Source organism: Leucopleurus acutus (assembly GCF_964270905.1).
Source record: "Leucopleurus acutus genome assembly, chromosome: 3".
NCBI classification, from domain to species: domain Eukaryota; kingdom Metazoa; phylum Chordata; class Mammalia; order Artiodactyla; family Delphinidae; genus Leucopleurus; species Leucopleurus acutus.
Window position 1 is genome coordinate 143,704,245 of NC_139145.1, and position 246,532 is coordinate 143,950,776.

A 246,532-nucleotide genomic window follows, 5' to 3' on the forward strand; every position below is an offset into this window, starting at 1 on the left:
GACTCTTTTTGATATGCAGTGTGCCCCACAGGTCCTTCTGGGACACAAGGGGGGTGAAAGTCCTTCAAAAATAATTTACTTATTGACGTCAGTTAGTCTGAAGGAGAACAATTAAGTGCTTTCAATTCATTTTATCTCAAACAATTGTGCATTGAGAGTCAGTTGTACGTCTGCCATTGTCCTAGGTGATGTGTAAGGGCAAGAAGTTTAAGAGTCAGTTCCTAGGCCCAATAAGTATATGACTGATTTGTCAGAAAAGTCACCCACACATGAACAGCAGCAATGCGCAGGGTGCCATGTGACTGATTATCAAAGTGGCATTCACAGGAGGTACCAAAGGAGGATAGAGACGGGAATGATTGGGATTTACGGAGAATAGCGTCTGAGGAATTTGATTTGGACCTTAGAGAGTGACAGGATTTGGATAAATCTAGAAGTCGGATAGCCATTCCTGGCCAAAGCAATAAGAACAAGCCTGGCTGCACGTGGCGGTGGAGGACTTGGCATCACTTTGGGCCTGCAGAAAATAATGGCAAATTGTAAACTAATATCCGTTCAGTATAGTGGGGCAGGACCGTGGAAGGAGTTTGACAATCAGCTGAAGAGACTGGAATGAGAGAGGGCAGTGCACTGGAGGAATAAGAGTGTGAATACATGTATGGTTATAGATGTGTACGTACATGTGTATTTAGTTAACAGCTGGGGAAACTGTTGAAACTTCCATTTCCAACATAACATCAGGTGATAATGTTAACATATAGATTATGTACCTGTAGCACGTAGCACTTAAATCTTGTCGACAATGAAAGAATTCTGGTGTCAGAGTGTGCGTTCATCCTACTCTTCCAACCAGGAACTCATATCTAGCAATATATAGAAGGACCCTTTGACTTGAAACTTTTGTAAGATGATGAAAGAATTTACCTAAAATGATTACATCCTCACTCTCAAATAAGAATTTTATGCACTTTAATTTTCTAATTATAAACAATGATGTAAAGAAGACCATCAACATGTTCTACTAAGCAACTAGTCATAAGACTTGTCTACATGACTAGGGGCTATGGAAACAGATCTGATCTTGTCTGATGCTCTTCTGTGTGTACACAGTTATCTGCGCAATGTGTTGTCTGGTTTGGGTTGTCTGACTGGAATGTCCATTTCTTTCTTCAGGATCCTTATTCCTAAGTCTAGGTCATTATTCATGCCACGGTTACTCTTTATTGATGAAATTCTTCATAAAGTTCTGCTTCCCTTAAATGCTGACTATACTTTGCTGCACTCTACTCTGTGTCTGTAAGTGCCTTCTCTCTGGCAGCTGTGTTTCCTCTGGGAGAACAGTGGTCTTCTGTCTGCTGTCGCAAGCAACAGTCACTTCTTCTTGTAGTGAGAACTGAAACCAGAGCCACCATATGCCATTTCCTGGACACTTTCTATTAAAGTCCCCTTCCCCTCACCCAGAGAAGCTGTAGTTTAGTGGTTAGGAGCATGGGTTCTTGGATTTGAATGTCAGCACTGCCACTTATCAACTGCATGCTCTTGGACATTTAACATTTTTCTGTACATCAGCTTTCCTTTTTTTTTTTTTTTTTTTTTAGAATGGGATAATAGTGCCAACCCATAGAGTTATTGTGAAGATTAACTAAGTTAATATGTGTAAAAGGATTTAGAAGAGTGTTTGGCACATAACAAGTACTCAAAAAAGGTTGGATTCTTTTTCTTCTTCTTCTATCTCCTTATGCCCCAATATCATGTGGATATCACTCAATCACTAACTTTCTCCACTCAAAATAGATTCTAACACTACAACCCATCAGCTAGTTGACATATCCCTGAACCTGTACTCTGGGGCAAACTGAAACAGTGTAAAGCAATGTAATTCCTATTGATGATGTTGTTATAGAGATGAGATTTTTGTGTATGAAAAAATTAAAAAGCAATACAAAATTGAGCACATTATGGGAGGTCAGGAAAGAGTGAGATAAAACAGGCTGAAACTGTAGTGTGAAGAATGGAGAATAAATACCAGGAAACATTTATGAACAGTCAATGCTATTAAAATGGGGTCATTACAATCTCCTTCCCCAAGAGCCTTAACAAATGAGGATTTAGATATAATCCTGTTTTAGCTCAATAATTCAATGCATACTTTGGAGGCAAAGGGAGTGGATTTGATTATCTCGTTAAGGGTCCTTTGGTGCTGTGATGCTATAATGCTGAAAGAAACTGCTTGGTACCTAAATCTCATGTTTCTCAGCTAAAAACAGAAGAATAGTAACTTTGTGTCTACAGCGCTCCGAGATCTTTGAGCTGAAGGTGTTATAAGCAGCAAGGACACATGTATTTATTACTAACTGGGGGAACTGAAGAAAAAGGAGGCCCTCAGAAATTTTTACATACTTACGTCTTTCTTAGCATTTCTTGATTTTAGAAACATTCATCTGTAACCAAAAGCATTCTACAATATTTTTAAAGCGTGTTATATTTCAGTAAAGTTTTTCTTAAAAAAGAAAGTTACTAAAAGCTAAACTCTAAGACTGAATCAAGAGGTATTTATTTTAAAAGCATTATAATTGTCTCTTCAGAACATATAGCACCACTCTCCCCTGCTAAGGTAGAGAATCCGTAAGGAATGTGCACCTACTACTGATTTAATCAATAACCCAGCTTGGAGTTCTAGTTACACTGTGTACAAACTTGGAAGATTATTAAAGGACTTCTTTACGTATCTTTCCTACTGTGACCTTACAGAGAAAAATTTCTCCTCTTTGTATTCATTTTGGAGCACATAAAATATGCCAGATGCTGTGTTGGATGTGAACTAGAGAAAGACAGATAAAAAATAAACAAATAAGAAACTTTCAAGAATGATATGTGCTGTGATGAAAAAACGAGTTAGGATGTGTCTGGGTAAAGGTGGCTACTTTAAGTTGGGTGATATACCTATCCTTTTTTTAAAAAAATTAATTAATTAATTTTTGGCTGCGTTGGGTCTTCGTTGCTGCACACAGGCTTTCTCTAGTTGCGGCGAGCAGGGCCTACTCTTCGCTGTGGTGCGCGGGCTTCTCATTGCGGTGGCTTCCTGTGTTGCGGAGCACGGGATCTAAGCGTACAGGCTTCAGTAGTTGTGGCGCACAGGTTCAGTAGTTGTGGCGCACAGGCTTAGTTGCTCTGTGGCATGTGGGATCTTCCCAGACCAGGGCTCGAACCTGTGTCCCCTGCATTGGCAGGTGGATTCTTAACCACTGTGTCACCAGGGACATCCCGATATACCCATCCTTGATCTGATTCCACTCAGATTAATTTCTCCTCCATGTCCTGCTCTGCTCTGTACCAGAGTGGGGCTGACCTTGCAGGTTACATTCTATAGGCTCCTATTAACATAGCTAACCTATGGCTGGGTTTAACAAATGGAATCACTGAGATTGGAGCACTGCAAGAAGGGAGAAATTAACGTGCTTTTCCCCTCTCTCCCTGCCTTGGGTAACGTCTTCAGCAGAGGCTACGTCCCTTCCCTGACTCTTGTCAGTCATGCCTGATGTGCTTCTAGCTTCTGCTGTGGTCCTGGACTTCAGTAAACCTACCTCCTCTTTTTGTCTCTCCAACCCAGAATTGGTAGTAGCTTTCTGTTGTTTTCAAGCTCTGGGTTATTTTTCCATCTCCTTTTTGGCTTCTCAGCTCTCCCACCACATGTGTAACAACACTGTGTGTTAAAATTCCTGTTTTAAATACTTAAGAGTGGTTTCATTTTCCTGGATAGACTCTGACTGTGACAGAGTATCGGGAAAGACTAAACGGAAGAAGCAAGATTTAAGAAAAGAACTAGGAAACTAAAAGGATCCAGACGTATGATGCTCTAGAAGGAGGACAGTCCAGGTTGATAAACATGAAAGCCCATAAAGAATGAATAGCCTTGGACTTTCTAAGAAGCATAACGCAATCCAGTGCAGCTGTACCATCGTGTGAGAATGGACAGCGATTAGTTAAAGCCGGAGAGGCAGATGGATGCAGGATCACATAGGTTTTCATTCTAAGTGTGAGAGAGATGGACAGACATGCTTTGATTTGAACTTTTTGAAGATTTCTCTGGCTACCTTGTCTATAATGGATTCAATGTTGGAAGGAAAGATAGTCCAAAGTAGCAGCTAAGGAGATGAAGAAAAGTGGGAAATTCACAAAGAGCTTTTTGAGATAGCATAAACCCAATTTATTAGCAGTGTCGATGTTGAGTGTGAGAGCAAAAAAAGAAGAACGAAGGATGACTTTGTAAATTTTTATTGGAGCAACCAGGTGGATCCTGGCACCATCAATTGAGAAAAATGAGGAAGAAGCAGGTTGAAGAATGAGAAACGGAGAGAATTAAGAGTTCTGGTCCTGTTAGGTTGAAATGCCTCTTAGACCTCCCAGTAGAGATGTATAAAAGGCAGCAGGTATTTGAGTCTGGAGTTTAGGAGAGAGGTCAGAGCTGGAAAATAACTTTAGGAGCTCTTGGTATATAAATGGTTTTTTAAACCACAGATTTGGATAACATTGCCTGAGAAGGGAGTGAAATTGGAAATGATTTATTGCAAGCCATCTGTGATTGTTCTAAACACAGGATTTTGAAGGGAAAAATGTCATTAGACATAACCATGTTTTAATAAATAGACTTTTTACGGAACAAGTAGAAACTTTTTGTATGTATGTTTAAAAATAGCCTGAGAACCCAAAGGCTAGCCCTACACAATTAATTTAATTAATGTAGACAGCTTTTCAAATAATTTAGAACACATGACAGATTGCCTGAATGGTCTTTGCCATGTATACGGTCTCAGTGAAACAGATCCTAATTAGAAACTCTTTTCCTTCGGATACATAAATTTTCCCAGGAAATCAGTCATATGTGATGCACTTGAAATGAGTGTAGAAATATCAACTGACCCCGAATATTACAAAGCTTTAACAATTTATCCTCCATTTCCTGTATCTCTATCAGAGCAAGTCATGAATCATCTTTCAAATATTCTGAGTATGGACACTGAGAAATCTTCAGCTTCTTACTGTCTTTGGCATTCTGTGTTCAGTCAGTTAACCAAACACGACATGTACTTTCTGTAGCTCATATCTCTTCTTCTTTAATCCAACTGCTCCACTTCTAACCCTGTGGCTCTCATCTTCTCTCATCTGGATCACCTTCCTCCTTCTGGGCAACCCCTTCCCAACACCATCCCCTTCATATGTTCTCTCACTGCCATTCCCAGAGCAGCATCTTATCCTGTTACCTGGAAATCCTAGAAGGGCTTTCTAATTCATTCCTGATTACATCTTCTGTGTCTCTAGTCCTCCAAAAGAGCATCCACATGGCCTTACCTGAAATCCCAACCTCTCGGACATCTCCAAAACATCACTAGCTGCTTATATCAGTGGAATACCAGGCGATTCAGTGTAAAATGTTTGCTATGCTTTGTTCAACATGTGTTTTTAAACAGTCAGAGAATAAAAGATGTAGTCCCTAAATAAGAGTAAAGTTTATTTTAAAGATTTAGAATTATAAAAGAGGCTGCATTGCAAACTGAGTATTGATAGTGTAGGGAGAGGAAAAGTAAATGGAATGAGTCAGTCGTGTGTTTATTGGCTGTTTTCTCTTAATTGAAAAGCATCTCGGGGTTGGAGGATAGTTTTAGCAATGTAGAGAGTGGGATTCTCCCCCATACTTTTCTCACCATGCTAAGAAAAAGGAAAAAAATAAAGGCACTGTAAGTGTAGAGAAGAGATAAATATAAGCCTTCCCAAAGATTTTGAGACAACCCTATTTCTCACAAAAAAATATAAATTTTGAGAACTGAGGAAGAGGAAGCCTTCAAGGGTTCTCAAAATCGAGCATTAGATGAAAGCAAGGAAACGTTGACACCCCATGCAGTACAGCTGGATACACACCAGGTGAGAAGAAATAAGAGATTCCTGGTCATAAAGAGGAAAGTTAAGGGTAGCATGATGGGAAAAAAAATGAAAATAGTTTTATTATTTATTTTATTTCTTCTTAAAATTATATATACAAATGTAATTTTAATAGTAGGTCACTTAAAGAGATCAACCATCTTCATCTAGGAAAATACCTTGAAAGTTTGCTTTGGGTAGAAAAAATGAGACCTCTCCCAAAACATGGTGTGTAAAATGACAGGATTTTTAGAGATTAGATAAGCTGCTCTTCACAAACAGCTAACAGTTAATCAGTGATTGGGGTAAGAAAAAAGAGAAAAGAGGGATGAAAAGTAAGAGAAGGATAAAGGAGCTAAGAAACACAGCAGGCTGCAAAGCCTGTAGAAGCAGGGCTCCATGAGAAAGCCCAGTGGCGGGGGACTGGGGGTCACTTGTGAACAGCAGTGTGAATGCTCAGTTTAAAGTTATCTGTAGCGCTGTGATGGAAATCCCCTGCATTGCCCTAAAGCGTCAGCAAAATCTGTTACACACGTGTGCACCAAGGCTTTTCGAAAATTACAAAGTAATAGGCTTTGTTCAACCTTAGAATGGCCTGGAGCAGAGAGAAAAGAGGAGCTTCAGTTGATGAGACAGGAAGGGAAACACAGCTTTCCCCCCGCCGCACCACCAATTCCTGGATATATTAGAGGAACAGTAAGAATAGAAAATGAAGTATAGGACCTCATTTGTATTTAAATCCGAAAGAGAAGACGTCCCCCTTGACATGTGGATTACATAAGCATTAGCAATAGGTAAATTCATTGGGAGAAATTATTTAATTTCCAATGCAGCTGTTTTCACGTCTCGTATTATGTCATATTGGCATGTTTTTAGCTTGTAAAAATAGTAATTTATAATTATCTTTGTTGAAATCCTTACTTTTTATGAAAATGTTACAATCTCTATAGGAAAAAAATTAAGCATTGAGTGGCTCGTGGACTAAATGTTACACCCGAGAAGGGGTTACCTCTTGCTTGCATTTTCTTTGCCAAGCAGAGAATTTTAGTCACAGTGCCTAGGAGGTAATTATTACTGATGCCTAGCTGTTTCTAGTTCCATGGAACTTTGAGAATCTTGTTTAAACTGTGGATCTTCCATCCAGACGAAGAACACTCACTTAAATGCAAAAGTTTGCATAACATTTCAGGGCTTTATTTACTGCCCTGTATCTAAAAGCCCAGCTATATTGTGTGTGTGTTTAAAGGGGCTGGCGGGGGGGAAAAATTGGGAGATTGGGATTCACATATACACACTACTATATATAAAATAGGTAACAAATAAGGACCTACCGTATAGCACAGGGAACTCTACTCAATACTCTGTAATGACCTATATGGGAACGGAATCTAAAAAAGAGTGGATATGTGTATATGTATAACTGATTCACTGTGCTGTACAGCAGAAACGAACATAACATTGTAAATCAACTAGACTCCGATAAAAATTAATTAAGAAGGGCTTCCCAGGTGGCGCAGTGGTTGAGAGTCCACCTGCCGATGCAGGGGACACGGGTTCGTGCCCCGGTCCGAGAAGCTCCCACATGCCATGGAGTGGCTGGGCCCGTGAGCCATGGCTGCTGAGCCTGCGCGTCCGGAGCCTGTGCTCCGCAACGGGAGAGGCCACAGCAGTGAGAGGCCCGCGTACCGCAAAAAAAAAAAAAAAAAAAAAATTAATAAAATAAAAAAAGTTGGGAAATGTGCCTCCCTGGCCTGCCTGCCCCAAACCAATACAACCAATCCCTGTTCTCAGCAGTTGACTCCTGACCCCCTACCTCATCCAAACCAACTTCCCAAAGTGATAAGAAAAAAAAAAAAAAAGAAATGTGTTGCTTTTCTTTGTCTTTTTGCTAGAGGTTCTAGAATTTTTTTCAAATATCCCTGTTTGGAATTCATGAAAGTCAGTATTGGTTGGATTCTGACCTATAGTTCAGAGAAAAATGGACTTTACCTTCATCCTCAGTCTGAGCGTGGCATAATAATGAATGAAGGGACTATTCTTTACCCAGCTTCCATGGTTCTTGGATCCCAGCACTAAGAGTTCTACCCTCACTGATAGAACATGGAGAACATCATTTAGGCTCTCTGGGCTCTACCCTATTTATGCAAAGAGGAAGTTTACAATTTCTTCCGGCTCTAACATTTTATTCATCATAATATAAAATTTTATCAGAATAGATAAATATTCCTCCTTCTGATCATAAATTTCTGAAAGCAAAGCTGTGCCTAGTGCCTCAATAGTCCCTGTTTTTAAAATATATACACAGAAAACCAGACTCTCGTGATTATAGTCCTAGAACATTACCCATTGTGGGGAAAGGATGTTCAAATCTACTACTTTCCAAATACTGTATATTCTTTCATCACAAACATCACACTAAGGAAAAGTAGATCAGATGAATATACCGGTAATGGTGCCCTGAATTATCAAGATGACTATTTCCATCCAAATACAGCCCTTATTTCTCTGTACTATGGCATCAGCAGTTCAGATTGTTTTCCTGCATCCAAGAATCATGGAGTCAGGAGTCAGGAGGGTTTGGTGCTGAGCTTGCCAGAAACTAAAGCATTGAAGCCAAATAATATGTCATCTGCAGTCCTGAAATGTGCAGAAAAATTCTAAGTGCCTTTTAATAGGTTATGTAACCTATCCTCTATTAATGGGCCTTTGGATTGATTCCAATTTTTTTCATATAAACAATGCTGCCATAGACATTTTTGGATAAATGCCTTTGTGGATACATTTGAATATGTGTATATGTTACGTATATGACCTTCATTTGGTAACCATATTATCAAGATGTATGAGGTCTTTCAATCAAATCACAAGCGATTAAACAAAGGTAGTTGAGATTCAGATGGATCGAAACCAATGCCCCGCTTTCTTCTTGTCAGTAGAATATCCTTTGAGGTTGCAACTGAATAGCAAGGGAATGCCATGGGACAATATACAGGTTCAGTTGATATTATTTTAATATATAAAAGAGTTACATTTGAAAGTATATATAAAGAATGCAGGCTCCCACCAAGTTTTACAAACTGTAGAGTTAGATATGAAAATCAGTTCCTATCTTAAAACTCAAAAAAGCAGCTAAGCTTCTCAGGTAATCAATTAGATGAGAGATAAGCGATCCTTTCAACAGACCATGGATCTCTGCTAACACGAGGTAGGACTAAAATACCAGACTTCAAATTATGAAGTCCCTGTTATGAACTCTTAAACAGGCCTCAGTATGTTCTATCAGAATTCAGTGAATGTCCTGACCTAAATTTCTGGTTGTTAAGTAACCTCAAGCAAGCTGAGACGTCAACTCCAAAAATGATATTAGATGACATAATTCCTTTCGTAGCTAAGCATCCTTCAACCCTCGAGAAACTTAGAATTAAGTATAGAAACGTTTAAGAAGATCAAAACAATCTTATTAATGTTTTTGGTTAAGTGATATATCCATGTTTGGAAGGAACTTGGCATATTAAAATGAGAAATGAGGTCAGTAATTGCAATTTAAAATGCATAATGAAATAATTGATATAGACTTGCAATTTTAACTCATACAATATATATATAAAAGCTTTGGAATATGAAAGAAGATTAACCTTCACTATTTTTATGTGCTTGGTTTTTTTTTAAAGATTTTTTAAAATATTAAGTATTTGGGAAGGTTTTTCAGATAGATGATCGACATACTTGGAAAGGGAGTCAAGCAGATGAAATTTACAAAATGAGTTTTAAAATACATGGAGGGTGACTTCCCTAGCAGCGCAGTGATTAAGAATCCGCCTGCCAATGCAGGGAACACGGGTTCGATCCCTGGTCCGGGAAGACCCCACATGCTGCGGAGCAGCTAAGCCCGCGCACCACAACTGAAGCGCATGCGCCTTAGAGCCCGTGCGCCACAACTACTGAGCCCATGTGCCACAACTACTGAAGCCCGCGTGTTCTAGGGCCTGCGTGCCACGACTACTGAGCCCGTGCGCTGCAATTACTGAAGCCTGTGCGCCTAGAGCCCGTGATCTGCAACAAGAGAAGCCACCGCAATAAGAAGCCCGCGCACAGCAACGAAGAGTAGCCCCTGCTGGACACGACTAAAAGAAAGCCTGCACGCAGCAACAGACCCAACGCAGCCATATATGGAGGAGTTTAGTTAACTAAGTGCATAAATGTGATTACACACACTCAAAATTTCCCTAAAAATGGTTACTAAAATCATCCAGATTTATAAATAGAATAATAAATCTGTAAACTGAATTTAAAAGCTTAAGTAAGAAGTATGGCTTTGGATTTTTAATTTAATCAATTAAATGCTAAGTTTTTAAGCAAAAGCAAATCCCTGAATAGTCTTTTCTACATACAGAAACTACTTTTAAGACAAAAATATTCATACTTAATAGTTGTCACCTACACTATATCCCTCATAACAATGTAATAGGGCTAAGAAATAAATTTTTAAAAAGGAACTCCTACACATAAATAAGAATAGCCCATTATAAAAATTGGCTAATTTTAAAAGAAACGAAATACAAACAGCCAAAATATATGAAAACATACTTAACCTCACTCATCGTTAAAGACAGGGAAAAAATCAAAAGTGTGGTCCCATACAGATTCAGTGAGACACAGTAACTGTCATATGTGGATAAACATGTTAACTAGAACTACTTTTTTGGAAGACAATTTGCCAAAAACTGTCATGTTTGAAAATGCACCTATCTTTGGATGTGACATTTCTACTTCCAGGAATTTATCATGTATACATATTTGAATGTGTTCACAAAGGCATTTATCCAAGAATGTCCACTGCAACATTGTTTGTAATTAAAGAGTTGGAAGGACCATCAGTAAAGGACAAGTCAAATATATTATTAAATCCATGCAGTGGCTTAGCACACAGCCATTCAAAAGAACAGAGTAGCTTTTCATATATTGATATAGAAAAATCTTCAATTATGTTAATATAAAAATAGATAATAAAGCCAAATATAGAGTAGATATGATATATTTCCAATGTATACTGGAAGGAAAAAAGATATCTATGTAAAGGTATTTACATAGAAATTTTCTGGAAAAATATAAATACATAGATGTCTGTTATAGGTGATTGACTATAAGGAAGATGTATCAGCTTCTTAGAGCTGCTATAACAAAGTACCACAAACTGGGCAACTTAAAACAACAGAAATTTATTCTCTCACAGTTCTGGAGTCCAGAAGCCAGAAATGAAGGTGCTGGCCAAATTGATTCCTTCTGAGGTCTGTGAAGGGGAATCTGTTCCATGCCCTTCTCCTAGCTTCTGGTGAAAGCTGGCAATCCTTGATGTTCCTTGGCCTGTAGTTGCATCACTCCCATCTCTGCCTCTATCTTCACATGACTTTCTCCCCATGTCTTTATGTCTTCACATGGTCTTCTTTTATAAGAACAATAATTGTATTAGGCTAGGGACCAATGCTTTTCCAGTACGCCTTCATTTTAACTTAATATCTGCAGTAACCCTATTTCCAAATAAGGTCACCTTCTGAGATACTGGGGATTAGGGCTTCAACGTATTTTGCCAAGGGGGTGGGGGGCAGAATTCAACCCATAACAGAAGGATATGGCCATCTGGGCTTAGAGTAAAACTGGTTAATAAGAAAGGACTACTAGTTAAGTGATACAGGCATGATTAAGTGTTATTTGTGGTCCTGATCTGTTCTGAGATAAACATTTGGACAGCAAATACCATGCTGTATAAACTGATCTTCCAAATCTCAACATTTGGCATTCAATTAATTTTAACAGTGTTTCTCTCCCCCACTCAGAAGACTTCCTTTTGGTCCAAAAGAACAAGTAATTAAAACTCAATTTCCCTCAAATGATATTTTTAGTTCATGGAATCTCAGAGGTAAAAGGGCCTTTAGAGACCATTTTGTATATGCCTGCAGTGCTTGACAGTATCTTCAGCAAAAGGCCCAGTCTCTGTGTGAACACTTCTAGGAATGAAAAACCTACTGCTCCCAAAGCAGCCCTTTCTGTGCCAGGACAGCCCTGATGGTTAGAAAGCAGATACTGAAATTCTGCCTCCCTAAAATTTTCACCATTCTGCCTGTAGTCAGCCATCTGAGCTTTGCAAAATCACATGTATATTTAATATTTAAAATTTTATATATACGTGTATGTAAATATATATTTTATAGAATGTATTAAAATATATTAAAAATACATTTACACTACTACTACTAAAATATTGTGGGACATCTTTGGGCTCTATCACATGTCTTACTTGAGTGGCAATTACAACCACTTCTTAGAGGTAAATATCAAAAAAATCAAAATCACAGAAGTAACAACCAGATAAAGGAAAAATGCCAGAATGAAAGTATTGGATAATACAAGCAATCAGCTATCTAAAAAACAGTACGTGGCCACATTCTCATTGACATTGATCCTTTCAAATACATGCGTAGCAAATGCTCATCACACAATTTGATTAACATTTTTATAAGAAAATATCCAGTATAAATGTAAGTTCTACAACTTTTCTTTGAAGACTCAAGTCTTATTTCCAAGATGTTCCTAAAGAGACATATTCTCTTGGGGAGAATGTTAAGAACCGGAAAGTTATCTCATGTATATAAGGAAGAGCTGAAAGCCTTGAAAATAATAGGGGAAATTTTGTGGGAATTTTGCCCAAGAATCTTTTAAAAAACTTAAATACTTTAGGCAGCTTGAACAAAGGCATGAATTCTGTATGTGAAAGGATTCCATAAAATTGTGACAAATTGTTGCATTCACAGTTACTCTGCCAGATTTTGTCACACAGTTTGAGAGACATTAATAAGTATATGTCAGCTTGTCTTTCCTTGACAAAATACTCCCTTCACCCAAATAAATGGACTTGTTGGAGGCTACAGTAGCTGTCTTTGTCTAAGAAACACTCACTCAGTTTGTAGATGCATGCTCTTTGCTTGCAGCACCAATTCACACAAAACTCTTTACACCTGGGCAAAAACAACAATGATGCTTCTTTGGAAATATGAAATATATCTAGAGCTCTCAGAAGTGCTGTGGGAAAGTGCAATCATGAATCACTTGGACTTTTCAGAAATCAAACCTAATGTGTTACAAAAATGAAGCTCTGTATCAAAGTAAGTTTGCCACCCAGTTGTACAATGAAGTAGCTCAGAAAATTGACGATCTAAATTTACCCTCTTTCTTTAATCAATTGTAAAGGATAACATTTCTTTCATTTCATTAAAGAAAACAATAAAATGTCCCCTGATAATTAAGGCCTGAGAATCACAACTTCACAGCAGGAAAAAAAAAAGAAAAATTATCACTTAAAAGATAAAAATTCTACCTTTACAATAATACCTATGACTGACTTGTGATAAAAACTAATGGTTGTACAATCTGTGAGCACTTTAATGATATATCCCACTGGCTAAGCAACACCCAATCATGGGCTTTTTCTGCTGTACTTAAACAGAATTTTCTTACCAGGAAACAGTTGATTCGGTTCTTAGAGGTGAGCTGTTTATTCCCAAAGATCAGTTTACTCAGCATTAAAAAGAGATACCACTATTATTTAGTCCTTTTAGGATTCATGTTTTAAAAATGGTTTGTTGGTTACTTCTTTGTTTTCCCTTTAACAATGATTTTTGTAGAACTACTCATGACTGTACATTTAGAACTAAATAAAATCTAGACAAAATGTAAAAGAATAGAAACCTTAATAAAGTGATGGCGAAAGGAGGGAGTATATGCAGTCAGGATATCTATTAAATTCTGTTTCAGGTTAAGTTAATCTGTATGTCCTACATCATACACTGCCAAAAGCCACTGATGGAAGTGCTGCTTATCTGGAAATATATACTATTAAGTTGCTCACAAATTGCCAAAATAAATATTTTTTAGCACAATCAAGTCTCTAATATTATTGTAACCTGCCGTCACTAAATTTCAGTAGTGGTTCAATGGTAGGGTTTGTTCCTTGTGGAGTGAACGTTCTGCTATTCTTCTGAAAAATACTTTCTAAATATTGTCTGTCACTTGACTGTACTCAGCCAGAGTTGGTTTGGGACTAGGTTTTGCAAAATCAGGGGTTTTGTCCAACAATGGCTAATTTGGGTTTTGGTTTGGCGTCGTGGCCTATAAGAACATGGAGGGTTTCCACTTTCCAAGTTTTCTTCACTGCTGACGTAACCTGAAACAAGAATCCCTGTTTTTCTTTTCAATAATTTGTTCCCCCTTCTGGCAGGGTGGCCTGTGAAACTCAGTTAAAACATGTTATTTCAACACTACCAAACAATAAGTGAAACTAAGCTTTACAACTTACTTTGTCATAGACCTGGATAAGTGTATTGCGGTAAGGAGTTTTATCAACCTGCAGCCTATCTTGTTTATTTAGGAGAAACCCCACAACTTCCCTACACTGCCCCCATTCTTCTTCCATGACTCTGTTTCCTCTTTTCTCTCTGAGCCAGGAAACTTTGATAGCTCCATGGTCTTACAGCCCTTATTCCTCGTGCTCTAGAAGTTCAACTCAGGACTCCCATTCTATTCCTTCACAAACTTGGCATACATATTATACATATACTTAACTTATATGCGCCACAATTCATGAACTCTACCACTCCTTTGATTGCAAGATGCGCCATTATGTTATCTACCACTAAAAAGGTTGGTAATGCTGCCGCTTAAAAAATCTAGGCAAGCCATCAAACGTATGACATATTCCAACTTCAGAAATATTAAAATGTGAAAAAAATTTTATCGTAGAATTGATGAACTATGGTAATTTAAGGCAAGAAGAAAAGAGAATACCTTTAAATATCTGTAGAAAGGCATTAACAGAACCACTGACTTTCTTCCATTTTTATTTACCGATTGTCTACAGCCCTGACTATCTCATCCTTCACTCACTTTCTGCATTACAAAAAAAAAAAAAAAGCCTACCATGTGCAGGTCCTGTGGTAGGTGCTGAGGACATGCAATAAACAAGAGACAGTCTTTGTGCTCGAGATGTTTTCGCTTGGGGAATGGATACCTAAAGCAGCTAGAGAATTATGATAGAGTGACTATCACTATACTAGCCAGAAGCAAGAATTCTATGGGAGCACAGTGAAAGGTGACCTAACTCAGCCTTACAGAAGTTATGGAGAGCACTCCATAAAGAAAGGCAGCGTCCTTGTTCAAAAGGACAAGGCAGATGAAGAAAGGATACTCAGGTAAAGGAAATAGCATTGTGTTCTGGCAAATGCAAGAATCTCCATAAGACTCTGCTGGACTGGAAGAAGTGAGGTGAGCTAGGACCAGCTGGTGAATGGCCTTGCCTACTGTGCAGAGGAGATGAAAATTGATTCTGAAGAAATTGGTGAACCAGTGAAGGTCTTAAGGATAAAGTGACAAGATTAGTTTAACCCTTTATTTTAATTTGTCTTACTTTTACTTTGTAAGGATCAAATTAATCATGAATAATTGGGTCATCTCTGTCTCCTTGGCTTCTGAAGTTTCACTGTGTTTGTACTGAATACTCAGCTTTGTTTTTTCCTTCTGCAGATGCCTATCTATCCATTTTGAAAATTTCCTTTAATCCTTTAGAATTTTCTTCCTCTAATATCTCTTTCTGAAATTCCTACAAGTCAGATAGTTGACTCTCTAAATTGATCTTCTATGATTCTTACTCAAATTTTCCACCTCCTCATCTTATGGTTCTACTTCAGGGAGCATTCCTAGAATTTATCTTCCAACCCTACTACTCATTTTTTATGGAAGGAATAGCACTATTGTATTTTTAATTTCTACGAGCTCTATAGGGTTTATTTTACAACAATCTGTTATTGTTTATGAATTTAATAGCTTTTCACATCTCCCTAAGAATATTATTATAGAGTTTTAGCATATGTATTATCCCTGCATTATCTCCATTTTCTTCTCTTGCCCTGTTTTCACCTCATTTACTTTGGCCCCCCTCTCCGTAGTGAGAGCATCCCTTTACATTTGGTGATCCAAGGCTTTTCATTCATATTTAAGAGTGGAGCTTCAAGACCTGAGTGGAAACTCAGTGTACACGGACAGGGTTAGCTGACTACCCTTCAAGTAGATCTTGTAGGCAGCTGGCCATTCCATTAGGGCTTCCCAATGACTAGTCTATAGGGGGTCTTTCTTCTACATGATTCAGTTTTTCTAGAGACCTTCTAACCTCTTGTCTTGGGGACAGCTTCCTGGTTGTGGTGTTGTGTGCATAGGAAGGAAAAAGGGGCTGGAAGAATCAAACTATTCTAGAAGTTTCCAATGAAAGCAGATTTTATTTGTTTCCTTGTATTGAACTATGACTCTCACCTTCACACCCTCCACCATGTCTGGTGTCTATGAATCATCAGCCACTCTCATCTAATTTCTCCAGTTAATAAATAAAACTCTGGTTTCTTATGGTAATGACGGGCAAAGTCAGGGATATGGTAGGCATTGATGTTCTGTTCATGGTGGGCATTGGGGAGTTGAAAGGACCTGGTTGTTAGTTTTCTATTACTTGAGGAAAGGATCGATTTATATAACCTTACCATCTACTCCCTGGTCCAGCCCCATGCCTCAATCCTCCATCTACCTTACCAGCTACTGCCGTGAGTTAAGCCTCTCCAGGGTTCTGCAGTGCCAACTGCTTCTTTATAGTTATTGTGCTACCTGCATGTACATGAGGTCTGGATTTTTCTGCCTTAATAAACCAACGTCTACACCTTCATCCACTCTCCATTATTCAATGATTTGTTCAAACAGCTTGCCTGCTGATGCCCTCTTCTGTTCTCTTTGTCCTTTTGGGTTTATAGCCTTGTACTCATTTAATAATAGTTTAATGGGGGCTTGGGAGAGAGACAGGGTAACACATGAGTTCAGTCTGCCTTCTTTAACTGAATACTATATTTGCAATTTAGGTTTGCAATATTTTAACTCAAATAATTTCTTATGCTCATATATGGAATAAACATATTTTATGAATCATAAATAAGCATGATATGAACGTTATGAGAGACAATAACCACAGAACATTTGCAATCGGAGCTACCATGAAAAATTAAGAGTGTACAATCATATTTCCTAACTGACACCTATTCTCTGCTTCATTTTCATACTTTTTATAGCCTTAATTAAATTTTCTAGTCATAAGCCAAAATGAAATAGTAATATGTCAGAAAAACTTGAACCCAGGCAACTCTCACCCCCAATCCCAGCTTTCTCACTCTCTTCCCCCAGAGTACTTTCACCAATACTACAAGGAATTTATACATCCAATTTCAGACTTAGACATATTTTTAATCTGGATAACGGCCAACTTTTCCACTCTTGGCTCAGAAGGATATCTATTTTTACTTTTTCACATGTGGCACAGCACAACTGAACCAACAACTAAGGCTTAAAAATCTGTACTTTGTGGTAGTCAGTGAATTTATCCAGAACTCACTATTCTCTTGCTCAGTTGTTTGAATTCTTCCGTTATCCTTGTAACCTTCTCAACAAAGGCAATGTAAATGGAGCAAAACCTGGAAAGATTCTCAGACACCAAAAACTTTTAAATATATACATATGTATTCCCCCCAAGGAGGGAATAGTTTAATTTAAAATGTCTTGGTAAACCTTTGGGGTGGGTGATAAGAACTTGAGAGCATGAAAATGCTTCAAGTAAAAGAGATAAACATATATCAGCATGTCACCAACAAGAATTTAGAAGTTTGCATAATACCCTCCAAGTCTTTCCATGTTTTGCAAGTGGCAAAATTTCATTCTTCATTATGGCTGAGTAGTATTCCACCTTCTTTATCCTTTCATCTGTTGATGAACACTTAGGTTGCTTCCATGTCTTGGCTACTGTAAATAATGCTATGAACATTGGGGTGCATGTATCTTTCTGAATTAGTGCTTTCATTTTCTTCAGATATACACCCTGGAATGGAATTACTGAGTCATATGGTAGCTCTATTTTTAGTTTTGTGAGGCAACTCCATACTCTTTTCCACAGGGGCTGCACCAGTTTATATTCCCACTGACAGTGTACAAGGGTTCCCTTTTCTCCACAACCTCACCAATGTTTGTTATGTGTGGTCTTTTTGGTGATTGCCACCCTGACAGGTGTGAGTTGATACCTCAACGTGGTTTTGATTAGCATTTCTCTGATGATTAAAAATGTTGAGCATCTTTTCCTGTGCTGTTGGCCATCTGTATGTCTTCTTTGGAGAAATGTCCATTTGGGTCTTCTGCCCATTTTTTTTAATCGGGTTGTTTGGTTTTTCGATGTTGAGTTGTATGAGCTATTTGTATATTTTGGATATTATCTCCTTATCGGTCACATCACTTGCAAATACTTTCTCCCATTCAGTAGTTTTTTTGTTTTGTCAATGGTTTCCTTTGCTGTGCAAAAGCTTTTAAGTTTAATTTGTTCCAGTTTGTTTATTTTTGCTTTTGTTTCCTTTGCCTTAGGAGATAGATCCAAAAAAATATCGCTACAGTTTATGTCAAAGATTGTTCTGCCTCTGTTCTCTTCTAGGACTTTTATGGTTGCAGAGACACTAGGGAGCAAACAAAAGGGATTTCTAAACACTCTGTGTATGAAAAGAACAGGAATTTGGGCTTGGGAGAAGAGTTTGGCTCTATAAAGGAGCAAAGAATCAGACTTTTAACAATAGGGATTCTAAGCTTCAAATATATATTGTGTTGTATATATGTCCAAATGAATATATATGAATTTTAATATCTATTAAAATATATATTTAATTAATATATGTACATCAAATAAAATGTGTATATTCAACACAAGTCAAACAGAGAAAGATACATTTTGTATGATTTCACTTATATGTAGAATCTAAAAAGAAAACAAAACAACTGACAAACATAACAAAACAGAAACAGAGTTATAGATACAGAGAATAAACAAGTGCTTGCCAGAGGGGAGGGGGGTGGGAGGAAAGAAATAAGTGAGGGAGATGAAGAGGTACAAATTTCCAGCTGCAAAGTAAATGAGTCACAGATATGAAATGTACAGTGTGAAGAATATAGTCAATAACTATGTAATACCTTTGTATGGTGACAGATCAAAACTAGACTTATTGTGATGATCATTTTGAAATGTATAGAAATATTGAATCTCTATGTTGTGTAACAGGAACTAACAGTGTTGTAGGTCAATTATACTTCAAAAACAAACAAACGAAAGAACTCATAGAAAAAGATATCCAAATTTGTGGTGACCAGAGGCAGGGGGTAGGGGGAAGGGAAATTGGATGAAGGCAGTAAAAAGGTACAAATTTCCAGTTATCAGTGCTAGGGATGTCATGTACAACATGATAAATACAATTAACACTGCTGTATGTTATATATGAAAGTTGTTCAGAGAGTAAATCCTAAGAGTTCTCATCACAAGGAAAACGCATTTTTTTTCTATTTCTTTAATTTTGTATCTATATGAGATGATGGATGTTCATTCAACTTACTGTGATAATCATTTCATAATGTAGATAAAATCATTCTGCTGTACAGCTCAAACTTATACAGTCCCGTATGTCAATTATACCTCAATACAACTAGAAAGAAAAAAAGAACACCTTAAACAATAAATAAATAGGGGCTTCCCTGGTGGCGCAGTGGTTGAGAGTCCGCCTGCCGATGCAGGGGACACGGGTTCGTGCCCCGGTCCGGGAAGATCCCACATGCCGCAGAGCGCCTGGGACCGTGAGCCATGGCCGCTGAGCCTGCGTCTGGAGCCTGTGCTCCGCAACGGGAGAGGCCACAACAGTGAGAGGCCCGCGTACCGCAAAATAAATAAATAAAAATAAATAATAAATAAATAAATCCCATTTCAATTCCATACACCTTCAGAAAAGACTGCTGTATCACAAACGTCTTTATTTACGTGGGTTTCATATGCCGTACAGTGATATGATCAAGGAAGGATGTTGAGTTTGACATGGTGCAAAACAGACAAGGCAGACAAGGAGCAGCAGGGTGAACAATGAACTGAAAAAAAAGTAGCAGAAACATGAGCTCCAAGCCAGCCAAGAAAACTGTAAATCATCTCCCCTCCAGAGTCCACAGAGAGATAGGAAGGAACTCAAGGTTCCCACTCTAAGTTCATAATACATCAGCTGACATCTGGGTTAGTTTTATGCAATGTCTCTGAGCCTTAAAAAAAAAGATGCAAGCAAAACCTGTAGCTTGCAAAAGGAGGCTGAATCTTCTCCTGTATCTGCTTTTGATGAGAATCAAACAGAAAAGGTATTTAAGCTAAGTAAAGACACAACAGAATGCCTCAGGACATCCCCTTTGCTGAGAGTGTTCTAGGGTAAGGTGAATAACTTCTTAGGGCAGGGAGGGTACTGTAGAAGAAATGTAAGGGCTGGCTGGGAGACTGGACTGGATGGGGTTCTTTAAGATCCTGAAAGTCTATGGTTCTAGGTGATATGCATACCATTTCAATTTTCCCCAAATGCAGCTAAAGTTAAACAGATGTTATGTATAATGCCTCAAAGCTCTCTTAGCAAAATTCAACACCACCACATGGTAGTCCTTATTCTTGCTCAAGCCAGTGGTGGAGAAATGGAGGTCTTGCAAAAACTATTCCAGTATTTCCTGTTGGATAAACTCTATCATTCTCTAAAACACCAAAAGGAAAAGTGAACAGAGTCAGAAGTAGAAAAGCTTCCAAAACCAGGAGGGCTGGGCCAGGTTGAAAGAGCAGGGCCAGTGGCTTACACAGAGGTCTCCTGGTCGGAACTGGGTTTTTGTTCCTCTGAAAAAGGTTGGCATGCTAAATTATTATTTGTATTTATGATGCTTTCTCATAAGCACCCTCTGGGGACTTGCATTTTAATTCAAGCTGTGGTCTTTATTTTAGGGATAAATCAGTAAAAAGGGTCTGTGCTAACCTGTCATTTTCCTCTTCTATTTTGAAGCTCTCTGTATGGGAGTTAACATCTCCCAAAAAAAGCATTTGGAAAATTCCTGGTTAGGCCACTTGCTTGTTTTGTGAATGACGTTTGTGGTCAGCTATATCATATATAGCATGCCTTCTTCTTATTGCTGCCTTTTTCATGCATGTTTTTCTTATTTTGGCATTTTTATGGAAGTGATTAAATATTATTGGGTTTTAAGCTGGTGTAGAAATTGTGGAGATGTAGAAAATACTCTCTAGTTGAAATCCAACATACACATACCCACACAATCATAAACACACACACATATGCATGCAACATTCCTAAAATATGTCCCAACAGCTTTTGTTTGATTCAGCTTGTCTTTCTTTCTTTGCTTTTTTTCCCTTTCTTTCTCTTTTGAGAGAGAGAGAGAGAAAGAGAGTGGAGGGAGGGCAATGAAAGGAAATATGATTTCCATTTCATTTTAGGCCTGCTTTCTAATAGAAGCAGCATTCCTTGGATGTCCAAGCCTTCTGCTTTCTTCCAGAGTTAAATGTTGTTTCAAGTCTTATTCAGAATAACTGAAATGTTTTTGCAAGGTGTCACCTTCCAAGCTTTCATTAATGTTTACAGTTTCAAATGCAAAATTGTATTGCTATAGTAACTCTTAAAGGAATATTCATTCTCTACCTCAACTTTAAGCTGAAGAGAAAGTAAATTCTGGTATTTAGACCAAGAATTCCGGACACATTGATTAATATTTAGTAACTTCCAAAACATATCCCCAAGAAGCAGAATGTTTCTTATTCTATTAAATCAGTTTCATATCATGTTGTATGATAAAATCTAACTATTTTAAGAGAAACTCTGGTTTTGGTTATTACAAGCATCAACCTCTAATTGATACAAAGAGGGAAGCATGAAAGAGTACAATTGGGAACTGTGCCAGGATAAAATTTTTTGTGAGGAATCCTACAGCTATCAGAAGAGTTAAAAAGTCTACTCAATATTTCATAGCTGCCTGTAGACATAATAAGAGAAAAAAAACCTATTTCATTGGATTACTTCCTAGAAGGTTGAATTGGAATATTTTGGCTTCATCACTGTATAATCCACTAGTTGGGTCTGCATAATGTTTATAACTGAAAGGAGATTATATATTTGGATACATTTTTAAACACTCTGTTTATATATATTATAATAATAGTAGTGATTAAAGTCAGATTCAGAATTTTTCTTTACCTATCCATAGTATTTAGTTGCTAGGAGATAAATATGAATCATCTAATATCATTATTGATAAATGAGTCATAATCCACTTTCAATTTCCAATGCCAGCTGCTTTGGGACATGTATTTATTTAGACTCTGTAGACATATTGTATCCTCAAGGCAATAAGAACATCTTTCTCTGCCTGATCTTTCATTTGTAATTTGGAGAAAGGTTAATAAACATAAATCTTGCTAACTAAGCATGTTGAGGGTCCCCTAAAAAGTAAAATGATCTCTAACTCAGAGCATTGTCAAATTATCTGCAATTTAAAATTTTGATGATTTAGGTAAACCAGTTGAAAGCAGAAACATCTGTTTCATTCTCCTTTCACACCAAAAATATGTAATGAGAGGTCTTCCAACAGTAGAAGTGTTCTATATAACATTTCTCTCATGATTGATTTTATCTCTTTTATCACAATATGCAGGACAGGTATTTTTCAAATTGAAGAATGCCACATGTAGAGATCAGTCATTTGCCACAGGACACAAAGTAGTGACTGGGACAGTATTAATCACCATGTCAACTCTACCTCAGCCCAGTGTACCCTCTATTGGATTGAAAAAGAGTATCTTTTCTACTGAGAAATCTCAAACTTCAACCTTCTTTGTTAAGTAAATTATCCTATGATTTTGCGTCCTCATTAGCTTTTGTGTTCTTTACAGTGTCTTCTATTATATTTTAAGAAGATCCATTCAGATAAATAACAAGTATATTTACTTACTTCTTTACTTAACATAATACTTCTATTGCTTCAAAAAAAAAGTCTTGAATTTTTGTTGTGTCTGGACTTACATGGTAGTTCAACTTGGAGACTATTCAATAATAATAAAGAGTACAAATTCTTCGGGCTTCCCTGGTGGCGCGGTGATTAAGAATCCGCCTGCCAATGCAGGGGACACGGGTTCGATCCCTGGTCTGGGAAGATCCCACATGCTGCGGAGCAACTTCAGCACAACTACTGAAGCCCATACGCCTAGAGCCCATGCTCCACAACAAGAGAAGCCACCGCAATGAGAAGCCCACGCACCACAGTAAAGAGTAGCCCCCTCTCTCCACCACTAGAGAAAAGCCCATGCGCAGCAATGAAGACTCAATGCAGCCAAAAATAAATAAATTTATAAAATAAAAAGAACTGCCTGACAAATTCTGGGTTACTACCTATGCGACCTCAGGCAAATTCCTAAGCCCGTGCGCCACAACTACTGAGCCTGTACTCTAGAGCCCGCGAGCCACAACTACTGAGCCCACGTGCTGCAACTACTGAAGCCCGCATGCCCAGAGCCCGCGCTCTCCAACAAAAGAAGCCACCACAATGGGAAGCCCACTCACCGCGACAAACAGTAGCCCCCCAAATGCCGCAACTAGAGAAACCCTGTGCACAGCACCCAAAGCAGCGAAAAATAAAAAGAGTACAAATTCTTAAAAAAGATAACTTCAACCCCAAAGTTTTCCCAATCCAAAGAGTAAGTTTTCCACCTGATTCATCTCAGACTTTACTTTTTTGTGTGAATAAACACTTCTTTGCCAACCCTACCTCTATTTCCTCACATTGCTTTTCTTGCTTGGATCGAAGGCTATATCTCTTTTATGGGCTTTGCTTAGGAGTGCCATAATCAGTGAGCATTCCTCAGCTAAGAAGAACCAGATGGCCATGAAGAGATGTTAATATTCCCCTCACATCTCCGGGCAGTCCTCATTCATAAGGGACAAGTGTGCTGACTTACCACTACTCTGAGACTTACGTTAATCCAAATAACCAAGGACAGTTTTCCTATTTTGATGGCAGGCATAAGCCAGAGGATCCTACCTTTGTCTAGCAATTAATCAACTTGTTTGGAGACAGCCCTGAATTGTGCCGTATATTATATACAGTACCAAAATAATATTCTGATCCAATGAAAATATTTTAGGCAAAATAAAAGACTCTATGATTTTACATTATAATGCCCAGAGATTCTCGGAGATTAAAAAGAGAATGTGTCTAGCACTAATAATAATAATAGTAATAAAACATAGCTAAGTTCACAGCATCTGTGCTAATGAAGACATGGATAATTTTAAAACTCTAATATCTGTACGCTTCTTCCTTGCTTTTCATCAAATGTTTAAGAGGTCATACAGAGTAGTTGAAAGGTCCCTGGGTGGGGTAATAAGACTTAGAAGAATTGGTTTGAATCTTGGCACCTTCACAAGCAATCTAAGTGCACTTGAAGGAGTTCCCTGACTTTTCTGAGCTATAATTGTATCATCCTTAAAATGGAGATGGTTATACTGGTTTAACTTGCAAGATGAATATTAGGATCAAATAAGAATATATTTGAAAGTCTATTAAACTATAAAATTGCATGCAAAGAATGCATAACCAGCATCGTCTTCATCGAGGTCAAACAATTTCTGAGTTCTATCCATCCCTCTTCTGCCCTTGACAGAGGTGCCACAACTCTTGAGCAACAGGAGAAAAAGGAAGAGAAGTGAAATCCCTCACACCTCTCCCTCCCGCAATATCAGCAGTAACTTTACAATGTAGAATTGCCTTTGGTAGCCATATCCTGACTACCAAAGACACCCCTGAAAAAAAAATCTACTTGAAGCACTGTGGTTGATTTCCTGACTTTATGAAGCCAGAAAAAAGAAAAAACAAACTCTGGAACATCTCATCAGACAAGCACATGACAGCACTATGGGCCTCTGTCTAGGGCTCAGAAGCCAGACTTTGCACCTATTTGTTCTCACCCGCGTGGTGTGAAGCAGACAGGAGAGACAAGGTCATTCTGCAAGTCATCTGACTCCAGCCTGAAGTCAGTAACCCAGAGGAAAAAAATCTTGGGACCATAGGGGCATCAAAGAAGGGGCCAGGCCTGGGCTTGCTGATAAGGCCTAATGCTGAGTGGAGGGTGGTGGGTATGACTCAGTTGATCATTCATCCCAGAAGGTACTCCTCCAGCAAACACAGATGTCCAGATCCCCTCTGGAGAGGAATTAGGGGAAAACAAAATCACCCTCTCAGACACGGGGCACTATTATATCCGGAGTCTGATTCCTGAGCTTCTCAACACCGACAGAATATTGGTTTTCCTATAAAATGGCTCCATGTGGAAAGTTCTCTGAGCTAAATCATGGAACTCCTAGGGTAAGTTAAGGCTTGTTTATCTACAGCACTCACTGGTAGCCCAACAGTAACTAGCCCATGGAAAAATGGAATGAACGAACTCCACGGAACACCTAATGGTAGCAGTGATCTTTAACTTTTCATATTACGGAAATTTTCAAATATAAACCAAAATAGAGAGAATTGTATACAGAACCCCCATATACCCATCACTCTGCTTCAACAATCTTGTTTTGTCTATTCTCCCTCATTTTGGGGGATGGAGTAGGTTATCATTTTACCCATAAACACTTTACATCTCTAACTCATAAGGACAATGCATTCACACACCTGCAAAATTAATAATTCCTTAGTATCGTCTAAAATTCCAATTTTTCTGCCTCAGAAATATTTTTAAATGTTTGTTTGCTAGAATCAGAATCCATACAAGACTCACAAAATTGCATAGTTTTTTCCTTGTCTTCATAAATCTATAGAGGTCTTTCCCACCCACCCCACTCCATTTTGTTAATACCATTGACTTGTTGAAGAAAGCAGGCTTTTTCTGTAGAATGTGCCGCATTCTGGATTTGGCTTACATGCCTGGTGGTGTCATCTAATTTGATTCACTATATGTGTATCTCCCCTAAACTGGTAGATGTATCTAGAGGCTTTCTCAGGTTCAGTCTGCTTCAAATACACTTCATAGTTAGCTGGGTACTTCCTACAGTATCTCACAGAAGTGATCTTTGAAAAAGCATCAAATGGCAAGAAATCAATTTGGTCTGTCTATATGCCATATATAGGTTATAGCAGGCGCATATTCCAGACATACTAGAAATTCAGTCCTCACATTAAATAACATATACTCTCTCTTTTTGGTCTTATTTGTTTTAATGGATCTGTATTGGTGCAGTAACTACACACAGCTATTTTCTTGAACCTGAGACAGGAGGAACAGTAGAAGTTAGATGAGTTTAGCAGGTATTCCCCTTACTAAGGAAGCAATGTCACACATGTAGGGATAAACATTTCCAGTTGGAAGAGAAGGTGAGAAGGGAAAGTTAAGTCACCTTTGGAGACTACAGTGATTTGCTAATCGCCACAGTCATGAACCATATTGCTTAAGGGAAACTTAGAAACCATCAGGCTCTTGTCAGTTAGTGAGAGGTGCTATGGAGAAATGTAAATCAGAAGCTATGTAGGAGGTAGAAGGTAGAGGGGCAGTAATTTGAAATCAAATGATTTTATTTGCTTTCCGGGGCTGCTGTAACAAACTACCAAAATCTAGGTGGTTTAAAACAAGAGAATTTGATTCTCTCATAGTTCTGGGGGTTAGAAGTTTGAAATCAAGGAGGCATTGGGGGCCCTGCTCCTTCCGAAGGCTCTAGGGAAGAATCACTTTCATGTTTCTCCCTTGGCTTCTGTTAACAGCCTCAGTCTGTGGTTACCTAGGCTTGCGGCAGCCTCATTCCAACCTCTGCCACCATCTTCACTTCGCCTTCCTCCCTATGTGTCTTGTGTCTAAACTTCCCTTTTGTTTCTGTTTCTTTCCAGTTTTACTGAGATATGATTGACATACAGCTCTATAATTTTAAGGTAAACAACAGAATTATTTGACTTATGAAATGATTATCACAATAAGTTGAATGAACGTCCATCATCTCATATAGATATAAGATTAAAGAAATAGAAAAAAAATTTTTTTCCTTGAGATGAGAAGGCTTAGGATTTACCCTCTTAACAGCTTTCACATATAACATGCAGCCATGCTAATTATCTTTATCATGTTGTACATTACATCCCTAGCACTTATAACTGGAAGCCTGTACCTTTTGATTGCTTTCATCCAATTCTCCCTCCCCCACCTTCCACATCTGGTCACCACAAATCTGATCTCTTCTTCTGAGTTCCTTTGCTTGTTTGTTTTTGAAGTATAATTGACCCATAGCACTATGTTATCTCCTGTTACCCAACATATACACGCACACACACATAGAAATGTATATTTCCATACATTTCAAAATGGTCACAGTAAGTCTAATTACAATACAGCACCATGCAAAGATATTACATAGTTATTCACACTGTACATTTCATATCCATGACTCATTTATTTTGCTGCCAGAAGTTTGTACTTCTCGGGAATTCCCTCATGGTCCAGTGATTAGGGCTCTATGCTTCCACTGCAGGGGGCACGGGTCGATCCCTGATCCCTGGTTCGGGAACTAAGATCCCACAAGCCATGCAGAGTGGCCAAAATTTTAAAAAGAAGAAGAAGAAGAAGTTGTTTGTACTTCTCAATCTCCCCCACTTATTTCTTTTCTCTCCCAACCCCTGTCCCCTCTGGCAACTACCTGTTTTGTTCTTTGTATCTATAACTCCGTTTTGTTGTTTGTTCATTTTTTGTTTGTTTGTTTTTTAGATTCCATAAATTTCCTTTTCCTTATAAGGACACCAGTTGTTGGATTTAGGGTCCATCCCAATTCAGTATGACCTTATCTTAATTTGATTACATCTGCAAAAACCTTATTTCCAAATAAGGTCACATTCACAAGTTCCAGGCTGGACATGAATTTTTGGAGGACGCTATTCAACCCAGTACAATGGTCAAAAGTACTCTCCGTGAGAAGGTGACGATTGAGCCACTACCTAAAGTAGTTAGAGAGCTAACTGGTCATGAATCGGAAGAAAGACAGTCCAGGCAGAGAGTAACAAGTGTGAAGGTCTGAGATGTGAACAGGCCTGGTGAGTGAAGCAAGTGAGGGGAAGGTCAGTAAGAGTGGCAGTTACATAGCATGGGGGTGGAGGGCGGTCAATACAGCCGTGGAGGCCATTTCTAAAGACTCTGGCTTTGACTTTGATGGAGAAGGAGTTTTGAAAGGTTCTAAACAAATGTGTGATATTATTGGACCTTTCTCGTGAGAATCACTCTCTCCTCTGATGACAGTAGACTGTGGGAGGGATAAGAGCATAAGTAGTGAGAAGTTATTTCAATAATCCATGTGAGGAATGAAGATAGTTTGGACCACAGTGGAGGCAGTTAGAGGCTATCAGATAATAAGAACTATAAATTAAAAAGTTCCAATTTGTTTCCATCAATACCTATCTACTACATTATCGAGTGTTTTGTCACCTGTTAGTACTCACCCCCAGACAGTGGAGGCAGCACCAAAAGTTTAAGAATTCTTTTCATAAGAAAATCTTCAAATGAGAAGAATATGAGTTATTTGCCAAGATTCATTATCTCACATCCATTATTATATCATTTAATCCTGAAAATAAACCTGTACCACAAGCATTGTTTCCCGTTTTACACACAAGAAGTTTAAGGTTCAGAGAAGTTAAGCAATTCATCCAGTCATATGAACAGCTAATGACAGAGCCAGAGTTTGAATTTATACACACTTAATCTCAATCCCATGTGATTTTCATTGTACTACAGTGTGAATTAGGAAAAGTCATTATTCTGTTTCCGTATCTAATCATTATGGCCCAGATCTTGTTCCAGAGAAACATTCTTCATTTATAGGTAGTTGATTCATCAATTTAACCGATGGTTATTGACCAGGAATACTGTGAAAATAGACCCTTCAGTAATGAAGGTATTGGGAGAGAAAGAGCCTAGTACATGCCTTATACCAGGGCTGTGCTACAGCCAGCACCCATGCTCACAAGAGCAGATCTTTCCATCTCTACATTCAGTGATGTGACGTCACATCATACATTGAAATAAGCCCTGGTGGGTGTAGTTACCTCGTGGAAATCAGCTAACACACTAAAGCAGAGCTTTCTTTTTCAGAGACCTGGTTTACCAACATACTATTGCCTATAACTCAATCACAACTAAATATAAAGGTGTGGGGTGGAGGACAGAGATGGGGGAGGGGCAGAGATGGGGGAGGGGCGGAGATGGGGGAGGGGCAAAGTGTTACCAAATTACTAAGTACAGTTAATGTTTAACAGTAGTTTAAGGACTGCCTCAATATAAAACGAAATAATAGAAAGTGTCCGCTTGACAGATAAACACATTTAAAGTTTATGATTACACGTTTCCTGGTTGGCCTCAGCAAAATGACTATAGGACTTAAGCACATTCACCTGCAACTGCAGAGTTCTAGACTGGTTTTCCCTAAACACCAACACACCTAGCCTAGCTTTGGCAGGTGGTGTTTCTTCAGCAAGTACACCTTTGGTGAGCTCGGTTCCTCCACGGAAGATCAAAGCCTCAGCAATCCTGGCAGAGGCAGGCCAATTGCCTGGCTGGCCTGGAGGAATGCTCTTTCACCAAGGAGAGACTAGGAGAGGAAACAGCCTGAATATTAACCAAAGTAAGTATGCTTTCCTTGCCATGGGGAAAAATCAGGATACCTTCATCTAGGTGGAGTGATGACCTCTGAAAGCCAAGGAGAAATTGTTTGAGGGTTATGGGTTATTTTGAATCATCCCCACACCTTGTATCTTCCACCAGGATTTCTTTTTTTTGCCACTTTAAAATTATTTCATTTGCCGTAAAACACATATAGCATAAATATGTAATTTAACCATTGTTAAGTATACAATTAAGAAGCGTTCATTACTCTCACAATGCTGGGCAACCATTACCATTATCTATTTCCAGAGCTTTTTTTTAATCACCCCAAACATAAAATATGTACCCATTAAGCAGTAACGCCCCATTCCACATCCTCTCCACCTAGCTCCTGGCAAGCTCCAATCTACTCTCTGTTTCCATGAATTTGCCATTCTAGATATTTCATATAAGTGAAATAACACAATATCTATCCCCCTGTGTCAGGCTCACTTCAGTTAGTACAATGCTTCCAAGGTTCATCCACGTGTATCAGAGTAGCATGTATCACAACTCTGTTCCTTTTTATGGCTGAATAACATTCCATTATATGGATATATCACATTTTGTTTATCCATTTATTTGTTGATGGACACTTGGGTTGTTCATTGCAGTATTTACAACAGCCAAGATATAGAAACACCCCAAGTGTTCATTGACAGATAAATTGAATATTATTCAGCCATAAAAAAGAATGAAATCCTGCCATTGTGACACCATGGATGGACCTTAAGGGCATCATGCCAAGTGAAACAAGTCAGACAGAGAAAGCCAAATACTGTATGATCCCACTTACACATTTCATCTATTAAAACCAAACTCATAGAAACAGAGAACAGACCGGCAGTCGCCAGAGGCAGGGGGTGAGGGGTGAGGGAAATGGGTGAAGGTGGTCACAAGGTAAAATATTCCAGTCATAAGATAAATAACCTCTGGGGATATAAATGTACAGCATGGTAGCTACAGTCCCAGCACTGTATTGTATATTTGAAAGTCGCTAAGAGAGTACATCTTAAAAGTTCTCATCACAAGAAAAAATTTTTGTTAACTATGTGAGTGATTGATATTAACTAAACTTGTGCCAATCACTTCACAGTGTATACATATATCAAATATTATGTTTTGTACCTTGGACTAATACAATGTTTTATGTCAATTATAGCTCAATAAACTAGAAAAAATATAATATGAAAAAGAAGTAAAAGAAAAAAAGGCAGATTCCTGGGCCTCTCCAAAGACCCACTGAATCAGAACCTCTGAGGTAGGACCTGGGAATGTGCATTTATTCCACCTTCTTGGAGACTCTGAAATGGGCCAACATTGGAGAATCCATGTCCTACGCTGTACTGCCTACCCCTGCACTGGACCAGGGGAAGGGAGTGGGGAGGCCACTCTAGCAGAGGCTATTCTGCTGAGACCTATTGATGTGGAAGACTGTGGAGCTTTCAGGGATTGCAGGAACAATGGGCGTGCCTGAGGATCCACTATCCCAGACGTGCTGGAGGCCTGTTGACCCCCACGTTCTTTTCATACTCACATCTCTAACTTCCTTCACCAGGTGCAAGACGAGACAAATCCCTGGTGTTCTTCAGGGGCACTTGCTTTCACAGAACCCAGAAGGTGGCATCAGCACTGACCCACTGGACACTCTTAGGCTGCCGACCCTGATCTAAAGGCTGAGCATCCCTGGAGGCCTTCGGTACCACACCCCCTACTCCCATTGTAGCCCGCTCTGAACTTGGGGCTAATGGCTGCTAATGTGGCAGCCATCCTTAGCAGGGAGGGGACCAAAGGAGTTAGAAACATCCTTTTGGGGATGTCATGACACTTTACTGGTGTCATCTCATTTTGTCCTTCAACAGCAGGTGAGAGAGTGTTGATTATCCCCATTTTACAGATGAGGAAGATGAGGCCTGAGACAGGGAACGGGGAGGCAGAATTCCCTGATTGGTCCTGAGATAGACAGGGGAGAACTGGTGGCTGTCACGTAAGTGGTCACTGCGTGGATATAGAGCGGGGCCCAGATCCCCAACAGTATTTCTTTTAAAAAACAGCAGCTTATATCCTGAACCAAACAGCAGCTTATATCCTGAACCAACACACACACACACACACACACACACACACACACACACACACACGCACACCTGCTACCACCTCTACTCCTACCCAATCTCTCTTAAAACGTTTCTCAAAGAAACACTCCTTTGCAGGGCCTCATCACTGCTGTCCTCAGCTGGAGTGTACAACTTCCCATTTTCTCTTCTCCTTCTCATGACCACTGTCCAAAAGGGCCAGACCCAAGGCTTCTCCTTGGGCTCAACATCTAGACACCAGAGATGGCCTGGAACGATGCTGAAGTCATGATCAGAGACAGACAAATGAATCCGAATGAGGTCATAGATCCAGGGAGGGGAGAAGAGCAAGGAGAGATGAGGTGTGAAGCCCGAGTGTGTGGGGGGCAGTGGAGGGGCAGAGCAGCCGCCGGAACCAGCAAGCGGAAGTGACTGGCGTGCCTTCCAGAGCTGTGCTGGAGAGACCGTGTCACTTACAGCCTTCTCATTTCTTCATAACCTCTAACAGAGTCAGGATCGCATAGGGGTTAATTCACAGACCTTGGAACCACACTACCTGGCTTTAAAACCTGGCTTTGGCATTTTTTTAGCCTGTTATGTTCATCAGTTTCCTCAGTTTCTTAATCTGTAACATGGAGAAAATAATACAGGTTTTACCTCACAGGATTGTTATAAGGATTAAGTAAGGTAATATCTATAATGTGCTTAGAAGAGAGTCTATATAAAAAAGCCATAAAGGGGCTTCCCTGGTGGCGCAGTGGTTGAGGGTCCGCCTGCCGATGCAGGGGACACGGGTTCGTGCCCTGGTCCGAGAGGATCCCATGTGCCGCGGAGCGGCTGGGCCCGTGGGCCGTGGCCGCTGAGCCTGCGCGTCCGGAGCCTGTGCTCCGCAGCGGGAGGGGCCGCAGCAGTGAGAGGCCCGCGTACCACAAAAAAAAAAAGCCATAAAAGTAAAACAGTACATATCCATGCACCCTGCGGCAAGTCTTAGAAAAAAAATTATCAGCATGATTGGACCTCTCTTTTATTTCTCTCTCTTCCTTCTCTCAAAGGAAAGCACCATCTTGAAATTGTGATTTATCATCCCCATGCATCTTTGTATTCATTTATATGAGTATTCTGTCTCTAATGCACAATTTTATTTTTGTATTTTAAACCGTCTATAAAGTATTTACGTATTCATCTATACCTTGCTCTGCTTACACAGTTCATCTGTGTTGATGCAAGCAGATCTGGGTCATACATCCATGTCATTGCTATTATTGTTAGGGTATTCCCAATGGATGCCTGCACCACAATTTGTTTATCTGCTGTCCAAATGATGGACACTTAAGTGGCTTCTACTTTTTGCTATTCTAAGCATTCTTAGACATATTTCTTCGCAAATGAGTTAGAGTTCTTCTAAGCTTATTTAGAAGAGAAATTTCTGAGGTTTAGGGTAAGCTTATTTTCAAAATTACTTAATATTTTAGAAATTATTCTTTTAAGATATTCAGACAAAAAACACGTTTTCATCAGCACTCTACTTTTTCTAACTACGACTACAAGTCTTTTAGACAAATTGACTTGTTTAATCCTCATAACAACACTATGAAGGAAGTTCTATTATTTCCCTCGCTTTACTGTAGAGAAGTTCAGCAATTCTCAGATCTCACATTTGGTAAGCTGTGGGGCTGGGATTCACACCTAGATACACTGGTTCCAGAGTTATGCTAAATGAAAATAGGATATAACAAAAAGCCAAGAAATTCTGACCAAAAAGTATCACAAGGCAGATAAAAAGGTTTCACTGAAGGAGATGAGACTTCATATAATCCAATTGAACTCATCTTAACTAATTACATTTACATAGACCTTTCCAAATAAGGCCCATTCTGAAGTTCCAGGGTAGACATGAATCTTGGGGGGAACACTATTTAACCCAGCAAAGGATCCCCTTCTATCTTCTGTGGCCAAAGAGAAGAGTTTAATCTACTTTCTACAGGGCAGGCCTTCGGATACTCGGAAAGAGCTCTACTACCCATAGATCTCCACTCCCAGCCCCTGGCAAAACGCGCCCGATTCAGTCAGGCCATGCTGGCAGCCATCCAGTAGTTCTCAGTCCCCAAGAAAATTCCCTTACTGTCCAAGTGGCCCTGCTCTGGACACTCTTCCATTTGCCAGTGTCTTTTGCATGAAGGGGTATCTACAGCAGATATTGGACAGACCGATACAGGAAACAGTAAACCCTAAGTGGTTGGGTCATGACTACGTAAGCCATACATTCTAGGTCATTCAGGAAAGTTGAGTAATAGTTCTAGCTCTGTCTCTAACTTTGTAAACAGAAGTAAATCAAGGTTTCTGTGCTTATATTTCTTAACCTTTAGAAAAAGGAATGCTTGCCCTAACCTGTTTGACAATGATGTTGTGAGGACACAAATCAGATTGGTACAAAACACTCAGATAAAAATCGTCAGATAAAAATGAATAGGAGGAATGTGACTAGACAACCAAAATGCAGTGGAATTTAATCTTCTTTTACGCCATGGGGTCCTTTGATTATCCAGTGAAATCTGTGGTGCACCTCTTCAGAAAATGCACATGAGCGTGGGCACACACATATACCTAAGCTTCCAAGTAATTGGGGAGGGAATTCCCTGGTAGTCCAGTGGTTAGGACTTCATGCTTCCACTGCAGGGGGCCCGGGTTCCATCCCTGGTCAGGCAACTAAGATCCCACAAGCCATGCCGCCAAAAAAATAATAATAATTGGGGAGTTAAATTACCCTGGAGTCCAGACGTGGTTTCCCTGCATTCTTTAATTAAGAAGTGATTTTGAGCCTGAGGATTAAATGAGTGCAGCAAATAGTATTCCCCCTTGATTCCAGTTTAGAACTGAGATTATTAAGCCAACCCAGCAACCCCAGCACAGCAGGTGGCCATAGTTGGAGCCCAGTGGAATCTGTTTCGGATCGAATTGAGTGTCCAGATTTTGAGAACTCTTTCTCAGTAGTAGCAACAGATCTCCGAAGTAAAAGAGGTTGGTGCTCATTTTCTGATTTTCTGCCTTTCCCCTGCTTTTAATATCCCCATTTCAGCAGAAATTCACTCATCTCTCTTTGACAGGATGAAACTGATCCATTAAAGTAATCCTCACTAATATGTTAGAAAATCAGGGTCTGGGATTAGCCCAAGGGATCAGCCTTAGGAAAGTTCACTGCAGCCAGAGGAGCATCATTATCTAAACACATGATTTACTAGTGATAGAATTTCTGATGTTGGTGGCGGAAATCATTTGGGACAAAGCACCTTTCTTGTCCCCCTCCCCCGCAATAATGTATTTTTTGAATAATTTTTGCATAATTTATGGTATTTATGTAATGTCAAACTTTCTAAAGTCCTCCCAGGTATATAACTTCTTTTTCTTCCCACCAGAAGCCAAAATGGGAGGGGAAGACAGGGCATGCCCATTTTATAGATAAGAAAATTGAGTCCTTGAGAAGTTAGGAAACTTGCAGAAATCTTGTAGTTTGGTAAGAGATGGAGCCTGAATTTTAACCCAGATCTGATCTTAAATCTCACTTTCCTTTGCTGTATCAGAAAAACAATTATGTACATAATATACAGCTTCAATTTTCGAAATGGCCCCTTTGAAGCCAAGATGTAAAATGATGTCAGGGATAGCAGGGGGCCATTCCAGGAGTTGGAGGTCCTATAATCTTCTCTTTCTAGGTAACCTTACGCTGGATACAGAGTGGAGTTGACAATCACCTCCGCCTGCTCAAAAATAGGAAAAAAGTCGGTCCCTGCTCTTACTGATGTCTGAGATCCTTTTAACACTGGGCAGTGCCTTTCATACCAAGTAAGGGTCATGGTTGGAAATGCAAATATCTCGGTACAGGTCCACGCAAATGACTGGTATCAGATCCTTCTCTGAAAACAAGTCTTGACAGGGGAGGGGGCAGGGAGAGAAGTCACCACCAGAGCCAGGACACTGTCTGAGGCTGCAGAGAATCAGGGGAGAGAGAAGGGGCAGTATCTAAAGACCAGTGGCACCTGCTTCCTCTCAACCTTGCTGTTTTCCCTCTCCACACAGTTCTCAGGGCTCAGAGAGGAACAAAATGAGTGTCTTCTTGACCACAGGAGAAACTCAGTGTTTCTCAAAGAGGGTCCCCCAAAACACAGCATCCAAATCACCCGGAAGGTCTGGTTAAACCTGCAGATTCCCATGCACTGCATGCCTCTCCTCCCACACCAACCCCCCCACCACACACACACACACACACACACACACACACACACACCTTTCCAGGCTCTGGGGCTGGACCCAGGAATTTTCCCGGAAGCAAGTTCCCAGGAGGCCTGAGGTGAACAGTAAAGTTTGAGAACTGTGCTCTAGAGGCCAAATTAGATCAGGAGGACACATGAACACTCACTTCTGAAAGACCTTGAGGAAAACTCCTCAGGGAAAAGCCATTTTATAGCTTTTACAACTCTTCTCTCTCCTTGTCTTAAAATCACTTGGTGTATTTTTTTTTAATTATACAAACCTATGGATATATCATTTCACTTAAATGCACAATGAGATCTGTAGCGATATCTGCGTACAGGCTCTTTTAATTTCTTTCCCCTTTTTGCAGGGCTCTCGCCCTTCTCCTCCCCCTGTCTACCCTCATCTCCATTGGGTCCCCAGTAACCTGTATTGTCACTAGTCTCTAGTGTCCCTGATAACCATGCACACACACACACACACACTCAAACCTACATAGCTAAGTGTTGCTTTTTGTATTACTAAAATAGAAACATATTTTACATTTTTTTCTATATCTTGTTTTTCTCACTCAACACTACCTAATAGAAATCCTTCCATATTACAAGGTTCAACTCCAATTTTATTCTTTTAAATGATTGCATATGATTTCATAGTGCAGATGAATTGTAATTTATTCAATCATCCCCTTACTGACAGACATAATTTTTTCCCAGGTTCCTGCTGTTGTGGACAATGCAGCAAGTAACATCTTTGTATTTTTTAATGTATATTTTATTTCTAGGGGATAGATTCTTGTTCATAGGATAGAGAACTGTATAAGCATTTGCTACAATAATAATTAATATTAGCATTTTGTAGTATTACATGTATTTTTATTTTTAATAACTCTTTCCAACTTACCTTCCAAATAAGATAATATTTTAACGAGTAATTCATTATGAGGACTCTTTTTCCCCTTTACAACTTCTTATTATAAAAATTTTTATTATAGCAAAATGTAACTAGTTATGTAAACCTATCATATTGAATTTTTCCTTCACTTTACAACATTCCAGCTTTTCAGGTAACATCTGAGTTTCACTAATGTTTCACATCAGAAGCAAATAATAAATATTGAGTTCTGAGGTGCGATACAGGTGTAACCAAGAAACCAAACAAAAGCAACCAACAAAAGAAAAAACAAAAACAAACAAACCAATAAAACAGGCTGCCTTTAGTAGACCACGCTCCAAATATCTTAGATTTTAGATAGATAGATAGATAGATGAAAGGGAAAACCCTCCAATGTTTGCCCTGCCTTGCCAACAGCCAAATCTGATAGGGCCAGTTTTTCTGCATCTATGAATGTGCAGAATGAGTGAAGGTCAAAGAACATTTTCTGGGAACAATAGCTATTCTCTTCTTTTTTTTTTTTTTTTTAACAACATCGAGGAGGGGAAAAAAAAAAAAAGATGTGACCTTGCTAGATCCACAGACTTCAAGCAGTCCTTGTTTGATTAGAACATCTGGAAGCACCCAGCAAGGAATCAAGGTGCACAGACAGTCTACCTATGGCTAAGTCTAAAGGAACATTTACAGTTCATGGGAAATGGCAGGATTCAAAATGGGATGTTTAAGGGAAACAAGAACAGTAGGGAAGGAGATAGGAGAAAACCTGGAGAAGGGAGAGAGAAAGCCTTTCGTCTGTGAGCTATAGGGGGAAAAAAAAACAGCTTAATTATGGAAGAAAAGACACACATATAGGATAGCTCGCACAGGCAGAGTTGCTGTGGAAGCACATTCCAGGAAAATCTTAAGAGATTACTTTAATAATAAACCATGCATTCTTCAGCAAGCCATCACGGGATTAACTACCCCTTTCCTAGGCTGGGAACAGTCGTCAGTTTTTTTTGGGGGGGTTTCTTCCTTTTCCCTCACAAGCAGGTTTTGTGCAAAGAAAGAGTCATGCAAGGACCACAGTTTTTCAAACATTGCACTCAATTTTCCTCACCTTAATTGTCTAAACATTCATTTCAGAAGTAATAAGAAAAGACTGTGGTTTAGGCAGGGTTAATGTCTGGGTGGGTTTGGGTGTGATTCTCCAGGAGCAAGGATGTTCATTTTAGATTTACTGAAAAGCCAACAACTTCCATGGGACAGGAGACTATGCTCTATCAGGGATAGAAAGGGTTACATTTATTTTCATTCTTCTCTCTGTCTTTTTCTTTCTTTCTTTCTTAATGTGAGCAGGATACTGAATTACTGCCAGAGTAATATCAGAGCCCTAGAGATATAAAAACACACTTCAAGTTAAATCAGAGTTCTCCACTGTTGACTCTTAAGATATCTGTGTGAAATGACAGAGCTGTCCACTTCAAGCTGTATGTGTGAGCCCACTGCTCACAAATGCACTGTTTTCATCCAAAACCTTCTCTTGAAACTACAGGTTATGGCAGATGAAATCATTTTCTTCCTCTGGCTTCTTAGACAAATCCCTTCCATTTGGTGGGGTAGAGCAAACATAAGTCAACATTTCTTGATAAGAGTCTTTCGATTAAAAAAAAAAAGATGTGGGTGGTCATTTCTGAGAAAGTGTTACATAGTGAGGTTAAAAGAGAGACCCATTTTTTTTTTCTGCAAATTGTCAAAGCCTCTGTTTGCCTGAAATCTGCTGTCATTTTTCCAGCTACTTAGCTTTTGGAAGGGAAACCAACCCTCTGTACTTCTGGATCTTAAAAATAAAGCACTATGTCCTAAAATGTACCAAAATTAAAGTTCTCTGCACAGAAACTAACACACCACTGTAAAGCAGTTATACTCCAATAAAGATGTTAAAAAAATAATAAAACAAAACACAGAATGTGGTATAAAATAAATAAATTTCTCTGCACAAATGTTATAAATACAGTCCCAAGACTAAATTTTATATACCTCTTGTCATTCACACAAAGTCATTTTTTTTAAATAATAGCAAATTACCTCAGAGGAATATTGAAAACTGTCAGCACCACCCTCCTCACCTCTACCTCCCCAGGTATGAGGGGATGAGACAGGTGGCAGAAAGAGTAAAGGTCAAAAGAGGTAGTATTCTCATCGTTGACAGGTTTTGCTGCTCTGCACGCCTGGCTCCAGGGCTGTCCCAAGCCTGACCTACTTGAGAGCAGGGACTGTCACACTGAGCTGTCCCAAATTACGTGGTTTTGCAGTCGGATCTAGGCTGGGACCACAAAATACATATCTGGTGTCCCATGAGCCTGATTTGAACCCCCAATTTCCAGAGGTAAAATGCAAATCCACTGTGTGTTACTTACTCAATAAAATCAATAACCCCTTCCCATCCAAGTCACAATTTAGTTGTTTTCACATTTAGTACACACTGTCTCAGACTTAAAAAAAAAAAAAAAAGAAGGAAACATAGACATACTTTTCACAAGAATAATTTCATAACTCTTAGAAATCAACAAAGCTTCTGGGGATGTTTTACAAGTGTTCATGATTTTAAAATACGGAGAAGATGAATCCCCAGCTTGTTAAGGTCCACTAAGATACGCCATGGAGTGCCTTCTACTGCTGAGTACTGTATGTCACTATTTTCATACATTTTATTTCTCATATTTCAGATTTTTCTTAGAAGTATAGGAAACACTATAGAAATCACTGCAGATAAAGTCATGTTATGTGTCTACACAGGGATGCCCATACTGTGGGAGAAGCCAGTATATAATCTCTCTGTTTATATCAAGTATATAGCTTAATTAGTTAGGTTATATAGGCGTGCATGTTTTTGTTTATATCAATTTCATAGAGAGTATTGTCTTTATATCTGTATATACAGGATTATATTTCATACATAAATACATTATGTTTTACATATACACACAGATTATCCACCAATTTAAATTGGTGCACTTAAGTGCACCCACATCTGCCGTGAAAGAGACACGAATTCCTTTAAAGGGGGCAATCACACGTGCAACTGTAGCGACAGCAGATCTGAGCTAGCATCCACTGCTTCTTGCCAGGAAAGTCAGGAGTAGAGACAGCCCTTTGTTCAAAGGGCCCTACCGGGTTAGGATGACTTGGGACGCCACATCACTGGAAGCGGCAACGCAGAGAAGGAATTTGTGAGATGAAGGTCGCTGGGTCCCACCCCTTTCCTGCGGAGTTTCCCTTTCCTGTCCTTAAGCGCACCCTCCCCTGTCCCTTGTCCCCAGCCCCGCGAGTCTGGGCTCCGGACGGCGCCCTGACTCCTTCCTCCTCCCCTTCGCTGGGCTCCGGGCGATCGCCGCGCGCTGGTGGGGCTCCCAGTCCACGGGAGCCGGCTTCTCTGCGCGGCCCCAGCTCGAGTTAATAAACAGTTAAGTTTGGAAGACTCAGCAGACACGTTGAGGGGGAGTTACCCAGCCCAGGCAGCAAAAACATCCCGGCGCATTCCTGGGGAGTCCTCAGCTGCCAGCATCTGATTAGAACCATATCTCGCCGGGAGTGGCCCGCGGCTCCGAGGCTCCCGGGCCGGCGGCTATTTAAGCGCGGCCGCCGTGTCGGCTGCGCGGTAGCCAGGAGGCTCAGGCACCACCGGGAAGTCATGCTCGCATCGCGGAGGCGCTAGCTAGCCTGTGAGTAGCTTTCCGATCCTTCCTCCCTTTGGCTCCATTTTTGGCGACCTCTTTCCCTCCTTTGCTTCCCTCCCGCTCCGCCTTGGGATGCAGACCTGGGACTGCTGGGGCATCTTAGAAAGGAGACGGTGTGCTTGGGCAAACAGGCGGTTTTGTGGCCTGACATCCGAGGAATGCTCCCACGAAATGCGTTTATCTTTGGGGTCGGAATCCAGATGTCCAACTAGTGACATTTAACAAGCGCCTCGTGTGTGTGTGTGTGTGTGTGTGTGTGTGTGTGTGTGTGTGTGTGTGCTTGTTTAAAAGCTCTGTGGGCAGCCAGGATCGGACGCTGGTGTGGCTGCTGACCGCCTAATTAACTCCTCCAAGGGGGGTTATTTTTGCCGTGTGACAAAGGCTGGGGACCTGGTTTGTGCCCGCGAGAAGCTTTTTTCCGGTGACTGACAACGTATGGCATCAAAATGTGAACTTTGTCTTACACCCGATTCTTAAGAAAGTATCTGCCCAAGAGACTGAACAAACTTGTTTGAAATACTCTGAGGGTTTAAGTGGTGTCTGCCTGCTTGTTGTAATCTGGAAAGATTAAGTAAGAATTTTGGAAAAGGGGGAAAAAAAAAGAATGGTTGACTGGAGCCCCAGTCAACATAGCGGGTTTCATAAGCCTAGAGCTGACTCTGTTATTTGTTTCTGTCGTCCTTTCCTCTTGACTTAATTCTTAGCCTGGAATTCAGGTCCGCAGTCAATTTTAGAAGGGAGCCCTCTGAGTCCAAAGGGAAATCGAACTGGATTAAAAACACTTAAAGAATCTGGATGTTATCTGCACCCCATCCTTTCCCCTCCTCCCCCCACCTTATCCTCTTTCTTTTTAGTTTGTGTTTGGAAGGAAGAGAGGCACTCTGTAAAACGAGAAGAGCCGAAATAAGCTTCCAGACACATGGAAAGACTTAACAATTACGGAGGGGCGACTTCATGAATAGTAAATGTTGTTATTGCACTATAAAGTGACTTAATGAAAAAATTTCTGGCCCTAATCAGGCAAAGCAGGGGAAGGGGGGAGAGGGAGGTAAGACAGAGCTAACTCAAACAGAAGGAATGGCTGAGGAAAGAAGGCAGCTGCAGAAATGCCCTCAAGAGGTCCGATAAGGCTCTTGGAATGGCTTTGATGGGGTATGTCATTGATCTTCCTGCAGGCTTGAGGTTTGCTCCCCACACAGGAGCATCTACTGGCTGTTGGGGCAGGAGGGACTAGCTGGGAATGGGGGAGCCTGACAGCTACCAAATGGCTTGCCTCCACGCTCTGCGACACCTCCACCTGGCTTCTGAAACCAGCAGCCAGACCTTGATGAGGCTACTCTTCTCTGGGTGTGGTGCCTGCCCCCTACGCCCCAGGTTCTGTCTCTCCCTCCTTGAGGGGAGATAGGCCTCTATGATACTGCAAGAAGGTTTATTGCCATGAGAATTCAGAAGTATTTGAGATTGAGCTGTCCTTCATCTTTGGGGAAGGATCCTTTTGGTTGAAGTGCTACGTATGTGCTAATAAACAATGGTACACCTAATGCAATGTGCAATCTTGTTGAGAAAGCACAAAGGAGGCCTAGTGGTTTTTTCCAATGTGTATTTCTAGAAGAGATTACTTCTAAATCCCTAGCCAGTATCCTCCTAAGGCAGACTGGATTCTTTTTCTTGTTGGTGATGACTAACTTCACTTCCCCTTCCCTTCCCACTCCCAACTCTCTCCCTTCTTATCCAAATGGATGTCCTAGCAACCAGTTCTTCTTAAGCTATACCCTCCTCCGTTTTAAAGTAGATGGTAGGAGAACGTCTTCCAACTTTGAGCTGTGACACATAGGTAGTCGCCATTCTGGTGATCTTGGACACAGCTGATCTTCTCCTGAGGATGTGAGAGAGGAAGGCAGCCACAGCGCTTGTTCAAAGCCTTGCCTCACTGTTAAGGACAGAATCCAGGGTCTGCATTTCCACTCAAGACTTTTTATAGTTGGAGATTCAACTAAAAGTCCAAATTCCTGTGCAATCAGCCTTATGTCTTGCCTTGCCCAAAAGGTTGAATGGATTTCAGCCACCTTGTTTGGGTTGAAGGGAATTGCTTTCAAGACACTTGTTGGCATGAAGGAAGGTGGTACAGGGACCCCTGGAAGCTGCTGACCAGCTGGTTGGGGTGATATTATTGGCCTGCTCGGCCATGCCTCCCATTACCTGAAGACTTAGAGAGCAGGAAGACGGAAGCCTTGGTCACCGCTCCTGGTCAGCAGGAGGCTTTGTGGAGACATGGGCTCTTGGTGGTACAGCCAGTATGGGCTGCTTCACTTCTCTTTCTACCCTCATATGTCTGTAAGCCTACACTTGCTACCATGATACTTTTCACCTGGGTAGTTTTGAAGTTTCCATGTGTTTCCCTTCCTCAGTCTCTAGTGACTTGAGGATTTAATTAATGCTTTTCTTAAAGACAAACCTAGGATGCTGAAATACTTGAGAAGGCTGCCAAAGACAGAGCTCCAGGGTGTTAAGTTGCCCTAAGGGGAAGCAGAAGATGCCTCCCCAGGTGGAAAGCCTTGAAACTGGACCAGTTAGGGAGGTTTTGGTATTTGACCAAACGCATAAGGCTGTCTACACTCCAAGCAGAACCAGAATGAGAACTCGACTCGAAATATGAAACACCTGAGGAACAGGATGTGGTATTTGAAAATTCTCTGGCGCTGCTGTGTAATTCTAAAGTTGAAGCCATGCCACTGGATTGCACAGAGGTTGACCAAAATCACATTTAGCCGAAATAGCTGTAACCTCAGATCTATGTATTTAAGGGTAACCTAACTCATGGTAATGTTTCCTGACTGGATTAATCCTGTGACTCAGAAGGAAAGCAGGCCATCGAGCCCCCTCCTATGAAGAGTACGCTGATTTCTGGTGAGGGGAACACTTGACGCTGCGTGTGGACACCAAGGGCTGGCACACAGGCCATTTCCACCTCACACCTTGCTTGGCTGCGAGGGTGGGTTCGGGGGCCCCATGGCCTGAGTTCAAATCCCAGGGACAGCACTGCTGCTCATGTGACCTTGAGCAAATTGCATCATTTCTCTGACCTTAAGCTTCCTTATCTGGAGAGAATAATAATACCTACCCCCAGGTTTGTTGGGAAGACTGTTAATCCGGTATGCTTAGAATAGTTTACTCCGATGTTCTGTTTTCATGTTGCCCCCTGAACCACTGAATTATGTATCTTTGTGAAAACTAAATGCAGAACGGGGAATGTCTTTGTCAAAGTTGGACACCGCCTGTCTACCTGAAAAATGTTAATCACTTAAGCACTTAGTATTAACAAAGCCAGGGAGTTTGCTGTGCTTAACACTAAACCGCCTGGGAGTTACTCTCTGTTCTCTGCCTGGAGCCTGCAGTTTGCTTTGGTCAAGCTGACCTCCTCTGGTCTCATTTAAGTCTTTCCCCCCACCCCCTACTCCCCAGACCCCCTACAGAGAAGGAGCAATCCTTCTGCCTGAAGTCAGCATTATAGCAGAAGGAAGTGGGAAGGGAGAGGACCACGGGAACTAAACTGAGGGACTAGGCTAGAAATAAAAAGTCTTCTGAGTACACAGGGCCCCATGCTGTCCTTGCCCACGTAGCTGGGCAGGTTGCCACCGTTACTCCCCTTCCCGAATCTTTCTCCTACCTTGGAAGGAAGCCTGTCACTCTAGGGTAAGCAGAATCTGAACAAACTGCTTCCTGGTCTAAAAATGGAAGTTACTTTTTTTTTTATTAAGTGAGGTAGAATCTCCTCTCTACCTACCTCATCCTTCTCTTCTCAAGTTATTTTCATCCAAAACTATCATCCAAATTGTCCAGCTCTTGCTAATTCTTACATCATCACGACACAAACATTATGGCTTATGAAATTTCAGGAACATAAAAGCTGTTGGCTCAATACAGAGCAAGCCAGTTAATGTTTTTCCGCTGCTGTAACTTATAACTTAGCCCCTAAGCTAGCTAGAGGCAAGTGACCTTTAACTCCTTTAAACTAGTAAGAGTTCTTTCTGAGTGAACAGAGCAGGCTGGGTGAGCGTTCAGGGCAGGGGAGCTACGGTGAGGCAGAATGCGTTAGGGCTGTCACTTATATTTTTAGGTAACCATGGAGACGGTAGGTTAGGAAGTAAGAATACTGGAAAAGCTGGGTTTGAAATGTTCTCCAACCTGGAAGAGATTTGGGTGAGGAATTTACGGTTTAATGTTTTCTCTGGGTAAAAAGCTACCCTATTTCTCCCTAGCAATGTGACGCAAAGTGTTATTCTGAAACAGACTTAGAACTTTATGTAACCGATGAGCTGTCTAAGTTCTCATTTAACAGTCAGATTCATTCAAGAACTTTATGTAACCGATGAGCTGTGTAAGTTCTCATTTAACAGTCAGATTCATTCATTCTTTCAAGATTGGACACGTAGTTAGCTAGAGTGTATCGTTCACAGCTAGAAAGAACTCATCTCAGACTAGCTTTCAGAGTGCGGTCTCCGGACCAGCTACATCAGCATCCTTGGGAACTTGTTTGAAATGCAGATTCTGGGTTCCCATGCCACATCCACTAAAGCAGATGTGAACAGTAGGGCCCGTCCAGCTGTATCTCAGCAAGCCCTTCACGTGATCTAAGACTAACTTTCAGATTTCACTTGTTCAGTGGAAAGCATAACAAAGTAACTGAATTCCTACAGTCATGGAAATAATAAAGCATTTAAACATCGCTCAGTTTAACTGAATCTGAGAAAGATGAAAAAGCACATACCTTGACATTCTTCCTGCTATCTCACATAACTGCTTTCTTGATTCTAGGAAAACCGATCTACTCCTTAGTTTTATATTGTCAGTTCGTTTCCAAATCCTTTTCCCTTTGGGGTTTTTAAAAAACATAATTAATCTCCGTTTATTAGAAGACTGTCCCAGTTGCTTCTTTTTAAAAAGATTTCCGTAAACTACATCATTACTCTTGAACCAGATGGTTCTCTCTAACCTATAAAACTTTTTATTTTGTTTTTTCATGCCTTGCCCAGAGTGCAGATGTAGGCCTTGCCATCATGGTAAATGAATCTGCTGCACTTAGTTTTTATAGCTCTTTATGGTTTATGAAGTACTATGCCATTCTCCCATTTGACTTTCACTTTAAATCACTTAAGGTAGAAAAGATATCTCCATTTCTTAACTCCAGTATGATCAATAGATATCAGCCTGCCCAAGGTCATACCATTAAGTGGGAGAGCCAGGATTCAAGCGTGAATCTTTATGATTCAAATCTTGATGGTTGTCAAAATATTTAGTAAACACCTGTCACATGAAGTATGTTGCTAGGCTAGCAATGGAAGAACTCCCAGTGAACAGAAGTCTAGAAGAAATTCTATTTTACATGAAGTAAAGAATGTAGGCTCTACTCCTGCAGTGGAATGACAGCACGGCCATTTCTTAGTCCCTGACCCTTAGTCACCTCACCCTCCTTGCAAAACAGTCCTAAGAATGACCAGTGTTCATCAGAGACGGGTGTTTAGCAGAGATCGCGCCTTAGACTGAAAGATACAAGGGTGTGATCTAGAAGGAGAGAATTGGAGCTCTGGCTTTGAAGAGGCAGCATAGGTTAGTAGTTAAGAGCTTGGGCTTTGAACTACAAATGACGGTGTCCACAACCCAGCTTTGCTATTGAAGGCGAGGGATATAACGAGCTGCCTCCAAACTAAAATTAAAGGAGGAGCCATGAAAAAAAAAAACAAAAACAACTTCCTCAGAGCTGCTGCCTCAGAAGTGCACCTGCTCTAGGACTATAATTCTCAATGAAATAACTAAATTGATATTGGAAAATGGGCTTGTTCTCATTGTTTGTGGTCTTTTGGCAAGCTAAAATCTAGAGATGAACACCTTCAGGCTGAAAATGAGACCATCTTTCTTACCTACCGTGAAACTATTAAATGTGAAGTTTGAGCAGGAAAGTGTGGCAATGCTTCCTAAACAAGTACAGGCACACAGATGTTAATTCTTAAGGTACCACTTAAACCTCCTCTGGGCAGGACAGTTGAGTCCTCCTGAGGTCTAGAATTAATCCATGCCCAAGTAACTGGAAAGTTAAAAATATCTTCACTTATGTATCCGTGTTGGGTACAGCTGCCTTCCTGTTCTAAACATTTCACCCAAAGGATCTCACTTACTTTTCATATTTGAAGTTTCCCACTAAGGGACCAAGAGCTGTTCTAATCCTCTATAATATGTAACGCAGATGCTAACGTGTTTTTTTTGCTACCATTTAGGGCAGCAGAAATAAGCCAAATATGTCCGGCTATTAGTCAGAGGGCTCTCGTAGTCCTATGAAGAATGCCAAACCAGTCTGGCTTTGGGCACAATGTTAACCCAGATGAGAAACATGTAACTTACTTGTAGATCAGAAGTTGGAATGGTACACACAGTAGGCACTCAAACCTCCCTAAAAGGAAAATGCCAGCTGTGCTTCACTACATCAGCATTGGGTGGTGGTCGTGTTTTTTGTTTTTGTTTTGGGATTTCTTTTTTTACCCTTTGCTTCTGAAGTCAGATATCTTAAATAAAATCCCAGTTCTGAAGTAGAAAACAAATAGAACAGGCTCTTCCATCCATCACTGGTTGACGATAAGGAGATTTAATATGGATTTCTGCCTGGACCAAGGTTCAACTATAGCTAAGGCTTTTCAGAAGAATTCGTGTACTTGAATTGAAATGATAGTTTTATTCAATGTCCAGCCTGTCTTCTGAAGGATATCTTGATGCATAGATGTTTGCTCTGCTGCCTGATAACTTGTTCTTGGGGTTTCTGATTTGTCCAGGTGATCTAAAGTTTTCATTGGTTATAATTGAAAGTTGTCTGAAAGCATTTACCTAACACCTGCTAGGGAACACGTAAGTGTGAACAGTTGCTGCCTACCTGAAATTCAGAGAAAATGACAGCCGCTCAACTAACATATGGTTTTATTATAATTAAGTGGTACAGAGTGGTACAGAAAGAAAAGGACGCAGGTGTGATGATGGATTTGGCTTTCAAAGGAATGGTGGAAGTCAAATCAGCAAAGGTAGGAAGAAAAATGCATTCTAGGCAGAAGCTCATAAGTACATCATGCAGATGTATGCCCAAAGAATACTGATTGACCAGTTTGGCCAAGAGAAAGTACAGGTGGCAGAGAAGTAAGGGGTGATATCATTTGGAAAGGAGAGATGGACTGCACTGAGCTTTGGATGTCAGGGCAATGACTTAGATCTTTATCTGCTAAGCGGTAGATCTCTTTATTAAATCCGGAAAACAAAATGCTGACTCAGATCAATTAACCTGGCGGTATTGGCAGGATGAGTTTGAGTAGTGATTGCTTAGCAGTTGAAGAAAGACCTGTTCTTTCATGGAAACAGCAAGGTAAAGAAAAGATTTCAATATTAAGGAACAAATTGCAACTGTGTATTACCTCTAATGTTTTAAGTGCACTCCTTCTACCAGACTGCATGGGGGCTAGAAAAGTAGGGTAAATGATTCCCTGACTTCAGAATTTCATTGAGTTAAGGGAAGAGTTCCACAGGAATCAGAGGACAACAATAGGTCAAGTGTGGAGAAATGGTAGGGCCGGTGAGAGGTAAGTGAAGACCTAAGACAACACATCTTGAGTGAACTTTGAATGACAGGTAGGAATTTAAGTAGGTGAAGGCAGTAAGTATTATAGGCTAGGGAGGTAACAAGAGAAGGTACTGTGTACTTGTGTGTGCACGCACATGTGTGTGTGTGTGTGTGTGTGTGTGTGTGTGCAGGGTAAATGGAAGAGATCAGCTTCTCCAGGGAACAGGTGGCTATGTATATATCTACTGTGCATTCTAAATATACAAGGCTTTGCATCTCAGATTGACTGTAAATAGAGGAATTGAACACTGATGCCTGATTAATACAAAATCAGGAAGACCCTGAGGTCTGAGAGGGCGCCACTACAAGAATTCAGCCATGAAAGTGAGTCAGAGACAACTAGAGGCTCTTACAACTTAGATTCTCATTGGATCCTTTTGAGAAGAAGGAAGGGAGAATTAATCCCACAAAGAGCTTTTTTTACTTCAAGTATTCTAAATATGAAATACCTGTGCTGTGTGTATAAAAAATATCACACTGTACTAAGAGTTGGCTAATTGTCAGGAACAAGGTACGTGACACAAGATAGTATAGCTTTTTTGGAAGCAGGAACTCGTCGGAATGGCAATGAAGCAAGACTGGGGAGGAATCCCGGAACAAAGTAAAAAAAATTTTTTTTGGTGGAAAGGGAGGAGATGTATGGAAATAAAGGGTAATTATGGAAAATAGGGGGTCGAAAGTTTGCCAGATTCAGTAGATATGTGAACAGTCTAAGATAAAATCTTAGCTTCATTCTAAGCTACGGACAATACTGTTGTGGATCTTTTAGGTATATCCATGAACAAAAGAAATCTGTACTTCAGTTTCCAGACAGTGTATAGAGATAGAAATCTTCAGCTTTGTATACAAGAAGTCTTTAACAGAAACAATGGATGCAACTGTGCTCTGTTTTAGGATCCAAATTCTTATATTTCATGCAGCCAACACTTGTTGAGCGCCTTAATATTTGGGGTGATAATAAAGTCCATGTTCTTGATGAAGGCTAACCTTAACCAATTGTTACCTAATATTCTCTTGCTGACCCTCTCGTAAACTAGGTAGTGCTCCTTAAATAACTAAAGCCACTAGTAGGGACCCATGGTTACGTTTTCAAAATATTGCTTCATTTAAATCCACAGTTCAGTAGTTTGGCCTGATCTGAAAGTGACCCGGTTGTACTCTTAGAAAAATCTGGTAATTAAGAGTGCCACAGAACATGTTTGGTTCTAGAATATAGAGGTTTGTGTCATCTCTGAATTGCTTGTACTCCTGAAGTGGCAAAACTGATGCCAAGTGAGCATATGTTTCTTTCCTGTGTTTATGAAAAGAGTGTTGATTCAGAACTCTGGATTTTAAGATAACTTTGCAGGAAACATCACTGACATTCCTTCATAACCTAGCATATCACAAGATTTTTTCCTCCCACTGGCTCTGTCACAGATGGTCTTCCAGATTGCCATATTATTATAGGAGATTCCCAAATATTTAATGTAAATATCTCCCATCTAATTAATGTTTTAAGTAAATGTCATCATTTTAAAACTGTCTATTGAAGAGGGTAATTAAACCCTTAAGACAAAATTTTCATCTTTCCGTGGTTGATATTAATAAGAAAAAAATATATAGAATTCCTTGAAGTAGTCTAATTTTGCCTTCTCTTCTAAACGTTATTAATGGCAGTGAAACTTTCTACCCCAATCAGAAACATTTCCTCTGAAATACTTAGTAGCAGTTGTAACTATTACTTGCTTATTCTCTCTCCCCTGTTTATACTGTAAGCCCCTTGAGAGTAGAGACCATATCTATTTTTGTCACTGTATATACAGCATAATACAGTGCTTGGAACACAGTAGGTATTTGGTAAACACTAACCAGATCGCCAGGTTAATGAGTGACTCAAGCGACTCTCATCTGCAACATTAATTGGAATTTATTGTAAAGGGAGCAAAACAGAGAACTTCAGCTTGCCTTATCTGTTGGTATAAGCAAAATAGTTTTGAGTCTTTTTTTGACTTTAAGGTTATTTATAATGAGCAATACCCCTAGGTTCCTCTAGTTTATCTGCTCAGGGCCTGAGAAAAGCCAACAAGCTGTTACTGAAATTCTCCACATGGTGTGGTCAAGCCTTTGGTTTAACTTCTGCCACTGGAGTATTCATCATGGCTCATACCTCTATCTAACCCAATAGATATTATCACAAGGGCCAATAATAATCATAGTGGCGAATAGTTTTCAACCTGATGTTTCATCAGGTTGTCCAAGGACAACTTCTTATTCTCCTCCTGTTTTCTCCTTTTAAGAGCATCTACCAAACTATTTACTAAAGAACTAATAAAAATTGAGAAAATAGATGAAACCTTTGGCTCAGTACTGAATAATTAAGGTTATCCCTTTGACTTAACACAATTTCTGCTCAGATCAAAGAAAGCTGCTTTTTTAAATTTGTATGTGCAGCCGTACTGAACATACAAATTAAGTTCTTTAATTCTTAACTTAGGTTGCCAACTTGTTCCTATCTACACAGACCCCATTGGATCCAAGAAAACCAGTCTGGAAATAGGCAATAGACCGTACTCTGATCAACTTTGAAAATGCTAGCATAAGAGTTTTTTCAAACCCCAGTGAGCAATTGATTCAAAACGTACTGTTCGTTTGTTTTAATATATCAGGAGCTTTTCTCAACAATTTTGGACAAGTAAACATTTAACGAAGTCTAAGATGACAGTGTGGAAAGCTTTCTGTGAGCAGCGTTCTGCACGCTTGCAGAGATGTTCAAGTTCAATTTGTAGGTTCTCTTAGCTTTTGAGTTTAATCTCATGTGACTGATACTAGAGTAGCTTTATGATTCTGTCTTTAGCCCAAGTAAGACTACAGATTTGCCTACATTTTAAATATTGCTATCTGACAAATTAGTACATCTCTAAGGAATTTAATTTTAAAAATGCGGAAAGGCACACGTCACCCGAATATCACTATTCTAAATGTATGAGAAGCAGAAATCTGTCTCTCACCCTACTGCCACCCTTCTTGACCAGCATTTCCTTGCGACTCTTCCTTCTAGTCTTTCAATAGTTATACGGAGAAACATATATACAATGGGAAAATGCTATCTGTTCTGCTTTAAGCAAGGAGCTACAATGACATGACTACTTTAGTCAATAGCTCCCTTTTACAAGTTCCTTTAGTCGCTCACATTTCAAATATCATTATACTTATGTAAGGTTTTATAAAACTGACATTATGGGAATTCTTTTTCTAGGGTCTTAGAATGAAAGTTATAAGACATAATGGCCTTTGATTTTTTTTTTTTAAGCCACCTTTAGGACATGTTGTTTATTTGAAGTTTGAGGGTCACCAAGCATCATAGCTCGGCAAGATGGGATAACCTTGAATCTGACATTTGAGATTTGTTAGACCTTAACCTTTCAGTTAAAAGGCTTTGTTTCCAAAAGATTAACCAAGTAATTAAATGAAAGAAACCGGCAGTTTTGAATCACTCAAAATGGCAAGTTCATGCAACTATCATACTACAAAGCTATCTGACTCTTTGATACCACGGCTCCATACACAGATTTGTCACCACCTCGACCTCTACACCATTGCTCAAAACCTCAAAGTCTTCTCAGCACCGTCTAGACAAAATAGAGTTCTGTTAACCCACCCTAATCCAGTCTGACCTACTTTTCAACCTTTTCCCATCATACAACCCAGCACGGGTTTGGTATTCTAGTCAAGATTACATAAATATCCTTTTCCCATTGCTATCAATTCCTCTTTCCCAAAAGTATTTTCTGGCTAACACCCATTCCACCTATCTGAAGAACTAGATTAATTCTCTCTTTTGCCTGTATTGTTCCAAAACAAAGACATTAAAAGCATAGATATTAGACTCATGTGACTTTCAGGGGGTTGATTAACTTCTGTACTTCAGCTTCTACTCTTGTCAGAAAGGGATGAAGATAAATTTAACTTTTAAAACGTTGGTATTCCTTCTGTGTTTCTTAAAAAACTATTTTTTTGAATTTAATTTAATTAATTTTTTTATACAGCAGGTTCTTATTAGTTATCCATTTTATATGTATTTGTGTATATATGTCAACCCCAATCTCCCAATTCATCCCACCACCCCCCTAAAAAAACTATTAAAGCCATCCCCAACCCTGAACTCCCAACCCGCTTTACTCTGCTCTTTTTCCAGAGCATCTGTCACCTTCTGAAAGACTATAATCCCTTTAAGGCTTTCCCCTGCTAGAGTGTAAGCCCTATAAGGGAATAGATCTTTATTTTGCTCACTGACATATCCCAAGCGCTAGAAGAGTGCCTGGCACAGAGTAGGGATGTAGATTTATTACATGAATTGACTTGTTGGCACCGACCCCTGGCGTTCAGGAGCTAACTTTGTTTCCAGTCTCTAAATCGTAATGGCTTTGAGCAGGGATCCGTCACCAAACCCCATATGCTCTCAACAACATATGAAACAAAGCTGCCTGTATTTGAAGGCCTTTCTGATTTTCTATTAGCATGGCTTCAGAGCAAACTCTGGGGTAGCCAATGATTTACCATCTGTAGAGTCACACTGACTGAGCACAGTGTGAGACAGATGACATGCTCTTAAAAGTCAACAGGGGTGGGGACTTCCCTGGCGGCGCAGTGGTTAAGAATCCACCTGCCAGTGCAGGGGACATGGGTTCGAGCTCTGGTCCGGGAAGATCCCACATGCCGCGGAGCAACTAAGCCCGTGCGCCACAACCACTGAGCCTGCGCTCTAGAGCCCGTGAACCACAACTGCTGAGCCTGCATGCCACAACTACTGAAGCCCGTGTGCCTAGAGCCCGTGCTCCACAACAACAGAAGCCACCCCAAAAAGAAGCCCGTGCACCGCAACTAAGAGCAGACCCAGCTCTCCGCAACTAGAGAAAGCCCACGCACAGCAATGAAGACCCCATGCAGCCAATAAATAAATAAATAAATAAATTTATTTAAAAAAAAAGGAGAGTCAACCGAGGTGGCATTTGACTCTTAAGGGATTTCTTAGGTGGAGGTGCAAATGTAGAATGAAATTTCAGTTAGAGAACCTCAACGCTGGAGAGAATGACCCTGAGAAAGAAATTTTATTCACATCCTACTTGCGATAATTAGTCCTGAAAGTAAAACTTTGCTTACCTTAGAGAGACTGAGAAAGCATGTTAGTGTTGTTTCTCTCACTGTTTTCTTTGGTGGAACTCATTGTCTACACACATCTATAGTTTAAGGATCACATTCTGTTTTTTAAAGACATTACAACTATGTTACAAACCACTATATAAAATAGATAAACAACAAGGTCCTACTGTAGAGCACAGGGAACTATATTCAATATCCTGTAATAATCCACACTGGAAAAGAAGAACAAAACATTAAAACTATAGACATATTCCTAACTTCAAGTTTTACTGCAGTAGAAGGCATCGTTGGGTTATAGCAAAGCTTGATCATTACTTTTTTAAGGATTTGTCTTAACCTCCTGGTCCATAATATTGAGTCTTTTTAATAAAGATTGGATTAGGAACTTAATAGTGGCTTTCAAAGACTTGTCTTTGCACAGGACTATAGAGTTCAGCTAAGGAAACAAATGATCTAATTGCATTCTCTGATGCTAAAAATGCCTACATAATAAAACCAGAAAATAGCAGATGCCACTGTGGAGTGAATCTAAATCTTCAAGGACCTACTGAAGTTCCTTTTATTTAATGACCATATATAACAGGGATCGTAAAGAGAAGCTACAAATGAAGGCCTTATCTAATCACTTATATCCATTCATGTTTTCCTCAAGTATTTAAATGTCAATTACTTAGCAGACACAGAATTTTGCAACAGGTCATTAATGGTTCAGAGAACAGATGAGATTGCTCTAAAAGCTAATGAAACCACTTGCTTAAATATTACATTTTTTATGAATCAAGTAAATTTCCTTCACAGTGAATCATTGATGTTGACATTGCTGTGTAGACTAATCAGAAACCTTTTTGTAGTTGAATATAAATATGACATCTCATAATTGGCCAGGAGGTCTCAGTGCAAGCCCAGCAAAGGGGCCGGCAATAAGGAACCATGCCTACTAGTTCATCTCACGCTAAAACTATAGACCCATGTGGCACCCCCATGATTTGTCATCTTAAGAAGGCAATGAAACCCAACAGGGATGGTGTACATGCAGCAGGCCTGGGAGAAGGAAGAATTCTCATCTCATCTGCTTATTCTGGGAAAGTCTCCTCATAGTAAGTCACATTTTTGACCAATCGCTTGCCCTAAAGCCAAGCCTTGACCATTGGGTGATACTTGTGACTGTGAGTGCTAGGCAGGTTATAAATAATAACAATACAAAGGGCAAATACTCGACACAATTTCTTTTTTTTTTTTAATTTTGTTGAAGTATAGTTGATTTACAATGTTGTGTTAATTTCTTACAGTTTCTAGCCAAAGCTCTGAGAGCTAGAAAACAGACACACTTCACAGGTTTTTAGTGCAACTGTTAGACAATACAGTATTCTCACTATTAACTTAAGTCAAATTCATTTGACGGGGAAGGAGTAGAGGGTTAACCAGCATTAGACTCACACTAACAACATCTGCAGCTGGAGATGATTTTGAATAACACATTTTAAAAGACACAGACATAGATCTAATAAATGAATCTTTACAGTCCCAAAAGCCAGAGAAACTAGATTGTCTTAGTGTATAAATTTATCATTTCAAATCTGTTAAGCTCTTTGGGAAGCAGCAATTCTTTTGTCTCTATATGAATTGATGGTTTATTTAGTTAAGGCGTTTATTGCCTTTTAAAATACCCAAACTGAGTTGTTTATCAGGCTACCAGTGTAGGTTTATAGGAAACAGCATACTGCATTGAACATTACTTCATGTAAGTATAAAGTTAAGACACTGATTACTTCTTCAATCTTGCAAAATAATATCTAGGTCAAAAGTAAAAAAAAAAAAATTATGCTGGACCTGGGGAAGAAAAATCTCATTTTCCTAGGCTCCTCCAAGCCATTGGTTAGCGCCACCCAAGGAACTTATCTTTAAAAAAAGAGAAAAACAGTAAATGAAATATTCAAGACTTGAGGCTTTGAAAATGGTGTATAATGACATAACCAGGGCAATTTTCTTAGATACCTTGTTTTTATGCAGCTGGTACAAATTTGATTTTTTCCCCCTTTCTCCCAGCTCTGGAATGATTTTAATATTAGAAGAAATGACTTAAGAAAACAATCCAGTGGAATATATATGTTAGAAAACCTTCAAAGTCACTCTTTAAATCCCAGAATAAACTTTTCGAAATCTGTACAGATTAAGGTGATACTTGAGATCTTTCCTTGTGTTCTTTGATTATTGCAACCAAGAAAGAAAATCAGTAAGCTGTATCTTCATTTCCTAAGAACTCTTAACTTGGTGCTCTGAAACACCACCTCCATTATTTTAACTTTATTTGTAGAATCACTTAAATGATTGCCAAAGGTGGAATAGAAATTGACTTCCTGAAAGCTTCTTTAGATTAATAATGGTTAATGTTTGGAATCATACAGGGGTGGCTTTTTCCCGAAAGCTTTAGTAGATACAAGGTTCCCCGAATTACTCTTCCAGACTTGCCAATTGTACACCATGATCCCTAAGGTAGATGTCTAGACATGTTTGTGGAAGGGAGGACCAGTTAATGGTGATGACTTACATGATTGTAACAGGTAAAATTTTGGTTGCATTCTCATGAATTTATGCATAGAATTCATGAAACAAAACCTGTCTCACCTACTTAGACTTTATAAGCGAAAGTCTGATATTAAGTGGTAGGATTTTTTCTTGTAATTGGAACTTCCTTTGCTCATCTATCTCTGCAGTGAATGAACCATATACAGATATTTCGATAAACTAGAACACTTTGTTACATACATTGTTCAATGTAGTTGCTTCAACTGTGAAGCAATTAAAATCCCAAATCTGTTTCATTTAGCATGAGTTAATGTGCTGCCATATAGAATTTTTCCATCCCTCAGTTTAAAAATGCACTGACTTATCCCCATGTGCTTATTTGGTCCAATTCAGGGGTTCCCAACCCCCAGCCGCGGACTCGTACCAGTTTGCAGCCTGTTAGGAACCGGGCCACACAGCAGGAGGTGAGTGGCTGGCAGGCGAGCCATGCTTCATTTGCCACTGCCCACCGCTCATTACCACCTGAAACGTCTCCCATCCCCCATCCCCCCATCCCCCCAACTCCGTGGAAAAATTGTCTTCCACAAATCCAGTCCCCGGTGCCAAAAAGGTCAGGGACCGCTGCAATACCATTTCCCAAAAACTGAGAGAATAATGATGGCGTGTGAACCTTAGTTCAAGTTCAAGGATGCTTGTGCATTTCCACCACTTTGTCCATCTCACTCTGCAGTAGCTTTTTTTTTTTTTTTTGGCTGCATGGCATGCAGGATTTTAGTTCTCCAACCAGGGATGGAACCCGTGCCCCCTGCAGTTGGAAGCATGGAGTCTTATCCACTGGACTGCCAGGAAAGTCCCATGCAACAGCTTCTTAGAGTATTTGTGTGCACACAAGTTCAAAGCAGGTGGGCTAGCTATTTCAGACCATTTTTGGAACCTGTCTCCTAAATTTTTAGTACTTGAGTAGAATTAATATATCACCACAAGAAGCAAGAAAACAAGTTGGCAGACTCACCCTTCTCCTTGTCTAACAGAATCTGCAATTACCTGGGGATTTCTTATCTGTTAACTTATCTAATTTGGCCGGCAACCAAGAAGTAAGCAAATGAGCCTATATGCTTATTTCTTCTGGATGAGTTCCCCTGACCTTTTAGATAGCATTCTGGAGACTTCCTAACCTTCGGCATGGTAGAGCACTGGTGTCGGGTGGGGGGAGAGGGCTGGTTATCAGGTTCCTGGTTCTCTGTAAACCTGAAATTCAACAAATAAATAGAAAGTCCCTTTTTATTTTTATTATTTTTTATTATTATTTTTTTTATTTTTTATTTTTTTATTTTTTGTGGTATGCAGGCCTCTCACTGCTGTGGCCTCTCCCATTGCAGAGCACAGGCTCCGGATGCGCAGGCTCAGCGGCCATGGCTCACGGGCCCATCCGCTCCGCAGCATGTGGGATCTTCCCGGACCGGGGCGCGAACCTGTGTCCCCTGCATCTGCAGGCGGACTCTCAACCACTGCGCCACCTGGGAAGCCCTATTTTTATTATTTTTTAAAATATTTACTTATTTATTTGTTTGGCTGCATTGGGTCTTAGTTGCGGCACACAGGATCTTTGTTGTGGCGCACAGGCTTCTCTCTAGTTTTGGTGCTCTGGGCTCCAGAGGGTGTGGGCTCAGTAGTTGCGGCACGCTGGCTTAGTTGCCTCACGGCATGTGGGATCTTAGTTCCCCGACCAGGGGTCAAACCTGTGTCCCTTGCATTGGAAGGTAAATTCTCAACCACTGGGCCACCAGGGAAGTCCCCCTTTTTATTTTTAAATGACTCCTTTTTCCTTCATCTTGTTTGAAAACAACCAAATCTTCTCTAAGGGAAATCAGCTAAATCATGAAGATATCCTTTGACTCGTATATTGAATTATGTTTTGGCTTCTGTTTTTCTCTGTGGATTTCACTGTAGTAACTACTAAATTAACCAGGTGATTCAATCTATGGTTTTTATTAGTGGGCTTTTCTCAGAGATTTGCATTTTTTCCTGTTTCTCCTCCTTAGGGCAGTTTACACTAATCACTTTGCAGTAGCATCTTTCTCAGGCTACAATAAAAGTTCATTTTTAAACGGTTAAAAAAAAAATCCTTAAAGTGATAGTTAATATACTCAGCACACAGGTAACAGTAAGTGTTTAAAAAAAACCCAACCTATTCTTATCTGTGGGGTTAGCAGGGCCATTGTCATTCTTGAAGATGAAGCCCAAATGCCCTGTTGGCTGTAGATATCTTGCCCAACTAGAAGAGATTGTGTCAGACGTGGAAACAGGAGCCAGTGGCAAAGTCTCTCATGGAAGGTTAATACCAACTCTAAGGGTAGATTGAACACGAAAACAAAGGGCATATTCTACTGAAAAGGCCACTCAGAACCAGAGATAACATATTAGAATCAAACAACTTAAACTCATCTTATGTTGGGTCTACATAGGTATAATAAATTTTTTCATGGTTTGGTCTATGTACAGAAATGTAACAAAAAAGAAGTCCTGACTGTCTACACACACTTACTACATACACCTCAGTTTGACTACTCTGTACAGGTGTTACAAGGCAGCTGGATTCTTCTTCCTTTAAACTCTCCAAAATACAGCACATCTCTGAAATGTGAGTTACAGAAAGATACAGAAACACTCAAGCCATGGCTTTGAAGATTACATGAACGTGGGGCTCTGCCTAGGAACGGAAACCACGTTGGAATTTAACATAATTCAGCCAGGTTATTAAAGAAGAAACTAAATATCAAGCAGTGTTTCTTGCACTGGTTTTGGAAAGTTTAAGATGACTTGCCTGCTTTTAAAATGGCCTGATATGGTATATCATAAAATAATCCTACTAGTGTATGTTTGTTTATAGCTTAATGTTTAAAATACAAGTGTCTTATTGTATAGTACAGGAAACTATACTCAGTAATTTGTAATAACCTATAGGGGAAAAGAATCTGAAAGACCATATATATATATATATATATATATATATATATGAACTGAATCACTGTGCTATATACACCTGAAACTAACACCACATTGTAAATCAACTATACTTCAATAAAAAATAAAGTAAAATAAAAAGAAATGCACACATACATGCATCAGAAGATACGTAGTAGAATATTCATAGAAGCACTGTTCATCACAGCTCCAAAGTGGATAAAATTTGTGGTGTATTCATACAATGAGATATATGGCAATGATAATGAACAAGATACAACATGGCTGGAACTTCATAAATATTATGTTGAATCAAATAAACCAGACACAGAAGCAAAACAAATTTTTTAAGTAAATAAGTAAGATGCAGGTGCTTCTAAATAACGTGCTTTCTTGAGCTCTTCTAATATCCACGTGGACTTTCAAGATGACTATTGTAATGGCACTCAAGTAGAAAGTGCAACATGTTTAACAGTTAAGATTTACATATGCAAGCATCATAGGTGAAATCACAGAGGGGCTCAAATGAATAAACTGTGTATCCTGAAGTCCATGTGCTAGGTGTTGCTACATGGCTGGGCTGACGTCATTCAGATTATTTCATTTGGGAACGAGAAAGCACAACTTGATACTGTGCATGCTAGGAAACAAACTGCTAAGATTCATTTGTATGATTTATTTAAAAACTAGCTTGGAATTAGGAAGAGGGGTGAGTTTTGGTAGAAGTATGTTAAAGTAACCTGGGAAGGATAGACGTGAAAACGATGAAGTATTTGCTGGTCAGCTGGGTAAGTACACGTAGATATGAGGGAAGATTATTGAAGGTAGGAATAGTGTCAGTGTATTGGCCTAGAAATCAAATGTGCAATGACAATCCTTTTCCCTCATTCTGATTCATTGGTATTTTGACTACATTTTCCTGTAAGGGACAAGCATAATATCCACTGTACATTTAGATGCCAAATTCAAAGTAAAAATCATGTGTTTTTGTGTTTTTGTATCATAATGCTTCTCAAATTATTGCCCCAGAGGCCCTGCGATAGAAAAATTCCAGAGGCTTCCATGTTAGTAGTTTTGGCTTTTTTTTTTTTTTAATTTCAAACCCTAAAATATTTCATATAAATTGTTCAATCCTTAGAATACTCTCTTCCCTTGCCTTTAGGATGGGAGGGAAGCAGAATGAAGTATAGTGTTCTACTTTACCATCTAATAGTACAAAATAGAGTTCTTCTAAACTCAGATTTTAAAACTGGTTTATTCCATCCACCCATTCTGGTTATCTATGAACGTTTAGCTTTTCAGAATCTTATTCCTTCCACTTGCTTTTTTGGTATACTTTCTGGTTACTATCGCTTCATAACTAGACCAGACTCGGTGAGGACCCCCTTCTGTCACTGTCAGCATGGTGTTCCCAGCGTTATGGCAGCACCAGTGTGAGCTACTGTGCTACCACTAAACCATGATGGGTTTGGCCACTAAAGCAAGTGCTCTGGTGACTGAAGCAGGTGCTACTCTCTCAGGTCCTGCAGTGGTGACTCAGGGTGGGGGGAGAAGTGCTCTGCAGAGTTCCACCATGTCCCCACAGGCCCTCTAGTCACACAGCTTGTTCAATGTGCTCATACATATCACCCACCAGCCAGGGTGCTGAGGCCTGCCCAAAGTGCCAACAAACCTTCTTGGCTGGGTTCGATGGGAACCCTGATATTTGAGCCCAGGTCTTGGGTCTAGACGTTTTGTCTTCTACCCATTCCTCAGACATAAGGAGTTTTTCCACCGCTCCCTCCCATCTCTGCCCACACACACCACCCCATGTTGGACCACTTCAATCCACTGGCCATTTCCCAGAAATGTCTTGGCTTGGTATACATATTTACCCACTAGATCGTCAGCCTTTGTCAAGCCTCTCCTACCCCCTCAAAAGCCACACTATCCTTTCCCCCAGAACAATGGATTCCTAATAGCCTTTCCTAGAATTGAAGAGAATCACTCCTAGCTCCTTCCATAGGTGACTTGATATCTCACTAATAGAAAGAGAAGCAGCTAATAAGGTAGTTCAAGATGATACTTAATATTATAAACTTCACTCAAGGATGCAGTCATTACCTTACCAATCTCTCTTCCCCACATAGCTCCTGAGGGACAAGTGAAAAAAGGACAATAGCAACAGATAAGGAACAAATACCACATCATTAGGGGGATCAGGGCCCAATAACCACCAAATGCAGAGCTCTGGTAAATCTAGGTTGAAGCACACTGCACACTAGACCAGAAATCCCCCATTCTCTTTTCCATGTCAAGTTGCACCCACTACATCACCCTGCCCAACTCACTCGAGATATAGAGCACATGTACCATAGACTATTTGAGCCAGTCCAAATGGTCCCTGGTGTCAGGGTTACCACAGCCTACCCCAAATGATCCAATGCTAGCAATGTAAAGCAGTGGCACAAACATGATTTTCAAATCTCCAAAGTATCAATGTCACTTCCTTCCCTTTGTAGAAGGGAGCTAAAGGATAAAGTTGGATTTCAGTTTTCCTATTCTGTTCAGTCTAAGCTAGAAGAAGTCATACTCAAAAACTGGGGTAGAATGATTAGTTGAGATGTTAAAGTTGAGATGGGTATACTCTCTCATGTCGATTAATCCAACCCCAAGCTTCATGTGTCTGTATTCACAAAAATTCCACACGGCCCAACGACCGCAGAGATATTCCAACAGTACTTTCTCTCTTAGAGTTTGATTAGGTGTAAGGAGGGATTCTAGAATCAGTCTGCTATGCCTTTGTTCATACAAGCATGTTAACTTGTGCCCAGCTTGCCACGAGGCTAGAGCATACTCTAATTGTGAATCTGCACATTCTACTTTTCCTAACCCTAGTAAAGTGTTCAAAATAACAGTCATTGCACTGAAACAACTAAGTAAGGTGATTGCAAAATTGATTGTAAATAATACTTCAGTTAGACTAGTGAGCTATTTTTAGACATTTCTAGTGAATCTGCTACATTGCCCAGTGTAGAGAATGGGCCTTCATTCAGATAACATTAAGCTCCTTCTTAAAGCCTTAAACTCTCCCAAACACTTTTATTATGATGACTATTCTTTAGGCCCTGTTAGGAGATACTCCTAATAAAAAGTTGTTTTAAAAACAAAATGGGTGGAGGTGAATACAAAATTAGGAGAGGTCATAATGAGTCAAGAATAGTGGAAAGGGCTTCCCTGGTGGCGCAGTGGTTGAGAGTCCGCCTGCCGTTGCAGGGGACGCGGGTTCGTGCCCGGGTCCGGGAGGATCCCACATGCCGTGGAGCGGCTGGGCCCGTGAGCCATGGCCGCTGATCCTGCGCATCCGGAGCCTGTGCTCCGCAATGGGAGAGGCCACGACAGTGAGAGGCCCGTGTACCACACACACAAACAAAAGAATATTGGAAGTTGGAAGTTGCCAACTCAAGAACTCAAACTTCCTATCGTGCTTTAAAAACAACAATAACAACAACAACAAAAACCCACTAAAAGGCCAAGCTCTGAATAGTAGAGAATGTACTGAAATAATGTGAATTCTTTGATCTGTGGGTTGCATCTCAAACCTAGCCAAATACTTTCTTCCAAGCAGCCAAATTAACATTAATGAGCCAGTTTGACCAAGCAGGACTCCAGCTACATAGGCAAAAGAGAATCCAGTGACAATGTATCATTAGACCACATAAAATCCTTTTTCTGTTTTGGTTCAGAAAACATCTATGAAAGTCCATGCTCAAACTATTCTGCTAAATTATCTTCTTGTTGTTGGCTTGGTATATCTACTAAATGGGAGGTGTTCTTGGTTCAGTCTCTATATCATGGGCCTTGTACAGCCTTCTTAAAAAACAGCTTTAAAAAAAAGCTGACTCAGGCTTCCCTGGTGGCGCAGTGGTTGATAGTCCACCTGCCGATGCAGGGGACACGGGTTTGTGCCCCGGTCCAGGAAGATCCCACATGCCCCGGAGCGGCTGGGCCCGTGAGCCATGGCCGCTGAGCCTGTGCGTCCGGAGCCTGTGCTCCACAACGGGAGAGGCCACAACGGTGAGAGGCCCGCGTACCGCAAAAAACAAAACAAAACAAAACAAAAAGCTGACTCGTACAATCTCTAGAAAAAAGACACTAGAGTCTCATTTTAGGATCTAGATTTCTCCTGGTACCAACTCTTATCCACAACCAGCTGTTTAACAGTTAGACAAGTTATATACTCTTTCTTGCCCTCAGTTCCCTAATCTTTATAATGAAAGGGTATGACCAAATTATTCCCTAGGTCTCTTCCAGCTCAGTAGTCTAACCGACTTGGTATTTCTTTAAGGGGACAAAGGATTATGGAAGTTAGACTACTGTACCTCAAAGTTGTCGGTACATTAGAATCATCTGTGAATCTTGAAAATATATTGGTGCCTGCATCTCTTCCTTCATGGATTCTGAACTAATGGATCTGGGTGTGACATGGACTTCAGCGTCTTAAGAGCTCCACATAAAATTCCCCAGGGGGTGTGAGGTAGACCTTCTAAACTGCCAGTGGTAATGATGTAGGCTTAGATTTGACTCCGGATTCACTAGAACAGGCCTCTCTGCGTAACTTAGAGTAGTTTTTATTCCCACAGTCCTGTTCCTGTCAGAACCTACCTTCTAGAGTCACAGAAGCCAGAGTTGGACAGGATGTGGCTCTAACAGTGTTTCTACTTACTAGCTGTTCACCTATTGGCCCTGCTTGTTCTAAAATCGTTTAAACACTTGCTGTGGAAGAGCAGTGTTGGTTACAACACAAGACTGCCTACACGACACAGTGTCCATGAAACCTAGCTGTGATTTAATCATAGCTGCCATTTGTTGAGCGCTTTCTGTATGCGAGGCACTGAGGTCTCTACATCAGTTCTTACTGATTTTTATAACAACTCTGCAAGCTATGTTCCCATTTTACAGGTGGAGAAATGAATATTAGATAAGTTGCCTCAAGCCACTGTGCTAGAAAGTAGTGAAAGTATGTAAGATTTCTAAGCCTGAACTCTGAGCTGCTATACTATCTCACCTCTACCCAGAATTAAGTGTCTGAGGAACTCTTAACTCTGGTCTGACTTGATTCCAAAAATAGGGGAAAATTTTCTGGTTCAGAGCTTTATAGGTCCTATCAGTCCTGCAGCATCCTTCCTAGGGGTTAACAGCAATGATACGTGCTCTCTGTAAATGCGTAACTAGTGTATACCTCCTTGACTCAGGCATGTTTTGTTCTTGAGGCCCCTACAGCAGTGTCAGCATTTACAAGAAAATCTCGTAAGGACTCCTTTTCAGTGTGTGTTAACATAATCTTATTTCCCCAGTTAAATAGGCTGCAAAAATCTTACTGTCTACTGTCAACTTGGCCTTTGCGGAGAAGAATAAACCTTCCTAAAAGCATAGAAATTCAAGCAGTTAAAGGAGAATAGCTTTACATCAAATACCAGAAACTTGGCTGCATCATTTCTGGCAAGGTCCCTTATTCTCAAAAGGCTACTTTGAAGATAGTGGTGAAGGCTGTTTGCTGCCCTCTTGGACCTCGAGATCTGCCCTAGAGGTTAATATTTCACATGTCCTAGTTCATTAGCTCAGCTGAGACAGGCATAAAGTTCCAAAGGACAAGAAAGCACATTTCTGACCTGTACAAAGTGCTGGACACTAGCAAAGACATTTATGTTGCTTTGTTCTTGATTCTCCTTAACTCGCTTTCCTGTGTCTATTTTACGTGGCTCTGTCCGGAAAGTTAATTGATATGTTAAAGTCAATGGGCTTATGACTTTGAGACCAGCTGAAAAAATACAGGTTAAAATCAGTGGAATTAAAAAAAAAAAAAAGTTAAGTGCAGCAGCATATATAGTAGGAAAGGGAACACAGATCATGTTCAGTTTGAGCCCAGAGACTTATTAGTGATTGAGCTTGTGTTACCGAGTCCATTTCAGTATTCATAAAATAGATACACAGTCTATTCCATAGAGCTGCCAGGGTAAGTGTTTTAAGGGCTTGGTAGGTTAGGTGTTTGTACCATCCCCCTTAACATTAAAAACAAGTCCTCTACCATTTGTGGAATGGGGCTACCGTTAAATAAGTTCTTAACTCAAGTTATTCCTTTTACCAGCATTGAAACTGACCAAGAAAATATCTCTCTGCTCAGGATAATAGGTGAAAAGATAGACTGGGAGGGAGGTGGCAAACATGTGTCATGATATTGCTTTAGAACGCTGTAATCATTAATTAGAATCATTGCTGATACCAATATACTCCTATTGGTGGAAAAGGTAAGGAGGAATAAGGAGGCACCAGCCAAATTTGTCCCTACACAAATTTGTCCCTTCTGAGTATTCCAAGGTTCTAAATACTTGCATGAATCACTTTAAGTGCTAAATAAACTATAGCAGATTGTTTTCTAGTGCAAAGGACATAGTCATCTGAAGATGACTCACACAGTCTTCTGGTATACATTTCTCAGAGCCTTCTCAGAAACCAAAAAAAAAACGTGTTGCAGAATCTCTCCCGGTCATCTGATTCTTGTGCCATGGAAAGGGCAAGTCCCCACATGGTTTGTATTAAGTCCAAAATCCAAGTTAGATATCTTCACTCAAATGAAGCTAATTTTATTGACTCAGCATAGTTTCATTTACAACTTTCTATTCTATACTAGGCCTTAAAAAGGAGTCAAAAATTATGGGGAGCTCTTCGTGTGACCTTTTGTATATGTTTTTGAACTTTAATTAGTAATCCCTTTTTTATGATAACATCCCTTGTGTGTCTGTTTCCTGATTAGTTTTTGGTCCTTGATCAGAAGAGTCCCTGGGACTAAACCCAGTGAATGAGAAGGACTAGACCTGCTGGTTGTCCTACACCCACTTGTTCCCCGTTATTAAAAAATCCCTTAGCTTAATGCAATCTAGACATTTTCTTCAGCAATGCCTAGGTTTGGGAAAGCAGTCACGGGAAATTGTAGGGCATCTTTTGGCCCCCAGGTCCCTTTTTCACGCTCAAAGCCTTTCCAAAAATCATTTCATTATAAAATCTGCTAAAAGTTTTATGAGCACAGCTGACAATTCTGTAACATTGTTGGAAGGATTATGCATTTGAATTTTAAACATTGGATTTAAGTTGATGATTCCTACGGAGGGACCTAAGTCTGGAAGCAAGACTTCTGTCTACCACATGTCAAATGGTAACTTGGACATTTGGGAAATCTGTTCTCTTTAAACCTGTGGAGAAAGAATGTTTATCACTCTGGTATACACATAACTGGATGTACACTTCTGTTAAAATTTTTCGAGAAACTTTAATGGTTCTTTGTAAGGGGATTTATCTTTGAGTCTTGGAGCCTATGGGCAGAATCTACCTTCCAATCATTTCAGGGAGCATGGATACATTTTAAATTGTATGGCCTCCAACGGAGACCTGCCCTTGGCTATTACAACCCACCATACACATCCATTTTCTTCAAGGAATAAGCTAAGATGCTAAAGAAACCTTTTCTCCCTACTTTTTTCTCCCTTGCCCCTTGTAACTGCTCATCCCCAACAGTGAAAGGATATAGTCAAAAGATACCAAGTACCTTAAAATAATCCCAGTGCTGTGAAAAGTTGTAGTTCAGTATCTAACAAGAGAAAATTTTTGCTGTAAAACCAAGGTAGCACCACTCACTTTAGAGCTCTTCCATTTTGGTCCTGTCTGCCAACACCAGATTTGATGCTGGTTTTGAGTTATAAGGTTGTTACGTCTTGTATCACCTTTATGACTAAACCGCACACCATTCCCTCTCTCAAGCCCCCTCAAAGTGCTCTGTGGCGCTTCTCAAATTCCATTAAAATACTCTCACTATAGGACAAAACTTCCCATGTTTAATGAGCTAATAAGTCTTTTCTTCTCAGAAATAATATGTATGCTACAGAAAAGTATGGTATCAGCTTCAAAGGTGGGTGACAAACGCTTATGCCAGGTTACTTTCCAGCCAGAATTGGAGGGGAGGAAGGGAAAGTCTTCAGGGACAAATAGGTAACTGGGATGGGCAGGAAAATGGGGGAAAAGGGAGCTATGCTAATTTGAAAAGGGAAGGAGTCAAAACCAAAATGTTTTCTAAAAGAAATGAGAAGTATTGGGGTTTCTATCCAAGAATGAAAGAAAAGGATGTTGAAGATAAGTAGGGATAAAATATTGGAGTCTCATATATAAAGTGAAAAAGTCTCAATCTTTGTCCTAAATGCAAGGGGAGCCCCAAGATTAAGTAGGAAATCTTTCAATGTTACTCTAAAATTTAGGGGGCTTCATCATTTAACAACAAAAATCCGGATTATCCCAATTCAATAAACACAAGCCATGGACTGGAGTTTCAGGGTTCTCATGGGAGCAAAAAATGGTGGGAAAAGGGCTCTCAAAGAGGTGTAGGTATCTGATGCATGCAGTCGGATACCCCCAAAAGGATGAAAGCGAAGTAATTGGATTTGGTCAAGAGAGCCATTAGCCGCTGAAGTTGACTTCCTGCGACTAATGTTAAGATGAACAGTCCTATGAGGGGAAGGGGGTATGAAAAGGTGGAGGGTAAGTGCCCATCAATTTTAGATGTTTAGATCATAAGATGATAACTGGAGGACTACAGGGTCACACAGAAGTGTTTTCCTTATTTCTAAGATGAGATGAGCCACTGATAAAAGAAAGGGCCCACTGGGGAGAAGGTGAGGATGCAGGAGGATGAACGTTGATGTGTCTCCTTAGATCAGAGCTTATCTCACCTCCTGACATTGTTAATGTGGGCAAATATCCTCTTGATTTGGGATTTGTTTTCTGAAATTAAGAAAATGATTATTGGCTTCCTGAAATTAGAAGAGTATGGATACGACTAAGAGATTTATCATGTCATCAGGAAATAAATCTTGGAACCATGAAGCCAACCAAGGCACACAAAATCGAGCTGTTGTGTTCGTTTCCAAGGGCTGCCATAACAAATTACAAAAACTGGCTCACTTGAGACAACGGAAATATATTCTCGCACAGTCTTGGAGGCCAGAAGCCCCCAAATCAAAGTGTCATTGGAGTTCATTCCTTCTGGAGGCTCTGAGGGAGAGCGCATTCCATGCCTCGCCCTTAGCACCTGGTGGACGTTGGCAGTCCTTGGCGTTCCTGATTTGTAGGTGTAGCAATCCCATCTCTACCTCTGTCTTCATATCACTTCCTCCATGTGTCTCTGTGTCTCAAACTTCCCTTTGCCTTTCTTTTATAGTGACATTTGTTACAGAATTTAGGACACTCCCTAAATCTAGGATGATCCCATCTCAAGAGCCTTAACTTAAAGACAATTGCAAATACCCTTTTCTCAGATAAGGTCACATACAAAGGTTCATGGGTTAGGACTTGGATGTATCTTTTTGGGGGGGAGGTGAGGGGCACTATAAGTATATAATAGAGCATCTCTGTAGCGAACATGAGGCTTCCCATGTGAGACTCATCAGTGTAGTGTTTAAGGAACTCTGGCTTGGGGCCAGACAGCCTGGGTTGGAGACCTGGTTTCAACTTAGCAGCTGCGTTGTTTAAAACCTCTGTGCCTTGGCTTTCCCTCTGGAAAAGTGAAATAATACTGTATCATAATACTCATAGGGTTACCATGAACGTTCTGCAGTTAATACAGTTAAAGGGCTAATAGTGCCTGGCCCCCAACTAAATCTTGAGTAAATAAGGCTTTGAGTCCCCTATAGTCTTCACCTGTAAATAGACTGCCTCCCCAGCCACCTACCAGTCAGGTGTCTTTGGGCAAAATTAACTACTAATAGGACTTCCCTGGTGGTCCAGTGGGTAAGACTCTATGCTCCCAATTCAGGTAGCCCGGGTTCGATCCCTGGTCGGGAAACTAGATCCTGCATGTTTACCAAAACTAAGAATCTGCATGCCACAACTAAGAAGCCCGCATGCCACAACGAAGATCTCACATGCTGCAACGAAGACCCGGCACAGCCAAAATGAATAAATAAATATTAAAAAAAAATTTTTAATTTTTAATAAAAAAAATTAATGACTAAATCTTCAAATGAAATAATTCAGATAACATTAATCATATACAGATTTGTGTAATTGTGTATGTATGTATTTTAAAAGACTATTAAGATTATAAAAAATGAAGAGAGCTTTTGGGGGTAAGATAAATGTACCAGCCCATTTATGGTCTTCACAGGATTACAACACCATGAGTGGCTTTTCTTTGCTTTAGTCTTCAGTTCACGTCAAAAGTTAACCTTTCCTAGCGCTCTCAGGAGCTGTGTAGAAATTTTCACTCCTGGGAGGTGAAAGAACCTTTTGAAATGTTAGTTTTGACTTCTGTGTGCTAGCAATGACGACTTTTTTTTTGTTTTACCTACAGTGATACATAGGGGAGCTTTGTGGAGCACATACCAAAGGGTTCTGAGGATAGTAATACTAAATAATAGCACAAGATATGTACAATGAGACACCCCCAAAATCCATTCTTTCCCTGATATGTGCGTTAGTGTCAAAAATGGATGGCTTTTAAAATATGGTGCTTAGCTCTGGAGATCATGTGCAGAATCTTAATACTTAAAAAATATTTATCTATGAATAAGATAAAATTCATAACTCTCCTTATCACTCTCTATATAGTTACATGATTTTTTGAGGAACCAGAATTTTTTTTTTTTTTTTTTTTTTTTTTTGGCGGTACGCGGGCCTCTCACTGCTGTGGCCTCTCCCGTTGCGGAGCACAGGCTCCGGACGCGCAGGCTCAGCGGCCATGGCTCACGGGCCCAGCCGCTCCGCGGCATGTGGGATCTTCCCGGACCGCGGCACGAACCCGTGTCCCCTGCATCGGCAGGCAGACTATCAACCACTGCGCCACCAGGGAAGCCCAGGAACCAGACTTTTTAATGCCCAATTTCAGATGCCAGTTGCAATCTTCTCAGCTCAGCATTCAATTTATTTAAACTTTGCTATGAAAACTTATTCATCTACGTGTGACACGTTTTGATCCCTATCTTTAACACTACATTTTTATGCCAAAGTTCCAATATGAATTTCTGAGCTAGATAATAACATTATTTTTAAATTTTAATGAGATATAGTTGACTTACAATATTATATGTTTCAGATGTACAACAGAGTGATTCAGTTTTTAAAGATTATACTCCATTTATAGTTATTATAAAATATTGGCTATATTCCCCATGCTGTACAATATATCCTTGTAGCTTTTTTATTTTATACATAGTATCAATAGTTTGTACCTATAATCACATTAAATGTTATCAGATATCAACTACTTAAAGAAACATCTGGTAAATACCCTCTTGGTATTTTGGAAACTACAAAGGAAACAGTCCTACCCACTCCCCTGCTGTCAGAGTTCAGTCTAACAGAGAAGAAAGAACAAAATGAGTCTGAAGAACTACGCTCCCAAATCACGGGTTGTGGGCCTATTAGGACATAAAGTCTGGGTTTGCTATGTTATGATCTCATTATGCCTCTAAACTCTGCCCACAGGTGTCTGCAGCAGGTTATGTTTGTTTGAGACGTCTCCATCGGGGATCGCTGGGTGTCACTAAGTGTCTGCTGGTGCTGGAGTTGGCTGTCTGCCTCCTTGCCATGTCTAACGAAGCAGAAACGAGTGCAACTAATGGTCAGCCTGACCAACAGGCCGCACCAAAGGCACCGTCAAAGAAGGAAAAGAAGAAAGGTATGGAGAGGTCCTCTTGAGGCCAATGAGGGGAGCTAGTGGTGGTTACCAGTGACGAAGTGTGACGTTCAAGGCAAAGTAAGAGCTGGCCCTTGCCTTAATTCAATTTCAGCCAAGTGTCAACTTTTCCTAAACAAGAAAGTAAGACTTTGGCAGAGGAGATTGGTCCAATCCATATACAATAAGACGTATCTCTGAACTCTGTGGTTGCACCAATTTGGGTCCTGCTGGGAAGCTTTCATACATCTTGTTCAGTTGGGAAATGCAACTATCAAGTATTACATGGTTATCTTTCAGTAACCTATATACCACTTTGCTTTACTGAAGTAGCTGTTTTATAAAAAATCAAGATCTTTATTTTATGACACCCTCTTCTTTTGACCTGAAGTACCACTAGAAAGTGTCAGCATCCTTAATCATTCATAGTTTGAGAATATGCTGTAATTTCCTTGCCTTTCATGTCCACACTTTAGAAATGGGAATGAGAAGCAGAAGAAGTTATAAAGATGGATAATTGTCTTAGTTATTTCCAAGGGAATTTACCCACAATTCTCTTTCACTTTATTGACAGTTCAAAGATGCTAGTAAATTGTGCAGTGGCTTATTTTCCTTTCATTAAAAAAAAAAGTATTATCCTCCTTATATTCTTTTTAAAAAATATTTTTAAAACTATGCTGAAGAATATCCCCCAATCCCATCTCACATATTCCCGTAAGTTTCCCATAACTCAGCCCAGTCTGCATCTTTAAGAGTTTATTTTCTCTCCGCCCCAATGCCATACACAGTTTTACACAGTGTGATTTTTTTTACTCAAAGGAAGTAAGGATAAGGGTAGAATATTGCGTACTTGATCAATTGTAGAATAATCAAGATATTTACTTCTCAGATTTTTAGATCCTGGGTCATATTTGGTCATACCTGGGGCTGATATTTCAATACATTTATAAACTTTATCCTCTGTTTCGTTCTTTTCTCAGGCACTGAAAAGACAGATGAATATCTTTTGGCCAGATTCAAAGGGGATGGTGTGAAATACAAGGCCAAGCTAATCGGCATTGATGATGTGCCCGATGCAAGAGGGGATAAAATGAGCCAAGATTCTATGATGAAACTAAAGGTAAAGGGGAAAAGCATACTTTGTCTCTATCTTAAGCAAATATGCAGCAGAGGAAATGATATTAGAAGTTTGTATTTACCTATATCTCAATTATTTGAAAGAAAAACTTTTCTAATCACGTAATTGATCCAGCGGTGCTGTATTTTATGAGAAGCCATGAGTTTGTTTGCATATATTGAGCGCTGTCTAGAGACCTGATTTAATCAAGTGTAGCAGGACCCTAGATGCCTTTTCCTTTGAGAAGACCAACTGTCTGAGCCTGGAAGCATTCAGGTAAAATTCAGGAGTCGGCTTCGAAACTGGTGTTCTTTAGTGTTAGCCCTTTGGTTTTTCAAAAATTTTAAATTCTAATATTGCCATGCTGTGAAACTAATGAAGGAAGTAATACTCATTAAATAAGACAAGGCCTAGAAGGAACATCTTTGAATGTGTTTGAAGATCTCTTGTCCAGTCTTCTTGTCTTTGCCAATGACCATTCGGAGGCCAAGGGAATGAGGACTTGTCCAAGTTCACAGAGCTGACTAGTAATTGCCTGGCTCAATGCCTTCTATTTCATCCTGCTGTCTCTTATGAAAGATGCCTAATCCTTTCATAGATGGTAAACCAAGCTGAAAACAAAGCTGATTGCCTTTTAAAATTTTAGAGTCAGAAGCATCATAGCGTTCTTTTAACTAGATTTTTCTTGTTTTCCCAATTTCATCAGGGAATGGCGGCAGCTGCTCGGTCTCAGGGACAACACAAACAAAGGATCTGGGTCAACATTTCTCTTTCTGGAATAAAAATCATTGATGAGAAAACTGGGGTAAGAATTCACTTTCACTGACACCTTTCTGACCACCTGAGTCTGACAAATAATTTGTGACATAAATTTCTGCTCCCCTTTTCCCTTTTCAAAATTCTGCAGGGGAAAAAAAAAAATTACATATTACTGCACTCCTCCAGAAGTAACAGGCAAAAAACAGATAGGGTAGGAGGTGAGGGGTCAAGATACTTTATTTTGAAACTTTTTTCCTATAATAGATGCGGACCTCAAGTCTATAAGTCTAACCTAAACACTGGTATGCCATAGATATCAGTTAGGTATTTTTTGGACCAAGATATATAGCACGAGATCAACTCTAACCACTGGTTTGTGATGCTATCATAGATCTCTGTATGGGTCTCATTTTAATATAAGGTCACGGGTGAACTTACTGGCTAACCAAACAGAGAATACTATCTGAAACACATCTTCTTTTTTCTCTCCTTCTCTCTTTTCCCTTCCTCTTTTCCCCATAGATGTAAGCTTGCTCATTTTTTGGGGTTACTCTTATTCTATCACATGAACAGTCCTGCTTATTTTTTGTTTGTTTGTTTGGGCCTTATCAAAAGCTATCATACTTCGAGTCTTCTGGGACTCTTTTCCCTCTACTCAATATAACATCATCAGATTCAGCTGCTTAAAATGTTTTTCATTGCTGCACAATAGTTTATTGTATCAGGATACTGTGGGAAGACCTCAAGTTACTATTCAACCCTTCCTAGAGATTCCCATTATCTAATATGCAAAATCCATTGGTCAGACTTAGGGCTCTGGAACCCTGGTACACGCTCACCCACCCTGCTGTCCTCATGCACTGCTGTCTCCACTGTCCCTTATCTTTTGACTCTTGTTTTCACAAGCCTGCCAGAGAATGGTGGCACTTTTCCCACACAAGCATTCTCTCACTCCCAAACCTCCTAAGATGCCCAATCTAAACTTTTCAGTGGTCTTAGGTGCTTGGAAACAAAAGTCAAGACACATTCTGAGCATCTACAGATATGCATGAAGAGTTGAGCCCTACCATCTACTTGAAAGGGTCAAGAGAAACGGGGGAGGGGAATAGCGGGGAAAGCACTGCTAAACCAATAAGCCCTGCCACATGAAACTCCTGTATAATGACGTGGACATCTGCGTGATGTTGACAAATACTTGATGACAGAATCTGGTGACTTCCAGAATGTATTGGGGGTAACTGTACCAATAATACTTAGGAGGGTTCTCTGGCCAGTCTGAGGCAGTCAGAGGATCCTTGTGAACACTCCTCTAGCTTAATTGTGCTATTCACTTGAGTTTGTTGAGTTGAGAAAGCAGACCTCCCTGGAATGCTTTAGAGGTGATATGTTCCATCTTCGCTTTAGAAATTCTTGGTCTCCTAATCCTCAGTCCTTCCTTGCGATGTGGCATCACGTCTTTGGGATAGAGAGAATCAAATATAGATAGTTTAAGAAGGATCATTCTTTCTATTTCTGTTTTCTACTCTTTGTCGTTAGGTTTTTTGTTTTTTGTTTTCCCCTTTTGAGCCCTTCCTAGCAACGATAAATGTAGCAGTAGCCTTCAACCAGGAGTGAAAAAATCTTCAAATGTTTTAGCCTTCTCATATATGCCTTGGTATCTGATGCTTAGTTGTGCTCCAGAGAGAATCTACAGATAGATTCTAGTTTTCTCAATACACCATTTTTGATGTCCCTTTTTTAGGTAATAGAGCATGAACACCCAGTAAATAAGATTTCTTTCATTGCCCGTGATGTGACAGACAACCGAGCATTTGGTTATGTGTGTGGAGGGGAAGGCCAACACCAGTTTTTTGCCATAAAAACAGGGCAACAGGTAAGCTCTAAGCTTTGAGGTATACCTGGAGGGGGACTTGAACATGAGAGTGTGTGTCTCTCAACTAGAGAGCTTACTGGAAACAACTGGATGTAGGAGGACTAAACAGTACCTCAGAGGATGACTATCTTTAATTAGTCTAAGGAATCTTCTTTAAATGTCATTGATACCCATGTAGTGTGTGGCACAAGCATTGTTAGAACGGACCTTCTCATAAGATCATTGCTGATTTTAGAACGATAGTCAATTATTCCCAGAAATCTTGAAAGGACTTGGAAAATTATCATTGTGCTTCTTGTTTTATCTAAGTATTTTATGTATCTGAGGGTTGGGGTGGGAGTGGTGGTGATCTTCCACAAACCAGGGGAGGGTAGGAAGGAGCTTTAAGAGAAAGGAAGGAAACGTTACTAATCAGAACTGATGGGGGACAAAGGGAAGAAAATAGTAAGATTAAAATTCTGATAAAGATGCTTTCTCTTGCTTCAGGCTGAGCCACTAGTTGTTGATCTTAAAGACCTTTTCCAAGTTATCTATAATGTAAAGAAAAAGGAAGAAGAAAAGAAAAAGGTAAGTACTATCTAATACAGGCTCTATTAGACTTAATACAACGTTCAAGACCATGTCTGAACATTATGTGAACGCATGGCCTGCCTGGAGTGTTGGCGTCTATGTGGCTCTTCAAAGTATAGAAAGTGATATATTTTTTGTTCTTCCCAATAGGGCAATGTTTGGATGTTATAGTTAGGCCCTTCTGATTTCTAGTGCCTGACTCTTGTATTTTCTCCCTATAAACTTCACATTGATTCCAGGACTACCAAGTCCAATAATGCTCTTCAAATCCAGTATTGATATGAAAAGGGGAGGAGAATGGAGGGCAGAAATAATGTGCAAGACTCTCTCTTGCTTTCTCTTTGTGAACCCATAGGTATATTTATTCCTTTATTTAATTCTCTTTAACTACAATTTACTAAGATCACTGAATTTGTGTCTTTCTTTTTAGATGGAAGAAGCCAGCAAAGCAGTAGAGGTAAAACCGCATCTTTACTTCTCGTGAATTGCACGTGTGATGTGTATAAGCCCTTGTTTGCCACCTGCCCAAGCAGGCTTCCCTCCTAGTTTTATTACTATGTGTTCATGACCCTTCTGGTCATAGAAGATGTACAGTTGAATGACTAGTGCCAAAATCTAAACTTCTTAGCAAGCCAATACACTAGGAAATTAAACCGTGTAGGGAAGACTCACCAACTAAACCTTTAATATTTGCCATCTTTTCAGAATGGGAGTGAGGCCCTAATGAATCTTGATGACCAAGCTTGCAAACTGAAATTGGTACGTATGTGATTTTTTATGATTCTTACTTACCTGAACACGGGATTTGCTTCCTAAAGATGTTGTTAATAAAATCCAGTTGCGACAACTCTTTCCCTAACTGTTAGTATAACATTTATGTCAATATACAAAGTGATCTTTTTAGCAAACACTTCTGAATCTAATCCAAATACTTTTTTAAAAGTGTACATCAGGTGGATTTGTTTGGGGACTTGTCTACACTTCCTGACCTAAATAACCTAATATCAAATCTGTATTAGTTAAGTGAAAATCCAGTTGTGACAACTATTTTCCTAAACTTTAGTTTAGGAAACAATTACAACAATATACAAAATCATCTTTTTTAATAGACACATCTGAATCTAATCAAAATACTTTTTTAAGGGTGTTGACCAGATGGATTTGTTTGGGGACATGTCTACACCTCCTGACCTAAGTAGTCCAACAGTAAGTGTCTGTTTTTAAATTTGCAATGTAATGGAAATGACATCTATAACTCAAACTGGCAATTAACCAGAAATCTTGAGCATCTCATTGAAACTTGGAAGGTGACTGCTGATTTTTCTGCATAAAGTGTAAATGGCTACTAGAACAAATTTGCATCTTAAGTCACCACGGGAGCCTATCAGCACAACTTCAGATACATTAATATTGCTTAGAAGTTAAATCTGAGCAATAGGTCAGGCAATGTAGTCCATCTGGGTATTACTTAGGATCAGAAGGAGGGGCTGAATATTAGTCCTTGGTGTAAGCCTACTTGAAGGAAACATGTTTGTTAGATGACTAATTGTATAGACTCCTGGCCTCTTCATTTTTTTTTTTTTTTCTATTCTTTCTGTTGTGAGTTAGCAGCATAAGCTTGGTGTAAAATAAGACTTAAAACAAGAGGCTCAGTTATATTTAACCAAAGCTTGTCTTTGTTAAAAAAGTTGCTCCTCCTTTACAGGATATTGTAGTATATCAAGTCTTATTATTGATTGATCTGTAACAACTCTGTGAGAATGGAGCAGTAGTTTTCTTTCCAAATAAGGAAGTGGTGATTCAAAAAAACTCTCGTTTACCCAAGCAGAGGTCCAGTTTCAAGGCTTAAGCCTAAGTCTCAGACCTTCCAAAACAGTCCTCAAGTGAAATTGCCTGTAATTTTGAATGATTTCTTACAACTTATTTTATTTATTTAACAGTTTCTTGAGTACCTGCTGTTTGCAGGGCACAATGTCAGTGACATCATGGAGTTTACTGTCTAGCAGGGAGACCAACATTAAAACTAATCACAAAGCCTAACAGTTGATGTTACTTACAAGGTATTTATCCAGTTTAGAGGTTCAGGTAATGCCTCTGAGTAAGTGAGTTTCTGGACTTGAACATAAAAGATGAGAAGGCAATAACTAGACAAAAAGGGTATCAGTCTAGAACGTTGGGGAGAATGTTTATCTAGGGGTCACTTATATCAGGGAATTATCAAGCAAGCCTCTGTGACCAAGAGGGTCATAGGAACTAAAGCAGCAGCAGATTGAGGACTAAAAGTCTCACTTGCTGGAGTACTGCAGAGAATGGCATGCCTATGCGATTTCACACAAATGCCCAGGCCCAGTGAGACGGGTAGGAGCAGGGACTGCAGACCCTCTTCTCTACCCCTCCTTTTATGAGAATCACAATGCATAATATAGCGTTTAGAGATCCTAAAAAGCCCGCATTAGAGAAGCCCATTTAATGTTCTTTCAAGTAGTGAGTCCTAACTCGTTTGTCTGTAAAACTTTTTGTAAAACCTTATGTTTGTCTGTAAAACATAAAATGTTTTTCGTAACATTTGTTACCATTGTAAGGATAAACTTTTTGAAATACCAGATTTGATAATCCTGACAGGTCCATCGTAGATCTGAGGTTTTTTGATTCCTAGGCAACTTTGCCCCTCCTCCGTGAGTAGCTCCCTTCCCAAATTAAATTGACATCTGAATGACCTTCATTCCAAGTATTACTGACATTGAAACCAGTAGTATATTAAAAGAGATCAAAACACTCAAGCTATGCTGTAGAATTCCAGTGGGATAGGCAAGGAGGCACTGACTGTTTAATCTGCTTCTGTAGACTTCTAGAAAGTTCTAAAAAAGGAAATGAAAAACAACACGAGTAATCTTGAGTCTCATTATTATGAGACCTTACGCATTCTAAGAATTTTTGGCTTGTTGAAATAAAAGGCAAGTTTTAGCTAAACTAACAATAAATTAAAATGATAAATACCACCAAAGTGATGGTATCTGATAAGTAAAAGAATGCTAATGGCGCTAATTATGTGCTAGTTAGACTTTGCCAGTGTGTTCTTACATACTGACTCCATATTCATAGGTCACGAAATAGATTTATCTCTACTTGATAAAACCAGCATGTTTAAAAATTTTGAAATCTCACATCAGTTGCTCTGGAAGAGATGAAGAAAGGCAGAAATCTAAATTAGCTAGACCTTATTAGTGGTTCCCTAACCCAGCTACCCTTCCCCCAACATTTATACAAAATAGTTTTCTGCATTTCAAGTAAAGCTCATGTTGCAAACTAAGTAACATACCTTAGAATGTAATTTTTTTCGCCAAACCACTTGAACAATATTCTTCCATACTGTATCTCAAAAAAAAAAGGAAAGAAAAAAAGACCAAAAAGACATGATCTCTAACTTTAAAAACTTGACCGTTTGAAAGCATAGTTATTATGAAAAGAACATAAAGTGTGGTTTCCCCATTAAATCTGGTATGGGGATGGGTATCAGGGCACAAAGCACAGTGTCATATATACGTAAGATGCCATGGGTGGGCACAGGTGAAGTTGAAATAGAAGGATCAATGGGAAAAAGCTTTGTAAAGAACCTGAACTTGAGTTGGGTCTTTGAAGTATGTAGGAAAATAGAGTAGTAGTTAGGCTAAAAGTAAACGAGGTCTCCTGGTGGGTCATTTTGAAAGTCTGGCTAATGGAGATTATTTTAATACTGGGGAGTAGCAGGAAGTCACTGAAGGCTTTGAGTAGGGAGGTCCAGGATTTGGTAGGCTGGAATGGTTAGGCAAGATGAGCTACCTGCAGAAGAGCTAGTCTAGAACTTAGTATTTTAAACCTTGTCTGTGCAGACACATCTTCTTTGTTGCCTGCTTGACCCTCTTACTGGAGCCCCTTAACAGCAGGGACTATATTTCATGCTCAGTTCTTGTCTCTCAGGCGCTTACATGACGGCCAAGTGGATGCAGTGTTTACAGTACAGCAGAGAATTAAAGAAATGCTGACCAAGGGGGTGGACGAGAAGTCTTACATCTTTCAGTTGTAGTCTACGAATCAGACTCTTAATCTTGGATTAACAACGACCTCAACCTGAGGAGAGCCTTATACATTTTACTTATAGGGTGACTATTCAGAAGTCTAACATTGTGGTTCCTGTTTGGTGTCCTAAGGACTTCTTCTGAAGTAAATGAAGGAGAACTCTACCAGCTGTGAACACCCAACTGTTCTAACCCAGAGGTGGCTCATAATAAATGAATAAATATTACAATCACAAGCTTTCGTGACACATTTTGTCCTACCTTTTGATTGTTAAAGACCCCTGCATTAAGAAGCCTTCCAATCAATTTCTTTTATTTTTTTTTAAGTTTTTTGCTTTGTTCTGTTTTTTAATTACAAGTTCTCTCTTCTGACAAGTTCTTCTGGTTATAAAGAGAAAAGCTGGCTTTTAAAAATTGTGCCTTTATACCTAACAGTGAAGGAAGCCAAAATATAGAATACCAATTAGGTCTGATTTAGGACCTAAACTTTTAAAAATTTTGTTCTTTTCTCTTAAAGCTGAGGAGACCTATTCAGTCTCCCTTTTTATTTACTAATTTGAGAATTTTATATTCCCTTGAGATCGTCTTGATCATTGTCCCAATGACCAAAATATTTAATAATCTGCCCAGGATAATACTAGAAAACTAACTTCCATTTCAGCTCGACAGTTTTTATTGTTTATATTCTTCTGTGGCTAGCATAGTTAAGTATTTAATTGATCAAAGTCAATCAGAAGGAAGGTCTGTCAGTATGATAGCTATATCCCAGGGTGAATCCTAACTAGTTGTGTCATTGCCCTGAATAAAGACATGTCAGATTTATCAAATTTGCTGCTTTTATGCTGAGAAGAATGTCATATCTGACAATTGAGAATCCAAATAATTAACATAACTGAAAAAATGATAGGGAAGGAATAGAATTTGTAGAGTTATTCATTTAGTATGTCTTTCAAATTAACTCTTAAACCCATATCTCCACCTTATACATAAATTAAAGATTAGATTATACGTAAATTAAAGGTGACTTAAACATTAGTTGAATTTATCCACTAAGTAGAGGAGACTCCTGTCATGACACAGGCAACACTAAACTATATTATGAAAAAAGGTACAACTATGAGAGGTTAATGTGATATATTATGTTAGATTATATCAGTATTTTGAGTATCATGTTCTTAGAAGGACATAGACAAAAGAGTACGTCCAGAGGAGAGACTAGGATGATGAGAATGAGAGATCCAACTTGGCTACACCTTCAAAAAGATCCTTAAGTATTTAAAGAGGCATACCTGGCAGGCTGTGATGTGAGGGGAAAATCTTCTTTGCCCTCCTAGAGGAAAGACCATTGTAGGGAAATATATGTGACCTTAAACTTTATTATAACTAGAATTATAAGATATGACTATATTAGGCAATGAATTCACTCATTTAGAGAGGTGATATTAGGTGACTCTGGGGGTACAATAGGAATGTACATCATGTAGGAAGAGGGGCTAGGCCATTTCCTTCAAGCTCAATGTGCTTAGATAGTCACTTAGAGGGACTCAAAATCAATTCCCTTTAAGACTGTCAAAGGCATGAATTGAAACAATGATGATTATGAACTCAGCCAGTCTGAAAGGGTGAGGGGAGACATGTGAAGTAAACAACAGTAAGATTTCACTGAATGAAGGGCCAATGAAGTTGAGACTTAAAAGGGCCTGGGAGGGGCAGGGAGGACCTATTCTACAACTAGTAAATGCACTCAGGGACACGATGGGAGGAGGTAATGGTCAACCAGTAAGACTGAAATCGAATGGAAATTTTGATAATCTTAGTCATCTTATGTAGCTTTCTCATTTGAAGTCACAACATGGACTAACATTTTCTTTTTTTTTTCTTTCCAAATGTGATAGGAAGGCAAAGATATCCTGTTAGTGGATCTAAACTCTGAAATCGACACCAATCAGAATTCTTTACGAGAAAATCTATTCTTAACAAATGGCATCGCCTCCTGCTCTCTTCCTCGACCAAAGCCTCAGGCATCTTTCTTGCCTGAAAATGCCTTTTCTGCCAATCTCAACTTCTTTCCCACCCCTAATCCTGATCCTTTCCGTGACGATCCTTTTGCACAGCCAGACCAATCGGCACCCTCTTCGTCTGATTCTCTCAAATCTCCAGATCAGAAGAAAGAGAATTTGACTAGCTCGTCTACCCCTCTGAGTAACGGGCCCCTGAATGGGGATGTTGATTACTTTGGTCAGCAATTTGACCAAATCTCTAACCGGACTGGCAAACAGGAAGCTCAGGCAGGCCTGTGGCCCTTATCAAGTACGCAAACACAGCCAGCAGTGAGAACTCACAATGGGGTATCTGAAAGAGAACAGAACGGCTTCCATATCAAATCCTCCCCGAACCCTTTTGTGGGAAGCCCTCCCAAAGGACTGCCCGTACCGAATGGCGTAAAGCAGGACTTGGAAAGCTCTGTCCAGTCCTTACCACATGACTCCATAGCCATTATCCCACCTCCACAAAGTACCAAACCAGGAAGAGGCAGAAGGACTGCTAAGGTGAATTGTCTCCACATATCCATTGGCAGAATGCATGTTCGGTACCAAAGGGTGGTGTGATGCAAGCTCTCTTTCCTGCTGCTATTGTAGTTTCCTGTGTGGCTGTAACATAGGAGGTGGGATAAGGCGCATCGTTCTCCAGGAATACTTTCCTCTAACTGTCACCCTTTTTAAGCTTCTCACTCGGCAGTGTTTGTCACACCCTGCTTTCCGTTTGCATGTCGTCACATATTATTAACTAAACACAAGTTTTTCCGTTTTTAATGCTGCTATGCTTCTGTACCTCCGGTAAGTTTGATCATCATGTTCTGGGAGGGGAGGGGAAGGGTTCCTGTGATTCCCTTTGTACCTTCCCCGTACTAACACACGCCTCCACACACCCCGGCATATGGCATTCATGTCCAAGGTGGTGGTCTAAAATTCTCGAGTTTGTCTCCTCTGATTAATGACTGAACAATCCATTGTCTTAAAAGAAACTTATATATTTACTATTACCACTTCCTTCAAAAGCAATTTAAAATGGGGTTTATATAAGTTTCATTTTACAAATCGCATTGGAATATGCTGGCCTAATGATTAAACTACTGTATCATCTTTATGCAGAATGATTTAAATCCAGAAGGAGGATCAGAATATTTAGGCTACTTACTTACAGTTGCCCTTTCTCTCCCAGCTTCAAGCTTTTAGCTGATAAGGAGACCAGACAGAATCAAATGTGTAAATCAGCAAAGTAGATTTCACTTTGTAGGTCCTCCATTGCGTCAGTCACCAGGACCCAATATTCTGTCCATTGCCAGGATCCGTGTCTTTTTTTTGTCTTTTGGAGTTTGTTATAATAATTTATCAATAATGGGGAAAAGTTTCTCTTTTTGTGTTCGCAAATTCGAGGTACAGAGTAGGAAACAGAATAGAGCTGGATTTCACTGTTCCTGAGTAACTGCTCTGTGTCCCTCTCTGCCCTGTCAGTCTCCAGCAAAAGACTTACTTGCATCAGACATCTTTGCTCCTCTCGTCTCAGAACCTCCAGGCCAGACATCTCCAGGACAACCTGCAACCATACAGACCAAGCCCCTGGACCTCTTCAAAACAAGTGCTGCTGCCCCAGTAGGGCCCCTTGGGGGTCTAGGTAGGTGTGTAGAGATGGAGTTAGGTTTGGCTCTGTTACTTTCACTCCTAAGATGGTAATTCATAGGAGGGAGCACTTCATATCCATAGGGGTTCCTGGGGCATAAGATTTGAGCATCCTAGGGAGCCTTTCTCCCACTTTTACTTCTCTACAACCCACCCCTATTAGGTACTCTTGACCTGTAACTGGAATTTGACTCCTTGAATTGGCATGTGAGAAGAGATCCATTTTTAGTGTTGCACTTACCTGAACCAACCGGTCATGGCTTACTGAAGACAGTTGGAAGGGATTCTGAAGCCCAGACCAGCTTCATTGGAGAAACAGGGTTGAGATGAGAGAGCCTTGTCTATCATCTCTATTTGAAGAAGTAGCAACATGCATGTCTTCCGTGCAATTTGCCATTACTAAATTGAAGTGCTATCCCCTATTTAACCTCTTGGTTAAAGCAAGGGATATACACCCCAAGAGGGCTATAAGTTAAATCTGAAGCAAGTGTGAGTAATTGAATGAAAGTGCCGGGTTCTGAGCCCAGCTCTGTTTCTAGGCGTATGGTGGGTGTGAGACAGGCATCTATCCTGATCAGTCTCTGAATAGTTAAGCTTAGCAGCTCCTTGCTGGTATTTTGGCTAGTTGGATGCCTCAGTAGAGTTAGTAAGTCCACAGTATAGAAGCCTGAAGTTGAAAAGAACACAGAAATAAGGGAAGAGATGGAATTTTATCAGATACCTGAGAGGTGATGCTGCTGTCATTCAAAAATGTGTCACCAGCTCTGCAAGCCACCGGGCCACTCTGTGGCAGGACGTTGGGGAAGGCCACTCGGCCGAGGGCTGGCCCTGCTACTCGTTGCCTGAAGCCTCCAGTTCTTTCCTGCCTCCATGGAACAGTCTTCAGAAACCCCGACAATGGTCTTTGCTCTCCTGCTGGGGCTTCTCTTTGTTTCTCTACTTCTTATCTCCTCTACAAGCTCCAAATAGACTCTGTCTTGGGAGGGGGCTGGGGGGGGAGCTATGGGTGAAGAGAGACTCTCCCCTATTTTGTAAAATCTGACCAGGGATCTTGGCTTTCTCTGCCTCCTGCTGAGTCAATCATCAGGACTCTTTTTTTTCCTGCTGTTTTCCGCCAAAGGAAAATATTTTGGTTCTGTCATCTTAAATCCACTCCATTCTATCTGGAGTGTGGTAGCAACAGGAGGGTTGGTTCCCACCTGCTGAGTGGCTGAAATCCCTGCAGGTGTGAGAAGCCCACTTGTTCCAGGTCTCTGCTTGGCGTTTACACCATCAGGAGACTCTCCCCAAGCACTTCATATCTCTTGGGGTCTTCCCCTTTCTGCATCCCTTTCTCCTCCACCCACAAGTGGAGCTGGTTGGTGGTTTCCCTGCAGAAGGATAGAGAGCTTGTATGCAGTGCCTGCGACTAGGTCACATCGCAGAGCTTTGTAGTTTCATATCAATGCCCCGAAGCATTTTTACAGCCGATATTTAACAAGTCAGCCTGAAAATACAGCTGGACCCTATAACTGTTAATTTATTCAGACGAAGTGAAGCTTTTTGGCTAGGTGCCCCTGTTGAGGCCTTGGGGTATACAACTGCAGAATACTGATGATTCTTCCCAGTTTGGACATGGGACTCAAACTGAGCCCTACAGTATAGCCCCTGTCCACTAGCAGGGACCCTCCGCCAAGCCATGGAAGGTTGTAGGTCTGGCTTCCGCTGGACCCAGCTGGGGGACCGTTTCCTCTGGAGAACTGGGGGTGGGGAAAGGGCAGTGTAGAAAGCTGAGCCTTTGGCTTTGACTAGCTGCCCTGTGCTTTAATCTAGAATCTAAAGGTTAATAAAACTAACTTTTTATACCCACACTTTCTTTTCCCTTACCTTTCTCCAGCAGGGCCTTAAATATCTTGGAAACGTGATGCATGGGACCTGGTAGACGGGAATGAAGGCTGGCCTAAGTATACACTGGGAAAGCCTTTAATTCCTCGCAAATGTATTTTTCTCTTTTACCACCACTCCCACTAATACCATCTAGGACTAAAGCCACACATTTTCCTAAGGGAAGGCAAGTCATCCAACATGAAAGATGGTAAAATTCTATCCAATTTTTGCACATCCAATTGGTGTAAATTATTAGTGAGGGACTCTAGCTTCAGTTAATAAAATGTAAGTAATTTGTTTTAAAATGCCAGCAATAACTTTGTTCAAACTCAAGCCACTTCTAGAAGCCTGTATTATAGGATCTAAGAGAACTGTTCCCTTGATTGGTTGTGAAAGGAATACAGGCATACCTCGTTTTATTGCACTTCGTTTTATTGTACCTTGGAGATATTGAGTTTTTTACAAATTGATGGTCTGTGGCAACCTGAGTCGAGCAAGTCTATCAGCGCCATTTCTCCAACAGCATTTGTTCACGTCGTGTCTCTGTATCACATTTTGGTAATTCCTGCAATATTTCAAACGTTTTTACTATTATTATATTGCTATGGTGATCTGTGATTGATGATCTTTGATGTTACTATTGCAAAAAGATTACAACTTGCTGAAGGCTCAGGTGATGGTTAGCATTTTTTAACAATAAAGTATTTTTAAATTAAGGTATGTACATTGTTTTTTTAGACATAATGCTACTGCACATTTACTAGACTACAGTATAGTGTAAACATAACTTTTATATGGGCTGGGAAACCAAAAAATTTGTGTGACTCACTTTATTGCCATATTCCTTTTTATGGCAGTGGTCTGGAACCAAACCTGCAATATCTCTGAGGTCTGCCTGTATGTATACTCTTGAGTGTACATGAAGTCTCATTTCGGTATATGTCAAATAAGTATTTGGATTAACATTCTAATAAAAAATACAGTTCTGTTCCTTGATGCCAAGGAGATGGAACAGGAGGATAGGGTGCTGGATTTGGAGGTGGTATGCCTGAGTTTTAGTCTCTTTCACAGACTGTGACCCTCTCAATTGTAATAATATTCTTGTGCCCAGTTTCCTCACCCCAAAAATAAGCATGTTGATTTAGTAAGATGACCCACCTCTGAAACCCAGCAGCCTTCGTGAGCGCACCTTGTGTTCACGGCCAGATGGCTGTTGTTCCTGATGACGGTTGAGTCAAGTAACACCAGGCTCCAGTCCCAAGAACATTCAAGATACAACATCTTACCATATCAGCCCCTGAACGTTGTTTTAAAAATATTTCTCACTCTGGAAACAAAAACATTCCTAGCCCAAGTTTGAAGGCCTTCTCCTACTTTGGTTAGAAAACTTTCATAACTAAAGAATGCTCTGCTCCGAAGCTCAAAGCAAGTAGGTTTTGAGAGCAGAGTGTCGTTTGTGAATGGGTATGAGGCTGAATTTAGGTTTTCTGTTAGTGGTGACAGTTTAACTGGGTCATTAATACACTTGGGAAGAGGCCGAAGAGAAAATGTGCTACGTATTAGAACAAGATGCAGGGAATGAGCTTCTCAAGAAGAGGAGGGCACACATTGGCGAGACCCAGATTTTAGTGATTTAATGAATTACAGATCAACGATGGCAAGGGTGCAGGTGATAGAGCCGTTTCCCCACAAAGAGCAGATGCCTGCAGACGGGCAGTTAGTCACATTGCAAGGGTTGTTTTTTTTTTGTTTGTGTTTTTGCTTCACTTTATCTCGTCTCCCTCTCTTCCTCTTCCTCTTTTAAATACTCTGTTCTAACTTCTGGCAAAGTTTAGTGAGTGACACATGGCAGGAAGCACTTTTATTTGAAACAGCTCTCCTAGGAAAACTAGCCTTTTCTCCATTTTTGTATATAAAAGTCTAAAGCTATCTTAGCATCAACCAAATTTTATCATCCTTTTATGTAGCTGTGTCCACCTTGGCAGCATTTAAAAGCAAGGAAGCTTTGAAATGGTTTCTTCGGGATGTAAACACGTTAAAGCCTAATGCACATGCCTGATAGCTAGTCTCCATTAAGACCTCAGACATGAGCCAGTTGCCCAATGAAAACATTAAATCAGTTTCTCAAGAGTATCTGATGGATTATATATATATATATCTTTTCGGTACGTGGAAAAAATAATGTTGTGGCCTCTCCCGTTGCGGAGCACAGGCTCCGGACGCGCAGGCTCAGCGGCCATGGCTCACGGGCCCAGCCGCTCTGCGGCATGTGGGATTTTCCCGGACCGGGGCACGAACCCGTGTTCCCTGCATCGGCAGGCGGACTTTCAACCACTGCGCCACCAGGGAAGCCCTGATGGATTATATTAATTTACTTTATAACAAGCATGGTTTCTATATGTAAATGTATTTACTCAACACGTAGGTTCATGCTATTGACAGGCTCTGTTCTAGCTGTTTGAATGACATCAGTGTACGTACGAGAAGGGCTCATTTTCTTTTTTATGACTGGGTACTTATGGACTGTATTATCTATCTAATGAGGAAAGTGAAAAAGGTGTGGAAGAAAGAAAGGGCTTCGAAATGCAACCAGCATTTAAATGCTTGCTACAGCTCCTTCGTCTTTGGAGTGAAATAATCTAATAAAAGCCATGTCAGCCTCAAGGCTTAATGAAGGTTTGGCATGTACATGCTCTCTAAAAATGCTCTCCGGAGAGTTGACTCTCTGAAACTCAAGGATCCTCTTCAGGCTAGTTTCCTGATAAGTCCTTTATCCCATTTCCCTCCTTCAGGTGGTGTGCCAGTTATATCTGCTCAGACAGGACCATGGAACCCAGCGCCCTTAGTCTTTAGTCAATCCACTACAATGGTCCCGGGCACTATGATGGCTGGTCAGCCTTCAGGATTCAGTCAGCCAATCGTCTTTACCACAAGCCCAGCTGTTCCAGGTTGGAACCAGCCTTCATCCTTTGCAGCCTCAGCTTCACCTCCAGCCCCTGTAGTCTGGGGCCCGTCAGCATCCGTGACACCCAATACTTGGTCATCAACCAGCCCGCTGGGGAATCCTTTTCAGAGCAATGTTTTTCCAGCTCCTACTGTGTCAGCCCAGCCCCCTTCTATGCTCTCCTCTCTCCTGGTCACTCCTCCTCAGCCACCTCCCAGAACTGGCCCTCCGAAGGACGTCTCCAGCGATGCCTTCGTTGCCTTGGACCCACTTGGGGACAAAGAAGTGAAGGAAGTGAAAGAAATGTTTAAGGACTTCCAACTGCGGCAGCCACCTACTCTGCCAGCAAGGAAAGGAGAGCAGAATTCCGCTGGGACTTCAAGTGCCTTCTCCAACTACTTCAACAACAAAGTTGGCATTCCTCAGGAGAATGCAGACCATGATGACTTTGACGCTAATCAACTGTTGAGAAAAATCAATGGTAAGCTACCTACTTCTCTGTCAGCTGTACCAACAAGTATTCCACTGCCATATGGGCCCACAGAGTCCCTCAGAAGAACCCTCTCCCGACCCACCAATAGCTTTACTCTTGCTTTTTTTGCCTAGCAGGGGTTATGGAGACAACTTAACCATTTACCTTACGGAGTTAACTTTACCTTAGTTAGCTGTTTCTAAGGGCTGGCCCAATGCTGCCCTCTTGTGACAATTCTTAAAAGGGCTGCCAGGAGTTATTGAAATTCAATGGGTCATGGCACCTGGAGGCTGTATGTGTGATAAGGACTCATTTTTTCATGAGTAGGTTTGTGTGGACTGTACTACCCATCTAATGAGGAAAGTTAAAAAGGTGTGGTAGAACGAAAGCGCTTCCAAACGCAGCCAGTATTTGAATGCTCGCTGGCCTGTATTAATGATTTAATCTCTCGGAGGTTTTACTTCTGTGTTGGCCTCAAGGCTTGGTGAAGGTTTGCCATGTAGGCGGGCCTCTCACTGTTGTGGCCTCTCCCGTTGCGGAGCACAGGCACCGGACGCGCAGGCTCAGCGGCCATGGCTCACGGGCCCAGCCGCTCCGCGGCATGCGGGATCCTCCCGGACCGGGGCACGAACCCGCGTCCCCTGCATCGGCAGGCGGACTCTCAACCACTGCACCACCAGGGAAGCCCCACGTAGGTACTTTTAAGTGAGGGAATTCTGAATCTCTTCCACTTCAAGCAAATATGCACGGCTTCCTCTTCCAAGAAGGGATGAATTTGCCTGTAATAATCACTGGGAGTCTTGGTATTTGGTGGTGATTTTTGTTCCATTGATGTCAATTTCAAAAGTATGGAACTTAGGGCTTCCCTGGTGGCGCAGTGGTTGAGAGTCCGCCTGCCGATGCAGGGGACACGGGTTCGTGCCCCGGTCAGGGAAGATCCCGCATGCCGCGGAGCGGCTGGGCCCGTGAGCCATGGCCCCTGAGCCTGTGCGTTCGGAGCAAGTATGGAACTTAATTTCTAAGATAAGCCTGACTGGAGAACTTGTGCATGTATTTGACTACTTTTTCACCTTCTAGAACTACCAAAGCCAGCTCCCAGACAAGGTGCCCTGCCAGTTTCCAAATCTGCTGACAATGCATTTGAGAACCCCTTCTCTAAAGATTCTTTCCGTTCATCACCAGCGTCTGTAAGTATCAACTATTAGAAGATGAGCTCCAAAGTACACACCACATAGAGTTACCACCTCCTGAATTAACCTTGCTTGTATCTTTGACAGTAAAGGACATTTGAATACGATGGATCATTGAGGACCATCGCAGTGTAAACCTCAACTCAAACTGGGGAAAGATTATTTTTGCAGGAACTACTCTCCTGAACTTGAGAAACAAATAACATATAGAAAAGTCCTTTGTATCTCACTTAACCTAGCTCGGGAAAGCACTTTGAAAGAAAATTGAGCCAAAATGGTATCTTTAAAATTTTTTCAAAGATTTAAGTTCCTAATTTCCCACCCATAATTACTTAGCTCATAAAAATAATATTTTGCATTGGGAGGCAAACATAATTCTGAAACTTGGTTTTGATGTAAATAATACACACACACACACACACACACACACACACACACACATCACAGGCAGGCAAACACAAGTCATCATAGACCCACATACAATATCTGATTAGTCTGTGACTTAAGTGATTTTTTTTAAAGGGATCTGAGAAGTCTTAATTATAGTTGTTTTCTTACAATTGTAATTATGGTTATTGACTAGATGGTTTTATCTCCATAGATGGCTTCTCCTCAATCCACATCTTCTGATGTATATAGGGATCCATTTGGAAATCCTTTTGCCTAACTTCTGTAAGTAGAAGATCCTACTAAGCTTAGGTTTGGTGAAAAAGGGTGGCATGGGGGTAAGGGTGAAACTTTAATTTTAGAATCGGAAAGAAGTTAAATCTCTGTAATGGAGAAGTAAAAGATATGGAACACTGTACTTAACTAGTTTAGTAATGAATAGGCTGGACATCTGTGAATAGAGTTCTCATACATATAAAAAACAGTACTATACTCATATGGAAATGAATTTCTGTCATCCTGTGTTTTTGATATTTCACTTCTGTATGGAGTAAAACTCAATATAACACATAGCCTTCTAGATTTTTGACCTTCACATTGAAGTGATTGCAAAGCTTCCTAGTAATTAGTTTTCTATAGAAGCTTCAAAATCTGGGGACCTTCTGAAGCCACCAAACAGGTCAGCCAAACAGATCATGATCACACTTCTGCCTCCCAAATCAATACATATTTCTTTGTGAGGGGCCTCAGATTAGTCTGAACTAGTCTGGCGATGTTAAATCCCAAAGTGGTGACAGCTGCCGGTACCTCCTTCAAAAGTAGCATGAGCTCACATGAGTCTGCTGGTGGGTTTCATCCTCGGTCAGTTATTGTGTGTAACCACCTTAGACTGAGACCCGGGAAGGGGAAAGGCTGTTTTTCTTTCTCAACAGTGAGTGGAAGCAACTTTAATCTTGAAAGGTTGAAGTTAGTGGAGGAGAGGAGACTTATCTGCATTTTGAAAGGGGTGAACAACAGGAAGAATGAAAAGAACCCAAACCCATTTCTTTTTCAGTCTTGCCCCATTCAAGTGAGACTACCAAACTGTCTTGACCCACGTAGAACTGAATTCTTTTAAATAGATAAATATCTTAAATCTGAGATCAACAATAAGATTTGAGTTTTTTTGCAATTTGGATTAGCCCCCCTCACTCCACTTCTGTAATTACAGTATTTCTGAAAGTGCTTTTCCGTAAAATCAGCTTCAGAGAACCGAGTGAGATTACTGAAAAGACAAATTCCTGGGCCCCAGCCCTAAGGAATCCCCCTCGGTGCTGAGGAAAAGCTTCATTTTAACAAGCGTCCAGATGGTTTCTAATGTTAATAAAGCAGTGTAATATATGGAAGATGTTGAAGGGCTAGAAGTCTTGACAGAGACTCATTATTGCTTCCTCTCCAGGGGAGGCACACACAGACGATAGAAAGGAACAAACCGCACTGAAAATCTAGGAGGATTGTTTGTGCTAAATTGAATTGACTATAGAGTTCTCTTTGGAGGCACTTTCTTCTTTAGGTCATGAAGGAAGGATAATTTTGGTCAACCTGCTAAATATATAGGTTGAGGGGTAGGGGGGGCAATTGCCATGGGAGAAAATATTAAGCACTTGTGTTAATCACTTTATTACAGATTCTACATCGACTATTCTATCCAATCCTCTTGAATCGGTCCTAGGAGATACTATGACTGACATTTTAAAATAATGACTTAGTATTTAATACATTGATAGTCAATCCAAAATTTCTAACCATGGGTTTTTTCTTCTCCACACTTCTCTAGGAACTTGGCATGCTGACTGTCCAGAGGAACAAAAAGGTTGGCCTTAGTAGTCAAGGACAAAGCTAATAAGCAGACAAGTCCTGACCTCTGCCCTTGTTCTAGCTTTGACGTATTATCTGTTGCCCTATTTCTTGCTGCCTCTTCCACTTGTAGAATGCCTTCCACTTTCTGTTTAGCTAAACTGAATCTATGGATTTAAATAAATTAAGAACCTAAACTCTCTAGCTTAAATGTAAATGAAGTAGTTTCCTTCCTTGAACCCTTGTTTATTGTGTCCCTAGAATCTTCTAGAACACTGTGCTGTGTACCCTCTGGCTGGGTGATGCAGCCACCACAACTCCTCAGATCATACTGTTTTGAATAAATTTTAAAATCCTTACGGTTCAGAGTGTTTCGGGGTTCTGTTTCAGAGCATAAAAACCTAAAGATTGTGGTAGAACAAGGCACCTTCTTAAACCTTGCTTCAGACCATCACTTGCAGAGTATTTTTAAAGTAAAATAAAGCAAAAGTTCAGTTTCTCTCTGGGGACTTTGAACACAACTAAGAACGTTTTTAAAGATATAACTTCTCTTTCTGAACATTATTCTTCTCTCAAGGGCAGGATTGTCTTCTCCAATCTCTTGCTAGCTATTGCAAATGAGGGAAAATCACTTTTCATCTCTCCTCTTCTTTTCCCTCTGATTCTCTTTTCAGTCATTTTTACTCCTGGGTTTATAACATTACCTCTCTTTCACAAACAACAGAGTTTTATGGGGCAAAAAAAATCTAATGATTCACAGATCTGAAGCCTCTCTGCCTTCTCAGTAATCTCTAATCCCAGTAACTAGAATTGCAAATGGGCACAACTTTTATCCTTTCTATGGAATAGGAGGCCATCCTCCTGAGCTGAAGTTCCGGAAGAGCAGTTCATGTTGAAGAAAAATTGAACTCAACTCAGCAAAGAAGGACCGTGTTCTGAAGAGAAACACATCACAAAGTGAAATGTGATAGTGCCAAACATTAGGTGCTTATTTGGGGTAATGCCAGGCCTTTATCAAATAACTGGAAAGCTTTCTTTATGCCACACAGTCTCACAGTTAGTAGGATGATAAATGGGAGAAGAAATCTGCAGTGTTATCATTAAAAATCTAATGCCTGCAATATTTTTCTCCTCATAACCTTGGAAACCTTTCCAGTTCATTTTCAGTCCTATTGTCAGCACAGTTCAAAGGGTTTGTTCTTGCCATATGAGTTTTGTTTTGTTTTGTTTTGTTTATGTTGGGTTTTTTAATGTTGTCTCTTGACCCCTAGTGCTCAGGTTCTTGTGGGTGTTAATCAACCACATACAATGTTATCTTTAGGTGGAAGAAGAGGATGACTGCTCAGGATCTAAACGAGATGGTGGCCTCCTGAACCTCTACTGATTAGCTCCAAGTAGTCCGAGCTAAAGGCCTGTGGCTTTACGTTGAATGATAATAGCTGATCACGTATGGCATCATTTTCCATCTGACTTCCCACTCAGTCATTGTTAACACAGACTTGAAATAGTATTTTATATGTCCACATACCTAAATGTGCTAACTGGAGGCAACTATTTCTAGGGAATTGAATTTTTGAAAGTGATGGACAGCCACACAATTGTTTTGTACATACTTATTTTCTTGTGCACTTTTCTGTATGCAAAGAAAGCTATAAATTTACTCATTTCAATAAACTGGAATGGCAGAATCTCACATGTTATCATCAGTTCATTTGACCCCTGCTTTCGGTTGATGTAGTAGAGCCGAGGTATAGCGTACGCCAGGTTAAGGCCAGCAAATGTTAGTTATAATAGATTCTGGATTTTCACAAGAATGAAAAAGTGGAAATCCATGAAGTAGGACCACAGGTAAATTACTGTCTCATGCCTTTCAAGCTTCTATTTTCTCTCTCAGACCTATACATAGTCCTTCCCTGGGAGTTTAATGGGAGTCTAGCGGATAAGACCTGTACCAGAACAACCTCAATTATGTCTAGTATAAAAATCATTCTTTAGTAGTGAACTGTTGGTTCATGCCTTTTACCCTTTGCCTCTCCTTGTTCTTTAGTTAGCCATGACTGATTTCATCAAAACACAACTGTGTGGACTGGTCCAGACTTGTATTAGCTACTCAGAAGAGGCTTCTGAGCTTCTGAGTTAGGTGGTCAGGCCAATGCTCAAATGTCTTTAACACTAGGACACTCTTAAACACTCTCCCCTATTAAAAAAGTTCAAGGCTCTCATTCATTTCAAGAAGACCTAGAGCTACAGGGAAGATGACCCCAAGGCAGACCCTGCTTGACTGTAGAAGTCTTGGTGTTAAACTTGACTCCTCTAGGGAATAAGATGAACTTGACAGAGTAGGTGTCATTGATTGGCATTTACTGTTAGGGGATGTTTGGTAGTACTGCCTTACCTTTCCCTTTAACTGAAACATTTGGTCTCTTTCTGACAAGGAGTAGAATATAGAGAAACAGACTCCACATGTGAGCAGCTTCCAGTAAACCACAGATGAACTGGAGAAGGCTGCTGATAAGCACAGGTTGCACAAATTATGTGGCTTATCCAAATGGTCTGCAGTATATCTAACCCACTGAACCTGTGTGATATTGCCATGTGGTTTAAGCAAGATCTTGCCAGAGGTTAAGGGATATGTGTACAAGGGATGACATTCACTTCAGTGCAGTAGGAACTACTGTTGACCAAGCCGAGGGAGGTGCTTCCTGAAGTGTCCCTGCAAAGTAGAAACAGACCTCTTTAGAGTCTCTTAGTAGCAGTGGTGTTCACACCTGTAAGCCGGGAATTCAGCTTTTAGGGTAACACTATTATCGCAGAAGAGGGTTTCATTTAAGCATCACATAGCTCTAAGCTAAAAGCTGAACTTTAACAGCCAGCCTGGGCCTCCACTTCTCTCACATACAGGCAATACAAAGGGAGAAGGTATTGATTTTCTCAAAATAATCTTGCATCTGTGAAGTGCTTTACCATTTACACAACATAACCTCATTCTGTTGCTACTGTAATTCTGCAAGGTGGGATCTGTTATTGTTCCAGCTCATCTGAGAATGTCATCCATGCTTTAAAATGGCTACAATTTGCTTCAACTCTTTGAGTGGTTTCCAAGGTATTTGATTGTGGAACTGTGCATCTTAACTACTTTTACTGTGGAAGTTGGTAAAGCTGAAAGCTTCATTTCCCAGCCTCCCTTGCACGTAGCTGTGGCCATGTGACCACATTCTAGACAATGAGCCATAGTTGAGGTCTCATTCAGCTATGCAGGGAGATCTTTTCAGGCAGTGATTTCAAACTCCTCCATCAAAATGTTAACCATCATGTCTCGAGAGCCAAACAGAGTATGATTGTGTGTCTTTCCTGTTCTGACAGCAGGGAGGGGAAAGAACAGAGGATATGGCTAACTCAGGAGTTTGGTTGACCCTGCAATAAGCTGACAAGTGAGGACTCTGACCCATATTCCTGGAATAGCTTCAATACAAAGTCTCTTAGTGAAAGACAGGAGCTCCCCAACAGTCCCTGGTAAATATTTAAGCTATTATAAACATTGGAGGAGATTGCTAAATAATAAAATGCCTAATTCTTGCTGGGAAAGGCTATGTTTTAACGAACCCCCTTCTATTAAAAACAACTACATCTCACGTCCTAAGTCAATATGCCAAACATGGACACACATGGGCTGTGGCGGCAGCAGCCCTGTTAACGTGTCCTAATTACAGCAATGCTGATGGACAAGACCCACCCAGGTGTCGTCTCACTTAATGAGGGACTGAGCCCCTTGTTCTCCCTTGCTTCTCTGAAAGTATGTGCTTAATTACTGGACCTCTATCATGTGCTGAAATCATATGAGTGACAGTCCCCAGAGAGATGACAGTGTCGGCTGCTCGTGGCAAGGAAACTGGGCTTCTGCGGGGACCAAAAATGGAGTGATCATAAAAGAAGAAGAAGAAGAAAAAAAAAACTCCAACTATGAAGGGCTCCAGACTAAGTTTTCCTTATAATGTTAGCTGTGGAGTTTTCTGTGAATTCTTTTTCATTTGCTTGACTTCAATCTCTATTATCTTACCTTAATTGTAAGAAAGAGAAATTACTGCTGGTCCAAAAGTTACAGGGTGACCCGACTGGTCTGAGTCTGGGTTTTGGATGTCTCCAGGGTGTGTCTGAGGCTGCCTCCACCAGGTACCTACTTACACTGATGGATCATCACAGAACCTTTTGTTTGGGAGCAGCTAAGCGGAGTGCTGGAACACAGGAGCTATAGCAGAGAGGGGTGAGAAAGAAAAGGAAGGGTCAATAGGACATTGCCTCCCTGTCTCCCTCACTGGCCTGTGAAACTGGTAGAGAGCCTTGATGGTGGAAACAATAGGGCTGAAAGAAGGAGGAATTTTCTTCTTCTGATGAAAGAACTTGGGCAAGGCAGGCAGTTCAGGGCCCACAAGTCCACTAGTAATGAATGGACAAGAGTAATGGAAGGCTCACAGTGGCTAAAATTAGTAGGGGATTATTTTTTTCACAAAAAAGTCTAGATTGATGGCTGCTGGTGTTGGCTCAGCAGCTCAACAAGACCCTCAAGGACACAGAGGCTTAGCTTTTCACTCCAACTTTTATAGCCTTTGGTTTTTTTCTTACGTTTATTTCCTAATGGTTACAAGATGGCTGCATAGCACCAAATAGGATATTACTGTTCAAGGAGGGCAGAAGGGGAAAGGCAGTACAATCAATGTCTGCTCCTCGAACTAGGCATTTCGGTTTTCCCCAAGCCTTTCCAGTGGACTTCAACTATGGCTCGCTGGCCAGAATGTGGTCACGTGGCCACTGCTAAGTGTAAGGGAGGCTGGGAAATCAAGCTTTTAACTTTACCAACTTTTATAGGAAGGAAGAGGCAGGGCTGGCTGGATCATTTGTGGGGCTCAGAGCAAAATAAAAACAAGAATGGAGCAAAGGGCTTCCCTGGTGGCTCAGTGGTTGAGGGTCTGCCTGCCGATGCAGGGGACGCGGGTTCGTGCCCTGGTCCAGGAAGATCCCACATGCCGCAGAGCGGCAGGGCCCGTGAGCCATGGCCGCTGAGCCTGTGCGTCCGGAGCCTGTGCTCTGCAACGGGAGAGGCCACAACAGGGAGAGGCCACAACAGTGAGAGGCCTGCGTACCGCAAAAAAAAAAAAGGAGCAAAAATCCATTATTCAAAAAGCAGGGGAAAAAGTACCATTAAAGGCAATAAAATATAAAGCTATCTCCTTTCTTCTGAAATCTCTCTCTTAACATGATGTATTTTGTTTGCCATTTAATGTTGTTTAAGTAAAGAAAAATTAAAAAGTTAAAATATTAGTGCGAATTTTAACTCTAATCTGTAACTTATATGTGGAATCACTGAAATTACACATTTTTTGTATTTCATAACTCATATATGCACATGTATTTGCACATATTTCATTCTTCCCAGAACTGTTAGAAACACCGCACAAAGCTAACTCAGCTGTTTTTAATTCACTTCTTGACACACGTGCATCCTACCAGCACATCTCACTAATGAGTAAAAAAAAGATAGAAAAAAAGAAACTACGTGTTGCCCTATTTTTTCTTTCCTTCTATATTGTTATTTTCAGCATTACATGAATGCTGATGCAGGGAAGGAATACTAGGAAGAAAGATATGATAATGTTTCTTGGTCATTTGTGGGGTTTTGTGTGGGTTGGAAGGAAGTTCTGGTTCAGAGAGTGTGACTTCTCAGGGCTGTCAGTGTCCCACCCACAGCCACTTCACCCCCCCAACTTAGTCTTAGATGTAACACACTTAGTTATACTCACTTTTACTTTGAGCCACTGAAGTCCCACACATCATAAATCCACCTGAATCCCATGTTCACAGGGCAACATAAACACCCTGTGCAAATGGGGTGTCATGGAAAGGGGGACACACAGTGCACGTTTCTTCTGCTTGTGCACAGGCTCCACTTTCCCATCAAACTTTGCTTTCAAAACAGAAGTCCCAGCGTAAAATTCAGAATTTCAAGATGGTACCAGCAGAGCATTCAACAAAGCCTGGGGCCCTCCTGAGTGCTGAGCCCTGTGCTACTTCCCATGCCCATGAAGCCAGTCCTGGCAAGAGGGCCTTGGAACTGGGTGATAGATCAGCTAATGTGTTTCCCACATGCCTGGGTCATAGGTTAACCCCAAGTTGGCCGACCTCCAAAGATAGGAGGGCAGTCTTTGACTCCATAGCACCCTCAGGGCAGAAGAGAAGCGCCGCTGAGAGCACAATAAGCAAAGCTAATGGTAAGGCACTTTTACTAGAAGGTAGAAGCCAAAGAATGTAGAGGGCTAGTCTCTGTGAGTTAGTACCATGAAGGTCACCACACATAATAAAATGGAAGAGGGCGGGAAACTACAAGTCACTGCACAGGAGGCTTCAACGTTTTTTATTATTTATTTATTTATGGCTGCGTTGGGTCTTCGTTGCTGCGCGCGGTCTTTCTCTAGTTGTGGCGAGCGGGGGCTACTCTTCGTTACGGTGCGCGGGCTTCTCACTGCGGTGGCTTCTCACTGCGGTGGCTTCTCTTATTGTGGAGCACCGGCTCTAGACACGCAGGCTTCAGTAGTTGTGGCTTGCGGGCTCTAGAGTGCAGGCTCAGTAGTTGTGGCGCACGGGCTTAGTTGCTCTGCGACATGTGGGATCTTCCCAGACCAGGGCTCAAACCTGTGTCCCCTGCATTGGCAGGCGGATTCTTTTTTTTTTTCTTTTTAATTGTATAAGTTTTAAGAGGCTCGGTTTTCATAAATATAAGTAGGTGAACCTTCAACAACATTGATATTTAGTAAATGAAAAGTCACACAGACAAGGTATAAGAACATAAATGGTTCTGAGAGAAAAGAGTACCTAATGTTTAAAGATAAGATATGTCCCCTGGCCTATAAAAGCTAGGAGCTCATTACTAAATTTTTCATAAAACTGTTTTATAGCATGTAAAAATTCCCACTATAACTAATGCACTTCTGTTTTCAAAATAAATAGGATTTTTGTCATCGTGCCTTGGGCAGTTCAATAATCATATCACATGACTACAGCTTATAGCCTCCCTACCTGTTACCACTACTTTTTTTTTTTTATTCCAACAGAAAATCACAAAAATTATAATCATCCTCATCGGTTCACTCAGTCCCATGTAATTAATTGTTTTTCATCTTGATCTTTTGTTAGCACTTTTATGAATTCAGTAGTTTTCCATTAGAGTTCTGAAAATGCTTATTCATTCAGTTCAGCAGTATAGTCAGTTACCAGAAACCTGTACTTGTCAGAGTCTTTTCCATGAATTCCTTGAAGATGAAACCCTTTTATAGGAACATTTTTGCAAAAGCATCAGAGTACACCCAGAACTGTCTGTAAATGACAAAAGACTTAAAAATGACCACGGTTAAAGATTTGATGAAAATTCATAATAATGCAACTGACAAGGAAATTTAGTTATTTCTGAGATATACATTTTAAAGTGATGACTAGAATTATGACTTATAACATTATACCAGAACATATAAGATTTTTAGAAATTTCATGTAATGTCTGAAACATTTATATTAACATATTTCCATACAAATAACCCAAAGAAAGTTTAGTATTAGTTGTTTTTTTTGTTGTTTGTTTGTTTTTTTATACCACAGGTTCTTATTAGTCATCAATTTTATACACATCAGTGTATACATGTCAATCCCAATCGGCAGGTGGATTCTTAACCACTGCGCCACCAGGGAAGTCCAGGAGGCTTCAATGTTAGTACAACCTAATTTGAACTCAAAGGGATGTACCATTTCAGTTAAAAGGATCCTGAGGGGAGGACTGTGAAACTCCTGAGTAATTACTTGCTAAAGGGCTTTGAGATTCTTCATTCTAAGGACGTTGCAATTCTTCATTGCAGGCACAATGCTACCAGATTTGAAAAGCAAGAGTAGTGGATTCAGGGATGGTCCTCAGGAGTCGTGGAATAATACCACCAAACAGCTACCCAGCATGTACCACAGGCAGACACTCTTTTGAGAGTGTAACAATAAACAATTTAATTTCATATTAACTCTATGAGGGGGGCTGCTACTACCACCAGCATTTTATAGAAGAGGACACTGAGGCACAAAGAACTTGAGTCACTGCCCAAAGTCATACAGCTAGTGGCCAGAGTGGAATCCCAGCCCAGGCTCCAGTGTCCTTGCGCTTAACCTCAAGTTAACCGCTTATCCACTTCACTGCCTCCAAAAACTGGTACCATTGCCTCTAGGCTGGCATACCTTACATTCACCCAGATTGTATTCTCCCCACAGTACTTCTCTCCTCCTTTTTTTTTTTTTTTTGCGGTACGCGGGCCTCTCACTGTTGTGGCCTCTCCTGTCGCGGAGCACAGGCTCCGGACGCACACACCCAGCGGGCATGGCTCACGGGCCCAGCCACTCCGCGGCATGTGGGATCTTCCCAGATCAGGGCACGAACCCGTGTCCCCTTTATCGGCAGGCGGACTCTCAACCACAGCGCCACCAGGGAAGCCCCTTCTCTCCTCTTATACTTCCTATAACCAATATGCTTACCATAAAATTGAATGAAAAAAAACTCAATCCCCTATTATATTTAGCTGGGTTTACATATCGTTAACTAATAAGTCTGTATATATTTTGGTCCTCAAATGCTAGTTTCTTTCTGTCAAAGTCCCAAGTTCCAGAAGCCAAATATACCTGAAGCAAGTGAAATCAACCAATCATTCAGTAAGTATAAAATAAGTATGAAGTAACTGCTTAACATTTCATATACTGTCAGAATATTAATGCAATAAAAGACAAAGATGATTTTGAGATATAGAAACAGAAAAACAAGGCAGGTGGTGACTCATTAACGAAATAAGGGATATAAGAAGAGCATCCTTGACAGGGGCAGGGAAAGAATTACGCATCTGATTTTAGACATGGCAAGTTCAACTTATGGACAAATTAAAATCCACCTGGAGATTTCTTAGAACTACTCGAAGATTGTTAAGCTGGAAAGTAACACAAGAAGCTTTACATTTTTGAAAATTATTGCTTCTAGATATCTACACTTTCAAAATAAGAACTCAGAAGATTTTGGTAAAGGAACTTCAACAGACCACCCTTTGAGACTTCTGGTTCTAAATGATAGGTTTACTCTTAAAGCGTAGGTAAGAAAAGTAGGTAGATATTGAGAAGTGAAGAAGACAGAGGACAGACCCCCCTGGGGAATAGTACAATTTGCATGATGGACAAGGGAGAGGAGCTAACGATTGAGAAGCAGAAGAACAGGAAATGTTGTATCACAAAAGCCAAAGGAACAGAGAATTTTAAAGCATAAGAGCGGCCAGTAGGGTCAAATGCCTCTATGAGACAAAGATAGGGCCAAAACATGTACCTCAAATTTAGCAGTAAGGAGGTCTTCAATGGAATAAAAGGCAGGCTGCAATAAGTTGAAGGTAAAGGAAGAACCATGTAGTAAAGGAAGAAAATTGATACAGACTGCAAAAGTTTGGCTGGCAAGGGTGGTAGCAATGAGAAAAAAATCAAAGAATTCAGTAGAACTCTATAAAGATAAAAGAGATTTGAGCATATGCACAAGGCTGAGGAGAAGAAATTGATCAAACTGAAGAAATGGAGGATATAAGGGAAAGCACAGCTAATAGAGCAGAATCCTGGCAAGTCAAGAGGTAACGATAGAGCACCAGATTTTCCTAAATAAAAGCAAGTCTGCCCTTCCTCTGAGATTTGATTGAGGCGCATGGAAGTTGACATGACAGGCAACCACTGGAAGCCAAAGTGTTTCTGAATTTCTAGGTAGAGCAAGAGGTGAAGGAGCCTTTAAGAGAAATGGAGAAAGAATCTGTCCAAAGTCCAATGAGTAAACAAAGATGAGTGGCCAACTCGATTTAGGCAGGGCAGCAGAAAACTGAACTGGTAGGACTGATCCCAGGATGAGAGTTTGTAGACGGTGGTCCAAGGGATGGAAGAGGTGCGAGGGAGTTGAGCTTGTGAGGAGGGCCCATTAATGGGCAGGGAATCCACACAGAGGAGGAAAGGAAAAGAAGCCAGCAAGAGGGTGTTAATCTGGGGGGAAATGGAGAAATCGAGGAGCTGGATGTCTCAGTAAAGCCAAAGAAAGGGGATGTTGAGAGTATTATGAGAGTGAGGTAGCTGGAAGAATTGGAAATTGTGGTCAGAGAAGAGATCATTGACGTTCTCAAGGTAAAGCCATGACAGGTGTTGGGATGAAGCTGAGCATGGCAGTGGGCTGAATGGAATTAAGACAAATATTGATAGAACTGATGAAATCAAGGCAGTGAGTATGGTGCCTTTAAGAATACTGAAATAACAAAGGAAAGGCTGGGGTGTGAGTGGAGAGGGAGATTCTAACGTGACGTCAAAGCCTTCCGTGAAGGTAGGTAGTCAAGAGTGTTGGTAAACAGAAAGATAGGAGGTAACAGAGCCAGACTTTGTGAACTTCGAAAGAGAAAGGGACTGTGTAATGCAGTCAAGTGGTTCCCAATTAGTTCCATGTGATTGTAAACAGATCTGAGCCACAGGAATCCTCGTTACTGTAAAGGGACAGCCAGACTTACATCACCCCATTGAGCTTCACAATAGCCCCAAAACCACTCCATAGAGAAATCCTTTCCCCTTTCTTGTAAAAGAGCTCAGCTGAGAACATTGTAATGAACAGGCACAGAACCAGCAGTGAAGAGAGCTGGAATCTGACGCTGCCTCTGTCCCTGACTGTGTGACCTTGGATGTGTCACTTACCTGTCCTGGACATCACTTTCCCCACCCGTATTCATTCATTCATCTATTAATGCATATAACTTGCAATATCTATTGAAGCTTAATATGTGCTAGGCACAATCCTCGATGTTAAGGACCTAGCAGCAAGGAAAACACACCTAAAACCAAGGGGTCTACAGTGGACAGTCATCTCCAAGTTCTCCCTGTTCAATGATTCTAATTATCTACAGCAAGTGCATGTGTTGTAAGTAAAAGCACAACAAGTCCATAGCATTGTAAGACACATGGATCTTTTGGGACTCAGCTAGAAGCCTATATGGAATGAGACAACTGTTCCCAACTTGAAATCTCTGGACCCTAAAAGGGAGTCCATGAAATTACTAACAATAAACTTTCAAAGCACTGATTCTACTACTTTAAAAGAGCCAAATGGAAATTTTGCTCAATGCATTTATATCACCTCTGTAAAAATTCAGGGTTTCTGCCTGATGGGCACACATCCTAATGTCCACGTGTGCATGCCTCTGCTTTAAAAATGAGGGAAAGTATTATTATTGTGCGATAAACATAATTTAACCTCGCAAAGTTCCCCAGCAAATTGAAACCAGTGGGGATTCTATTATTTTTTTTTAATTTTAAAAGGCCCCTGAGTGGTGAAAACTTAGAGAACCCTCAACAGAGTGGGAAACCCTGGAATGAGAGTTTGAAGACATGGTTTATTCAAATCCCACCTCTGCCATTTCTTTACATGTCACCTTGCCTGTTTTTTCTCTGAGCTTCATCTGTAAGACTAGACTGAAAGCTTACCTTTTTTGGAGTTGAGAGGATTTAGTGAGGAATTTTATAATTTCATGTTGTTTCACATTACATAATTAGAATAATAACAACAGAACTGATGGACGAGCCTGAGAGTCACCAAGTTCAAATTCCAGCTACTCACCACTGGGGGCGGGTGATGCTGGACAAACGATGTCATCTCAGTGCACCTCAGTTTCCTCAACTGTAAAATGGGTTGTCTTGAGGATTACATGAGATTACGCATATATAACCTGGCATATTACAGAAATTCCATAAACATTTATTCATTCTGTTCTTTGGAAGCCATTAAGTATTACACAATTTAAAAATGTTACCATTTTCACTGCTGTAGTCTTCATTTCCCTGAGATAAACACAAACCTCATTTCAAAACATGTCCTATACATGATAGATGTTAAGGGCAAAGAAGAGTTAAAAGTGTGACAAAAATGTAAGACATACTATATTTTTATAATAATTATTATTATAGTATATTATTATTATACTTTACTGCTTCCATTACTTTGCTACATTTTGCCTGAACCATGGAGAAAAAAATAAATGTAACTTCTACGGAACAATTCAACATTCAAACCAGTCAGCGAAGAAACATCCCTATACTCCATTCCCCGCCTCCAGTGAGTCAGTCTCCAAGGAGAGAGGTGATTTTTCAATCTCCAGTCAAGTCTAATTGTGAAGTCAATTATCATGAAGTCTAATCAATTAGCATTAAGTCTAATTAGCATAAAGCATCGTTGTACCCTGCCTGCTTCCAAGACCTTCTTTCCATACATATCCTGGCAGGGTTCAGAGAGGCCATGTAAGAGAGGGGGCTCAGCATTCTTCCATTATATCTGACAGATTCCTACCGTATCTGGATACAGCCCACTTGTCATGTGCAAAGATTCCCAAGAAGTGTCTTGTTGCATAGATTTATTCATCGATGTAGTTATAAGTGTCGCCGCACACATTTGAATCACCTTATTACTTGTCAACTCTGCATGACCTACATGTCGACCATGAAAATTGTCTACACAGCAGACTCAGGAACTGATGAAATTAGTCCCATTAGAGAGCTCTAGCCCTGCATAAAAAAAGAAAAAGAAAAGAGGGGGCAAGAAAGGGGTGATAAGACGAGGTAATTTTACTCTAGGTAAGACCATTGAAAAGATCAAAAGGTAAGCAGTACTGGAAAAACTAGCTCTATATCTGTTATCTCCTCAACCCTACCCTCTGTTTTGCTCGTCTTTGTATGTGCTAATGGTTGAAAATTGCCTATTTTTGATGAATGAATACTTATGAAGTCCCCTTAAGTGTTAGAGAATTTTTAAAAATCAATAACATACCGCATCTCATGTGTTTTTTCTCCAGGTAGTCATTTGAATTCTCGACCCTGACCACACATTCGAATGACCCAGCAAGCTTTAAAAAATACTGATGCAGGGCCCCATCCCAGATCAATAATTAGTATCAGGTGGGAGCGGTCAGGCACCAGTGTTTTTTCACAAGTACCCAAGTCATTCTATTGTGCAACCAGTGTTTTAAAAGCCGCTGTGATGTCCCCATTTTCCGGTAATTCCAAAATATCCTGCCCTTTCCACAAGTCCTGAAGAACATAAAAGTGAGGGGAAAACATTCTTTCCGATGGGTTTAGAGCAAGTTATTCCATCTCAGACTCTATCTTGCTGACAGGTGTGTTTCTGAGATAAAGAGACCATATCCTTCTGGAAGATATTGGAAAGGCCTTAGGGAGGGTACCTGGATTCTTCAAAATGACCCACTATACCTGTTTAAAAAAGCCAGGTTTGTAAATGCATTTTACACTTTGCCCATGTGGAAATAACCCACACAGCTCATCCTCAGATTGGAACATCTACGTCTGTGCCTCCGTTTCTGGTCCGTGCAATTCTTTTACTAATTTTGAGTTTCTGCCTCTATGGGAATCCTCCACAGACCTTTTTTTCCTAAAATTACACAGTCTCTTATCATCCCTTCCAGAGTCTCTCAAAATGAAAACCACCGGAGTCTTCTGTTCGCTTGGTTTTTTTTTTTTCAACACAGTACAGCTGCTAATCTCAGCCGTTTAGCATTCACAGGCCCCTTGCCTGAAGGTACAATTGATAAGTATATTCTTGGCCAAAACAGTAAGCCCAAGTTATGAAATGACTCTCCTCTGATTGGACTTTGGCACCCAGGAAGCCCAATCTGACAAAAGTTCTAAGCAAAAACAAACAATAATTGTTCCCCAGTCCTTTGCAAATAAATGTCTTCCAGGAACCCTCTGGCCATTCCACTCGGAGCTGCCTAGCTAGAGCAGATGTCTACCAGCCGGAGGTTCGCCTTTGCAATATGCATTTTAGAAATAAGTCTGCTGAGAGCGGGGCCCACTCCCAGGTGAGTCGCTTTTCCCTTTGTCTCTGGAATTTCCCTGTAGGCTTCGATAGTTCAGAGTTTGCTTTCATAGCAGAGCAGCAAAGCAGGTAAAACATTTTTACGCACATGGTGACATAGAGCCCCAGAATTTAAACTTTGAAAAAGGGTGAGAAAAAGCCTGAGTGTGTCTTTCAGAGTCTTCTGAGGATATCTGCTGCTGTTTCCAGGGATTTCTTTTAAACAAGGTATTCAAGTGTGAAGGCTGGGATAGTCTTCAAATACTGGACTTAGGAAACAAAGTTGGTTTTTACTAGAGTATAATAAACCTGGGTATATCAGTATCTAAGGTCTGAGAAGTTTAAATTTAAGAAAATAAATCTTTCCCTCACTCTGCCTCAGTGTCTAACACTCTTAACTATTGGCTACATCCTCCTTTTGCCCCACATCAGGCAAAGCTTAAGCATTTTGCTTCTCCTCCGTGACATCCCAAGTTGTATCCAGAGGCACACATTTTGTCCTTAGGTTTAGGGTGGTATTTTCTTCCATTCGAGGAGAATCACCATGGTGCAGACCTGTTGGCCAGGCTTCCAGGAAAGACACTTTCTCTTCTTATGCTCTGATCCTAATTGGGAACATGAAGCCCACACCAAGCCCATCCAGGAGATAAACCAACCAGACAAGATGTGCTCACTGACTGTCTACACTGTACCCAGAGTGGCTGGAGAACACACAGTCCTGTGTCATCTGATACAGCATGATCTCATCCGGTGATGGTATTAAAATATTCTGGCCGTTGACAACATAGCTGGGGGAAATTATCTACCCAAACACTGTCCCTCTGCCTGCTGTGACTGTGACCTGTATCCAATTTCCTTTTGGTCATTTGACTCTCGGTTTCACCAAATTCTGTTTTGGACGCTAATGTCCACCTCAGGCACATTTTTGCCAGCCTCCCGACTGCAGTGGAGGCTGCCATTCCGCCTGGACCCCACCAGGCACGTGGTTTGCTCACAGGGTTGCATCTTCTAGGAGGGGGCACTCAGAGGCACTGGCTTCACCCAGCCAGGGCTTGGGTGAAGTGCTCCGCCAGGGTTTCCTTCATCCCATCACTTCCTCTTCCCACATTATTTAAGAAGCATTGTTCTAGGGCTTCCCAGGTGGCACAGTTGTTGAGAGTCTGCCTGCCGATGCAGGGGACACGGGTTCGTGCCCCGTTCCGGGAAGATCCCACATGCCACGGAGCGGCTGGACCCGTAAGCCATGGCCGCTGAGCCTGTGCGTCCAGAGCCTGTGCTCCGCAACGGGAGAGGCCACAACAGTGAGAGGCCCACGTACTGCAAAAAAAAAAAAAAAGAAGTATTGTTCTATTCAGAAAATATTTGCATTTACTGGGCATCGGGTACAAAGGGGATCTGGGAAGGCAGTTACTGAAAGTGGCTTTAGCCCTCTTGTAATTACCCTGACCCTTTCTTAAGTTAAAAAAGTAATTTAAAAACCCGAATTCCTGGATTGTGACTCTTGCTCTTCAGAAAATGAGAGGCCATGAGGAAGCCTTCCGCCGCTTTGAAGTTTGGACCCCCTGGGTCCTGGCCACCCTCATGTGTTTCAGGGAGGACCAGAAAGCCCCCTTGGCTGCCCCCCAGCTCTGAGCAGCTGCACCTCTGGCTGGGATTTGGCTGCAATCACTCTCACTGCCATGCCTTCGGGAGTGTGGTAGGGTTGTCCCGCTCCAAACACTCTGTGCTCTGCCCTTTGATACAGGGTTGAGGTCAAACAGAGTGTTCAGACCAGCCATGAAGCGGGACACACAGTTCAGCCACAGAACTGAGGTTTGCAAATGATTTTGAGATACAGATTTGATCAGAATGAAGCATTCCTCTGGAACCAGCCTTCCCAAGCTCAGGTTGAGGCGCCAATACTTACTGACCAACTGTATAAATCTGGGCAACCTCTACGAACTGTTACTCAACATCTCTGTACCTTGGTTCCTTCCTCTGTAAGATGGTGACTGTATTCATTTCCTAGTACCACAAACTGGGTGTCTTCAAAGAACGGAAATTTATTGTCTCACAGTTCTGGAGGCTACAAGTCTGAAATCAAGGTGTCAGCAGGGCCACGCTCGCTCTGAAATTCTGGTGGGGGATCCTTCCTAGTCTCTGGTGGTGGCCAGCAATCTTTCACATTCCTAGGCTTGCAGCTACATCATTCTGATCTCTGCCTCTGTTATCACATGGCCATCCTCACATCCTCTCCTGTCTGTGCATGTCTGTCTGGCTCCAGATTTCCCCTTTTCAGAAGGACACCAGTCATACTGGATTAGGGTCCATCGTAATGAGCTCATTTTAACTTGATGACCTCTGTAAAGACCCTCTTTCCAAATGAAGTCACATACTGAGGCACAGGGTATAGAACTTCAACATATCTTTTTGAGAGAACACAATTCAGCCCATAACAATGACAAGGAAAGTCCCTACCTAATAAGGTTCTACGTGAACATTAAATCTTTATACATGTTATACACTTACAACATCTGTGCTTGGCACGCTGTAAGAACTGAATAAATGTGAAGTATTCCTTAAAATAATAACCTTGCTATTCCTTTCACTTTGATATGCTTTCTGGTTTAGGATAGGAAGGGATGGAATTACAGCTAGCCTTCGGGGGAGAGCACATGGCCACAGACATTGTATCTTAAGCCATTGCTACAATGAGCTATTGCAACTGCTGAACAGTTGGGGATTTCCAACAATCACTTGTTTGCAAACACAAGCATGCCCATGAGACTAGGTCATGAGGGGACATCATCTCTTACGTCTCTCAAGGTAGAATAGAAATGTGAAAAAACAAAAGCAAAAACAAACCCTGTACAAGTAGAGTAACAGCTCATAATATAGGTTCCAGAGCCAGGCAGTTGGGTTTGAGTTTGAGGTCCACAATTTACTAGCTGTGTGACCCTAAGCAAATTCCTTAACTTCTCTAAACCTGTTCCTAGCACCTGCACAATATAAAAATGTGACCTGCTGTGAAATCCCCGAGATAATAAATGCAATGTGCTTAGCACAGTGACAGGCAAGCTGGCTGTGAGTATAGCTATCGTTAGTTTCTTCCTTTTCATTTGTAAATAACAAAATATTTACCTGGTTCAAGGGTCAAAAAATATAACAAGTATACATTGAGAAGTCTTAATTTCCCTACTCCTAGCTTTTCATGAGATTTGTGTTATATGTAAAGTACTTAGATCACTCCCCGTCTCCCACCTCACCCTTTCCCCACAGGGAATACCCTTTATTAATTTCCTGTATCTTTCCAGTATGTCTTTATGTGGATTAAAGCATGGAGCTAACTATAATCTTCCTCTTCCTCTTTCTTCATAAAAGGTATCATATCATATATACTATCTTGTACTTTGCTTTTCTTCTTTTTACTTTACAATATATCCTTGAGACCTTTCTGTATCAGTAGAAAAGGAACTTCCTCTTTCTCCTCACAAATGGTTAATTTTCCATTGTCTGGATATACAGTTCAGATAACTGCTTTTATTAACGAACATTTGGGTTGTTTCCAGTTTTGTATTATAAGCCATGTCGCAATGAATATCCTTATTCACATATCATTTTGCAAATGGATAATTGTACCTGAGGATTAATTCCGAGAAGTGATATTACTGGATCAAAAGGTATCGGCTTCAAGCTTTTGCTGAAATTGCCCCACAGTCCCGTGGGTGGGTATTATTTTACACTTTCGCCAGCAGAGTGTAAGAGTGCTTGTTTCTCCAAAGCTTTGCCAATGGGAGCTCTAGGCCAACAGCTTGATATTTGCCAACCTCATAGGTGAAAAATGGTATCTTTGAATAGTTTTAATTTGCCTTTCTCTTAATCAGGTTACACATCTTGTCATAAGTTTAAAGGCTATATGTATTTTGGGGGACAGTGAACTATCTATATTCTTTGCCCATTTTCCTATTGAGTCTCTTGTCTTTCACTTAGAGATTTCTATGATGACTTAGTATATTAGTCCTTTTTCTCTGGTATGAATTACAAACGTCTTTCCCAGTTTGTCATTCATTTTCTGGCTGCATATGTGGGCGTTTATAGTTGTCATATTTATTTTATTCTTCGTTTTCTAATAGTTAAGGAATTCTAGACTGGGAGTTAGAAATCCAGAGAGTAGCTGAGTAGGTCACCTCTGGAGAGAAACTGCCTGGGTTTGAATCCCAACTCTGCCACCAAGTAGCTGCTGTGTAATCTGAGAAAAATTACTCACCATTTCTGTGGCTTAGTTTCTCATCTTTCAAGAATGATAATACTAGTAGAAGATATCTCATAGCGCTGATGTAAAAAGTTAAATGAGATAATGAATATAAAAGTTTAGAAGAGATCCTGACATAAACTAAGCACTCAGAAATGCTAGAAATTATCATTCAATTTATTTTAATCAAACTTAACAATCAGGAAAAATACCCAAACACTCACTAAAGTTGGAAATAACTATTAAATTGAAAATGTCCAGGGAATTCTCTGGCTGTCCAGAGAATGGTTAGGACTCCATGCTTTCACTGCGGAGGGCATGGGGTTTGATCTCTAGTTGGCAAACTAAGATCCCACAAGCACACAGTTTGGCCAAAAAAAAACAGAATTGAAAATATCCAAAATGTCAGTTTTTTTTCTCCTTCTTTGGTTGTATCCATCTGTGTTTTTAATATCCATATTTAATATAAGTTAACAGATATTTGTTTATGAATTATGGTCAAGTATGGTCTTTTTTATTCACCCATTTAATACAGGAAATATTTATTGTTTGCAACGTGGGCTGGACATTGTTTCAGGAGCTGTAGTGTAATACAGAGCATGTAATTACCAAGGGTTTCTGCCCTCAGTGAGCTTACAGACTAGAGGAGAATATCAACAAGTAAATGGCAACTGCAATTCAACCAAGTTCTCTGAGTGAGGCCTGTGATGCTAAGGGCAACACGCTCCCCTGAGCCTAACCACTCACTTGTGCGCTGGCTTCATGTGCTCCAGCCTCATCAAGGACTTTGCTCTTTTAATTCTGACCCCTCCCCTGCATTATCAGTATCTCCCTTTGTACCAAATCATTCCCATCAGCTTGCAGACATGTTGTAACATTTCCTTTAAATGTTGGCTCTGTCCTCAGACTTACTCAACACACCCACTCACTTCCAGCCTCATGGTGTGAAATATTGCTTATATTCTGACATCCCTCAAATTTATATCTATGATGCTGATCTCTTTCCTGAGCCCAGTGTCCAATTACTTAGTCAACATCTCTTCTTGAAAATGTAACAAGCATCCCAAACTTAACATGTCCAGAACATACCTATTGATTTCTCTGCCCATCCTCATCCAACCTGCACTACTACTCAACAAGTTACTCACATAAAAACCGGGGAACAATACTTGACTCCTCTATTTGTGTCATTGCCACATGCAATGTAACTGCAGGTGCTATTGGCCTTACCTTGAAAATATGTCCCAAATCTACCCACTTCTCCCTGTCTCCACTGTGACCATTTTAGCCCAAATCACTATCCTTTCTGCCCTGCATCCACTCTTGTCCACTCCCCAATAGTCAACTCTCCACCCAAAAACCAGGGAAAGCTTTTGAAAATGTAAATCTAAGTGTTACTGTTGCTCTCATATTCCTCTAAGGATTCCCATCAAGCTCCGAATCAAATCCAACTTCCTCACTACAGCCTACAAGGCATGAGCTGCTGCTGCCTGTTCCTCCAGATGCACCTCACTCTCCTTTGTGGTCACTCTGCTCTGTTTGCTGTGCCTCCAACATGCCACCTCAGGGCCTTTGCATTTACTTTCCCCTAGCTTACAACACTCTTCTCCCAGATCCTCGCATAGATTCTCTCTGATATCATTCAGATACTTAATCAAACAGCACCTCCCTGTTCTGATCATTTTTACTGTGTAACAAATCATTACAAAACAGTAGCTTAAAATAAGACCAATTATTTCTTTGGTTCTTGAAGCAGGGCATTGGCTGGGCTCAGTTGGGCGGTTGTCATGGCTCTCTCACATGGATGCAGGCAGATGGTGGCTGTGTCTGAGGTCATCATGACAACTTCTTCACTCACGTCTGTCACCTGGGCTGGGAAGACCCAAACAGCTGGGGAACTAGAGCAATTGAGTCTCCCTAGGAATCTCTCATGTGTGTGTGCTCTCCACATGGTGGACTCAGGGTAGCTAGCTTCATACATAGTGGTGAAAGGCTCCCAGAGCAAGTGTCTTTAGATAAACCAGCATGGGCTTCTCTAACCTAGACTTAAAAGGCATGCAGGCTCTCTTCCACTGCATTCTACTCCTCAAAAGCATTAACAAAGACCCTACCAGCCTCAAAAGGCGGACGCATAGACCCCATCTTTGATGAGCCTAATTTCAAAGAATTTGTGAACACGTTTGTAAAGCACCACACCTGCTCTGAGAGGGTCCTCTCACCACGCTCTATAAGAAACGCCCAGCCCTGTGGGGCTCCAGCGCAGCCCTAAGGCACTTTTTGTCCCCTTACCCTGGTTTATTTTCCTTCACAGCTCACATGTCTTAACTGATACTGCATGTTGTATTTCCTAGTATACTCTTTTATTGTATCTCACCCACTGGAGCGCAGGCTCCGTGATGGTCAGGATGTCGCCTTGTGGCCCCAGTTACCAGAACAATTCGTGACATAGAGCAGACCCTCCATAAATGTTACTGAATGTTGGCTCATTGGAGGCACATGAGAGAAGCTCTTGGCTAAGACTTGGGAAACCAGAAAAGTCCTGAAATTTTAGAGTGTTGGCCACTGCTGTTATATTATCTCTTCACCTTGATGAATTGCAGGAGCTAAACAAACTGGCAGATCCATGGGTTAAGGATGCAGCCTTAATTAGCTTCTATTTCTCCACTCAAAGGAGCCACATTGTCTTATTTATTGACAAAAAGGTTCCTTCCTACAGCAGGTGTTTTCCTGCCTGGGCCCACCACAAAGTGTCCCGGGGTGTGAACTGCTCCTGAGGTTTTCTTTATCTAAAGTTGGAAACCTCTCTTCATGGCAGGGTGATGGGACCAGGTGTACATCAATGGTTCTTCATTCAATGCATTTCTGGCCCAGAGTTAGACCTCCTGCCATGTTGATGTACATCACTTTGATCTAGGAAATGACTTTCAAGCTGAGATTGAAACACTTGGAAATAGGCTTTACTTGATAAACACATTTCATCTACGAATCCAGAAAGTGCTTCACAAATACTTCTCCACTCAGCCTAATAGCTCAGCAGGGTGAAAGGCAGGTGGTAAACATTGTACATACACAGTCTTTGAGCTACAAAAGATTGTCTGTCTAGTGAGTCAAAGGGGCTGGGGAGGGGGTACTGGGCTCAGAAGGAGCTATCCAAGATCACTCACCCTCTTTCTTAATATTTATGGAATGCATTCATTTCAATAACATATTCCCCTTGCATAATCTATTATTTCCTCTTAATTGCCTCTGCCTTTAAATCTGCCTTTATTTTGCCTCTAAATATCCAGGTACCTGGTGCAGCGAAGGCAAAACATCCAGGTGTTCCCACAATTTTCAATTTATTTTTGCCTAATTTGACAACATTTAGGTGTAAGCTTCAAAAATATATCCAGGCAAGAGCCAGATTGTCCAATTGCTGTGCTTTACCTGGAGCTGCTATATTTTAAAAATGTATTCTTAAATAAAAATGTAAATACATTCTTTAAAAATATATTCTGCTCTATTTTAAATATATTCTTATTAACTTAATGTGTCTCCAAATGTCTACAAATCATCAGACTATTACATCCAGCAATTATTGGATAAGCCATGACCCTTTAGATTATTTCAAAGAGGATTTGAGTTGGTTGGTGTGGGGGGGGAAGGCAGCACAGGAGAGAGAGCAAAATTGCAGTGAACTAGGAGTGGAGAGACATAGATTCTAAATCCAGTTTTGCTACCAACTGTCCAACTTTGAATAATTAGCATAATTCTCTGTTTTTAGTTTCCCACCTATAAAGTATAATACCTACAAAATTTACCCTCAGTGGTAGAATAAAGGTTTAATGAGAAAATGAGCTTTGGAAATTATCTAGTAAAACTAGTAGAAAACATAGGTATTGCTTAATCAAAAAACTTTTATGAGTGTTATGGGCTGAACTGTGTCCCTCCAAAATTTAAATGTTGAACTTCCAAACCCCAGACTTCAGAATGTGACTGTATTGGGGGTCATTGGGGCAGGCCCTAATCCAATACAACTGGTGTCTTTGAAAGAAGAGTAACTTTGAACACAGACACGTACTGAGGAAAGACCAAATGAAGACGCAGGAAGAAGATTGTCATCTGCAAGTCAAGAAGAGAGGCCTCAGAAGGGACCAACCCCACAGACACCTTGACCTCAAACTTCTAGCCTTCAGAATTGTGAGAAAATAAATTTCTGTTGTTTAAGCCTGTGATGCCTTGCAAGCAAATGAAAGAATACACCGAGCCTGATATCTAGTGGGGTGTAAGTCCCACTCTGAGGGCGAGGGTGGGATCTGTGCAGACCTTCCCACAGGACCAGGTTGGATCATTCAGGAAATAAATCTAAATCACAATCTAGGAGGGCAATAAGAGATCAAAGGCAAAGTTCTGGTGCTCTATTCTAAGTCCAAGGTGTGAGTCAAATATGTAAAAAAAAAAAAAAAAAAAAAAAAAAAGGAGTCCTGAAGTTAGAAGGAAGGGAATTAGTGTGCACATTGTTAATATGGGGCTATTATTAATGTGACGGATGTTAGAGAATCATATACAGGCAGTGTCAGTATCATTGGAGCAGGGTCCGGTCACTGATGTGTGAGACAGATGAACAGCCTTTCTGATCGGCCCCCTTCACTGACTAGGCTCTCGGCTTGCCCACCAAAGGACTGTAACTCACTCTGCAGTATTTGCAGTGAGTTTTACCTTCCATACATGATCCCCCAGTCTGTACTGTACTCTCTGAACTAGTTATTCATTGAAGCTGGTCTCAATGGCAGGTGAGAAAGATTTAGGTGTCATACCACAGGTCTATTTAGGGTGTGGTTTCTAGAACCAATCTCTCTGGGGGAGATGCTGAAACAAAATGCTAACATGATCTTCTAAGTAAGTGATATATACAAAAAGGATAGACAGGAACAGATAATCCAGTTGATGGCAGCAGGCCTAACTAATACTGGAAAAACTAGATCCACAGATTGCAAAGATCCATAGGGACACTAATAGGCAAAGCCTAGAGTAATTCCTAAAACCAATGATAAAGCAACTCAGTGATTCAGGTCAGTGGCAACCTCAAGCTTGGGTTATGTGATGAAATGGGCACCCCCATACTTGAATTCCACCCCTTCAGATTTCATGGATACCCACCAGATGGTGCCAAGAAGTTTTCCTCAACATTGTGTGAACACGAGAATCACCTGGCCTACTTTTTAAGAACATTGATGCCTGAAGCCCATCCTCAGAAAGCTTGATTTAATTCGTGTGGAATGGGGAATCTCAATTTTACAGTTCCTTATTTTTACTCTCTGAGGATTATGAAATGCAATCAGTAGTGAGACCTGCTGCTATAGGTCATAAAAGTGCATCTGCCATTGCCTCTTGATGAGGCCGGTCAGTTCCAGATGAGGATTTAGTCTCATGGAAAAGTTCTAGCAGCAAATTTCTCAGCCATGTGGTTTCAGATAGATACTAATACTCAAACCTCCATGAAATCAGTTTCTTCAAGGAGTTTTGGCAGCTTGTCTAATACGTTTTTAACCTGCACTTTTAGAAGATTGAAGCTCATCAAGCCTTCTGATTTTCTGAATGATGTAGGCAAGGGTCAGGCTTACAGAAATGGTATCTCCAGTCATTAGGGTTGCCTAATGACAAGCAAGTCTTGCAAAAATATGATATGAGTGGTCCACCAGGAGATGATAACCTAGAAAATACAGACCTAGGTCTGTCCTAGACCACACAATCAAGAACTTTCTTCCTCTTCATGCACTTAGTTTTTCATTTATTCATTCGTAAAGCATTTACTGAGCACCTACTATGTTCCAGACACTTGATATGTAAGCTGAGCAAGATTGAAAATTTCCTTAACTCACTGATATTTTTACCTAGAACATAAGATCTGTTAGTTTGGGGATCACGGTTTCTGTCTTATTTTGTTTTGTTGTTTTGCATACCATTGTATCCTCAAAGCCTAGAAAATAATAGACAGTAAATATTTGATGAGTGAATAAATGAGTGAATAAATAAATTAAATTAAACATGTCATTGCAAAGGCACTTATGTTATAGGGAAGAACAAGACGTTATAAGAATATGTACGTAGAAAAGTAAATTACATGAGGGGTTAGGGAAGGTTTTCTGTAAAAAAAAAAGATATGTTGAAGATGAGATCAGTGTGGTGAATAGGAAACAGTAGGTTTAAAGGCCTGAGGCTGTGAGAAAATGTAGCTTATCTTGGGCATTTCAAGTTCGGCATGGCTGGGGGAAAAGTGAAGGTGAAGAATTAGGAAGAAGATGGGCCATGTAGAGAGCTCTGGACCATGTGTGTTAGTTTCCTGTAGCAGCTGTAACAAATGACCACATGTTAGTGGCTTAAACAACACAGATTTATTATCTTACAGTTGTATAGGTCAGGCATCTGAAATGGGTCTCACTGGCCTAAAATCAAGGCTCCGGCAGGGCTACGGTCCTTTCTGGAGGCTCTAGGGGAGAATCTATTCCCCTGCCTCTTCCAGCTTCTAGAGGCTGCCTGCATTCCTTGGTGAAACTCCTTCTGTCTTCAGAGCCAGCAACAGTGGATGGAGTCCCTTTTCATGCTTTGAATTTCTCCTGCCACTTCTGTCTGCGCATCTCTCTGAACCACTCTTCTGCTTTTAAGAGCTCGTATAACTGGAATGGGCTCATCCAGGTAAAATACAGAATAATTTCCTCTTAATCACACGCTCAGAGTCCCTTTTTCCATGTAAAGTAACATATTCACAGATTCTGGGGATTAAGACACAGATGTTTTGAGGGGTCATTACTCTGCCTACCATATCATGTTAGAAAGTTTGGACTTTATCCTCAGAACAGAGAGAAGCTACTGAAGAGTTTCAGTAGGGGAATGAATGATAAGCTTTGCATTTTTAAAAGATCGCTCTGGGGGCTTCCCTGGTGGCGCAGTGGTTGAGAGTCTGCCTGCTAATGCAGGGGACATGGGTTCGAGTCCTGGTCTGGGAGGATCCCACATGCCGCGGAGCAACTGGGCCCGTGGGCCACAACTACTGAGCCTGCGTGTCTGGAGCCTGTGCTCTGCAACGAGAGAAGCCGCGACGGTGAGAGGCTCGCGCACCGCAATGAAGAGTGGACCCCGCTTGCCACAACTAGAGAAAGCCCTTGCACAGAAACGAAGACCCAACACAGCCAAAAAAAAAGTTAAATAAATTAAAAGAAGGCTCAACATTTAAAAAAAAAAAAAAGATCGCTCTGGGCAATTTAGGGAAACAGGATTAGAGAAAAATGACTGTCATCTAGGAGAGATGAAATGTTAGTGTAGACCAGAGAAGTGTCTGGAAGAGATGAAGGGTGGAAGGATTTGAGAGTCATTTATGACTGTAAAGAACAGGGTTTAGTGGTTGATTCGATATGGGGGATGAGCTTCGATAAGACAAGTACCACCCTAGTCTGGTTAGGGTGACTGCATAAATGGAGACACTGTTTACCAAGACAATAAATGCAGGAGGAGAAGCCTTGAGAGAAGAGGAAAAAGAATGGATTTGTCTGGGGATACATTAAATTCATGAGCCATGAAGACATTTAAGTGCAGATGTCCAATTGGGAGTTATATCCAAGGGTTTAAAATTCAGAAGAGATGTCTGGCCTGCAGACTTAGCTCTGGGTGTCATTAACATATACATGGAAACCAAAGCCCTGGGAAAAGTGTAGAAAGAAAAAGAAAAGAGATCCAAGGACAGGAGCTTGAGGAAAAACAGCATTTCTGAGACTGTCAAAGGAGAAGGAGCCTGAACAGGAGAGTAGGAGAACAGGATGCAGGGGAAAGAAGCAATAAAAGGGGTCTAACGTCATTCAGTCCAAGGGAAGAGATTATTTTAAAGAGCAAGAGTGGTCAACCGTATTGACAGCTGTGAAGCAGTTGGTAAGATAAGAACTGAAGGAAACCACGGAGCCGGCCACTTGAAGTCATCGCTGACTATGGCAAGAGCGATGACCTTGAGTCAGGAAGGTTGAGCTGTAATTGGAAGGTAAGGAACAAGAAACCAGGGTGCAAACTACTTTTTCCAGAAAGTTGGCCTAAAAAAGATGAGAGAATTTTGGAGGTAGCTAAAAGGAGGAGATGAGACTTGTTTTTATTTTGGAAGAGAGAGAAACAGAAATATGTTTATAGCAATTCCTTTGAGTGTCATTGTGAAGGGTGGGAGGGAGGTGGGGTAGCTTGAAGGAAATGTAAAGCTCAGGAAGAGTATTCTATTTGTTCATTCCTTTGTTTGTTTATGTTTAATGTCAAAGACTTGAACACATTGTATTACAAATTGGCAAGGAGCTGGTTGTAAGGGAGAGGTTTAAATGGAGGAGAATCTCGGTTATCAAGAGCTCAAAGAGATGCTGGGATCTAGAGTTTTAGGGGAGGGATGGGCCTTACCATCCCTCTGAAATAAGAGGCTGCACCAGAAAAAGGATAGGTGCCCGTTCGGGGAAAGTGGGGCAGGAAGTTGATAAGATTCTTGTTTCATGGCTTCTGTTTTTGGATTTCTTTCTGTCACTGAATAAGATAGTAATCCAAGAGGGTGCTGCAACTACAAGAGATCCAAATGGTGAACCAAGAGAGATAGAACAGTTCAAAGCCAGAAAAGCACAGCTGGGGGTGGGAGGGAAGGTTAGAAGTGCCAAAAAGTATACATTGAAATTCAGAAAGATGAGGAATAAGTCCAGATACGGACTGTGAAATGGGAAGTTCGCACATACAGAATCTAGGGACAGGAGAGCTTGATTTATGAGGCGCTTACCACAGGAACGGCTGGGTGCGCTGGCTTAAATTTGCAAGAAAACCCAGCAACTTGAGGCTTTGCCAGACTCTCTGGGGGGTACAAAGTGAAACAAGGCTTCTAGCTTCAATGAATCTGTACACTAGTTAGAAATATAAGATTAATCAGAGAAGAACACAGCCGGATGACTTGCTAGTTTTCTTCATCACCATCATTATTATTGTTGTTGTTGTTAGGGCGAAGGTTAAATTACAATGCAGTACAAGAATTAAACAAAAAGTTGAGTTGAAAATACAAAATAGCACGTGATCAAGTGTCAAAATGCGAGATGGAATAAAAGGATAAATACTGTGGTTCAGAAGGGGGAAAGGAGTAAATAAAATTAAACGGGTTTGTGAAGACTTTTTAGAAAGAAGCACACACGATGGTCATTATAAGCTGGTGTGTTTTATTGTCTTAGTTATGACTCAGAGCCCGTGGAAAGCAGTGACACGTCATTGCCCATAGACTGCAAGATGAGCTCCTGGAGCAGTTGGTCCAACTGTGACCCTTGCCTCAAACAAATGGTAAGCATTCGTTGCCATTCCCCACTGATGTCCCCAAGTGGAAACTGTACTGCCAGCATCTCCAGGAAAATGACTATGAGGCAGGGAGGGCCCCAGCTGAGTTCCAAACCCGGAAGGAAAGGGAAATACCTAAATGGATGAGACTAACCTTGCTGGGAAACCTGAGTGTCGCACAGTGACTAAATGAGTATTGGGAGGAACCATATTCTATAGAAGAGCCCGCCGACCCCACCATGTGAGTTGTTCCTTCAAGTGACATCGGGCTTCTATCTTAAAACCTTTGACTCAGCTGGGTTTGGAGGGCTGCAGTGGTGTGGATGCAGTTTTAGATCAGAATCCCTTCTTGGCCTTAGAAACGCTAACATTTCCAGCTGTTCCTGGGCAGTTTCGCTCAAGGAGCATTGAGAACTTTGGACAATTTAACGGGCAAAAGTGCGTGGACGCTGTAGGAGATAGACGTCAGTGCGTGCCCACGGAGACCTGCAATGACCCCGAGGATGACTGTGAAAATGACTTTCGATGCCATACAGGTAATTCTCCCGTTGCCTAGTGTGGGTTTCGATGTGCCCTCATGAGCGAAAAGAAGAGAAATGTGCTTCCAGACGCTCATGCTTCCAAGCATGAAAAGGGGCTGAGAAAAGGGCCATCTATATAGTCTATACAAAAAATTCAAATACAGGTGTGGTCCCTCCCCTCTATCATTAAAGTGTGTTTGATAACTTAAGAAAAAGAGAGAGAATTTGGCCTGAGAGACACGGTGTCTTTCTGTCTTTCCTGATTTTGATTGCAGGCACATGCATAAAGAGGCGACTTCTGTGTAATGGTGACAATGACTGCGGAGACTTTTCAGATGAGGATGACTGTGAAAGTGACCCTCGTCCTCCCTGCCGCAACAAAGTGGTGGAAGAGTCGGAGCTGGCACGGACAGCAGGCTACGGGTCTGTACCCCACGTGGTAGAGGGTTTGAGCTGGTACAAAGAGTAGCCTTGAGTCTGCATTCTGTCTGAATTACATTTGAGCATGAAAGAAGGTAAATGCTGAATCAGTATCTCAAGATCATTTGGACAAACTGCCTGGCCTCGGTAGGCATCTGTAGAATAGACTAGACCATCAGGATGATAGGTGATTACTTCCGAGTCCAGTAAGAGATGAGAAACCTTGTTTATCAACCTCTGGAAGACCATAGCAATATTGAAATGACATGTTAACATTTGAAATTGAACTGCCAGTAGTAGGTCTGACAATTCGATTCAAATATTTGTATAGCCAGGAAGCCTGTCTTCTGCTGGAATTTCTCTTGGATATATACCTGGGTAGAAATTCTCTCTCAGGAGATGCCAGCGTTCTGGAGATTACCCAAGAGAAAAAGGACAGAGGAAACAGTTCTGATGCCAGATGGGGCTGGGGTTGAGACTCTGGTTCTCATCAAAGAACTGAAATTTCACTTGTTTCCCACACAAACTATAGGCATTCCAGCAGCAGGGTCAGCTCGGATGAGACGTCTTAGACAGTTTAGAACTTAGAGTTACACAGAATAGAGACCATTTGCAGAGATCTGTGCTCTCAGAGTTGGAAAATAACATAGGCCTGAGGTTCTGTACTGTTCTATTTCATTTAGTTAGAGAACATTCCAGGGATGTCCACAGCAAAGTTTCCATTAGCTGTTCTGATCTGTTTTCAGTAAAAAGGTACTTTGGGTGGATTTGTTGGCAAATTGTCCCCAACAGAGACACAGGTGTTCCCCCGTCCAGTGGTATATTGACAGTGATGGCACATGGCTGTGTTTCATGGCCTGTAATGCAATGTGTCTCTTCATCCTCATAACCCCAGTGCCTTATTCATAATAGACACTCAATTAATACTGGTGGGTTGATAAATAGGTGAGTTAATTAATTAAAATAAATGCTTCTAAAATACTGTCAATTGCAACAGGTAAGATTGAAACTGGGTCTCTGGAAAGAAATTCAGGCTCAGGACTGGAGTCCTGGGAATGGAAATGAGGAGAGGAAAGAAGATGGGGGTGATGGTAAGATCAAGGCCTGATAGAGGGACTAGGGCAGTGGTTCTCAACCAGAGAGGATTTTCCTCTTGGGGGACATTTGGTCATGTCTGGAAGTTGTCAGTGGCCACGACTGTGTGATATGGAAGTGGGGAGCTTCCTGGGGTGGGGGGGGTTGAGGGAAAACTACTGACATCCAGTGGGTAGAGACCCTGGATGATGCTACAATGCACAGGACAGCAACATGTCAGGAATGCTGAGGTTGAGAAGAACCCTACACTGAGGAACTGGGCAGTTCCTAAGACAGGACCTCTGTATCAGGTTTGGCTGAAAAAAGAGATGTCTCCTCTCTCTAAGGCAGATGAAACATCCACTTGTTTAATCACCATAGGAAAAAAATTTCAGGATACCAAGAGTCAGACCCCAGATAAAACATTTCACGTATCCTTTATCCCTTCATAAAATTTTATCCTAGCAGAGTCCAAATATAACCCACAGTGCCTTTTCCCAGAGCCTAAAAGTAGGAATCTCGAATCACATGGGATGGTCTTGAGCCCTACACTCAGCAGGGCCTCTTCATACTTGGCAGAGATGGAATGGGGGTTGTCCAAAGCCTTATAGCCACAGCGTGCTCCAATGAGTCCTGACTCTTCTTGCTGCTTTCCTCAGGGAGAGACTGTGAGTCCATGGTGAAAGCCCATTACTACTTTACTTGCTTTATTTGGGATCCAAGAAACGGTTTTCTCTCTAATCTAAACAAACAGGCTTGAAGCAGGGCATTACCTGTGTTACGTATGTCTCCTTCTATGCAAATTTACATCTGATTTTATAGGAAAAGGATACAGAAACCGTAGCCCTCTTGGCTGAAAAACAACCATTTGTAATCTATAGGTTTCCTTCGTTCGGGGAAGAGAAAATTTGTTCTATCGCCTTTGCCAGGGAGTTTCATAATGAGGCACACCCGAGAGTGGCCAGGACCCCTTAAATGCCTGCCTTAGCACGGTCAGGGCTGGTGATGACGGAGGTCACAGGGCTGAGCCTTCAGGACTAAGTGAGAAAGTGGGGACCCAGCTGCGTGGAAAGGTTGGCTGAGAGGTGGAAAATGAGGTAGGCTCTGATAGAATCAGCCCACCAACGGTTTTGATTAAGTTCCCCATTACCATGAGCAGTCACCTATAGCTAACTTAGTCTTTATAACCTGTTGTTCTCTGACAGCTTTCATGTGCATAATACTTTGAACTTTTCAAGATCTTTTTGCACATTCCCTCTCTTGGCTTTTCATAAAAATCCTGTGGAGCTGGTTAGGGGTGGTATTACAGTCACCTTATAGATCAGAACTGAGTGAAATAAATAAGACTATTTAACACATTTGTTGCTAGCAGAACTAAAATCCAAGTTTCCCTGACTGATAGAAACTACGTTTTTTTTTGCCTTGCCACCTAACCTTCTCTTTCTCCCCATATGCCCATCAGCACTGACGTCACTCCTTCTACATCACTACAAAGACCACAGGTCAACTCCCTGACTTCAAAGCAAAACTAACCTTAGAAGATGAAACTCCTTAAGTAGCTATTTATTACCCAAATATTTGAATTAAGAGCATAGAAGAGTAGCATAAATCAGTAACTAAGATTTAGGCTTTGTGACCGCCTGGAGGGGTGGGATAGGGAGGGTGGGAGGGAGGGAGACGCAAGAGGGAAGAGATGTGGGAACATATGTATATGTATAACTGATTGACTCTGTTATAAAGCAGAAACTAACACGCCATTGTAAAGCAATTATACTCCAATAAAGATGTAAAAAAAAAAAGAGATTTAGGAAGAGGTTTCAAAATAACATGTTTTGTTATAGTTATGATATTGTTCAATACCATTGATATTACATATTTATTTACTATACATCTTCATTATGCTTATATGCGGCTGTGGGACTACACCAAAATTGAACTAATAGCAGTAAACATCCTAGTCACAGCAACATGCTTCTAAACTGTCCAGTCTGGAAAACCTCAACAAGTTTCATCAGAAGTAATATACAGTCAGATTCTTTTACACATGAAAGTCACAAGTACTCATAGTAATACATTTATACTTGTTTTCATTTGAAGGACTCTCATTTAAATTCTCATGCCAGGAGAATTCACCTGTATCACACGTATTTCAGCCTCTTGTCTTGTAGGAATCTGAGATTCTCCACAGGTGTTCTGGGAAATCCCCAACCCATCTTGCATTCATTGAAAAAAATATAAATCCAAACCAGCTGTAAATGATGTGCTATACACAAGGAATGACTTTTGTGTGTGATCTAAGCATAACACCACTTCTGTGGAGGGAGCCTGCTCTTCAGTTCACTTGGTAAATTGGAACTGCCTACGGTTCTAGGTGCAGGTGTGAAAACAGGCATCTCTAAGTGCTGCCAAGGAACACATGCTTTTTATTTCCCAGGCGATGACATTCCATCCATGAGAAGTTTTCATGTTTCTTGGCAGAAAAAAATATTGGCTCATTCTAGACTAGACTGGCTGTCTCTGTAGTAGTGGAACCAAATCAGAAGTTTTGAAACATTTCTTGCTTCACCGTAACTTTCCAGATGGATCTAGCCTACTGGGCAATTTGCTGTTCTGTGAAACAAAAACCTTCAAGCTGGGGTATGTATAGCATGGGGTACAAAGTGACTTTCCAAGGGGGAGATAGGTGAGTTTTATGATAATAGTTTCCTCAAGTAAGTCAAGCCTTGTAAGTCAAGTGGTCTCCGATTCTTTTTACCAACAGCATTGAGTGATGTCCTAATCAATTGTCAGGTAATGGACTATAAAAATAACTTTTAATGATAGACTAGTATGTGTTCTTTTTTTGGGGGGGGCATAAAACTCAGAAGATCAAAGAATTGAGTGACATTGCTGTGACAAAGTTCTTTCTATTCTTATCTACTTATTTATGTGAGTTAAATTTCTCAGCATTTACCTCTATAAAAATGGAAAGTAGAAATAAAATTGGTACTCAGCCCTATCTTTTTCTAGCAATAAGTAATATTCACTCATGGGTACAGTAGCTAATCAATTAATTAAAAAGGAAGCCCCATTCATTTCATTGAGAGATAACTATCCAATAAAATTTTACTTAGATTTATTAACTATTTTTAAATTTTAATATACTGAAATATACTACTAATAATGGTAAATCAAATCCAGAAGAATTTTTTAAATACTTAGACCTTATGGTCAAAGGATATTTAATGTTTTAAAATTTTCAATTAATACCTTTTTCATACAGAAAAGTGTGAAAAAGTGATCAATTAAAACTTCCAAGCATAAAACTACATTACATTAGGTTAAAATTCTGGAGCAGAAATGGAATAGAAATATGGATTCAAGCATAAAAGGGGGATAAGGGCATATGGGATATCTCCCTATCGTCCACTCATCTTGCCATGAATCTTAAAACTGCTCTAAGAAATAAGATCTATTTTTAAAAGAAGAAAGAATCCAAAGGAATACCATAAAACATCCAACTGTTAAAGAAATATAAACATTGTAGTCACTTGATACCCATCATCACTATAGAATTTATATTCCATTGGATTTATTTTTAAAAGAGGCAAAATAATTATATTTTAAAGCATAAATATTTACAGCTTGCTGAGAAGTTATATCCTTTGCAACTACTTAAACTTAAGAGGGAACATTTTAGATGTCCAACTAAAACTGTTTAAGGAGGCATAGTTTATCAACATTTTTAATAGATCAGACAAGCAGGAAAATCTGAAGACCGCTACCCAAAAACATGCCATATACATTTCCACCTGCAGAATTTTGCACCCTCGTTCCTTCTGCCCTTCAGGCCCCATCCTTCAAAACCCAAATCAAAACCTGCTCCTTCTAAAACCCTTTTGATGACCCTGCCATGGGGACCTCTTCCTCTTGGGAACATTGTACATCACTTACCTGTACTATTCATTTGGCACATGTATATTTGTCCTTGGACTACTGTTTGAAATTGGTAATTATATCCAACCCCTTACCTTGAATATAATTTTAATGAGATCAAGGACTGTATTAACTGTCTTAATATTACCCACTGTTTATTACAAACACTACACTATCCGTAGATATAGTACTCTTAAGAATTCATCACCACTATAAGCAAAGATGAAGGTCCTTATTCACTGAACACAAAGAGGTGCAGCGTCTCCGTTAACGAGATATATGGAAGGCAAGTTCACTACAAAATAAAGAAAATGTACTTGCGGTCTTGTTTAAGAAACCAACACAGATCATTTGTTTCCAGTATTCTGTGTCTTTGTATTGAAACCTTAGTAATAGTTTTTAAACTATTGCTCACATGTCTGTAGATGCAGCGATGGGTGAAAAATTAAAGTCAGAATTTTAATCTCCCATCCAGGATAAGAGATTTAAGAAAGTAAACTAGATACATAGTGTTTCTTTTTTCCTCTCTTTTTTATTCGAGTGACTAGGTCTAATTTTTGGCCCTTTATTAGAAATTAGGGCCATAGCGTTTTTCATGAAAAGTATTTTTGGGAGAGCAAACAAAGTGAGAAGGAGTTAATTCTAACTATACAGTCAGCCTTGAGAAAGGTATTCCTGAATCAGTTCCTTAACTTGCCTTCCATTCAAGTTGAGCTATAATGTTCATTTTCTGTGTAGATTCAAAGTTTATTAAGAATGTGCTGTTTATATAAAGATGTTTTTTAACTAACCAACTGGCAATAGGATACTCATCCACTTATTTTCCTTGCATTAGCAATGGGTTTGCAGTAAGTCATCCACACTCTTTGACAAATTGCTCTTGAAACCAACAACCGGCTTTGTAATCCAGCTCATTGCAGTTAGGGATGTGGTCCAGAACAATGGAAGACTTTATGCTTTTGTGCCGAGCTAAGTTATAGATGTGAGGAGCAAACCTCCATTTGGCCTCCCTGCCCTGGGGCCATTTATTCCAGATACAGTCTAGACAGCAATGACTATTTCGCCAATTAGTACTTCACAAAGAATGAACTGCTTCTTTTGCATACATTGGTTTTTGGCCTACGAATCAAAGTAAATACTTTTTGGGCTAAACAAGATTCCTATTTCTGAATTAAAGCTTGCCAAATGAAAATAGTTTGCTGGGAGAAAAAAGTAGAACTTTTGAGAATGGCTTGCTGGATGATGACGTTTTAGTGTTCCTCTTGTAAGTATAATAGGAGTAAAATAAGCCTGGAGGGAACAAGGTTCTTGACAATCAATGAGACAGCTGGAGGGAAAGGTTTAAGTTTAAAGAGAAGGGAGAGAGAAAGAGCCCCAACATTGATTCACAGATTAAAAATTATATGCATAAGTTATTCTGCCCCCATGAGATGCTCTGTTCTCAAATAATGTAAAGCGGTGGTGTTACAGCATTGGATTTTAGCCACCAAGGGAGGCTAGCTAAGGGTTACATCAGTGGAGTTCCACTCTTGAAGCCAGATGGACCCTTGCTTCCTACTTACTGCATTTCTTTCATTGTGCTCAACGGTGCCCTAGCTGCCTAGAAGAGTTTATAAGACCTTCTTAATATGTACTTCCCGCCCAGGACACAGAGCAGAGGTGACCAGGCTCTTGCTTCTATTCCTGATTATATCCCATCATCACATGGGTGATGGGGACATGAGCTGAAGCTCTCTTCCCCCAGTGACTGAGGGCTGCCTCGCGTTAGCTCCTGGTGTCTCCATGCCTACTGTTACTCTGTTCACTCAGGATCAACGTCTTAGGGATGGATCCCCTCACCACCCCTTTCAACAACGAGTACTACAACGGACTCTGTGACCGAGTTTGGGATGGCAACAGCTTGACGTACTACCGCAGACCCTGGAACGTGGCTTCCCTGGCCTATGAAGTAAGTATCCTCAGAAGAAAACACATTGTTCAGCTTTAGCTGAAAAATTGTTTCCATAAGTTTCCTACTGAAAAATATGAAAAATTCAGTAGAATGAAAATTTAATGTGAACTGACTTAAAGAAGAGGAGATGTAGCTTGGGTCTCTTTAGAAAATATGCAATAGGGCTTCCCTGGTGGAGCAGTGGTTGAGAGTCCGCCTGCCGATGCAGGGGACACGGGTTCGTGCCCCGGTCTGGGAAGATCCCACATGCCGCGGAATGGCTGGGCCCGTGAGCCATGGCCACTGAGCCTGCGCGTCCGGAGCCTGTGCTCCGCAATGGGAGAGGCCGCAACAGTGAGAGGCCCGCGTACAGCAAACAAACAAACAAAAAAATATATATATCTATATATATATATGCAATAGTCTACAATCAATCTTCAGTAACATGCGCGCAGTGATAGAGTTTTGGGAAATACTTAAACTCTGTAAAAAGAATCATCTAAGGTTCTGATGAAACTAAAAATTAAATGAGTGCTGATTTAAGGACTGTGTACACTGCTTCCATGCTGTTGAGGCTCGGTTTTTGCTAACCTACCAATGAAAAACCATCTTTACACTTGTTTTCCTTCACTAGTCCCCCCTGTAAACCTGCTTGACTAGTGTGAGTGGCTGTAGTCACTCACCTCAAACCCCTCCAGTTCTGGTGAAACTGTTTCTTAAAGTGATTTTTACTCTACAAAATGCTACCTCAAACCTACCACCTTTCTACAAGTCACCTAAATTCTCTAGAGCCATCCACAAACTCTACCTCCTCATTCAAAGGATTAATATTTATCACCTGTAGAGATATTTGGGGGGGCTCTAAACAAGATATAATAAAAAATAATAGTTTATTCTGAACCAGTAGCTACAATAATCTGTTTCTCGAATTGGTCCCATTGGTGACCCACAAAATTCACTTTATTCAGTCATTCCAATGTCCTTCATTATCATTGACACTCCCACCAGTTTGAAAAACATATATACTTTTCAATAATTGTAGCTAATATTCCTTTTATCTCTAACAATGTTGTAAGTCAAGCCCTACCCGTTGCAGCCTGAAGTGATCATGCTCTCACATGAATGCTAACGACTTAATGTCCCTACTTATTTGACTGGCATCTTTTTTCACATATGACCACATTGTCATATTTTTGGTGCCTATAAGTCCAGAATAAAATCAGTTTCTCACAAATCGCAGGGAACATTTTGGATTATTGATCTTTCCCATCATGCTAGGTTAACCTTCTTTAAGTATATGTTTCGAGGGGAAGATTATCATCTTTCTAAGAAGAATTATACATGTTCTACTTTCTTCAAAAGAGTATGCCAAAGATAAGGGAACCTCTGTCACTTCTGATGCAAGAAGGGTTATTGTTGTGTTGTTTTATATTTTTGGTTCTCAGGTCTGTGCTGTACAGCCTTCCTGTCTTTGTCACTGTCACCAACCTCCTAGCTTCTCTGTAGGGTTAGTAACAGGTGTGAACCAAGAAGTGAGGGCTGGGGGCTTGCCTGGGACTGGTCTTGAAGTTGCATTGGGAGAGTAAGCATGCTGTTTTCCCTTATCTACAACCCTGGAAACAGATGTACTTCCGCATTCAGAGAGTTTGGATCTTACAAAGGTGATGTGGTGCTTGCCCTGTATATCACTTACACCCCAGGCGGAGTTGGGAGCAGCATCTTACGATCAAACACATTAATATGTCTGTGGCAAAATTAACCCATGTTCACACAAAGTGGAAGAAATGAAGACGGTAACTTTTTGTCAGTTCAGATCAGATGAAGGCCTTCAAATGAGCTTTGGCATCAAGCTTAGAAAAAAACCGACAGGGATTGTGGACCTGAGTATTAATTTGGTGCCACCTGAGAAAGAGCGCTGATGGAGCTGGCTGGGGGCTTGTTAAAGTCCCCAGATCACACCCTTGGTGCTAGTAATACTGATGCTCCCCTTATTCTAATCTCTTATGGTTTTGGAAAATGAAGAGCTGAACATAAAAGAACGTGCGTGAGCTTCTCGAGTGGACATCTCGATTTTGACTCCTTAGAGAGGGCTACGTTCTGCACGTTCTAATATGCAATGACATACTTGACCTACTTTTTCGTGTATGTTATTATTATAGTGCCTGAAGGCAAAGAATGCATATTTTTCTTCCTTCTAGCTATTACCAATACTCAATATATGTATAGGGTAGGTGCTCAACAACATTTTACTGGATGAATTAATTTTTTAAATCTTGTTTTAGTTACTTATTGGCAATAACTTACTGTCTTTCAGTTTTTGAAAGAATTCTACGGACCTATCATTCCATGGGGAATATCCCTTGATAATGACACCTTACTCTGACACATTCACACTCCCTCAGTGCCTCTTGTTTCAAATGCGACTCTGGCTCTAGAACACACTGCATAGGTTAGAATCCCAACTCTGCCCCAAACAGGAGTGAGATCTGGGCAAATTATTTATCCTCATCATGCCTCAGTTTCCTCATCTGTAAAACAGAAATAATAGTGCCTACCTTGTAAAGATAAATGAGTCTATGTATGTGAAACATTCAGAAAGTTATTGGCACTAGCAAACACTCAATAAATATTTGCTATTCTTCACAGGGAACTCTCCTTAATGCTCTGTGGTGACCTAAATGGGAAGGAAATCCAAAAACGGGGGGATATATGTATACATATAGCTGATTCACTTTGCTGCACAGCAGAAACCAACACAACATTGTAAAGCAACTGTACTCCAATAAAAAAAATATTTTCTGTTCTTTTTTAGAATATAAGAACACTTAGCTATGGTAAAAGACTTAGCTATGGTTAAATGCATAATTAGTGGTTACATTCTAGGTGAAAGTTTACTGGCTGCTTTGTAAGTAATGATCAAGAACAACTGAAGGTTGCAATTAGGGGGGAAAAAAGTGATGATTACATCTAGGAATTAGTTCCTTTTCACTTGTTTTTCTTTAGTCTTCTCTGCTTTTGTTGTTGAAAGTAACAACTTGTAAATCAGGTTTCAGGTTTTCATTATAATTCTCTTTAAATCTGGATCTCCATGAGAATGTAAGATTTTGTAAGTCAACAAAGGTTTGTAAAATGCACCTGGATTATAATCATCCTTTCCACCCCAAATCCTAACAAAATCCTGAATAACTTTTTTTTTTTTAAAAGGGCTTCAAATGCTTGGCTTGTTTATTTATTTATTTATTTATTTATTTATTTTTGGCTGTGTTGGGTCTTCATTTCTGTGCGAGGGCTTTCTCTAGTTGTGGCAAGCGGGGGCCCCTCTTCATCGCGGTGCGCGGGCCTCTCATTATCGCGGCCTCTCTTTGCAGAGCACAGGCTCCAGAGGCACAGGCTCAGTAGTTGTGGCTCATGGGCCTAGTTGCTCCGCGGCACGTGGGATCTTCCCAGACCAGGCCTCGAACCTGTGTCCCCTGCATTGGCAGGCGGACTCTCAACCACTGCGCCACCAGGGGAGCCCCCTGAATAACTTCTATATCATGTGAATTGCCAATAATTTCTTGCTATCCCATAACTTCCTATATCTGTCCCACTCGAGTCACTCACATCTCCAGCCACATCCTTAACCTTGTGTTCACCAGAACTACGCTGCCTCTGAAATCTGTTGCTTAAATTTGGTGACGTCTCCCTGCAGCCTGCAGGATAATAATCAATCCCCTTGGCACGGGGACAAAGGTCATTCCTGATCTGGGTTTTGATTGCCACGTTACTCTCAGCTGTCTTCTCTGAATCCTCCATTACATGCCTTTTCTGCAAATTAATGCAATAGCCTTTGCTTTCCTTTCTGTTCTGGTCTTTGTTTTGCTGTATCATATATACCCTTAGTTGAATGTCTAGTCATTTTATTTACCATATAATCCTGAGAAACTAACATTGTAAAGCAGGCTAAACAAATGATTGTTGAATTAATAAATAAATGCATTCAGTATATTGACACTCTTCTTTCAAAGAGCAAATGCTTTTTTTTTTTTTTAAGGAAGGGAAAAACCCATATTCAAGAAAACATATAATTGGAATCGTCATTAAAGTTGACAGCAACTGAAAACAGAGGCTTACTAAACATTTCAACTACTCTTTCTACTGTTAGCTGGAGCCCATTTAGAAAACCTGGGGCTGTACAGATAAAATTTATTATATACACAGTGATTTATTTATTGCATATTGCTGCTCCCAAGGAATAAATAATACTGTGCCTATAGAAACTGCTATCTTGAAAGGAACTGCAGCCTACAATGAACTTATATGAGGTCAAATTTGGAGACATAGGCAGGGGTCAATTATGAAGGTGCTCGTAGGCCATACTAAGTAACTTGGGCATAATCCTGAGCATGGTAATGGAGGCATTGAGGAGAGCAATGTGGTCATAGTTTCATTTTAAATCTTTGTGTTTTGTGGAAATGAATTTTAAGGAGACAGTACCAGAGATAATAACAGAAGGAAGCTATTTTATGGTCCAAGAAGGAGATGATGAAAAACTGAACTGTGTCTATAATAGTAGAGGCTGAGAGGAAGAGATGAGATCCAGCTCAGTTTTGAGAACTAAGAGTTCAGTACAGAATTGGAGATAGTGGAGCATATGGTCAAGTGCCCAGTTCTGAATGAAATTCCCTGGATTTGAATTCTGATAAGTTCCTTCACTTACCATCCATGTGACTCCAGGCAACTTATTTATCTTTCCTGAACCTCAGTTTCTTATCATAAAGTGGTATAATAACAGGATATACTTCATAGGAATTTGGAAAGGTTAAATGTGTTAATAAGTGCAAAGTACTTAGAAGAGTGTCTAACACAAAATAAACCCACAATCGTTGAAAAGTATGGAGACCCCCAGTGGATGATAGGCCATCAAAGAAGACCTGAGAAGTGTGTGTGTGTGTGTGTGTGTGGTGTGTGGTGTGTGTGTGTGGTGTGTGTGTGTGTGTGTGTGTGTGTGTGTGTGTGTGTGTGTGTGTTGGAAGGGGAGTGGGGGATCTACCAAAAGAAGAGTTAAATCCAAGAAAAAGATAATGATTGACATCTGGATGGAGTTATCTTGCTAAGAGTAGATTATATGAATGTGAGGATGGAGCCTGAATTGGAGGCAGAGATTTAAGTACCATCAGCATAGAGAGGATCACTGAAGTCTTGACAGTGCTTGAGATCATCCAGGAGGTGTACAATGAGAGAAAAGAACATAGAGAATGGAGTCCTAGAACGCACCAATATTGAAGATCTAGGCAGAGAAGATGATCTCTTGAAGATAATTGTATTCATTATCTATTGCTAAATTTCAAAATACCCCAAAATTTAACGGCTAAAAGTTTAGGAATGTGGGTGTGGCTTGGCTAGGTACTTTAGCTGAGGATGACTCGTAAGGTTGCAAGCAATCTGCTCTTTCCTGGTTCCTTCTCTCAATTAGTGAGAGATGGCTTTAATAATAATAGTAAATAGTATGTGGTTTTATCCTTTATTTGTACATACAAAATCTTAGTGGCATCTTTAACAGTTTTCTCTTTACCTTTTATTCCCGCTTGCTCTCCAAGTCTCCTCAATTTGAACTTTGGAATGTGTGTTGAGGTGTTCTATCTCCTCCACTCCCAGTGCCAGAGTAATGTTTATTTCTTTTCAAGAAGCATTAGCTGATAAACCTTTAAACAGGATAGATTTCACTAACTCCTATAATATGCCTGGCCTCCTGGAAGATGTAAGCACCCTTGCCCCTCTCTCTGATTTCTGCTTCTCCAACATCTGTTTATTTGGTTCTCATAAAGAAACTTGTTTCCATCCGTGTGTCTTCCTACTTTCTATAATCTTGCTTCTTGACCTCTCTTCAAAGACTTTTGCTCTTCTCTTCAAAACGATTCTACATATTTGTCCACCTCTGAATGCCTATCGTTCAGCTCAGACTTCTTTTTGATGGATGGATTTTTGGCTTTTCAATCCAGCTCTTGTCTTTAGGTTTTCTGGGGTGACCCCACCCTCACTGTTTCAGACTCTACTCACTACTACCATCCTAGCATTAGTGAAAGAGGACCATTCAACAACGTTCTAATTGACATCCTGACCAACATTCCCTTATACCTGCAAGCAATCCTTCACACTGCTAGTTGATCCCTGCCCAGTGCCAGTTCCTTTCTAACCAGTTCAGGTATAAGTGCAAGAGCCTACAAATTACGCCACTCCTATCCTGCAACAAATTAGAAGCCAGTGAGCTAAGAACACCTTAGCCTTCTAGAAGAGTGAGGGAGACGTGGTTTCCTGGTGCCATTTTGCTCAGCCTTGGCACTTGTCATCATGGAAGACTGAGTGGGATTGTCTTCATTTGCTTCTACTAGTCTTAGATTTCAAGGCAATAGAAATCTTATTCATTTTTCTTTCTTTTTTTTTAATTGAAGTATAGTTGATTTACAATGTTGTGTTAGTTTCTGGTGTACAGCATACTGAATCACCTTTATATATATATATATATATATATTTTTTTTTTTTTTTTCCAAGGCCATGTTCAGGGCAACATTTTCCATGAATCCTTTCTTCATTTTACACTTAGAACTTGTCAAGCCCTTTCTGGCAGTATAGCATAAGAATGAACAGCTCTACCCTGGAATCAAACTTCCTGGGTTTCATTGCAGGCTGGGCCACTTCCTAGCTGTATGATTGTATGATCTTGGACAAATTTTTTTTTTTTTTTTTTGCGGTACGCGGGCCTCTCACTGTTGTGGCCTCTCCCATTGCGGAGCACAGGCTCCGGACGCGCAGGCTCAGCGGCCATGGCTCACGGGCCCAGCCGCTCCGCGGCATGTGGGATCTTCCCAGACCGGGGCACGAACCCGCGTCCCCTGCATCGGCAGACGGACTCTCAGCCACTGCGCCACCAGGGAAGCCCTTGGACAAATTTTTTAACCTATGTTTTCTTATCTGTAAAATGGGGATAATTATAGAAATTACCTTAAAGGTAGGAAGATAAATATTTATTCTACATAAAACACTTTGAACAGCTGCTGGCACAGAGTAAGCACTCAATACATATGAGTTACTATTGTTAGCTGTATTGGATCTGCATATTAAATTTAATACGTCTTTATTATAATCTACTTTTTGTCAGGCACTTTACTAAGTGGTGAGGCTATGGAGGCATGTGGGTAAGATGGATGTGGTCCGTGACTTCTTGGAGTTTACCATCTGAAGGTCTGTTAAATAAGCCGTTATAGGGCTTCCCTGGTGGCGCAGTGGTTGAGAGTCCGCCTGCTGATGCAGGGGACACGGGTTCGTGCCCCGGTCCGGGAAGATCCCACATGCTGCGGAGCGGCTGGGCCCGTGAGCCATGGAGGCTGAGCCTGCGCGTCCAGAGCCTGTGCTCCGCAATGGGAGAGGCCACAGCGGTGAGAGGCCCGCGTACTGCAAAAAAAAAAAAAAAAAAAAAAAAAGCCATTATAAAAGGGAAGCATTTTTCATTTTGTTTTATTTTAAAAGAAGAGCCATGAGAGCTTATAGGAAACAGATTTGTTAGTCTGTGGGATCAGTAAAGGTCTCCCTAAAGAAGTGATGGTTAAGCTGAGACTTGAAATAGAAGTAGGGATTCACCAGGCCAGGGGTATATAGTATGTGTGTGTGAGTGTGTATAATGTCTGTGTTATGAGAGGATGGGGGAGGCTGGAGGATTAAGGAACATTCCAGAAAGTAAACGCAGCATAAGAGAGCCCTGTGGTGGGACGAAGCATAGGCTGTGGAAATAGAAAGGAGGCCAGAGGGCTGGAGTACAGTCAGGGAGAGATTAACTTGGAATAAGTCTAGTTTAGACTTTATCTTAAAGACAGTGGGAAGGTGGAAAGATTTTAAACAGGGAAGTGACATGGTTAGGCTACTCTTCCCTTTGCATTGAGCATTTTTCCCAGCGTGCCTTTCTTTAACGAAAATTATATACGTTTTAGTCTTTCCCATTAGATGGTGACTTTAGGTTTCTTGTCTTAGTCTGTTTGGGTTGCTATAACGAAATACCAGAGACCAGGTAGCTTAGAGACAACTGAAATTTATTGCTCACAGTTCTGGAGGCTGGGCGTCTCAGATCAGAGCACTAGCAGGGTCGGGTGAGGGCCCTCTTCTGGGTTACAGACTTCTCGTTGTATCCTCACATGGTTGGCAGGGACTAGGGAGCTCTGTGGGGTCACTTTTATAAAAGCACGAATCTCTTCAAGAAGGCTCCTCCCAAAGGTCCCATCTCCTAATACCATCCCACTGGGCGTTAGGATTTTAACATATGGATTTAAGGGGAGACATAAACATTCAGACCACAGCATTCCTCGTGCAGAACAGTCACCCAGTGCATGCTACTGAGTTCAGTCTGTGCCACTGACTGAAGAGATGAGTGTCTCTTTCCGGACAAGAGTTGCAGCCTGTTACAGAGGACCTCTGGAAAGAGAGTTTGTTGAGATTTACAGCCCTCCCATTGATGCCTGACAATAACCAAGTTGGCAAAAAAAGTTTTTATTTGTTTCTTTCTTTGTTTTATTGAAGTATAGCTGATTTACAATGTTGTGTTAGTTTCTGGCATACAGGAAGGTGATTCAGTTTTATTCTTTTTCAATTCTTTTCCATTATAGGTTATTACAAGATATTAAATATAGTTCCCTGTGCTATACAGTAATACCTCGTTGATTATCTATTTTACGTATAGTAGTGTGTATCTGTTAATCCCAAGTTCCTCATTTATCCCTCCCCCCTCCTTTCCTCTTTGGTAACTATAAGTTTGTTTTCTATGTCTGTGAGTCTGTTTCTGTTTTGTAAATAAGTTCATTTGTTTTAATTGAAAGTTTTAATTTTTAACTAGATTACTTAGTTTTTCTATGCAAAAATGAATGTGGTAAATAAATAAATAAAGTCCAAACCACATAAAAGATGATGCAAGAAAAAGCAAGCCTGCTGTCACTCCAGATATCCATTTACTCACAGTTCCCCTTACCCGGGGCTATCACTCCATGATTTGTCTATTTTTCCGGTAATTTTCTATGCACATAAAGGCTTTTTTTTTTTTCTTTTTTTTTAAAATAGGCAGTAGAGTGTAAACGTTAAGAGGCAGTTCAGGGCTCAAGTCCTGGCCTTTCTACTTATATTAATTAACATGTACAAAATGCTCAAAACAGTGCCTGGTCCACAAGGCTTCAGGAAGGCTTAGCTTTATCATTTCTTTCCTTATTTTTCTACACAGATGGGAGTATATGGTGCATCTGATCTGTTATGCAACTTGCTTTTTAATTATTAATATATTAACTCTTGAAAGCTTGCTATGTTCTAAGTCCTTCATATGCTTTTTTTCATTGACTCCTTATAACAACCTTTGGTCCAGGCATGGTGAGTATCCCAATTTTACACACTAGAAATCAGACTGGGCACAGAGAGGTTATCGTGTAATGTTCTCAAAGTCATCAGATCTGTATTTGAACCCTCTCAGTCTCACTTTCTTGCCGTGGCTCAACTTCTTTGTTCTACTCCCTTTCAAATAAGTTGCCTGATTTTTGTCTTCTCCTGTTTATTTTGGGTTTTTTTTTTTGTATGTTGTTTTCAAAAACACTTTGCTATTCTCTTTTAGACCAAAGCCGACAAAAATTTCAGAACTGAATATTATGATGAACAGATGCAAGTATTCAGAAGTATCATCCAAGAGAAGAAATCAAGTTTTAATGCAGATTTATCTCTAAAATACACACCTCATGAAGCAATTGGACAGCTTGAAAGTACAGATTCAAAACCTTCTTGCAAAAATGACTTTCCATGTCTTTCAAATGCCCAGGGTACCTTTCGATTTACATATTCCAAAAATGAATCTTACAAACGGTTGTTGTTATATTCTTCGAAGAAGGTAAGACCAAACATTTAATATAGAGAATATAATGGAATATTTTTCAAACTAACCAAATGTCCTCTTTTAAGTTTAATCATTTAGAGCAGATAGAGCGCATAAGAGAAAGAAAAATAGTACTCAACAAATCCTCAAATGTGTAGGTAGTTTGAAGGCCCAGAAGAAGAATGCTAACTGGAGAAAAATCTCTTCAGTATAGCAGTAATAAGTGGGTGAGATGTTTGTGGCTGACAACAGAACAAGCATATTAAGAGTTCAGAGCATACTTTTTAGGACTTCCCTGGTGGTCCAGTGGTTAAGACTTCGTGCTTCCACTGCAGAGGGCACGGGTTTGATCCCTGGCCAGGGAACTAAGATCCCACATGCCGCGTGGCACAGCCAAAAAAAAAAAAAAGGAAATTCAGAGCATGCTTTTTGACTGAGATTGTGGTGATAGACTGTTTAATTTATATTCTCTTCAGAAGTACAATGAAAAATCATACTAAGGAATTTTGGTAATTCACTGTAATGTCTTAGAATGATGGCTATTTACTTACTGTAAAGTGTATTTCTAGAGTAACGATGCCATGAAATTGTACACATTGCATATGAAATTGGTCTGCTTACTTTGTAATCATACCTTTAATTTGAGACTTTGAAAATGTGTTTGTTTTTTAATATTTAAGCCAGATTTAGAAGTTTGTTTCATTGCCTTTGGAATAAATATAGAATATACTTTCTGTAGTCAGTATGATGCTGGTAAAATGCTCACTCTTTCTTCTCTAATAACACAGTCACCTATTTAGATACCTTTCTTCCACTTAAAAAATAATACTCATTCACTCTTAGTACTTATACTATGCCTAATTGTATAATGGGTTGACCAATACATTGCCTCTATATCCACATGCACACTCACCCAAAGGGTGCAGTTGGAAAATCTTTTAAGTCATTCAACAAATATTTAATTGTGGACTTACTCTGTGGCCAGGCACTGTTCCACGTGCTTAAAATACATTTGTGAACCAAACTCATAAAGAGTCTTCTCATGGAGCTGAAAGTTTAGCAGGGGGAGATAGACAGAAACAAACATAACAGTAAAAAAGGAAGCTATATAGTATTTAGAAAATGATAGATGCTATAGAATACAATGAAATGTAGAGTAGCATAATGGCAATCAGACTCCTGGGCAGATGGCAGTATTAAAAAAGCAGCTTAGGGTAGGCTTCACTGAGGAGATGAGCTCTGAATAAAGATTTGAAGGAGAGGAAATAGTCAAATAGTTATATTTGGGATGATATATCTGGCAGAAGGATCTATTAAAGATAAGTCCCTAGGATGGGAACATACCTGCCCATTGGGCCAAAGTGAACAGAAGGAGAAAAGGTTAGAGAGGTTACCTTGAATCAGATCATAAAGGGCCTCACAGCCTGTTCTAAGAGTTTGGTTTTTTCAGTGAGTGACATGAGGGACCATTGGAATGTTTTGAATAGAAGGTTGACATATTCTAATATATCTTCAGTGATTACTCTGGGTACTGTTGAGAAGAGATTATGAAAGTTACGAGCAAAAGGAAGAAGGTTTGTTAAAACTGTTGCAAGAATCCAGGTGAGAGATGATGACAGTTCAGAAAGGACAGTTGTAGAGTCAAACATGATTCTACAAACGCCAAAGTTTTTGGCCTGAGCAACCGGAAAGATGGAGTTGCTATCAACTGAGATGGAGAAAATTTCAGGTAGAGAAGGTTTGGAGAAAAAGACCAGTAGTTAAGTTTTAGTTAGATTAAATTTGAGATGTCTATTAGACATTCCACTGGAGATATCAAATAGGAAGTTGATGTTATGAGTCTGGAATTTGAGAAAGAGGTCTGGGATTAAGCTCTAAGTTTCAGAGTTGTTAATATATAGAAGGTGCTTAAAGTCATAGGCTTTGGTGAGACCACTAATGAAGTTAGTGTGGATAGAAAAGAGAAGATCAAAGACTAAACTCAGGGAACTTCAATAGAAAGAGGTCTGAAGAAAGAGGAGTGAAGGAAAGCAAGATGTGGCCAGTGTAATGCTGTAGAACCTTGCTACTCAAAGTGCGGTCCATGGACCAGCAGCAACAACATCACTGGGAAGTTAGGATCTCAGACCCTACCCCAGACCTACTGAATTAGAATTGTTTTTAACAAGATTCTCTAGGTGATTTGTTCACACTGTACATTTTGAGAAGAACTACCCTAGATAACAAAAAGTAAATAAATTCTATCGAAGAGAAAAGAGTGATGAACTGTGTCAAATGTGCTAATATGTGAAAGATGAGGACTAAGAAGCACTGGCTTTAGCATTGTGAAGGTCACTGGTGACCTTCAGAAGAGGTTTTGAACAAAAGAGAAGTTTTGTTGGAGTAGTGAGGGCAGCAGCATGACTGGGTTAGATTTAAGAGAAACTGGGAAGAGAGGAATTGGAAAGAGCTAGTACAGAAAACTCTTTAAAGGAATTTTGCTTCTAATGAGGGTGAAGAAATGAGTGGCAAATGGCTGAACAAGTAAGGCCAAGAGATTATTTTTATTCCTTTAAGATGGAAGAAACAAGAGTATATCTGGCTGGGAATAATCTAAGATCTACCTCTAAAATAAGTTGAGTCAAAGAACACAATGTCTTTCTGACAAGATACACCTAATTTTAGCAAAAACGAGAGGGATTCCAAATATGTTTTGTGCATCTTTGAGGTTGCATTAAGAATTATTATGCAAGTCATCAGGTGGAGAACATATATATATGGAGTAAGTTTCTTGAAGATTTTTGTTAGATACTGAATCACCCAAAATCACCTAAAGTTAAGTCACGCAGTGTGAACAATTGTGCTTCTAAAACATAAAAAGTTTGGTGTGATGTTTGTATACACCAAGATGTACCTTTAAAAAAATAATAAAACGTATTAAACTCCTATGCAATCAACACATGCTAACCACAACTACAGCAGGAGAACTTCAAAAGAACCTTCCACAAAATCATGGATGTCAGTTGTAGTTTTGTTTTGGTCAGGACAGTCTATAGCATTAAATCACATAGTTCTTTGTGACCGCCCCAGTTTTCCTTTGGAAATTTAAGCCATCATCCCTGGGAACATTAACTGCTGAGGTATTTAGATTGGCTTGAAAGCCACAGCTTAAAATATTATCTGTCCCTCCTGTTATCAAAAACTGAGAGGACTTAGTAGAAGGCACAGAGAGACCTGAGACCTAGGTTTTTGGGACAAATCTCTGCCACAGACTCTGTGTGATTTGGGGCAAATAATTTGATACCTTTGTATCAGAGTTTCCTCATGTGTAAAATAAAATTGGGCTTCATATATAGCGTCTACATTTCCTTCCATTGTTAACATTTTTAAGTCAACTTAGGGAGGTGTAATTTGCATACAATAAAATGAAAATATTTTGCGCATTTAGTTCCATGATGAGTTTTGACTATTGTATCCACCTTTGTGACCACCTCCTTAAACAAGATGTAGAATATTTCCATCACCTCAAGAAAATTCCTTCATGCCCTTTGCATCAATCCCCTACTGCCTGAGAGGCAACTACTGACCAGATTTCTCTGACCACAGCTTAGTTTCACCTGTTCTACAACTTCATATAAATAGAATCATACAGTATATACTCTTTGGTGCCTGACTTTTTCATTCAGTATAATATATATATATATTTTTTCGGTATGCGGGCCTCTCACTGTTGTGGCCTCTCCCGCTGCGGAGCACAGGCTCCGGATGCGCAGGCTCAGCGGCCATGGCTCACAGGCCCAGCCGCTCCGTGGCATGTGGGATCTTCCCGGACTGGGGCACGAACCCGTGTCCCCTGCATCGGCAGGGGGACTCTCAACCCCTGCGCCACTAGGGAAGCCCTCAGTATAATATTTTTGAGATTTATTTATATTTTTGCCTGTATCAGTAGTTTGTTCCCTTTTATTGCTAACTAGTATTTCTTTGTGTGAATAGACTACAATTTATCTATTAACTCCCCTGTCAGTGGACATTTGTCATTTTCAATTTTAAGCTATTCTGACCAAAGCCACTATAAAAGTCTCATACAGATCTTTTTGTGAACTACTCTTTTACTGATCTTACGTAGAAGTGAAGTTGCTGGCCATTGGGGTAGATGTGTGTTGACTTTTACAAGATACTGCCAAACAGTTCTCCAGAGTGGTTGTACCATTTTACCCTTCCACCAGCACTGTGAGAGAGTTCCAGGTTCTGCACGTCTTCATCAACAGTTTTGATATGATTTTAAATTTGCCATTCCAAGTGGGTTAAAGTGATATCTTGCGGTCACTGCTAAAAACGTATTGACTATGGAAATTCTAAATTTTGTGATTTTTGAATTCAAAATAATGGTGATAAAACTCATATTTCTTTTCTTTGGCTCTACAACAAAGGAAAAAATATTTCTGCATGTAAAAGGAGCCATTCACCTGGGAAGATTTGTGATGAGAACTCGGGACGTCATGCTGGCAACAACTTTCTTGGATTCTATAAAAGCTCTACCAGCTACCTATGAAAAGGGGGAATATTTTGCATTTTTGGAAACCTATGGAACCCACTACAGTAGCTCTGGGACTCTAGGAGGACTCTATGAACTAATATATGTTTTGGATAAAACTTCCATGAACCAGAAAGGTATAGCTAGAAATAGAGTTCTAACTTCCAACATTGTTGTAACCATCAACTATTTCTAGTGTTATCCTCTTCCAATGGTTAAAGGCTTTAGAGTTTTGTAACCTGCTTCTTTGAGAGAACTCTCTCCCTGCCCTTTGGCCTCTAAAATCCTATCAAACAGCAAATTGACTTCCACCTCAAACAAGATGACTTGGCCCTGCACTTCTCAGCAGCACTACTGAGAAATGCACAAAATCGTACTGCAATATAATATTATTTGGTGGTGCTGCTTTTAGTGAAATACTATTTAAAAGGTGAAAAGTACAAAAGACGTCATTTACATAACCTCTTGCTTAATCCATAGACTGGTTCAATTATATGTATGCCAATTATCTTCCAAAGTATTCTTCAGAATTGGAAAGGAAATGTTCTAAATTTTCTCTAAGAGAGGAAGGAAGAAACAATGTTAACAACATGTAAGCCTAAAGCAAAAGTGGAAAATTCGTTTTACCTCATATGATGACAATTCTAACTATGGGGTGGTAGTTGAATTGGGTCCATAAATAGGTTTCTGACCACACTTGAATCATGGAAAAGAGTCTATGATTGATCATCAGTGTCTGCCATATGCACAGGATAGGCCTATGTGCTACAGAATTACCATCCTGACCTAGAGACTTCCTTAAAGCCTTTTAAGAATAAACTAGATGCCAAGTTTCTATGTTAATAAGTTTTAATATTTATTTTGTGATTAATTAAGGCTTAGTTACAGCACTCTTTAAAGAGGTGAAAGATGCCAGCATAGCTCCTCTCTCTGCCCTCAAAGATTTGGGTTGTGTCTCTTAGGGAAGGAAGTGTTGCCAAAAGCACTTCCATGGCTCTTTCTTCTTAGCCTCTGGCTGTGTCAAGCAAAAGATGGGATTCAGCTCTGATCTTAAAGCCTGACACTGTCCCCACTGTGGATAAACCCTTTAAGGATGAAACAAATATGAATGGCCAGAACCAGTTGCTCTTGATGCCTCAGTCTAGTCTTGGGCCGGTAGATGCATTTCCAGGGGGACTAGAGTATGAGGTTTCTTGGTTTATACTGCCTCACAAGGTTATTCCAGTGAGACGGCATAATGGGGTCTCTAGGAGCCCTGCCCAGTAGGCTATATTGATAGATATCACATGGGAGAGGGGCACAAGAGGAATGTGTCTTGAGTAACTTGAAAATCAGAAGAGAAAGGCTCAGCAAGGGTGATCAAAACACAAAGAACTCTTCAGGCTAAGAGTTGCTTTGGTGAAAAAACTCCATGGGTTGAAATCTTTCATCTTGGACAACTCAGAGCTACCTACTTATATCTACTTACCTTCTGGCCTTAGTAGACAAAGATCATTAGGTGGACTCTGGGTCTTTGAAGAGGAAGTCATTCTTCTCACTTCTCTGCTTTGCCATACCCAAGATCCAAGCCACGTCCTGCAGTTTGGGGCATCCAGACTCCGTCTGGTCGTGGAGAGGTCCACAGCTGAGGTAGAGAATCTAAGCTTTAGGGGGTCACTTAGGTATTTTCATCCTCATCTTCGAATCAGAATTCTCATGCTTCTTAGGTTAAGGTTGGAAATCTAGTATTCTGAATTTCTAGCATTATCTTCCATTTTTATCCTCCCTCCTCCTTTACCATGGGAAATTCCACTGGATATTTCTTAAGTTCTCAGTAATTGGGGGTACACAAAAGATACTTGTTGAATGAATGAATGACTAAATGCCTCAGATCTCTACTTCTACATCTCACCATGGGATCCTGGGATTAACTTAACTTCTCCCTTTCCTTTTTCGTAGAGCATTTTGGCTTCCAGGACAAACAACCACGTGTTTGTATACGTGTGTGTATGTGTGTGTGTGATCTGAAGTGATAAATAAGAGCAAAAACTGATATGATCAATGAGCTCAGACCTGGGAAGTTACTCTTAAAATGAAGAAATAATTTCCTCTTTTAAATCAGGAGAATAGACAATAAATTATATACTTGAGTAAATATTGGGATTTTTCTTCATTATAACTGGAGCAACCACACACCACAATGAGTCAGCTCCCAAGACCAATGTCTACTAAACAGCATTAGTAGGACCAGAATAAAGTGTCATATATTTAAGCCATCTGCCCAAAGCAACAAACTAGCTACCTCAATGATGAACTGAGTCTTCCAAAGAGGATCAGGAGATGTTGATGCATCCCATGACCAAATTATGAAGTTGATGCAGAGAAGTGCTTAATAGCCAGACAGCTCTTGTTTCTAGTACCTACTTGGCTAATTACTAACTGAGTACCATCAGCAGGTTCCTTAACTGCTTTGTTATTCCTCATGCTCATCTGTAAAATGAGGATAATAATAAAACTTATCTCAGAAAGTCAATAAGAGGATTAAATTAGTTGATTTACACAAGATGCTTAGAATGATGCTGGGCATATAATCATTCAATACATGTTAGATATTGTCTCCCTTTTATGGTATTAGAGGTAAGGATAGACTATAACCACCCTTGTCTGACTCATGTCCCTTTTAACAAGGGGTAAATTTATCGGTCCTTCGCCATTAAGTTGACAAGCAAAGTCAAAGGAGACCATTAGATTCTAATATGAGGGCAAAGCAGGGCAGATATAACCTTGCATTTGAGTTCAGTAATAATGTCTAGGAATCCAAGTAAGTATGTTTCTTACAAAATAGCAAAATTGGAATTTATTTATGACGTTGATAGACATAATCTAATAATTTCTAACTAAATATATTAAACAGGTGTTGAACTAAGGGATATACAGAGATGCCTCGGGTTTAATCTGGATTTATCTCTGAATGCTGGAATTGAAATCGCAGGAAATATTAATTCAGACAATTGCTTAAAGAGGAGTGGTGATAAATTTCGTAAGTATGGTCTAACTTACTAGGGTGAAAAGAAGGAGGAAAGGTCAATGAGCACTGCCCTGTCACTATGAGCCTTCTTTGTTGTCTCCCCTCTTTATAAAAAACAACAACAACAACAAACTGAAAGTGCTTAAAAACTATTTTATCTTTTTTTTTTCTTTTCTTTTTTTGCCAAGCCACACCAGCTTGTGGGATCTTAGTTCACTGGCCAGGGACTGATCCCAGGCCCTCGGTGGTAAAAGTACAGAGTCCTAACCACTGGACTGCCAGGGAATTCCCAAAAGCTATTTTACCTTCACAGTGGTTCCCAAACCATTATAAACACAAGTAACCTGGGGACATGTATTCAATGGTATCATCATTGTGCAGGTCGTGAACTGCACAGCTCTGGGGAATACAGCCATTCACACTGTGGTCATTGTAGATTTATATTTTTATCATGGCAATGGTAGAAGCCCGATGGTAGAGAAATATCTTGAGGAAAGTTCTCTTTTTTTCCCCTAATTTTAACAAAGCTTCCAAATGGCCTAGTGGCAGTGCTGTCTGTGTCCATCAAGAAAGGAGAAGGCCAAAGCCATCTCCCTAACTCAATCTTCCACCTGACTCAAAATCCCTAATTCACCTTCACCCAATTGGTCAAAAGGTACAAGCTTCCAGTTATAAGGTAAATAAGTACTGGGGATGTAATGTACAACCTGATGACTATAGTTAACACTGCTGTGTGATGTATTTGAAATCTGCTAAGAGAATAGATCCTAAATGTTCTCATCACAAGGAAAAAATAATTTTTGTAACTATATGAGGTAATGTATGTTAACTAAACTTATTGTGATAATCATTTTGCAATATATATGTATGTCAAGTCATCATGCTGTACACCTTAAACTTATACAGTATTGTACGTGATTATATCTCAATAAAACTGGGTGAAAAAAAGAAAATACCTAATCCATCCTTAACAATAAATCAGTGCATAACATTTTTAAAAATATAATTTTTTGATATAAATATTACTTCTGTTGCTAATCATTAGCAGATTTATAAGCATGAGGTAGTGCTGGAGTTCTCAATTTTTACTCTAATCAGAAATACTTGAGAGCATTCTCAGAAATACAAATGCTTGAGACTCACTTAAAGAGTGATTTAAAGAGTCGGCTGACACAGAGCACAGGGAGATCAGCTCAGCGCTTTGTGTCTACCTAGAGGGGTGGGATAGGGAGGTGGGAAGGAGACGCAAGAGGGAGGAGATATGGGGACATATGTATATGTATAGCTGATTCACTTTGTTATAAAGCAGAAATTAACACACCATTGTAAAGCAATTATACTCTAATAAAGATGTAGAAAAAAAAAAAGGGTCAGCTGATAGTGGAGAAGTAGAAGAGAGGAAAACCTAATATTTTTAAAAGCATACCAGCCACTAACATGTGGCCATGCTTGGAAACTACTGATGAAGTGAAAAGAAAACTGACCTTGCCATCAAATGTCGTAATTTCAAAATTTGGCCATTAAGCTTACTGTGTGACCTTGGGCTAGTCACTCCATCTCTCTGAGTCTCAGTCTTCTCATCTATAGAAATAAGGAAGGTTGAACAAAAATCACCTTGAAATTACTTTTTAGTTCAAAAAATTCACAACTCTAAATGATTCACCAAAACTTTTTTAAAGCAGTTTAGTCTGGGAGAGACTGAGGGAGAAATAATGTAAAAATAGGGGTGGAAAGAAATTATGTTTTTTACTTTATTCTTTTTTATACTCTGAAGTTTTTTATAATATTAAAACAGTTTAAAGCAAACTTATACAAAATATAATTATGAAGCTAAGTCTGCAACAACAAATGTATCCATTCAAGAGTCGTGTTCCCATGTGTGCATGTGCTTAGGTGATGAACTTTAAATTATTAGTGTATCTCAAGCGTCATACCATTTATATTTTCTTTAAAAAGATGATTGGAATCTATAATTGACTACTAATAAAAATGACCCTTGGATATTTGGGGTGAAAAAAATTACATAAGTAATATTTATAAGTAAAATTCAATAAATGTACTAGACTATACCTTATGAAAGGGGTTCAATAAATGTCTATCAGATATCACAGAACTATACATGCTTCACTTATATCTTCTTTCTCTTCTCAGAAAACATCACGAGTGAAAGCCTCATCGATGATGTTATTTCATTCATAAGAGGAGGAACAAGAAAATATGCAACTGAACTGAAAGAGAAGCTTCTCAGAAGAGCCAGGATGATTAATGTGACTGACTTTGTAAATTGGGCCTCTTCCTTAAACGATGCTCCAGTGCTCATAAATCAAAAAGTAAGAAATATTTATTTTCAAATAGAAGATTTTGTCATTTTCTTCCTAAATGTAATTGCTGGTTCAGATGAACAGTTAACTTCATCTGAAAGAGACGTGAGCATTCAAATGCACTCCCGTCCCATCCCTGAAAGAAGCATGGTGTAGAAGAAAGGCACAGAGGGGGCATCAGACCAACCGGACTGAGTCTGAGTCTCTGCTCCTCACTAGATGTGTAATATTTTCTGACTTCTGCAACACTGAATTCTCCAGGGCTCCATGTTTATTTGAGGATTTAATGTGATTCCTTGTATAGAGACTATAGCTCAGATTGGTACAAAATAGTTGCACAGAAATTGTTGGTTCCCTTCCTTCTGCCCCAGTTGTCCCTTGCCTTCAGGTGACATCATACCACCACTTCCAACACAGGAGAATTGTATTTTTCAAGGGCCTTTATGAAAGGGAAGTTCATAAGTTCTCAGAAAATAAGACCAAGAGTGAACAGTTCTCATGGTCAGGAAATCCTTTCCTTTTTGTGTCTTGATTATAATAGTCTTCCGTTTATAAACCTTTTGGGACTTTACAGTCTTGGTGCTTATTCCTAAGGGGAAAAAGCTACATTATAATTATAAAGATATAAATGCCAATGTTACTTAGCCTCACCATTCTCTCCCCAAACTAACTATAAAGGCTATGTGTTTTCCTTTATTGCTGTTTTGTTCCTGAAATTATTAGAAAGTATTTTTCCTACTTTCTTCTATAGCTTTCAATTTTCCCTGTATGTTTCACAATTTTCTTCCCTTGGGTCAAATTTATCTTTGATTGCCCCCTACTTCCTTTTGATTAACTTGAGTTATAAACATGTTGACTTTTTTTTTTTTTTTTTTGGTCGCACTACACAGCATGCGGGATCTTAGTACCCTGACCAGGGATCAAACCCATGCCCCTGGCAATGGGAGTGTGGAGTCTTAACCACTGGACTGCCAGGGAAGTCCAACATGTTGACATTTTTGATAGGACTAGTTATTAGAGAATTGTGTTCCTTCATTCTTCATTATTGTCTTTAAAGAGTGAGTGAAACCACCAAAACTACTTCATTTATGTGAGAGAGAAACTCAGGAAAATTGTAATGTACTCTCCCTTTAGGTTGTGGAAATCTACCCAGTTGTAAATATGCGAGCACATCTGTGAGAGTCTTCACATATTTTGTCCCAAAACTAGGACAAAGAGAGGAAAATAGTTGTCCAAATTAGCATGCCCATATATAAAATTAAAATCAGAAGAGACCCCTTTTATTTTGTCATATTTAAATAATATTTAAATTCATTATCTTGAACTCAGTGAAATAAATCTGTTTCAGAAAATCTTAAATAAAAAAAGAATTGATTCAGAACTCCCTGGCGGTCCAGTTGGTTAAGACTCCACACTTTCACTGCCAAGGGCCTGGGTTCAATCTCTGGTCAGGGAACTAAGATCCCACAAGCTGCATGGCCAAAACAAACAAACAAGAAAAAAATTGATTTAGGTGGATGTTTACATTCAGATGGACACCTAAAGTGTCTTGTCTTCTCATTTCTACAAAGGGAGTTCAACTGTCCTTGTACGGATCCAAGACTGTTCTCTGAGGAGGTCTTAATAAGAGTCCATCATATTCTACAGCTGACTTTTAAAATCTCAAGTCAATAAAGTATCTGCTGAAGATTTACTACTGGATTTACTAGAACTATTCAAAAACCTTCATCAACTCTGTTGGCACAGTCCTACTGGCTGGATGCAAAATATAGTTTTATCCTATTTTTAAGGTCAACTATTGACCCCCAGATTTTTAGATTGGTGGGCATTCCATCTAAAATATCTCTATGTTTCTTTCTTCATGAATTGAAAGCCTGGACTTTTCATATCAATATTCTGCCTAAGCAGAAGGCAACCATAGATAGTCCACCATGAAACACTTTTTAAATTTATCTTCTTGGAGAAGTTCAAAAAATAGTAAAATATTATGTTTTTTTTGTTTGTTTGTTTTTCGGTATGCGGGCCTCTCACTGTTGTGGTCTCTCCCGTTGCAAACCACAGGCTCGGGACGCGCAGGCCCAGCGGCCATGGCTCACAGGCCCAGCCGCTCCACGGCATGTGGAATCTTCCCGGACTGGGGCACGAACCCGTGTCCCCTGCATCGGCAGGCGGACTCTCAACCACTGCGCCACCAGGGAATCCCCTCACTCTCTCTTTTATGTTTCCTATTGTCTTTCTGTATTTCCTGACTTTGTATCTCTTCATGCTTCATTGTCAATATCTTCTTCTAACCTATATTTCAATTAATTAACTTTACTTCAGTTGTGTCACATCTACTATTTAACCAGTCCATTAATTTGTATATTATAATAACAAATTCCAATTCTCTTTATTTTTTTTCAAATCTTCTATTTTTAAAAATAATTTTCAGTTCTCTGCTAAAATTTTTAATCTTGTCTCTTATGCTTATGTAAACATAGCTGTTTTAAAGTCTACATCTGATAACTCAAATCTTGGCATTCCCAAGCTCTGTTTCTCATTTCTATTATTTCTACTGATTCTCATTCACGTTGGCTCATTTCCTTGTGTACCTAGTTACTTTTATTGTGGGCTGGATATTATACTTTAAAAATTGCTATCAGAGTAGCTTGAGGCCTGAGATGCTTTTATTGTCTTCAAAAGAAATACATATTTGTATCTGAAAAGCCTCTGGGGTCCTAATGACTCAGGATTATCTTAAAACCAGCTGCAGTCTTTGCCAGGACCACCTCAATTCCAATTCCCTTTTACTTCTAGGGCTGCAGTCCTTTGGGGCCCAACCCAAAGCACAACTTTTTTACCTTTGCTGTCCTGAATTCCAACCTTTTTTCCCCAGCCCAGTAATGTGCTGCTCTACCTCTTAGCTCCTCGACTGCCTCTTCCTGATTTAGGAAATGTGTCGAGGGGACTGGTGACCCAGAAGTACTGGGCTCACCTCACTGAACTTCTGCCTCCTCCCAGATCTTAGCCTAGTAATGTTTTGTTACCTTGTTAGTTCTCCAGGGTTTTCAAGCAAATTTTTTAATTTTACTTTTATCTTGTTCAGCTTTTCTCATCGTCCTCAGAAAAAGGATTAGTTGACTTTATTTAATCCATCATTACTCTTTGGCAGGAATTTGTGGTGTGTGTGTGTGTGTGTGTGTGTGTGTGTGTGTATATATATAAAACTATTTTTTTAATAAATTTATTTATTTATGGCTACATTGGGTCTTCGTTGTGGTGCGTGGACTTATTGTGGTGGCTTCTCTTGCTGTGCAGCACGGGCTCTAGGCACACAGGCTTCAGTAGTTGTGGCATGCGGGCTCAGTAGTTGTGCCTCGCAGGCTCCAGAGTGCAGGCTCAGTAGTTGTGGTGCACAGGCTTAGTTGCTCAGCAGCATGTGGGATCTTCCCGGACCAGGGCTCGAACCCGTGTCCCCTGCATTGGCAGGTGGATTCTTAACCACTGCGCCACCAGGGAAGTTCTGTGGTATATTTTTTAATCTTGTCTTTCGATTCCAATTGCTTCTAAATTTTGTGGTCTCTTATTTCAAAGTACTGTGCCACCAAAGGGTCTCAATTTCTTACAGTTTATCTACTCAAACACCTTTACAGTCACACAATTGAATTTGCTTACATTAAATAGGCATATGATACAAGTTTTCTATACATGTTTTACATATGTACATAAAACATAGCCCTGTATATTCTATATGTGTTTTATATGTAACATAACTAAGCATTTTTTGAATTCTGCCCTATATTACTAGAGTAATCTTTCCATCTTAACACCCTCAAATCTCAACTTCATAGTCATTTTCTCAGGAAAGCCTTTCCAAACTTCCCTGATTCAATGGTAGCAACTATGTATCTTACTCCAGGAATTTAAGTGTACAAAATAAATCATTTTACTTCATTTATTTTAGTATAATTAAATTTGACATTGAGATCCCATCCTTCCATGCTGCTGGAAAATTCATCCTTCATTCATTTGTTGGATGGGGTTCAGGGTAGCTCTTGCTTGTCCTGATGCTTCTGTCTGGGAAATGAAGATACGATATATGTAAGTATTTAGTCCATGGTGGTCACCCGGATAACCTCATTGTTCAAGTTTACAAGTTCACTTGAAGTCAGGTGGTTGCAAACTTTCCATGCCAAGATTGAGCATCGGAGTCATTGACAAAGCTGTAGCCTGTTCCTTGATAGCCACCTTCCCTAGGGACACTCCAAAGATTTTCCTACTTCCCAAAATAGCTGCTAGAGATCTAGCTATGGTTTCCTGCTACTTGAGGTACATGCTAACTCTACCCCCTTCCTGGACTGAAGGAATGCCCCCACCTTGGTGGCATTCTTCCCACACTCCTTCTCCCAACAAAAATTTATCAATGAGTTCAGGCTTTTAAAGAAAAAAAATCAGTAAAGAGTTTGCCTTTAGGGGCATTCTGGACTTGGCATCACACACAAACCTCCTCTTTGACAAGAGATCGCAAGCACTTGCCTACCTTCTGGAAAAGGGGAGGCAGCAAAAAGACAGCAAAAAGCATTCACAATATGTCAGTAAATTAGCCTGCTAAAACTTTAAATCCCTGACTGTTCATTGTTAAAATACATATACCCGTCCTTTATAGCACCTAGTCACAGTTTCCATTTTAAATTTGTCTGTATGATTATTTTAATATCAGTCTCCTTACCTCCATAATGGGATCTCCATGATTACAGAGATCATGACTAGTTTTGATCACTGGCAGTCTTAAAAGCTAACATCATATCTGGCAATAATAATCATTCAATAAGCCCTTGTTGAATTAATGAAGCAATGAATAAATAATTTAGTGAAAAATATTGCACAAGCTCTGTCTATAGAAAAAGACCTAAAATTAAATGTTTTGCTCTCCTGCAGCTGTCTCCGATATATGATCTGATTCCAGTGAAAATAAAAGATGCACACCTAAAGAAACAAAATTTGGAAAGAGCCATTGAAGACTACATCAATGAATTCAGTGTAAGAAAATGCCAACCGTGCCAAAATGGAGGGACTGTGATTCTGCTGGATGGACAATGTTTGTGTTCCTGCCCATACAAGTTCAAGGGAGTTGCCTGTGAAATCAGAAAATAGAAAATCTATGAAGGTGAGAACAACTCCTTTGATATTATTATGGACAAAAATATACATTTGGGGGTTATTTAATTTGAAAACTAGCTATTGAATTAATTTGCGCTAAACTTCCTGATTATCCATATAAACAGAGGATAAAGATTGAATGAATAGTGGAAATGGACAAATCAGCCTTTATGTGTCATTTAGCACACAGTTTAAAAATCTACCTCTACATCTAAACAGAACTATAAACAAATAATAAATTGTAATGATTGTATTACTTTTTTTTTTTACATCTTTATTGGAGTATAGTTGCTTTACAATGGAGTGTTAGTTTCTGCTTTATAACAGAGTCAATCATTTATACATATACATATGTTCCCATATCTCTTCCCACTGGCGTCTCCCTCCCTCCCACCCTCCCTATCCCACCCCTCCAGGCGGTCACAAAGCACCGAGCCGATATCCCTGTGCTATGCAGCCGCTTCCCACTAGCTATCTATTTTACATTTAGTAGTGTATATATGTCCATGCCTCTCTCTCGCTTTGTCACAGTTTACCCTTCCCCCTCCCCATAGCCTCAAGTCCATTCTCTAGTAAATCTGTGTCTTTATTCCTGTTTCACCCCTAGGTTTTTCATGACATTTTTTTTCTTAAATTCCATATATATGTGTTAGCATACGGTATTTGTCTCTTTCTGACTTACTTCACTCTGTATGACAGACTCTAGGTCTATCCACCTCATTACAAATAGCTCAATTTCGTTTCTTTTTATGGCTGAGTAATATTCCATTGTATATATGTGCCACATCTTCTTTATCCATTCATCCGATGATGGACATTTAGGTTGTTTCCATCTCTGGGCTGTTGTAAATAGAGCTGCAATGAACATTTTGGTACATGACTGTTTTTGAATGGTTTTCTCAGGGTATATGCCCAGTAGTGGGATTGCTGGGTCATATGGTAGTTCTATTTGTAGTTTTTTAAGGAACCTCCATACTGTTCTCCACAGTGGCTGTATCAATTTACATTCCCACCAACAGTGTAAGAGGGTTCCCTTTTCTCCACACCCTCTCCAGCATTTATTGTTTATTGTACAACAAAATATCTGAAACAATTATGTAGTTTCCTCAAATAAAGATTCACAGTCTCAAGTTTATCATTCAAACATACTTTCAACTACTGCTACAAAAATTTTTTTACAAAATTTTTAATATTACAAGAATGTCTTTTGCCCTTCTTAGCAAACACAGAAACTCAGCAACATGGTGACAATATACATGTTTAGATTTCTCTGAAATTTTAGGATAATTGATTTCTCCTATATACTATCTCTGTCTCTCATGTATCTAAAATGTCAACCCACTGTTCTGTATTCCAAAAAGCATTAGTAGTCTCCAAAAATCTGTACTCAAGACCACTGTTTTTTACCTATTTCTCTCTATGTGGACTATTCTGCAGCTTTCTGTGATTTCTTCAGCTCTGTCTTCTAATTATTCAGTTCTTTTTTTCAGCTATGTATATATAGGCTATACCCTTTAACCAATCTATAGAGGATTTTTAAAAATTATTTTAATTATAAAATTATTTTAATTAAATTATAAATAAATTTAATTTCTGTATGTTTTGTTTTGTTTTAAGTCTATTTTTTTCTTTCCTGGTCTACTGGATTTTTCCTGTTTTTATTTCTTTGCACATGTTAAATATGTTTATATAGAAGTCTCTCTCAGATTGATCCAGAATATATAGTTTCTGCATGTACTCATTCTCATGGCATTTTTTTCTTCCTTGAGTACTGAAGAATTTTTCATCACAGGCCTAGTCTTCAGTGGAATTTGTTTCCTGTGGGAACCTTGTCTACTCTGGGTAGTGAAGCTATTCCTAGGGTTGTTTGCTTCTGGGGAAGCCCCATTGTTTTCATCCCTTTGCACCAGTTTTTCATGTAAATGTCTTGGTTTGAGTTCTACATTTTGGATTTATGGATAATGAAAATCAAGGTGCCTCCTCCTATATGTATATCACTTTTTTGAAAACACTGGTATCTTCTGGTTGACTTTTCATGCCTGACCAATGATGGTCCACGAGTTCCTTGCTGAGACACTAGACCACAGTGAAACCTTTCTTGCTGAGTCTTTCTGTTGAGGGAGCTCTTCCAGGTATCCAGCTTTCTGCAGAATGTTCAGTTCCAGCTTTCCACACAAACTGGGCCGACCCCCTTCATGAGGTTGAAAACCTTAAGACGTCATTTTTCTTTTTGCATACTGTTTACCCAGGGTGAAAGGCTCTGCAACTTTCTCCTCCGTCAACTAATCCAACCTCCCTCTCCTTATGTGTTTCTACTTCTTCGAGACTAGTTGTTCTCAATCAAGTTGCTCATTGTATTTACCTGGTTAACTTTTTTAAAAAAGGGCAAAAAGAGGAGCATAACAAAACAGATATCCAGCCCAAGTCAATTAAACCAGAACCTTTGTGGTGGACATTGCTAGGCCATGGTTCTCTTTTTCTTCCTTTCTCTCTTTCTTTCTCTCTCTTTCTTTCTTTCTTTCTTTCTTTCTTTCTTTCTTTCTTTCTTTCTTTCTTTCTTTCTTTCTTTCTTTCTTTCTTTTTTCTTTCTTCTTTCTTCCTTTCTTCTTTTAAATCCTCTGGTTATTCTAATCTATAGCTAGGGTTAAAAACCTCTATTCTGGACCCAGGTCAATTAACACCTCCGATGAAATCTCCTCCAGCATCTTCAGGCATCAGTTCTCTGTCTATGCTCCCTGAGTGCTTTCCCCCTTGTTCTTTCAGCACTAATCACACTTACTCACCCGACACAAGATGAACATCACCTCTAGTTTGGAAATGTGTCTTATATCTTAAATCTCACTCTTCTCCCAGCACCTAGACAGTATCTCGCACATTATGGTACAAAAAGATAAAAGGATGAATAAATGGGTGGGTGGATTGACCCGAAGTTGAAGTTCTATTAATCATTAAGATTTGATAATCTTTTGGTTTTTTCCTAGTATTGCCAGCCAAAAAAAAAAAAAAAAAAGAGCTGCTGTTTGTTTCCCTAGGATCATATGGAAAGAAAAACATCAGGACCTTCCAGAGATAGTTCTTGCTGCCAAATGAAAAGCAACGTGCTTCATGAAAATCCTGCCAGCCTCTGAAGTCTCCTCTCTCTTAGATCCACAATGCTTCTTTTCCTCCTTAAACTCCTATGATATTTCCATTTTTTATTCCCTAATGAGGAGAGTCAGCAGTGAAATATGCCAGGACTGCTTTCTCCTACAGCCAATGCCAATCCCTTGCTAGCAAAACAAAATTGAATTAAAAAGAGAGTGTTGGTTAAAAAGAAAGTAATTGTGAAAGTTCTTTGTATGATGAATACGTTCTGCCAGTTCCATTACCACAAGTCTGTATCATGCAATTGTGCTCTTGTTCACGTCCTTGCATCTTGTTCTGTCATTCCTGGATACATGCATGCATTCATTCTGCAAATACTTGACAAACACCTACCACAAGCACAGAACTCTGCTTGTTTAGGTCTTAGCTCTCCGATTTAACTCTATGTCTCCAAGGAGAAAAGTGTATTGTATTTGCAACCAAAAACCATTAGGTTAAATCATGTGAAATTGTCTCTATTTAGTCATATTTTACCAAAAACAAAACAAACTCCCAAATCCAGTGATTTCATATGATCCAACTTAATACCTAGCCTTATGAGTTGCGTAAGGTTAAGTCTACCCCCATAAGGAGCTAATTAAAGGAGCTGGCTATACAATTTTATTCATTAGATAGCATGGTACTTAAGACCTGAGAGCTTTGAAAAGGTCCGAGAACACTAAAAGAAGAAGAAGGAGAAGGAAGGAGAAAAGAAGGGCTCAAAGTACAAGGGGAAAAAAGCAAAATCAAAATTAATAAATATTTAATTATATGTCAACAACATTATCATGTCAATTCGCTCATTGTTTTTTTATTAATAAAATTTTCACACCTTTATAAATAAATTTAAGTTAGTTTTCCTCACTTCACAGAAATTCTCAAGAATGTACATGATTGCTGAGAAATCACAATACAAATAATTTCAAAAGCAAAATTTAAAAACTAATTTTCAAGGTTTTTTTTCCAGCAAAGGAAAATGTTGTTGGATATGAGATGTATTTTAATGTAAGGTAGGACGCAGAGATAGTTCTCTAATAATAAAAGTGCCAGGCCCTTTAGGGTATAAAATAGCATTGGTGCTCAAGAAAATACCTATTTCCTGCCCCCCAGAAACCTGAGTGAATCAGAAAGAATTAGGATGTTAAATACATACAAATACTGAACTCTAGTGTGTTCTTAGACAATCCACTGTTGAGAGAGTTTCTGATGTAGAGCATCTGGATTAAGATAGAGTTACCATAGTAACTACTGGGAATTCCTTGCATCCTTGTGAATTACAAATTGTCAAAAAAGAAAATGGCTGAGCCTCGACCAGACTCCTGAGGGTCAGCTTAATGATTTATCAGAGTCCCTTTCCTGTAAATGGGGGAAAGATTGTAGGTTCACTGTTGACAGTGAGACTCTCCAACTTCCTCCAAAGGTGGCATATCTGGTAGAGCATTTCCAGCAGGGTGCAACACTGAGACACCAGACACTGCCCGGCAAGAAGCAGCATAGAGGAAGAATCACCAGAAATTGGGGGAGATGAGGACCTCCTGGAGGCTAAGGCTTACATGGCTCATCCGGGATTGAGGTTTCCTGAGAAGGGAAGTCCTAGCTTGGTCTGGCCAGACTGAGTGCAGTATTACCCACACATGCTCTCTGAGAGGGCACACCACAAATTCAAAGAGCAAGGGATGTGTGAGGGAAACAGTCCTCTAATGCTCAGGCCGTACATTCAGATCATTACACTGAGCTCCAGCCATTATCAAAGGACCTGGGAAAGCTGGATGGGCATTCATGTTTCCTCGGCCTTAATAAGAAAAAAACCTTCAGAGAATTGCTACATTTTTACGCTTTTCCCTTTTTATACGTAAAACTCAGGTTGCTTATTCATTCTACTGATGACATTGGTAGACATATGCCTGCTCACTGCCAACACACACCAGCTTTACACCATGGTCTCCCCAAGACCCTTTGAGTGTGTATTTGATTGTAAACACAGCAGAACACTGCATCCAAAAACCTCACAAGAGAAGCTCCTGAGTTAGTGTCCCAATATTTATGAAAATCAACCCAAAATGGTGAATAAAGACTAGGCTCAGCTTACATTTATTTTCAAAGAAAATAAAACTTCTCTCTCTCTCTCTCCCTCTCTTCCACACATTCACACACACAGACACACACACACACACATAAATAATTTGTAGGACAACCATCTATCTTTCTGCCCACCAACCCTCTCCCAGCCCCTCCACCACCACCTCATGTTCATTACTCCCTATTGTACTAAGAAATGGTTCAAGAGAATGGAATCGTGTGGCTTTTTAACACTAGACAAATTATTAAACTCCTAAACCCCGAGATATGCCCGGGGTTAGTAATATATCCTTCATAGAATTGTTAGGTTGATTCATTGAGATAAAGTATATAAAAACCTTGGTGCCTAATAGCAATAAATTGTAGCTGTTGCTATGGTATCATGCAAGGCTACTGATATAAATCTTCTCAAGTTTCACTCTAATGTTTGTGACATTAGACAGCCAAGACGATTAAAACTGAAAATGGAGGATAACTGTATATGGCAGAGTGGCTTAGTACTCTCCTGTAAATAATTAGTGGGTTCAATGACTTTTTTTTTAAGAGGAGGTGTTTTCGGAGATTGGTTCAAGATATCTGAGTAGAAGGACATGCTCTCACTTCCTCTTGTGAGAGCCCAGAGTCACAATAACTGCTGAACAATCACCAACAGGAAGACACTGGAACTCACCAAAAAAGATACCCCACATCCAAAGACAAAGGAGAAGCTGCAATGAGATGGTAAGAGGGGCATAATCACAATAAAATAAAATCCCATAACTGCTGGGTGGGTGACTCACAAACTGGAGAACAATTATGCCATAGAAGTCACCTGGAGTGAAGGTTCTGAGCCCTACATCAGGCTACCCAAGCTGCAGGTCTGGCAATGGGAGGAGGAATTCCCAGAGAAACAGACTTTGAAGGCTAGCGGGATTTGATTACAGGATTTTGACAAGACTTGGGGAAACAGAGACTCCACTCTTGGAGGGTACCCACAAAGTAGTGCGCACATCAGGATTCAGGGAGAAGGAGCAGTGACCCCACAGGAGAATGAACCAGATCTACCTGCTACTGTTGGAGGGTCTCCCACAGAGGCAGGGGGGTGGCTGTGGCTCACCACAGGGACAAGGACACTGGCAGCAGAAGTTCTGAGAAATACTCCTTGGCATGAACCCTACCAGAGTCAACCATTAGCCCCACCAAACACCCTCTAGGCTCCAGTGCTGGGTTGCCTCAGGCCAAACAACCAACAGGGAGGGAACAGATTAAAGTTTTACTCAGCTCTGCCGACAAAGCAACACCCAGCTCTACCCACCACCAGTCCCTCCCATCAGGAAGCTTGCACAAGCCTCTTACATAGCCTCATCCACCAGAGGGCAGACAGCAGAAGCAAGAAGAACTACAATCCTGCAGCCTGTGGAAAGAAAACCACATCCACAGAAAGACAGACAAAATAAAAAGGCAAAGGACTATGTACCAGATGAAGGAACAAGATAAAACCTCAGAAAAACAACTAAATGAAGTGGATGTAGGCAACCTTCCAGAAAAAGAATTCAAAATAATGATAGTGAACATGATCCAGGACCTTGGAAAAAGAATGGGGGTAAAGATAAAGAAGATGCAAGAAATGTTTAAAAAAGACCTAGAATTAAAGAACAAACACCTAGAAGAATTAAAGAACAAACAAACAGAGATGAACAATACAATAACTGAAATGAAAACTACACTAGAAGGAATCAGAATAGCAGAATAACTGAGGCAGAAGAACGGATAAGTGACGTGGAAGACAGAATGGTGGAATTCACTGCCATGGAACAGAATAAAGAAAAAAGAATGAAAAGAAATGAAGACAGCCTAAGAGACAACTGGGACAACATTAAAGGCACCAACATGCACATTATAGTGGTCCCAGAAGAAGAAAAAGAGAGAGAAAGGACCAAGAAAATATTTGAACAGATTATAGCCGAAAACTTCCCTAACATGGGAAAGGAAATAACCACCCAAGTCCAAGAAACACAGAGAGACACAGGCAGGATAAACCCAAGGAGAAACACACTGAGACGCATAGTAATAAAATTGACAAAAATTAAAGAGAAAGAAAAACTATTGAAAGCAACAAGCGAAAAAAGACAAATAACATACATGGGAACTCCCATAAGGTTAACAGCTGATTTCTCAGCAGAAACTCTACAAGCCAGAAGGGAGTGGCATGACATATTTAAAGTGATGAAAGGAAAGAACCTACAACCAAGATAACTCTACCTGGCAAGGATCTCATTCAGATTTGATGGAGAAATCAAAAGCTTTTCAGACAAGCAAAAGCTAAGAGAATTCAGCACCTCCAAACCAGCTCTACAACAAATGTTAAAGGAACTTCTCTAAGTAGGAAACACACAAAAAAAGGACCTATAAAAACAAACACAAAACAATTAAGAAAATGGTAATAAGAACATACATATCAATAATTACGTTAAATGTGAATGGATTAAATGCTCCAACCAAAAGACACAGGCTCATGAATGGATACAAAAACAAAACCTGTACATATGCTGTCTACAAGAGACCCACTTCAGACCTAGGGACACATACAGACTGAAAGTGAGGGGATGAAAAAGATATTCCATGCAAATGGAAATCAAAAGAAAACTGGAGTAGCAATACTCATAAGATAAAATAGACTTTAAAATAAGGAATGTTACAAGAGACAAGGAAAGACATTACATAATGATCAAGGGATCAACCTAAGAAGAAGATATAACAATTATAAATATATATGCACCCAACATAGGAGCACCTCAATACATAAGACAAATGCTAACAGCTATAAAAGAGGAAATTGACAGTAACACAATAATAGTGGGGGACTTTAACACCTCATTTACACCAATGGACAGATCATCCAGATGGAAAATTAATAGGGAAACACAAGCTTTAAATGACACAGTAGACCAGATAGATTTAATTGATATTTATAGTACATTCCATCCGAAAACAGCAGATTACACTTTCTTCTCAAGTGTGCACAGAACATTCTCCAGGATAGATCACATCTTAGGTCACAAATCAAGCCTTGGTAAATTTAAGAAAGTGAAATCATATCAAGCATCTTTTCCAACCACAATGTTATGAGATTAGAAATCAATTACAGGGAAAAAAATGTAGAAAACACAAACACATGCAGGCTAAACAATACATTACTAAATAACCAGGAGATCACTGAGGAAATCAAAAAATACCTTGAGACAAATGATAATGAAAACATAATGATCCAAAACCCATGGGATGCAGCAAAAGCAGTTCTCATAGAGAAGTTTATAGCAATACAATCCTACCTCAAGAAACAAGAAAAATCTTGAATAAACAATCTAAACTTACACCTAAAGGAACTAGAGAAAGAAGAACAAACAAAACCCAAAGTTAGTAGAAGGAAAGAAATCATAAAGATCAGAGCAGAAATAAATGAAATAGAAACAAAGAAAACAATAGCAAACATCAATAAAACTAAAAGCTGGTTCTTTGAGAAGATAAACAAAATTGATAAACCATTAGCCAGATTCATCAAGAAAAAGAGGGAGAGGACTCAAATCAATAAAATTAGAAATGAAAAAGGAGAAGTTACAATGGACACTACAGAAATACAAAGCATCCTGAAAGACTAGTACAAGCGACTCTATGCCAATAAAATGGACAACCTGGAAGAAATGGACAAATTCTTAGAAAGGTATAACTTTCCAAGACTGAAGCAGGAAGAAATAGAAAATATGAACAGAACAATCACAAGTAATGAAATTGAAACTGTGATTAAAAATCTTCCAACAAACAAAAGTCCAGGATCAGGTGGCTTCACAGGTGAATTCTATCAAACATTTAGGGAAGAGTTAGCACCCATCCTTTTCAAACTCTTCCAAAAACCTGCAGAGGAAGGAACACTCCCAAACTCATTCTATGAAGCCACAATCATCCTGATACCAAAACCAGACAAAGATACAACAAAAAAAGAAAACTACTGACTAATATCACTGATGAAAATAGATGCAAAAATCCTCAACAAAATACTAGCAAAGAGAATCCAGCAACACATTAGAAGAATCATACACCATGATCAAGTGGGATTTATCCCAGGGATGCAAGGATTCTTCAATATACACAAATCAATCAACGTGATACACCATATTAACAAATTGATATACCATATGATCATCTCAATAGATGCAGAAAAAGCTTTTGACAAAATTCAACACCCATTTATGATAAAAACTCTCCAGAAATTGGGCATAGAGGGAACCTACCTCAACATAATAAAGGCCATATATGACAAACCCACAGCAAACATCATTCTCAATGGTGAAAAACTGAAAGCATTTCCTCTAAGCTCAGGAACAAGACAAGGATGTCCACTCTCACCACTATTATTCAACATAATTTTGGAAGTCCTAGCCACAGCAATCAGAGAAGAAAAAGAAATAAAAGGAATACAAATTGGAAGAGAAGAAGTAAAACTGTCACTGTTTGCAGATGACATGACAGTATACATAGGTAATCCTAAAGATGCTGCCAGAAAACTACTAGAGTCAATCAATGAATTTGGTAACGTTGCAGTATACAAAATTAATGCACAGAAATCTCTTGCATTCCTATACACTAACCATGAAAGATCAGAAAGAGAAATTAAGGAAACAGTGCCATTCACCACTGCAACAAAAAGAATGAAATACCTAGGAATAAACTTACCTAAGGAGGTAAAAGACCTCTACCCAGAAAACTATAAGACTGATGAAAGAAATCAAAGATTACACAAACAGATGGAGAGATATACCATGTTCTAGGATTGGAAGAATCAATATTGTGAAAATGACTATATTACCCAAAGCAATCTACCTTGCACAGTGCAACCCTCTTGCACTGTTGGTGGGAATGTAAGTTGATACAGCCATTATGGGGAACAGTATGGAGGTTCCTTTAAAAACTAAAAATAGAATTACCATATGACCCAGCAATCCCACTACTGGGCATATACCCAGAAAAAAACATAATTCAAAAAGACACGTGCACCCCAATGTTCATTGCAGCATTGTTTACAATAGCCAGGTCATGGAAAGAGCCTACATGCCCATTGACAGAAGAATGGATAAAGAAGATGTGGCACATACATGCAATGGAATAATAGTCATAAAATGGAATGAAATTGGGTCATTTGTAGAGACGTGGATGGACATAGAGACTGTCATACAGAGTGAAGTAAGTCAGAAAGAGAAAAACAAATATCATATATTAATGCATATATGGAGAATCCAGAAAAATGGTACAGATGAACCAGTTTGCAAGGCAGAAACAGAGGCACAGATGTAGAGAACATCAAGGGGGGAAAGTGGGGGGTGGGGAGGGAGGTGGTGGTGGGATGAATTGGGAGATTGGGATTGATGTATATACACTAATATATATAAAATAGATAACTAATAGGAACCTGCCATATAAAAATAAATAAATAAAATAAAATTCAAATCAAAAAAAAAAAAACTTAACAGCAAAAAAACCTGGTTAGATTTACAAACTGTTAAGTTCTGAATATGCTTTCTGTTCTTATAACCACTTACCTGAATATAATTTTACCCTGATGATACTTTAAAAAAAAAAAAAGAAGAGGTGTTTTTTTCTGTAGCAAAATACACATTACATAAAATTTACCATTTGGTTACTATTAAGTGTACAGTTTAGTGGCTTTAAGCACATTCACATTGTGCAGCCATCACCACTCTCCACCTCCAGAAGCTTTTCATCATCCCAAACTGAAACTCCGTATGAAGAGTTTCATTACAATGCGCATCGTATTGTACACATTAAACAGTAACTCTCCATTCCCTACTGCCCCAGCTATGGTAGCTACTATTCTACTTTCTATCTCTATGAATTTGACTATTTCAGGTACCTCAGATAAGTGGACTCACAAAACATTTGTCCTTTTGTATCTGATTTATTTCACTTAGTGTAATATCTTTTGTGTTTGAGAGTTTTAGTTTGTTTTTTTAATAATAACCGTCCTAATGGGTATGAAGTGGTATCTCATTGTGAGTTTAAAGTACACTTCCCTAATTATTAATGATGTTGAGCATCTTTTCATGTGGTTATTGGCTTTAGTATATTTTCTTTGGAGAAATGTATGTCCAAGTCCTTTGCCTATTTGTTAATCAGGTTTTTTGTTGTTGTTGAGTTGTAGGAGTTCTCTATATATTCTGGAAATTAATCCCTTAACAGATATTTGATTTGCAAGAAGTTTTTAATGTTGAAGTCTAATTCATCTACTTTTCCTTTTGTTGCCTGTGCTTTTGGTGTCATACTCAAAAAATCCCTGGATCCAATGTCAATGTCATGCAGCTTTTCCCCTATGTTTTCTTCCAAGAGTGTTATAGTTTTATTAGCTCTTATGTTTAGGTCTTTGATCCATTTTGAGTTAATTTGGTATATGGTATAAGGTAAGATTACAAGTTCATTCTTTTGCAATGTGAATATCCCAGTATCATTTGTTGAACAGTGATTTTTTTAACCGTGTGTTAGCCTACTAAAGTCAATCTACCTGGAAAGGACAAGAGAAAAGAGGGTCAGGGTGACATTGAGTCATTTCACAAATTGTGTTCTATTACATTTGTTTTCATAGCTACATTATAGATACCCCTAAGTCTGCCGTATAGCATTATTAAGTAGTAGTATTTAGTTCCAAAAGGTACTACAGAATTGAAAATAGAAATATTCCTATCCTTCTGACCAAAAATAAAGTTATCACTAGGTTACACTCAGGTATGACCAATTTTGTATTGTCATAAATAATTTTGTGTTTAGGAAGGCTTCCAGTCTGACAAATCTTCATTTGAGAAATAGGGTACCAAAAAGACTAAGGTTGAAAGAAACTAACACAACATGTAAAGCAACTACATACACCAATAAAAATTAAAAAAAAAAAAAAGAAAGACAGGTTGAGTAATTTTTCAAATGGAGAGAAGGAGAGAATAGGGTGATTCTAAAGTGAAAAAAAAAGAAAGAAAGAAACTCAAGGAAAAAGAGTATAAACTGGAGATGCTTTTAAATTGACTAATTTAAACAAATTTGAAATATATTCTGAGTGCAAAGAAAGGTGTAAGTCTTCATCAGTATTTATCTTGTACTGAAATGGAAATATTTCTATTTTAAAATTAGACAACAGACTAGGAAAATGAGTATATTCACACCTGCACTTAATTGACAGTGGGACAGGATAAGAATTCCAGGAATGGGGGAGTGATCCATTTCCCCTTTGTCATCTTCTCTGAGTCTGTAAATTCCCAAAGCACATCAGTTTATTTTCCAAACTTTCTGGCCTAACCTTCCTGTTTGGAAGGCAACTGGGAATGAATGAATGAATGCGGAAGGACAAAGAGAAAAATAGATCTATTTTTCATGTAGGACCTTTTCTTTCTTTTATTCATTAAAGAGCAATTATTGTTAACAAATCTTCAAGCACAACAATCAATCCAATGAGGGTGTGTATTTTGATGGTGTCAGTTAAATCTTTTGTTGGAGATCCAGTGAGATAAAAGGATTAAAAGACTCAACAGACTCCCACAGAGCTCTCTAGGAGATCCCCAAATCCCAAGAGAGGGTAAGATACGAATTATATCCCAAATGAGAAAGTAATAAGTAAATTAATATATAACATAGGATTCTTCTAGAAGCTTTATTCTTTGTCTCTTTGCTCTCCAAGTTAATTGGTTTGATAAAAGACTCCTTAAGTAAAGTTCAGATTATTTCTCCATTGTCCTATTTCAACAGGTTTTTTTTAGAGTTTAGTAAACATTTGCCTGGGGTTGAGTTTAAATTGTAGAGACAATTGTTCCCTGCCCTTCTTGAGTTTAAATACAGTTTACTCATCTTCTAAGCAGATAGGGTAGGGGGTCCCTAGAGAAAAAGAACCAGGCATGGCTTTCTTGGCATAAGAGAAGCCATTTTTGGCCTAAGCCATTTGGTGCTCTAAGCCTGGCCACAATGTCCTTTAACAGGTCTCAGTAATTAATGATCTTAAAGGAACAAATAAACGACTGTTATCAGGCAAGAAAAATAACAATAGCAAAGATAATATATCAGTTGTAAAGACTCCTAGTTCTATTTCAAGGGTAAAGATTAGCCTGAAGCCCTCAACCACCAGATCAACTGGGATCTAAGAGATGATGATGTTGACCTTTGCTGCCCCACGTGACTTCAGTCAACTAAAGCTTGGATTCTGTTGACTTCCCAAGCCCCTTCATGAATATGCATGTATCCTTACCTTAAAACTCCCCCAGTTTTGCTGTTCGGGGAGATGCTGCTTTGAGAAAGATCCCTGGTGTTCTGCTTACTGGCTGCAAGTAATCAATCCTTCCTTCTCCTGGGCTTTGGCTTGGTTGTGTCTTTTAGCTCAACACCCACCAAGAGGCAAACCCAGTTTTGGGGTAACAATCCTATTGAAATATAGTAGGAATTCTCCTTCTACTGAAAGATGAATTGATTTTTCACTGAAGTTGATTAATACGTTTTTTCTTCCTAGTGCATTGATGTTCTGAAAGGATTAAGGCCTCCTTTCATCAAAAATGGAAAGGAAAGTGCAAGAGTGAAAAAAAGCCATTTTGTTTTCAAAACAAAAAGTGAAAGACAAATAAGCCAAATCCAGGAGCTAGCCGTTTCCTCCCGCACAACTTTTTAAAGCGTGCCTTTTCTTATCCTGCTTTTATCCCGCTCCTTTCCATTTGGCTATTCCATATCTCTCCATGCAAGGAAACTAGAATTTCCTTGAATTTCTATGAATCTATTTTGTGAGTTTCAGTTTTTCTTTCCTGGCAAGGTTCAAATGCATGTCGATAAAAGACAAGTTTACAAAATAATGAAGTTTTAGCTGACCAGTTCCCTAGTCTGGAAACATAAGGGGTCACTTAACATTTCTGTGCTTTCACTTCATCATCAGAAAGCACCAATGTAGTGACCATCTCCCAGTGTTTGACAATATTTTAGCCAAGAGTTCTCCTACAGCTTCCCATAAAGGATGGGCTTCAAGGGAGGCTGTACACACGCAGAATTAGTGTGCAAACCATATACTGCTGTCATCAGATTCTGAAAGGAACCCGTGAGTCACAAAAAAAGCTTTAAAAATAAAAGCTACTCTAGGATATTAGGGTGACAGAAGGAAGTAATAAAATTAATTCGTACTGGAGGAGTTTCAGATCTGGTTAGGGAGCCAAACTTAATGCAACTGATACAATGGGAGAACCATAAAAGGGAAACATATCAAAGAGCTTCATTTTGTGGTGCAGTCTGCAGGAGTCCAGAAAAAGGGAGAGATGAGTGAGCCAGCGGCACAGAAGGCTTTCTGGGAGAGGTGAGACTCAACATCCTCCTGTTCTCCTATCTCAGGACTTTTGCCCAGGCCTGTGATTGTTGGGCACGTAAAGCAGATGATCCTCTGTTTCTTTTCTAAAATGTTAGCCATTCAGGTTATAAAGCTGAAACTGTGTAAGAGTTTATAAGTCTTTCTAACCCTCTGTGCTAACAACTTCAACCATGCTCCTTTTAAAACCTGATAGATACAACAGTGACAACGTTTTTAAATAAGGCTCGATAAGTAGTGTTACTTACACTGTCATCAGTGTTCTCGCCCTCCAACCCCACCATGTCTCTGGGCCTCACAGTCTCCATCTAGCTGTCACTTTGTACCAGGGAGACAGCCTCATTTTACCATTGCCTGAACAAAAACAGTTCTCTAGAATGTAAATTTATGAAGACATTTGAAGAATTAGAACCATTTTTGTGTTCTCTAGGCTACTTCTCCCTTCCACTAGCAGGAATAACTGCAGCGCCCATACCACAAAAAAATAACTTTATCTTCTTCAGATGGTATCGTTATACTGTGTGTCAGCTTTCTTGCATTTCCTGTTTCCTCTTCCCACTCAAGGATTTACATACTTAATTGAGTTCACAGGAAATGTGCTCACATAAGTGATACTTGAAACATGTTTTTGTCAGTAAAATGATTATGCTCCAAAAACTAAAAATAAAAACTTATTGGTGAGTTATGGATGAGAGCTACAGCTAGCCTGTTTTTTCTTAGCCAAGATACTTCTCTTAAATATATTTTTGAGAGACTGCTGAATTTATGTCAATAACAACTAAAAATCACCTTAATCTGCAATTAGAAATAAACACAAATTGAAATGAAACTCAAATGAATAAATTGAAACTCAACATTCTTTTAATGAGAGACTTGTACAGTTAGCTACATTGTTAATGGAAATTGCTCGATTTCCGTTTATCGTGTAATTTTTGTCCAAATTACCGGCCCAGAGAGAAAATCATAGAATGACCAAGAATAAGTAATTATCATGGAGCGCATGGTGAAAATATGTTGGTAAACTTGGTAGTAAACAGTGTCAGAGCATCAGGATTATTTCTACAGTACTATCAAGTTATTGCCTCCTAATCTATCATCTTCCTCGTACGAGTCACTTGCTCCTCCTTTTAGAGCCTGGGCTTGCCTGCATTTTGAAGCCACCTGAGGAACTTTAAAAAACACTGATGCCTGGGTCTCAAAGTAGAGAGTTTTATTTAATGGTCTGGGGTTAAGCCCGGAAACTTGGATTTTTAAAAGCTTCCCAGGTGATTTTAACGTGCTGCCAGATGAAAACCCTCTGCTTTAGACCCTAAATTGTACTGTTCCAACAGATAGTGGATGAGAGGCTTTTCAGTTAAGCTAGAGAATGTCTCCATTTTAAGGTCTTCTGGCAATGGCTTATGTCTAAAAGAATGCATGGTTCTCATATCTGCCTTGCTTTGATCTTCCTCCTCCGTTAATTCATTGAGTATTTATTATGTGCCAGAGAGTGCAATTTCTGACTACCCTCCTAGTTCCCGACTATCCTCAAGCCCTCAAGCCCTACCTCTCTTGAAAATACCTACAGTTTCAAGGCAATCTCAAATTCCTTTCTACCCCTGGGACCTGACCCTTGCCCTGCCGTTCTGCCTTGTCCTGGCAATGATTCTATCCATATTTCTAACCACATCTTGATTTTGAAAAATATTTCCATTTTAAGAAATAAATAATAGGGAGTATCCATTTAATAAAGAATTTTTATTGTCACAGTAGTAATTAATACTTGGTCAGGATCAAATGAAAAAAATTGGTGTCTCTCTACTAGGTTAATGCGGTAGTACATACAAGATCTAGAAATTTGTAACCCAAAATTAAGAAGTCAGTTGCCTTTCCTTTGCAATAGGACATGAAGATGATCTTCTACTCTTAAAATTACTTTAGTATCAGTATATATATATATATATATATATATATATATATATATATATATATATATAGACTATATATTAAAAATAAAGGAGGTAAAAATCCATGTACCAGAATGAGTTCAAACAAGCACTAGAGAAGATTGGTGGGAACTCTGACTAGTTGGGATCAAATATTATGCCCTTAACTCAAGAATATCTAGTTCACCAGTGTAAAGATTGAGGCATCTGAGTGCTAACAAATATTACCAAAAAATTAATGCATGAAACTAGACTGACATGTACTTTATATTTTTAATGAAATGAGTAACGTCCTATGATAAGCTTAAAATATGTCCACTGTTCAAATATTGGTGAGATAGATTTAAATGCATTTGGAATTGATGATTAAAATTATCATGATCTTTTTGCTCTTTTTAAGATTATAGTTCTGTTTTAAATGTGCCATATATTCAAAATTAAAAAGTCAGAAAGTCAGCAAAGTACAAAATAAGGATTATTTGTAATAATACCTCCACCGAAGTGAACCACTGTTAACATGTTAATGTGGGTCCTTGGCAGATAAATAAATAGATACATAGATAGGTCCACAAACACACATTTTATATAAAATGGGTTAATAACATACACAGAGTTTACAATTCAGGCACTTTTTAAAAAATTCTGTGTCAATATTTAAGACTTCAAAGCTTCACCTGTAGCTGTTTTCATATTATTAAAGCATAATAACTGGATAAACCTGGCCAGTTATACAAATGCTCTGAGGGCTGAGATAACATGCAAATAAACCTTATATATCAATGTGTGAAAACTGGACAGACCACACGGTTCAAAAAAGGAAGTACACCCTGCATAGCTAACTTGCACATTCACTGTCCGAGTTACAGCATCTTCGGGGTCACTGTGTGCCAGGCACGTCAACTCTTTTCGATAAAAATGGTAAGTAATAGATTTTATGACTCTCTTTGGTCTCCTAGCAAACGTCTAATCTTTTCTACATAAAGCGGAGAGGTGTGGGAGTGCTTCACGGCCAGGTCCTCCAAGCCTTTGGAATTTTCGCTTATCTCATCATACTTCCATTTGCTTATAAAGCTGCTAAGGCTTTATTATATCAGCTGAGGGACTGTGGCTGCAAGAGTTCCCTTTTCTGATTCTAGCCTTCAGAATAGAGGAAGAGCTATGCCTTAAAGAAAGAAAAGCTGCATTCTTTGTCTTGCCTCTTAAGATGGTTGGGTGCTATAACCAGAAGTGCAGTCGTTTCCTTTTATGAGCACTTTGGAGCCCTGAAGAGAACTCCAGTGATATACGTTGGGCAATATTGCTGAGGATGAGTGCCATTTTGACAATGTGGTGAATTTTACAAGAGGAGCTCTTTTGTTTAGAAAAATGCATTTAATTATTTTAATTAAGAGAAGCAAAGTCCAAGTAGTCCAAACCTTAGGGACAGGTTGTGTTCCAAAGTTAATTGAAAGTCATTATGTGGAGCGCACTTAAAATCATGACTGGGTTCCCAGTGTACCATAAAAACTAGCTTAATCCATAAAGTAGCTGAACTACAGCATTAAGATTCTGCTACAGTTTCCTATTATTTCACTGTATAATTGGCTGTGTTCTTATACGTGTGGTGTTCTCAGGTTCACAGAGTCTAGAAGAGAGTCAACTTTCTATCCCACACACCCCTCCCAGACTCCTCAGCCCCTAGAAGATAGAGATTGGTTATCCCTTCTCTTGTTATGAAGAGGATTACTTCCTTTGCCACCTCCCAGTGGGAAGATGGGGACTGAGGCAATGATCCCTGCAGGTACTCAGTGGGGCAGGGAGTGCACTGTAGGCTCTGGAATAGAGAGGGTAGGAAGATTCATGGCATGAGTATGTAGTCTAAAATCTCTTGCACCAGAATGGGGAAAGGGCAGAGGTGAGAGAACGTAACCTCACCACAGGGGAAAGAGAAGGAGAGAAGAGATGAGGTCAGACTTGCAGAGTCATGGGGAGGGGAATACCACAGAGAGGAAACGGTAGCCCGTGGGCTGTCCCTGCAGCCCCATCTGTAGAGGAAGGTGGTCACCTATCAAGATGGGATTTACAAGTCCCTCTAGTGTTTCCAAACTCGGTCTTCAGATCCAGGATTCTTAGAAAAGATCTTGACCTTAATTATGATATCCTCTTCAAAAATAAATAAGGGCACTGTGGTTGACAGGGTAATTTGCATTTTCTTAGGGAAAAATAGATGGTAATAGAAGAAAAAAAGGAGAGAGGTTTAATTGGATAGTGTGTGTTTGGTGTTACATATAACGTTTTCTTAAGAGATCACCATCTTATTACAAAAGTAACGCATATTACTAAAGAAAATTTCTTAGAAATGAAGAAATGACACAATACTTGTTTTCTATAGTTCTATCACTTAAGGGGCAATCATTGTTAAATTAATACAGATCCCTTTAGAATTTTGTCATTTAAAACTATATCTTATAAATATAATTTTCTACAAGTACTATCATACTTTATAAACTATTTCCTTACTTGCTTTATAATTTAAAATATCTTGAATAATATCTGAGTTATGATAGCATTTTTAATAATGAATCATTTTTAATGACTGCACTGTATTCCATAATTTATTTTAGTTCCATATAGCTGGACATTGAGATTGCTTCTTATTTTATTTTTCTTTCTTTATGGTAATATAGACAAGACTGTCATAAGCATTCTTTTATATACATTGCCTTATAATTTTCCATTGTCAGAACTACTAGAAGAATAGGTAGGTGAAAAAACATATATTTAGACTCTGAACACAGTTACCCTCTTGTTAAACAATATATTTCAAGTTTACCTACTATATAATGCATGGCAAATGAATTTGCCAGTGGCAGTTATGGTATATACATGCCTATCTTTGTAGCATATCAAGGATATACTTAAAGAAGAAGTAGATTTCCTTTAATTTCTCTCTCCCTAACATTGCCTCTGACATTCTACGACAAGTTACAGAAAGGCACATAGCATATTACAAGAAGGAAAAAACTCTTTCTACTTTTTCTCCTTGGAAGACATCATAGATCAGTCAAAAGGCCATATTCCTGGCTTTTTTTTTTGTGGGGGGGTGCTGCATCAGGTCTTCGTTGAGGCACACAGGCTCTTTGTTGTGGCCCACAGGCTCCTCTCTAGTTGTGGTGCACGGGCTCCGTGGTTTGCAGCATGCAAGCTCTCTAGTTGAGGTACAACGGCTCAGTAGTTGTGTCACGTGTGCTTAGTTGCCACACGGCATGTGGGATCTTATTTCCCTGACGAGGGATCGAACCCGTGTCCCCTGCGTTACAGGACGGATTCTTTACCACTGAACCACCAGAGAAGTCCCTATTCCTGGCTTCTTATGCTTTGCTTACTAGTTGTATGTGTTTTTCATCAGTCACTTGAGCTCTGAGTTTGTTTCCTTGTCCAACCGTGATGAAAATGTTGATGATGATGACAATAACTATCTCGCAGGGTTGTTTTAAGGAGTGAATAAAATTGTGATTACAAAGCACCTATTAAAGTGCAGGCCCCAGCCAGACACTGAATGAATGTTGGTTTCTTTCTTTCCAGCCCCAAATAAATGATTTCCTAAGGAGGCATAAAGACTTCAATGAACACAAAGAGGAGAATACAGTGGAAGTTAGCATTTGTGAGCCTTGACATATGCCATCTCATTAAATCCCTATAACCATCCTTACAAATAGTTAGTTACTGCTATCGTCCCTATTTCCTAGGTGAGAAAACTGAGTCTTGGGAAGGGTGTTTCCCTTACTCGCAGCCACACAGCTACTGAATTTCCAGAGTCCACAGCACTGGAGTTTGAGCACAATTCTGTCTGCTCTCAGAGCCTGAGTTTTTCTGCATTACGCTGCATCCAAGGAAGACAGCAAGGTGGTCCTAGAAAAGCCCGGGACTGGCTTTCAGGAGGGCCAGGGGCCTTTCCTCAGGCTGGTGACCACCTCTGTTTGATCTGGGAGTCAGTGGTTGTAACTTCGTCTGCTATTACCGTTATGAATTATATCCTATTTTCAGAATGCTCACTTTATTGAAATCTTGCAGAGCCACAGGGATAAGAGACTAAATGGGTTCCTGGTTTTGTGATTCTCCACCCCAGGGTTTAGAGAGGGGGATTCAATGATCAAATGCCTCGCCTTCCCTCCAAGCTCTCCTGCTGTGTTACTGGTGTGACTAACTCTGCCTGCTCCAGGCTGAGTGCAGGAAAGGAGCGTCAGAAAGTGGAACCACATCATGGCCCAAGTGGTTATTGGGAAATTCACCTGTTATCACCCTCTTCGTATAACTTATTGGCAGAGGAACTGTAGAAACTTGTGGGAATTAGGTGGAAAAGTACGTGGGGTTTTGTGAGGACAAGGATATCAGCTATAAAGAATGATAGATTTTAGCTACATGGTGGCAAGGAGTGCTGGGCTCCAGGCCCAGCCTCCCCATAACCCGCAGTGGGATCTTGACTCGGCTTTCCAGCTCTCTCAAGCAGCTCAGTTAAGGTAGAGGGTGGGCTAGGTGTTCCATAATGTTCTTTATGGTTCCACATTTCAGAAGCAGAAGGCAGTGACAGTAAGATTCTACTTCTCAAACAGATGGTCCTGTGGAAATTGACTTAATCTGCGACCTTAGACAAATGATGTCACTTAACAGCCTTAACTGGAAATAACAGAATGATACCTGTCCACACGACAAGTATGTTTAGGTACCTTTCAAGTTGTAGATTTTCTGAAAAAGAGGGAGGGGCAGATATCGAATCATGCACAAATTTTTGTATGTTCCCAGTTAGTGAGGGGAAAAATCTTTTATCAATAAACCTTAGAAGGTTTTAAGAAATGAAGTAAAAATTGGTTTGGGGGTTTTATTCGTTTGTTTTGCTCCTTTCAGTCAGCTGGCAGTTCACATGTGAGCAGCTAACAAAAGCAATGTGTTATCACTCTTTATTCAGTGAGGGTTTATTGAGGCCCTGTTCCACGTTGGGCTCTGCTGGACAAGAATGCAGGGTGAAGACAGGTGGGTCCTGGCTTCCTGGAGCTCACATTGAGCACAGTGGGTCCAACTTTAGCAAGCATCTGAATCACCTGGAGGGTTGGGGAAGGAGCCTGGGAATTGGCGTTTCTAGTAAGGTTCCGAGTGATGCTGATGCTGGTAGTCAAGGGACCACACCTGGAGAACCACTGTTCCCACACCTGGAGAACCACTGTTCCCACACCTGGAGAACCACTGTTCCCTGGAAGACGGAACGTTAATTCAAGTAAACAGATAAGTAAACTAGCAGGCAGTGAGCTCTGAAGGAGGTAAATAAGGAACTGAGATAGAATATACGAAGGAAACATCCTCTTTAGATAGTGGTCTGGTCTTCGATGCCGTGATACTTACCGCGCTGGTTCTCAACCCTCCTTGCACGTTAGAATCGCATGAGTAGCTTATAAATCATACCCATTCTCAAGGCCCCAGCCAAGACCAGTTAACTCGAACCCTTAACGGGGGAAGTGGCGTCCGGTGCAGGTTGAGAATCGCGGCACCGAAGAGCGAGAATAAGCTGGGCACAGGGAAGGTGGCAGGAAAGACCATTCAAGCACAGGAAATGGCAGGGACAAAAGACAAGAGGCAGGGGACAGCTTGCACCTGCAGGAAGATAGGGTGGCAGGAGGAAAAGCAAGAGAAGAGGAGGGAGGCAAAGAGGTGGTTTCTAGAAGCAGGCAGCAGTCACATATTGAAGGGTCTCGAGGGCCATGACAAGGAATTTCATCTTATTTTGTTTACCCGGGCAGCCGTTGGAGGCTCCCAAGCAAAGGAGTGAGTGTCATTATCCGATTCACATTTTGAGGGGAGGGCTACTTCTGAAGTGACGTGCATCCTTTCCAGGAAGCCTTGACCATGGTGTGGAGCTTCACTACTGCCTTTCTCTCCCTCATCCTTTAAATTTTGACCCCAAATTTAAACACAGCCAAGTGTTTAATTTGTGAAGGATTTCTGAGGGGGATGATGGGTTTGGGGCCCCGCAAATAATTTGAGGGGCTGCAGTGGAGGCCCACTTGAGAACTGGTGTTCCAGGGGAATCAGAAAATAAAATCTGAGCTAGAAGAATCCCTCTGGAAGCTGGGGTTCCAAGCCACTTCTTTCATGGAGAGCGGTGATTCTTGTGCTTATCACGTAAGTTGGAGGGGGTCAGTCACAGTCCTGAATGACACACTACTGTCCCCAAATAGAAATTCACTCACCTCCACACACTCCCTTCACGTACACCCCTACTCTCTACTCTCGATCTATTTATATCCTCTGCTTCTGCAAAATGGGCTGCTTCCCCTTTGCTGCAAGGTCTGTACCAATATGTTAAAAAAAAAAAAAAAAGCTCCTTTGTTATGACAAGCGAGTTTTTTTGTTTTTGAGTCCCACGTTTTTCTTTTTTTAAAAAAAAAATCTTTATCGGAGTATAATTGCTTTACAATGGTGTGTTAGTTTCTGCTGTATAACAAAGTGAATCAGCTATACATACACATATATCCCCTCCCTCTTGCGTCTCTCTCCCTCCCACCCTCCCTATCCCACCCCTCTAGGTGGTCACAAAGCACCGAGCTAATCTCTCTGTGCTATGCGGCTGCTTCCCACCAGCCAACTATTTGACATTCGATAGTGTATATATGTCGATGCTACTCTCACTTCACCCCAGCTTCGCCTTCCACCCTATGTCATCAAGTCCATTCTCTATGTCTACCTCTTTATTCCTGCCCTGCAACTAGGTTCGTCAGTACCATCTTTTTTTTTCTGAATTCCATATATATGTGTCAGCATACAGTATTTGTTTTTCTCTTTCTGACTTACTTCACCCTGTATGACAGACTCTAGGTCCATCCACCTCACTACAAATAACTCAATTTCGTTTCTTTTTATGGCTGAGTAATATTCCATTGTATACATGTGCCACATCTTCTTTATCCATTCATCTGTTGATGGACAAGCAAGTTTTAAGCCAAGAGCGAGAGGTTCAAATTGTAGACCTCGTTCATTCACAGGTAAATGCGCGTAGGAGGAAACGAGAGGCACTTGTTTAGAGCACGTATGAGCAGCCGCTAAATGTGCAACACTTGCTCTTGAAGCGAACGGGTGTGGGGCTCCAGCTCTGGATTTAGTAACCTCAATATCACTTCCCTAATTCTTGGAGGTGCATTCCATCTGCCCCTTCTTTCTCATGCGCTTCTCTTTTTCAAATACTATGGTATGTTAAGAAACAAATAACAAATACTCACCACCCAGAGTCCACACATATTACCATTATTTCATATTATTGCCATTTTGCCATCTTTACAAAACTAAAAAAGGCAAAGTTGAAGCCCTCTTTTTGCCCTTCTCAGTTCCATACCCCTCTTTCCACAAGCAGAGGAACACCTGCTCTGATAGTGCTGTCTCGCCTTCTCCGCCATGTTTTTATATTTTTATTTCATCTGCCTGTATCCATAAGATACTATATAATATTGTTTTGCCCAGTTTATTTTTATGATTTCTGCATTTGCAATCTTTCACTCGACATTGGTATGTTTTCAATATGTATCCATTTGGACCCATGCAGCTCTGGTTCAACCTATTGAATTTCTGTGTAATTATATCGCAATTTATTCATCTATTCTCCAACGTTGAATTCGCTGTCATTATTTTCCATTTTGAACAGTACTAGAATAAATGTTCTTTTGCATAGAGGGTCTGGGCACCTTTAAATTTACTGGATGTTAGCAAATTGTTCTCTAAAATCATTGTATCAATTTATCTCTCGCCAACCTTGTATGAGAGTTGCCATTTCTCTGCATCATCCCTAAAACTTGGTTTTGTCAAGTTTATTGATAGAGTTTTGAGAATTTATTATATGCAAAACTCTACTTCATTTAAAAATTTTTTTAACTGAACTATACTTGATTTACAATACTGTGTTAGTTTCAGGTGTACAACAAAGTGATTTAGTTATATATGTATATAACTAAATCTTTTCCATTATAGGTTATTTCAAGATATTATAGTTCCCTGTGCTACAGTTCCCTGTGCTATACAGTAAATATAAATTCACAGTAAATTCTGTGCTATACAGAATATAGTTCCCTGTGCTATACAGTAAATCCTTGTTGTTTATTTATTTTATATACAATGGTGTGTATTTGTTAATCCCAAACTCCTAATTTATCCCTTCCCCTCCTTTCCCCTTTGGTAAACCATAAGTTTGTTTTCTATATCTGTGAGCCTGTTTCTGTTTTGTAAATAAGTTGATTTGTATTATTTTTTTAGATTCCACATATAAGTGATATCATAAAAACTTGTCTTTATCTGACTTACTTCACTTAGTATGATAATTTCTAGGTCCATCCATGTTGCTGCAAATGGCATTATTTCATTCTTTTTTATTACTGAGTAATATTCTATTAGATATAGATACAGATATATCACATCTTCTTTATCCATTCATCTGTCAATGGACATTCAGGCTGCTTCCATGTCTTGGCTATTGTAAATAGTGCCGCTAAGAACATCGGTGTGTATGTATCTTTCTGAATTAGAGTTTTCGTCTTTTCTGGATATTTGCCCTGGAGTGGGATGGCTGGATGATATGGTAAATCTATTTTTAGTTTTTTCAGAAAACTCCATACTATTTGCATTTCTCTAATAATTAGAGATATTGAGCATCTTTTCATGTGCTTGTTGGTCATCTGCGTCTTCTTTGGAGAAATGTCTTTTTAGGTCTTCTGCCCATTTTTTGATTGGGTTGTTTGTTTTTTTGATGTTGAGCTGTATGAGCTGTCTGTCTATTTTGGAAATTAAGCCCTTGTCGGCATAGCAAAACTCTACTTCATTTTGGTTTCAATTTTCCTGATTATTACTAAGATGGAATGTGTTTTCATAAGCTTATTGACTGTTCAGGTAACTCTTCTGTAAATTCGCCTCATGTGCTATGTTCATTTTCTTACAGATTATCTTTTCACGTTGATTTACGGGAATTCCTTATATATTCTAGGCATTAATTCTATGTCAGTTAGTGCATTGCTAATTTTATGCTCTGAATCTATGGCTTCTTTTTTACTTTATTTTTAGTGTCTCTTTTTTATACAGAAGTTTTCAATCTTAATGGTGTCAAATTTTACAATAAGTCTATAATTTCTGCTTTGATGTCGTTTTGAAAAAAGTTATTCCCTACTCTCAAATGTTAAAGCTGTTTTCCTAACCTTTTCTCTAAATATTTTAAAGATTTGCTTTTCATATTTAGGTCTTTAATAATCAGGACTTTATTTATACTTGTGGTGTGAGGTAGGCATCTAATATATTCCCAATGGATAACCAATTGTCAAGTACCATTTATTTTAGTCTGTTTCTTTCCCCTACTTCTTTCTGTTGCCTCCTTTGTCATATGTCCATTTCCCACATATGTGTGACTCTGCTTCTAAGCTCTTAACTCTGTCATACTGGTCCATGTACTTCGTAAAACTCCATGTTTATCACTGTTTCTTACATCTTACTCTTGTGCTCTGGATTCATATATCTTCTTACCCAAGTACACATGCTCTTACCTATTTTCTAACAATTTCTACAACTATTTAGTATTTCTGTTAATATTCTCCCAAACACAGCAAGAACCTAAACAAAACGCACTTTTGCTTGGAAGAGATATACTTCACTTTTACTCACATTTAATCAGCCAAAATAAGTTGCATAGTCATGCCTCAGCTAAACAGGACAGAGATGTAGGGATGTATAATTTTTATGCATTCAGGGTAATAGCAGAGATGGATACCCATTTGGAAGAAGAGTAATATTATATACTGCAATGTATATTGGGTTTTGTATAACTGAAAACACTTTCATTTTGACTTCACTCTTAAATGATTGTTTAGCCGTATATAAATATTCTAAATTGGTAGTTACTTTTCCTCAGCACTTTAGACTTACCCCATTGGCTTCTGCCTTCTAGTGTTGCAGAATTGTATGCTATCAAGTCTAATTGTCTTACCTTGTAGGTGATATTCTGTCATTCCTTTCAAGATGTCTCTTTGTCTTTGTGTTTTGCAGCTTTACTATGCTTCATAGGCATGTGAACTGATTTTTATTTATCCTGCTTGGTACTCAGAGTAGCAATTTAAAGCAGGGATCTACAACATTTCTGTGAAGAGCCAGATAGTAAATATTTTAGGCTTTGTAGGTTTTGCGGTCTCTGTTACAACTATTCAGCTCTATCTTTGTAGATGAAAGCAGCTGTAGACATGGCATAAACAAATGGCTGTGGCTGTGTTCCAATAAAACTTTATTTATAAACACAGGTGGCAGCCTGGATTTGGCCCATGGACTGTAGTTGCCAACCCCTGATGTAAAGTCTAATGATTTTCTGCAATTCTAAAAGATTCTCAGCTACTATTTCTTCAAAAACTATTACTCTACCATTTCCTCCTTCCTAGTTTGTTTCTTTAGAATCCCTGTTAGGTAAAAGCTAGATAGACTCAATCTATCCTACGTGATTTTAACTTCTTTTCCAAATTTGTTTATCTGTGTTCCTCTGTGATGAATGCTAAATCAGTTTATCAACTTTTTCTTCCAGTTCACTAAGTTTTTCTTCATCTGTGTCTAGGATGACCAATTGTCTCAGTTTGCCCAGCACTTTCCCAGTTTTAGCACTAACGTCCCATGCCCTAGAAACTTCTCAGTCCCAGACAGACCAGGATAGTTGCTCACCCTATCTGTGTCCAAACCATATTTTATCCCATATATTGAATTTATGTTTCAATGGTTAAGTTTTTATCTCCAGTTTTTAAAATTGGTTGCTTTTGATAATCACCTGTTTTTGCCTAATGTCTGCCCATTTTTGTTTCAAATATTCTTATGCTCTCCTATAGGTATTATTCATTCTTTTTCTTGATATATCCTAAATTCTTAAGGTCATTTTCAGATTGTTCTATTATTTTCATTTAATTTGAGGTAAACCCATCTTTCAATTGTTGATTTCATTGTGTTTTTATTTCTTATTAATAGTCTTCTTCCTGTAGTTTGGAATTGTGTGGTAGACCCATCTGAGAAGGTTTTTTGGTTGATTGCTTAGCTTTCGCTTTCTATCTGCCATCTCTAATATTGTGCTTACTTCTACTACTTCTTTCTGAGGTTCCTCCAGCCCAGAACCAGGTCTGTATTGACAGCTGATACAGGCCCACAATAATTTGGCACATTTAGTATATTCATTACTAAGTCAACTGGCATCTTGGTCCAGATCCTGGTTCTAGCCCAGCATTTCTCAGCTTTAGCACTTTTCTGCATTGTAGGATGTTTCGCAGAATCTCTGGTCCCAACCCACTAGATCCAGTAGCACCCTTGTCCCCCTCATTGTGACAACACAAAGCATTTCCAGATATTACAAAATGTGCTCCCCCCCTTCCCTTGCTATGTTCTCATCCTCAGTTGAGAACTGCTGGTCTATCCCCAGGCAATTCTTAGCACTGATCATTTGGTCTCCTTTCATGGTGCTAAGGATGGGAAAAAAGCATAACTGTCCTTGCCCTTGGTTTCAAAGAGTGACTATAGCTCAGGTTCTCAGATTACCTATAGGAGCTAAATTAATAAATACTTCTGTACCCTAAACCAACAGCCCGCCTTGCCAGCCCTCCAGTCTTCCAGTCTCACTCACTATTTTATGTTTCTTTTCTGTTTCTGACATAGAAAGGTGCATTTCTTTTTGAGTGTCGCTATCATTAAATTTTCTCATTTCGTATTCTATCATTGACAGGTGATTAGGTCGGTGAGAAAGTCACAAATTTTAGTTTACTGAAGAAGTTAATTCCTCTTCTATCTTTTCCCTCACTTCCCTTTAGCTTCATATTTTTCCTTTTTCTTTTCTTCTCTCATCCTCAGTCAGTGTTATTGGGTAAATCAACAAAGTAGTGGAAATATGTCAGCATCAGGGCTGATGAGATACTAGAATTAGTCCAGTTTCCTCCAGGTCTCTATTACCCACCTTTATCCCTATCCCAGCTTATTAAGACAGTAGTTTTCAAAGTGTGGTCACTAAACCAGCAGCATCAACATCACTGAACTGGGAACTTAATGGAAATCTTTGGGCTCCACCCAAGACTGAGTAAGTTCTGGGAGTCAGACCCAGCCGCTTGTGTATTAACGTGCTCTCCAAGTGATTCTGATGCATGCTCAAGTTTGCGATCCCCTGTACTAAGACTTAGCTAGAAGTTTTGATCAGTGGCTCTCGATCTGGCAGCACATTGGAATCGGCTGTTTGACTTTAAAATACACGGTTACATAAGCCCCACCCCAGAGATATTGATTCAGGCTGGCCTGGGTGGGGGTCAGCTACTGTTTTTTTTTAAGTTCCCTGAATGATTCAAACATCCAAAGTTTGCTTTAGTTATTTATTTATTGCTTAACCCATTTTAATGATCACTTATGCCAAGCCTTACCCAGTGTTTCGGGAACTCTAAGTGGAAACTGGTAAACTTCTAGTGAATAGAGTTTAAAGTGAGTCTGGTCTGGAGTTGGACTTCCTTATTTGAATCTCAGTGCTGCCCATTTTCAGCTATGTGACTTTGGTCAATTTACTCTCTCTGTGCCTTGGTTTCCCTATGTGTAAAAAATGAATAACTATACCTACTACTTAGTAAGGTTGTTACGAGGCTTATTTAGGTTTACAAATGAATGTCTTCAGAATAATGCCTGTTGCATAGCAAAAGCTATACAAAATTTTTCTAAGTTATTTATTTATTTTATAAGTAAAATATGCAAAGAACTTGCAAAACAAACCAGCCAAAATTAGTGTTTTGCGAATGGGAATTTTAAAAGCATTTAAAGAATTTTTCTCTATTTTTCATATTGGGACCTTTTGCTTTCTATGACTCACTTTTTCCTCAAAATGCTATATGCTCTTTTAAATATTAATTCAATAAAAAGTAACGTTTTTAATTAACATGTTCAGAATTTTACTATATGGCTTTTAAAACCAGCTAGTGGGATTGTAAAACCACAGCTCAGAATCACTGGTCTGTAGTCAGTTTTGAGCTACAAAAACTGATAAGCCAACAATAAATTCAATCCTTATGTAAATCCTGGTAGAAATCAAAAGAAGTGGAGTTGAAATAAACATCTGCTGAATTTGATCTATGACAGACATTAAGTTGAAAGAATTCATGTGAAATCTTGTAAAAACCCTTTAATAGATAGACATTTAGGAGGTTTAACTTACATTAATACATTTTGATTTATCAATGTATGGGCATAGTGCAAAAGAACTACTGGCAATTTTATTCATTATAACTTTGGAAGAAAAGGAGTTGAGTTTACTTTATCACAAGAGAACATTCACCCAAAAGAAACTAATTTTATCACATGTACCCACAACTGCATGAGACAGCATTTCAGGCCTGGGTGGAATTTTTTTTTAGTAGCAGAACTAGCTATACCAACACAGTAAGGCTGAGATACACACTGTTTAAATTAGTTTTCCGGGGTGGGGAGGGGGGTTGGGGGAGGGGGAAGTTTCCAAACTATCTCTTGTTAATTATCAAGCATACAAAGAAAAGACTGTGAGGGTAGAATTGTTGTAACTTCTGATTGCTAAGCAACGTCCACCTGTAGCTACTGCACATGTGAAAAGTATCAATAGATGGTTTCAGTTCTCAGTAGATGTAAAAGTTAGCCAACCTGAGCAAACACTGGTTGAATTTGATAAGCAGGGCAAGGAGAGAGGGAGGAAGTTCCAGAAAGTAGGCCAAATAACCATGTCTAGGTGGCTAATGGGCATGAAAAACCAGACATAGTTTCTATACATCTTGACCCTTCTACATCCCATTTTTCTCACCGTTCTTCCCCACTTCCACACGGTAACGCCTTCTATTTAATTTGTAAGCCACACAAACCAAGAAAAAAAAAAATATATGCAGGCACATTTCTGAGAAATGACGCTACATCTACCCTTTGATCAGTGAGAAAACTGGTTTCTCTCTTCTTTGGGTTCATTACAGACAGGTAGTCAATCCACCAGAAGTGGGGGAATATTGCCTTCTTGGGCAAGCAACGTGCAAAAACTAGACATATATCACATCATTGCATTTATAATATCTGTGCTACTGTTTGTACCATTAAGGTCTGTGTTTAACTGAGAGGCAATAAATACTGCATCCATAAATACTTTTAAGTAAAGAAAGATTCTACTTAACAGCGTACACTTTCAGTTATTCTAACAAATACGTGCCTTTAAGAGGTGTCCTAGGCCCTCAGAGGAGACAAAAAGGGAGCTGTGGTTAAAATGCCAGGCCCTTGGAACCATAGGCTGAGGCTGGTAGCCTTGCCCCAGTGTTAATTCTGTTTTCTCAACTCCCTGGGTCATTCTGCTGCTCCTTGTCGCCTCCCCACACAGAGGCGGGTCAGTCTTCGTTATCAGATCCACTGGATTATCTTACAGGAGACACCCACATTTTATACTACCTGCTTAGTTCCTGGAAAGGTTGGAGTTGCTGACCCCAGGGCAGATAGTTTCCCTTTCTGGCTTTAATATACCATGAGTTGAATAAATTACATAGTTCTGGATATATAGAAACAGTCAGGGTAAATTTTGGCAAACTGCTTTCTGGGTTGTCAGCTGATTTGGGATGTGTTTGGATTGGAAGCTGTGTCTAGATATGGGAAATGAGATCAGATTTCAGTGCATAACAGTCGGCTGGAAGGTTCTGGACTAGTGTATGTGTGCAGAGGGAATTGGTGGGTGGATAAAATTTAGTATCAAACAGGGTATACATGTCTGCAACTCATTTTGAAATGCATCAAAAAACAAAGATGAATGGATAAATGAATAGATATAAAGCAAAAGCAAGAATAGCAAAATGCAAACAATTGTAGAATCTGGGGAGGGGGGATGTATTTTGGCATTCACTTTCAATTCCAATTTCAACTTTTGGACATGCTTGCAATTTTTCATAATAAAAAGTGGGGTAAAAAGTTTAAGGTCAAAAAACTGGGCAAAGGGAGCTGGGTATTTTAGTACAATACTCCACTTTTTATATTCTTAACCAGTGCATTTATTTATACAGCTTCCATTTATCCACTGAGATATCAGCAAAAAATGTTTTTTCCTCTAAAAGTATGTAGCTTTATTGTTTTCCCCTCTTATAAAAGTGAGATGCATCATGATGATGAATATTTTCCAGAAATGTAGAGAAAGTAAAGGAAAATGTAGAGAAAGTAAAGGAAAATAGGAAAATGTAGAGAAAGTAAAAATTTCACTATCTGAAAAAAAAACGCAGTTAACATTTTAGTAATTATTTTTCTAGGCATATCACTACAGAGAGTTTAAGATCTTCCATATGTGCCTCTTGTAGCTATACTTGTGCTACTTCTCCACTTTCTGCTCTGCCCAACCAGCTCTGACCCTTCCTTTAATGCATGGCTCCCATTTTCTTCCTTCGAGAAACCTTCCACCTTTCACTCTTACCCCACTCTTTTTTTTTTTTTAACATCTTTATTGGAGTATAATTGCTTTACAATGGTGTGTTAGTTTCTGCTTTATAACAAAGTGAATCAGTTATACATATACATATATTCCCATATCTCTTCCCTCCTGCATCTCCCTCCCTCCCACCCTCCCAATCCCACCCCTCTAGGTGGTCACAAAGCACCGAGCTGATCTCCCTGTGCTATGTGGTTGCTTCCCACTAGCTAGCTATTTTATGTTTGGTAGTGTATATATGTCCATGCCACTCTCTCACTTTGTCACAGCTTACCCTTCCCCCTCCCCATATCCTCAAGTCCATTCTCTAGTAGGTCTGTGTTTTTATTCCCATCTTACCCCTAGGTTCTTCATGACCTTTTTTTTTTCTCAATATACGCAAATCAATCAATGTGATACACCATATTAACACATTGAAGGAGAAAAACCATATGATCATCTCAATAGATGCAGAAAAAGCTTTCGACAAAATTCAACACCCATTAATGATAAAAACCCTACAGAAAGTAGGCACAGAGGGAACTTTCCTCAACATAATAAAGGCCATATATGACAAACTCACAGCCAACATCGTCCTCAATGGTGAAAAACTGAAAACATTTCCACTAAGATCAGGAACAAGACAAGGTTGCCCACTCTCACCACTATTATTCAACATAGTTTTGGAAGTTTTAGCCACAGCAATCAGAGAAGAAAAGGAAATAAAAGGAATCCAAATCGGAAAAGAAGAAGTAAAGCTGTCACTGTTTGCAGATGACATGATACTATACATAGAGAATCCTAAAGATGCTACCAGAAAACTACTAGAGCTAATCAATGAATCTGGTAAAGTAGCAGGATACAAAATTAATGCACAGAAATCTCTGGCATTCCTATATACTAACGATGAAAAATCTGAAAGTGAAATTAAGAAAACACTCCCATTTACCATTGCAACAAAAAGAATAAAATATCTAGGAATAAACGTACCTAAGGAGACAAAAGACCTGTATGCAGACAATTATAGGACACTGATGAAAGAAATTAAAGACGATACAAACAGATGGAGAGATATACCATGTTCTTGGATTGGAAGAATCAACATTGTGAAAATGACTCTACTACCCAAAGCAATCTACAGATTCAATGCAATCCCTATCAAACTACCACTGGCATTTTTCACAGAACTAGAACAAAAAATTTCACAATTTGTATGGAAAGACAAAAGACCCCAAATAGCCAAAGCAGTCTTGAGAACGAAAAATGGAGCTGGAGGAATCAGGCTCCCTGACTTCAGACTATATTACCCCACTCTTAATCCCCCTTGAATTGCCATGCCTTCAGCATTTCTCTTGTCAATGCCTTGAAATTCTCATCAAGCACCTCTAATATTCAAATGCATTTTCTCCCCAGTTATTTTGCATCCTACCATGCTATCTTGCATACCTTAAGCTGCCAATACATGTTTGCTGTTTGACTCATAATTTTACCTGAGCCTAATCTGATTAAAGTAAATATCTTCCTGATTTAATTCGTAACTACATAGTTTAAAACAAAATTCTCACTTGAGACAGAAATGAGGATATACGTGCCAATCCATTTCTGCTAAATCATGGGAAACACAGAGATTATAACACAGAATTCTTATTTCAGAAACTGTAAGCCAACCTCTCAGCTCACGCAGTTTTATCTTAGATTTTGTCATTGACATTTCCCAAGGGTTCATAATGAGTAATTGGTATAGTCTCTGCAGAGCAGGGAAGGTTCAGGCTCCCTAGATGGGTATTGGAAGTTTTTATCGACATTTTTATTTCATGGAAATAAAACTAGATTTTTGATTCTTTAAGAGCAAAAAGAAATATTCTTTACTCATATTCGAGAATTATCTTTAATAAATCTACTTCAAGGAGTTTCTATGAGTTCACTTTTTTGCACTGTAAATTTTTAAGTGGCTTCCTGATTTTATAGAAACATCTTACTTGTTCCTATCAAAAACTTTCAGGGAATCTCAAATAATAGATTAATAGGCTAGATAATCTTGGCAATAAAAGTGTATGTTTCTTTAGGACTAGAAAAATGGATTGTTTCTATCTTCCTCCTTTTAGTATAGCACTGTCCGGAGCTATATCGAGGTTTGAATCATTTTCAAATTTTGTACTAAGGAAATGAGAAATATAGTGACAATAGCTAACATCTTACTAAGTGCTTCCTGTATGCCAGACACTGTGCTGTGTTTTAAAAATAGCAGTTCATTAAATTCTTACAACTCTGGGAGATATACTACTTTTACTCCATTTTATGGATCTGGAAACCAAAGGAAACTAAACAATTCGCAACGAGCAAGTAAGTGGTAGAACTAAAATCCAAACCCAGACTGGCTCCAGGGCCTCTGCCTAAACCATTTCACCTGGCTGACTCTCTAGGCTACAAAGAAATGGCACTAGAATAGCCTAGAGGTAGGGCATGATGGGAACTTACTGTTTTGTTTCATAAAGTTAGAATGAGTCTATCTTTCTCTAGGTGGCTGTTAGTAGGTTAGTATCAGATTACTAGTTAACTGTACTAAATTGTTGCTAGGAGCCTTTCTCTTAAGACATATGCTTCGACGTTTTCTAAAAAAATCAGAATGAATTTATGTTGGTTGACTTCTGCTTCCTTGCCTCTTCTCCTGTGCACAATGGATTTTTTTTCTTTTTGTGTCTGTTATGCAAAATAAAAGAAATTTGAAAAGAGAAATAATCCAGTCATAACTATTTCCCTCATATCATATGACCATTCATTTGTGGTTTTTTTGCGGTACGCGGGCCTCTCACTGTTGTGGCCTCTCCCGTTGTGGAGCACAGGCTCCGGACATGCAGGCTCAGCAGCCAGGGCTCACGGGCCCAGCCGCTCCATGGCATGTGGGATCCTCCCGGACCAGGGCACGAACCCGTGTCCCCTGCATCGGCAGGCGGACTCTCAACCACTGCGCCACCAGGGAAGCCCCATTCATTCTTTATCTACAAGTGAATATATATATATATTCTTACATAATTGTCATAGCATTTTTTCACTTAAAGGTAATTCATGAACATTCTTCCATGTTGTTACATGTTGCTCACAGTTCTTTTAACGATTGCAACACATTCCATGACGTTAAGATATCATAATTTACTTAGATATTTTGGTTACGGCCAGGATTCTTCCAATTAGAAAAATTGCAATAAACATTTTCATGCATATAATTGATAGTTGTTTTCTGAATCTGGATGATTTTCTTAAAGTCCTAAAGGTAATCAAAAAATAAATAAATAAATTTGTTAGTACTGTATGGATATATACACTGACAGAATGGGATTTTTAATTTTTTCAGGTTAATTACTTAATGAATAAGACAATATTAAAGAACCATTTTAAATAAATTTTCTTCAATTACTATTGAACACTCTCAGTTACATTAGGTTAATTTTTTGTGTGTGTGTGGTACGCGGGCCTCTCACTGTTGTGGCCTCTCCCGTTGTGGAGCACAGGCTCCAGACGCGCAGGCTCAGCGGCCAGGGCTCACGGGCCCAGCCGCTCCGCGGCATGTGGGATCTTCCCGGACCGGGGCACAAACCCGTGTCCCCTGCGTTGTCAGGCGGACTCTCAACCACTGCGTCACCAGGGAAGCCCTCCTTTTAATTTTACAGTCTATTTGCCACTTATTTTGACTTACAGGAGTAATTCACTGTGAAGTTAAAATAATATCTATTTGCATATTCTGTTTCCCTATTTTTGTTATTTTTAGATTATCATATATTATGGCTCTCTTCTGAGCCATCTGTGTCTTATTTTTCTAGTGTCATACCGTTTCAATTATTATTGTATAATATATTCTGATATCTAATAGGGCTAATCTCCGTCATCCAACCTAGTGAGCCAACTGGTCACTGGTGATGAAGATGGTCCTTCTTTTATTTTTGTTGTTATTGTTATTATTGTTGTGTTATTGTCATTCAACTTCACTTTTCCCTTGCTGTGGTTTAGAGAGGTAAAAGTCATTTAAAGTGTTCAGAAATGTGTGTTCCTTAGATCTTCATGCTCTACTAAAGCAATTCCTTCAGGAGCAAATACCAATTCTTATTCTTTCACGAAATACTCTTGAAAACCACAAGCATGTTTGTGTCAGTTTTTCCATATTTTAAGACAAAATTTTAAACAGCAAATCATGCAAAGTTTGAGTGAGTTATATTCATCCACTAGGCATGTAAAATATTTTCCTAATATAAACCTCTTCGAGGTGGCTATAAATCATTTGAAACTCCTCCATTGAAGGGATGACTAATCCTTTGACCATTAAATTGTGAAATGGAGTACTCCCAAATCACATGATTCTATTTTAAAGCTGTTATTATCTAGGTTTTTTTTATTAAGGTGGATTCAGGATAAAACATTTATATATATCAAACGTGGTTCTTACATAAAACTCGAGGGTTCCTTGTCTTAAGAAGTCCATTTTTGTTCTCACATACCCTAAAATCAGAAAACATATCATTTTAAGAGGCTATCTAGCTGCTTTCTGGCACTCAAAGCATGAAGCTCTCCCAAGAGGTTTGCACAAAGATCACCTCATAAAAGACCAGTCAAGATCTCAGCTGCCCTTCCAGCCACAAATAGAGTGATTGCTGGACCATATCAATGTACAAGGGCAGATTCAAAGGACCCTAACCTTCTCCTTGCTTTTAAGGAATCCTAATGCTTAAAACACACACACACACACACACACACACACACACACACACACACACACACACAAACCAAGAACATGAAAAGTCATAGCTATCATTCCACTAATATATCTTATTTCCTTTTATGAAATCTATTCAGGAAAACATTCTAAAAATGACTCCTAATTGCCAAACATAATGGAATCCTCTTAATCTTCTCAATAGCACTTGACAATCTTCCCTTGATTTCTGCAATGCCATCCTTCCCTGGTTTTCCTCCCTGTGCCTGTAACAATCCCTTCTTGTTACCAAATGTCTTCCATTTTGGTAACACTCAGAGCACCATCATTTACCTCCCTCTCCCTCTGCCCGGCCTCTCTGGGTATTTTCTGTCACTCTCAAGGCTTCAGCTACTACCCTCTGCTAATGACTCACATGTGTGGCATCTCAAATGCCACCTGACCCAAAGTGAAGTCATCATCCTTCTCCAGATCTGTTCTTCCTATATTGTATAACTTGGTGCAGCCGAGATGATACAGCCACCGCCTACCCAGTCACCTGAGCCTTGTACTTCCGTGTCGTTTAATCTCCATTGCCCCCAGTGCCCCACCACCTAACTTAAAAGCGCATACACATTCCCTTCTCTCCAGCTGTATTCAATAGGCTGCATTCAGAATTCAGGCCCTTATCCTCTTTGACAGGACTATTAACAATCTTGCATCTCACACTCCTTAAATCCATCCTTATTCTGCTACTAGAATGGTCTTTCTAAAGCACACATCTAATTATGCAACTTTCTGGCTTCAAACCCTTCAGGGGGTTCCTAACGGCCTAGTGCAGGGGTCAGCAAACTGTGGTCTGTGGGCTGAATACAGCCCATTGTCAGTTTTTACAGATAAAATGTTAATGGAACACAGTCACACTTGTTCATTTATATATTGTCTGTGGTTGATCTCATGCTACAGCAGTAGAGTTGTATAGTTTCAGCAAATATTATGTGGTTCTGAGAGCCAAAAATATTTATAATCTGGCCCTTTACAGAAAATTTTGCTAATGCCTAGCCCAGTGGGTAAAGTCTGAACTCTGTGGTATGACATGTGAGACCTCCATCCTTTGGCTGCAACCTCTACCCCCAGGCTTAGCTCTTGCCATGCACCCCTTAAAACTGACCCTCTAGCAGTGCTTGTCTGCTTTCAGTTCCCCAGCCCTGAACAGTAGAAATTTCTGTGGTGATGGAGATGTTGTGTGCCTGCGCTGTCCAGTGCAATGGCCACTAGCCACGTGTGCCTGTTGAGAGCTTAAAATGTGGCTAGAGAAACCAAAGAACTAAATGTTAAATTGTATTTTGCTGTAATCAACATAAGTTTAAGCAAAGCTACATGTGACTAGCAGCTACTACATTGGACAGTGTTATTCTAGACTGTGTCTCCAACCATATCTTTGTTCACTCTAACAGGAATATTTAAAATAGTTAGAATACCCTGGTAATCTTGGAGACACATTTCAACAGTGAACTTAAGGTTCACCTCTTCTAAGGAGGCTTTTCTGACTCCTAAACCCTGGTCTCTTCACAAAGGACTGGGTATTTGTTCTGTGCCCTCACTGAGGCATCATATGACCAGGAAAACTTTTTTTTTGACTCTGATCTATCTCCCCCAACCAGAATAGCAGTCCCCGAATGCAGATCCTGGCCCAACTTGTCTCCGTCTGCTTAAAAAGCCCCTAATCCAGTGGCCAGTTTGTGCCAGAAGCTTAATTAATATTGGTCAAATAGATAAATTCCACATTCAAACTTCTTTCTCAACATGTCAGTCTCTTTTCTTCACTTACAGTTCTTTGACAGATGAAGAATGGCTGCTTGTGCAAGTGCTAAAATATCCTAGTAACCCCTCTCCCCCTCTCCCCCTCCCCCGCCATGAGATGTTGACTTCTGTCTGGGAAAAATAACTGATAACAATCCTCTCAGCAACCTGATTTTGTTCACACATTTTAAAGTTCACTTTCATAATAGCATCGTTCAGACTTAGAGTCAGAAATGCCACATTCTTCTAAAAGTAGTAATGAGGAATCCATGACCGTTCCGCCAACCTACTTGTTTGACCTCTATGACGTGTTCATTCGGCCTTTTTTGAGAACACACTGGTTACTTGTGGCTTATGTGACCCTTTAGCTACTATCGCTAATTTGTTTTTTATTTAGTCGTAGCAACTTTTAACATTATTTAAACTAAGGATGACAGGAAACTCTAGAGTTTGAGTTTTCCACCGACATGAGCCCAGTGTGTTGAGTTGTGCACGTGACACAAATGACAACAATCAACAGTCCGGAAGAGCCAAAAAATGTCAATACCAGTTCTGAGAATGTTGGAGAATGTAGCCCAGTCAGCTTTCAAAGTCAGCCAAGAATCTACAACTACACATGTTCTCAGCATTCAGAATATCAAAGCAAAGCTTCCACACACTTCCTTTTTGAGGTTCCAACTTAAATACTGACAATTTTAGGAACTCCTTTCTGCCTGTGTAGAATTAAGAATGCTTTAAGGTAAATTACTTCAAAATGCTTTACACTTTCTCAACGCTGACATGTTTTCAATTGTTCAGGTTTAAAATCAGATAATTTTAATCCATTTCAAGTGGTTTTTAAGGCTCTAATATCGTATTTATACTCTAGTATTTTATCCCTGTAGGATCAGGAATGTAGAGGAAAAGGATAAAATGATGAATGATGAGGGTGCAGTTTGTGTATCAGATCACTTCTGTTTTCATCCTCCTATCAAGTAGTCAGTGTTGCCCATACACACTCCTGGACATTATCGGTCTCATGGATTAGCACAGTGGTTGTGAACAGTCTCCAGAGCCAGACAGTCTGTACAAATCCAAGTTCTCCTCTTTGCTTCCTGCTTCTCCTTGGGCAAACTGCTTCACTTTCAGTGGCCCAGTTTCCTTCTCTGTAAAATGGGGGCAATGATAACCTCCACCCTGTGGGTGCCAATGCATATCAAGTGAGCCAATACTCCAGGAGCCTTTAGTACTGAGCCTACCAAAGAATAGGCACTCGTGGAATGTTTGATATTTTGTCTTGCTTAAAATGCTTCAAACCTCAAATGCAAATGGTTTCACAACCTTGGTTTAAAATTAGAAAGCTTTTGATTCCCTTCAAAATGGTTTTGAGGGGTTCAAAATTCTTATTTAAAAAATCAATAGTGTACTTTCTAAACAATGCTCAGAAACAGCTGGGATTTCTTGGGGGATATGGAAGAAAGAACCAAATATTATCAGTGAACTTGAATAGGAGGCTTTGAGTTTTAGAAAATGGATTATTGCGGAATGTTTCCACCTGACTCCTGACCCACCCAGAGAGTGGCCACAGCGTAGGGACCCCCTTAAATAGGAATACTTTTCCCTCTATTACACAGGAGCTACCAAAGAAGTTTGCTTTGACTTCTTCTAAGTTGCTAGACCAAATTCCCAAAACCTCAGAAGAGGGAAAACAGGCTCTCTGAAAAAAATACAGGAAAGTATACCCAGAGCTTAGTAAAGGAAATATTGCCAATGGATCAAACTGTCAAATATATATAAGTACAAACTTTAACTAAAAGCACAGTATGATCTTGGCATATACTAGATGCCCAACAAACGTTTGGCAAATGAAGTTTGCTAAAATTAGCCATGAAGATGTTTATTTCCCCCATGTAATATATTAAAAGATGGTGAAATGTCACAGTTGACACATAAAGAAAAATGCCTATAAGTATACTTCTAGGGTAAGAAATGTCCAATATAAATGACACTTTATAAAAGTGATATTTCTATTTTTTTATTTGGGGAGATTTTTCTTTTTATATCATAGATCTTACCATTTGGGGTACTAACCTGGAGACATGAACTCAGTTTATTGAGCTGAGCTAAAACTATAAATATTTATCCTGTTTACAACTAAAAATCTTGGAATAAGGACTTAAGGCAAATAGAATATTGGACTCCATTTGTAAATACAAACTAAAGATTTTATCATGTGTCAAAATAATGTGGGGATCAATTTTTCATGCATATGCTATGTAATGATGGAAAATATTATCAGTTGTGCAGGGCCAAATAAAAATATGCAAAATATAAAATTTTCTAAATATTTCAAAAACTAAGATCTGGGAACTATAATTCATTAGACAGGAAAGTGACCATTTTTGAAAGGCATCTTTTTGGGGAGTATTTAAACTTTAAGACTTCCTTTGAGTGTGTAGCATTGTCCTATATTCACACGATTCTTTGACGGTACTCTTGTCATCATTATTCCCATTTTCAGATGAGGAAACTGAGACACAGAGAAGTAACTTGGCCAAGCTCCCACAGCTAATGCTGAAACCCAGGCCGTCTTGCTCCAAGGTCCAGGCTCTAAAGCTCTGTGTTATTCTGCCTTGAATGGGATGATGCTGTCTCCATCTTGTTCCTTGTCACATGACTGTCATATGATAGTCTTTTCCCTTCAGTTCATATGGATCTATAGCACCTTTTTTTTTTAAGATTTTTTTTTTGATGTGGACCATTTTTAAAGTCTTTATTGAATTTGTTACAATATTGCTTCTGTTTCATGTTTTGGTTTTTTGGCCTCAAGGCGTGTGGGATCTTAGCTCCCAGACCAAGGATCGAACCTACACCCCCTGTGTTGGAAGGTGAAGTCTTAACCACTGGACCACCAGGGAAGTCCCTATAGCCGGATAATATTCCCTTATCTCAATACACTACATGTTGTCTAAACCTTTTTAATAGCCGGATAATATTCCCTTTTCTCAATATACTGCATGTTGTCTAAACTTTTCCCTATCTGTGGACTTTCAATTTTTATTTTTTCACTATTAAAGTCACTTTCAACTCTCAGAACAATTGCCTGTGTGACATAAGAGAGAAACCATGTGAAAAGAGTGTGTGGACAGTATAACTTGGAGCTCTCCTGGGAGGAAATGATATCTTGTGTGATAGGAGCTCAGAAGGATTAGGATATTGATGTGGAAAAATTACCTAATCATTTCTAGTTATCATTATGATAAAAATGAAATTGGCAGGCAATAGACCCAGGCTGATTTGTAATCATACAATTATGTTTATTATGTAATATATGCCCATGCATTTATTGGTTATCATACAAGGGAAAAGATAATTCTTACACCTGGGCTTTAAAAATTACAATTTCAGGGAATTCCCTGGAGGTCCAGTGGTCAGGACTCTGTACTTTCACTGCCAATGGCCTGGGTTCAATCCCTGGTCGGGGAACTAAGATCCCACAGGTCATGCAGCACAGCCAAAAAAAAAAAGAAAAGAAAAGAAAAAGAAAAAGAAATAAAAATGACAATTTCATGATTTAGGAGACACAGTGATGAACTTGTAGAACACTTCTGAGGTTAGGGTCTTTCTTAGCCCCAGGAGTCCCTTTCCATTTGCCTCTAAGCTTCATCCTCTAATTTAGGGTTTTGTCATTTTTATCCTCTGGGCCACCTGTCCACCCCAAACAGAGGTACACTGCTTTACTTTTTCTCTCTATATTAGGCATGGACAAAACAAAACAGAGGGGAAAAAAATCTTTTTCTTTATCCTTTGGCACACAGAGTTGCTGTGAAATTTCTTCTTTTTTTTTTTTTTTCAGGTCTGTAAGTTATTTATTTATTTTTTTTATTTATTTTCTTTTTTTGCTGTACGCGGGCCTCTCACTGTTGTGGCCTCTCCCGTTGTGGAGCACAGGCTCCGGACGCGCAGGCTCAGCGGCCATGGCTCACGGGCCCAACTGCTCCGCGGCATGTGGGATCTTCCCGGACCAGGGCACGAACCCGTGTCCCCTGCATCGGCAAGCGGACTCTCAACCACTGCGCCACCAGGGAAGCCCAAGTTATTTATTTTTGCTCACTGGTCTTTTTTTATTATTAATGTTTATTGGAGTACAGTTGCTTTACAATGTTGTATTAGTTTCTACTGTACAGCAAAGTGCATCAGCTATATGTATATGTACATCCCCTCTTTTTTGGATTTCCTTCCCATTTAGGTCAGCACAGAGCATTGAGTACCTAAAGCATTGAGTACAGTAGGTTTTCGTTAGTTATCCATTTTATACATAGTATCAATAGTGTATATATGTAAATCCCAATCTCCCAATTCATCCCACCCCCTCACTTTCCCCCTTGGTATCCATACGTTTGCTCTCTACGCCTGCGTCTCTATTTCTAAAGAAGAAATTAGAATTCTTCTAGTAGAATTAAACGAAATGGCCCCCTCCAAGTCTTACATGCAGTCTTCTTTGAAGAAGGATCCTCTAGTAGCTACTAACTCTGCTTGCCAAGCTGTACAAAAGCCTGTCCCTCCTCATCCTGCTGGGACATCCCAATCCAGGAAGCCTCTTCTCTCAGGTGTCCCTAAATGCGACTCCCTGCTCTGCCGTCTCTTGTCTAAGGGGCTGTTGGGTCATGTGAGACCATAATGAATTCTCAGCTAGAACTCATTCAAAAATTCACAGGTCTGGGCTTCCCTGGTGATGCAGTGTTTGAGAGTCTGCCTGCCGACGCAGGGGACACGGGCTCGTGCCCTGGTCCAGGAAGATCCCACATACCGCGGAGCGGCTGGGCCCGTGAGCCCTGGCCGCTGAGCCTGGGCGTCCGGAGCCTGTGCTCCGCAACGGGAGAGGCCACGACAGTGAGAGGCCCGCGTACCGCAAAAAAAAAAAAAAAAAAAAAATTCACAGAACTAACCATCTAACTAACCGTCATCTTATTCTTGCTTCTCTCTCAGAGAAACCTGATAAATCATGTTCTCCATCTCCTCTACCTCACTCTCCCAAAGACACACACACACACCCACAAACATTGACAAATAATTACTAACAACTTGTTTAGTGCAGAGATTTATAGTTATTATGACATATGTCTCATTTTGAGTTGGGAAAATATTCCTGTACAAAATGAAAGAACCCCCTCCCCCAATTCATGCGCACACATACACTTTTTAAAAATGAATTTTTAAGAAATTAACTCTGGATTCCAGCATTTGACAGCTTTAAGAAAATTGTTGAAATAGACTGAAAAGAAAAACTCTGGGACAACCTAGGAGACTTGGGATTATTTGAACCAGAGGGGGGAAAGAAAAACCAACAGTGAAGTGATTAACAGTTTCTGGATTGTGAAACAGCATGTAAGAGTCCTGAAGGATCTCAGCAGCATATACCCTCAGGATGACTGAAAAAGTGAGGGGTGGAGGGGTGGATTACAGCCAAGAGGGAACATAATGCAAAATTCTTGGCCTGATAAAACTTCCTTTTGGGCTTTAATGTAAATCTACAGGAGAATTGTACTTTAAATAACAAATTCTCTGAACATGGTTATAAATAGGTGCCCTTCAGTAATTAAATGTAGCAGGAAAAAATCAGATGAGCCAAAATGATAAGGCTCTTTTCCAAAGCACCTGCTTTTCAAATAAGGTAGGTTTCTCACTGGGAAGTTTTCCTCACTGTATGCCACACTGTGAATGGCGCCCCCTAGGGTTGTGCAGAACACAATCAACTCAACCATACCTGTTCCTTTGCCTGTGCAGAGCCACCCCTAGAAATGAGAGAAAAAAGGAAATAAGGTGGAACCCCTCCGCCACTCCCAAGCTGGACCTCATTTCCCTTCCTTTTTACCACCTCTCTATCACTCTAGGTTTTGAGGAACAAGAGTAAAGGGGAAGTGGAAGAGAAGGAGGTGGAAATAAATGGGAAATTGGCAGGAATACACTGAGCTGAGAACACATAGCTCCAAAGCCCAGGAGTGGAACTGAAGCTCATGTCCCCTTCTACTTTGCCCATGTCCCCGAATCAAGTCTGGGACACCCTGGGGTGGTGACACTTCCTTTAGAGTAGCTCCACTTATGCCCAAGCCTCCATAAACAAGCTGGATTGACCAACAAGACACATTGGCATGTGCAGAAACCTTCAGCGTTATCTGACACACAACAAGCCAGTTTTTACGTGTTAGAGGGGAAGTGGTTTGAAAGCCTACCTGTTGGAGGCAAGAAGTAAACAAAACTTAAAGCTCCATTCTGATACCCTCTCACCTTTCCTATGGGCTTAGTAAAACTTTCTCAACTGTGTTACTTCATTTTTGTTTGTTTAATTATCCTGGAGAAGCCGCTAGACACACTTTCTGCTGATTTGATGGGGCCTGTTGAAGAAATTATACACAGATACTTAGAGGGCTTGAGAGCTCCTTTTTCTCTCCCTGCATCCTGGTAAGAGTTCCATGTCTGAATACAGAGACTGCATTGTCTCATTCAGCTTTCTCCTCGCACAATAGCTGCTCTTTATTGCCCCTTCCTCAGGAGGCGGGTAGACGGTCCCACAACAGTGATGCAAACAAATGGATCTTGGCTTAATTAAATATTGTGATCTTTGTCAAGTTAGGAGTGACTTATTTAAGAGAGACCCGAAGAAAGAAACTAATAGTTTACTTAGCAAAGGGTAAAGCATTCTCTTTTTCTTCTCAGGCTTCCTTAAAACCTACACCCACAGTAATTTTATAAACATATATAGTGTGTGTGTGAGTGTGTGTGTTTATATATACACACATATATACATGGAAAAACCCGAATGAACCTTTTGGCCAACCCAGTATATATTATAGTTAAGTGGCATCAAGTGCATTTGCATCGTTAGGTACACTTACTTTATTTTTATCTTCTTAGATTAGGGTCAATGAATCATTCTGAATCTTGATGATATCAGCCAATGTTTTAGCTAGTTCTCCCATATTTGTATGATTTGTAAATATCAGAATGCTTCCATATCTTTATCTACAATGAAGGTTAAAATAATTACTAGAACAGACCTAAGGACAAAGGAGTTAGAGCAGGCTGATAGCAAACCATTAATTCACATCCTGTGAGTAGTGCTTTAACCAAATGTAGTTGACTGTATTCCATTATCAGTTAAGTGGCATCAAGTACAATTGCAAATAATCTCTATCTCTAAGATATGTCTCATCTTTGTTCTAATCCTGTTTTCCCAACGACCTATTCACACAACTATTTCACATGCAGAGCCCCTGAAACACCCAAAACAAAATTCTCTAAACTAGTTTCCTTCCCTACCTATGCCATTTCCATCCACACCTCCTCATCTTGTCTTGAAGAATGAAAGTGTTGTGGTCGTTATAATTCTTTCTTCCCTTCTTTCCTTATATCCAGACTGGCATTAAGCACTTTAGTTCAGAATTTTTCATGTCCCGCACAGGAAATGACAATATGAGATTGGCTGGGTAAAGAAAAAACACTACTTGTGTCTGGAATTTATTGCCTGATGGTGGGTAAGGGGTCCCCCACAGCCCCCAAGGCCTTTGCGGATCAGTATCTCAACTGACCTGTAACACCTGGGCACACAGCTGGGAAGTTCAAATTTAGTCCATACTTTCTTAAAATATCTCATATTTGCCCTTTTATTTCCATTTCTGCAGCTACCATCTTAGTCAAGGTCATTATCTCATACTGGGATTATTGTAACATCCACCTAACTGCTTTCCTTGCCTTTTCCCAAGCTTATCTTTGGTGGTGCCGTTGATGAATCTACTTACCCACTGCTTTTGGCATGAGTCTACAATTGTCTCCCGTTACCAATGACAGTAAAACCTAAATTCTTTTGTCAAGATTTCAAGGAAAAGAAATTATTTAGGCCCATCTTACCTGTTAAACTTATCCCCTACTACTTCTTCCAACAATCTCTATTCAAGTTAAATTCACTTATTCACTGCCTATCACCATCAGAATCACATTTCTTATATTTGTTCTGCTTCCAGAAGATCCTGGTGGTAGTAGTTAGTAGCCATATCTACTTGAGTAGTCTTGTAGTCCTGAGTACCTATTAGGTGTTAGGCCCCGTGCCAACCTTCACAGCAATCTTTCCTGTTAGCTAATGTTATTCCGATTTTATAGATAAGAAAGTTGAAACCCAGGTTAAGTAACTTGGCCAAAAAGAAAAATTGATTTAAGTAGTGAAGAGCTAAGACTTCAAATCTCAGTGTAACTTCAAACAACACACTCTTTCTACTGCCTTTGTCCAATGTAAACTTAGCTTACTCCGAACTCAAAACATTTCTTTCCAAACTTCTCATTTGGCAATTAAAAATTTGCTATCATATGATAATCCTTTGATCATTCTTTCTTCTTCTCTGATTCTTGCATTGTTATGTAGCCATCTGCATTTTTGTCTTCATTTGTCCAGCTGTACTGAGAACCTATGACTGCAAAACCTGGAACCCCTATAAGTCTTAGGTGTTGCTACGTCTCTATGGATACAACTCAATTTCTGAATTTCTGCCAAAGCATTATAGTTCCTTTGGCCCACATGTGTTACATCACACTATCCCCAAGAAATTGAATTTACATTAATGGCCTTTATTTTCTGCATTTGCTTTTACTCTTTTGCCAGTTATTTAATACCTTAACTTTTCAGTTCATAGATTATTATAATATCAAAAAGCCCCAATGCCTTCTTTAGCCTATGATAGTCCAGGCTGTCTGGCAGATTTTCCAAGAAAATTGGTCACTGTAAATGAGAGATCTAGTCCCATAAATCTTCTAGTGATTATTTCCAAATCAGTTCTTTTTTTTTTTTTTAACAATTTTAAATGTTTATTCACCTGATAACATACTTTGAAATACACAAAGCAGGAAGCTGGAGGGAAATTTTGAAATCATTTATCTAGTCCAACTGCTTTCTTTCTTCTTTTCTTCCTTCCTATTTCCCTCCTTCTCTCTCTCACTTTCTTTCTTCTCTCCTTCCCTCCTCCCTTTTTAGTTCATCCTCCTCTTTCTTCTTCTCCTTCTCCTCCTCCTTCTTTCACTAATGAAGAAACTGAGGCCAGAGGTGAAGTACACATCCAGTCAGAAGCAGATGGGGGTCTAAGACCCAGGTCCGGCCCTCCAACTTCTTATCTAGGACCCTTCCCTCCTCACTGCACTTTACTGAGCTTGAACAAACATTGTCTTGATACATTAACAACTCTTAAAGTGAAGGTTCGAAATCTGTTCTTAATTTCAGAGCAAAGTAAGTAGTGAGTTAATCTTCTCATTAACCCAGATTTGGGCCTTAATAACAATATGACTAATGTAATTTAATGTAAAAGTATCTTTTGAAACCCCATTACCTCTGCCCAAATTGATCTCTTCATTGCGCTCAAGCAACCAACATGTCAGGGTGGGAGTCTTATTACAAAAATCAGGGTGATGAGGAAGAAGAAGATCAAGAGGAGGGCCTTGAAGCAGGTGGAGGTTATAAATATTCAGGAAGACATAGTTTGATTTTTTTGATTGATGCTTCTGAGACCATGTTTGAAACTCAGGATGAAGATGAGTTGGCTCCTTTTGACATTAGCATCCAGTATATCTGGAGTGTATACACCAATAAGATCATAAGCAGTGATCGAGATCTCTTGGCAGTGGTGTTCTATGGTACCAATAAGGACAAAAATTCAGTGAATTTCAAAAATATTTACGTCTTGAAGGAATTGGGTAATCCAGGTGCTAAACGAGTGCTAGAGCTTGACCACTTTAAGGGGCAGGAGGGGAAGAAACATTTCCAAGACCTAGTTGGCCATGGATCTGACTACTTCCTAAGTGAAGTACTGTGGGTCTATGCCAAACTCTTTAGCGATGTCCAGTTCAAGATGAGCCATAAGAGGATCATGCTTTTCACCAATAAAGATGACCCCCACAGCAATGACAGTGCCAAAGCCAGCCGGGCCAGGATCAAAGCTGGAGATCTCTGTGACACAGGTATATTCCTTGACTTGTTGCACCTAAAGAAACGTGGGGGCTTTGACATATCCTTGTTCTACAGAGATATTATCAGCATAGCAGAGGATGAGGACATAGGGGTCCACTTTGAGGAGTTGAGCAAGCTCAAAGACCTGTTGAGGAAGGTTCGCGCCAAGGAGACCAGGAAGCGCGTGCTCTACAGGTTGAAGCTTAAGCTCAACGAAGATGTAGCGCTTACTGTTGGCAATTATAATATGGTCCAGAGGCTCTCAAACCTTGTCCAGTGAGGCTTTATCGGGAAACAAATGAACCAGTGAAAACCAAGACACGGACACTTAATGTAAATACAGGCAGTTTGCTTTTGCCTAGTGACACCAAGAGGTCCCAGACCTATGGGAGTTGTCAGATTGTATTAGAGAAAGAGGAAGCAGAAGAGCTTAAATGGTTTGATGAACCAGGTTTGATTCTCATCGGTTTCAAGACCTTGATAATGCTGAAGAAGCACCATTACCTGAGGCCCTCCCTGTTCGTGTACCCCGAGGAGTCCCTGATAAATGGGAGCTCAACCCTATTCAGTGCTCTACTCACCAAGTGTCTGAAGAAGGAGGTCATGACAGTGTGCAGATACACACCTGCCAGAATATCCCCCCTTGTTTTGTGGCCTAGATGCCACAGGAAGAGGAGCTGGATGACCAGAAAATTCAGATGACTCCCCCAGGCTTCCAGCTCATCTTCTCGCCCTATGCTGATGACAAACGGAAGGTCCCTTTACTGAAAAAGTCATGGCAAACCCAGAGCAGGTAGACAAGATGAAGGCTATTGTTCAGAAGCTCCACTTCAAGTACAGAAGTGACAGCTTTGAGAACCCAGTGCTGCAGCAGCACTTTAGGAACATGGAGGCCTTGGCTTTGGATCTGATGGAGCCTGAACAAGCCATGGATCTGACATTGCCCAAGGTTGAAGTAATGGACAAAAGACTGGGCTCCCTGGTGGATGAGTTTAAGGAACTTTTCTACCCACCAGATTAAAATCCTGAGGAAAAAGTTCCCAAGCAAAAACAAGATGATGAAAGTTCTGGAAGCAAAAGGCCCAAGGTGGAGTTTAAGGATGGATGAGTTTAAGGAACTTTTCTACCCACCAGATTAAAATCCTGAGGAAAAAGTTCCCAAGCAAAAACAAGATGATGAAAGTTCTGGAAGCAAAAGGCCCAAGGTGGAGTTATCTGAAGAGGAGCTGAAGGCCCATGTCAGCAAGGCACACTGGGTAAGCTCACTGTGCCCACACTGAAGGAAGCCTGCAGGGTGTACAGACTGAAGAGTGGGATGAAGAAGCAGGAGCTGCGGGATGCTCTCACCAAGCACTTCAGAAGGCCTGACCAGAGACCACACAGCCAGTTACCCTTCCACATTGTAGCCAGGCTGCCTGGTTTTGTTTTTATCAAGTTAAAACATGTTTTGTCTGAGCCAGGAAGAGTCGGCCTGACAGAAGCCAAGGACTTTGTTTATGAGACTTTCTGTTGCCATGGAGACCGCATTGCCATCTCACTGTGCTGTGCCCTACTCTACTGTCTGAATAAAGAGCCCTAACTTTGTACTATTAAAAACAAAAACAAAAAACCATTACCTGCCTAGAATTCATGTTGCTAAGAGGTTTAGAAAACAAAGGTAGAATGTGTGGCCCTGGTACTCTAGAATGCGGCTGTCCCATACTGTAGCCACTAGCCACATGTGGCTATTTAAATTTTTTTTTAATATTTATTTAATTTTTGGCTGTGTTGGGTCTTAGTTGCAGCACACAGAATCTTCCATTGCAGCGTGTGGGCTCAGCAGTTGCTGTGTGCGGGCTTAGTTGCCCTGCAGCATGTGGGATCTTAGTTCCTCAACCAGGGATCGACCATGTCCTCTGCATTGGAAGGTGGATTCTTAAATCTGCCTAAATTTAAGGGACCACCATGGAAGTCCCTAAATTTCAGTTAATTAAAAGTAAATAGATCAAGTGGGGTTTATCCCAGAAATGCAAGGATTCTTCAATATAGGCAAATCAATCAATGTGATACACCATATTAACAAACTGAAGGAGAAAATCCATATGATCATCTCAATAGATGCAGAAAAAGCTTTGGACGAAGTTCAACACCCATTTATGATAAAAACCCTACAGAAAGTAGGCATAGAGGGAACTTACCTAAACATAATAAAGGCCATACATGACAAACCCACAGCCAACATTGTTCTCAATGGTGAACAACTGAAACGATTTCCATTAAGATCAGGAGGAAGACAAGGTTACCCACTCTCACCACTATTATTCAACGTACTTTTTGAAGTTTTAGCCACAACAATCAGAGAAGAAAAAGAAATAAAAGGAATCCAAATCAGAAAAGAAGAAGTAAAGCTGTCACTGTTTGCAGATGACATGATACTATACATAAAGAATCCTAAAGACGCTAACAGAAAACTACTAGAGCTAATCAATGAATTTGGTAAAGTAGCAGGATACAAAATTAATGCACAGAAATCTCCTGCATTCCTATACACTGATGATGAAAAATCTGAAAGAAAAATTAAGGAAACACTCCCATTTACAATTGCAACAAAAAGAATAAAATACCTAGGAATAAATCTACATAGGGAGACAAACGATGTGTATGCAGAAAACTATGACACTGATGAAAGAAATGAAAGATGATACAAACAGATGGAGAGATATACCATGTTCTTGGATTGGAAGAATCAACATTGTGAAAATGACTCTACTACCCAAAGCAATCTACAGGTTCAATGCAATCCCTATCAAACTATCAATGGCATTTTTCACAGAACTAGAACAAAAAATTTCACAATTTGTATGGAAACACAAAAGACCCCGAATATCCAAAGCAATCTTGAGAAAGAAAAACAGAACTGGAGGAATCAGGCTCCCGGACTTCAGGCTATACTACAAAGCTACAGTAACCAAGACAGTATGGTACTGGCACAAAAACAGAAAGATAGATCAATGGAACAGGATAGAAAGCCCAGAGATAAACCCACGCACATATGGTCACCTTATCTTTGATAAAGGAGGCAAGAATATATGATAGAGAAAAGACAGCCTCCTCAATAAGTGGTGCTGGGAAAACTGGACAGCTACATGTAAAAGAATGAAATTAGAACACTCCCTAACACCATACACAAAAATAAACTGAAAATGGATTAAAGACCTAAATGTAAGGCCAGACACTATAAAACTCATAGAGGAAAACATAGGCAGAACACTCTATGACATAAATCACAGCAAGATCGTTTTTGACCCACCTCCAAGAGAAATGGAAATAAAAACAAAAATAAACAAATGGGACCTAATGAAACTTAAAAGCCTTTGCACAGCAAAGGAAACCATAAACAAGACAAAAAGACAACCCTCAGAATGGGAGAAATTATTTGCAAATGAAGCAACTGACAAAGGACTAATCTCCAAAATTTACAAGCAGCTCATGCAGCTCAATATCAAAAAATCAAATAACCCAATCTAAAAATGGGCCAAAGACCTAAATAGACATTTCCCCAAAGAAGATATACAGATTGCCCACAAACACATGAAAGAATGCTCAATATCACTAATCATTAGAGAAATGCAAATCAAAACTACAATGTGATATCATCTCACACCAGTCAGAATGGCCATCATCAAAAAGTCTACAAACAGTAAATGCTGGAGAGGGTGTGGAGAAAAGGGAACACTCTTGCACTGTTGGTGGGAATGTAAATTGATACAGCCACTATGGAGAACAGTATGGAGGTTCCTTAAAAAACGAAAAATAGAACTACCATACAGCCCAGCAATCCCACTACTAGGCATATACCCTGAGAAAACCATAATTCAAAAAGAGTCATGTAGCAAAATGTTCATTGCAGCTGTATTTACAATAGCCAGGACATGGAAGCAACCTAAGTGTCCATCAACAGATGAATGGATAAAGAAGATGTGGCACATATATACAATGAAATATTACTCAGCCATAAAAAGAAATGAAATTGAGTTATTTGTAGTGAGGTGGATGGACCTAGAGTCTGTCATACAGAGTGAAGTAAGTCAGAAAGAGAAAAACAAGTACTGTAGGGTAACATATATATATGGAATCTAAAGAAAAAAATTAAATGGTTTTGAAGAACCTAGGGGCAGGACAGAAATAAAGACGCAGATGTAGAGAATGGACTTGAGGACATGGGGAGGAGGAAGGGTAAGCTGGGATGAAGTGAGAGAGTGTCATGGACTTATATATACTACCAAATGTAAAATAGATAGCTAGTGGGAAGCAGTCATATAGCACAGGGAGATCAGCCCGGTGCTTTGTGACCACCTAGAGGCGTGTGATATGGAGGGTGGGAGGGAGATGCAAGAAGGAGGGAATATGGGGATATATGTATACATGTAGCTGATTCACTTTGCTATAAAGCAGAAACTAACACACCATTGTAAAGCAATTATACTCCAATAAAGATGTTTAAAAAATTAAATTAAACATTTTAAAAAGTAAATAAAATTTAAAATTCAATTCCTCAGTTGCACTAGCCACATTTCAAGTGCTCAGTAGTGGAAAATGGTTAATGGCTACACATAGGACAGCATAGATATAGAACATTTCTACATTACAAAAAATCCTGTTGGACAGCACTCCTCTAAGTTTTGTTGAAAAATATGTATGTTTGATGTAATTCATAGCAGCTGATGATATATTAGCTACAAGTTCTGGTAAATGAGTAGCTAAGTTAGGGTCTTGTTCACGTTTTATTCACTCAGTGTAATACCTGGTGCCTAATAAGTGCTTAGAAATGTTTAACAAGTTGTGTAGGATAAAGATGGCAGCTCCTATACAGATACTAGATACTCAGTTGTCTGACATCACAGTTTTTTTTAAAAAAAAGGAAATATTTTAGCAGCATATAGAGAAGCAAGCTATTCTATACACAAGTAATCTACATTTCATGAATTCTGCCAAATTCTAAATGTAAATTTGTGGCAAATTGTTGACACCCCCTCTGCCCCTGCTTGGACAGCTGTGAATGACATCTGCATCAAATCAGCCAGGGGTTATTTATTTTTGAAATGTGCAATGACCCGCTTCTAAGCCCAAAGGGTAAAAATGTCACCTTTGTTCATTTCTCAAGAAAAATATTTTTAAGATCCAGCACTGACTGGGAAAGGAAAAGCTGTTCCTTAGGGTGTTATCCATAATTCCCTCTTCATTTCAAGCTTTCTGACAGTCATCACTTCTTGCCTCCATTCCTAGTTGTAATACAAACAGGAAAGTAATTCCATTGCTTCACGAGCCAATTGACCTCTTTTCTTCCATGGAATTTAAATTGATCATTGCATTTATGTTTAAGAACTTATGGTTTTGTGATTACTTGTTCATATTTCAAAGATTGTTAGCTTTGGCACAATAGGGCTGTTTGATTCAGTTTTATAATCCCATTACCTAGGACATGGCCCCATAGGAGATAACAAATAAGTTTTGTTTGTTTGTTTACCAATAAGTATTTTTAAATAAATTAACTAAGATTAACAAATGTGTCTCCTTGCCTGGAGTTAAGTCTTTCAAGTCAATCATATTAACAATAAAACAAAAATACAGTTAAAAACAAAACAGCCTCCATAAATGACCTTTTTTCAGATTCCTCATAGTTTCATGCAAAATCAGACTATCTGACATATGTGTGCTGTGGTCATGGGGCCATTATAATGGAACTAGGTGGAAGATTCTGTTAGAATACCTAGAAACAAGCCTGGAAGCCTGAATATCATGCATTTGGAGTGCACACTTAGTTTACTTGAAGAATCATCCACAGATAACAGGAAACCCAATGTCCCCTGGAAATACATCTGGCCTGTATAAAGCTAGAGAAAGGCTAGAGCAGGGCTTCTCAAAGTATGGTCTGAAGACCCCCTGGGAATCACCAACTCCCTTTCAAAGAATCCACAAGGTCAGAGCTACCTACATAATGATACTAAGATTTTATTTGCCTTTTTCATTCTCATTCTCTCATGAATGTTCAGTGGAATTTTCCAGAGACCCCCAAATTATCTGAAAAGGCTATTAGGTTAGTTTTCCCCTTTCCAACTGCATATCTGCATGGGGCCATATCTTCATATATTTCAACTAAAACAATATGTCACCACAGATTGAATGTAGACCAAATATGAGAATACAGCTGTTTTCTATTACCCCATACATTGAAGACATTTACAAAAATGTAAAACAGTGCTATGCCTCTCACTAAATTTTTTGTTTTGGAAAATATATTTTTCATAAAATGTATATTTTCATAAAAATTATTACATAAATGTAATAATTTATTATCGTTATTTTAAATGAATTAATAAATAAATGAAAATTTTGTCAGCTATTACCCACCTTAACAAAAACTGTTTAGCGTCCTCCAATTTTTTTTTTATTGAAGTATAGTTAATTTACAATGTTGTGTTAGTTTCAGGTGTACAGCAAAGTGATTCACATATATATATATATATATATATACATATATATATATTTCCTTTTCAGATTCTTTTCCCTTATAGGTTATTACAAAATATTGAGTATAGTTCCCTGTGCTATGCAGTAGGTCCTTGTTTGTTATCTATTTTATATATAGTAAGTACTATCTATCTATTAATCCCAAACTCCTAATTTATCCCTCCCCGCCCCTTTCCCCTTCAGTAACCATAAGTTTGTTTTCTATATCTGTGGGTCTATTTCTGTTTTGTAAATAAGTTCGTTTGTATACATATATATATATATATTTTTAGATTCCACATATAAGCAATATCATATGACATTTGTCTTTCTCTGTCTGGCTTACTTCACTTAGTATGATAATCTCTAGGTCCATCCACGTTGCTGCAAATGGCATTATTTCATTCTTTTTTATGGCTGAGTGGCATTCCATTGTATATATGTACCACATCTACTTTATCCATTCATCTCTTGATGGACATTTAGGTTGCTTCCATGTCTTGGCTATTATAAATAGTGCTGCAATGAATATTTTTAAGCAGTCAATGTGGTTTTGAAACCAAAGAGTTTGAGAACCACTGTACTAGAATATGAGTATAAATATAAAATAAATAGGCTCCCAAACAATGATTAACTGAGGAAGGGAAAAAGCAAATGGAACCCTGTTTCTAAGCTTGACCAGAAGACTCTGCTAAAAATGCTGACCATTGTTATTTATCCAATCAACTAATTACACATAGCTCTTTGAAGGCTGCATCTAAGTCTTACTTCACTCTCTTCTCATTAACCAAGCCATTCATTTGCCAGCCAAATATGTGCCAACTCTTTCCAGTTGCATACAAATTGTGTTGTTTCATAAAATATTTACTCTAAATGTCATACTTACAATGGTTTTCAATGACAATTCAGTTTTTTTAAATTAATTTTTATTGGAGTACAGTTGACTTACAATGTTGGGTTAGTTTCAGGTGTACAACAAAGTGAATCAGTTATACATATACATATATCCACTCTTTTTTAGATTCTTTTCCCATATAGGTCATTACATAGTATTGAGTAGAGTTCCCTGTGCTAGACAGTAGGTAATGACAATTCAGTTTTAATTTGAGAACATGGTCAGGTCTGTAGGCAACCTGGGCTGAGGTTGGACGTGTGATCACAGCGCACGGATGCTACTTCTGAGACCTGCTGCACCTGTGGGTTACTGCAAAGGGAATGGGTATACTGGTGCCCAAATCAGCCCTGACTATTTTCCTAATGGCTTATTAGTTTGTTTAGCTTCACATGATGTATTTTTAGTAATACTGCTTTCCCAGGAATGTTTATACTAAATTGATCCTTTTTATACAAGAATGCAATGTTCATTTCAATAAAAACTGACTATTGAAGGGCATTGGTATTCACGTGCATGTGTGTTTGTGTGCCTGTGTGCATATTCTCAAATAGATGTCTTTCAGTCTCCTTTTTTCAACCAATCTTATCTTTGGCTCAGAAGAAGTTTACCGCTCCTAATTGCTCTACACTGATGCATTTCCCAAGAGCTCAGAACTAAGCCGAAATATTTGATGATGTACTTTTCTGTGTCTTGTAGCTTCTCTTCTGGCTTGTATCCTGCTTACAGTCACTTTTCAAGTCTCCTCACCTATTTAAAAATCTATTATTACTTGGGTGATCCAACCTTCCTTTACACCCCTTCAAAGACCACATGGATGGCAATGTGGGCTAATGCCTGACACCTAGGTGGACAGGGTGCATGTGGGAATTGCTGACTCTGTGAGAACATAGACTTCCCTCTATCAGTTCTCCACTCGGTGAAGAGAAATACTTATCTGTTTGTCCATTCACCTCCCAGAATTATGTAGCCTCTGAGGTCCTCCTTATTAGCACCCTTTCTCCCATTGTTTACACTGTTCTCCTTGTCTCTCATCCCACCAAACCCTGGCCATGCCTCAAGTAGCATTTCAGGATCACTTCAAGTGCATGATTTCTCATGTCTGGACTTCTTCTTTGGTGCTTGAACTCTACTGCTCTGTAGCAATCATTATACTATGAATTTTCCAAAAATGTGTTGTTTTTCCAAATAGCCTTGAGTTTCTTGACAGCAGAGATTTTCTCTTATTCATCTTTGATTATAAAATGCCTTGTAAGCCTGAAAAGTACTCAGTACAGATGCAACATTTATTCCATACCTGCCATGTGCCAAGCACTGTGCCAAGTGCTTTTGCATAAATCATCTAATTTAATCCTTGAACTTGAGACTCAAAATGATGAAGGGACTAGTCCAAGATAACACAGCAATCCAAGAGTAACAGCACTTGGGGCTGGCGGCTAGCGTTGTTTGGCTCTGAGCTAAACACCTTTTTCTATTTCATCACACTGCCTCCCTAAGTAAGTATTTCTTGATTAATAGCTCTTCTCATATTTCTCTTCCTCCTCTTCCTAATCAATATCAATCAATATCATGATATAAAATGAGTATATTTTCCTGTTAAAGTGAAAAGATATTTGTACACGGTTATGCTCCATTCTTAGTGTGGCTAGCCTAGGGCAACCAGACGTCCCCTCTCCACTAATACTATAGCCCAGTAATTTCAAATTGCCCTGAGGAGTCCTGGGAATTCCAGGGAGACACATCAGCGGGTTGGGGTAGGAGAAATGAGTTTTGACATCTCTGCCTCTACTGGAGTGATTTTAACTTATATCTTTTTTTTTTTTTTTTTTGGCTGCGTTGGTTCTTCATTGCTGCACGCGGGCTTTCTCTAGTTGCAGCGAGCAGGGGCTACTCTTCATTGCGGTGCACTGGCTTCTTATTGCAGTGGCTTCTCTTGTTGCCAAGCACAGGCTCTAGGCACGCGGGTTTCAGTAGTTGCAGCACGTGGGATCTAGGGCACACGGGCTTCAGTAGTTGTGGCTCGTGGGATCTAGAGCACAGGCTCAGTATTTGTGGAGCACGGGCTTAGTTGCTCCGCGGCATGTGGGATCTTCCTGGACCAGGGATCAAACCCATGTCCCCTGCGTTGGCAGGCAGATTCTTAACCACTGCGCCACCAGGGAAGTCCTAACTTATATCTTTTATTAACACAAATTTCATTTAAAAGAAAGTCTTCTACAGCTTTTAAAATTTTTGAAATCAGCTATAGCCCAATCTCAGATCTTGGGTTCTATGCTGCTATAGGAACCATCTCAGAGAGAGGCCAAAATGTGACCTCATCATTGCTAGGTGTCCCATGCTATAGAGGTCAGAGAAGACACCAAACACTGATCTAGGCATGACTACTCCAGAGCCAGCCTTACAGCAATGAAGGGCAAACTCACTTCACCAGCTTTATGACTTGAAGAATGCTACAGAAATCTCCATGCACCACAATATTTCTTCTATTGGTCAGCTACGGCCATATTTGAATGCTTACTCACAGGGCCTGGGATTCTAATAACCAGAAATTCTAGAGGTAACATACTACAGAGAAAGATCAGTGCACTCAGGGATCCAAAGACTAGGAGTCAAGTCCTGCCTCAGTTGTCGATTTCTCTGTGCCTGTTTTACCCATCTGTGAAATGGAGATGACAATCCCCGCCTCACACCATTAGTAGGTTTTCAGTAAATGTTTCCTGAATTGATGGATAGATGGGTGGGTGAATGGGTAGGCAGGTGTATGGATGGTTGGATAGAGAGCCATCAGCATATGTAAAATTGTCTGACACATAACTATACCACTTCCAGTATAAGCAAAAGGTCACATTTAGTGTCTTAAAACAACACGAACTTATGGTCTCATAGTTTCATAGAGCAAAACTCTAAAATGGGCCTCACTGAGTCAGAATCAAGGTGTGGGCAGGGCTGTGTTTCTTCTGGAGGCCCGAAGGGAGGATCTTTTCCCTTGCCTCTTCCAGCTTCTAGAGACTGCCGCATTTATTGGCTCATGTCTTCCTTCCACCTTCAAAGCCAGTGAGGGCTGATAGAGTCTTTCTCAGACTGCATCACTATGACATTGGCACACCTGCCTCCCTATTCCCTGTATAAGACCCATATAGTACATTGGATCCACCTGGATAATCCAAGATAATCTCCCCATCTCAAGATCACTTTCCTGCAAATTCCCCTTTGCCGTGTAGAGTAACATATCTACAGTTCCAGGGATTAGAATGCAGACATCTTGGTAGGCGGGGCATTACTTTGCCTACCACACTATAGGACAGTTTTGATTATACCGGAAGCTGTGCAAGGTAAGTCAGAGATTCCTGATCCTGACTGAACATTAGAATTATCTGGGAGCTTTAAAGAAAATAGATGCCCAGGCACCTCACCCAAATAATAAAATTTACTTGGGCCACATGGGCCCGGCCATCAGCATTTGCTAAAAGTACCCTAGATTATTCTGTTGTGAAGTGAGATTTGAGAGCCACTGGGTGTATTTAAGAAAGTGGATTTGGACCAACACACAAATTTAGTTTGCGGACCTCTTCAGCCCCTTAGGTCACTCACTTTATTTTTCTAAACCCGAGTGCCCTTATCTAAAAAACAGGCATCATAATCATACGAGGATGAAATTAGATAATATATATAAAGTCCTGTGTGCCTTGCCTAGAACACGTTAATCCCTCAATAAAAGGTAGTCATAATTATCAATTTTATAGAGCAGGCCAACTTACATCCCTAAGCAATGGCAAACATAAATATCAAAAGTGAATCTCCAAGAATAGGCCCCAAACTCACCCGTCTTGATCAGACTTAAAGAAGTTTAGGGTTCCAACTAATTCTGCTGAGATTGCCTATAAACTGATGTGTCTCAGGAGAGTTACTAGTTTCTGCCGTCCTTGCATTTGGTTCTGGGTGATGACTGGTTTCTCCTTGGGTTTTCTCCTTTCACACAGCAGAGCCTGCAGGACAAATCAGCTTAGCATCATCTGCACACAGCCAGCTGTCTCCATGGGGATAGTATAAACTCAGGCCCATCCCAACAAGGCTCATAGTCCTACTGGTGTTTTAAGTCCTTCCATTAGTAAAAGAGTACCATTCCCCATCCTCTAAAAGATTCAGCTCAGCACGCCTGAGATCTCAAGCCCCAGATTCTTTTAATCAGCCCAAGCCCCATCCCAGCCCATGAGGTGGGACGTTCAATCAGGACTGACCCCAGTCTTGTGGGGCAGCCACACCCTGTCCCACAGAAAGATGAGACCCTCTGCATGATGTTACCACTAGACAAACCCCCTTTACTACCCTGCTTTATTTTCATGCCTTGCTGAGAATTAGAATGGGCCAAGAGAACCTGCCTAATTTTATAGTGAGAAAAGGCTATGCTTAGCTAAAGTCATCAATTGTAGTAGAAGAACTGTGTTTTAAAATTTTATTAGCTTCCAAAATCAAAACAGAGGGGAGATTACATCATAAGTGAGGGATCTTACTTTATTAGTTTCCAGAGTCAGAAAAAAGAAAAGGGAAACTATATCATACATAAGAAAGATCTCCCACATTTTTTGTCTTGTATTTTCCTTTGCTAACCTCTTCCTTTAACTGCTGGGAAATTAAGGGGAAATACAGTATCAAAAAACATTGACCCTGGTGATTTAAAATTAAAATCTGTGGTTCTTTGTCTTCAGGAAAATTAGGGCTTATGATTCTACTTCTGCTTCCTTCAGTTCTGGAAAGAGACTGACAGCACATTTCTGTAGGGGACAACATTTCCCAAGTTTGCATACCCAGGGCATGGAACACTTGTGGGAGGTAGAAGCAATATTTTGGTTTGTTTGTTTTTGAGAAATTTTTAAAATAAGAGAAAAAAGCACAAAAAAAAGTATATAACAAATACCAATGGATCCATGGCCAAGAATTTTGTCATATTTGCTTAAAGTCTTTTTTAATATGAAAAGAATAAACTGTATATAGGAAGTTGACATCAGTCATCATTCCTCCTCAGGCCTTCCCAAAGATAGACTCCATCATGATTTCACTGTGATTCTCTTAGGGTTACTTCTTTACCTACTAGCCAAGGTCAGTGCTGTTCATCCTGACTTGTGAGGCCAGGATCCCAAACCCCATTAGATGGACATGATGACTGCTCCAGTTAAGAGTGACCCATTGCTGCTGACTGGGTCTTTCACATCATATCCTGATCTGGTTGTTGATCTTGGAGAGATGCTCTAGGTTCTGTGTGTGCCAAGAACAGATGCAGCCTACATGGTGTGAGCCCAAGTCTGGTTCCCTGGTTCCCACTTGGCCTCCTTAAGGTGGAAGGACTTGCCCAACAAAAGACACTTTAGATCAGTCTTCTTGGATTCAAGAGACACAATCCTATAAAGAGAGTCCAGGAGGAGAATTTCAAGGGCTCTTGACCTTCATCTCATGGGTTGCAAATCAAATGCCTCCTCTGGCCAGGTAGGTGACTTTAATGAGCTAAGTAGTCACAGCAAATTACGGAGGCTCCGTGAAACTCCTGCCAACTGTTTTATCGGGAAATTGGACTTTTCAATGAAAGCCACAAATATAAATAATTATGTGAAATCACTCTAGGTTTTACATTTCCCCATTTTTTTAATATTTAAAGTTTTCAATCTACAGAAAAGCTTCAACAATAGCACAGCAAACAACTATATTCCCTTCAGCTAGATTCACCCAATTGCTAACATTTTGCCATATTTTATGTATATGTATAAATAATTTCCTGAACCATCTGAAAGTAAGTTGTGCAAATCATGACAATTCATCTGTAAAAATTTAAGCATGCATTTCCTAAGAATAAGGGCCTTCTCCCTTTTAACCATAATGCCATTATCACACCTAAGAAAAGCAACAATTTCTTTATCTTTGAATTGCCCACATGAAAATTTCTCCAATTGTCCCAACATTATTTTATAATTTTTTTTTTTTTGTTCAAACCAGGATCCAATCAAGATTTACATACTGTGTTTCATTGCTGTGTCTCTTTGGTATCTTTTAATCTAGAAGAGTTCTTCTACCCTCTTTTATTTTTCAAAACTATTTTTAATTGTCGGTAATGAACATGATTTATATGAATGAGTGTGTGTGTGGAGGGGTGTATGCACCCACACACCCACACATAGGCAACGAAAGCAGTTCCCCAGGCCAATTTCACACTGTGGGGTACACCTCTGCACCCTAGCGTAGTCCGTCAAAGGTTCCACTTCCAAAAGCAGAGGCAATATGGTCTGTCTCAGCCCATATCAGTGCATTCATTTATCAAGGACGGAAAGATGAGAGAAAGAGAAAGAGAATTCCTTCTCTCACTGCTATTAATTGAAGGTCGTAGCACTGATACCTGGTGAAAGTCTGAGGAGGAATTGGATGAGAGTCACTAGGGAGAGGGATCTAGTTACAAATGCCAGTGGCTGGCCTCCATCTCAAACCTGCTCAATCTGGAATCACACTTATTTTAAAAACACCTCCAGCTATTCTTCTGAACACTAAAGTTTGAGGATTACTATTCTAAAGACACACAGATAAATTAAGGATGGGGCCCTACCCCTGGCAAATTCTAGTAGAACCAAAACATAAAACGTTATCACTGAGGCAATAAGTTCTCCGGACACCCAGAGGGAAGGTCAGAGAAGGCTTTGGGGTGGGGGTGGGGAGGTGAACTCTGAGTGGGGTTTGAAGATGGAGGCTGAGTTAACCAGATGAAGGATGGGGAACTGTATGGCAATGAGAGAAGCAGAAGCTCTGCCACGTGCACCTGGAGGTATGCCAAGAATGGGTGAAGGAGCGTCTCATCCATGGTGAGGGGTTTTAATTTTTTTTTTCTTCTGAAGGGTTGGAGAGCCACTGGAGGGCTTCAAACAACCATGATCCAGTCGATCATAGGAAGACCATGTTTGATAGGCCTGAGAAGGAAGGATCAGAGGCAGAGCAATTCTGTAAGAGGCCACCGCAGCTACAGAGGCAGGAAGTGATGGAGGCAGCGCAGTGGGGCAGGAGGGCAAGCTCTTGAGACAGAGAATACAGGATGGGCAGTGGAGACATGAGCCTGGGAGTTGGAGGAGGGAGGCTAAAGCTGATTCTGGGCTCATGTTTCGGTCTCATGTGAACAGGAGATTGCAGTGCCTGCTGGACATTTAAGTGACAACGTTCCTTAGGTGGTTACCTGGTTAAGAGAGCAGTAGTGAGAGCCTCAGACCCAGGAGAGACCCAGGAGAGGCCATGCATTGGGGCAGAACAGGTTGAAGAGCCAGCCTTTGGATCAGACAGAGGGTGTGCTTGGATTGCCTGCTACAGAAAGCGAGTGGTGAACCCATTTGAATGGGTGGAACCAACCACTAGGGGACCCTGGTTTTGTTGATGTCCCTGTGCCCTTTGCTGACTCCTAGTGCTACAATTTCCTCTCTCCACTCCTTTCTCTAGTGGCCTCCAAAGTGGAGGACCCTTCAAAGGAGGGTTTAAGACAGTTTGTTGAGCATGAAGAGAAATTGTTAGAAATACTAGATTTTTAAAAAAATCTCATCTTTTCTATTTTTGTTTACATTTTATAATGGGTAAAGTATATTCCCAAAGCAAGATGTATGGATGGATGGATGGATAGATAGATAGATATCAGTAATAAATACCCAGATATTAGGGGCACATGCTCAAATATATATATTTTTTTGCTAGCCTTACACAATGCATTCTCATCCTAATCGCCAGTGTGTCTGGCAGTAGGGTGTTTCTGACGGCAAGCAGTAGACTCATTCCAGGAACACGCACCTTCGATGACCTGTGATCAGGACGTCATTGGCTTAGAGACAGAATGCTCGACACTCAGGCATACGGAGCAGGGCAAGGGCGAACTGTTGGAAGGGCGTGGCTTCATCTTGCGCTCCATAGTCTGGAGCGGTGCGGGGCTCGGGCTCTCCTGCCCAAGGCGTTCGCGTGCTGAACAAGCAGAAGGTCGAAGCCCGCCCGTCCCGTGTGTCTTCACACTACACCCTGATGCCCCTAGGAAAGGAAGCCATCAGGATTGCGCGAAAGCCTAACTTCAGGCCAAATCATTTTCACTCTCAAACACATTCAGGATTTGTTTTCTGAATAAGTCGCTAGAGGCTCTAAATGGCACAGCAGAGCGGGCGTAGCCCCCGGAAGCAGATCACCTCTCCTTGAGCGGTGGTTGGATTGGCCATCGGCTTTGTGTCACTCCCATCGGAACTAGAAGATGAACTTTATCATTTTTTTTTAACTGAGGGAAAGTAAACGTCATAATTGCTAAAGTGTAAGAACTATAATACACAGTATTTTCATTTAGAATCAGAAAAGTAAGCTTGTTCGCGGGCCATAGGTATAAACAGGTCAGTGCTATAGGTAGTAATTACCAGATAGAGATAGGGTAAGGTCCTCAGCCTGGGATAGAGGAGAGGATGGGATGAGATAAGGATAGTAGAAGAATTTGCCTGAATTATAAAGACCAAAATTCTGATATCCTAAATAGGTATTGCTACTAGTAGTCACGAGTTGAGTAAACTGACTTCCTCCAACCTCATCCATAATCCCCCAACTCATCCATAATCCCCCAACTCACTAAGTTTCCTCCTATAGTATTTTATTTCCTTGTGCGGCACAACAGAATTGATCAGGATGGGGAAGAAAAAGCCTGGCACTCAGGTGCACGAAGAATGAGCTATTCACTGAGATCTTCATCATTTGCTTAGAATTGCTTTTGCTGGGGGCAGGGGAGAGCCCTAAACATTTAATAAAATACCCAGAAGCACTGAGGTGTTAGCTATGATTCTGTAGCAGATGTAATATAAGATCTAACATGTGATTTAAGAAACCTTTGAATTATTTTATTTTATTGCTCAGGGTTCCTTGTAATTTATGAAAAGTTTTAGGGAGTAACTACAAAAATAATGAAAAGTAGATATTCAGTTACTAACCCCATATTACATTATCGGTTCCTTTAAGAAAAAATAGTACAACTATTTTGTACAACTAATAGTACAACTATTTTGTACCAACTCTACCTTCTGTTAACACCACCTCAAGAAGGATTATATGTGAAAAAAAATATGCCCATCCTATCTTGTATTCTTTCCTCTAAATAATGGGAAAAATACTACTGCTATATCACATCTTGAAAGTCTTATATTAATTTGTTGGTTCAGAAAATTGGTTACATGTATCCAGAGCATATGGTAAAAGAGGCTGACACCAAAACCAGTGTTTTTGTTTTTGCACTTATTGATTATAAGCTATATAACATAGAGAGGAATGGGGAGAACCCAATGGAATTTTTATCTTCATTATTATGTAATTGTTATCAATAATAACAGATTATTGCACAAATTTTCCTTTAGAAGAATTTATAAAAATAGGAAAAAATTGAGTGCTTATTATTCCATAATTATAAGATTAGCTCAAGATAAGATAGATTTGGGAAAATGTCCATACTTCCATTTATTTCAGGAACATATCATCATGTTACTAAACTGGCTTCATGGCTTTTTACTTGTTTTTATTAAATCTTCAAACCTATTCAGAACTATCAGCAAACAGAGTTACCATCCAAACCCAATAAAATAGTCAATTTTTAAAATATAATCTTTCTAAACGTGTATATTTCTTCTCCCCATTTTGGAAAGCAAAATTTATGTCTACACCTCAGAGGTAGAAATTGCTAGACTCACCTTTACCTGGGATAAATGCATAAAAAAATCAACTGCCCCACAAACCAGGAAGCCATCCTTGGCCTCTCATAAATTAATTCAATTCCACAATGTTTATAAAGTACTTTCTGTGTGCCAGGCACCGTACTAGAAGCTAGGAATCAAAGACCAAAATGTCGCAGACCACCCTTACAGAGCTCAAGGTCTAGAAAGAGACAGATTCCAACAACTAAAAGATAGCACAGAAGCCAAAGAAGGACAGGCCACCTTCCCCAGTCTTTAGGGACTGAGGTCAGAAGTCAGTGATAAATTTACACTGGGCTTTGGGGCATGAGTGGGACTTAACCAGGTGAAAGAAAAGAAAGGAGATGCATTCCATGAAGACAGGGTACATTCTGGGTTCTAGGATTTTGTTTTGATTTTGACATCAGGGGCAGGTTGGTGCAGGAGCAGAGACATAAGACTGATTTTTAAAAGTTAACATTTTTCAGTACAGATGAACCTATTTGCAGGGCAGAAATAGAGATGCAGACATAGAGAATGGACTTGTGGACATGGGGGGCAAGGGAAGAGTGGGACGAATTGGGAGATTAGGATTGACATATATATACACTACCATGTGTAAAATAGATAGCTAGTGGGAACCTGCTGTATAGCACAGGGAGCTCAGTTGGTGCTCTGTGATGACCTAGATGGGTGGGATGAGGGGGTGATGTGCGTGAGAGGTCAGGGGGAGGGGATATATGTATACATATAGCTGATTCACCTTGTTGTACAGCAGAAAGTAACACAACATTGTAAAGCAATTATACTCCAATAAAAGAAAAAATTAGAGAGTGAAAAAAAAAAGTTAACATTTTTCTTCTTTCTCTCCCTCATAACCATCCAGTAAATCCAGGGATAGTAGAGTTGCTCTCTGGTGCCAGGGCCCAGCCTCCTTCCATCTCTGGCTCTGCCATCACTAGGGTATTAATAAGCCCTAGTCATCAATAAACCTGAATGGCTCAGGCCCGCACAGCATTCTGGCAGAGAAAAGCATGGTGGACCCAGCTTAAAAGCACTTCAGATTCAGAAGCTCTTCAGATCTCTTCGGCCTTGATCCCACGGTCCAAAACTTAGTCATATGGCCACAGCTAGTGTCAAGAGGGGTAGAAAATGTAGTTGTAGTTGTATGCCTGGCTAAAAAGCAAGAATTATCTTACTATAGAACAGGCGTTGGCAAACTTTCTGCAAAGGGCCAAATAGTAAATATTTTAGGCCATATATAGTCCTTGTCATGTATTGTTGCTCTTCTTCTTCTTTGTTTTTCTTACAACTCTTTAAAAGTGGGAAAGCCATTCTTACCTTGAGGCTCTGCAAAACAGGCCATAGGCCAGGTTGGGCACACAAGTCAAAGTCTGTCAACCCTACGGAAGAAAGGAAAATTATATAAGAAGGAAAGTGGCCATTCCTGGCATAACCTCTACAAGACTATAAACCACTCGGGGAAGAGCCTCGTCTCATTCACCTTTCTGACTAGCACGGGGCTGGCATATACAGTAGGTGCTTAACGTGGATGACTGATGAATGAATGAATGAATGAATAGAAGGAGATAGGGGAGGTTAATTTAATAGCCACAATTTCTTAAAATCCCATTTTGTGCCAATGGCAGTCTCTTAACATGGATTGTCATTTGAATAGTCCATTTTCTCCAGAGTTTGAAGAAAAGTCTAACCAAGAACAGACAAGAGTGAATCCACTGGGCTTTCCACCCGCTGCAATCCCCTTCAGTTCCTGCAGTCAAGCAGCCCACTTCACCTCCCAACTACAGATGCAATTGGGTCCCAAACATTCCACATGTTGGAGTGGACATCCCTAGTCACAGCCCCCCGTCCTTGACCTCCACGGCAGGTGGACAACCCCGGGTGTGCAAGCAGATTACAGAACCAAAGGCCTTCTGGCTTCTTCCCTTTGACATCCATGGTGGCAGCAGAAGAGCCTTGACTTCACTTTGCTCTTTTAAATATATCACATGCTTGGTCGGACTGTCAGCAGAAGCATTCAGGCCGAATAGACTCTTTTTAGTTCCCCTCTTTCTCCTCCTTCTTACTCAATATCCTGAGGGCACAATAGAACTTTTCTTGTCTAAGTCAGCCTGGTGGGGCAGGGAGCGGGGAAGAGTGGCTCTCTCGACCATTGCCCTGAATGTCTCCCGGCCAGGGCTCAGAAAGTGCCACAGGGCTTGGATTCTACATGCCAAGCAGACACAACAGCCCAAAGTGAGTGAGCCCAGCCCCTGGCCCCAGGAAGACCTACTCAATGAGACCACCCTCCCACTTCATGCTTCAGGAGTTCAGGTAACAGCTCTATCCAGGTTTCCTCTTTCAAACCAATGTGTGATTTTTTTTTTTTTTTACAGAAGGAAAAGGTATCGCCTCCACATTCTGGCAGCACGGATCGTGCTGGCTGGAATCATTGACAGAAAAGCATGTTCTGTTGGCAAATAGCAGAAGAGGTGGACATCAGACACCACAACTCAGCCTCATTGTAACCAGAAGGGTGATAAGCAGATAAAAATGTGTCTGTCACTTGCTGTTTCATAACCGGATAGGGCCTGTCACACATGCCTGTTCCAAGCTCTGGTGCTGCTGGTATTAAATGAAGTCAGTCTTGAAACAAAAGCAGAGCCATGGTCCTAATTGGGCACAATTGATTTCATCTTGGCTACTGACAAGCCTGTGCTTACCTTTTGATGAAGAGGAACAAATCTCACCTTCCCCCAAAGCTTAAGGAGCTGGCAGGAAGTGGGGATTCATGTGGAATTCCTACACAGACTAGGGAAAGGGGGCTCTGCTGCCATCAGCCCTGCCTTCTCAGAAGGAATCCTGGCAAAGTGGGACAAATGATGACAAACTGCTACAAGCCATCCGAGGAAATCTTTTCAGAGCAACCGGTACCTCCAAAATTTAGTTGGAGACTTTGGCCCACTTGTATGAATTGCTACCTCTCATGAAAAGAATCACAGGGCCTTTCCCCACCCCTCCCCCATTTTAACTAAACTTACAATGAGGTAATTAAAAGAAGAGCATAGGCCTCTTACTCTGTCTCCTACCAGCTGTGTGACTTTGGGCCAGCCACTTAACCTCTCTGTGCCTCAGTTTTCTCCTCTAAAAAAATGAGGATAATAATAGTACTTACCTCACAGGGTTGTAGTGTATAAATTTATATAAAATTATATATACTTATTGTGTACTAATTATAATAAAATTATAATTATAATTATATAAAATTATATATACTTATTGTGTACTAATATATAATAAAAGATCATTAATATTTGCCACTTTAAATATTTTGGCATTAGGGATTATTCTGTGTAGAAAAATAGATAGGTTTATGAACACAAGGCAAAATCATGGCTGTGTTTTTCTGTCCATGCTGAGAAACTGTCAGGGGAGATTTTATGTTGATCAAAACATGTGCATGTACAAGATGGGGCACAAACTTCAGATTCTCATGCTCCAAGAAATTAATGATAAATGAAGGGCAGGAGGATGAGATTGTTCCTTCCAATAAAACCACATCTTTAAAAATGCTCCATTAAAGTTGATCATGAATGTCAAAGGAATCGCGGTGTATTCATGCGACACCGTGGAGAAGTTAGCCTTCTGTTTCAAACAGAAATATCTGGGAAGGACTCCATTTCTCTTGGGAAATTATTTTAAAAGTTCAAACCCATGGTGCCTGCATGTTATTTCCATCCATTTATTTAACTACCAGTGCACTTTAAACGTTTCCCAGCTCCTGTGGGAATCCAGAGGCCCCTTTCCTGGACTTGAAGTTCAGTAAAGGTGGTTTGGGGGGAAATTCTACATCCTTGAAAGTGATGGTGGCCTCATCGAGCAGCCACACTGCCACCTAGTGGCGCAGAAGCTGAGTGCAAGCGATTGCTTTGAAGCTTGTTCTAGCCTTACTGTGCCTTAAAACTCACGTTTTCTTTCTAGTACTGGAATCCCATGTTAACGAGAGAGGGAGAGAGGGAGAGAGACAGAGAGACAGAGAGAGAGAGAGAGAGAGAGCACGCTCAGGGGGAGTAGACAAGACCTTTCATTGGTCTGAGGTGTTAGCACGGGCTGCCTCTGGGTGAACATTTCTAAGAACAAGGATGTGGGAGAGGACCGTAGCCTACTGGCAAAGTTAAGGCTGTGGTTCCAAAATCAAGATCTGAGTTTGAATGGGGGGGTGGGGTCTGCCATTCACCAGCTATGGGCCTTGGGTGAATTACTGAACTGCCCCATGCCTTGGTTTCTTTTTCTATAAAATGGGGATAACAATAACGTCTTCATGGTTTATTATGAGCTCCTAGCAAAGAAGGCAATCCATAGCATTATCTATTGTCATTAGTTTTTATTTTATTTTATTTTTTTTACATCCTTATTGGAGTATAATTGCTTTACAATGGTGTGTTAGTTTCTGCTTTATAACAAAGTGAATCAGTTATACATATACATATGTTCCCATATGTCTTCCCTCTTGCGTCTCCCTCCCTCCCACCCTCCCTATCCCACCCCTCCAGGCGGTCACAAAGCACCGACCTGATCTCCCTGTGCTATGCGGCTGCTTCCCACTAGCTATCTACCTTACGTTTGATAGTGTATATATGTCCATGCCTCTCTCTCGCTTTGTTACAGCTTACCCTTCCCCCTCCCCATATCTTCAAGTCCATTCTCTAGTAGGTCTCTGTCTTTTTTCCCGTCTTGCCCCTAGGTTCTTCATGACATTTTTTTTCTTAAATTCCATATATATGTGTTAGCATACGGTATTTCTCTCTCTCTTTCTGACTTACTTCACTCTGTATGACAGACTCTAGGTCTATCCACCTCATTACAAATAGCTCAATTTCGTATCTTTTTATGGCTGAGTAATATTCCGTTGTATATATGTGCCACATCTTCTTTATCCATTCATCTGATGATGGACACTTAGGTTGTTTCCATCTCCGGGCTATTGTAAATAGAGCTGCAATGAACATTTTGGTACATGACTCTCTTTGAATTATGGTTTTCTCAGGGTATATGCCCAGTAGTGGGATTGCTGGGTCATATGGTAGTTCTATTTGTAGTTTTTTAAGGAACCTCCATACTGTTCTCCACAGTGGCTGTAACAATTTACATTCCCACCAACAGTGCAAGAGGGTTCCCTTTTCTCCACACCCTCTCCAGCATTTATTGTTCCTAGATTTTTTTGATGATGGCCATTCTGACTGGTGTGAGATGATATCTCATTGTAGTTTTGATTTGCATTTTTCTAATGATTAATGAAGTTGAGCATTCTTTCATGTGTTTGTTGGCAGTCTGTATATCTTCTTTGGAGAAATGTCTATTTAGGTCTTCTGCCCATTTTTGGATTGGGTTGTTTGTTTTTTTGTTATTGAGCTGCATGAGCTGCTTACAAATTTTGGAGATTAATCCTTTATCCATTGACTCGTTTGCAAATATTTTCTCCCATTCTGAGGTTTGTCTTTTGGTCTTGTTTATGGTTTCCTTTGCTGCACAAAAGCTTTGCAGTTTCATTAGGTCCCATTTGTTTATTTTTGGTTTTATTTCCATTTCTCTAGGAGGTGGGTCAAAAAGGATCTTGCTGTGATTTATGTCATAGAGTGTTCTGCCTATGTTTTCCTCTAAGAGTTTGATAGTTTCTGGCCTTACATTTAGGTCTTTAATCCATTTTGAGCTTACTTTTGTGTATGGTGTTAGGGAGTGATCTAACCTCATACTTTTACATGTACCTGTCCAGTTTTCCCAGCACCACTTATTGAAGAGGCTGTCCTTTCTCCACTGTACATTCCTGCCTCCTTTATCAAAGATAAGGTGACCATATGTGCATGGGTTTATCTCTGGGCTTTCTATCCTGTTCCATTGATCTATCTTTCTCTTTTTGTGCCAGTACCAAGCTGTCTTGATTACTGTAGCTTTGTAGTATAGTCTGAAGTCCGGGAGCCTGATTCCTCCAGCTCCGTTTTTCGTTCTCAAGATTGCTTTGGCTATTCGGGGTCTTTTGTGTTTCCATACAAATTGTGAAAGTTTTTGTTCTAGTTCTGTGAAAAATGCCAGTGGTAGTTTGATAGGGATTGCATTGAATCTGTAGATTGCTTTGGGTAGTAGAGTCATTTTCACAATGTTGATTCTTCCAATCCAAGAACATGGTATATCTCTCCATCTATCTGTATAATCTTTAATTTCTTTCATCAGTGTCTTATAATTTTCTGCACACATGTCTTTTGTCTCCTTAGGTAATTTTATTCCTAGATATTTTATTCTTTTTGTTGCAATGGTAAATGGGAGTGTTTTCTTAATTTCACTTTCAGATTTTTCATCATTAGTGTATAGGAATGCCAGAGATGTCTGTGCATTAATTTTGTATCCTTCTACTTTACCAAATTCATTGATTAGCTCTAGTAGGTTTCTGGCATCTTTAGTATTCTCTATGTATAGTATCATGTCACCTGCAAACAGTGACAGCTTTACTTCTTCTTTTCCAATTTGGATTCCTTTTATTTCCTTTTCTTCTCAGATTGCTGTGGCTAAAACTTCCAAAACTATGTTGAATAAGAGTGGTGAGAGTGGGCAAACTTGTCTTGTTCCTGATCTTAGTGGAAATGCTTTCAGTTTTTCACCATTGAGGATGATGTTGGCTGTGGGTTTGTCATATATGGCCTTTATTATGTTGAGGAAAGTTCCCTCTATGCCTACTTTCTGCGGGGTTTTTATCATAAATAGGTGTTGAATTTTGTCAAAAGCTTTCTCTGCATCTATTGAGATGATCATATCGTTTTTCTCCTTCAATTTGTTAATATGGTGTATCTCGTTGATTGATTTGCATATATTCAAGAATCCTTGCATTCCTGGAATAAACCCCACTTGTTCATGGTGTATGATCCATTTAATGTGCTGTTGGACTCTGTTTGCTAGTATTTTGTTGAGGATTTTTGCATCTATGTTCATCAGTGACATTGGCCTGTGGTTTTCTTTCTTTGTGACATCCTTGTCTGGCTTTGGTATCAAGGTGATGGTGGCCTCGTAGAATGAGTTTGGGAGTGTTCCTCCCTCTGCTATATTTTGGAAGAGTTTGAGAAGGATAGGTGTTAGCTCTTCTCTAAATGTTTGATAGATTTCGCCTGTGAAGCCATCTGGTCTTAGGCTTTTGTTTGTTGGAAGATTTTTAATCACACTTTCAACTTCAGTGCTTGTGATTGGTCTGTTCATATTTTCTATTTCTTCCTGATTCAGTCTTGGCAGGTTGTGCATTTCTAAGCATTTGTCCATTTCTTCCAGGTTGTCCATTTTATTGGCATAGAGTTGCTTGTAGTAATCTCTCATGATCTTTTGTATTTCTGCAGTGTCAGTTGTTACTTCTCCTTTTTCATTTCTAATTCTATTGATTTGAGTCTTCTCCCTTTTTTTCTTGATGAGTCTGGCTAATGGTTTATCAATTTTGTTTGTCTTCTCAAAGAACCAGCTTTTAGTTTTATTGATCCTTGCTATCGTTTCCTTCATTTCTTTTTCATTTATTTCTGATCTGATTTTTATGATTTCTTTCCTCCTGCTAACTTTGGGGTTTTTTTGTTCTTCTTTCTCTAATTGCTTTAGGTGCAAGGTTAGGTTGTTTATTCGAGATGTTTCCTGCTTCTTAAGGTAGGATTGTATTGGTATAAACTTCCCTCTTAGAAATGCTTTTGCTGCACCCCATAGGTTTTGGGTCGTCAGGTCTCCATTATCATTTGTTTCTAGGTATTTTTTGATTTCCTCTTTGATTTCTTCAGTGATCACTTCGTTATTAAGTAGTGTATTGTTTAGCCTCCATGTGTTTGTATTTATTACAGATCTTTTCCTGTAATTGATATCTAGTCTCATAGCGTTGTGATCGGAAAAGATACTTGATACAATTTCAATTTTCTTAAATTTACCAAGGCTTCATTTGTGACCCAAGATATGATCTATTCTGGAGAATGTTCCATAAGCACTTGAGAAAAATGTGTATTCTGTTATTTTTGGATGGAATGTCCTATAAATATCAATTAAGTCCATCTTTTTTAATGTGTCATTTAAAGCTTGTGTTTCCTTATTTATTTTCATTTTGGATGATCTGTCCATGGGTGAAAGTGGGGTGTTAAAGTCCCCTACTATGAAGGTGTTACTGTCGATTTCCCCTTTTATGGCTGTTAGTATTTGCCTTATGTATTGAGGTGCTCCTATGTTGAGTGCATAAATATTTATAATTGTTATATCTTCTTCTTGGATCGATTCCTTGATCATTATGTAGTGTCCTTCTTTGTCTCTTTTAATAGTCCTTATTTTAAAGTCCATTTTATCTGATATGAGAATTGCTACTCCAGCTTTCTTTTGGTTTCCATTTGCATGGAATATCTTTTTCCATCCCCTTACTTTCAGTCTGTATGTGTCTCTAGGTCTGAAGTGGGTCTCTTGTAGACAGCATATATATGGGTCTTGTTTTCGTATCCATTCAGCCAGTCTGTGTCTTTTGGTGGTAGCATTTAATCCATTTACATTTAAGGTAATTATCAATATGTATGTTCCTATTCCCATTTTCTTAATTGTTTTGGGTTCGTTATTGTAGGTCTTTTCCTTCTCTTGTGTTTCTTGCCTAGGAAAGTTCCTTTAGCAGTTGTTGTAAAGCTGGTTTGGTGGTGCTGAACTCTCTCAGCTTTTGCTTGTCTGTAAAGGTTTTAATTTCTCCATCAGATCTGAATGAGATCCTTGCTGGGTAGAGTAATCTTGGTTGCAGATTTTTCTCCTGCATCACTTTAAATATGTCATGCCACTCCTTTCTGGCTTACAGAGTTTCTGCTGAGAGATCAGCTGTTAACCTTATGGGGATTCCCTTGTGTGTTATTTGTTGTTTTTCCCTTGCTGCTTTTAATATGTTTTCTTTGTATTTAATTTTTGACAGTTTGATTAATATGTGTCTTGGCCTATTTCTCCTTGGATTTATCCTGTATGGGACTCTCTGTGCTTCCTGGACTTGATTAACTATTTCCTTTCCCATATTAGCGAAGTTTTCAACTATAATCCCTTCAAATATTTTCTCAGTCCCTTTCTTTTTCTTTTCTTCTTCTGGAACCCCTATAATTCGAATGTTGGTGTGTTTAATGTTGTCCCAGAGGTCTCTGAGACTGTCCTCAGTTCTTTTCATTCTTTTTTCTTTACTCTGCTCTGCCATAGTTATTTCCACTGTTTTATCTTCCAGGTCACTTATCCATTCTTCTGCCTCAGTTATTCTGCTATTGTTCCCATCTAGAGTATTTTTAATTTCATTTATTGTGTTGTTCATCGTTGTTTGTTTCATTTTTAGTTCTTCTAGGTCCTTGTTAATTGTTTCTTGCATTTTGTCTATTCTATTTCCAAGATTTTGGATCTTTACTATCATTATGCTGAATTCTTTTTCAGGTAGACTGCCTATTTCCTCTTCATTTGTTAGGTCTGGTGGGTTTTTATCTTGCTCCTTCATCTGCTGTGTGTTTTTCTCTCTTCTCATTTTGCTTATCTTACTGTGTTTGGGGTCTCCTTTTTGCAGGCTGCAGGTTCGTAGTTCCCGTTGTTTTTGGTGTCTGTCCCCAGTGGCTAAGGTTAGTTCAGTGGGTTGTGTAGGCTTCCTGATGGAGGGGAGTAGTGCTTGTGTTCTGGTGGATGAGGCTGGATCTTGTCTTTCTAGTGGGCAGGTCCACGTCTGGTGGTGTGTTTTGGGGTGTCTGTGGACTTATTATGATTTTAGGCAGCCTCTCTGCTAATGGGTGTTCCTGTCTTGCTAGTTGTTTGGCATAGCGTGTCCAGCACTGTAGCTTGCTGGTCATTGAATGAAGCTGGGTGCTGGTGTTGAGGTGGAGATCTCTGGGCGATTTTTGCCATTTGATATTATGTGGAGCTGGGAGGTCTCTTGTGGACCAGTGTTCTGAAGTTGGCTCTCCCATCTCAGAGGCAGAGCCCTGACTCCTGGCTGCAGCACCAAGAGCCTTTCATCCACATGGCTCAGAATAAAAGGGAGAAAAAGTAGAAAGAAAGAATTAGTAGAAGTAGAAAGAAAGAAAGGAGGGAGGGAGGGAGGAAGGCAGGAAGGAAGGAGGGAAGGAAGGAAAAAAAGAAAGAAAGATAAAGTAAAATAAAGTAAGTTAAAATATAATAAAGTTATTAAAATAAAAAAATAATTAAGAGAAAAAAATTAAAAACAAACAAAAAAAACCAGATGGATAGAACCCTAGGACAAATGGTAGACGTAAAGCTATACAGACAATATCTCACACAGAAGCATACACATACACATTCACAAAAAGAGGAAAAGGGGAAAAAATCATAAATCTTGCTCTCCAAGTCCACCTCCTCAATTTGGGATGATTCATTGTCTATTCATGTATTCCACAGATGCAGGTACATCAAGTTGATTGTGGAGCTTTAATCCGCTGCTTCTGAGGCTGCTGGGCGAGATTTCCCTTTCTCTTCTTTGTTGTCACAGCTCCCAGGGGCTCAGCTTTGGATTTGGCTCTGCCTCTGCGTGTAGGTCGCTGGAGGGCGTCTGTTCTTCGCTCAGACAAGACGGGGTTAAAGGAGCCGCTGATGCGGGGGTCTGGCTCACTCAGGCTGGGGGGAGGGCGGGGCACGGAGTGCGGGGCGAGCCTGCGGCGGCAGAGGCCGGCATGACGTTGCAGCGGCCTGAGGCGCGCCGTGCGTTCTCCCGGGGAAGTTGTCCCTAGATCCCGGGACCCTGGCAGTGGCGGGCTGCACAGGCTCCCCGGAAGCGGGGTGTGGATAGTGACTTGTGCTCGCACACAGGCTTCTTGGTGGCGGCAGCAGCAGCCTTAGCGTCTCCCGCCCGTCTCTGGGGTCCGCGCTTTTAGCCGCGGCTCGTGCCCGTCTCTGGAGCTCCTTTATGCAGCGCTCTTAATCCCCTCTCCTCGCGCACCAGGAAACAAAGAGGGAAGAAAAAGTCTCTTGCCTCTTCGGCAGCTCCAGACTTTTCCCCGGACTCCCTCCCGGCCAGCCGTGGTGCAGTAACCCCTGGAGTCTGTGTTCACGCCGCCAACCCCAGTCCTCTCCCGGCGCTCCAACCGAAGCCCGAGCCTCAGCTCGCAGCCCCGCCCGCCCCGGCGGGTGAGCAGACAAGCCTCTCAGGCTGGTGAGTGCCGGTCGGCCCTGATCCTCTCTGTAGGAATCTCTCCGTTTTTTCCTCAGCACCCCTGTGGCTGTGCTCTCCCCACGGCTCCGAAGCTTTCCCCTTCCGCCGCCCGCAGTCTCCGCCCGCGAAGGGGCTTCTAGTGTGTGGGAACCTTTCCTCCACAGCTCCCTCCCACTGGTGCAGGTCCCGTCCCTACCCTTTTGTCTCTGTTTATTCTTTTTTCTGTTGCCCTACCCAGGTACGTGGGGGGTTTCTTGCCTTTTGGGAGGTCTGAGGTCTTCTGCCAGCGTTCAGTAGGTGTTCTGTAGGAGTTGTTCCACGTGTAGATGTATTTCTGGTGTATCTGTGGGGAGGAAGGCGATCTCTGCGTCTTACTCTTCCGCCATCTTCCCGGAAGCCTGTCGTGACTATTTTTAAAAGGAAGATGCTGTAGAAGCTGATGTCTCACAGGTCAGGTAGCACAGGACAGTGGACCCAATGGACGAGCAAACCAGATTCTGGTTCTGCCACTAAGTAGCCGTGTGACTATGGACAGATCACTTACCCTGTCTCCTTTCCTGTAAAATGAAGAGCTTGAATTCACTGATGTTTAAGGTTATTTTCTTTCTCAAACACTGTGAGTCTAAGGTAAGTCTTCCCATTAAAATTGGCCCACTTTTAAGGCTCATTTTGATCTTTCCTTTTACCAAAGCCCAGGGGCAAGCATGTCCCAGGCATTTATTTCTATAGTTGCTGACTGATGAGAAATAGAGATTGGAATTGTCTGTGTATCAGTCACTAGGAATAGACCAAGTACATGTTTGGGCAGGGATAAGAATCCAAAGGGAAATCCTAGAAGCTGAAGAATATTCCCCCATCAGAAGCTGTTCTGGGGTTTCTCTGATACATTTGGAGGGTTCAGAACTTGCTTTGTTTTTTAATCTCTGCTAACTAGCCTCCTTACATGGACAGGAAACCAGCAAAACCACTGAGCTGTATAAATTCAATATATACTTTATTAGTAGTATTGCCAAGTCTGTGCCACCAATGTTGGTTCAACTAGTACCTGATCTTTCTTCCAAGAGCACGTTAAATGCCACCAAAGCTCACCTACTGCATATGACGAATTCCCCACTCTGTTGTTCTAAGCCAGGGGCCATCCCAGCATGGACACCTTGCTCTGGGGTGGTAACAAATGGTGGCTCAGTAAACGTAATCATGAAACAAGAGTTTCTGCCCTTCATCCTAAACCTCATCCACGCAAGTGCTTGGACATTTATAGAAATACAGAACAAAGGCATTTTGAATCTTTGTGAGGGTGGGTGTATTAATTTCTTGTGGATCCTATAACAAATTATCACAAACTAGGTGGCTTACAACAATAGAAACTTACTCTCTCAGAGTTCTAGAGACCAGAGTTCTGAAATCAAGGTGTTGACAAGGCCATGCTCCCTCCAAAGGCTTTAGAGGAAAATCCATTTTTTGCCTCTTCCAACTTTTGGTGGCTGCCGGCATTCTTTGGCTTGTGGCTGCGTCACTCCAAGTCTGCCTCTACCTTCACATGGCCATCTCCTCCTCTCTTGTATTTTCCTCTTCTGTATCTTATAGGGACACTTGTGATTGGATTTAGTGCCACCTAGATAATAGGATGATCCCCTCACATGATTCTTACATCTGCAAAACGCCCTTTTTCAAATAAGGTCACATGCACAGGTTCTGAGACATGGACATATATTTTGAGATTGCTACCATTGAACTCACTTAGTGAGCATAGAAGATAGAGGGGAAATTTAGAAAGACAAGCAGCCAACATCTGCACCCCAGTTCTATTCACCCATGCCGAATCAGGATAGCCCCGAAAGATATACCAGTCCTTGCCATTGAATTTCTGCAACTCTGTTAGCAGGAGTTGATAAATAAAGATGTGAGGATAAGAGCAAGAGTGATCCAGGATCCCAATGGTTTTGCATCATTTTTCTACTTAAATACACCAGGGGACTCTACACCCTCCCATTTGTAGTGGCTGGGCTGGTGATTCTCCATAAAGAAATTTTTAGAGAAACAAAGCAGGATGCGTTGGGACATTTAGCATGTGCAGCTTGAAAAAATCTCCAGGGTGATTCTATCACACCCTGTGCTTCTTGCCTTCCTCTTTCCTTGTCTTCACCTCAAAGAGGACATCCAAAATACCTTTATTTACCTTATCAGTCAAAAAATAACTTTAGTCAGTGACAAATATGCTTGTACCTCTCAAGTCATTTTTATTGTTTTTATTCATATTAGAAATTTAACATTGGTCCATTGTTACATTTTAGCCACACTTATATGTAAGTCATTTAATTTTTTCTAAAAGTTAAAAAAAAATATTTTGAATCAAACAAAATTTCATCTGGAGTGTAAGATGTTTACATGAAAGTTTGATCTTATTGAAATGCCATTTTCTCCTCCCTTTTGAGTCATTTTCTTTTTTGTTAAATTGAAGTATAATTGATTTACAATACTGTGTTAGTTTCAGTTGTATAGCAAAGTGATTTGGATATATATATATATATATATATATATAAAAAATATATTCTTTTTCAAATTCTTTTCCATTATAGGCTGTTACAAGATATTGAATATAGTTCCCTGTGCTATACAGTAAAGCCTTGTTGTTTATTTTGTACATAGTGGTGTGTACCTGTTGATCCCATACTCCTAATTTATCCCTTCTCCCCCTTTTCCCCTTTGGTAACCATAAGTTTGTTTCCTATGTCTGTGATTCTGTTTCTGTTCTGTAAATAAATTCATTTTTATTATTTATTAGAACATATAAATGATATCATATGATATTTGCCTTCCTCTGTCTGACTTACTTCACTCAGTATGATAATCTCTAGGTCCATCCATGTTGCTGCAAATGGCATTATTTCATTCTTTTTTATGGCTGAGCAATATTTCATTTTATACATATATATATACATTTATATATATACCTACATATGTATATATATATGTATATATATACATATATATACATTTTATACATATACATATATATGTATGTATATATACACATACATACATATATATATATATATACATACATAGATATATATATATATACATACCACATCTTCTTTATCCATTCATCTGTTGTTAGACATTTAGGCTGCTTCCACATCTTGGCTATTGTAAATGGTGCTACAATGAACACTGGGGTGCACCACCCCCTCTTCCCCCCCTTGGTATCCATAAGTTTGTTCTCTACATCTGTGTCGCTATTGCTCCTTTGCAAGTAACTTCATCTGTACCATTTTTCTGGATTCCACATATAAGCGATATTATATTTGTTTTTCTCTTTCTGACTTATTTTGCTCTGTATGACAGTCTCTAGGTCTATTCACGTCTCTGCAATGGCACTATTTCATTCCTTTTTATGGCTGAGTAATATTCCATTGTATAAATGTACCACATCTTTTATCCACTCCTCTGTTGATGGACATTTAGGTTGCTTCCATGTCCTGGCTATTGTAAATAGTTCTGCAATGAACATTGGGGTCCATGTATCTTTTTGAATTATGGTTTTCTCCAGGTATATGCCCAGGAGTGGGACTGCTGGATCATATGGTAGCTCTCTATTTAGTTTTTTGAGAAACCTCCATACTGTTCTACATAGTGGCTGTATCAATTTAAATTCCCACCAACAGTGTCGGAGGGTTCCCCTTTCTCCACATCCTCTCCAGCATTTATTGTTTGTAGATACTTTGATGATGGCCATTCTGACTGGTGTGAGGTGATACCTCATTGTAGTTTTGATTTACATTTCTTTAATAGTTAGCAATATTGAGCACCTTTTCATGTACCTGTTGGCTATCTGTATGTCTTCTTTGGAAAAATGTCTATTTAGGTCTTCTGCCCATTTTTTGATTGGGTTGTTTGTTTTTTTGTTATCGAGTTGCATGAGCTGTTTGTATATTTTGGAAACTAAGCCCTTGTCGGTTTGCAAATATTTTCTCCCAGGCCATAGGTTTTCTTTTGCTTTTGTTTATAGTTTCCTTCATTGTGCCAAAGCTTATAAGCTTGATTAGGTCCCATTTGTTTATTTTTGCTTTTATTTCTATTGCCTTGGAAGACTGACCTAAGAAAACACTGTTACCATTTATGTCAGAGAATGTTTTGCCTGTGTTCTCTTCTAGGAGTTTTATGGTGTCATGTCTTATACTTTAGTCTTTAAGCCATTTTGAATTTATTTTTATGTATGGTTTGAGGTATTGAGTCATTTTCACTTTGCTCTTGCAATCAGTGTAACTTAGAAAAAAAGAAAGAAAACAATCTCACTGTGGGAAAATATAAGATCAATTTTTTCACATCAGTTCATATCCATCTTCAACCTCATTCAGGTAATAAACTTTAAACTTCAGCCAGGTGAGCAATCAACACCATCCCCAGGGGACAGTGGATGAGCCAGAATGGCGCCCCAGGTCCCTGAACTGACAATTGGATGACTCATTTTATGGACTCTAGGGGCAGCTGTTTGCTGGAAAGAGACACTAATACAGTCACCTGCCTAAAACCCCACTCCCACACCAAGACACCCTTAGAACAAATATCAAAAACAGCAAGGAGCATTGTTTGTCTTCTCTTAGTTGTTTCCCCTTTCCAAGTTGCCTGTGATGTTGCAAAGTCAATCAAGATGTTCTGGCCAGAGCTATACACCCACTACACCTTGTTCTGTCTCCTTGTTCATCTCATCCTATGGGTAGAACAAATGTTAACACATCACCTGACATGATTAGGGATTCTTGGACAGAAGGTAAATTATGAGAGTTTGGTGGAAAATTTTTGTATCAGAAAAGGAAACTAAAAAGTTTTGTATGTGAGCTGAGAATTTAAACTCCAAACACTAACTACACAAGAAAGAAAGAGATCCACTAGAGGGAAGACAGCAGAAGCAAGAAGAAATACAGTCCTGCAGCCTGTGGAACAAGAACCACATTCACAGAAAGACAGACAAGATGAAAAGGAAGAGGGCTATGTACCAGATGAAGGAACAAGAAAAAAACCCAGAAGAACAACTAAATGAAGTGCAGATACACAACTTCCAGAAAAGAATTTCAGAAAATTGATAGTGAAGATGATCCAGGACCTCGGAAAAAGAATGTAGGCAAAGATGGAGAAGATGCAAGAAATGTTTAACAAAGACCTAGAAGAATTAAAGAACAAACAAACAGAGATGAACAATACAATAACTGAAATGAAAACTACACTAGAAGGAATCAATAGCAGAATAACTGAGGCAGAAGAATGGATAGTGACCTGTAGGACAGAATGGTGGAATTCACTGCTGCAGAACAGAATAAAGAAAAAAGAATGAAAAGAAATGAAGACAGCCTAAGAGACCTCTGGGACAACATTAAACTCAACAACATTCACATTATAGGGGTCCCAGAAGGAGAAAAGAGAGAGAAAGGACCGAGAAAATATTTGAAGAGATTGTAGTCAAAAAGTTCCCTAACCTGGGAAAGGAAACAGCCACCCAAGTCCAGGAAGCACAGCGAGTGCATACAGAATAAACCCAAGGAGAAACACACCAAGACACATAGTAATCAAATTGGCAAAAATTAAAGACAAAGAAAAACTATTGAAAGCAGCAAGGTAAAAATGACAATAACATACAAGGGAACTCCCATAAGGTTAACAGCTGATTTCTCAGCAGAAACTCTACAAGCCAGAAGGGAGTGGCATGATATACTTAAAGTGATGAAAAGGAAGAACCTACAACCAAGATTACTCTACCTGACAAAGATCTCATTCAGATTCGATGGAGAAATCAAAAGCTTTACAGACAAGCAAAACTAATAGAATTCAGCACCACCAAACCAGCTCTACAACAAATGCTAAAGAAATTTCTCTAAGTGGGAAACACAAGAGAAGAAAAGGACCTACAAAAACAAACCCAAAACAATTAAGAAAATGGTCATAGGAACATACATATCAATAATTACCTTAAACGTGAATGGATTAAATGCTCCAACCAAAGAACACAGTCTTGCTGAATGGATACAAAAACAAGACCCTTATATATGCTATCTACAAGACACGCACTTCAGACCTAGGGACACATACAGACTGAAAGTGAGGGGATGGAAAAAGATATTCCATGCAAATGGAAATCAAAAGAAAGCTGGAGTAGCTATACTCATATCAGATAAAATAGACTTTAAAATAAAGAATGTTGCAAGAGACAAGGAAGGACACTACATAATGATCAAGGGATCAATCCAAGAAGAAGATATAACAATTATAAATATATATGCACCCAACATAGGAGCACCTCAATACATAAGGCAATTGCTAACAGCTAAAAGAGGAAATTGACAGTAACACAATAATACTGGGGGACTTTAACACCTCATTTACACCAATGGACAGATGATCCAAAATGAAAATAAATAAGGAAACAGAAGCTTTAAATGACACAATAGACCACATAGATTTAATTGATATTTATAGGACATTCCATCCAAATACAGCAGAATACACATTCTTTTCAAGTGCGCACGGAACATTCTCCAGGATAGATCTTGGATCACAAATCAAGCCTCATTAAATTTAAGAAAACTGAAATCATATCAAGCATCTTTTCTGACCACAATGCTATGAGATTAGAAATGAATTACAGGGTAAAAAACGTAAAAAACGCAAACACTTGTAGACTAAACACTACGTTACTAAATAACCAAGAGATCACTGAAGAAATCAAAGAGAAAATCAAAAAATACCTAGAGAAAAATGACAGTGAAAACACGACGATCCAAAATGGTTAGAATGCAGCAAAAGCAGTTCTAAGAGAGAAGTTTATAGCTATACAAGGCTACCTCAAGAAACAAGAAAAATCTCAACTAAATAATCTAACCTTACACCTAGGGGAACTAGAGAAAGAAGAACAAACAAATCCCAAAGTTAGCAGAAGGAAAGAAATCGTAAAGATCAGAGCAGAAATAAATGAAATAGAAAAAAGAAAACAATAGCAAAGATCAATAAAACTAAAAGTTGGTTCTTTGAGAACATAAACAAAATTGATAAACCATTAGCCAGACTCATCAAGAAAAAGAGGGAGAGGACTCAAATTATAAAATTAGAAATGAAAAAGGAGAAGTTAGAACAGACACCGCAGAAATACAAAGCATCCTAAGAGACTGTTGCTACAAGCAGCTCTATGCCAATAAAATAGACAACCTGGAAGAAATGGACAAATGCTAGAAAGGTATAACCTTCCAAGACTGAACCAGGAAGAAACAGAAAATATGAACAAACCAATCACAAGTAATGAAATTGAAACTGTGATTAAAAATCTTCCAACGGGGCTTCCCTGGTGACGCAGTGGTTGAGAGTCCGCCTGCCGATGCAGGGGACATGGGTTTGTGCCCCTGTCTGGAAGATCCCACATGCCGCAGAGCGGCTGGGCCCGTGAGCCATGGCCGCTGAGCCTGCGCGTCCAGAGCCTGTGCTCCGCAACAGGAGAGGCCACAACAGTGAGAGGCCGGCGTACCGCAAAAAAAATTAAATCTTCCAACAAACAAAAGTCCAGGACCAGATGGCTTCACAGGTGAATTCTATCAAACATTTAGAGAAGAGCTAACACCCATCCTTCTCAAACTCTTCCAAAAAATTGCAGAGGAAGGAACACTCCCAAACTGATTCTATGAGGCCACCATCACCCTGGTACCAAAACCAGACAAAGATACTACAAAAAAAGAAAATTACAAACCAATATCACTGATGAATATAGATGCAAAAATCCTCAACAAAATACAAGCAAACAGAATCCAACAATACATTAAAAGGATCATACACCATGATCAAGTGGGATTTATCCCAGGGATGCAAGAATTCTTCAATATATGCAAAGCAATCAATGTGACACACCATATTGCAAACCGAAGAATAAAAACCATATTATCATCTCAATAGATGCAGAAAAAGTTCTTGACAAAATTCAACACCCATTTATGATAAAAACTCTCCACAAAGTGGGCATAGAGGGAACCTACCTCAACATAATAAAGGCCATATATGACAGACCCACAGCAAACATCATTCTCAATGGTGAAAAACTGAAAGCATTTCCTCTAAGATCATGAAGAAGCCAAGGATGTCCACTCTCACTGCTATTATTCAACATAGTTTAGGAAGTCCTAGCCGTGGCAATCAGAGAAGAAAAAGAAATAAAAGGAATACAAATTCAAAAAGAAGAATTAAAACTGTCACTGTTTGCAGGTGACATGATACTATACATAGAGAATCCTAAAGATGCCACCAGAGAACTACTAGAGCTAATCAATGAATTTGGTAAACTTGTAGGATAAAAAATTAATGAACAGAAATCTCTGGCATTCCTATAAACTAATGATGAAAAATCTGAAAGAGAAATTAAGGAAACACTCCCATTTACCACTGCAACAAAAAGAATAAAATACCTAGGAATAAACCTACCTAGGGAGACAAAAGACCTGTATGCAGAAAACTATAAGACACTGATGAAAGAAATTAGAGATGATACTAACAGATGGAGAGATATACCATGTTCTTAGATTGGAAAAATCAATATTGTGAAAATGACTGTAGTACCCAAAGCTCTACAGATTCAATGTAATCCCTGTCAAATTACCAGTGGCATTTTTTATGGAACTAGAAAAAAAGTCTTAAAATTTGTATGGAGACACAAACGACCCTGAATAGCCAAAGCACTCTTGAGGGAATAAAACGGAGCTGGAGGAATCAGACTTCCTGACTTCAGACTTTAAAGCTACAGTAATCAAGACAACAGAATTACCATATGATACAGCAATCCCACTACTGGGCTTATACCCAGAGAAAACCGCAATTCAAAAAGACACATGCACCCCAGTGTTCATTGCCGCAATATTTACAATAGCCAGGTCATGGAAGCAACCTAAATGCCCTTTGACAGATGAATGGATACAGAAGATGTGGTACATATATACAATGAAATATTACTCAGCCATAAAAAGGAACAAAATTGGGTCATTTGTTGAGACGTGGATGGATCTAGAGACTGTCATACCGAGTGAAGTAAGTCAGAAAGAGAAAAACAAATATCGTATATTAACGCATATATGTCGAACCTAGAAAAATGGTACAGATGAAACAGTTTGCAGGGCAGAAATTGAGACACAGATGTAGAGAACAAATGTATGGACACCAAGGGGGTAAATCCACGGGGAAGGTAGTGGTGGGGGTGTGATGAATTGGGCGATTGGGATTGACATGTATACACTCATGTGTATAAAATTGATGACTTATAAGAACCTGCTATATAAAAAAAAAAATAGAAAAAACCTATTTATAGAAAAGAAGGAAAGTCTTGATCCTATAATGTATTAGGGAGAACCAGGACTTATCAAAAACTCTGGCTTTAGATCTCCTTTCTACCATGTGCTTGAACTCCATTTACCTTTCTGTAACAATAAGAATTTACCAGGCTTTTGGGAAGATCAAAAGAGATATTATATACGGAATTTTTTAAAAATGTGATTAATAGTTCTAATAATAGAATTAGTAATGGGTGTAAAATACCAAACTCCAGAATGTCTTTTGTCAGATATACGAGTGTTCATAGAAAAATATTGAGATCATTTATAGCCTGGAATAAGCAATCTTAGTAAAGCACAGACTTTAATCTAGATAATGGCAAAGTGCCACGTACTAGAACTAGCACATAAGCAAGGAATCACCAGTACCCTCAGGAGGGAATGATGGAATGCATGAATGAGAGGGTATGTGAAAACCCAGAGTAGCTGAAGTCATGTAACACCCTGGAAAATTGAGGGCCCCTGGGAAAAGAGGGTGGCTAGGTGTTAAGATCAGGATATACACCATGGAAAGGTTGAAATTGAGAATATCACAGTTTTAATGAGAAAAGGTGCAACTGACAGTAGAGCCCCGTGATGACAAAGGTGAGAGAAATTGTTCATTTCATGGCAAAGTCTTGTTACTGTGACTTATAGGAGAGAAAAAATGAGGTCAGAACTGTGAGGTGATTATATTATTTAATCCTGATTACAAAATACTGAATGCATTTTCTTCCACATTCAAAAGGAGAACAAATAGAATAAAAATGAGTTGGGGAGAGGTGTGGGGGAAGGATTCCACATATTTTGTAGACTGAGGTTTCAAATATCAACCATCTCTGTGTGTGGAATCTTCCATAGCCCTCCATTTCTTTTTTTCTTTTTTTTAAAAATAAATTTATTTATTTATTTTTGGCTGTGTGGGTCTTCTTTGCTGTGCACAGGCTTTCTCTAGTTGCGGCAAGCGGGGGCTACTCTTTATTGCGGTGAGCGGGCTTCTCATTGTCGTGGCTTCTCTTGTTGCGGAGCACGGGCTCTAGGTGCGCGGGCTTCAGTAGTTGTGGCACGTGGGCTCAGTAGTTGTGGCTTGCGGGCTCTAGAGCACAGGCTCTGTAGTTGTGGCTCGCGGGCTCTAGAGCACAGACTCAGTAGTTGTGGTGCACAGGCTTAGATGCTCCGTGGCATGTGGGATCTTCCCGGGCAAGGGCTCGAACCCATGTCCCCTGCATCGGCAAGCGGATTCTTAACCACTGAGTCACCAGGGAAGCCCCACCCTCCATTTCTTATATCTAGTTTTAATTTTCCTCAAATCACATTCTGGATCCCTCGCTGATGAGCTGCCGCCCCCTGTCTTTTTTTTATTATTATTATTCAAACAGAAGTCACAAAAATTATAATCATCCTCATCAGTTTACTCAGTCCCATGTAATTTTTGTTTTTCATCTTATCTTTTGTTAGTGCCGCCCCCTGTCTTGATGGGCTTGTTGAAACCTTCCTCTTCTAAGCAGTTCTCTTCACACAGATCTTTTCACACATTGGGAAGGAAGTGTCTAGAAAACCCCAGAGATGGCCTCCTCTCCCCCCGCCACCCCCAGCACTTTCAGTTTCTAGCTTCTCGTCAACTGCAGAAAGGAACTCAAATCCCGGGCTTGGGGTCAAGGTGTGTTTTTGTGTGTTGAGAGGGATCTGGGGGCTGGGAAAAAAAGAGAGCAGGACATTTCTATCTTATTTTTCCTATGCCAAGGAGTATCTTTCTCAGCCATCAAGAATGTTTTATTTCAAATTTCATATGTTTTTAGCAAAGTGAGTTTTCTTTTGCTGGTTTATACTCCTTTTATATGAAAATAGAATAACCATTAGAAATAGTAGATGAAAATAAGATCTCTTTGAGGTGACAGAGTTGGAGGTACAGGAAAAATGAAAGGACTTATATTGTATTATGATGTGCATATTAAATATTATCCTAAGATCCAAATAAGACCCTAGGAAGAGATCTATGAAAATACTTCAATTATCTACAAGTTCATTAGACAAAATGTAAATTCCTCCGAGCTTATCCTCTGATTTGGTATAGTTTATGCAGGCTAAGTGAATAATATCATAAGCAAATGTAAGATAAATTTGCTATAAATGCTATATAAAATGGAATAACAAAAACACATGGCGTCAGGACTGTTTGTTGTTCTATATTATCTACATCCTATCGCCATTCCATTAGCATCAAGAAGTCAAAAACTTACAGCAGAACAAATTTCAGAAACACATAGAAAGTCATAGGTAATTTCCTCATCCATTAATGGTTAAGCCATCAGAGACCATGCCAAAGTCAAAACTGTATTTGTGCAGGAGCTATTTGATCAGATAACCAGGAAGAGGTTTGAAGGTTCTAATTTGTAGAATGATGGTGATTTTCAAGCCTGTCTTTGAAGACAGGGTACCCAAAAGCCTAACTGATCAATATGCCTGGAGAGTTCAAGGTGCCACAGCATTTGGGAGGTGGGTCTTTACTGGTTAAGTTTACCAGTAAAGTTTTACCAGCTTTAAGTTGCTGTGTGACGTGGCTTCCTCTACTTCAATTCACCCTAGAAGAGAGCACCCAGTAGGAACCAGGAAAGAGTGCAGAGCAGCAGGTGCCAGAGATCCCAGAAGAGGGAATGATGATACACAGTGACAAATGCAGAGGTTTTCTGCTAAGATGCCCAGGTCAGCCTCCTGAGGACAAAAGGCCACATTGACCTGCGTCAAGGAAAGCCATGCACACACAGCTCCCGGAGAGACCCCACTCATGCCAGGTGTTTTCTTCCTACTATATTTCACCTCACAACACGAGGTTGGGGTGGTCTGCAGTTCCCTCTCCACCTTCATAAGTCACTGACAAAAATGTAAGGGGTTGTCACAGTCGGGGCTGCCACCACTTCTCCCACTGCCAGTTCCTCCTCCCTACGCTTTGCCCAGCCTGCAGCAGCCTGCTCCCACCCCAAGAACTCAATTTGTGGTGAGAAGCACGTTCCCGCATCCTGTTGAAGAGGGGCCTGATGCTCCCTTCAGCATCAGAGGCTCAGCCAACTGGAATCCATCACAGCCCATTCGCCATGAAGTAAACATTCCGTTAAGCAAGGAACTCTCGAGGATAGATTCATGACTGGGTTCAATGCTCCTTAAGAGGCTAAGGAAATCTTTTTTCCTACTTTCATCTGTGTGATCAGTCATGAAGAAATTCAAGTAAATTCATCCTGTCAGCCATATGTTTAATAGCGATTATGGAAAGAAATGTGCAGGCATTATGGGAGTGCTTATTTGGGTATGGGGTGGCAGAGGGGGATTGTTTTTGAGGAAGAAAATAAAACCAGGTCCCTGCTTTTACATCTCCTTAAGAAAACAGGGTACACACATTAAATACATAAATTATGATTCATTAAGTACCTAAATATTTAGACAGTGTTAACAGGGATGAAAAAAAGTTTACTGCAGTTTCAGTGTCTAGAGTGGAGCTTGCCATCTACTATCTTGTGAAGCATTGTCATAAGTACTGTGTTTTCAACCATTAACTCTATCTTGACAACCGAAAACAATTAAAGTCATTTTATTACATAATTTCTAACAATAGAAGTTCTAAGAAAATTTATTTTCAGACAAAAATAATCCCCCTCCCCCCCAAAAAATCCCTTTTCCAAGTTTACTGGGTATAGCAGATCAAGTCACTTTGAAGAGAAAAGACAACTTATCACTCTGTGTGTGTGTGTGTGTGTGTGTGTGTGTGTGTGTGTGTGTGTTGGGAAGTGGGGGAGGGCTTGGCTTGGTCATGAGGAATATATCTGTTGTTTTGTTTTCTTTAATCTAGGCAGTATAAATCCATGATGCTAAATGCTACTATTGCTCTATGAAAGTTTGAGCTGCTTGAGTCTATTCCAGATTTTCACCAGCCTGCTTCCTACCTCAAGGATGGTAAATGTATCTGACTTAACAGGAGAACTATCTTTTCTGTCTTTTTGCTATACCTCTGGTCAGTCCTGGGCTGAGTGGATCCTAAATTTGAATAACATGAGCCATAACCTCAGCAGAAGCTGTGTTCTCCCATGCAGCACGCCATCCTCACCTGCCTTCTTTCCTCTTCTACCCGTGCTGGGCAGGACTAGGGCGGGCTTCCTGGAACAGTTTCCCACTACATATGCATCTCCTTGCACCCTGATGCCACAGATGCTGCTCTACCTGGGGTTCTGTTCTGGACAGTGGTGGCAGTGGTAGGAACTAATTTTGTTCTGTGAGAAGCACTAGCAATTCAGACCAAATAAATCATGAGTATTGACAAGTTATCTCAACATAGCAATAAAAAAAAAGAAAACCTACACATGGTAGAATTGATCAATGATGAAAGAAAGAAAGAACAAGGAGAGTCAGAGAGATAGAGGGAGAAAGAGACCAGTTTGGATAAACTATTGTTATTTACCAACTCCCTCATGATTAAAAGCATTAGGTGCAATCAAGTGAAATCATTTTCTTCTCTTATTCCTTGGGCTCTATTTAGGAAAGAATAACAGCATCCATAAGAGTGGTTCATTCTCCTCATGCTTTTATTACAAAAGTGACACTAACACATATTAAGGAGGTAAAATTAGGCTCAAAGTTATTTTAAATTCATTAGTTACCCACGATTCATGGGTGTTTTATTTCTTTTGTGCTTCACAAATGAAACTTTACAAAGATGAGACTTTCAAAGACAAGGAACTTTGAAAACAATCTAGTGATAGTCTTTTGTATTATTAGTTTCTCTACAGTTACTTGTAGGTTTTAGAGTGTATTACATTATAAAAATTAAAAGCAGAATTTCTGGTAAGATATTTCCAATTATTCAGGAGCAAGAGGATTAGCTCAGGGATTCTCAATCTCAGCACTATTTCGACTGATAATTCTTAGTTTCGGGGTCTGTCCTGGGCATTGTAAGATGTTTAGCAGCAGCCCTGGCCTCTATTCACTAGTTGTCAAGAGCACTTTCTCAGTCCACCATTTCAATCAAAGATATCTCCAGACATTGCCAAGATTGCCCCAATTTGAGAACTGCTGCATTAACCTGATGCTCAGGATATACTTAAAACCAAACAAAATCCAGTTACCAATGTTGTTAATTTTCCATATGAAAATATGTAGATGAACTAGCTGCAAAAGAAAACATTTTCTTGATGTGTAGTTTCTTGATGTCTGTCCTAAATGCCATCTCAGCCTTTGTTTAAGTATGTACTTGATTTATTGCCTTTATGTAAGTTGCTGAAAGCAAAAAAGATTTTCTGGAATCTGGAGTTGTTAACTAGAAGTACAGAGGATATAGCTAAAGCATTTTTGCATCTTCCCAGGCACTGTGAAAAGCACGTTAAATTTATGTTAGTGAAGGTATATAATTCTGAGGAAGGGGAAAACATGGGGGCTAAAGGAAATTCATTTCTGTCAAGAGCATCTCTACAATTACACCTGTATGATTATAGAGCAATGCATGGGAGTAGTTTTGGCTAAACATTGTTCAGACATTCTCTGACGTAAAATGGTTTGATTTAGGATTTTTCAACGTTATAATGATGCAATATGCATCTACGAAAAACCGAACTTTGATCTTTTCCCAGGCTAGCAATATGTGGTACGATACTCTCTCGTGATGCTCACAGCTTCCAGTCAGCTGTGCAATCATGAGGGTAAACTACCCATATACTTGCAGCCATTCCATCCACATACAACCATCCTGCTTTACTTTCAGTACAGTATTAAATAAATTACCTGAGGTATCCAACACTTTATTATAAAATAGGCTTTGTGTTAGATGATTTTGCCCACCTATAGGCTAATGTAAGTGTTCTGAGTACGTTTAAGGTAGGTTGGGCTAAGCTATGATGCTTGGTAGGTGAGGTGTATTAAATGCATTTTCTATTTAGGATATTTTCAACTTACAATGGGTTTATCTGGATGTAACTATCATAAGTGGAGAAAGAGCTGCACAAACTCATTAACAGCTGGAATTAATAACAATTTGTTCAAATAAATTTGGAAAATAAATTTCAAGTAAATTTCAAGATAAAATGTTTGTTTTACTTAAATATCTTAAACTCTGAGATCTCCTAGATTGTGAAATGCCTCTTCTTAAGAATAAACAGAAGCCCCATCTTTAAATCATTAAAAGTTAAAGAGGTCCTGCAAATTAATGTAAGGGGTTAGTAAGGGAGAAACTGGATGTAAATTATGTGAGAACTCTCTGTACTATCTTCTGAATTCTTCTGTAAATCTAAAACTGTTGTAAGAAATAAAGAAATTAAGTCTATTTTTTAAGAGATGGTGCAAATAATATGCACTGATATGGATCCAATTATCAAGGGGGAAAAAGGAGAATTAATATTGAAAATATTTAACAGCTGGAATTGCACAGGCACCAAGCAATCAGAGTGGCTGCTGACCACACATCCAGCTGAGCTGGTGTGTAGCAACTTAGTATTGGTTCAGGAAAAAAGCAAGGTGCAAAGCAGGGGTTTCCATTTGTGCAAAAAGCAGGGACAGAAAGGATGTGCGTGTGTGTTTATTTTTATATATTTGTATATGCACAGTTAGAAATATACATAAAAACTGATAACAGTGGTTGACTGACTCTAGAGAGGAACTGGGTAAATTCACCATGTAGTTATTGTTTAAAGCAGGTCAATTTTGAGAGTAAAAGGGAGCATTATTAATAATTATTCCAGAACAATAGGCATGAACTTGTACTGTACTGATAAGTCAGTATTTATGATCCCCATAGAACTGGGGCATGAGGGCTTGGAGGGTCAGGGTTTAGAGCAGGCTTACTTTTCCCTTTTTCATGAAATACATTGCTCTTACCCTCTTTTAAACTTTTTTAGAGTAAAAAGAGCCCTAGAAAATGGAATGAAATGAGAATGAGAGAATGTCAAAAAATTTTTAATCATTTTTGCCTTTCTATCATTATCATAAAGAAAGAAATCTAGCTATTAAGATTAAGGGAGAATCTGGGTGTTGAAAATTTTATCTGATAAACTTATTAAGAGTTGTAACAACTAAAAACCACTAAAGCTAAGCAGTCAGTATAAGAGATTAAATAGTTGTAGAGTTCAAGCTATTGATTTACGAGACATATTAGTAAGTTCAGATGCTGTTACTGTTTCTTCAACGTGTCCCACATAGGAACCTGTGGCTCTTTCTTTCCCTGTCTTTCAATATACAGTTGAAAGTTTCAGAGCGGGGGAAACCAAACTCAAACATCATAAACTCTATGATGTTATCCAGCAGTATGTTTGTTTCAGTCATATTAATTTAAAATTAAGATGCAACATTAATGATTGTAACTTCAGAATTTGGTCACCTGGAGAAATGATGTTATGTGACTAGTGAATTCAAAAAAAAAATTCATGATGGCAGACAATCCTTGGATGTATATTACATGCAATTCTTGATCTAAGAACTTTATATGCATTAACTCATTTAATCCTAATTAAAAAACAAAACCCGGTGAGAAATGGTACTCATTATTCTCATTTTATAGGTAAAGAAAACTGAGTTTCAGAGAGGTTAAGTAATTTGCTTGATCACACAGCTAGTGAGTAGCAAAGTCAAGGCTGGAACCCAAGTCAATGATTTCAGAGACGTTGCTATTAACCATGATACTGCACTGCCTCCTGGTTTTGAGTTGGCATCTGGGACTTAAATTCCAAATCAACCACTTCCATATTTTCTAAACTAAAACCAGGGTGTGCAGTTTGACAATGTGTTAGTGTGTCTCATGGATTTCCCCCCATGAAATCCAAGTTGTGAAGTTGTTGTGACTAAATAAGATATCACTTAAATCCTTTAGTTTCTGTTTTGTCACCAATGCAGTGAGAGAGGTAGAATAGATAATTTCAAAGTCTTCACTTTCTTTGTAAAAATAGGAAACCCTCCCAGGTTCCAGGCATTCTTTAAAGTGCCTTACAGATATTGATTTCTTTTAAAGCCCTATGACACGACTCTTTATTCCCTTAATAGAGGTGAGCAAACTGAGGCCCAGGGCGCTTATATACCTCACGTTACAGTAAATAGCTGATCAGACTCAAAACCTGGCTCCCTAGTCGATGCTCTTAACCACTCTACTCTGCAGCCTCTTATTCTGGACTAAACTGTAGATCTAGAATATAAATGACAAAATATAGAGGGAGTCTAGAATAAAAGATTCTTCCCTAGAGACAGACTTTCTTCCAGGTGGGGAGAAAATTTTTGTATTGATGCTTTTTTATGCATCTTGTGTTAAGGTTTAAAGTCCTTTGCAGCTATGATCTCCCAGGAGGCACAGGGTAGGATCCGTCTTCACCTGTTCCCTCTGCCAGCACCCAAACTCTCCCTGGTTCTGCTGCCTTCCTGCCTATTACCTCCGGGGATTACTTGAGGATTTGAGAAAATCATGGGGATAAAAAAAATGGTCAAAGGAGGCAAGGTAGAAAACAAGATATTTTCAGCAACTTGGATGCAGGGTAGTAAATTAAAGAAGCAAAACCAAGCTGGAAATTGCTCCTTTCACCTCATTTTTGCCTCCTGCCTAGGTTGCTTACCCCAGTCCTGAAAGACTATAGTTTGGTGTGGAGAGAAACTCTTGCTGAAGGGGCCATTTCTTTTAAAATCACCATTCACAGTATTCATCTCAGTGCCAACCTGAACAATTTCCCAAATATATTAGAATCCCGAGAGTTCTATACAAAGGGGAATGAGACAGTTTCTGGACTTTGGAGCCCGAGACAGACCTGAGTCTGCACCCCTGTCCTCACAGTTCCTGGCTGTGAGCCCTTGAATATGCTACTTAACGTTTCTAATAATAATTTCCTTACATTGAGCCCAGGCTGAGGGCCAGGCAGGCACTTTACAAATTCTATCTCTAACACACATGACAATTCTGGCAGATATGCTCTCTTATCCCCATTGTACAGATTGTGCAACTGAGGCCCTGCTAATCAACTAGGATTCCAACCAAGTTCCCATGCTCTTACATGATGTCCTCCTGCAGTTTCAACCTCAATCCTCTTTCCTGTGACATGGAATTAAATAATACCATCATCCAAAAGAATGAGATGAGGCGACATAGATAACTTGCCTGGTTCAGAATCAAGCATACGTGTTTACGCGCTAAACGGTGGTTCTTAGTATTAGGA

The 246,532-nt window shown here is 39.9% G+C and overlaps 2 protein-coding genes and 1 pseudogene across 8 annotated transcripts; all 3 read left to right on the forward strand.

Annotated features, from left to right (window-relative positions):
• The first annotated feature begins 40,238 nt into the window (after positions 1-40,238).
• On the forward strand, positions 40,239-92,895 carry DAB2 (DAB adaptor protein 2). Of its 3 annotated transcripts, XM_082837412.1 has the most exons (16): positions 40,239-40,469; positions 70,279-70,471; positions 71,449-71,588; positions 72,292-72,390; positions 74,086-74,217; positions 74,704-74,784; positions 75,218-75,244; positions 75,493-75,546; positions 75,931-75,993; positions 80,738-81,391; positions 82,358-82,517; positions 87,181-87,813; positions 88,882-88,991; positions 89,596-89,666; positions 91,198-91,233; positions 92,539-92,593. In XM_082837412.1, the coding sequence occupies exons 2-14, from the start codon at positions 70,381-70,383 to the stop codon at positions 89,659-89,661; spliced, it is 2,310 nt and encodes a 769-aa protein (XP_082693538.1). In that variant the 5' UTR covers positions 40,239-40,469; positions 70,279-70,380; the 3' UTR covers positions 89,662-89,666; positions 91,198-91,233; positions 92,539-92,593. The 3 variants fall into 3 exon arrangements, with proteins under 3 accessions (XP_082693538.1, XP_082693540.1, XP_082693539.1); XM_082837414.1 differs by lacking the exon at positions 89,596-89,666 and having other exon boundaries at positions 92,539-92,895; XM_082837413.1 differs by lacking the exon at positions 80,738-81,391 and having other exon boundaries at positions 40,244-40,469.
• Positions 92,896-105,026: 12,131 nt separating this feature from the next.
• Positions 105,027-154,720, forward strand: C9 (complement C9). 4 transcript variants are annotated; one of them, XM_082837416.1, is made up of 11 exons: positions 105,028-105,153; positions 118,590-118,695; positions 119,081-119,225; positions 119,486-119,633; positions 126,429-126,567; positions 136,169-136,438; positions 140,833-141,073; positions 143,830-143,955; positions 146,095-146,273; positions 151,182-151,410; positions 154,385-154,720. In XM_082837416.1, the coding sequence occupies exons 1-10, from the start codon at positions 105,077-105,079 to the stop codon at positions 151,395-151,397; spliced, it is 1,647 nt and encodes a 548-aa protein (XP_082693542.1). In that variant the 5' UTR covers positions 105,028-105,076; the 3' UTR covers positions 151,398-151,410; positions 154,385-154,720. The 4 variants fall into 4 exon arrangements, with proteins under 4 accessions (XP_082693544.1, XP_082693542.1, XP_082693541.1 ...); XM_082837415.1 differs by having other exon boundaries at positions 154,436-154,720; XM_082837417.1 differs by lacking the exon at positions 105,028-105,153 and adding an exon at positions 115,972-116,055 and having other exon boundaries at positions 154,436-154,720.
• A 44,495-nt stretch (positions 154,721-199,215) lies between these two features.
• On the forward strand, positions 199,216-201,369 carry LOC309958953 (X-ray repair cross-complementing protein 6-like; annotated as a pseudogene). The gene is made up of 2 exons: positions 199,216-200,806; positions 200,925-201,369. The product of its transcript is annotated as an X-ray repair cross-complementing protein 6-like (transcript).
• The last annotated feature ends 45,163 nt before the right edge of the window (positions 201,370-246,532 follow it).

Coding starts and splice junctions, on each gene's coding strand:
- C9 (XM_082837416.1), top strand. CDS start 105,077: ATGTCTACCAGCCGGAGGTTCGCCTTTGCAATATGCATTTTAGAAATA. Junction 119,226..119,485: donor TGACTTTCGATGCCATACAG/GTAATTCTCCCG, acceptor TTTTGATTGCAG/GCACATGCATAAAGAGGCGA. Junction 146,274..151,181: donor CAGTGCTCATAAATCAAAAA/GTAAGAAATATT, acceptor GCTCTCCTGCAG/CTGTCTCCGATATATGATCT.
- DAB2 (XM_082837414.1), top strand. CDS start 70,381: ATGTCTAACGAAGCAGAAACGAGTGCAACTAATGGTCAGCCTGACCAA. Junction 74,218..74,703: donor CCATAAAAACAGGGCAACAG/GTAAGCTCTAAG, acceptor CTCTTGCTTCAG/GCTGAGCCACTAGTTGTTGA. Junction 88,992..91,197: donor TCCGTTCATCACCAGCGTCT/GTAAGTATCAAC, acceptor ACACTTCTCTAG/GAACTTGGCATGCTGACTGT.